This window comes from Neoarius graeffei, chromosome 6, assembly GCF_027579695.1.
Source record: "Neoarius graeffei isolate fNeoGra1 chromosome 6, fNeoGra1.pri, whole genome shotgun sequence".
Classification (NCBI taxonomy): Eukaryota; Metazoa; Chordata; class Actinopteri; order Siluriformes; family Ariidae; genus Neoarius; species Neoarius graeffei.
The window spans coordinates 32,415,219-32,668,615 of record NC_083574.1 but is presented as its reverse complement, the minus strand read 5'-3'; the positions used below and the strand labels follow the sequence as shown (position 1 = coordinate 32,668,615).

The window sequence follows — 253,397 nt, the reverse complement described above, 5'->3', positions numbered from 1 at the left end:
TGACATCATCATAACTGCGGATTTGTTTATCTAGCCAAGCTTTGTGTTTGACAACGACCGGCACAAGTGTACAAGAGCAATTGTAAGCCCAGTTCCGTACATCTAGATAAACTTGTAGAAGTTACATCTAAAAGAACATGATGGTTTGGTCTGACTGAAATGTCCTCTTTCCTGCTCTTATCTATTGTGCTTAGCTTAGATTAGATTAGATAAAACTTTATTGATCCCTTTGGGAGGGTTCCTTCAGGGAAATTAAGATTCCAGCAGCATCATTACAGATAAACAGAAAAAAGAAACAGAAAAAAACTTCTAGATAATTTTAAAATAAATTAAGTATTTACATATACAAATATAAAAATAAGATATGGGGGAGAGAGAGGAGGGGGAAAAAAGGGAAGGGGGCAGCAGGAGAGATATTACACTTTATATTGCACATTGTCCGGTATTGCTTATTGTTAGGCTAGGCTCCTTCCCATCCTCTGTCCTCCTGTTACCCCTCCCCCCCCACACCCAGAGAGGAGTTGTACAGTCTGATGGCATGAGGGACAAAGGAGTTTTTGACTCTGTTCGTCCTACACTTGGGAAGGAGCATTCTGTCACTGAACAGGCTCCTCTGGTTGCTGATGACGGTGTGCAGAGGGTGACTGCCATCGTCCATGATGTTCAATAGTTTGTCCATAGACCTCTTCTCTGCCACCGTCACCAGAGAGTCCAGCTTCATGCCGACCACAGAGCCGGCCCACCTGATCAGTTTGTCCAGCCTGGATGTGTCCTCCTTGGATGTGCTGCCCCCCCCCAGCACACCACGGTGTAAAACAGGACACTGGTGACCACAGACTGATAGAACATCCACAGGAGTTTCCTGCAGATGTTAAAGGACCGCAGCCTCCAAAGGAAGTATAGCCTGCTCTGTCCCTTCCTGTGCTTCACATACTATATCTTCACATCCAGTATATCTAACTCTTAATTGTCAAACTCCTTTACCTCTTGGACGGTTTTGCTGGTTTGATATAATGTCTGCACATTCCAACATGCTACTCTCGTCTTCTTTGGGTTTAGGGAATTCACTGTTGGGATGGCAGCTCCATATTGGGTTTGGCTGTCATTCATCATAGTACTGATCTCTTGACATGTCTCCCCATCACCACTTACAAATAGATTCTCTCTAGTGTTGGTTTCCATGATAATGTAGCAGTGCCTTTAACCCCCCCCCCCAACAAGCTGGTCATCAAATTGAACAACTTTGGCCTTCACACATACTTATGCAACTGGATTCTGGACATTCTCACCAACAGACCACAGTGTGCATGGGTAAGCACTCCTCCACCTCCATAACACTGGAGCATCATAGGGCTGTGTGCTGATTCCCCTCCTATACTCGCTCTTCAAACATGACTGCAAACCCATCTATGATTCCATCTATGATTCCAACATCATAATCAAGTTTGCAGATGACACCATTGTGATAGGTGTGATTTCTAATGACAAGAAGACAGATTACAGGAAGGAGATCGAGAACCTGGAAAACTAGAGCCGGGATAACAACCTTGGTCTCAGCTCAAGGAAAACAAAATAAATGAGCTTAGACTTCAGAAGACTGAAATACAACAGTTACCAACCCATCAGTATCAGTGGTGAGAGGATGGAGAGAGTTCAGAACTTCAGATTCCTTGGAGTCCATTTCAGCCAAGACCTGTCATGGTCCATCAACACAACAGTGATGGCCAAAAAAGGGCTTCAGAGGCTTCACTTCCAGTGGAGCCTGAAGAAAGCACAACTTCCACAACAGCTGTTAGTCAACTTTTATACTGTAGGTGCGCCACAGAGTCCATCATCACATGCTGCACCATTGTATGGTACTCCAGCTGCACCTTTGAGAACAGGAAGACCCTCTAGTGCATCATCAAAACAGCCCAGAAGATCACAGGGTCACAGATTCCAGCACTGGAAAAAATCTACAAAACCTGCTGCAGCTGCAAAGCCATGAACCTGTTTGAGTCAGCTAGAGGTTTGAGACTGGGACAAAGGTTCAAGTTCCAGCAGGACAATGACCCAAAATATACTGCTAATGCTACACTGGAGTAGTTTAAAGGGAAGCATTGAAATGTCTTGGAATGGCCTAGTCAAAGCCCAGACCTCAATCCAATTGAGAATCTGTGGCATCACTTGAAGATTGCTGTACACCAACACAACCCATTTAACTTGAAGGAGTTGGAGCAGTTTTGCCTTGAGGAATGGGCAAAAATCCCAGTGGCTAGATGTGCTAAGCTAATAGAGACATACCCCAAGAGACTTGCAGCTGTAATTGCAGCAAAACGTGGCTCTACAAAGTATTGACTGGGGGGGAGGGGTATGCACACTCCAGATTTCTGCTTTTTCATCTTAATTATTGTTTGGCTCACAATAAAACAACAATTTTCACCTTTAAACTGGTACGCATGTTGTGTAAATCATATGGTGCTAACTCCTCCAGAGTCCATTTTAATTCCAGCTTACAAAACAGAACAAACACCAAGGGGAATGAATACTTTTGAGACACACACACACACACACACACACACACACACATACATATATATATATATATATATATATATATATATATATATATATATATATATATATATATAATAATGTATGTATATGTGTGTGTGTGTGTGTGTACACAGGGTTTCCCCTAGAAAAACTGGAACGTGTAGGCACCCCCCAAACATAGTGAGGTGCAAAGAGGGTGGTCTGGGGGCATGCTCCCTCAGAAAATTTTGAAATATAAGGGTTCAGTTCATGGCTTCTGGTGACATCTAGAGATGATTTTTACCAGTTCAACAAGTAGGGGAAAAGGCTACATTTAACTTCTAATTTTACTGAATTCCCACGCTAAAAACAGAAAAAAAACCAGTCAATACAATACCCACTTGCATTTCACAAGCAGTGTACTATTCCAAAGGAGACTGCAGTTTATTTCACATCAGACAAAGTGAACGGTGATGCAACATGGCATGAGTTGTTCAAAATACTGATCATTAAATTTTGGCAATAGTGCGGATGGCATATAATTGTAAAACGACCTTGGGTTTTGAGAAAGGTGCTACATAAATTGAAAATATTATTATTATTATTATTATTATTATTATTATTATTAATGCAGAAATCAAGATGACTGCACTAGTTTTTTTCTTTGTTGTTTGTTTTTTGTTTTGTTTTAAACGGGGTAAAGTCTTTACAAAAAACAAACAACAAAGAAAAAAACTCTCATATATACTAACCCTGATTAACCTGTATACCCTGTATGCCCCCACATTTTGTATGCTGCTGAATCTGTCCTTTTTTCAGTAGCTTTGTATAAACAATAACCGCTAAATGTAATGCAATGTTATGTAAGATGATCGCCTAGGCATTCTCATTGTGAAAAGTAAGTCACATGTACATGGACTGGCATTTAATGTTGTATTTGTTCCTTTCTATTTGTTTTTTGTCTGTTCATATTCTTTTTGGGGGAGTAAAGTCAGTTTAAAAATGCCGTTAAATGCATAGGCCTATAGGCCAAGTTTAATGACCTTGAGGTTATCAGAGGTCATATGTCGTTTTACAAATGAAAAATGAATTCAGCACCCAAACATTTAACAAACAAGGCCATTTGCTAACTTCATTAATCATTTTAGTACATTTCATTCCTTAGAAAGCTGAGAAACTGGGTTCAGCTGAGACGTTTACAGGCCCAAAGTTCAATGACCTCTAGAGGTCAACAGAGGTCAGATAGAGCTCGGCATATTGCAGATTTGAATTCGGCACACCCAAATTGACAAAATAAGACTGTTTGCCGACTTTGTCTCAAAAATGCCTTTGGGTGTCACAATTCTGGATTTTGGTACCAGTCTACTAGAGATGCTAAAAGCAAACAAAAGTACAGATGCCTACCAATAGGCAGGTGTTGTGCCAGAATGTTATGGGAAATTCCTGATAAAGAAAAATACCTTATTATGACAAAGGTAAACTCAAATGTGGACTTAACAGTAATAAACAAGCCAGAGCCAAGAGCTTGCATATTTATGATGTTTAGCAGAGTCTACATTATCAGTACATAAACATGCTGCTAGTTGAGCCAAGCATTAGGTCAATAAACTATATAGTGTCCAAAGCAATTGCGATGACATCACGTAAAAGCAACCACGATGCTGTGACCCTTTCATTCTGTTCACTTTTGCTTTGTTTGTTCAACATCATCATCTAACAGATTTGCCAAGGCAATCAGGAAAAATTCAAATAGGAGCCCTGCATCTCAGGACACATTAAAATTCTGAACATGCATTATTTGGCATTTTTGTGCATATACTGTAAAATGCACAATTTCTGTGTTAACATGATCCCTGATGGGTCTAAATTGTAAGTGTCATGAGACTCTGCGGCATGCGTTTGACCAAGTGAGAGTAATCAATGGTCAAATGCTCCAGCCAAACGCCACCCTGTCCTTCCCCTATTTTTCCATTTTGAAGGATAGGTTATACCAAGTGACGCAGGACACTCAGACTAAGGAGCCGATCACACAACCTTTGATCCCAAAGAACCGCCGGGAACTGGTATTCCAGGTGGCTCACTTTAATCCCATGGCTAGACACTTGGGGCAGGATAAGACACTAGCACGAATAATGGCCCGGTGCTATTGGCCAGGGATTCGCGGTGATGTCCGTAGGTGGTGTACGGCGTGCCGCGAATGCCAGTTAGTAAATCCAGAGGCCATTTCAAAAGCGCCTTTGCGCCCTCTACCATTAATCAAGACCCCGTTCAAAAGAATTGGGATGGATCTCGTCGGGCCATTAGATCGGTCAACATGAAGGTATCGCTTTATTTTAGTTCTGGTGGACTATGCAATGCGATACCTGGACGCAGTGCCTCTTCGCAATATCTCAGCACATAGTATTGCGGAAGCACTCTTCCACGTCATTTCCCAAGTCGGAATCCCCAAAGAGATTCTGACTGATCAAGACACTTCGTTTATGTCACGCACACTGCGCGAACCGTATGGGTTACTGGGAATTAAGCTGATCCACACCAGCATTTATCACCCACAAACGGACGGTTTAGTCAAACAGTTCAATTGCACCCTCAAGAATATAATTAAAAAGTTTGTACGTGAGGACGCACACAATTGGGATAAATGGCTCGAACCCCTGTTATTCGCAGTACGAGAGGTCCCACAAGCCTCCATGGGGTTCTCCCCGTTTGAATTATTATATGGGCGTAAGCCATGCAGCATCCTAGAGGTACTGCGGGAAAATTGGGAGGGGGGACCTTCACCAAGCAAAAATGAAATTCAATACGTTATCGACCTGCGTGCAAAACTCCACACACATACACACACCTAACCCAGGAGTATTTGCAGCAGGCCCAAGAATGGCAAATCCGCCTGTACGACAGGGGTACGCACCTTAGGGAGTTCGCACCAGGAGATAAAGTACTCGTACTGTTGCCCACGTCAAGCTCCAAATTGATCGCTAAGTGGCAAGGACCCTTTGAGGTCATACGGCGAGTTGGGGACGTTGACTATGAGGTGAGGCGAATGGACAGGGGTGGGGCACTACAGATTTACCACCTCAATCTGCTCAAACTCTGGAACGAGGAGGTCTCCGTGGCGTTGGTGTCATTGGTTCTGGAGAAGGCCAAGCTGGGGCTGGAGGTACAAAAGGGAACATTGACATTGCGTACCTCTCCGGTCCCCTGTGGAGACCACCTCTCCCCGACCCAACTCACAGAGGTTGCCCAGTTGCAGACCGAATTTACGGATGTGTTCTCGCCCCTATCCGGCCGCACCCACCTCATAGAACACCACATTGAGACGCCCCCGGGGGTGGTAGTGCGCAGCTGCCCTTACAGGCTGCCCAAACACAAGAAAAAGGTGGCTCGGGAAGAACTCGAGGCCATGCTCGAAATGGGCATCGTCGGGGAGTCCCACAGTGACTGGAGCAGCCCGGTGGTCTTGGTTCCCAAGGCCGACGGGTCGGTCCGGTTCTGTGTGGACTATAGAAAAGTCAACGCGATGTCTAAATTAGATGCGTACCCAATGCCTCGTATTGACGAGTTGCTGGATCGACTAGGCATGGCTCGCTTTTATTCGACACTGGATTTGACAAAGGGTTATTGGCAGATCCCCTTGACTCCACTATCCCGAGAAAAAACGGCCTTTTCCACACCGTTTGGCTTACACCAGTTTGTCACACTTCCTTTTGGGCTGTTTGGGGCACCTGCTACGTTCCAGCGGCTTATGGATAGGGTCCTCCGCCCCCATGCCACCTATGCGGCTGCATACTTAGACGATATCATAATCTATAGTAATGACTGGCCGTGGCATCTGCAACACCTGAGGGTCGTCCTTAGGTCGCTGAGGCGAGCGGATCTCACCGCCAACCCAAAGAAGTGTGCGATTGGGTGGGTGGAAGTATGGTATCTGGGCTTCCACTTGGGCAATGGGCAGGTATCTGGGCCCAAATTAATAAGACAGCAGCGATTGCGGCCTGCCCAAGGCCCAAGACCAAAAAGGGGGTGAGACAGTTCCTGGGGCTGGCTGGCTACTATCGTAGGTTTATACCTAATTATTCGGACGTCACCAGCCCGCTGACTGATCTCACTAAAAAGGGGGCACCAGATCCGGTCCAGTGGACGGAGCAATGCCAGCGGGCTTTCTCTGAGGTGAAGGCTGCACTGTGTGGGGGGGGCCACTGTTACACTCCCCTGACTTTTCTCTCCCCTTTATGTTGCAGACAGATGCGTCGGACAGAGGGCTGGGGGCTGTTCTGTCCCAGAAGGTAGAGGGAGAGGATCGCCCCATGCTGTATATCAGCAGAAAGCTGTCGGTGCGTGAGAGGCGCTACAGCACCATAGAGAAAGAGTGCCTTGCCATCAAATGGGTGGTCCTCGCCCTCCGCTACTACCTGCTGGGACACCCTTTCACCCTCTGTTTGGACCACGTGCCCCTCCAGTGGCTCCACCGCATGAAGGATGCCAACTAGTGGTGTGTCGTTCACGAACGAACCGTTCTTTTTGAACGAGTCTTCGAAGTGAACGACTAGAACTAGTTCGCGCTGCCTCTCGTTCTCGGTCGTTTGCGAATCAGCAGTCTCTGCTCGCTGGCAGCAGGGCGGTCGCTGAATCTCGGTCGTTGGCGAATCAGCAGGATCTGTTCAGTAGCAGAAGGGCGTCCAACTTGCATTTTGATCTGTGCAGAGCAGCGCCACTTTACTTCTTTAAGGGCTATCTGAGCCCTATTATCAGAGCGTTGACACATGCCAGGTCTTTAGTTTACAATTTAGAGCTCTCACTCAGCAATACATTTCAGTTCACAGCGAACGAGCTCAGCAGTTCGCGAACGAACGAACAGCCAGCAGCCAACCTGCCTGCTGCCATACTGGGCTGGGCGCATCTTGCTCGAACAGCTGGAAAAGGTCTCGCTAGACGTAACGTCAATCGAATGTTCGTGCATAACAACCGTTTCCATGTCCATGACCAGGCCAAACAATGAATGATCATGAATGCAGCAGAGAGACATCGCAGGCTACTGTTCGCTGAATACGATGACTTGTAAAGTTGTTTATTCTCTGAAATGAGTGTTGCTGTTAAATAAGCAATTTTTTTTTTGCTTAATAGGTTTGAGAGAACAACTGCATAGCCGGCAGACCATGGCTCTACTAAAATAAATATAATAAATATAAAAACAGCTTTATTCTCATCTACATTTAATTAACTTTCAGAGCTTTGTTTATGTAGTCTTTTTCAGATAATGCTAGGATAATGTTTTTCTTCCATCTTTTTCTCAAGCACATTGTAATGTATGAAAATCTATTGTGGATGGCACCTCTGCCGCCTCTCGTTCACTCAAGATGAACTAAACTTCGGACGACAGCCATTGTTGTGCCGCTTTGGTGTGACATCATCAAAATGAACGAATGAACGAACTGAACGAACGAATTTCTTTGCTGAACTGACCGACATGAACGAACTGGCGGAAATGAATCGCCATGTCCCACCAATAATGCCAACGCGCCGATCATCCATTGGTATCTGGCACTCCAGCCCTTTAACTTTCAAGGTGATCCACAGGCCAGGGGCGCAGATGGTCGTGGCGGACTACCTCTCCCATCGGGGGGGGTCGGCTGCCCGGCCTGAATCGGGCGGTGGGGGTATGGTCAAGCGTCGTTCTGTGACCGGAGGGCGGAGTCAGGGAAGGTACTGTAAGTGGCAGAATCACTGCACCTGATGTCAATTAACCTGTGTTTATGTGTCTTCCCCAGTGACCGCGCCCTATATAAGGAGAGAGAGAGAGCAGAGGAAGGGAGCTCTCTCCCCAACCAGGCGACTGATGTGTGTGTGCATGTCTGTGTGACTGGGAGAGTGTAAAGCTGAAAATAAAGAGTTTTTTGAAACTCAGTTCTGGTCTGCCATACTTCTGTGCTCCACCCACCCTCTCAAAGTCATATATATATATTAGTGTGTGTGTATATATACACACACACAAACACACGTATAAACATACACACATACCACTTCAATTTTTTCTTAAATCAGCATCTCTATGTATGGCAGCCATTTCATTCCAGTGTCTATGCTGAAATTCAAACACAAGCTCACTTCATTTTACTTAATGAGGTACTGATTAGGTGATCACCTGAACCAAATCTTATTTAATGAGGAAAAGTATAAAAACCACTGCTGTGGTCATGACTATCCTCTTGCAATAGGACAAATTTGGATGGCAAAAACAGTGCTACTATTACCTTAAAGTTAATTGGAATCCAAAAATAACAGTTCAACATGCCAAAATAATTAAAAAGAAAAAAGTTTTGAGTGAGAAAAAGAAGGGTTCAATCCTGGCTTTACTGGCAGAGTGGTACAGTGAGTGTCAGGTGGCTTCTATCCTCCAAATTTCAAAGACAGCAGTTCATAAGAGCAAGCTCAAGCAGCAGACACTGGGGACAACAAAGTTACAGACTGGCAGAGGACAAAAATGATTCTCACTGACCGAGATGATTGTCAGCTCCTTCGAATGTTACTCAAAAAACATTGGATGACGTCAAGTGACCTCCAAAAAAAAAAAAAAGGCAGCTGGGGTTGAGTGCACGGCAAGGACGGTTCAAAACAGGCTCCTCTGGGCAGGGTTGAAGTAATGCAAAGCAAAAAAAAAAAAAGCCCTTCATCAATGAGAAGCAAAGAAGAGCCAGGCTGAGGTTTGCTAAAGACCGTAAGAATTGGACCATAGAGGACTGGAGTAAGGTCATCTTCTCTGATGAGTCTAGTTTTCAGCTTTGCCCATTACCTGATCATCTAATGGTTAGATGGAGACCTGGAGAGGCCTATAATCCACAGTGTCTTGCACTCATTGTGAAATTTGGTGGAGGATTGGTGATCATCTCTGGATGCTTCAGCAATGCTGAAATGGGGCAGATTTTTGTTTGTAAAGGACACATTAATTAAGCCATGTACGAGGTTATCCTGGAAAAAAAAAACTTGTTTCCTTTTGCTCTGACCATGTTCCATAACTCTGAGGATTGGGTTTTCCAGCAGGACAATGCTCCATGCCACACAGACAGGTCAATCAAAGTGTGGATGGAGGACCACAAGATCAAGACCCTGTCATGGTCAGTCCAATCTCCAGACCTGAACCTCACTGAAAACCTCTTGAATGTGATCAAGAGGAAGATGGATGGTAACGAGCCATCAAACAAAGCTTATTTCCTTTATTTGTCTCAGTGTGCATAAATTTGTAGCTCTCAGTAGCAGACTCTAAAGCTGTTGTATCTCTCATTCAGTCAGGTTTAAACACATAAAATCAAGTTTATGATCTTTAATAAGATCTTGAATAATCTTGAATAATGTTTTTAAGTGACCTTACAGCATGTTCCAACTTCCTATTTATAGACCATCGAGTTTGATGTGGGCTTCTAGGTTTAATGAAACATGAATTCTGTTCATTTTTTTCCCCTGTGAATTTTGGATGGTTGGCACATTTATCTATCCATTATAGCACTTATCCATCAGGATTGTGGGGAAGTTGGAGCCAATCCCAGCTTTAGGTGAGATGCAGGGTACACCCTGGGCAGGTCACCAATCTATCACAGGGCTAACACAGAGATGAACAACCATTTACACTCATCTTCACACCTATGGGCAATTTAGGCTACGTTTACATTAGACCGTATCTGTCTCGTTTTCTTCGCAGATGCACTGTCCGTTTACATTAAACCGCCTGGAAACGCCGGGAAACGGGAATCCGCCAGCGTCCACGTATTCAATCCAGATCGTGTCAGCTCCGGTGCTGTGTAAACATTCAGAATACGCGGATACGCTGTGCTGAACTCTAGCTGGCGTCTCATTGGACAACGTCACTGTGACATCCACCTTCCTGATTCGCTGGCGTTGGTCATGTGACGCGACTGCTGAAAAACGGCGCGGACTTCCGCCTTGTATCACCTTTCATTAAAGAGTATAAAAGTATGAAAATACTGCAAATACTGATGCAAATACTGCCCATTGTGTAGTTATGATTGTCTTTAGGCTTGCCATCCTTCCACTTGCAAGTGGTAAGTGATATGCGCTGGGATCACACACACAGCAGCTCAGTCCCGAATCACAGCTTGTTCACTTCACTCGCGTGCTCTGTGAGCTGCGCAAGGCCGGAGTGCGCACCCTCCAGAAGGCACTCGCTGTTCAGGGTGGAGTGATTTGGAGCGCAGGATGCCTGCGGAGCCGAGCGTATCCGTGTATTGGTATTGCTGTGTGCACACAAATCGTGTATTGGTGTTGCTGTGTGCACACTAATTGTTTTAAAAACGTTAATCTGATGATCCGCTGATACGGTCTAATGTAAACATGGGCTTAGAGTAGCCAGTTGATCTAATCTGCATGTCTTTGGACTATGGGAGGAAACCCACACAGGCTCCGAGAGGACATACAAACTCCACAGAGAAAAGCCAGGTTGGCACATATTTAATTTGAATAATGATTAATAGCGTCTACTATTTTTAACGCATACAACTCCCTTAGATTTGGTCAAAGCAAACTTAATAAATTGCCTAAATTAAACTATTAACTGTCGTGGATTGGGGGGAGGGGGGGTGCACACCAGGCTCCCCCCATCCAAAAAAAAAAGTTTTAGTACATGGCGACTTGGAATTGTGATTTGATTGTATTGCAGATACCAAGATATGCCCAACATTTTTTAATTAATAAGGTTAAAAAACAAAATAAACTTATGTGGGATTGAGCTGAAGAGTTTACGGTATAAATTTATATTTAATAGTAGGTCTTAGCTTTGGTTTTTTCGCATCTTTGTGCATCGACATATTAACATACTGTATTCCCGGACTGCACTGACTACTACATGTAAAGGGTGTGCGCCATCCTTTTATGTTTATGGTATCGTTAACACGCATGTTCACAAGCCAAAATGATAAGTCGTTGCAGCAGGCTTACTGCGTACGCACACGTGTTGGCTGTCCAGCTACTGCTCGCATTCATTAATAGGGTATCCCTGTACTTACTATACCCTATGTACTGTATGTACATGGTACACATACTGTTTCGGAGGTGAGCCTCATTTTGATTTTTATGACAGTGGCTAGGTCTGTGAGAGATGTTGATTTTTGCAACGGCTCTGAAGAAAATCTGCTTGAAATCCCCTGAGTCTTGGGAACAAAGACTTATTATAGGACTTCACATGCAATTCACACAGTCATTGTATAGTTCGCTCAGTCTATTAGACTCAGGAGCTCAGATTGCAGTTACTGCCTTTGTATTACAGACATGCAACTCTTGCAGTCTCAGTTTACCTGGGTACAGTATATTCACTATCTTATACATTGAATATCCTGAGCAGGAGCTCAGATTGCAGTTGCTAAAATAGTAATAATTTATTAATATAAGGTGTTTTGTGGTCAGTGTACTACACTATAGTGTCTCATGTGGTAATGCATTATAGGACAATGCAACTTTCATCAATATTACCATACATCAGTTGTAATTATGGTTTATGCATATACCTGCAACTCTGACAATATCACTTTCAGTGACTAATAAAATGGTTTTGAAGGTTTCTACTTTTAAAGCATATTTTTGATATGGTAATTTTCTTTAAGATATTTAATTTACAACATGTCTCTAACAGCTCAAAATGCATTTCCGGGCATTTATAAACTGCAGAGCTTCCAGGGGCCTCTGGTGGCCCCCGGACCCCTGGCCTTACTAGGTTCACCCCACCCCCCCTTTCCCATTTTCCTGGATCCACCCCTGATTATGTTGAGATACAGCTTCTGCGTTTTTTTTATGCCCCGTCAACAGCAACCTGCAGTTTGCAAAACACTGGTTTAAAGAAACATATTAGCCAAATACAACTTTTTGCAATATTAGCGTTTACTCTGATTGTAGTCAAGACAGTTGCATTTATTTGCCATTTGGTGTTTAGACTGAAGCTAGTTATGGCCATCTTAAATCCAGAAATACTAACTTCCTGAGCACATTATTTGGTATCACCTTTCTTATTAGCTACATTAACCTTGTAGCTCAAATACAAACCTAGGTGTACTGGATCATTAATATGTTGCCAGACCCCAGCTTGCAATAAGGAAAAAAAAATTATATTTACAGTACATTTACACATTAAACCATGTTGGAGGAAAAAAGTTAAATAATATAGGGAGATAAAGATTTTTCTTTCCAATTCTGAAGGCATAAACAACAAAAATACACAATCACATGTATAAAAGACTTAGTTTTAAAACATTCCAGATGTTTCTCATCATTCACTGTTTCTCATCTTTTGAAACACATATTGAAACATTTTACATTATAAATAAATGTAGACAGGTTTAAAAAATCTAATGTGACAAGATTATGAAAGAGAGGAGTATAATATACTCATCATTACACAAAACATACTGATGTTTTATCCTCGTGAAAGTGTATTAATGAGCTGATGAGCTGAATCAGGTCTTGAATCTGAATATAAATACTGGGAAACATTTATCTAATACATACCGGTACCATGTACATCAATACACCCAAAACACCTTAACACACACTAACACACTCAACAAAACCTGACTCAATTCATAAACACACTCATACTAGGGATAAAGTGAGTATATTACTGTCTGGTTGAGTGAGTTAGAGTGTTTTATCGAGTGTCGAGGTTCTGCTCTCAGGTTCTACACATTTTATTTGGCTTTTTATGTCCTGATGAAATGAGTGGGGCTGATTCACTGAAGAAACATACTAACAAGCGATACAAGAGAACTACAGGACCAGGACTAGCACACAGTAACATACCTGTGGCAGCAGGGGCGTGGTCGAGCGTCGGCTGTGAACAGCGAGGAGGCAGGTTGAACCAGCAAGTAACGTGATGAGGTGCACCTGTGTCAAATTACTGGCTGTCTATTAATCTGTCTCTGTGTGTCTTTCAGACAGTCAGGAATGAGAGTGTTGTGACACCCCGTCGTTTGTGTGTTTATCACTGAAAAGTGTACTAAAATAAAAGAACTCACCTGTTCTGAAGGCTGGGAAACAGAGGAACGGGAAGCAAAGTTAGAAAGTTGTTACAATACCCTAACAAAATCTCACCCTAACACACTGATCCAACTCATCAGCTCTTTAGAAGACATGTGCTGACATTACCTCTTCATATCACAATATTTGCCCCAACATCCTAAGATGCTATATTGGTATTGTACTACAAAAATGATTTCAAACAATATTATTGTGAACATTTTTTTTTTGTTTGAGTCTTTTTACTTCAATAAAAGTTGTGCATGCTGAATTTTGAAGTATATTTCATAATCTATTATTGGAAGTATAATTGTTGGCACATGCCTACTTATTAACACACTTCATATGGATAAAATGGGTGTGTTTATGTGTGTTGCAGCAGGAAGACACTAGAATGGGACAGGGATTGCTTACCTACCGTAACAACGTCCAACAATGACTTTAGGCCCCAGCATTACAAATTTGTCTTTTTCATACTCTCACACACCTGGTCCAACCCATATGCTTAAGACACCCTTCATACTACTTTAACCCCCAAGGAAGTGTATGGAAATTGAACTTCTGTTGAAACAGGTGTGTTAGAGAAGACAACACGGAAGGACACTGTAGTACATCTCACTATTCTTACAACTTCCTAGTTAAGTGACACACAATCACAACATACCTATTGTAGACCAAGAGACTATTCATATTAACATAAAAAAAAATCCACACAGAATGAGAAGCAAAGGAGATACATGTACTAAGAAACAATTTATTCTCATGCAGTGCCTGAATACTGCAACAGTTTAAGAAAAATACTGATGTGCACATTTAACACACACAAAACACACACACGCATGCGCGCGTGAGCGTGACACAAGGAAGACTACAGGGTTTAAAATCAAATGCCTGAGTTCTCATTACCTGGATGATGTAAGCACACACACGGCTTATTGTTCCAGTTTGAACATACATTACAGTGGACTTTAGAGAGACACAGACACGACATTTTTTCCCCTGCAAACACTGAAACAGGAAGGAATGACCTTTGTAAGGAATTCAGTCACTTCCTCATTCCACTGAAACAGGAAAAGGGCATTTTATCAATGCTGTGGCTTATTCTCAGAAAGAAGGAGGCAAAAATACACACCTCTGTTCCAATCCTGTTTTTAATGCACCCATAACATCTTTCTCTTCCCTGGCTGCTGAGTGATGTCTGCTAGATGACCTTTAAATGAGGGATTAAATTGAAAACACTGCAGCCTTCAGAGCCACAATGTATGCAGAGGGCATTACTGCACTCTTTGACACAATCTTTTTTTTTTTAATGGTGGATGAATTGTTGGTAAATGTAAACTATAAAAATGTAAACTCTAACATTTGATTGTCTGTATTTAGACTGTTTTTTATCCCTCCAATTCTTCCATTTGTACACGACAGCAAAAGGAATAGTATTACTTCTGTTCAGTTCTGCTAGCCAGTTAGCTTTTAGCATCGTAGCTGGTTAATTGATAACCTATTAACAAAAATGTATAATTTAATAAAGTATGTTGTAGACCAAAGGAAATTAAATCATAGAAACTACCAAGAAAATTATTAAAATTTCTGTAGTAACTGTTTAGCAAACCAGATAGTTAACAAACTAGTCTTACTGGGTAGTTAGCTAGCCAATAAAACCTGACAGTGTGTGTGACTGAGACGGAGTGTGTAAATTTCCAAGAAAACCACACTAGTGTTCTTATTTTTACTATCTCTCATTAATTAGCAAATCAGCTAGTTAGCAAACTAATGACTTCGCAAGCTGTTATGACTCTGCATATATACTGCTTTTTGACCAACAGGGAATGGGTTCTTGAACCGGTTCCATTCAGGATTCTTTGAACCTTGGTGCCAGCTAATGAACCAGCCCGTGTCTTCACCAGTTTTGAACAGAACCATTGTAATCAAGGATGTGTCATGAACGAAAGGCGCTGCACAATGGAAGTAAACAGTAGCAGCAAGATCGTGGTGCACATTGATTACCTGTGAGCTTTTGTTGTGTTATTGTAGATGTTTCTTTTCATTCAATTTTTTTTTTCTGAAAATGTATCATATTCTGTTGAGTTCTGCATTGCTCTGCTTTGCTTCCTTTCCAAACTAATGACATGGCCCTGATGTCATGGTTTGTACTGAAAAAAAACAAACAAACAAAAAACCAGTTATCTTTTGGTTTCAACCGAGAACCAACTTTTCAGGTTTTGAACCAATTTATTTTTGGTTAAAATGCTTTGAACAGTTCAAAATTTGGTATGTGAATCAGAACCGAAACTGTTCCCTGTTGGTGGAAAAGGGGTACAAAAGGTACTAAGGTGTAACACTTGATGTCTAAATCTCCAAGAAAGTCACTTCAGCTACACTGTTCTCACTGCTGAGGGAAAACACTTCCTACACACTTCTGTGACCCCCACAGTGCAAATGTACACTCATTAGGTGATGTTTACGAGGGCGTTAAAAGCAGTATTGGAAGGCAGATTTCAGGCTTTACAGTCCCCTGCATGGTTATTGTCTTTACTTTATTTCATACTTACCTTTAATTTCTCAGTCTGTAAATTGAAGCTGATATATAATTCATGCTTGATAATCACACAATCAGTGTGTTATGGTGTACAAAGTGTCAAGAAGATTAAAAAAACATAAAATAAGATATTTATATAAAAGAGCAAATTAACTTTTGGCATATTTCCATTCTCATCAGTAAGTAAGGTGTGAATAGACAGGATAGAGTTGAACAAATTTAAAAATGTTGAGCAGTAGTATGTAAAAGTGATAAGATTATAACTCAAGTCCAGGTGCTTTAACTTACTGCTACTCGACATTTCAGAATAGACCTGTATAACTGAAAACATTCATAAACAGATGTATAAATTTGAAATAACTATAATGAGCTCAGTGTAACATCTCTTGGATTAATCTTTGTTTGGCCTCTTGAAGAACTGCTCTTCATGTATTGGGACTGAGAATCTCCAGTGGCCACCAGGAGTTGCTTCAATCCTTCAGAGAGAGAAATCCACTTGGAGAGAAAGAGTGCAACATTTTCTCCCTTCCTCTTCAAGTTTAGTGTCATATCAGACTTCTAGTTGCTGCAGTGTAACCCAATGCAAACTGTCAGAAAGTTGCCTCTTCATTTCTTTTTTCCGCTCTTTTTCTCCATTTTCTCACCCTTGTCCGAGCGTTCAGAGCCCCGATCAGCCCTGTCTGATTTCTCAGCTCTGCTGCCTTCCCTCCGTGTGCCCTCGTCTGTAGATGAGGTAGTTGGATGAGACTGCCCCCATTTAGCGATTTCCTCGTGTTCGCTAATACTCATGGTGAGACTCGAGATCCAGCCTTTCAGGTCATCCTGCACAAAAATCATTTAAAAAAAATTTGAATCATTATTCACCAATTAATGTACAGCAATGTAGAGCATCATTCTTTTGAAAGGACACCTAACAAGCTCACTCAAGTTAGTGGCAAGCAAGCCAGGTTATAGAAGAAATGGTTAGCTTCAGTTAGCTAATGTTACTACATTAACTACCATACTAACTAGCTATTAACGCTGGGCGATGTATCATGATAAAATGTTTCATTTCAGTTGATGATAATTATTGATCATTTTTAATTACCTATTTTTAATAATTACCAGGAGAAAAAGGTTGAATTTAATCCCTATATTTTGAATTTCAAACCTTCCTTTGTGCAATTTCCTGAGCAGTTTGCACAGAAATGATTTCAATACGTGCAAGTGGAACAAATTCCAAACTATGCCAAGGCTCGACATTAATGGTAGTCCAACTGTCTGGGACAACCAAATGTTTGGTCCAGACAAGTCAAATCCACATCTGCCTGTCCAATGGAACAAGTTGAATATTTGTTAAAAATCACCATTTTCTAGTAATTATTCAAGAGTTACATTAGTAAAGTTGTAGCAAAACTAGTTCAATCACCTCGATCTGGCCATGTTATTGTTTACTAAATTCTGGGGAAGCTGAGTACAGCAGGTATGTGTGTAAAATAACCATGTCATCATATCTAATTATAGATTATCAAACCTTGAATTCATCGAAATCGGAGAACTGGCGATCTAATACCTCAATAAATGAAATGTCTGTGGTGAATCTTCAGTTCATTCAGACATTCATTGTATTCTTCTCTTGTATGGTACACATCCTTCATTCAAATATGCGGAGCTGTTCCGCATATTTGATTTGACATAGGTTTTACACCGGATGTCCTTCCTGACACAGCCCTCCCCAATCTATCCGAGCTTGGGACCAGCACTAAGTATGCACTGTCTTGTACAACCCCAGTGGCTGAGTATTTTACTCAATCTGCATATCTTTGAACTGTGGTGGAAACCGGAACAACCCCACACAGACATGGGGACAACCTGCAAACTCATGTTTACTTATGGTACAAATTAAGCATCACAAATGTCATAAGATATTTCGCAGGAATTTTATGACAGTGCTGAACTCACTTACACTATGGTTTGTTTTCATTCACAACATGCGTCTGTCACCCTTATCATGTTCAACTTGTTTTCTTTCGGTTTCATTTCTTTAAATAAAATTTTACTTCAAGTTCTGCTGGATTAATCAAGATTTAACTTTATTTCCTCCAGAAGCTTTGAAGTTTGGTGAGTCTAACTGCAGATCAGGTAATGAATTAGAACACCACATGCACCATAATGGGGCATTGGAGAGTTTTTGTTTATTGTTACAGTTAAAGTTTGAGTTTTATTGAAAAATTAAAAATCATTAAAGCATAATGATTATCATAACTATACTTGCTTTTTGATAAACTTTGTTAATCATTTGCCTTTTATTGAACTAGTAAATATATAGTAATAATAAGGTTATGGTCAGGACAAGTGAAAAATCTTGCTGCTTGTCCGACTGGACAAGTGGATTAAAATGTTAATGTCAAACTCTGTGTGAAAACAGAGCAGATTTTAACGCAATCCAAAAATCACATATAGTAGACCATTTTGTGGCGGTAGGTAATGTTGGCACTTTCCACCAGTTACCACCACATGAATATTTACGACCTGTGGAAAATACTGCACATTTTCTCACTCCATGCTTTTTCTGGTGGTTTGCATTTGATGCATTCAAGTTAAACCACTGAACATTCTCTTGAAAAATTCTTATTGCTATTAATAAAGTGTCTATCAATGGTACATACTGCTGTTATTTTATTGCCAAAGACTACTAACTATTTAGATTTTTATGTTTAGATTTTGCAATGACAACCCAACTTAATGGTAGCCATAGTTATACAGTATGTATTAGCATACTGTATAACCTTTTCTGAGGCATCTTCACATACAGAGAACACAAAAAGTCTACATACTCCTGTTAGAATTGGAAGATCAAATTGGAACTTTTACCACTATTAATGTAATATAGCAACCAACAAACTGCAAATGAAAAACACAGAAAAAGCACCTTTTGCTTGTCTTTTTTTTCTTTCTTGTTGTCTTGTTGAGGAAAAGTCTACCAACCTAGTACATCTTGATTTGGCAATTTTATTCCACTCTTCGATGCAAAAAAAAAAATGTTCCCAATCTATTAAGTTGTGAGAGGATCTCCGGTACACAACCCTCTTCAAGTTGTTCAGCAAGTTTTCAATAGGATTTAGATCTGGGCTCTGACTGGGCCATTCCAAAACGTTGATCATCTTCTGAAACTATTCCATTATTGACTTGGATTTATGGTTCGGGCTGCTATTGTGCTTCAAAATAGATTGCTATTTGGAGCTAGCCATGAAATAATAATAATAATTTAAAAAAAAATTGCCATAACACATGGTCTGGCAAAATTTAGGTGAGCTTGGAATTTTTATTTATTTATTTTTATATAAAAGCCATCTGTCTAGTCTCCAGACCTCACAGCCCATGTGAGGAATACAATTGTTGTCACATGCAGGGAGTGAGCAGCACTTGCCAGATATTCCTTCAGCTCCTTTAATGTTGCTGTAGGGCTCTTGGCAGCCTCCTTGATAGTTTTTCATTTTGTCTTTTTGCCTTTTTTGAGGAACATCCTGTCCTTGGTTCTACTGTAATTCCTCATTTTTTCCACTTGTTAATAATGACCTTTACAGTGTTCCATGGTAGATCAAATTATGCAAATTCCTTTGTACCTCTCTCCAGCTCAAAACCTTTCAACAATGAGATCCTGTACTTGCTTTGTAATCTCTTTATGACTAGGGCTTCAGCAGTCAGTGGAAACCAAAATGATGTCAAGAAAATCCTACAGAAACATCTGATCTTTTGGGGGGAGTTAATCAGAATCATCTGGTTGACAATAGGAATATGATAATTACTTCTGAACATGAGAATGTGTGGAAGCTGCCCTGATGTGGGTGGAGTACAGAAGTACAGCAGGCGGGTGTTAGTGCTTAAACACATGTTTATTTTGTTTTTCAGCAAGACACTTTCATGACCAGGACAGCCACACGCACACAAACACACACACAGTCATGTTCTGGTCCAAACCAACCCCTCCTCTGCTTTCCTACTTCTTTTATACAGCACCATCACTGCAAGAGACACACACAGACACACACCTTAATTGGTGACAGGTGTAGCGATTTGACCACTCACCTTCCCTGACTCCGCCCTCCATTCACAAGCCAACGCTTGGCCACGCCCCTGCTGCCACATACCCCCAACCACCCGACTCAGGCCGGGGAGCAGTCCAGCCTGCAGCGGACTCCCCCCCCCATTTGCACCCCCAGCCTGTGGACCACCTCGAATTTGAATGGCTGGAGGGCAAGATGCCAACGGATGATCCGCACGTTGGCATCTTTCATATGGTGGAGGCACTGGAGGGGCGCGTGGTCCAAATAGAGGGTGAAAGGGCATCCCAGTAGGTAGTACTGGAGGGCGAGGACCGCCCACTTGATAGCCAGGCACTCCTTCCCTATCGTGCTGTACTTGCTTTCATGCATCAACAACTTATGGCTAATGTACAGCACAGAACGTTCCTCACCCTCCACCCTCTGGGACAGAATGGCCCCCAGCCCCTGTCTGATGAGTCTGTCTATAAAATAAAGGGGAGAGAGAAGTCAGGGGGGTGTAAAAGTGGCCCCCCACACAGTGCAGCCTTTACCCTAGAGAAAGCCTGTTGGCATTGCTCCATCTATTGGATTGGATCTGGCGCTCCCTTTTTAGTGAGACCAGTCAGCAGGCTGATGACGTCCAAATAATTAGGTATGAACCTACGATTGTAGCCAGCCAGCCCCAGGAACTGTTTCACCCCCCCCCCCTTTGGTCTTGAGCCTCGGGCAGGCCGCAATCACTGCAGTCTTGTTAATTTGGGGATGCACCTGCCCATGATCCAAGTGGAAACCCAGATACCATACTTTCACCCACCCAAGTGCACACTTTTTCAGGTTAGCTGTGAGACCCGCACGCCTCAGCAACTTTAGGATGGCTCTAAGGTGTTCTAGGTGCCGTGGCCAATCATTGCTATAGATGATGATATTGTTGAGGTACGTGGCCGCGTAGGCGGTGTGAGGGCGGAGAACCCTGTCCATGAGCCACTGGAATGTCGCGGGAGCCCCAAATAACCCAAAAGGACGTGTGACAAATTGGTGTAACCCAAACGGTGTGGAAAAGGCCATTTTCTCTTGGGATAGAGGAGTCAAGGGGATCTGCCAATATCCCTTTGTTAAAGTCAGTGTCGAGTAAAAACAAGCAGTGCCTAATCGATCAAGCAGCTCATCAATGCGAGGCATTGGGTATGCGTTGAATTTAGACACCGCATTGACCTTTCTATAGTCCACAGAGAACCAGACCGAGCCATCAGTCTTGAGAACCAGGACCACCGGGCTTCTCCAGTCACTGTGGGACTCCTCGATTATGCCCATTTCGAGCATGGGCTTGAGTTCATCCTGAACCACCTGTTTTTTGTGTTCGGGCAGGTGGTAAGGGCAGCTGCCCACCACCCCTGGGGGACATCTCAATGTGGTGTTCTATGAGGTGGGTGCGGCTGGGCAGGGGCGAGAACACGTTGGAAAATTCCCTCTGCAACTGGGCCACCTCCATGAGTTGGGCTGGTGAGAGGTGGTCTCCACAAGGGACCGGAGTGGCTGGAGATGTCAATTATTTTTTTTTTGTACCTCCGGCCCCAGCTCCTCCTTCTCCGGGACTACCGACACCAATGCCACGGGAACCTCCTCAATTCCAGCATTTTAACAGATTGAGGTGGTAAGTTTGCAATGCCCCGCCCCTGTCCGTTCACCTCACCTCATAGTTGACATCCCCGACTAGCCGTGTGACCTCAAAGGGCCCTTGCCACTTGGCGATTAATTTGGAGCTCGACGTGGGCAATAATACGAGCACTTTGTCTCCCAGTATGAACTCTCTAAGGCACATGCCCGTCATACAGTCAAACTTGATGTTCTTGTGCCTGCCGCAAATTCTCCTGGGTTAAGTGAGTGAGGGTGTGGAGTTTTGCATGCAGATCGAGAACGTATTGAAATTCGTTCTTACTAGGCATAGGTCCCTCCTCCCAATTTTCACACAGCACATCCAAAATGCCACACAGCTTACACCCATATAATAACTCGAATGGTGAGAAACCCGTGGAGGCTTGCGGGACCTCTCAAACTGCAAATAACAGGGGCTCGAGCCATTTATCCCAATTACGCACATCCTCACTTACAAATTTCCGAATTAAGTTTTTGAGTGTTTGATTAAATCGTTCCACTAAGCCATCCATTTGTGGGTGATAGACATTGGTGCGGATAGGCTGAATTCCCAATAACCCATGCAGTTCACACAGCGTGTGTGACAAATGTAGTGCCTTGGTCTGTCAGGAGTTCTTTCAGAATCCTGACCCAGGAGATAATATGGAAGAGCATTTCCACAATACTGCATGCTGAGATATTACAGAGAGGCACCACTTCCGGATATTGCGTTGCGTAGTCCACCAGAACTAAAATAAAGCAATATCCCCGTGCTGACCGATCTAATGGCCTGACGAGAGCCATCCCAATTCTTTCAAAAGGGGTCTCGATTAGAGGGAGAGGCCGCAAAGGCACTTTTGAAGTGGCCATGGGATTTACTAATTGGCATTCGTGACATGCTGCACACCACCGACGGACATTCCTGCAAATCCCTGGCCAATAGAATCGGGCCATTATTCGGGCTAGTGTTTTAGCCTGCCCCAAGTGTCCGGCCATGGGATTAAAGTGAGCCGCATGGAATATGAGTTCCCTACGGCTCTTTGGGATTAATAACTGTGTTATCTGTTCGTCAGTCTGAGTATCCTGCGTCACTTGATATAACCTATCCTGAATAATACCAAAGTAGGGGAAGGCCGGTGTCACATTTGGCTGGAGAACTTGACTATTGATTACTCTCACTTGGTCAAATGCATGCCGCAGATTCTCGTCTCGCGACTGCTCTAATGGGAAATCCTCAAAGGAATCCACATGAGAGGGAGGAGGGGCGAGCTGACCCTCGCTCCGCCCTGACGTGGTGCTGATGTAGATGGCTCTGTGACAGCTTCTCCAGCCAATACTAGACTGGGATCTTCCCGAGACGTATTACTACAGGACACAATTCTTACATGTTCCATTAATTCTTTAAATCCTGACCAGTCAGTCACCAAAATCAGCACGTGGGTGAGACGAGGATTAACCGCCACCTTTACACTATGCTTTTCTCCCTGAAATAGAATGTGGATGGACACTAAAGGATAGTTGTGAACATCCCTGTGCGCACACAATACCTTCACCACTTGTGTTCTCCCCAGTGCCTCACCTTGCACCAGGCGTTGGTGGATTGAGGTCTGGTAACAGCCAGAATCCACCAAGGCCAGATACGTATCCCCTTGTACACTTACCGGTATATGATATGCTCCGGCCCAATCGAGGGCGGTTTCTGGCACGTCGGGGACCTGGACCACCGCACCCACCTCCATCATGGAGCACTGACTTTGGAGATGTCCTGGCTCCCCGCAGCACCAGCACACCAGCCCAGGCTCTCCCTCTGCACTGGTGTTACAGACTTCACTCACCTGGGGGAGAAGACAGATAAGGAAGGGGGAAAAGGGAGGGCACCACGGGTGCGTCGGGCCGGCTGGGGGGGAGCCGGCCCCCACCTCCGTGGTGGGGGAACAGGGCGAGGACGGGAAGCAGACTAAGAGGGAGAGAGAGAGAGAAAAGAGGAGAAGGGGAGGCATGTCTTCCTGCCATCTGAACCGTTGCCATGTTGTCCTCTGCCAGCTCGATGGCTTGATCCAGCAACACCGGGCGATGACACTGAACCCACTGCACCATTCCTTCTGAAAGTCACGAGATGAACTGCTCCAATGTTACCAGGTCGATAATTCCCTCGGCGTTGTGGTCGTCTGCCCTCAGCCACCGCCGGCAGGCATCCCAGAGTTGTTGGCCGAACGCGAATGGCCGGCCAACCTCCTCCAAGTGCAGCACGTGAAAGTGCTGATGCTGTTGTTCCGGGGAGTGGCCGACTTGCTGGAGAATGGCTCTCTTTAAGTCCGCATAATGAGCTGGCTGTCAGAAGGGAGCTGCAGTGCGACGAGCTGCGCCTCGCCGGTGAGCAGAGGAAGTAGGCGCACTGTGCGCTGCTTGACCGGCCAACCCCACCCTTTGGCTGCTTGCTCAAAGAGCATGAGGAAGGCTTCCGGATCGTCATGTGGACCCATCTTTGTTAGGGTGAGGTGGGGAGGGTCTGCTGCAGCGGCGGTCAAGGACCCCGCCGATGCGAGCAGATGCCGGAACACCTGGCAGTCCTTCTTGTTGGGCCAGTATCAAGGCCTCGAAGTGTTGTTCCTGCTCCTTTCATAGGGTGATCAGTGCTTGATGCTGGTTCTGCTGTGCCATGGTGAGGGCATGAATGAGGTCTTTGAAGGGCGAGGACTCCATGGATGGGCTCCCCTCTGTACTCCCGGGTTTCAACACCATTGTGGAAGCTGCCCTGATGTGAGTGGAGTACAGAAGTACGACAGGCGGTTGTTAGTGCTTAAACACACATTTATTTTGTTTTTCAGCAAGACACTTTCACTACCAGGACAGTCACACGCACACAAACACACACACACAGTCATGTTGTGGTCCCAACCAACCCCTTCTCTGCTCTCCTACTCCTTTTATACAGCACCGTCACTGCAAGAAACACACACAGACACACACCTTAACTGACGACAGGTGTAGTGATTTGGCCACTCATCTTCCCCGACTCCGCCTTCCATTACCCTTCCGGTGGATGCGCCTTGCCATGGTGGAAGGGCTTGAGCGTTCCAATGATTCCAAGAGCAATGCCGTCGGGAGTTTCAAACTCCTGGTAGGGTCACCCAAAGCGGTAAGGTCGAGGATGAGGTTCCAGACTAAAGGCATCCAACAGCAAGACCCCAACGGTGGACCAAGCAGAACACTTGTCTCTGGCAGAGGAGGGCAATGCCCAGCAGACAGGCGCGACAAAGGCGGGTCTTGATGAATGAAGAACCCGGCAGCCTGACGCAACCAGCCTTGCTGAAACTGCATGTTTCAACCCTTTGAGCCACAGTGGAAGTGTTGCTGGCCAAGTGTGTGCGTGTGGCCGCCACGCAGTCACGATCACCTAAAACAAGCTCTTCAGCGAATGGCATTCGCCATCTGTTTCTTCCGACATCTATATCTCAAAGCCCAATGGCGATGGCACCATGGGCATCAGGGGCAGGCCTGGATAGCTGGAAGCCTCTAGTCTGTGACCACACATTGGTGGTGAGTCTTTGATGGTCACTCTCCATTGACCTTGCCATGACAATGGAGCTCGGCAGCTGGACTCGCGACTGGGTTGGCCTTTTTAGGATTCCCACAGCCCACCCAGCATGGGGATGCCCATAGAAAAGGTGAACATCGGACACAGCAGACTCATCTGGCCAGGATACCGTGGCTGGCAGACTTCCCATTCAGCAGTCAGAACACGACAAATATTACTGCTACCCAACCACTGACTACCCGCTCTTCTATCTCAAAACCCTTCATTCTTGGGGCTTGGAACATCTGCACCCGCCAGGACAAGAGTGACATCGACCGTCCTGAACGACGTACAGCCCTCATCTGCAAAGAGCTTGCCCGCTTTAACATCGATCTGGCAGCCCTGAGTGAGAACAGGCTTCCAGGTGAAGGCAACATCAGGGAAGCTGGTTCCAGATATACCATCTTCTGGAAGGGAAAGGACCCCGACGAATCATGCATCCATGGCGTCGGCTTTGCCATCCGATCTCAGCTCGTGCACCAGCATAACCTTGTCCCAACTGCCATCAGTGAGCGTATGATATCCATCCGGATACCGCTTTCTCAGGACAGATTCCTTACCGTGATTTCTGTGTACGCCCCTACTCTCACCTCTAAAGATGAAGTCAAAGCCTCCTTCTACAACCTGCTCGACAGTACCATTCAGGCAGTCCCTGCACATAACGAACTCGTCATGCTGCGAGACTTTAACACCAGAGTCGGCAGTGTCTATCGCTTGTGGGAAGGCATCTATAGCTGACTCCCAACTTTTTTCTTCAGGTTAAATAAAAGTGTCACGCTCCGACTGATGATTCAAGTGTTTTATTACAACGAGCAAACGCTGAAACCACCGTGAAAACTGAAAGAAATACACGGTGGCAAATACGCATCAGTAAAACCATCATGAAATGTTTCACTTAATACCCATAATATTAATGCCTTCAGGAAATATGACACAAATATGTCAATAAACATACCGTGTACGCCTTCAACCCAAAGGTTAGGAGTGGCTAGCAGTCTTTGTCTCCATATTGCACAGTCTCTCATACATCTTCATCATACCGCTCGAGCACACTGAACATGTGAAGAAATGAAACTCACGCTCCTCCCCATAGCATCACATGACCAAATGACGTGCTCACATGTCGTGATTAATTGAACAATTTTCAGATTAAGTATGCAAACAAGTATGAGCAAAAACAAATATTGAATATTAAATATGAAACAAATAATACACAAAAATACTAATATTACAGAGCTAGCTACACTGCCACCAAAATTACAAAGGTTTATGTTCACCATATTTAGACAAAATGTGAATAAAACTTGTAATTTTCTATCAACTTCAAACCCAACTTTTACACTGAATTTTTATCAATAGTTCGTTAAAGCAGTTAATTGAATTGTTCCATTTTATTTCAACGTTATTCTATTTTGAATTATGTTCAACTAACACCACTAATTTGTGAACTGAGCGCTCAAGATATGAAGGTTGTGGTAAGCATTTACCTTGTGGTCCTAAATTTCTCTGACCTACTTGAATTTTGACCTTTCGGACAAGACCATCATCATCTTCGTTTGCTTCAACAACCTTAGCTAGTGACCACTCATTTCTAGGAGTATTCTCATCCTTAACAATCACTACATCTCCAACCTGTACATTCCTTCTTGTCACATGCCACTGCTGTCTAAGGCTGATGTTGGTCAAGTATTCTCGTCGCCACCTGCTCCAGAATTGTTCAGAGAGATACTGTACTCTGTGCCACCATTTTCTGGCATATAAATCTTCTTGAACAAATTTTCCAGGAGGTGGAAGGGGCATAGTAGGCTTCAAAGTTAGTAAATGATTGGGTGTCAAGCGTTCAACACTTTTGGGATCACAGATTGTGTTTGTTGTGAGCGGGCGACTGTTCACTATGGACATGGCTTCGTAGAAGAATGTTCTTAATGAGGAGTCATCCAGTCTTCCTTTAGCTTGAGCAAGGACAGAACTCATCACGCTCCTGATTGTCTGTATCTGACGTTCCCAAATGCCTCCCATATGACTGGCCTCAGGAATATTCATAAGAAAATCACATTCCTTTCTGGCTAGATAGGTTGACATCCTTTCCTCATCCAGTTCCATTAAGCACTTTCCCAACTCATTCTTTGCTCCTATGAAATTCGTACCTTGGTCAGATCGAATTTGTCTGACTGTTCCTCTTATTGCTATGAAGCATCTCAATGCATTCAGAAATGCATCAGTTGTGAGATCTTCCAGCATCTCAATATGGATGGCCCTGGAGCTTAGGCAAATTAACAACAGCCCATACCTTTTGTATTCTTTTCTACCTTGTTTTGTGTAGAAGGGGCCAAAACAGTCAATGCCTGTGCATGAGAATGGAGGAGATGGCTCAATTCGATCAACAGGCAAGTCAGCCATGCGCTGTTCTTGAGTTCGGCCACGTACCCTTCGACATGTAACGCAATTCTTGATGTACTTGGCCACAATTTTACTGGCACCCATTACCCAATATCCATTGGCTCTGAGTTCATTCAGTGTTTGTCCTCGACCTTGGTGCTGTGTTCTTTTATGGCAGTGGTCAAGTATCAGTTGTGTAACAATGCCTTCTTTTGGGAGTATCACGGGATGTTTGAATGCCAGAGAAGCTGACGACCTTCTCAACCTGCCACCAACCCTAAGCACTCCATCCTCAAGGAATGGGTCCAGTTCATACATCTTATGAGTTTTCCTGAGTTTTTGTGGTGATGTTTGGCCATTTAAGCTCTTCCCCAAATGCTTCTCTTTGGGCTGCCTTGATCAGCATGAGAGCAGCTTTCTTTCGCTCCTCTACAGTAATGGGCCCAGAGCTGTCCCTGCGAGCCAGCCTCTGAATGCGTGCAATGACATTGAGACATGTAACCCAGTCAGAAAATCTTGACAACTGATTCAGGAGGTCATATTCTTTCACAACATCAGTTTTCAGGACTTTGACCTCTGGGTCGCTTATAAGTAGCTCTGAGGATGTTTGGTTGGTTACAATTTCCTGTTCCCATAAGAACTTGGGTCCTTTGAACCAATTTGATGCCATCAGATCTGCCACCTTAAGCCCTCTAGAGGCATGATCTGCCGGATTCTGACTTGTTTCAATGTAAAACCATTGATTAGGGTCAGTAGCATCTCTGATTTTCTGGATTCAATTCGCTACGAAAACATCGGGCTTCGTTCTTGATGTATCCCAGTACCACCTTCGAATCAGTCCAGAAGTACTCCTGATCTATATTTAGCTCAAGCTCCTCCCTGAGAATCTTGCTTACAGCTGCAGAGACTGTGGCTGCAGTGAGCTCAAGACGTGGAGTACTGACAATCCTCGTGGGTGTTACCCTAGCTTTCGCCATTATTAATGTGCAATGTACTTGTTCATCAGCTACGATCCTGATATAAGAGCACTGCCCATAGCCATAATTACTGGCATCTGAGAAATGATGCAGCTCAATTTTCTGGATCATGCCAAGATAATTGGGAACAAAGCACTGTGGTATTTGAATGGATTGAAGATTGTCCAGGTCTTGAAGCCATGTCTCCCACTTTGGCCTTAGTTCTGGCGGGACGGGCTCATCCCATTCTACACCTCGTTTGCACATTTCTTGCAACACTCCTTTCCCAGTCAAGATATAAGGGGCAATAAATCCTAGTGGATCATATATGCTAGCGACTGTGGATAAGATGCCTCGTCGAGTGGCTGCTCTTTCCTGTTGGACCACATTAAATGAGAAGACATCCATCTCTATGTTCCACTTCACACCTAGCACACTCTAAACTGGCAGCTCTCTATAGTTTAGGTCCACATCTGTCACTGCACCAGCACGCTCACTCTCTGGAATTGTCTCCAAGACAGCTCTGTTATTAGACACAAACTTGTGCAGATGCAGTTGTCCCTTACTACAGACTTCTCTTGCTTCATGGACTAGTCGTTTGGCTTTTTCAACAGAATCCAGACTGACAAGTCCGTCATCCACATAAAAATTTCTCCGGATGAAACTTGCTGCTAGGCGGTACTCATTCTCATACTTAGTGGCGAGGTATTTCATGCCGTAATTGGCGCATCCTGGTGATGACGCTGCTCCAAATATGTGCACCCTCATGCGGTATTCTTTGGGCTCACTCTTGGTATTCCCATTCTCCCACCAGAGAAACCTCATGAAATCCCGATCGTCTGGAGTAACATGGAAACGGTGGAACATTTTCTCAACGTCATAGTTGATTGCAATGGGATACTGGCGAAATCTGCACAGCACTCCAGTCAATGTATTTGCTAAATCAGGCCCTGTGAGTAGGTGGTCATTCAACGAGGTGCCTTCGTATTTGGCGGAACAATCGAAAACAACCCTTATCTTTTCAGGCTTTCTTGGGTGATACACCCCATGGTGTGGGATGCATCATGTGTTTCCGTCCCTTGGTTTTGCACACACTTCTTCTGCATCACCATCATTGAAAACATTGACCATGAATTTAACATAGTCCTCCTTATATTTGGGATTTTTCTCCATCTTCCCCTTTAGATGTTTCACCCTGACTGTGGCTAGATGTTTGTTGTTAGGCAGCTGGGGGCGCTCTCTAAATGGAAGTGGCATCTCCATTTTCATTATGATGAATTTTCTCATTTAGAATTTGCAAGAAATGGATATCTTCTTGAGAAACTGTCCCGTCTGTAGGGTCTGTATCCTGAAAGTCTGCCTCTAATGCCTTAATTGCACATGCAGGTGTAATAGGTGGAATTTCTTTCACAGAGATGCGATAACAGAATCCTGCCATTGGCCCTCTACCAGTGGTAGGCATTTTGGCACCAACTATGCTCCATCCCAAGTCCGTTTTTACTGCGTATGGCTCATGCTCATTTCCTGACATTACCTCTTTTGGTTTTAGAGCTCTTGTGCATTCGTAACCTATCAGGAGTCCAGCCGGACAGTCAAGCAAGTCTGGCATCTCTTCAGCTATGCTAAGCAAGTGTGCCCATCCTTTGGCCGTTTCCCGAGTTGGAATATTGGTCTTCTCCAACGGGATGTATTCTCTAGTGTATGCTGGTGGTAGCTCAATGCATTCTTCTGAACTGTATCCTCTCACCTTTAACCCAGTGGCTCTGTGACAATTCACTATTGACCTGTCAGTCCTTGTTGACAACTTGAGCTTGACTGGTTCGGTGTGGGCTTGAAGTTTTTTACACACATCTTGATTAATGAATGTATTGCTACTTTGTGTATCCAACAGCGCATACACCAAGATCTCAGGGCTGTTCTTGACAGCACTAGAGAGCCACACAGGGACAATCATTGAGGTGCTGTCTGCATTATCCACGTTCACACTGCACAAGGTAGTAGAGGGATTGTCTTTCTGGTGACTTGCTTCAGGCTTTTCTTCTTGAGCACGTTCGTCATGAAGCGGAGTTGGATGGCTCTTTCTACAAATATTACAAGTAGCCCTTTTCCAACAATCCTTTGCAACATGACCAACTCTCAGGCAAGCGAAGCACATATTGTTGTTCTTGACGAATGTTTTCTTTTCATCAAGGGGAAAAGCAGCAAATTGTTCACATTTGTAAATGAAGTGATTTTGCTGACAGCATATGCATTTTATTGGTTTCTTTGGTTGAACAGCAGATGGATTAACTGCAGAGCATGCTGATTCACCTGAATCCTTAGAAGCTTGACTTTTCCCTTGAGCAACCTTTGTTGATGTCACTAGAGTTCTGGCTTTGAGGCGTTTTGTGTCTGTACTTGTTTTCTCCTCTGTATGTTTCAGAGCGTAAAGAGAGGAAACAGGATTGCATGCAATGCGGGCCTCCTCTGCTATAAAGTCTGAGAATTCTTCAAAACTTGGATATGGCTTGTTGTCATCCAATGTCTTGGTGACATGCCGATTCCATCGAGCTGTTGCCCAGTCAGGAAGTTTTTGAAGCAATTTTTGATTCTCCTCACAATCATCCAACACTTTCAGACCTTGTACGTGAGGCATAGCATTTTTACATGAGACCAGGAAGTCACTGAACTCTCTTAATTTTAGTGGGTCTTTTGGTCCTATCTTGGGCCAGCTACTAAGTTTACCTCGAAAGGCTCTTTGCACTATGAAAGGATGGCCATAGCGCTTGTTCAGGGCATCCCAAGCCTGTGTATATGCTTCTTCATCGCTTCTGTAAAACGTTCCATCCAACACAGATAGTGCATCCCCACTTATATATTTTCTCAGATAAAACAGTCTATGTGCTGGGTCTCTGCAGCTTGTTTCGATAAGTGCTTTAAAGCTGGTGCGCCATTCAGTGAATTTTAGCGGATCACCAGTAAACAAGGATGGCTCGGGTGCAGGAAGTCTGGTCACCATCAGAGATTCTTTAAAGGCTTGCACTAGTGATGCTTCATTCAATTTTTCCTCCGATTGTCTTTCTGAACGAGGAGGGACTGATACGCCATGGGGAATCTGAGCATGTGGAGCTTTGGTATGCTGAGTTTGGGGCTGACTTGGAGGCAGAGTTATTTCTTTATTTTCTCCTATTTCAGCATTAAGTTTTATTTCCTCCTCTGCATACACATCATATTCAGCCTGCATAGCTTCCAGATCCCTTTGGTTTTCCAGCATTCTTAATTTGTCTTGCTGGGCAAGCAACTCTTTTCTTTATGCAGCTATTTCACTTTCTCTGTTAATTTCAGCCTGTTTTGATGCCAAGTGTGCTGCTGCTTCAGCTTTCTTTATTGACACCTGACTACCTGGTAGACTAACCAGTGGACCCATAAATTGATCTAGCATCTTCCCTCTGAAGTAACTGTAAGAGCGATTCCTTAACTGCAGCAGCATCAAACTCTTTGCCCACTTCTGAGCGACGCATATTTAGCAGTGTAATTACTTCTTTAGTTACAAAGGTACAGCTATCCATTCTCCTTCTTATGTCTTGAGAAGGCGTAGTCATTGCACGTAAGCTCTCATATTCTTGCTTTAAGCGCGACTCATATTCTTCCAAAGATGTCACCATACTGTCTAGTTGTATCTCGTCACATTCTTCTTTAAGTTTGCTCCTAATATACTGAATCTCAGCCTTGAAGTTTACATACATGAACATAAACTTTCCTTTTTTGCACTCTCTTGCTTTACATAGTCAAGCCACTTTTCTGTTGGTATACGTTCTCTTTCTGAGCGCCTCAATTGTTCAGGTTGAAAATCTGGTTCCTGGCTCTCTACACTATGTGCTTGCAGAATTTTATCAATTTCAGCTATGCGTTCTTTCATTTGTTCCGTTAATGTTGCATCTGTTACAGTCTCTAACTTAGTTTGTAATTCTCTTTGTTCTTCTTCAAGAGCCTGAATTACTCCCTCAAGTACAAGAGTATCTCCCTTGCTTTGATCCATTTTCTTAACTACTTTATAGTGTTTTAAAAAGTAGTCAAAATTTTGAACACAGAACTTAAGCTACAAGAAAGTTACAATATTAATTTCAAATAGAAATTACACACATATTAAACCTAAGCGTACAGTGAATCCACACCACAATATGATTGATACAACAATCTCCAATGCTTACTAAACACAGGCCACAAATATTCTGTACATAATGGCCATTTCACACGAATTTACAATCTATTTGCAATATAAGAAGTATTCATTTCTTATAAAAGAAATGCAACGTTAAACCTGATGGCTTGCATCTACTCACGACACTGTCGGAAGACGACGTGCTGTTGCCCTCTTGCGGTGACCTGCTGCAGCGGCAGCGCTGTCCTCACTCGCTGTTATGGCGCGAGTCCGGCCTTGCTGTTCTTCAAGCGGAGCCGATGAAAGTCACCTTGAACGACGACCAGAGCAGCAAAGTAGTTGTGGGTGGTGTTGTGCGAGGTCTTCAAGCTGCGACACTGACGATCTCTTCCATCTTGCCATGGCCTGTGGTTGCGACAAGTCAGAGCTTGCATTTACGTGTCCTGCTCAGCGCGGGGTTCCCTCTCTGGCCTCGCTGCGCTGCACATGTGTACCGTTTCACTGGCCTCGCTGCATGTCTTCACCAGCCTCGCTGTAAGCTCCCATGTTTTCACTATAGCTGACTCCCAACTTTTTTCTTCAGGTTAAATAAAAGTGCCACGCTCCGACTGATGATTCAAGTGTTTTATTACAACGAGCAAACGCTGAAACCACCATGAAAACTGAAAGAAATACACGGTGGCAAATACGCATCAGTAAAACCATCATGAAATGTTTCACTTAATACCCATAATATTAATGCCTTCAGGAAATATGACACAAATATGTCAATAAACATACCATGTACGCCTTCAACCCGAAGGTTAGGAGTGACTAGCAGTCTTTGTCTCCATATTGCACAGTCTCTCATACATCTTCATCATACCACTCGAGCACACTGAACATGTGAAGAAACGAAACTCACGCTCCTCCCCATAGCATCACATGACCAAATGATGTGCTCACATGAGGTGATTACCTCGTCATTAACAACACCCTATTCAGACTCCCAAACCAACAGAAGACGACCTGGAAACATCCTCGGTCCAAGCATTGGCACATACTTGACTATGTCCTGATCAGAGCTAGGGACAAAAAAGATGTCTGTATTACTCCCTCTATGCCCAGAGCAGATTACTGCTGGACGGATCACCATCTCCTGATCTCTCGCCTTAACATCAAGATCCACTGACTACCAAAGTGGGTCCCAGCAAATACACCCCGTCGCCGCTTTGACTGCACCAAGCTCCGTGACCCTCAGACATCTCAAGACTTCAGGGAAGCCGTTAAAAGAAACCTCACAGACATCCCAGAGCCAATCTCAATAGAGGACCATTGGCCCACCCTCCGCAATACTATGACCAATGCCACAGAGGAAACAATTGGTTACGTCCAGAAGAAGACCCAGGATCGGTTCGACGAAAACGATGAAGACATCACTCGTCTCATCGAAGCCAAACGCCTCGCCCTCGAGAATCATCCTACTGTGGATGATAAGCAGAAACATCAACAAGCATTAGCAGAATGCCAAAGAGGGATCCGCGAAGCTCAGAACATCTGGTGGCAGAGGAAATCAGAGGAGATCCAAAACTACGCTGACCAACGTGATATCCACCGCTTTTAGGTGACAACCAAGAAGATCTTCAGCCCTACAAGATCATCAGTGGGTGGCCTAAAAGTTATAGATGGCTCCGCTACCATCACCAATAGCAAGGGAATCCTTGATCGCTGGAAGTCTCATTTCGTGATCCTCCTCAATGATCATTCGCGCACCCCGGACGATCTTCTCCGTATGACCCCGAAGTACCCCATCCGCCACTGGATGTCCCTGCCACCCTCGATGCAAGATTTTAACAAGGCTATCAAGCACATGAAACCGGGCAAAGCTCCAGGGCCAGTTAACATCGCACTTGAGTTTTTCACTCACGGTGGCCCTGAGCTGAATAATCACCTGATGCTCCTCATCCTCAAGATCTGGGAAACCAAAACTCTCCCAAGTAACTTCCACGACACAAATATCATTACTATCTTTAAGAAGGGGGACCGAGAGAATTGCAGCAATTACCATGGTATCTCGCTATTAAGTATTGTGAGCAAGATCACCCGCATTCTTCTCGATTGCCTCCTTGTCCTCACAGAAGACATGCTTCCTGAGTCCCAATGTGGCTTCAGACCTTCTTGAAGGACAATAGACATGATCTTTTGTGCCCGTCAACTCCAGGAGAAGAGTCAAGAACAACAACAGCCAGCTATGTTTATCTTCTGGGATCTCAAAAAGGCCTTCAATAAAGTCCCTCGCCCTGCAACGTGGGTGGTCCTTGCCAGGTTCGGATGTCCACCTGACTTCATCACCCTAGTCTGTTCCATTCACGAAGGCATGGCTGGCAGAGTATGCCATCAAAACGTCCTCTCAGACCCGTTTCCCATCACTGGAGGTCTTAAATAAGGGTGTGTTTTAGCTCCGACTTGCTTTTTGCTGTACATTGCAGCTATGTTCAACGAAATTCCACCGGGGACCCCCTCTGTTGACGTGTGGTACCGCATGGATGGCGGACTCTTCAATCTAGCCCATCTTCGCGCAAAGACTAAGACATCTACCATCTCAGTCCGCAAAATGCAGTATGCTGACGACAACACCCCCCCGAGTCGGACTGCTAATGGCCTTCAGAGGATTGCCAATCTTTACAATGCTGCCTACAAGTATTTTGGGATGCAGGTAAACACTGACAAGACCAAGGCCCTCATCCAACCACCACCAGGTCAAATGCTTCCAAATACTAATATCATTATTAATGGCCAGCCCCTGGAAGAAGTGGATTACTTCTCATATCTGGGGAGCATTCTTTCGAAGATCCCCACATGTGAAAAAGACATGGAAAACCGGATCAAGGCAGCCCATTCCGCCTTTGGTGGCTTTAGCTGCCATGTATTTAACAACCATGCGCTGACCATCCGAGCCAAGATTATGGTCTTCCAGGCTGTAGTCCTTTCTACCCTTCTATATGCCTGCGAGACTTGGACACTGTACCACTGTGACATCAAATGCCTTGAGCAATTCCAACAGTACAAGCTGAGGCAGATTCTCAAAATTCCGTGGAAAGACCTCATTACCAACACTGAGGTCCTGAACTGAGCCTCACTGCCCAGTGTCGAAGCCACAGTCATCCACCATCATCTCCGCTGGGCAGGCCATGTCCTACGAATGAACCCCTCCCGACTCCCAAGGATCATGCTCTATGGCAGGGGTCATCAAACTACGGCCCGCGAGCTGACTCCGGCCCGCCACCCCCCTTTGACCGGCCCCCCCAGCCCCTCTGCCCCCCCACCACTTGAACCGGCCCTATGAGGCAATCCCCAAAAGTGGTCATGGCCTATTTTTTTAAATTGCTTTTTGGCAAATAATAACATGTCTGCATCTTGTATTTTGTTGATTTTATCAATTAAAATTGATATTTAGTTATAAAATGAACTATTCATATTTTCCGAATTTTCATCATATGCTCGCGATCAAGCAGTGACAGGCAGCGCACGTGCAGAGAACTGTCAGTGTTCAGGACAGCAAAATGGCAAGCGGTAAGTGAAAAGCTGACAGAGAGTGCAGAGTTTTTAAAGAACAGTGGACCACCGATTATTTTTTCATTCAGTGTAAGGACCGTGCAGTTTGTCTTGTATGTGAAGAAGGTGTGTCGGTTTTCAAAGAATATAATCTGCGTCGTCACTACGAAACCCGCCACAAAGAGTATGCTAGTTTGCGAGGGCAAACAAGTGAAGACAGGATTCAGAGGATGAAATGCAGACTGGCTGCACAACAGAATGTATTCCTTCGCCAAACCCAGATCAACCAGGCTGCTGTCCGAGCTAGCTATAAGGTAGCTCACCTACTAGCTACCCATGGAAAGCCGTTTACTGATGGGGACTTTGTTAAAGTATGCATGCTTGCTGTGGCCGAGGAGGTGTGTCCCGACAAGAAGGATGCGCTCAACGCGGTGAGTCTCTCCGCACCTGCTATGACCAGGCGAACCGAAGATTTGGGGGACAATGTGTATGACCAGCTGAACGAGAAAGCATCAGAATTCGAGTTTTTTGCTTTGGCCATGGATGAGAGCAATGACGTGCAGGACACAGCACAACTGCTGTGATCTATTGATCTATTGCTCATATTATAATTTCACTGTTTTTTTAAATGTATTTATTTTATATGCCTATTTATTTGACCTTTATTAAGTGCTGCACACAATTATTATTAATATTATTAATAATATCAACAGGCCTACCTACAATTTATAATTTTCCACTCACCTTTGCCAGTGTCAATCACCTCAACTAGGCAGATGTTTCTTACCTTGACAGCTTTGATGTTATTTTTATTAGAAAATAAATAAATGGAATATCTGTGGTATTTCAAATTAAAACAAATATGTGCCAGGAATCAAGTGTTGATATAGTAGTGTGGACATAGTAGTGTGGATATAGTAGTGGGGATGGCTGTGCCAGGCTAGTAATCTCTACTACACAATGAGGCCTGGTGGTGGTCATATTTGTCTGGGTCATACAATTCTATGTTATATAGCTGACCCGACCCCGGCCCCCCATCACAGTCAGGAATGACAACATGGCCCCCAGAGAAAAAAGTCTGGTGACCCCTGCTCTATGGGGAACTCACCACTGGAACACGACCCCGAGGAAGACCAAAGCACCGCTACAAAGATTAGCTCAAGCACACCCTGCCCCAAACCAACATTGAACCTTCCTCATGGGAGCAAATTGCCAGGGACAGAAGTGCCTGAAGGTTAGCTGTCCATGACGGCACCTCGGCTTTTGAGGAGAACAGAAGACAGCATGAGGAGGATAAACGAAGAAGAAAGGAGTGATTGGAACAACCTTGTCCTCCTCCTGCCCTCCCATGCAACTTCTGCCTGCGGCTCTTCCACCACCAATTGGGTCTCCTAAGTCATATCTGGCACAAACACCAGCCAAGGAGACCAGATAATTAAATAATATATTATGCGATAAAGGGAAGCCGGAAGGAGATGATAAAACCGATGCTCGGACACGAGCTGGAGCCGACGACGACGATTCACAAGCCGACGCTCGGCCACGCCCCCGCTGCCACAGTATGAATGTGATTAATTCTGAATACAGTCACATGCTTCATTATAAAAGGTTGTGCATAGTTGTGTAGCCAGGTTATCCCCACCCACCCCCACACATTTTTATTTTATTTGTTTATTTATTTTTAACTTAGATTTTGTTGATTGCTATTTCATAGGTGGGAAAAGTATAACACTTTGGGAAGACCCTCATGTGAGTGTGATGGTCAGGTGTCTACATACATTTGGCCATATAGTGCACATGTAGGCCATTTTTAATCCATGTGATCTGGAAATAAATGCCACTGTGCTGAAATATTAAACTTTATATTCTCTTACTGGTTGAGATGGTTTGTGCTCAATTAGGCATGTTTTAAAACATGATTAATCAGGCATTTCAATTCAGAAATCCTAATTTCTAAGAGACCATCAGGATACAAGCAAATGTGCATGCTTTATTCTGGTCCTAACTAGTCTGACATGAAAAAATTCCAGTATGTTCATATATACATGATGCATAAATCTTGAATTGGATTACAATTAATATTTTATTTTTAATAGGGACATGATATTGGACGGCATCCCCCCTCAAGCTGAGCCCCCTTCAGACTACACATACATATTAACCTGAGCTTACCTCTCAACATTTTCTGTTCTCTGTGAATGTACGAAAATGAAAGAACAGCTTCACTGATGAACAAGTTGGTGGAAATGGCCACCCCTTAACTGCACTCCTACCATTTAGTCTTTTGCTCTGTAACACCACATTTTGTATGGATTACGTGTAATACCATGTTTTCTTACATAAAAGTATTTCATACTAGTGGGCAAAATCCAAACCTTAACATGAATTACAACTGGTACAGTAAGTCTACCATCATACCACCCACTAATACCACCATTAACATCCTTTAAGCAGATATGACATTCCAAACCAGGATGCTGGCATGATTTTCTAACTAGCTCAATTCACGAACAAGGTAATAAATCAGACAATACTTTTAATTCAGAAAAAAAAAAAGCGTGGTGAGTTGCACTGGTGCCTTACAAACAATTAATTCACAGTTGCTCTTTGGCAAAAGAGGTGCATTGTCAAAAACAGAAAAGAGAAGCCAAGGCACTCACATAGTTAATTTTTATTATTATTTTTTAAGCGCCTTTATTTTAGTGGGCTCAAAACATTAAAACTGCACCTACGCATTGCAGCTACTCTGAGCCTTCATCAGGATTCTCTCTCTCTCTCCTCTTAAGAAAGTTGATTGCTTGAAAAACACCCAACATACACAGCCAGAAATAGGGATATAGTAGGAGTCCATTTATGTCTCCCAAGGTACAATCCACACTAATGTACCTCCTAGGGCTCATTATTGGACTTCAAGGTAACCATGTGTACCTTTTTAAGGCCAAAAAGGTACATACAGTATATGTTCCCAAGCAGTACATAAAGGATACAAATAAGTACCTTAGAGGGTACTGCCCCAGTGACAAGCTGTTGTACCCCTAAAGGTACAATGATGTACTTTGTTTTCTGAGAGTGTATACACAGCTGAATTGAAATGAACCAACTCGATTGTATTTGAAATCAGTATTCAAAAGGTAAACAAGACATTTTTATCAGATCTAAAGAGTTATATGATCCATTTAATAATCCATTAAATAAAATTATAATTGCCATGAGAATAACTGGACCTGATAACCTTCACAGTCATCATCTGGGATGAAATATTTCAAAAATTCATTTTGGGAAAATAAGACAGAACACCATCACAAATGGCGGCACGGTGGTGTAGTGGTTAGCACTGTCGCCTCACAGCAAGAAGGTCCTGGGTTCGAGTCCCGTGGCCGGCGAGGGCCTTTCTGTGCGGAGTTTGCATGTTCTCCCTGTGTCCGCGTGGGTTTCCTCCGGGTGCTCCGGTTTCCCCCACAGTCCAAAGACATGCAGGTTAGGTTAACTGGTGACTCTAAATTGACCGTAGGTGTGAATGTGAGTGTGAATGGTTGTCTGTGTCTATGTGTCAGCCCTGTGATGACCTGGCGACTTGTCCAGGGTGTACCCCGCCTCTCACCCGTAGTCAGCTGGGATAGGCTCCAGCTTGCCTGAGACCCTGTAGAACAGGATAAAGCGGCTAGAGATAATGAGATGAGATGAGACCATCACAAATTTTGAATATAATATTAACAGAAACTTGCTCTTCCCAAAAAAAGTCAGTTTGGATTTGGTACATGGTGTCATACCTGGCGAATATCTCATCGAGTGGATGAAAGTGTGTGTGTGTTTTTTTCATTTTGAGCTTTAATTTCTCTGAAACAATTCATCTGATTTGAAGTATTTCAGACAATTTATTGCAGCTTGTATGTGGAGGTGTGTATAAAAAATGTGGTATCTACAGGTTCTTCAAATCTGTTACCGGCGGTCACACAGTCAATTTTGGTTTTGGTTTTTTCCCCTCTCAAATTTAAGCACCCAGCATTCTATATTAAACCAGAGCTGCACTCCTGAAAGTCCACATTCATAAAGTAACAAAACCAGATATTTATTCTAAAATTTATAGGATATAGTTCAAGTAGTTTTCTAGATGGCAGTTTTAAAATGGCCCCTCAATAAACAATGTTTATTGCCCTCAATAAGGGCCTCCACCCCATCCATTAATTTATTTTTTATTTTTTGAGAAAACTAATCACAGAGACCTGAAATTTTGTACTTTCCCCATTAGAAAGTGTATCTTCCCCCTGGATTTTTTAGGCAAATCTGAGGTGGTTTTCCTACTTTCCATGTTTAATCATAGCTTCTTGTTCCTGCTAACCTCCACCCTGTTTCACTGCATCCATCTGATATAGTCTAAAGATATGTTTAGTTGATGAAGTGTGAAAAGGGGACAATTCCTTATTTCTTACAAAGAGAAAAATGCATTCAGGGAATTATCTGTAATAAACTGTAATAATAACAAATTACTACATTTGCAGAAGTACTATTTTACTACTACAAATTACACTGCAGGATTTCAGTATATTAGATGTTTTCATACCTAACCAAAATACTGCACCTTGTAATAGATAGGGTGAGATTTTGAATATACACATAATCTTACCTCATCTTTAGCATGGAACAGGAACTCGCTCCCGTCTTTAGTTCTGGGATTAGAAAAAAAGAAAAATGTCCTTCATTAATGCCAAATAGAAAAGTATATTTTTAAAACTTTACCATTATAGATTTGTGCATTTTCATTTTGAATCCTGTATAAAATTACATTTTATTTTACATATACGTTTTATATATATTTTTTCCTTTTATAGGACCTATTTTTAAGATATTGTGTAATTTTTCTGATTAAACATTTCAATTTATTGTAGATACTTTTATTTTATAGAAAGGTACAATATAAAAATATATTATTATTTTTTTTACAATGTTTAGAATTTTATGTATAATAAATGCAATTTATTTTACTTTTTTTTAAAACTTCCTATTACTTACTTCCACTATGTATGTATCCACACTTGCATCCACCTCCTCTACAAATCCCTGACAGAATGCATGACCTAACATTTATGCAGCAGATTTTTTCAGTGTCGAAGGGGCACTTCTGGAGAAGAACCACCTGATGTGGGAGCAACAGGGGAGAGGATATCGGGTCAGAGCAACATGGGATTGGCTTGATGCCATGTGCCACCTCAGGATTTTTGTTGAAGAGGGGGCTCCTGAGCTAGCTAGAACAATTTCCCACATTTCCTGTCCCACAGAATACACCATTACAGCTCATGGCCTTGCCATGGGCATCACTCCACCTCCCTGCTTCGCCTTGGATGTCACTATGCTACCTGGGTCCACTTTGTCACGCTGCTGTCCTACTCTCTTGAGAATGTTGCTCTCTCTCCTTGCTCTGCTGAGGATATCGCTCCCCCCTCTGGCTCTGCAAAGGACTTCGCTCCCCCCCTCCGGCTTTGTGAAGGACATCGGTGCTCCCTCTGGTTATGCCTTGGACTTCACTCCCGCAGTGGCTGCAGGGTGGTCATCACTCCATTCTCATGCTCCGCCTTGGACAACGCATCACCCCTTAGCTATGTGTAAGAGGTCATGCTGCCTCATTACCTGGTGGAGCGATATCTCAACCGGCTATCCAGGACTCACTCGACTACATTTTGCATTTCCAGAGCTGTACTTTAAGGGAGGGGGGCGTTCTGTCATGGTAGTGCCAGTGAAAGCTGTACTGCACTAACCATCAGCCTCAGCATGTCACATGGCACTCTAATCACTCTCACCTGTGTCTAATTATACCTTGCTAGTAAACTGATATACTTTGTATGAATTACATATTATTCAGATTATATTTTTAACATTTCTTTATTTTCTAGATCTATTTTTCCTTTTTATTTCTATTTTTATTTTATGTTAATATTATAAAGGTATTTTCATTTTATTATCATCATTTTTTAAAATTTGCAATTATTTAGCTGCACTGTGAATTGTTTACTTAAGAGTGAAGACGTTTTTCCTCTTCTTATAGCCAAGGATGATGTCGCAGGAGCAGCTGCTCAGATTGAGATGTGGCTCATTGTTGTATGTAGATGTTGTGTTCTTTGAATCCTTGAAGAAACCAAGTTCGCCTTTATTCAGTATGCAGTACAGATTCACCCAAGATCTGCTGCAAAATGTAAAAAAGGAAGCGCCGAGCAGGTGTTAGTGTCAAAACAGCTATCTAACTATTACTCACCTGCTGAAAGAGTGAAGAATAAATCCTTAAAAGAGCGATCAGACTGCTGTGAAGAAAATCACCACTTCACAGTGCTGCACTTCTGTGACTTACCTTTGTGGAGAGGCAGGAGATCAGCCAGCAGCATAGAAAAAACATGGAAGAGAAGAGAATTTTGATTAATACAAACAAGCAGTGGTGGCTCATCAATAATGCCCATGCTAGTATGAAAGTAACTGCACTGAGAAAGCACTTTTCTATGCACTTTTCCATCCATCTGTTTTGATGTTGACTGCACATTGACTGGAAATCTCACAAATAAAGTGTTTCTATATGTAAACGTTGTAGTGCGTACAGTGATTGGAAATATCACCCTCCAAACTACCAACCTGGAATATCCAACGATAGTGTTTTTGATCGTTCACTACTTTTAAATTTTTTGGTGATCTTGGGTGTTCATTTTAGATTGTGGGGTTTATTTCAAGGTGCTGACTGCAAAGTTGAATTCTGGGCAAAATGTTCTATTTCTATTGCTGTTGGAGTTTCGAGATGTTTCACTGTTGCACACACCGTGTATCCTATGTGTCACTGTTTTGCCAAGATAAAATGCTTCCTGCATTTTACGATTCTGAAAATTGCAGAAGCAAGTGAGCAACAATATCACGTGACCACCGGGGGACGTGTTTGACCTACTTTTAACTAAAACAAGTTGGCATGGGCAAACATGGCAGACTCCACTCTCCCTCCAGCTAAAAGCCAACAGAAAAGAAAGGAAAGCCTGCCTAGTGAGTGCAACTCCAAGATAGAGCAAGGTTAGATGATGTAATTTTTTCTGGATAGACAATCATTCTAGCTAGTACTTAGCTGTCTTAGCCTTAGAATGCATGGACTCTACTGCACAGTAGCGAGTATGGAGTTATACACCTAATGTTTTGATCTTACAGAAAAAGAAATGATAACACAAAAGCAGTAACAGAAAATATTCATCTTTTGTTTCATGGATCTATTCACAAATGTGAACCTCAAATTACATAGCTGTGACTCAAAAGTCTTCGAGGTCGATGCAGAGTCAATGTTTTCATAAAGCCCTTTACAGTAGTACTTGGCCACAGTCGCTACAGTTAGAACATGTCCAACGCTTAAGAACTCTGCGCTCTAGCAGCACAGTTAATTTAGTAATCCAATTAGTATCTAATACATTTCAGGACTGTGCTGCAACATTATTTATTCACTTCCAGCCAAGACTAAATAGTGTGTAGATGCCAGGACTTTCTTGAAAGAAACCTATAAAATCCTTAGAAACCGCTGCGCAAACAACAGTAATAATTAGTAATCTAGTTTAACTTTATTAATATAATTCACATTAGTATCTTAGCGCTTTCATTATTATTATCTCATCTCATCATCTCTAGCCGCTTTATCCTGTTCTACAGGGTCGCAGGCAAGCTGGAGCCTATCCCAGCTGACTACGGGCAAAAGGCGGGGTACACCCTGGACAAGTCGCCATGTCATCACAGGGCTGACACATAGACACAGACAACCATTCACACTCACATTCACACCTACGGTCAATTTAGAGTCACCAGTTAATCTAACCTGCATGTCTTTGGACTGTGGGGGAAACCGGAGCACCCAGAGGAAACCCACGCGGACACGGGGAGAACATGCAAACTCTGCACAGAAAGGCCCTCGTCGGCCATGGGGCTCGAACCCGGACCTTCTTGCTGTGAGGCGACAGTGCTGACCACTACACCACCGTGCCACCCCATTATTATTATTAATTTGTTTATTGCTACACAGCCTTCCCCTCCATTATACTATTGCGGATACATTTGCACTTTTTGTTTATCAATTAGGTAATCATATCGTTTAATTCCTTCACTTTTTCTTCGATAATTTTTCCTCTACTAGCATCATAGTATTGCTCAAATTTGGCTTATTTTTCATATATCTCCAATATTTAGTATTACAAGTAAAGGGCTTTTTTTTTTTTGTAAATCTCAGGCTAGGACATTTTCTTATATTTTTAGTATTATAAGTTTAACAATTAATATTGAGGCTTTTTAACATTAGTAGAGTATGTATATTTAGCTTTTATATCGGTGAAGAGCCATATTTGTGAAAACTCTGATATTAAACCATAATAATAATAATAATAATAATAATAATACTTTCCATGCATCACCATCTTGGTGTGGCGCAGTTCCATAGTTTTACTAATTAGTTAAAGCTCCTCATGTTCAGCTATTTTTGTAGGTCAATACTGCTTACCTCCAGAGATAGGAAAATGGTCCCAAAAGGGTGAAAAGCATCCCTCAGCACATCAAAATGATCACATCTCCTCTGCATGATATTGTTCTTGTGAGACATAGGAAAATGCCATCCACAATAAAAAATGGAAAATTTCAGATGACTTTGCAGGCAGCACCTTTAATTGATGTTTGCAGGTTCCCAGTTTCTCCTTATATTTGTCATTGTGTGTGCAAACTTAAAACAAAAAAATTTCTTATACATAAGAATGAGTTCTTATATGCACAATAAAATGGGACTGATCAAATGCACAAACAAGTATGTGCAAATCTAAAGAATTAAATATTATTAATACTGTGGTAGCAGGGGCTTGGTCAAGTGCTGGTTTATGAATGGAGAGCGACGGCAGGGAAGGTGAATGGCAAAGTGAAAGCACCTGTTGTTAATTAATGTGCTGTGTCTGTGTGTTTATGTGTAGTGACAGGGAGCAGATAAAAGGGGGAGAGGAGCAGACAGGTGGGGTTTTCCCCCTGACTGAAGTTGCACCTGTTCATTGTGTGTTGGTGGTGTCAATTCTTCAGTTTAGACCACTGAAAAGCATGTTTTGTTTTCTGGTTTAAATAAAACTGAAGGGGAATCTGAACCCGCCTCCGCGTCTGTTCAGTGTCCACCCCCGTCAGGAGTATTACACCAGTGCTGAAAGCCAGGACGCTGACAGGGAACCATCTCCATGGAGTCCCCTCAGTTCAAGGAACTTGTCCATGCCCTTACTACCACCCAACAAAACCAGCACCATGCGCTGGTCGTAATGTGGACTGAGCAGGAATGGCACTTTGAAGCTCTGCTACAGGCCCAGCAAGAGGACCGCCAGGCGCTCCTGCGGCCCATCACTCCAGCAGGTGCCTCAGCCCCAGAGTCCACGGGGTTCCCTCACATCAACCTTACAAAGATGGGGCCACACTATGACCCAGAGGCCTTTTTGGAGCTCTTTGAAAGAGACACAAAGGTGTGGGGGTGGCCAGACAAGCAGCAAGCAGCCCGCCTGCTACCACTCTTGACTGACGGAGTGCAGCTCACAGCTCAGCAAGTGCCTGCAGACAACCTCTGGAATATGCAGATCTAAAGTGTGTGATCCTGCAGTGAATCGGCTGCTCTCCAGAGCAACACCGACAGTGCTTCCGTGCACTGATGCTGGAGGAGGTGGGTTGGCCCTTTGCCTATGGCCAGCAGTTGCAGGACGCCTGCCAGCAGTGGTTGAGGGCAGAAGACCATGACACCGAGGGACATGGTGGCACTGGAACAGTTCATTGCTCAGCTACTGAGGAGAACAGCAAAATGGGTCCAGTGCTACCACCCGATGTTGCTGGATCGAGCCTTTGAGCTGGTGGAGGACTATCTGGCAGCAGTTCCAGTGGCAGGCAGACATCTCTCCCATTCTGATCCCCCTTGTTCCTCCCCTCCCTCCCATCCCCACCCCGTACCATGGAAGCAGGGGCCAATCCCCTTGCAGCCTGCTCCCTGAGCCCATGGTTCCCCTTCCCCTCTTCCCCATATGTTTGTGTCTTTCCCACAGGCGAGTGTTCCTCACCCCAGCAGTGCAGAAGTGAGGCCTGGGTGGGTGTGCTGGTGCTGAGGGGAGCCTGGGCACTTCCAGGACCAGGGCCAGGCAATGGAGGTGGGGGCATTGGTCTGGATCCCCAATGTGCCAGAAACTGCCCCCGATCAAGCTGGAACATACCGCATATTGGTGAGTATTCAAGGGGGTACACATCAGGCTGTGGTGGATTATGGTTGGAATCAGACCTCCATGCATCAAAGCCTGATTAAATGTGGGGCATTGGGAAATGCACAATTGGTGAAGGTCAAATGTGTGCATGGGGACATTCACAGATATTGGCTAATGCCCATCAGTATTCACGTCCAAGGAGAAAAACATAGTGTGGAGGCGGTGGTTAGTCCAAGCCTCACCCACTCACTGATCCTGGGAACAGATTGGCCGGGGTTTAAAACCTTAAGGAAACCGATAGTAGTGGGTGGGTCCTGCAGTAGCATGCCATGGGAGAATCCCACCGCAACATTAGCTGGGGAGGCGATCCCAAGGCTGTCCGCATCAGCTCTGCATCATGATGACATGAACAGTGGGGCGAGCTCTCCTCTCTCTTTGGGGAATCCCTTAAGGGATTTCCCATTGGAGCAGGCACGTGATGAGTCTCTGAGACACACTTCTGACCAAGTTAAAGTAATTGATGGCCAAATCCTCCAAACTAACATTGCACTCTCCTTCCTGTACTTTTGTATTATTAAAGATAGGCTATATCAAGTGATGCAAGGCACTCAAACTAAGGAAGAGATAACACAGTTGTTGGTCCCAAAGAGCCATAGGGAACTTTTATTCCATGCGACCCATCAGAATCCTATGGCTGGGCACTTGGGGCAGGATAAAACACTAAAAATTGTCTCATGGCCCATTTATATTGGCCAGGGATTCACACCAATGTCTGCAAGTGGTGTGCAGCTTGTTGCAAATGCCAGTTCATAAATCCAGTGGCCACACTACAAGTGCAATTGCCCCCATTACCATTAATTGAGATTCCCTTTGAAAGAACTGGCATGGCTCCCATCAGGTCATCAGATAGATCGGCATGCAGATATCACTTTGTGTTACTCATAATGGATGATGCAACACGATATCTGGAAGCAGTGCCTCTCTGCAATATTTTGGCACGCAGTGTTGCGGAGGCACTTTTCCACGTTATCTCCTGAGTCAGGATTCCAAAAGAAATCCTGACTGATCAAAGCATTACTTTTATGTCACACACACTGCACGAACTGTACAATTTATTGGGGATTAAAGTGATTCATACAAGTGTTTATCACTAAAAACTGGGACAGGTGGCTAGGCCCTCTGTTGTTTGCAGTGCATGAGGTCCTGGCAAGCCTCCACTGGGTTTTCCCTGTTTGAATTGCTGTATGGGCACAAGCCCTGTGGTGTCTTAGACATCATTAGAGAAAATTGGGAGGCGAGTCCTTCTCAAAGCAAAAAAGGAATTCAATATGTTCTTGACCTGACAGCAAAACTCCATGCACTGAGTCACATAACCCAGGAGAATTTGCTACAGGCCCAAGAACATCAATCCCGCCTGTACAACAGAGGGACATGGCTAAGGGAATTTGCACCGGGAAATAAAGTCCTCTTTTTACTGCCTACCTGAAGCTCAGAATTACTCACCAATTGGCAAGGGCCCTTTGAGGTCACATGGCGAATTGGGGAGGTTGACTATGAGGCCAAATGTCCAGATAGAGGCAACACATCAAGTTTACCATCTCAATCTCCTGAAACTGTGGAGAAAGGAGGTTCCTGTGGCTCTGGTGAATGTACTTCCAGAGACGGTAGAGCTGGGACCATAGGTAAGCCTAAAAATTGCAGCCCAATTCACCCAGGTCCCCTGTGGAGACTACCTCTCACCATCCCAGACAGCACAGGTTATTAGGTTACAGGAAGAATTCTGCAATGTGTTCTCGCCCCTCCCTGGTCACACAGACCTCATAGAACACCACATTGAGACTAACCCAGGAGTGGTGGTGTGCAGCCGCCTGTATCGGCTCCCTGAGCACAAGAAAAATGTGGTTTGGGATGAACTCCAGGCAATGCTTAAGAATGGGGTAATTGAGGAGTCGCACAGCGACTGGAGCAGCCCAGTGGTCTTGGTTCCCAAGACTGACGGGTCAATCCAGTTCTGTGTGGACAATAGAAAAAAAGTCAATGCGGTGTCTAAATTTGATGCATATCCGATGCCTCGCATTGATGAACTGCTCAACACATGGCTCACTTTTACTCAACACTGAATTTAACAAAGGGATATTGGCAGATCCCCTTGAATCCATTATCCCATGAGAAAATGGCCTTTTCCACTCTGTTTGGTTTGCACCAATTTGCCACCCTTCCTTTCGAGTAGTTTGTGGCCTCAGCAATGTTTCTGCATCTCATGGACTGAATTATCCTTCCCCACAGACCGTATGCGGCAGCCTACTTAGATGAAAATCATCTATTGTAATGATTGGGAGCAGTATCTACATCATCTCAGGGTGGTCCTGAGGTCATTGAGGCACGCTGGCCTCACAACAAACCTGAAAAAGTGTGCAGTTGGATGGGTGGAAGTACAGTATCTGGGCTTCCACTTGGGTCATGAGCAGGTGCGTCCCCAAATTGATAAGACTGCAGCAATTGTGGCCTGACCAAGACCTAAGACCAAAAAGGGGGTGAGGCAGTTCCTGTGGCTGGCTGGCTATTATAGGTGGTTCATGCCTAACTTTTCGGATGTCACCAGTGCTGATGGAGCTCACTAAAAAGGGAGCACCAGATCCAGTTCAGTGGACAGAGCTGTGCCAACAGGCCTTTACCCAGGTAAAAGCTGCATTGTGTGGGGGGCCACTTTTATACTCCCCTGACTTCTCTCTCCCTTTTGTTTTGCAGACTGATGCATCAGACAGAGGGCTGGGGACCATTTTGTCTCAAATGGTGGAGGGAGAGGAGCGCCCTGTGCTGTACATCAGCCACAAGCTCTCCATGTGAGAGATGAAGTACAGCACCATCAAGAAAGAATGTTTGGCCATTAAATGGGCAGTCCTCACCCTCTGTTACTGTCTGCTGGGACACCCCTTCACACTCTACTTGGATCATGTCCCACTCAAGTGGCCCCACCGCATTAAGGATACCAATGCGTGGATCAACCATTGGTATCTGGCCCTGCAGCCTTTTAAGTTCTAGGTGGTCCAGAGGCCAGGGGTGCAGATGGTGGTAGCAGACTACCTCTCCCAGCAGAGGGGGGAGTCAGCTGCAGGCTGGATGACTCCCTGGCCTGAGTCAGGCAGTGGGGGCATGTGGCAGTGGGGGCATGGTTGAATGCCGGTTTGTGAATGGAGAGCGAAGCCGGGGAATGTGAGTGGCAAAGTGGGAGCACCTGTTGTTAATTAATGTGCTGTGCCTGTGTGCAGTGATGGGGAGCAGATAAGCGGGGGAGAGGAGCAGAGAGGGGTGTTTTTCCCCCTGGCTGGAGTAACACCTGTTGGTTTTGTGTTGGTTGTGTCAATTCTTTCGTTTAAACCGCTAAAAAGCGAGTTTTGTTTTCTGGTTTAAATAAAACTGAGGTGACTCTGAACCTGCCTGCCTGTCTGTCTGTTTAGCGTCCACCCCTGTCAGGGAACTATTACAAATACCAATTGTTCAATGCCACAATACGTGTTCCTCCCATTGCTTAGTCAAATACAAACATTCTGATAAATAACCATGGCGGCATCATTTTAAACGGTACTGATTAATCTGTTTTTGATCAAGATTATGAGGCACTTTTGTAAGTTGCTCAGAATAAGAGAGTCAAGGGAAAAATATGGTGGACATTGAAACTCACTGCCTCTTTTAATTTGATGTAGGTGTGTGCATTCCTGGTGTTAGGAAACATACTGTGTGTTTGACTAGTACTGCTCAGAATTTTCAACAGAAGAACATTTAAATGGGAGTACAGTGACATTTTTGAAAATTCATAAAACATCTGGATGGAAAACACCTATGAGCAGCACTCACTGCACATGTATATCATTTTATGTGTGCAGGCATAAAAGTAAAAGGCAGCCGTCTTGAATTTGTATTTCAGGCTAGTCAATGAAATGAACCCACATGCTGCTTGGCCTTGGGGGGGGAGGATGCTGTTGAAAGGGTAAGAACCACTAATATTGACTCTGTACCATACCTTATAAGCCGTGGAATCAAAAAAACAGCAGCTGTTGGTCTTCTGCCAAAAGAGGCTAACAGCTAGCATCAAGATGTCATGCAAGATGCAAGCTGTGCTAACGGTACAGTATTTAATACCGTTAATGAGGAAAAAATAGTCACAGCACCTCTAATTTGTGCAAGCAAAAATAAATAATACTTTGCTCATGTTAAAGTAAGATATTTTTTCTTTCCAAAAGCTATATCATCAAGCTAGACAGAAATTTAACACAGCACAGAGAAAATTAAAAACTGAAGCAATTTTTTTTTTTTACTATTTTAGTTTGGGTTGATTGCAAACGTTTAAGAAAAAAAAAGACAAACTATCAAGCACTGGTGCAATAGTGGATGCTAGTTTAGTGTTAGCATACAGTATAATCATGCTAAGCCCTGACTGGCATAACTGGAGCAAGGCTAATAGCATGCTATGCTATGTTTATGCCCACAGGCTTTATGTTAAATGAGCCCCACCTGTTAGAGCTTTTTTTCTGGCTCTCTATGTCTAGCTTGCGGAAGAGGAAGCCCTCACGCTGAGCATTATGGGAAGGTGGCTGGGGGACAGATGAGCTGCTTTGTGCAGGAGCAGATCGTGAACGTCTCGTTTCACCCTGTGCCCCATCTTTGGGCCGCGGCCGTCTCCGTGGTTTTGGTCGGTCTCGAGCTCGGGGTCGGTCTGGCCGTGACGACTTCTCTGGAAATCCATTTGGAAGGCGAGGAATTTCTCCTCGAGCCTAAGATTTTAATTATATTTTAATTAACATTGATTATGTGTGTTATAATACTATAATGTATTCTAACCCATATTTGCAAGTTATATAAACACCATATCTATATAATACACCTTAGAATTATGTAGGTTATTATATTAACCATGCTATAATCAAGATTTCATTTTATAATAAAAACATGACAATGAGACTGACAAAAACAAATAAACACAATTATTAAAAAATAATTAAATTACACAAGGTTACTAGATCATTCAAATACTTGCTTCTATATTATTATTATTGCATATGATACAGTGGTGCTTGAAATTTTGTGAGCCCTTTAGAATATTCTATATTTCTGCATAAATATGGCCTAAATCATCAGATTTTCACAAAAGTCCTGAAAGTAGATAAAGAGAACCCAGTTAAACAAATGAGACAAAAAATATTATACTTGGTCATTTATTTATTGAGGAAAATGATCCAATATTACATATCTGTAAGTGGCAAAAGTATGTGAACCTCTAGGATTAGCAGTTAATTTGAAGGTGAAAATAGGGTTAGGTGTTTTCAATCAATGGGATGACAATCAGGTGTGAGTGGGCACCCTGTTTTATTTAAAGAACAGGGCTCTATCAAAGTCTGATCTTCACAACACATGTTTGTGGAAGTGTATCATGGCACGAACAAAGGAGATTTCTGAGGACCTCAGAAAAAGCGTTGTTGATGCTCATCAGGCTGGAAAAGGTGCAAAACCATCTCTAAAGAGTTTGCACTCTGCCAATCCACAGTCAGACAGATTGTGTACAAATGGAGGAAATTCAAGACCATTGTTACCCTCCCCAGGAGTGGTCGAACAACAAAGATCACTCCAAGAGCAAGGCGTGTAATAGTCGGCGAGGTCACAAAGGACCCCAGGGTAACTTCTAAGCAACTGAAGGCCTCTCTCACATTGGCTAATGTTAATGTTCATGAGTCCACCATCAGGAGGAACACTGAACAATGGTGTACATGGCAGGGTTGCAAGGAGAAAGCCACTGCTCTCCAAAAAGAATACTGCTGCTCGTCTGCAGTTTAGTAAAAGATCATGTGGACAAGCCAGAAGGCTATTGGAAAAATGTTTTGTGGATGGATGAGACCAAAATAGAACTTTTTGGTTTAAATGAGAAGCGTTATTTTTGGAGAAAGGAAAAACACTGCATTGCAGCATAAGAACCTTATCCCATCTGTGAAACATGGTGGTAGTAGTATCATGGTTTGGGCCCATTTTGCTGCATCTTGGCTAGGACGGCTTGCCATCATTGATGGAACAATGAATTCTGAATTATACCAGCGAATTCTAAAGGAAAATGTCAGGACATCTGTCCATGAACTGAATCTCAAGAGAAGGTGGGTCATGCAGCAAGACAACGACCCTAAGCACACAAGTCGTTCTACCAAAGAATGGTTAAAGAAGAATAAAGTTAATGTTTTGGAATGGCCAAGTCAAAGTCCTGACCTTAATCCAATCGAAATGTTGTGGAAGGACCTGAGGCGAGCAGTTCATGTGAGGAAACCCACCAACACCCCAGAGTTGAAGCTGTTCTGTACAGAGTAATGGGCTAAAATTCCTCCGAGCCAGTGTGCAGGACTGATCAACAGTTACTGGAAACGTTTAGTTGCAGTTATTGCTGCACAAGGGGGTCACACCAGATACTGAAAAGCAAAGGTTCACATACTTTTGCCACTCACAGATATGTAATATTGGATCATTTTCCTCAATAAATAAATTACCAAGTATAATTTTTTTTGTCTCATTTGTTTAACTGGGTTCTCTTTATCTACTTTTAGGACTTGTATGAAAATCTGATGTTGTTTTAGGTCATATTTATGCAGAAATATAGAAAATTCTAAAGGGTTCACAAACTTTCAAGCACCACCGTACTCATATCACTGTATGTGCAAAGACAGACCAGTAGCATAAAACTATATACCAATTTCATCAATGTTTAAATTTTCTTAAATAAGGAGATATTATCTTGAGTGCATGTACACTCACCATTCATGTTAATACGAATACCGGTAAACCTGCTTATTTATGCAGTTATCCAATCACCCAATCATGTGGCAGCAACATAATGCATAAAATCATTCAGGTACAGATCAAGCGCCTCAGTTGATGTTCACATCAAACATCAGAATGAGGAAAATGTGTGATTTCCAGACTGGTCTGAGCTCACAGAAAGTCTATAGTAACTCAAATAAGCACTCTTTACAACCATGGTGAGCAGCAAAGCTTCTCAGAAAACACAACACATTAAACCTTGAGGTGAATGAGTTACAACAGCAGAAGATCACATCAGGTTCCACTCCTGTCAACCATGAACAAGAATCTATCATGGGCACAGACTCATTGAACCTGTACAGTTCAACACTTAAAAAAGACCAAGTGATTTGTTTTCTAATCTTCAACTGTCCAGCTTCATCGAGTCTGTGCTCATGATAGCCTCAGGTTCCTGTTCTTGGCTGGCAGGAGTGGAACCCAATGTGGTCTTCTGCTGTTGCACGCTGAGATACTTTTCTGCTCATTACGGTTGTAAGGAGTTATTATATCCTTCCTGGCAGCTCAAACCAATCCAGCCATTTTCATCTGACGTCTCTTATGAACAAGGCATTTCCACCCATAAAACTGTCACTCACTTAATGTTTTTTGTTTTTCACACCATTCTGTGTAAACTCTCGAGACTGTTGTGTGTGAAAGTCCCTGGAGATCAGCAGTTTGTGAAATACTCAAACCAGCCCCTTTGGCACCAACAACCATGCCATGGTAAGTCACTGGCACCACTGGTACACTTTTTCCCCCATTCTGATGTTGGATGTGAACATTAACTGAAGCTCTTGATCTGTATCTGCATGATTTTATGCATTGTGTTGCTGAAGCAATCCCACAGAAGAGCTACTGTAGTACAAATTGCAGAAAAATTTAATGCTGACACCTTTCTGTTTGAGCCAGCCCTAACTTTTTCAGCAGTTTGTGCTACAATGGCTCTTCTGTGGGACTGGACCATATGGGCTAGCCTTCATGTCCCGTGTGAATCAATGAGCCTTAGCTGCCCTTGACCCTGTCACCGGTTCACCGTTTGTCCTTCCTTGGACCACTTTTGGTAGGTACTAACAACTGCATACTAGGAATACAAGATGTGCCATTTTGGAGATGCTCAGACCCAGTGAGCTAGCCGTCACAATTTGGCCCTTTTCAAAGTCGCTCAGATCCTTATGCTTGCCTATTTTATCTGCTTCCAACACATCAACTTCAAGAACTGACTGTTCTCTTGCTGCCTAATATATCCCACCCCTTGACTGGTGCCATTGGGGTGAGATAATCAAATGTTATTCACTTCACCTGTCAGTAGTCATAATGACTGTCTGTAATGAATGGCTGATCGGTATAAACAGAATGACAATTTGCAAATCTTGCAAACCCTATACTTCACTGAAAATAATACAAAGACAATTGACAATATAGCAAATGTTGAAACTGAGAAATTTTATTGTTTTTTGAAAAATATATGCTCATTTTCAATTTGATATCAGCAACACATTTCAAAAAAGTTAGGGCAGGGGCATGTTTACCACTGTGTTGCATCACCTCTACTTTTAACAACACTCTGTAAACATTTGGGAACCAAAGAGACCAAATGCTGTAGTTTTCCTGGTATACAATTTCAGTTGCTCAACAGTTCATGATCTCCTTTCTCATATTTTGCATTTCATAATGCACCAAATGTTTTAAATGGGAGACAGGTCTGGACTGCAGGCAGGCCAGTTTAGTACCTGGACTCTTACTACGAAGCCATGCAGTTTTAATATGTGGAGAAAGCAGTTTGGCTTTGTCTTGCTAAAAGAAGGAGGGCCTTCCCTGAAAAAGATTTTGTCTGGATGGCAGCATATTGCTCTGAAATGTGTATATATCATTCAGCATTGATGACGCCTTCCCAGATGCCCAAGCTACATATGTCATGTGCACTAATGCACCCTCATACCATCACAGACACTGGCTTTTGAATTGTGCACTGATAAAAAGCTGGATGGTCCCTTTCCTCTTTAGCCTGGAGGACATGGTGTCCATGATTTCTAAAAAGTTTCTACTTTTGATTCATCAGACCTTGTGACAATTTTCCACTTCGGCTCAGTCCATCGTAAAAGAGCTCAGGCCCAGAGAAGGTGGCAGTGTTTCTGGATATTGTTTATATATGGTTTTAATTTACATTTGTGGATGCAGTAATGAACTGTTTTCACAGATGATGATTTTCTGAAGTGTTCCTGAACCCATACAATGATTTCCACTACAAACACATGCCTGCATTTAATGCAGTGTCGCCTGAGGGCCTGAAGTAGAGCCCTGCACTCCCGCGGGACCCGCCGCAAAGCAGTGCGGCGCGGGACAAATTTTGAAAGCTCATTGCGGGCGCAGGCGGGACCGGAAGTGCACATATGCGCGCGCGGGCGGGAGCGGGAGTGCACATATGCGGCGCGGGCAGGAGCGGTGATAAGCTGCAGTCCTGCTAACTAAAAACGTGTTTGAAATAAAATTTATAAATTATTAATTTATGTCTATCATATATAATTTGTGCTGGATATTTTATTTGGCATTAATAAAAACATTTTAAGATGCCTAAATTTGCAGAGAGAGTCAGATTGCCAGATTGAGTGAGGAATGGCATCTTAAATTTGCCATTGATCACCCTAATGGGAAATCCTTTGATCACTCTAATGACTCGCAGTTCACACCCAGCTAGCAAGAGAACCATGAGTGAAGTGATTTACTGCTTGCGTTAGTCTACAACTCTAATCAGAGAGACAGGTTACACAGTGACGGTAGGCTTGACTCAATGCTATCCCAGAAATCCTTCCTGTAATATGCAAATTTGGCTGTCCAATCAGAGGCGGCCAAATTTGCATATTACAGGAAGGATTTCTGGGATAGCATTGAGTCAAGCCTACCGTCACTGTGTAACCTGTCTCTCTGATTAGAGTTGTAGACTAACTCAAGCAGTAAATCAATTCACTTCTCTTACTAGCTCTGCTTTGCAATAAAAATAAAAAAAACCCACCATTGGTACAAAGCAAGCCCATTCACTTTTTTTATGCTGATCAGAGAATTACAATGGTTTCTCATGTGATAAAAATGTGCGATTCGCGATTAAATATTTTAATCGTTTGACAGCACTAATTATTATTATTATTATTATTAGAGACACTACATGCTGAATTCAGAAACAAGGTAAATAATAACAAACGTGAACGTGAGCTGTAGATATTTATGCTCAAATCCACTCAAAGTAGGGGGCGGGGCACCATCACGCTGTGTCAAGACAAGAGCTTTCCTGAGAAATAACGCGAACGTCTGCATCATGCGGGATTTGCGGGCGGGAGCGGGACAAAATATGGCAGGCGTGGGCGGGAGCGGGACTGAAAATCATAATTTTTTTGTGGGCGCGGGCGGGAGCGGGACTGAAAATCATAATTCTTTGCGGGCGCGGGCGGGAGCGGGACTGAAAATCATAATTCTTTGCGGGCGCGGGCGGGAGCGGGACTGCACAATGTGGGCGCGGACGGGAGCGGGACTGAAAAATCCGACCTGCACAGACCTCTAGCCTGAAGATCACAGCCATCCAATATCAGTTTTCAGCCTTGTCTCTTACGTGCAGATATTTCTCCAGATTCTCTGAATCTTTTAATGATATTATGTATCATACATGATGTGATCCGCAAATTCTTCGTAATTTTACATCGAGCATTGTTATTCTTAAAAATTGTTGCACTGCTTGCACACACAGTCTTTCACAGAGCGGTGAAGGCCTCCCCATCTTTACTTCTGAGAGACTCAACCTCTCTGGGCTGAGATGCTCTTTTTTTATAACCAATCACGTTACTGACCTGTTGCCAATTAACCAAATTAGTTTTTTTTTTAGCAATACACAACTTTTTCAGTATTTTGTTGCCCCTGTGCCAACTTTTTTTGTAATGTGTTGCTGACATCAAATTCAAAATGAGCATATATTTTTTCAAAAAAACAATAAAATTTTTCAGTTTCAACATTTGGTATGTTGTCTTTGTATTATTTTCAATGAAACATAGGGTTTCCAAGATTTGCAAATCATCATATTGTGTTTTTATTTATATTTTACACACAGTCTCTCAAATGTATGGAATTGGGGTTGTAAATGAAACAAAGTCAATATTTGGCGTGAGACAACCCTTTGCTTAAATAAAATAGTCTCGGGTACTATTAGTGCAGTTTTATTAGGAAATGATCATTTCAATTTTCAAATGAGCAATCAATTTTCCCAATGGCCAAGTCAAGTTAATCAAAATACCTTTGGGAATTATTTTTCCACTGTATCCCAACTTCTTGTAAGGTTAAATGATTCTTTTCTAAGTATTCTGTTATAACGTTCTAATAACGTTCTGGGAACGCTGTATGTAGGTTATTCATGTGACCTAATGCACAACGTGCCAAGGATGATTTTATAATGTTTTCAGCATTTTAGTGTGAATTTAGTTATTGTCCACATTAAATCAAATGTTTTTCAAAACAACATGGCTCGTTTTTGCTCAATCAGTTAATAGTTTACATAAAAACCCAAAAGAAAGACATCTATGTTTTCATTTCAATGAAGATTGACTAAAGTTTTTATTTAAATACTTTATATTTGTAAATGTGTACTTTCACAGTTATCATTATGTATTTTAAAGTTGAAAGTATTTTTAAAGTTGATAAATTTGAACTGGCCCAGTTGTTTTGCAACGTTTTAAGAACGTTCTAGTAACGTTATGTGGAGGTTATAGGTTTACGTTCTACTAACGTCCTGGGGACGTTGTGTATAGGTTATTCATGAACTGATCCAAGTATCTTTGTAGGATTTTTATAACATTCTCAGCATTGGAGTATGAATAAGTCATAAAGTTCTGCATGAATTGAATCCAATGTTCTTCAAGATATAGCACTAGGAGCCTTTATTTATTCCCAATATAAAGTTTATGGAGTACATATAAATTTACCTTAAAGTGACACATTTGTTTAGCCTCAAAATTGTAAAAAGAAATGATAAAATTTGATTTATATGTTAATATAAACACCATTACTACTTGTGAAGCAGTTGTAGTTTCAATATCGTAAAATTGATTCCTTTTATATACTCTGTGAATCTTACGAATTTGGATAGATCATTGAGACTTGACATTCTGAAGCATAATTTTGTTAGCTGGGGAGCTGTGGGTTTTACTGAACATCTTGCAGAACCAGCCACAGTTCTTCTGGACACTTTGTCACATTTGCTTCTTAATTTTGCAGCAAAGTTTAGTAGCCTTCATTATGTTTTCTCTTTTAATCTGAAAAGTGGTGTCTTATGTAATATGCTGCTCAGATATAATTTTTTTTCTGTAACATTTAATTTTGTGCTGGAAATCAAACATTTGGAACTCTAAAATGTTTTTGTACTGACTCGATAATGTAGAAGTCATAAAATAGAAACCTATAACAAAGTTTGGATGAAAAAATAGGGTGCCTACATTGTTTAGCAAACAATGTTAAACATAAATAGAGGTTGTGAATTCACCTGTGCAGCTTCTCTCTCCTGAAGCTGTTCCACAATGTCAGCTAAGGTAGAACGTTTCTCTCTGCAATGAATTAGCAAAATGAATACACTGAACTACTTGACAAAAGTTTAACAACACAGAGGGTTTTTGTTCAATTAAGAAATATGCTCCATAAAACAGCTCAAAATTGTAACAGGAAACATTTTAATATATACTGCCATATAAGGGTTGGTATAAGCAACTCAGAAACACCAACTGGCACTTTAATTAGTGAGCAAGCTGGCAGCTTGTGTTCATCCATACAAGAATAAAAACGCTAACTCAGTTTAAAAAGTGCAGGTGTGTTCCTTAGCAGAGAAGCTACAAAGCTAGTGTGAGTGAACAACTGTTGTGTGCACAGTGAGCTAAAAGTAATGTATGATGACACTGCTGAAATCAGATACTCTCAAGGTTCATTTACAATTAAAATGCTGACCAATACATGATATGGAAATGTAATACTCTGCTGTCTCACCCTCCTCCTGATCGTCTGTCTGATGGTTCTCTGCCCGTCTCATGTTCGCTGCTTTCTTGTCTCTCAAGCCGATGTCGGTCTCTTCTCCGGGTTTCATATACTTCCTGTTCGCTGGAGGTCTGTCTCTCTAGCCTCCTCTCTCTCTCTGCCCTTTCCCGCCATACTTCCTGTGGAAGTTCATCTCTCCTCGCTTGAATCAGCTGTTCGTTAGAAAGCTGACGTTCCATACGAAAGTCCTTCACATGAGGACGTTGCTGTTCCACCTGCAATTCAGGGCGACTGCCTCCACTGCATCCCGGCTCCTGAAGCACTACCTCTGCCATTATATTCACATCTATTAGAGGGCGCACAGTGTCACGCAGTGGTCTTATCTGAGTGCTTTTAAGTTCTGTGGACATTCCAAGACCTGCAGCGACCCCCAGGACACCAGTATTTCTTGCCTCTTGGATTCTGGACATGGCTGATCCACTCACAACTGGTGTGTAGTTTGTGACTGTTGAGCCAAGTCTCCGAGATCCGGGTGGCGTAGATGGCTGAGCCATGTTTCGCTCACCCCAATAGTCTCCCTGTTCGTAAATGGTCTGCTTGTGAAGTGATGAAGGGCTGCTACGTGCTGGAGATGAATCCTGTGGGTCCAGAAAAACCTTACGACCCAGCAAAGGAGTTGGAGGCAGCTTACTCTGCTCTGCCTTCATCTTCTCTACCTGCATGAAAGAGATGAGATCTTAATGTTATTTGCTTATTAGAAACTGCAGTGCTCCATGCTCATGTAGTAAGCAAGGAGGGACACTTACAGAAAGAGCCCATTCAAGTTACAGTATTGAGGAAGCAACTTAGTTTATGTAGTTATCTATGATTTTTTGTATGAATTCATTTTGCATCTGATTTTGTACAAATTCAGTGATTCATAGGCAATTTAGAGTAGCCAATTCACCCATGATTTTGGGAGATGAGAGGAAACCGGACACTGGGAGAACATGTGTAACAAGAGACCATAGAGCTGTGACACTGACAATACTACCCATGCCACTCATATAGCTGAGTAATACCCAATATCAATTACCTTATAAAAGGTTATAGTAATCAACTAAATAGTAAAACACCAATTCCAAAAAAGTTGGGATACTGTGTAAAACAAATAAAAACAGAACATGATTATTTACAAATAATGGAAACCCTATATTTGATTGAAAATAATAAAAGACAATGTATCAAATGCTGAAAATAAATCTTATTGACTTTTTGAAAAATATATGCTCATTTTGAATTTAGTGCCAGCAACATGTTTTAAAAAAGTTGGTACAGTGGCAACAAAAGATTGGAAAAATTGTGTAATGTTTAAAAAAAAAAAAAAAAAGATGCTCAGCATGATAAAAAGAGCATCCGAGAGAGGCTGAGTTTCTCAGAAGTAAAGATAGGGAGGGGTACACTGCTGTGTGAAAGACTGCATGGGCAAACAGTGCAACAATTTAAGAATAACGTTCTTTCTAAAATTGTAAAGAATTTGGGGATCACATTATCTATGGTACATAGATCATGTGATCCCCAAATTCAGCACGGTGGTGTAGTGTTTAGCACTGTCGCCTCACAGCAAGAAGGTTATGGGTTCAAGCCCAGCAGCCGGTAGGGGCCTTTCTGTGTGGAGTTTGCATGTTCTCCCCGTGTCAGCGTGGGTTTCCTCTGGGTGCTCCGGTTTCCCCCCACAGATCAAAGACATGCAGTTAGGTTAACGTGGGGTGGCCTTGGGCTGAAGTGCCCTTGAGCAAGGTACGTAACTCCTGACTGCTCCCCAGGCATTGTAGTGTGGCTGCGTGCATGTGTTCACTGCTTCAGATGGGTTAAATGCAGAGGATGAATCTCGCTGTGCTTGAAGTGTGCATGTGACAAATAAAGGTTTCTTCGTTCTTCTTCTTTATATCATTAAAAGATTGAGAGAATCTGGAAAAATCTCTGCATACAAGGGAAAAGTCTGAAAACCCAAAGTGGATGCCTATGGATCCTTGGGCCCTCAGGTGACACTGCATTAAAAACAGACAATTCTGTAGTGGAAATCACTGCATTGGCTCAGGAACACTTCCAAAAACTATCGTCTGTGAACATAGTTCGTCACTGCATCCATAAATGCAAGTAAAAATCATATATAAATAATATCCAGAAAATTCCACTGACTTCTCTGAGCTCGAGTACAATGGACTGAGATGAAGTGGAAAACTGTCCTGTGGTCTAAAAAAAAAAAAAAAAATTAAATTCCTTTTAGAAGTCATGGGCACCAGGTCCTCCAGGCTAAAGAGGAGATGCTTATGAGTGCACAGTTCAAAAGCAAGCATCTGTGATGGTATGAGGGTGCATTAGTGCACATGCCACGGCGAGCTTGAATACCTGGGAAGGCACCATTAATGCTGAATGATATACACAGCTTTTGGAGCAACATGCTGCCATCCAGACATTTTTATCAGGGAAGGCATGGCTTGTTTCAGCAATCTCAAATCGCATTCTACACATATTACAATTGCATGGCTCTGTAGTAAAAGAGTCTGGGTGCTAAACTGGCCTGCCTGCAGTCCAGACCTATCTCCCATTGAAAACATTTGGTGCATTATGAAGCACAAAATATGACAAAGGAGACCCCAAACTGTTGAGCAACTGAAACTGTATATCAGGCAAGAATGGGACAAGATTTTACTATAGCAATTGGTCTCCTCAGTTCCCAAACATTTACAGAGTGTTGTTAAACATAGAAGTGATGCAACACAGTGGTAAACATTCCCCTCTCCCACCTTTTTTTTTAAATGTGTTGCTGATATCAAAGTCAAAATGAGCATATATTTTTCAGAAAACAATAAAATTTCTCAGTTTCAACATTTGCCATGTTGTCTTTGTACTATTTTCAGTGAAATATAGGGTTTCCATTTTTTTTTGCAAAATCACTGCATTCTGTTTTTATTTATGTTTAACACTTTTCTGGAATTGGGTTGTAAGTAAGTAGATAGTAAGTAATTTAAAAAGTACATTTAAAACAATAAAACCTGACCAAAGACCTACACATAGTTAAAATCATATAAAAATGATTAAGAGCCTAAAACATTGGTACAAAATAGAAAAGCAATGTAAAAGCAGAAATACATGAAAACCAATACAGATAAAAATGCTAATTTTTGGAAAAAAAAAGTATTATAGATCTAAATCCAATTGTCACTTTACTTACTGTTCTTTACAAGGAGTTCAGTGGTGCAAAAAAAACAAACAAACCTAAAAATGAAAAGAAATGGGGTGGAAAAAGGTGATTGTGGCAGCAGGGGAGTGGTTGAGCATCAGCTGTGAACAGTGAAGAGTCAGGTGGAACCAGTAAGTAACATGTGATGAGGTGCACCTGTGTCTAATTACTGGCTGTCTATTAACCTGTGTCTCTGTGTGCCTTTCAGACAGCCAAGAACAAGAGAGAGAGAGAGAGCTGTGACACCCAGTCGTATGTGTGTTGTGCGTTTGTGTAACATGAATAGTCACTGAAAAGTGTGCACACTAAAAAGAACACATCTGTTCTGAAGCCTGCTCACAGTTCCTCTGTTTCCCAAACATCTGAGAGTTGTCACACTGGTGCTGAAACCCGGGACTGAGAAACGAACAGTGTCATAGAGTCCAAACCAGTCAGAGAGCTCCTCCAAACGATTGCCAACGACCTCCAGTGCTGGCAGCACGCTCTTGTCATGCTGTCAGTCAATCAGGGCAGTGCTTCCAGGCTTTGCTCAAAGCCCAGACAGAAGACCGGCAGGTGATCCAGAGCTGGATCCAGTCAACAGGTGCTCCAGCGGTTGTCCCTGCAGCCAGCATGCCTGTCCAGCTGGTCAAGATGGGGTCGCAGGATGACCCTGAAGCCTTCCTCGAGCTGTTCGAGCATGTTGCGGAGGCGACCTCGTGGCCAACCTTACAGTGGGCGGCTCACCTATTGCTGCTCCTGTCGGAAAAAGCTCAGCTCACCACTCAGAAGCTCCTGGCCACCAGTATGCTGGAGTATCCCAACCTGAAGTGAGCCATCCTCCAGCGGGTCGGCTGCAGCCCAGAAGCACAGGGCCAGCACTTCTACTCACTGGCATACAGCGAAGTGGGCCAGCCGTTTGCATTCCCGCAACAGCTCCGGGACACCTGCTGACCATGGCTGCTGATAGGCGAGCGCAACATTGAGTCCATCATCGGGTGAGCGACACTTGAGCAGTTTGTTGCTGAACGGCTGAGCGAGGTGTCCACATGGATATGGTGTCACTGAGCGGCATTGCTGGAGGAGGTGGTCTGGCTGGCCGAGAACCACCTGACGGCATTTCCAAGAGCAGGTGCCCCTGCAGCTTCTTGTCCTCTCTCTCTCTTTCACCCCCTCTCTCTCTCCTCACCCCTCCCCTACCCCAGCCCCGCAGAAATGGAGGCCAATTCCCCCAAAACCCGCTCCCTGCACCCGTGTCTGTCCTTGTGTTTCTTTTCTCCCTTCTCCTTCTGTGTTTGTGCCACCACTAACCCCCTCTCTCTTTCCACAGGTGAACTCATCCATGCCCACCAGAACCCGGAGCGAGCCTGGGCAGGTCTGTCAACACGGAGGGAAGGCAGGGAATCTGCGCTTCTGCAAGGAGGCGGGGCTACTGATTTGCATCCCTGATGCACCACAGGCTTCTCCTGATTGAGTGGGTGTGTGCAGGATAGTTGCAAGTATTCAAGTGGGTAGACATCCAGTTTTGGTGGATTCTGGTTGGAATCAGACCTCTATGCATCAAAGCCTGATTAAATATGGGACACTGGGAAATGTATGATTGGTGAAGGTCAAATGTATGCACAGGGCTATTCATAAATATCTGCTAATGCCTATCACTATTCATTTCCGAGGAGAAAAGCATAGTGTGGAGGCAACGGTTAGTTGGAGCCTCACCCAGCCACGGATCCTGGGAAGAGATTGGTCGGGGTTTAAAACATTAACGAAACAGTTAGTAGTGGGTGGATCCTGCAGTAGCATGTCACGGGGGAATCCTGCTGGAATGGGGAGGCGGTCCCAGGGCCATCCGCGTCAGCTCTGCATCATGATGAGATGGAGAGGGAAGAGAGCTCTCTTCTCTCTCTCTGGGGAATCCTTTAGGGGATTTCCCATTGGAGCAGACGCATTACAAGTCTCTCAGACATGCTTTTGACCAAGTGAAAGTACCATAAGTGATGGTCAAATCATCCAACCTAACTTTGCACTCTCCTTTCCCTAAAATAGGGAACTTTTATTCCATGCGGCTCATCATAATCCTTTGGCTCGGCATTTGGGGCAGGATAAAACAGTAAATCAACTCATGGCCCATTTCTATTGGCCAGGGATTTGCACCAATGTCTGCGGGTGATATGTGGTTTGTGCTGAATGTCAGCTGGTGAATCCAGCGGCCACACCAAAAGCGCCATTGAGCCCATTACCATTAATTGAGATCCCCTTTGAAAGAATTGGCATGGATCTCATCAGGCCATTAGATCGCTTTGCATGCAGGTATCACTTTGTATTAGTCATAGTGGATTATGCAACACGATATCTGGAAGCAGTGCCTCTTCACAATATCTCTGCACATAGTGTTATGGAGGCACTCTTCCATGTTATATCCCAAGTCAACTGATCAAGGCACTACTTTTATGTCATGCACACTGCGCAAATTGTAATAATAATAATAATAATAATAATAATGCATTTTATTTAGAAGCACCTTTCAAAACACTCAAGGACACTATACAAACAGTAAAAACAAGAGTAAAAACAACAGTAAAAACAGTAAAACAGGACACAATAAAAGCACAGAGAAAGTAAACACAGAATTTAGAGATGGTAAGAGTCACAGTGAATATGCTAACTGAAACAAGTGAGTTTTCAGTCTGGATTTGAATAGAGGTAGAGAGTCAATATTACGTATGTCGGGGGGGAGTGAATTCCAAAGTTGGGGAGCAGAGCAACAAAGCTCTACTCCCCATAGTACTGAGGCCGGCAGAGGGGACAGTGAGGAGGATGGAGGAGGAGGATCGGAGGGAGCGAGAGGGGGTAGCAATGTGGAGAAGATTGGACAAATATGGAGGGGCAAGATTATGGATGGCCTTGAATGTGTGGAGGAGAATTTTGAAATTGATCCTGTATTTGATAGGGAGCCAGTGGAGAGTCTGTAGTGTTGGGGTGATGTGATGAAAAGAGGGCATATTGGTGATGATACGGGCAGCTGAATTCTGGACCAATTGGAGCTTATGAAGGGATTTTTGAGGGAGACCAAAGAGGAGAGAATTACAGTAGTCAATGCGGGAGGTGACAAGACTGTGTACAAGGATGGAGGTGGTGTGGGAGGTGAGGGAGGGGCGAAGATGATTTATGTTGCGCAAGTGAAAATAAGCAGACCGTATAATGTTATTGATATGAGAGAGGAAGGATAGAGAGCTGTCTAGGATGACACCCAGGCTCTTGACCTGAGGGGAAGGGGAGACTATGGAACCGTCAATTGAAAAGGAGATACTGTCAACTTTGGAGAGGGTGGATTTGGTGCCTACAAGGAGGACTTCAGTTTTGTCACTGTTCAGTTTCAGGAAGTTAGAGGTGAACCAGGATTTGATTTCAGCTAAGCAGGTGGTAAGGAAGGGGGAAGGGAGGGTGGAAGAGGGTTTTCCAGACAGGTAGAGCTGGGTGTCATCCGCATAGCAATGAAAATTTATATTAAATTTACGAAATATATTGCCGAGGGGAAGGAGGTAGGTGATGAAGAGGAGGGGCCCCAGGACAGAGCCCTGGGACACACCATAGGTGACGGGAGAGGGTTGAGATCTAAAGGACTTGAGTTGAATGAACTGAGTGCGGCCAGAGAGATAGGAGTGAAACCAGTCGAGGGGGGTGTGAGTGATACCGATGGAGGAGAGTCTATGGAGGAAGATGGAGTGAGAGATGGTGTCAAAGGCTGCACTTAGATTGAGGAGGATGAGAATGGAGAGTAGACCAGAATCAGCTGCCATGAGGAGGTCATTGGTGATCTTTAAGAGAGCAGTTTCTGTACTATGGTGGGGGCGGAATCCAGACTGGAAGTGCTCCTATAGGGAGTTGTGAGATAGGTGGGAGTGGAGTTGAGAGGTTACAATTTTTTCGAGGATTTTGGAGATGAAGGGCAGATTGGAGATAGGGCGGAGGTTGTTGTAGTCTGTGGGATCAGAGCCAGGTTTCTTGAGTATTGGGGTGACAGCAGCAACTTTGAATGGTGTGGGAACAGTTCCAGTGATGAGTGAAGAGTGGATGATAGCAGATATGATGGGGAGGAGAGAGGGAAGGCAGGATTTAACAAGGGAAGTGGGGAGGGGATCAAGCTGACAGGTAGAGGGCTTGGACTTGCAGATGAGGCCAGAGATTTCAGAGGGATCAGGGAGCTGAAAGCTAGAAAACGGCTGGTGGAAGGGAAAGAGTTCAGTGGAGGGGTGAAATGGAGGGTTGGAGCTGAGATGTTGGTGAATTTTGTGAATTTTTTCATTGAAAAAGTGCAGTAGTTTGTTGCAGGTGTCAGTTGAGTACAGGTGGGTGGGGAGAGAGTCAGGTGGTTTGATGATTTTGTTGAGCAGGGTGAACAGTGCTTTGGAGTTGCCATTGTTGGAATGAATTAGAGTAGAGTAGTAGTCAGATTTAGCTTGAATGATGGAGTCCTTGTATTGAAGTATGTGGGCTTTGTACATTTCTTTGTGGACAGTTAGACCAGTTTTCTTGTGGAGACGTTCAAGTTGGCGACCTTTGGCTTTCATGGACTGAAGTTTGGGGGTATACCAGGGGGCAGTTTGTGAGAAGGTGACAGTCCAAGTTTTAACAGGAGTGATACAGTTCAAGATGTTGTGAAGACCATTGTTGTATAAAGTGACTAGTTCATCAAGGGAGGGGAGATGGTCGGGAATAAGAATATTCTCAATAGAGGCAGACAGTGAATCAATATTAATGTCCTTAATATTCCTGAAAGTGATAAGGCGAGGAGTCTTGATGATGGATAGAGAGAGTGTGATACTGAAGGAGACAAGGAAATGGTCAGATATGTGGAGGTCATCAGCTGAGCAGTTGGAGGGGGAGAGACCAGAGCAGCAGATTAAGTCCAGTGTATGACCTTTAACATGGGTGGGGAAATCAATAAATTGCTGGAATCCAAAACTATCAAGACATGATGAAAAGTCACGGGTGAGAGGAAGATTGCAATTGTCCATATGGATATTGAAATCCCCTAACAGAATAATATTAGGAGAGAGAGTGGAAAGGTGAGTGAGCAGGGTAGCAACGTCATTTAAAAAGTCTTTGTGTGGCTTAGTAGGGCGGTAGACAGAAGCAATGATGGTGGGAGTGGGGCCTGGAAATTGACACACTGTACATTCCACTGAACTGAAGACGGGCATGGACACAGGCTGGATTTTCCATGTCTCGCAATGGATTAATGCGAGACCACCACCGCGACCCGAGCCGCGGGGTTGAGAGATGTAAACAAATCCAGGAGGTGTACAATCATTGAGTTGTGAGAAATCGCCGGGTTGTTGCCATGTTTCAGTCAAACAGAGGAAGTCAAGCTTACGGTCATTGAGGAGATCTTGGATGAGATGACCTTTGCCCGTGAGTGAGCAGATATTGAGGAGACCAAAGTTGACGGTGGAGTTGTCTTGTCTGACGGAGGTGTTGATTGTTGATCTAGCCGGAATGGCTAACGCACTGTGATCAGCAGCCCGACAGAGGTGGAAAAACCCGGGTGCAGAAAGTAAAAACTGTGCCACATTTTTGCTCCAGCCAATTCAATGAACCAGCTGATCCTAATTACCACATCCCCTAAGCCAGGTTGATGAGCTAATTGGTGAAATCACTTGTGTTGAGAGCACAGGCAGAAGGAAAACCTAAGCAGGACTTTTACTTTGTCAATCCAGTTTTTCCACCTCTGCAGCCTGACCAGCAAGTCTGCGGGGTCCGCGAGAGGTGGACCAGAGTGGGTCTGGAGTCATCATAGTGGAAGTTCCAACGGGAGCCACGGTGAATGTATCTCCGCCGAGGCTGGAGAGCAATGTCTGGGTGTAGTGATGCCGGCGGGGGCACAGACAGGTGACCGCAGAGGCGGAGGAGCTCAGCAGCGGTGTATTGGATCAGACCAGGTATCGGATGGAAAAGAAGAGACGCTACAGTCCAGGTGAGTAAAAACCAGGCATAAGATTTCTCAAACCATATAATAAACAGCAGGGAACATAAAATCACTTTTTAAAAAACTTAAAACAAAGGCGGGTTTAAAGGTTAGAAAATTACTGATGAGCAGCGGCAGCCATCAACACGCCAGCGTTCACTCGATCAGACATCAAATGTATGAATTATTGGGGATTAAATCGATTTGTACTCATGTTTATCATCCACAAATGGATGGGCTGGTCGAATGATTTAACCTAACACTTAAAAACATGGTTCGTAAATTTATTCATGGGGATGCTAAATATTGGGACAGGTGGCTATACCCTCTGTTATTTGTAGTGCACGAGGTCCCACAAGCCTCCACCAGGCTTTCCCCGTTTGAATTGCTGTATGGGCGCAAGCCTTGTGGTGGCTTAGACATCATTAGAGAAAACTGGGAGGAGGGACCTTCTCAAAGCAAAAATTAAATTCAATACGTTCTTGACCTGAGAGCAAAAGTCCACACACTGAGTCACATAACCCAAGAGAATTTGCTACAGGCCCAAGAAAGTCACTCTCACCTATACAATAGAGGGGCACGGCTAAGGGAATTTGCACCAGGAGATAAAAGTCCTCATTTTACCTTCAAGCTCAAAATTACTCACCAAGTGAAAAGGGCCCTTTGAGGTCACATGTCCAGATAGAGGCAACACGTCAAATTTACCACCTCAATGTCCTGAAACCGTGGAGAGACAAGGTTCCTGCGGCTCTGGTGACAGTAGTTTCAGAGAGGGTGGAGATGGGACTGGAGGTAAGTGGAAAAAAGTGTGGCCCAATTCACCCCGGTCCCCTGTGGAGATCACCTCTCACTGTCCCAGAGAGTACAGGTTATTAGATTGCAGGAGGAATTCTGAAATGTGTTCTCACCCCTCCCTGGTTGCACTGACCTCACAGAACACCACATTGAGACTCCCCCAGGGGTGGTCATGAATGGCCATCTGTATTGGTTCCCTGAACACAAGAAAAATGTGGTTTGGGATGAACTCCAGGCTATGCTTCAAATGGGGGTAATTGAGGAGTCGCACAGGAACTGGAGTAGTGCGGTGGTCTTGGTTCCCAAGACCGATGGGTTGGTCCAGTTCTGTGTGGACAATAGAAAAGTCAACGTGGTGTCTAAATCTGATGCATATCCAATGCCTCACATTGATGAACTGCTCGATCGGTTTGGCACAGCTCGCTTTCACTCGACACTGGATTTAACCCTCCGGGTCACGAGTTTTTAATCATACAAGCATGATAAACATACTGACAGAAACTTTATACTTTACACTTTTCTATGTGCCCACTGCCAAATAATATATTTTTAAATTACCTAAATTAGATGAACCATAAAATTTGTCACCTTACTCAGTCGCACCGGAGTCGGTGCGCTGAACACCCACTTACGCATTCATAAAAGACTATTCATATGGTAATGGCATGATAATCACTCTCACTCTTTCGGTTTTGATTGATTTCTCTTTTGCGGTGGGAATGCCTACCGTAAACAGGATAAAATCGGTCAGCCATACTTTAGGCTATCTGGAGGTAAAACTTGTTGCAGGCGGATTTTATGTGCTTCAGATGATTCAGGACAGTGATTCAATTTCAGGACAGCAAATCAATTCATGATTCAGGACAGCGATTCAATTAAATCTTGAGAACTGTGAGACTGATGATGAGCGGTGCTTTTTTCCCCCCTTTGAGTTGATCCAGACGAAGATCAAATCGAGTAAGTGCAAATATTTCTCCTATTTCTTATGAGCAGATCTGTTGACATGCATGCTCTGTAGTGCACACACAGGAAAAATGACTAAGCAGTTTTTCCAGAGTTAAAAGTATTTTCCTCAAAAATAGTTAATTTTGCTCTATTTTGAGTTTAGAGAGTAAAATTTAGAGTTGCAGTGGGAGCAAAATTACAGAGTCATTGTGTCACAGAGTAATAGAGTTGGTTGTGGCTCTGAACTGAGTAAAATAGTACAAGACTTAATTTCAAGACACACTGAATAGTCAGATACCAAAATAAAATCAAATACCAGATAAATTTAGATGTTTTAAAAAAGCAGTTTTACAACTGTTGGAATGTGTGTGTTAGGTTTATATAAGTATTAATTCTTGGCCAAGAATTCAGCAAAATTATTCTGTGTCAAAATTATATTAGTTGAAACGACCTTAGGTCCAGCTGGACATTGTTTGGGAACATTTTGTTTATGAAATGTGTATTTTGAACAGAGAAGTGTCTGAAGGTCTGTTTTGGTGTCAGATCGACTCACACACACCCTGAAATGGTAGAATTAAAGTTCATGTTTATGTTAATCCATTCAGTTGAAACTTAGGTCATAGCTTCATAAAAGCTATGAAATATACTGAAATATATTGAAATATACTATGGTAGGGATTTGGATCCCGTAATTAATGAATGCATTCCGTGATTAATGTTAGTTTTATAGTTTTAGATTAGTTTCATAATGACGTTATAATTATAGTTAAGATCTTATGATTCTAAGGGTTTTTAGTTTAAAAGCATTAACCTAATTTAGTTATGAGTTTAATCCTGTTAGTTGTTTAATTGTTCTCTCTCTTTCAAACATATTCTCATTGTTCTTGTGGTTAAGTTGTTCTTATTTTTAATGTTTATTTTCTTATAACATTCTTTGTTTTAGCATTATTAAAGACATAGTTATTTGTTATTTTGCTTATGTTGATGAAATCAAGATGTAATTTACTGACTTAACACACATTTATGTGTTAAGGAGTTATGTTAAATTATTAGATCCTTTCTGTGCAAACGTGTCTTTGACCTTCTCTGAATAGACTCCGTAGACTAGACATTCTGTGTTTAGACATTCCATGCTGATATCTATCTGTACCTTACTGTCATCAGAAATATGTTTTTATATTATGATTGATTCAAGATCATTACACACTTCCACATAGACACACACCCATTACACACACACACACACACGAAGACAAAACATAAACACAGAAACACTATAAGACGTTTCCAAAGATGTTTTCATTTTGACGAAGTGACTGTGCGAATAAACTGACATGTGAATCTCTGATTCTGATTGTCTGTTTCTCTCGACCTGATCATTCTCGTCCTCGGCCGAGGGTGGCCCACGAAGGAATCGGGGTCTCTTTCTGGGTGAACCCAACAATTTGGTGTCAGAAGTGGGATACTGCCAACCAGGTGAGTAAATTATTTGAATTTTATAATTGGTTATTGATTGGTCACCGCCTGGTTGGTAGTAATTTCAAAAAAAAAAAAATAGAGACCCAGTAAATTCAGGTAAACCTCGTGTGGAGGCACGGGACGTAAGGAACCTCGTAGACTGAAGATTAGATTAGACACCTTTATTTATTTTAGACTCTTGTTTACGGGACGAGACGGGGCTGGTAGAGCCACGGGATTGGGCTGGTAAACCTCGTAATTTGTTTACGGGACGGTGAGCCTCGTGAAGACACTTCAAGGAGGAGAACTGTCACGAGAAGAGCGCGCTTTTAATCTTTGATTCCTTCGTGCAGCCACCATGGGGGGAAAAATTGTATTATAAAAATTGTATTATATTAATTGTATTATATTAATTGTATTATTGTATTAAGGTACCCGGACCCCGAGAAAAAAAACCACGGGATTGGATGTGGTTTAGCATTCTACACAGATTCTAGACAATTTGGCCGGCTCAGTTTTGATTTATCCTCATCCAGGTATTTGCAATCTCTAGGAGCTGTGTAATGTATCTTTAATTGTTTTAGCATTTATATAAGGCATTACTGGATATGCACAAAATAATGAAACAACAAATCAGTACTCTGGACATGAACAGTTAGAACTGTGTTCCTGGTGTGCATAAATGTGAAACCTTTGGTCAATCAAACCTGTATAACCAACTTCCAAAGTCCTTATTCCCTTTATAAAGTCCTTATAAGATGCAAATTAAAATGATTTACCTAAAATTTGAATGATAATTAACAATGATATATCCCAGGTACTTTTTAATAATAAACTTTAAGAATGAATACAAAGCTTCAATGTTTGACAAAAAACTACAAAGTGTAAATGTTATGTGCTCTTTTATCATTGTGGGAATTGATTATAGCTCTAAATAAATATTGAAGTGTTTTTTTTTGTTAAAAAGAATCCGTATAACTTTATTTGTACGCCTGTATACTATGTTTATTGAATCAAATCCGTATAAAATACGGACATTCTGTGTATTGTGCATTATGATCTCAACGAAAGCTTTACTGAATCGATTCTTTAGAACAAACTCGCATGCGTGTGAATCAATTTACTTGATTCACTCTTGATTCTTCAGAAACTACGGAAACCTTATTTGTATTCCTGTTTTCAAACTGTAAACAATAATCACACTTTCATGCTGCATGAAATTAAAGTATGAACTTTCCTCAACCCATTACGTGTGCATGAACTCAACAAATGCAGTCCATGGGTCTGTATCGATTCGCTCGATCGAGTCATTTATGTTTCCCGAAGAAGATCCGAATCGTTTATGAATCTCATCACTGTTAGAAACCCAAGAGAAGAGATCCTCTTCCCTTAACATCATCAGAGGAAAAAATCTGCTTCTTAATCAATTAGTTTCAGCGTTTGGTGAGTAGATCATCTGTATTTTATTTTATATTCATTGTGTGTTGATAGTCCGAAACTTGTAACTGGAAAGTTATCAGGAAAGTCGCGAGTGGTCTGCGAGGTGATCTCTGAACAGGTCCGCGAGCACTCTACAAGACTATTAATGTTTTAATAATTAATAGTGCAGCTATTAATGCAGTTTCATGTCTAAATCTTATAAATGATGAATACGAAGTTTTCAAAATTATGAGAACTCCAGTTCCCATGATGCTTGTGAACTGGGCATGCGCACTGGATGAAAGAAAAAGCAGCTCTTTTGGGCAATTATGCATTCAGACCTTAAATAATGAAATAACTGTACAAGCAAATACAACACAAAAACCATTTTTAAAACATTCACTTAAATTAAACAGACATGGTAAAAACAGAAGAAATATATTTAAGGCCAAATCAAATATCACTTTCAGATTTGAAGATATTTATCAGGAATCATTTTTAAAATATCGAGTATTATACCACTTCCTGTTTAAAGGTATAATAAAAAGCACCAAATATATTTACCCTACGTGTGAAGGGAAATGCCGAAAAGTTTAATGTTTAACCTAATGTTTAATGTTGATCTAAAACATTTTAAAACTGATGGTGTGGTGGTCTAGTGGTTAGGATTCGGCGCTCTCACCGCCGCTGGTGTAGTGGGATTTTTATTAATCATATGTAATTCTAACCTTTAAATATCCTATATACTCCTGTTTCTGACGCGTTTTAGCGAACTTGTCTTGTCCGGGAAGCATGAAATTAGTTCAACAGCGAGCTAACCCGCTTTTTACTTCATTTTTGACATTTTTTTGGAATAATTGTCGTCATAATATTTAATATAAATAATATTTGAATAATTGTTCCGTAGCAATATGCTCTGTCTCTTTCTCAGTGAACATTGAGATAAGGGCTCCCAGACTGTTACAGATAGCTATAATATAAAGAACAGCAGGCAAGGACACACAGAAATCTGCAATGGGCAGAGAAAATCATTATTTTTGGCACTTTCTCACAATAATAAATTTTAATAAGTAATCTCTTTATATTATTAGGTAAATTCCATATACATAAAGTCAAAATGTCCAATACAACCAATTCTCATTCTCATTAATACTGTTAATTGAATTAAAAATGTATTTTCAGTCTCTGTCACATATCGAATCCAACAAAGAGTGCTTATCAGCTATTCAATTTTATTCAAATTACATTCAGTGAAATTGTTTGTCATTTCAATTTGCCCCGTTTTTTTTTTTTTTTATTTATCTCCTTATCTTTCTTTAAACTACTTGCTACTTATGAGGCTAAGCTTAACTATGTTCCTCCTAATTTCGAACTATTGATATGAAATGCTCTGATTAACTGTTTGCTCCATACTTTTGCCTTTAAAAACCACAGAGGATATGGAATGGATAGGTTAATGTATTTAGTTAACCATAATTTCTTTCAGCAAGAAACAGTTAACAAACGTTTACTTGAATAACTTTTTGTTTATAAATCGGAGACTTGGGTTTATACATTAAGTATTCATTGTCCTTGAACCTTTCCGCACTTAAATTGACATGAAACTACACAAAATATGATTTAATAAGCAATACCTCTCTCTCTGGATGTCATCCTACAGTCTCTTCTCGAGCAAGGCGTGGCGAGACACTTTACACAAGATTAATGAATTGATTGCTTCTTCTGTAATATCACAGGTTCCTGCCATTAATGATCTCTGTTCTGTCTTTTTTTTTCCACGCACATGAGGAGATAGCGTTTGGACTCAAGGTTTCATTTGACTCTCCTGCTGTTTTTTTTTTTTTTCCAGCTGTAATTCATAACGTGCTCTGTGACCTTCTCCCTCCCTCAGGACTCTGTGGTCTGTGTGTTCTGGTGTCTGCTGAGTCACCAGAAATCTGCCAAGACACTGACACTTGCGCCTGCTTCAACATCTGGTGCATAAGGGCTTTAAGGTTTCCAGAACTAAGCTGCAATATTGCATGGACACTTAAGTATTTGAACTTTCTCAAGGCTGTCATTCTAGACACAAAACCTCCTCCACTGCAACATCCTTTGACCTGGACTGATGCTATGGTGGTCGCTTATCACTCCCTCAGAAGCACCCTTTGTTCCGCCCCTGGGTCACCTGCTCACTTCAAGCCCTTCCACCTCTGTGCCTGTGGACACCGGGGCACGGCCTCTGGGGAACGTGAGGGGGGGGAAATGCATCATTGTGCGTTTTTATCCAAAACATTAGACATTGTTGCTCAAGGCTTACCTGTGCATCTGGGGGCTGTCTCCGCATGTGCTTTGATGGTTTGATGGTAAAATTTACAGACCCATTAAATTAATTAATCAGTAATTTAATAGATAATTAAATTAACATATGACTATTTATTCTCTGTTCTACTAACAATCTCGAAATTCGTGTCACATCCTCTTTTGATAATGTAGGTCGCGCTCTCGCACGCCTCCTTAATTCTCGGGATGATACTTGGGATAACTGATATTGTCTGTCTAAAAATCGTACATACTACTAGTATCAGGTCTGATCTCTTCCCTCCAGCCCTCTAGGGATCTTTGTTAATGGTTCTTGTTCTAAACCCTCAGACGGTTCTTGTTTTATAATTTATAATATCACACCTCTGTGGTTATTCTGTGTTCAATCAATATATCAGCCTGATATTCTGCATGAGACATACGCTCTTTCTTTCTCATTTGATTTTTGTCATCTTGATTGTGGACAAATTCTCTAAATGGGTAGAAGTTTTTCCCTGTTTTCGAGAGAACACGAAGGTAGTTACTCGTTTTAATTTTATTTATAAGTGCCTTTCAAAGTACCTAAGAACACTGGACAGTAAAAAAGAAAGACAAACAATAAAAGCAGAACAACAAAACAACTACAATAAAATAATAAGAAATCAATAATAATAATTATTGTTATAGTTATGGGGTTTCAAATGCCATAGACTCAGATAAGGGTACCCGTTTTACCTCAAAAGTCACACAAAACCTTTGTAAGTATCTCTAAACTAAACTGGTGTTTTCACACTCCTAAATCCTCTGGTATCGTAGAACGTACTAATCGAACATTGAAAGACAAATTAAGGTCATGCAGGACACAGGTTTGGCTCTGTAATCCATAATTCATTCTGGCTGAAATTCGTGTGACACCAAGAAATTATTCTCCCCTGGAAGAAGGGAACTCCGGCTCCGGGTACCTCTGATTTGAAAATGCATATGGATGAGTATTCTGCAGCCCTTATAGATAAGTTGCATAAAATTTGTACCAAGGTCAATAATACAATATTATCTCCACCACACACCCCTTTCACGTGGGAGACAGGTGCTGGTGTGATCTTTTTTTTTAAAGTAATGATTTGGACAATTGGGAAAACAATATAATGGGCCTGCAGACATAGTCGCCATTACTTTTGCTGCTGTTTTAACTGATCTTTTTCCACAGTGGATCCATGCCACGCGATTGAAGAAGGCTCCATAACAAAGTTGTGTTACAATAACAAGTTTGCTGCTATTAACGCTTTTTGTGTCCCTATCTAGTCTCCCTCTGGCCAGTTTTCTCTCTCTCTCTCTCTCTATTTCTGAGCTCTACACAGATTTGACTGAGAATCCTCAAGATGTTGTGAACAAAGAGGGGAAGAGATCTTGCGCCCCATTTGGAACCAATCATCCTCACTACAACCATGACAGTCCTCATCACGGGTTTCGTGACTTCATTGCTCGGGGCAGGGCTACCCGCCCGAGCCTTCATGACTTCATCATTGCTCGGGGCAGGGTTACCCGCCCGAGCCTTCAGGACCACTTCATTGCTCGGAGCAGGGTTACCCGCTCGAGCTGGACTTCGAGACAACATCTTCTGGACTAACTTCGCTAACTGGACCACACGAATGTGTTATGTCTTTCATCTGATGCCGTTTTCTACTATTATTACACATCTCTATGCTCTAAAACTCTGTATTCTTACAGGACTCTGTTCTCACTATAGGTCGATATGCCTTCTAATTTCATTTTTCCCCCCCACTGTTTTAGAACAAATTACTCTGAAGGAAGTAGCGTGTATCTGGGAATTAAGAGGTTTTGAGTTTCTCTAAGCTCCGGTGAGGTGGGACGAGGGCTGATCGGGCATGCCCGCCCTCTGAGCACCAATATACGTCAAGAAGGGCAAAGATTAACTCAGAATTAATTCTCGATGTAATCACATACATGATCATGAGGTGATAATGATCAAATAGGATGCTAGGATTTGATAATAGTGATACTATTATCAAAGGGGGGGATTGTTAGGTTTATATAAGTATTAATTCTTGGCCAAGAATTCAGCAAAATTATTCTGTGTCAAAATTATATTAGTTGAAACGACCTTAGGTCCAGCTGGACATTGTTTGGGAACATTTTGTTTATGAAATGTGTATTTTGAACAGAGAAGTGTCTGAAGGTCTGTTTTGGTGTCAGATCGACTCACACACACCCTGAAATGGTAGAATTAAAGTTCATGTTTATGTTAATCCATTCAGTTGAAACTTAGGTCATAGCTTCATAAAAGCTATGAAATATACTGAAATATATTGAAATATACTATGGTAGGGATTTGGATCCCGTAATTAATGAATGCATTCCGTGATTAATGTTAGTTTTATAGTTTTAGATTAGTTTCATAATGACGTTATAATTATAGTTAAGATCTTATGATTCTAAGGGTTTTTAGTTTAAAAGCATTAACCTAATTTAGTTATGAGTTTAATCCTGTTAGTTGTTTAATTGTTCTCTCTCTTTCAAACATATTCTCATTGTTCTTGTGGTTAAGTTGTTCTTATTTTTAATGTTTATTTTCTTATAACATTCTTTGTTTTAGCATTATTAAAGACATAGTTATTTGTTATTTTGCTTATGTTGATGAAATCAAGATGTAATTTACTGACTTAACACACATTTATGTGTTAAGGAGTTATGTTAAATTATTAGATCCTTTCTGTGCAAACGTGTCTTTGACCTTCTCTGAATAGACTCCGTAGACTAGACATTCTGTGTTTAGACATTCCATGCTGATATCTATCTGTACCTTACTGTCATCAGAAATATGTTTTTATATTATGATTGATTCAAGATCATTACACACTTCCACATAGACACACACCCATTACACACACACACACACACGAAGACAAAACATAAACACAGAAACACTATAAGACGTTTCCAAAGATGTTTTCATTTTGACGAAGTGACTGTGCGAATAAACTGACATGTGAATCTCTGATTCTGATTGTCTGTTTCTCTCGACCTGATCATTCTCGTCCTCGGCCGAGGGTGGCCCACGAAGGAATCGGGGTCTCTTTCTGGGTGAACCCAACAGTGTGAAAAAAAACCATTACGTTACCTGTTGGGATTAAGATTTGGGGACATTGACTTGACCTGATGGGATTAAGAGTTGGCAGTGGGAGGGGTAATCACTCTTTTCATTGAATGGAATGGAATTATTTACTCTTCTCACTGAATACCCCTCTCACTGCCAACCCTTTATCCCAAAATAATATGACATTTTTTGATGGCCAGTTAATTGTCCAAATCAATGGAGCAGATTTGAGTTTTTGTGCTTGATACATTCCTAAGACTGAACAGAATCACCTCAAGTGACCAAAATGGTTCATTACAATGGGTAAGGTAATGTTTTTTCACACATTCCAACATAGTTCTAAAACTGCTTTTTACAACATTTTCATTCATCTGTTATTTTTTGTAAAGTACAATCATGACATACATACTACATCGATATTATTGTAGCTGAACTTGTGCTGAATACAAAAAAATTCATATGATTTTGAAAATACTGCCTAGATTTGTTGAAATTGACAACAAAATCAGAGCATACCAAAATCATTAAAGTGCCAGAAAATACCCTCAGACCCCAGAGGGTGACCAAAGGGATACCGGCAGATCCCCTTGACTCCATTATCCCATGAGAAAATGGCCTTTTCCACTCTGTTTAGTTTACACCAATTTGTCACCCTTCCTTTCTGATTGTTTGGGGCTCCAACAATGTTTCAGTGTCTCATGGACCGAATTCTCTGTCCACACAATGCGTTTGCGGCAGCCGACTTAGATGACAATCATTTATAGTAATGATTGGGAGCGGCATTTACAGCATCTCTGGGCAGTCCTTAGGCCGCTGAGGTGCACTGGGGTCACAGAAAACCTGAAAAAGTGTGCAATTGTACAGGTGGAAATATGGTATCTGGGCTTGCACTTGGGTCATGGGCAGATGCGTCCCCAAACTGATAAAACTGCAGCGACTGCGGCCTGCCCAAGACCTAAAACCAAAAAGAGGGTGAGGCAGTTCCTGGGGCTGGCTGGCAATTATAGGTGGTTCGCGCCTAACTTTTCAGATGTCACCAGCTCACTGACTGACCTCACTAAAAAGGGAGTGCCAGATTCAGTCCACTGGATGGAGCTGTGCGAACAGGCTTTTGCTCAGGTAAAGGTGGTTTTGTGTGGTGGCCCGCTGTTGCATTCTCCTAACTTTTCTCTCCCTTTTGTTTTACAGACCAACACATCAGACGGAGGGCTGGGGGCTGTTTTGTCCCAGGTGGTTGAGGTGGAGGAGCATCCGATGCTGTACATCAGCCACAAGCTCTCCATGCGAGAACCAGTAGGTAACATGTGATGAGGTGCACCTGTGTCTTATTAGTGGCTGTCTATTAACCTGTGTCTCCGTGTGTCTTTCAGACAATCAGGAATGAGAGAGAGAGAGAGAGAGAGAGAGACAGAGAGAGAGCTGTGACATCCCATTGCATGTGTGTGTAGTGTGTAGCCATGTCTTAAATACATTTCAAATGATATACAAACAAATGTATACACTGTCATTTTGCTGGCTTTGTTTGAGCTCACCGTAGTGAGGCGGCGTAATGAGCTGAATCTCTCTTCCCAGGCTGCAGCTGCTTTCCTGAAGGCCTCATGCCGGCGAATAAGCTGTTCTACTTCATCTACACTGCCACCAAGTTCCTGACTGACCAGGAATGCCTCCTGAGATGAGAGCCAGGACTCAGCAACCACTGCCTCTTGAGCAAACTGATGAACTTCTAACACTGAGACCAGGGGAGAAACAAACACAAAGAAAGGGAAGTGGTTGTGACAGACAGATCGGGAGAGTTGAGGGGAAAGAAAGAAGTCAATAAAGTAAAATCATAATGAGTGACAGAGCAGTTAAGAGAAATCATTTACTGTTCTTATACGTTTTATTTATGCATATCATAATATGAATTATTGTCATGATTCTATGGTCTAATGACTCACTGTGCTGTAGGTCCTCCCAGTGTTTATCCCATTTCTCTGTCAGCTCTCTTTGTTTCGCCATGACTTTCTCCAGTTTCTCTTTAATCTGAAACACATGACAATACACCTCAAACTAGGGCCAGGCTGCCATGTCATTAGGCTGATGAAAGTATCTAAAATTAAGGATTGGTAGACTCACAGTAATAAAAATTTGTGCAGTGCAGAATTAAAACTATGACTGTAGGATCGTTTGGATTCAAACTTACTGATAAAGCGAAAATTCATACCAATTTATTAAATCTGCTGCAGTCAGAAAGCTCATGATATGAACATATTATTGACCTGCTTTACATTGTAAGCAATTTTTTTCTATATGTACATATAGTATATTGCTGTAACTGTTTCACTTTGAGATACTGCTCATCATCTCAGTGTATTATTATATCATACCAGAGGTGGACAGTAACAAAGTACATTTACTTGAGTACTGTACTTAAGTACCCTTTTTGAGTATCTGTACTTTACTGGAGTATTAATTTTTTTGGCAACTTATGACTTTAACTTCACTACATTTGAAAGACAAATATCGTACTTTTTACTCTACTACGTTTCTACATTACTATGAAATAGCTTTGAAAGTGGATGTTTTTTTCTTTTCTTTTCTAAAATGTGATTGTTTTTTTCACAGGTGACACTGAGACAGCCCATGAGTAATCACTAGGGTCAGGTCATATCCATACACTGGATAAAATCAAGATCAATGATTTCTCCACAGCATTATTTAACACAATCAGTTGATGGCAGAATGGAAGGAGGCGGTTCTTTTGGGGAATGCACACACTCATGGCTATAGCTAGAACCCATGTTTCAGTTTTCTGAAAGGAATAAAGAGTTGTTTTGTTTTAAATGTTTGCTTTGTTTGCCTAAAACGGAGCACATCACAGCCTACAAAAACTTGCCATCCAACCTGCGGAAGCATATTGAGGTATGTAAATATTTTATTCCAAGAGAAAGCTTGCAATGACGTTGTCTGTACTTTTAAAGCTAGCGATAATGTTGCAATAGCTATGCAGTCTGGTTAGTCAAATGACTTTGTGGATTTGCCCGCTAAGTTGCCATAGCCTTGTCCACGACTAACATTAACATACAGCTAGTTAGCTTGGACACTGTTAGTTAGCATGTAAAAACAGAGTTAAGTTAACATGAATAACGTTACCTTATCTGAAGTGCTTTCAGAAATGTTTTAGCATAATCTTGCCAAATAAACAAAATGTAGAAATCTTTCTTTTCTAGTAACGTTAGCTACCCAATATGATTCAGAGTTTGAAAAGATTTTGCTAGCATGGCAGGTGGAGCTTCACTGACTAGATAGCTTAACATTAAACCACCATGATTCCACAGCCAGATTCATATGTGCATGAATACATGCCTGCGTGCGCGCACACACACACGCACACACACGTGAGACCTGTGAGATGGACAGTATTGTGTTAGTCAGTCACAACAAATTGCTGGAATTTTTTGTTTTGATGTCAGATGATGGTGTTGCACTTTTTTGTTTTGCTTAAAGCAGTGTTGCTGTTGGGCAGTTATTAAGCTAGAGGTGTGGACCTGGATTTTAAGCAGGTGGGCTTGTCATCTTTATTTACTGAGCAAGCTGCATTTACAGCTATTCCACTGTCTTCCTGATTAACATACACATACATGTGTGCGCACACTGCCAGAGTCAGAACACTACCATGCTGCTTTGTGGGGGTGGGGAGGAGTGTTAAAACAACAACAAAAAAAGAAAATGACAATGACTCGTTTTTAGTTCAGCTGTGTTTCATTTTGTAACAGTCTACCAGGTGTTTATTCTACAGGTTCTATAAGCTAGTTAGTAAATCCAGTCAGTTGTGTCAGTCCTGTGCACTGTGGCACATGCAGCTGAAGGCGTGCCTCAGGCTGCATGCACGCCGAGTGAGCTCCAGCACGTGCGCCGTGAACAAGGTGCACCTGAACTCAATTAGAGAACTGTGTGTTTGGCTATTTAAGGACTGCACTGATGCAGTTGCATCGCAAAGTATTACGCTACATTAAATACGCATTACTGAGCCTTTCTTCCCGTGTTCTTGTTTTCCTGATTCTTGTGCTGTGTTCTCGTTCTTGTTTTGCCTTTGATGTACTGTTTGTGCCTTGACCGTCCCTTTGCCTGTTTTCTCGTTTCTGATCTTGCCTGCCATTTTGGACTGTTCACCTTTGTGTGCGCGTTTATGCACTTTGTGTGTATATTGCACTGTATTAAACTGAACACTTCTGTACATACATCCGCCTCCCTCATGTACCTGACAGAATACTTCGCCATACAATGGATGTAGCAGAAGCGTTCCAGTACGCGATCCCACGCTGCTTCCGAGTTTCTCTGTCTCTGCCTCTCACCTCGTATTTTCGTCGAAAGTCTGATGGGAGTCCCCCAGCAATTTACTAGGGAATACATCACCCTATGGGATTCAGTCTGCAGTGTGATCTCTTCTATGAGAATCTCCAAGAGCCCAAGCCACCTGAACCCATCTGGGTAAGCTTCGTACTAACATTCATTGCTGGACGAGCACACAGATGCATGGACTACCTGATTCAGGTTCAACACCCGTGCCTTTGAAACTCACAGACTTTCTTTGCCATGCTCAAGTTTATTTTCGAGTCATTAGAAAAGGAGGAATCCCATGAAAATTTTTGGGGAGGAGCAATCATGCTAGTGGTCGATGCAGCCAAGGAGGCAATTGCTCTAGAGCGCCTCCTAAAGGCAACCACACCAGTGGCCTACTCAGCCGAGGAGATCGTTGCTCCAGAGCTCCCCCCAGTGGCTGATATAAAGACAACAGAGGAGGTTGTTGTTCCTGAGCCCCTCTTGGACGCTGTTTGTTTTGAGCTGGTTTCTCAGCCAGAACCAGCACCTGAATTAATGCCTGAACCCATGTCTGTATCAGAATCCATGCCTGAACCTGTACCAGCATCTGTTCCTGTTCCTGTGCCAGCATCTGTTCCTGTGCCAGAGGCAGAGCCAGAGTCAGCGTCAGGGCCTGCTCCAGTGCCAGCGGCAGGGCCTATTCCAGAGCCTGTGTCAGAGTCTACCCCAGAGCCTGCATCAGAGTCTACCCCAGAACCTGCATCAGAGTCTACCCCAGAGTCTGCATCAGAACCTGTGTCAGAGTCAGTGCCAGAGTTGTCACCTGCCCCAGCTTCAGTGCCGGTGTCAGAGTTAAGGCCAGAACCTGAGCCTGTTCCTGAAACTGTGTCAGAGGACGTCGAAACGACCTCTGCCTCACCCGGCCAGGAAGACGTCTGCATCGTCCCATTGCCAGGTCCTAACCTGGACCAAAGCAGTGCGCTGACAGAACTCGAGCCTGTACCTGAGCCAAGTCCAGAGTCCAAAAGAGAGCCAACTCCACAGTCCGAGCCAAGTCCTGAGCCCAAATACAGCCTGGGGCCCAAGTCAAACCTTGCTTCCTGCTGTGAGCCCAAGGCAGCTCCGAAACTCCTACCGGAGTCCTTTCCAGAGCTCAAGCCCAGCCCTGCATCCAAGCCAGATCCAGAACTCCAGCTTCAAGTCATCTCCTGAGCTGGAGCCAGAGTCATAGTCAAAGCTCAAATTGTCTCTAAAGCTCAAGCCCAAGCCAGATCCTGAGCCCAAGCCTGAGTCATCTCTTGAGCTGGAGCTAGAGCCCAGCCCAAAACTCAACTCATCCCCAGAGCCAGAATCCAGCCTGGAGCTTGAGGCCACCTTCAGTCCTGGATCCGCACCTAGTCCAAGAGTCAAGTTAGGTCTGGATTCCGGCACAGAATCCAAGTCAAGTCCCCAGCTCAAGCCCACTCCCAGCCAAGAACCCAAGTCGTGTCCTGAGCCTGAACCCCCACCAGGCCCAAATATGATGGATTTTCGCTCCCAGAGGGAGCTCTTTGGGAGGGGGTTCTGTCAGTCCTGCACTCTGTGGCACATGCACCTTAAGGTGCGCCTCGGGCTGCGCGCGTGCCAAGTGAGCTCCAGCACGTGCGCCGTGAACAAGGGGCACCTGAACTCAATTAGAGAACTATGTGTTTGGCTATTTAAGGACTGCCCTGATGCAGTTGCATTGCAAAGTATTACGCTACGTTAAATACGCATTACCGAACCTTTCTTCATGTGTTCTTGTTTTCCTGGTTTCTTGATTCTTGTGCCTTGTTCTTGTTCTTGTTTTGCCTTTGATGTACTGTTTGCACCTCGACCGACCCTTTGCCCATTTTCTCGTTTCTGATCTTGCCTGCCATTTTGGACTGTTTGCTTTTGCGTGTGTTTATGCACTTTGTGTAAATATTGTACTGTATTAAACTAAATACTTCTGCACATATATCCGGCTCCCTCACGTACCTGACAGGTTGCTTCAGAGGCATTAGATTTTGTAAGCACTGTGGCAATAATACAACACTGCATTGACAGAAAATGTACTTTTAATAGTATTTTTAAAAGCAAATACTTCAGTACTTTAACTTAAGTAAAAATTTGACTGTACAACTTTCACTTGTATTGGAGTAACATTTGACCAGTGGGATCTGTACTTTGACTTAAGTAATGAAGTTGGGTACTTTGTCCATCTCTGTATTATACTACAGTAGTGCTTGAAAGTTTGTGAACCCTTTAGAATTTTCTATATTTCTGCATAAATATGACCTAAAACATCATCAGATTTTCACACAAGTCCGAAAAGTAGATAAAGAGAACCCAGTTAAACAAATGAGACAAAAATATTATACTTGATCATTTATTTATTGAGGAAAATGATCCAATATTACATATCTGTGAGTAGCAAAAGTATGTGAACCTCAAGAATTACCAGTTAATTTGAAGGTGAAATTAGAGTCAGGTGTTTTCAATCAATGGGATGACAATCAGGTGTGAGTGGGCACCATATTATTTAAAGAACAGGGATCTATCAAAGTCTGATCTTCATAACACATGTTTGTGGAAGTGTATCATGGCACGAACAAAGGAGATTTCTGAGGACCTCAGAAAAAGCGTTGTTGATGCTCATCAGGCTGGAAAAGGTTACAAAACCATCTCTAAAGAGTTTGGACTCCGCCAATCCACAGTCAGACAGATTGTGTACAAATGGAGGAAATTCAAGACCATTGTTACCCTCCCCAGGAGTGGTCGACCAACAAAGGTCACTCCAAGAGCAAGGCGTGTAATAGTCAGCGAGGTCACAAAGGACCCCAGGGTAACTTCTAAGCAACTGAAGGCCTCTCTCACATTGGCTAATGTTAATGTTCATGAGTCCACCATCAGGAGAACACTGAACAACAATGGTGTGCATGGCAGGATTGCAAGGAGAAAGCCACTGCTCTCCAAAAAGAACATTGCTGCTCATCTTCAGTTTGATAAAGATCACGTGGACAAGCCAGAAGGCTATTGGAAAAATGTTTTGTGGATGGATGGAGCCCAAAATAGAACTTTTTGGTTTAAATAAGAAGCATTATGTTTGGAGAAAGGAAAACACTGCATTGCAGCATAAGAACCTTATCCCATCTGTGAAACATGGTGGTGGTAGTATCATGGTTTGAGCCTGTTTTGCTGTATCTGGGCCAGGATGGCTTGCCATCATTGATGGAACAATGAATTCTGAATTATACCAGCGAATTCTAAAGGAAAATGTCAGGACATCTGTCCATGAACTGAATCTCAAGAGAAGGTGGGTCATGCAGCAAGACAATGACCCTAAGCACACAAGTCATTCTACCAAAGAATGGTTAAAGAAGAATAAAGTTAAATGTTTTGGAATGGCCAAGTCAAAGTCCTGACCTTAATCCAATCGAAATGCTGTGGAAGGACCTGAAGCGAGCAGTTCATGTGAGGAAACCCACCAACATCCCAGAGATGAAGCTGTTCTGTACAGAGGAATGGGCTAAAATTCCTTCAAGCCAGTGTGCAGGACTGATCAACAGTTACCAGAAACGTTTAGTTGCAGTTATTGCTGCACAAGGGGGTCACACCAGATACTGAAAACAAAGGTTCACATACTTTTGCCACTCACATATACACTACCATTCAAAAGTTTGGGGTCACCCAGACAATTTTGTGTTTTCCATGAAAAGTCACACTTTTATTTACCACCATAAGTTGTAAAATGAATAGAAAATATAGTCAAGACATTTTTCTGGCCATTTTGAGCATTTAATCGACCCCACAAATGTGATGCTCCAGAAACTCAATCTGCTCAAAGGAAGGTCAGTTTTATAGCTTCTCTAAAGAGCTAAACTGTTTTCAGCTGTGCTAACATGATTGTACAAGGGTTTTCTAATCATCCATTAGCCTTCTGAGGCAATGAGCAAACACACTGTACCATTAGAACACTGGAGTGATAGTTGCTGGAAATGGGCCTCTATATACCTATGTAGATATTGCACCAAAACCCAGACATTTGCAGCTAGAATAGTCATTTACCACATTAGCAATGTATAGAGTGTATTTCTGATTAGTTTAAAGTGGTCTTCATTGAAAAGAACAGTGCTTTTCTTTCAAAAACAAGGACATTTCAAAGTGACCCCAAACTTTTGAATGGTAGTGTATGTAATATTGGATCATTTTCCTCAATAAATAAATGCCCAAGTATAATATTTTTGTCTCATTTGTTTAACTGGGTTCTCTTTACCTACTTTTAGGACTTGTGTGAAAATCTGATGACGTTTTAGGTCATATTTATGCAGAAATACAGAAAATTCTAAAGGGTTCACAAACTTTCAAGCACCACTGTATATTAGTATAAATACACAGGTGATTACAGGAAATCACACGCACTGATTGGGCAAGAAGTTTTGGACTATTTCTCGATAATCACCTCGAGTGACCAGGCAAAATGGCTGCCAATTGCTTCGTCACCATACGTAAGAATTACAAATTATGAAAGAAAATGCTCTTCCTAAAAGCACTAAAGTTGTTACGAAGTTTGGTCTAAAACTATTTAAAGCTAAGGTGGAATTGTGATTTATTTTATCTATTTCAAAACAAAGTATTTTATGTGAGTTGGCATAGATTAGTGACAAAAGTCTGCACACATTACATTTACATGCCACTTCTGAAGTTTGAAATAAATGATTTTTGAAATATGATTGTTTTAATTTTTCAATAATCACCTGCCTATTTACAGTGCTCAGCGTAAATGAGAACACCCCCTTTGAAAAGTAACATTTTAAACAATATCTCAATGAACACAATTTCCAAAATGTTGAAAAGACTTAAGTTTAATATAACATCTGTTTAACTTATAATGTGAAAGTAAGGTTAATAATATAAACTTAAATTGCACATTTTTCAGTTTTACTCAAATTAGGGTGGTGCAAAAATGAGTACACCCCACAACAAAAACTACTACATCTAGTACTTTGTATGGCCTCCATGATTTTTAATGACAGCACCAAGTCTTCTAGGCATGGAATGAACAAGTTGGCGACATTTTGCAACATCAATCTTTTTCCATTCTTCAACAATGACCTCTTTTAGTGACTGGATGCTGGATGGAGAGTGATGCTCAACTTGTCTCTTCAGAATTCCCCATAGGTGTTCGATTGGGTTCAGATCAGGAGACATACTTGGCTACTGAATCACTTTCACCCTGTTCTTCTTCAGAAATCCAACAGTGGCCTTAGATGTGTGTTTAGGATCATTGCCATGTTGGAAAAGTGCACGACGACCAAGGGCATGGCGTGATGGTAGCATCTTCTCTTTCAGTATACAGCAATACGTCTGAATTCATGATGCCAGCAATGAAACGTAGCTCCCCGACACCAGCAGCACTCATGCAGCCCCACATAAGGACACTGCCACCACCATGTTTCACTGTAGGCACCATGCATTTTTCTTTGTATTCCTCACCTTTGCGACACCATACAGTTTTGAAGCCATCAGTTCTAAAAACATTTATCTTGGTCTCATCACTCCAGAGTATAGAGTCCCAGTAGTCTTCATCTTTGTCAGCATGGGTCCTGGCAAACTCTAGGTGGGCTTTTTTGTGCTTGGGCTTTAGGAGAGGCTTCTTTTGTGGACGGCATCCATGCATGCCATTCCTCTGCAGTGTACGCCGTATTGTGTCACGGGAAATAGTCACCCCAATTTGGCTTTCTACTTATTTAGATAACTGCAGTGAACTTGCATGCCGATTTTCTTCAATCGCTCTCATCAGAAGACGCTCCTGTCGAGGTGTTAACTTCCATGGACTACCTGGACGTCTCTGTGAGATGGTTGCAGTTCCATCGTTCTTAAATTTTTGTACCACTTTTGCTACAGTATTCTGACTGATAAGTAAATCTTTGCTGATCTTCTTGTCGCCTTCACCTTTGTGGTGTAAAGAAATCATTTTCTTTGGGGAATTCTGAAGAGACAAGTTGAGCATCACTCTCCATCCAGCATCCAGTCACTAAAAGAGGTCATTGTTGAAGAATGGAAAAAGATTGATGTTGCAAAATGTCACCAAATTGTTCATTCCATGCCTAGAAGACTTGGTGTTGTCATTAAAAATCATGGAGGCCATACAAAGTACTAGATGTAGTAGTTTTTGTTGTGGGGTGTACTCATTTTTGCACCACCCTAGTTTGAGTAAAACTGAAAAATGTGTAATCTAAGTTTATATTATTAACCTTACTTTCACGTTAAGTTAAACAGATGTTATATTAAACTGTCTTTTCAACATTTTGGAAATTGTTTGTGTTCATTGAGATATTGTTTAAAATGTTACTTTTCAAAAGGGGTGTACTCATTTACGCTGGGCACTGTATACTAAAACAATTCTTCGCCTCAGGCTCAGTGAATATCGGTGAATAATAACCTCAACTTTGTCTCGGTTATAATTCACTGATATTCACTTTGTCTTTGGTGAATAATTTTTAAATAATATTTTATTATGCAACATTGCCTATTATCAGAATGTTTAGATTCATCATTTTCATCATGGTCGAGCCCTACCCATAATTCAAGCAGGGACTGGGTGCACTTTTTTTTTGAGAAAGTTTTTGAGAAGTATTTCAAACAAATATCTGCATGTCTATGATGTGCATGCAGTGTTGATAAGATGATTAAATGGGTGGAAACAGAGCCTTTGGAATGAATGGTACCACAGAGATACTTCTTAAGCCTTAATTCACCTGTTAAGATTTGTTACTCAAATCCAGAATTGTCATTAATTGCCTCATTATAAAATGGCTCATTTTAATGTTTTAAATGTTATCCTTTACCTCTTCTGCTGCTGGGTTTCTTTCAGCCAGCAGCATCTTTCCCATCTCGATACACTGCACAATACTGTTATTTCGTGCTTCCACTTCACTCTTCAGACTCTGATGGTAGTTCATGAGCACCTCGACAGAGGAGACATCCCTAAAAACATCAGCAGATAAGTAAAGCTCCAAGAACAGAGAGAGAGGAAGAAGTATACAGAAAGGAGCCATTTTGGGACTCGAGTATACTGAAATCATAAAATTCGGACTTGGACAAAAATACAGCTCTTTTCTGATTCTCATACTTTTTGTAAAGGGAGTTCTGTGTGTTTTTCTGTAAATATAGGAAATTGTTAGGTGTCATATTGCATTTTAAACACTACATGGTGTCCAACCAGGAAATCTGGTTGTTCAACATGAGTGTTTTGTTGCACAGTATAGATATGATATATTTAACGATTATTCCACAAAATTGAGTCTTACATGAGCTGTAAGCCATGTACGACGAGATTGAGTGGAATAACAGTTTTATTATATCCACATTCACTGGATTTTCAGAATCAGAGCGTTCTTATTTTTATTTTTTCTAAATTCGATAAATAAAACCTTAATACAAAATGTCTATCAAATTAATTTCTGCTAAGGCGGACTTCTTACAAACCTATCGATGGCTGCATGAATTTACTTTAGTAGTGTTGTTTTTTGTAGAAAACGCTGTCTTGCTGAGGTATAGAATACCTTTAGATATTTATTTAATTCTTATTGGACATTTCAGTGATGTAATTTTCAAACTTCTTCAGCTTTTGAACCAGTCTAAAAAAAATTCAACAAATTTTAATGCTTAAAGATGAAGAATGTAAACAAACTGGCGAAATGACAGTAGCAATTTGCTATAGCTATAATAATGCTATAATAATAATTCTGCTAACTAGCCATGTTTGTATATAGTAGTATATAATTGCTATAATAATGCTATAATAATAATTCTTGAAAAATAAAAAATAAAAGATACATCCTTACCATCAAATACTTATATTTCCTATTTTGTTGCTTTTTTGCATTTTTTGGGGTTTTGTTCTCAAGTAGAGTTTTTATTTCATCCTCGGTTGGTTCAGCAAAATGCTCCGCCGTTTTGTTTTTCTCTACTCACGGTATATGAGCTGATAGCCTAGTAGTAGAGTAGCCAATCAGAGCGTGCAATTGCTTATATAGTGAATGTGGATTTAATAATAACGTTTACAGAATACAGCAAGTCTGCATCCTAAACCACATCAGCAAGTTTGATATAAACAGGTCATTGTGTACATTAATTTTTTTGACCAAACCGTTCCTTTAAATTACATTTATCTTAAGATTGTGTTACAGTAAGAAGGTGAAACAAAATGAACAAAATGCAATTTATGGTTAAGGTTATTTACCTTTAGGCAGAGAAAAGCACATTCTTGCTGATTAGACCTATCTTTTATTAATAATTGTATTTTTATTGTATGTATGCATGTATGTATTCGCGTACTGCACCTTGGTTTCTCTCCCGTTCCTATCTGACAGATGATGCTGTCCATCCATATCAACTGATCACGTACTATGCTTAAAAATTGCAGTTTATCTGATGTCATGGTAATCTGTACACGACATTCCTCACAGGACATGATCAGCTCCTTCCATGCTCGCATCACTTCATATTCCTGCATGGCAATGGCCTCTGCCTTCTCTCCTGCATAAACAGTACGGAGCTGAGCAGCATTTTCCTGTAACTGTCTCATCTAAGGAAAACAAGCAAACACACACACACACACACACACACACACACACACACACACACACACACACACACACACACACTTATCAGAGAGTACAGACAATGCATATGCAGTGAAGCAGCATTTTACATTTTATCTTCTGCATTCTATAAAACTGATGAAATAAAAACAGTTCTTGGACTCACCTGCCCAACCAATAGCTGGATGTCCTGTTCAAATGTGTTCATGAGTCTCTGAAGTGAGCTAGTGTTTGTTGTGCCATCCTGGCACTCTTGCACTTCTGGTAATCTCCGGTGTTTATCAGCTATCTGTATTATCACCTGTAACACACACAAAGTATATACACAAATTTTGTTTCCATGGTTTATCCATAACTAACATTAACACTTTTAATGATACACAAACCTATGCATTTTCTTTTAATATACAGTAAGCTTACTAAAAATAGCTAGCTAACCCAACAACTAACTTATATATTCTGAATACCAACTGTGTTACGTTAGCCATGTTTATGTTAAATACAACAGCTTTCAAATAAAACACATCACTGTTAACACTGCTAACTAGCTATATAACTAAATTATTTATTTAACATTGTGACATGGGGGTCTCACCTCTCTGCAGTCGGAAAAGAATTTGTGAAGTTGGTGTGACGCAGCAAGCATTTGTGCTCTGGTTTCCATCAGCTCCATCAGTTCAGCCCATGATTCATTCACTCCATCCTTCCACTCAGCAATGATGGCAGCATCCACATGGCCATAATCAATCAACTCATCCACCATTTGATTAATAGCAATCACTCGCTCCTGACCCACACTTCCGGTCTCTAAGGCAAAGTCAGTAAACTTTTCCTGCAGGATCTGAACAAAAGCATCAAAGGGGTGTCATTCAAAAGAATATTACAATAAAGGCAATTCATCACTGTTAGAGGTCTCAATTTATCATTTCTAAAGGTGTATTATGACAGTATCAGCCTTTGCTCTATACACAAGAGTTCCATTTTCACATCATCAGTCCAAATCACTTGTTTCCAAAAATGCCTCTGGCTTATTTAGATGTTGTTTTGCATATTTCATACATTAATTTTTGTGATGAGATTGCAGGTAAAGGTTCCTTATGATGACTCTTCTATGCAGATCTTGTTTGTGCAATGCTGCAGAGTAGAATGATGCACCACCACCACCATTCCATAGTCAGTTCCTGCAGGTCTTTAGGGTCATACGGAGGTTTTGCTTTGCCTTTCTGGCCAGTATCTGGGCAGTTCTTGGTCTTCCAGATCTTGCCTTGACTTCCAAAGGTCCCCTTAACTGCCATTTCTTATTGACATCTCAGACACTGTGGAATTTGTGAGCCAAAAGCTCTTTGATATATTTTAATAGCCAATATCTGCTTTGTAGGCCTCTATTGACTTTATTTTCAGTTCCTCAGTCTTCTGCTTAGAAGAGACCATGGCTTCGAATGTTAGGTTTGAAGAGTCAGAGAAGTTGACACTTTCTGGAACTGTTATTCATGATGACAATTCTTGACCTACCTAACAAGTCCTAAGGAGTGAATTAAGGACTACCAAGTTAAGTACTAAGACTTTACAACTGGAAGGGAGTCTAAACTATTACACATGCCACAATTATTATTTAATTTTTTTCTATCATTTAAAATTATCAAATATAAAGTAACTATTCATTGTAATTATTCATTAAAATGTAAAAAGGTGTTTTTTTTCTTCTTTAAAGCTTTATGCCTTACCTTCTCTACTGCTTTCAGCCAATAAGCTGACACTTTTCTGGATTAGTGACCAATTACGGAATCATTTTGAGAATTGACTTGGATGAACATTATTTTTGTTGTTGCTCTCTCACCGTGACATGTTCGTAGTCCTGTCCAAGTTCGGTGGAGCTGGCTGAGATCTCTCGCTCAGCAATCCACTGTTCCAGTTCTTCCACCTCTCTGTGGAGCTGAAAGAGCCAGTACTGCTGTTCCAACCGGCACTTATGCTCTTCCACCAAGTCCTTCAAAGACACGTAGAGTCGGTCGATTTGAGACTGGCGTTTACTGATCTGTTCACTGTGGATCAAACACATACGCATCTTTCCATCAACTCCTGTTCCATTAAATATTCTGGAGATCAGCCTTCAGTCACTACTGTACTCAATGCACTGTTACTGTAGCATGAAAGACACCACCAACCCCCCCCAACCACAAGAAATGCAGATGCACCTAAAACAGGGCCAGGCTGGAGAACAATGTTTTTCTCATCCCTCAAGACTGGCACTGGGGGACCAGCAGGAATAAATTAGGGTTGTGCATTTTTGTCATTTCAACACTTAATTTTCTCTGCTAATATTGCAAGTCAACTTTGCATGACCAGTAGTTAGAAAAGATGCAGTGGCAGAGCTGTACATGCCTTAGAGCAGGAGGGTCAAACTAATTTTAGGTGCACGGCTACATTATACAATATCGCCTGGTCCACACAGTCTGTGCCACATTTTCTGTTCCATTACATCACTAAACTGCCTTTAATGGGGTTTAAATAGCCATTTTTGTCTAAATGTTGTTTGTGGTAAACATCTGATCAGTATGGTCACACTTCTTCTGAAGAAAAGCAGTCACTTTATTTATCTTACCCTATATCACATCATCTCTTTATGAGCATCTGTTTAAGTTTCTGGTTCCTTTAGGTTTTATTTTGTTCAAATTCAATATTCACATAAAAACAGGTGGGTTAAAATCAAGGAGTGACGCATACAAACATGCACCTGTCAGGATGTCTGAGCTCAAGTAGCTGTCTGCACTGTTGTGATAAAAGGCCGATGGTTTCAGCGTAATCCTCAATTGTCTGCTCCAAAGATAACTGTTTTTTCAGCAGCTGAAGAGTGCTGGATTCATCCTGACAGGAGAGAAGGATGTTACACATGGAGCGTTCCCAGCATAGCAGTGGTACTGACATGGTGGTGTGCATAGCACTGGCACTAGCGTATCAGATCAGTGAGCTGTAGCACTGGGTTTTTAGACACCTTGGTGGATACGTTTGCTTAATAATGAGAAAGTTCCTCAAAAAGTTCACTTAACATTACAACAATAAACTTAGTTAAATATTTGATCACCACAAGGTGAATGTGTATGTTCAAACAGCCATTACCAAAAGCATGGTTTAAAAAAAAACCTCTGAATGGTTTATATTTACCTTACCATAATGCACACTCATGCATGCATTCTTTTATTAGTTTATATTGTAGGTTGAAAAAGTTTCTCAACCCATTTCACTGCATTTAATAGTACTTGAGTTTTAAGTTCAGGTTACTCTTCTGTTAGTGTGCTTGATATCTGAACTCATTGCAGTTACCAGAGACATTTAGTACATGCAAAAATGTCATCTATATATCATCTCCTACCCTGATTTTGCTGCTGACATAACTCACAGAATTATTTTTTGTAAATGACTCAGGACATGCACACAATTTGTATGAGTAATTTATCCCACTGCACGTGCAAATTAGAAAACAATATTATTATTATTAGAATATAAAGGTCATTATTTTGTAATACATACAAATATATTTGTGCACTGTGTGTGAAACATATGTAGTATGTCTCAGTCCATTGTTCCTATGCTACCTTTCCTTTCTCCTCATTCATCATATGCAGCTCCTGTTCGTTGAGCCACGCCTCCACTTCCATAATGTCGCTGTAGTACTGTTGAGCCTGATACATGGAGTCTAAGTGTACTTGTTTACATTCTGTCTCAGCCCACAGTGCACCCCATAGGCTGTGTAGATCCTCCATTAATGCGCTCACACACTCTGCCTCAGTCGTGCGCACCGATGAGAACATACGCGCTCGCTCCATCACCTCTTCCACATGCCCCTGATGGCTCTCCAACTCCCTTTGCAAGCTCTGAAGAGAAAAAACATGCTGTGCTAGGAATATGCTGATATCTGCTAATGTGATACACCACTGCACAATATTCAACACTAGCACTGTGTTCCACTAAGGTGGAAGCTGCATCGTCAGTGTTTGTGGTCCCAAGGGAAGGTCTGTCTGACTGACAAAGATACCTGAGTTCAAATTTGTCCTTGTAAGGACAATGGAAATGATGCTAACTGCCTTACCTGTGCCTTTAGCACTGCATTCTTCATAAGTACTGTATAACCTAAAATGGATCAGAGATGTGGAGTGTTACCTGATTTTTCTTCATGAGCTGCTGTACACCCAGTAAACTACTCCCAGTTTCCTGTGATGTCGCTAGAGGAAGGCGCTCTTGCACCCACAGCTGAAGATGCACAAATATGAACATGTTCACATATTTCACATACAAAAATAATTAATGTAATAATTAATTGACAGACAGACATTCACACCACAGTGCTGATGAATTCTTGAATCTGATCTGGTCATACAGTGGTATGCAAAAGTTTGGGCACCCCTGGTCAAAATTGCTGTTACTGTGAACAGTTAAGCAAATTGAAGATGAAATGATCTCCAAAAGGCATACAGTTAAAGATGACTCATTCCCTTTATATTTTAAGCAAAAACATTTTTTTTTATTTTCATCTTTTACATTTTCAAAATTACAAAAAAGGAAAAGGGCCCAAAGCAAAAGTTTGGGCACCCTGCATGGTTCGTACCTAGTAACACCCCCCTTTGGCAAGTATCACAGCTTGTAAACACTTTTTGTAGCCAGCTAATAATCTTTCAGTTCTTACCTGGGGGATTTTCACACATTCATCCTTGCAAAAGCCTTCCAGCTCTACAAGTTTCTTGGGCTGTCTTGCATGCACTGCTCTTTTGAGATCTATCCACAGATTTTCAATGATGTTTAGGTCAGAGGACTGTGAGGGCCAGGGCAAAACCTTCAGCTTGTGCCTCTTGAGGTATTGCATTGTAGATTTTGAGGTGTGTTTTGGATCATCGTCTTATTGTAGGACCCATCCTCTTTTTAACTTCAACTTTTTTACAGATGGTGTGATGTTTGCTTCCAGAATTTGCTGGTATTTATTTGAATCCATGCTTCCCTCAACCATTGAAATGTGCCCTGTGCCACTGGCTGCAACACAACCCCAAAGCATGATTGATCCACACCCATGCTTCAGAGTTGGAGAGGTGTTCTTTTCCTAGAATTTGGCACCCTTTTTTCTCCAAACATACCTTTGCACATTGTGGCCAAAAAGTTCTATTTTGATTTAATCAGTCCACAGGACTTGTTTCCAAAATGCATCAGGCTTGCTTAGATGTTCATTTGCAAACTTCAGACGCTGAATTTTGTGGCTAGGATGCAGGAAAGGTTTTCTTCTAATGACTCTCCCATGAAGGTCATATTTGTTCAGGTGTCACTGCATAGTAGAACAGTGCACCACCACTCCAGGGTCTGCTAAATCTTTCTGAAGGTCTTTTGCAGTCAAACAGGTTTTCATTTGCCTTTCTAGCAATCCAACAAGCAGTTCTTTCAGAAAGTTTTCGTCATCTTCCAGACCTCACCTTGATCGCCACTGTTTCTGTTAACTGCTATTTCTTAATAATATTACAATCTGAGGAAACAGCTACCTGAAAACACTTTGCTACGTTCTTGTAGCCTTCTCCTGTTTTGTGAGCATCAATTATTTTATTATTCAGAATGCGAGGGAGTTGCTTAGAGGAGCCCATGGCTGTTGATTTTAGGGACAAGTTTGAGGAGTCAGAGAATTTATACAGCTTTGAAATCTGCATCATCTGACCTTTCCTAATGAAGAATTTGAACAAGCCACAGCTCAATAAACTAATTAAGGTCTGGAATCTTGATAAAAGTTACCTGAGAACTCAAATGTATTAGGGTGCCTAAACTTTCGCATAGTGTTCTTTTTCTTTTTTCACTCTCCAATTCTACAAAACAAAAATAATACACAAATCTTGCAGAAAACGCTGAAAAGAAATGTATTGTCTTTACCTTTATGCCTTTTGGTGATCAGTTCATCTTCTCTTCACTTAACTATTCACAGTAACAGACATTTTCAGTCAGGGTGCCCAAACTTTTGCATGCCACTGTATGGTGTTTTTTATTATTATTATTATTTTTTTTTTATAACTTCTGACAGAAGTTCCAGGAGTAATGCAAATGATTGTTTTATTAATTCACTCGTTATTGATGTGGGACTTGTATGGTAGACCTTCAATATAATCTAAATCTAATATTAAACCATTTTTTAAAAAGAAAAACCTATACTTGTTGATATAGTGATGTTTTCTATTAGGAGATGTTTCTTTAGCAATTACGGAAGGAGTGTCCAGTGTTAGCACTTTGTAACCTTCAGAAAGTTTGCAGGTGAAGAATCTTCAAGATTGCAGTTTTATGAGATCGCATTGTTTTGTCTTATTAATTTTAATAGAGAGAAATAAGAGAGGTGAGTGAGGGAGTGTATGTTTATAGCTACTATAATGCACGTCATAAGTGGAACTAACTTATATCGCAGATATTTCACAACAAATGTAACCATAAGTTAAACAGCATGAAATGCCCATCATGAATAAATTAAAATTTGTAATCTTTGGCATATCACTCCAGTATAAGAGGAAATAAACACTTCTGGCTGTAGTGTTATAGGAAAATAATCCACTTGGATGCTCTGTTGTGTTTTATTCCTTACTTATTGAATGGTTATCATCATCATTGCCTGTGGATGTAAAGCTGATCCTGTGTAGTCAGTCATACACTAATCTAAACACACAGCAGTGGCAAACTGGCTAAATAATACAGCCAGGAGTTTATGCAGAGCTTGTTTTTAATTAAATGGGAGTTCCATCCATCCATCGCCGCTTATCCTGTTCTAAGGGTCGCAGGCAAGCTGGAGTCTATCCCAGCTGACTATGGGCGAGAGGCGGGGTACACCCTGGACAAGTCACCAGATTATCGCAGGGCTAACACATAGACACAAACAACCATTCACACCTACAGTCAATTTAGAGCCACCAATTAGCCTAACCTGCATGCCTTTGGACTGTGGGGGAAACCAGAGTACCTGGAGGAAACCCACGTGGACATGGGGAGAGCATGCAAACTCCACACAGAAAGGCTCTCGTCGTCCACTGGGCTCGAACCCAGGACCTTCTTGCTGTGAGGTGACAGTGCTAACCACTACACCACTGTGCCGCCCCTGCATGGGAGGTCTCATTGGCATATAGCCCATTGTGACTTTATCCTGTTTGGTATCCTAGAGCAGAGGTTTCCAACAGGTTGGCATGGGGCTGTGGGTCATTTGTTACCAGCCCTGAGCAGTTTTCCTCCCTTTTCCTTCACACTAAGCCAAATGTGACAGTGAAGGAGAGAGGAGAATTTAATTTATGCTAATGCTAACAAACCCGTTAAAGGGAAAAATATCTGAGTGCATACACTATGCAAATAAGGCATGTTAATAATATTAATAAGATGCCAAAAGAGCAGGAAAGGGAAAAGACTACCATTAAATAGAAATAAAATAAAACTGCATCAAGAAACAGGCTTTTTGGGAAAACAAAAAATGCACACACACATACCATAGTTTGCTATCTGTAAATGCCCACTCATTCTCCATATACTATGCACGCACATTAGCTATCTGTATACTAACTGTTCATTAAAGCAAAATACAGACTGTCATTTTAAGAAGTGTCGAAAAGCATTTTGCAAACTCACAATTTCATCCTGCAGGTCACGGCGCACTTGGTGCAACTCTTTGGAAGCAAGCAGGATTCTTCGTCTCTCTTTCAGAGGCTCGATGAGACGTACAATCCGTGCCTCTACTTCAGCCTGACGCTCAGACACTGCGTCTGTCATCACATACTCCTCGGGAAGAGAGGATGACTGCTGTTGCAAGTCACACACTTCATTACACCACTCTTCCATTTGTCGCTCCATCATCTGAGAGGGAAAGAGAGAGAGAGATAGTGTAAATAATAAGAATTTTTAACTTGGCTAATATCATGCTAATGGTAACACACCATTAAAGTGAAAAACAAGCTAGTGCAAACAAGACGCTAATGCTAAGACAGCAAAGAAAGAAAGAAAGAAAGAAAGAAAATGACAAATTATATGAAAGTTATATATGAAAGAGAGAACTAAAAAAAATCTTAAAATAAATAAATAAAAGCAATGGAAAAGTTAGGGATTGCGAGTTGTGCAGCTGAAAGGCTTACGTCCCACTGATTCCAAGAGAGCAGAACTGTCCTGCTCTCTGGATTTCAAGGACTGCTTTCTTCTTTCTCCTGTCAATCAGAGTAAGACCAGCCAATTCTGTTAGCTCATGCATATAGAATAAGCCTATTAATGCTCTCCACTCTCCACCAATTACAATCAATGCAAAAACAAAATAATAATAATAATAATAATAATAATAAATTAAAAAAATACTGTAGTCTCTCACAGACCCAGGTTTGGTAGCTTACAGTGATGAACAGAAACAAGTATTTGGACACTTTTTGTTATCTAATATACATGTTTAGTGCATAAATCCACTTCAAATATACACACAATGTCTTTTGACTTTGTACAAAAATATGTACAGCTGCGGCCAAAGGTTTACATACACCTATGGTAAAAGTATTCAATCTCAGTGTTTTCCACAACTCTACACACTGCATGCTAGCACACATATCTTTTGACAAATCAATTACGGCATCTAATTTCTTCACATCAGAGGAAATTTTAAAACATTCAAATAGAGACAGATTTATTTCAGCTCTAATTCACAATATCAGAAAAAGTTTACATACACCAAGATGACTGTCTCTTTGAACAGTCTGGAAGATTAGAGACAATTAAAGCATCTGATTGACCAATTGTCATAATTAGGAATTAGTGTGATTGCACATGTGGCTGTAAAAGGGTCTAACTTTAGCGCTAGTGCCTTTTTGATTTACAAATGGATGTGGATGGAGGAATGAAACTCAAACTGAACTTAGACTCAGAGATGAAAGTGGAGCAAAGGAAAAAAAACCTGAAATGGGGGGGGGCAATGTCCCCGAAAATATTTTAATAACATGCAAAACCCTGCATTCTAATGCATTTTAGTACTTATTTTCACTAAAACAAGTAATAACTTTTTGTGACAGTTCGTATGAGTGGGAGGAGCACAGAAGGACGGCAGGCCAGAACTGAGTTCACAAAAAAAATTTATTCAGCTTTTCAGCTTATCTAATTGTCTCCCAGTCACACACGGGCACACACACACACACAGGTTGTCTGGCTGTGGAGAGAGCTCTCCTCCTCTGCTCTCTCTCTCTAAATAGGGCGCGGTCACTGGGGAAGACACACAAACACACATTACTAGACATCAGGTGCAGTGATTCTGCCACTTACCTTCCCTGACTCCGCCCTCCGGTCACAGACCGATGCTTGACCACGCCCCCGCTGCCACATACCCCCACCGCCCGACTCAGACTGGGCGGCTGTCCGGCCTGCAGCCGACTACCCCTCCCCCCACCTGACGGGAGAGGAAGTCCGCCACGACCATCTGCGCCCTTGCCCTGTGGATCACCTTGAAGTTAAAGGGTTGGAGTGCCAGATACCAACAGGTGATCCGCGCATTGGCATCCTTCATGCGGTGGAGCCACTGGAAGGGCGCGTGGTCCGAACAGAGGGTGAAAGGGCATCCCAGCAGGTAGTAGCGGAGGGCGAGGACCGCCCACTTGATGGCTAGACACTCCTTCTCTATCGTGCTGTAGCGCCCCTCACGCACCGACAGTTTCCGGCTGATATACAGCACTGGACGGTCCTCCCCCTCCACCTCCTGGGACAAAACAGCCCCCAGCCCTCTGTCCGACGCATCTGTCTGCAATATAAATGGGATAGAAAAGTCAGGGGAGTGTAACAGTGCCCCCCCCACAGTGCAGCCTTCACCTCAGAGAAAGCCCGCTGGCATTGCTCCATCCACTGGACCGGATCTGGTGCCCCCTTTTTAGTGAGATCAGTCAGTGGGCTGGTGACGTCCGAATAATTAGGTATAAACCTACGATAGTAGCCAGCCAGCCCCAGGAACTGTCTCACCCCCTTTTTGGTCTTGGGCAGGCCACAATTGCTGCTGTCTTGTTAATTTGGGGACGCACCTGCCCGTTGCCCAAGTGAAGCCCAGATACCATACTTCCACCCACCCAATCGCACACTTCTTCGGGTTGGCTGTGAGACCCGCTCACCTCAATGACCTAAGGACGGCCCTCAGATGTTGCAGGTGCCACGGCCAGTCATTACAAAAGATAATGATGTCATCGAGGTATGCGGCCGCATAGGTGGTGTGGGGGCGGAGGACCCTATCCATCAGCCGCTGGAACGTAGCGGGTGCCCCAAACAGCCCAAAAGGAAGTGTGACAAACTGGTGTAAGCCAAACAGTGTGGAAAAGGCCGCTTTTTCTCGGGATAATGGAGTCAAGGGGATCTGCCAATAACCCTTTGTCAAATCCAGTGTCGAGTAAAAGCGAGCTGTGCCTAGTCGATCGAGCAACTCATTAATACGAGGCATTGAGTACGCATCGAATTTAGACACTGCATTGACTTTTCTATAGTCTACACAGAACCGGACCGACCCATCAGCCTTGGGAACCAAGGCCACTGGGCTGCTCCAGTCACTGTGGGACTCCTCGACGATGCCCATTTCGAACATGGCCTCGAGTTCTTCCCGAACCACTTTTTTCTTGTGTTTAGGTAGCCTGTAAGGGAGGCTGCGCACTACCACCCCCGGGGGCGTCTCAATGTGGTGCTCTATGAGGTTGGTGCGGCCGGGCAGGGGCAAGAACATGTCCGAAAATTCAATCTGCAACTGGGCAACCTCCGCGAGCTGGGTCGGGGAGAGGTCGTCTCTACAGGGGACCGGGGAGGTACGCGATGCCAATGTTCCCTTTTGAACCTCCGGCCCCAGCTCCGCCTTCTCCGGAACCACTGACACCAACGCCACGGGGACCTCTTCATTCCAGAGTTTGAGCAGATTGAGGTGGTAAATCTGTAGCGCCCCACCCTTGTCCGTTCGCCTCACCTTGTAGTCGACATCCCCGACTCGCCGTGTGACCTCAAAGTGTCCTTACCACTTAGCGATCAATTTGGAGCTCGATGTGGGCAACAGTACGAGTACTTTATCTCCCGGTGCGAACTCCCTAAGGCGCGTACCCGTCATACAGGCGGGTTTGCCGTTCTTGGGCCTGCTGCAAATTCTCCTGGGTTAGGTGTGTGTGTGTGTGTGTGTGTGTGTGTGTGTGTGTGGAGTTTTGCACACAGGTCAATAACGTATTGAATTTCATTTTTACTTGGTGAAGGTCCCTCCTCCCAATTTTCTCGCAGCACATCTAGAATGCCGTGCAGCTTACGCCCACATAATTCGAACGGGGAGAACCCCATGGAGGCTTGTGGGACCTCTCGCACTGCAAATAACAAGGGTTTGAGCCATTTATCCCAATTATGTGCGTCCTCACTTACAAATTTTTTAATTATATTTTTGAGGGTGCGATTGAACCGTTCAACTAAACCGTCCATTTGTGGGTGATAAACGATGGTGCGGATCGGCTTAATTCCTAATAACCCATACAGTTCGTTCAGTGTGCATGACATAAACAAGGCGCCTTGATCAGTCAGAATATCTTTGGGATTCCAACTCGGGAGATGATGCGGAAGAGCGCTTCTGCAATACTGCATGCTGAGATATTGCGAAGAGGCACTGCTTCCGGGTATCGCGTTGCATAGTCCACCAGAACTAAAATAAAGCGATACCCTCGTGTTGACCGATCTAATGGCCCGACGAGATCCATCCCAATTCTTTCAAACAGGGTCTCAATTAAGGGGAGAGGGCGCAAAGGCGCTTTTGGAATGGCCGCTGGATTTACTCACTGGCATTCGCGGCACGCCGTACACCACCTACAGACATCGCCATGAATCCCTGGCCAATAGAACCGGGCCATTATTCGGGCTAGTGTCTTATCCTGCCCTAAGTGTCCAGCCATGGGATTAAAGTGAGCCGCCTGGAATACCAATTCCCGGTGGCTCTTTGGAATCAAAAGCTGCATGACTTGCTCTTTAGTATGAGTGTCCTGCATCATTCGGTATCCTTCATAATATCTATCCTTCATAATAGAGAAATAGGGGAAGGACGGGGTGGCGTTTGGCTGTAGTGTTTGACCATCGATTACTCTCACTTGGTCAAACGCATGCCGCAGAGTCTCGTCTTGCGACTGCTCTAATGGAAAACCCGCGAGGGATTCCCCAATAGAAGGAGGGGCCTGCTGCTCCTCACTCTGATGCGGAGATGATGTAGACGGCTCTGTGACAGCTGCTCCCGCCAATGCGACACCGGGACCTCCCCCTGCTGAACTATGGCAGGACCCACTCTTCACTAAATGACTCATTAACTCCCCAAATCCCGGCCAATCAGTCCCCAAAATTATCGAGTGGGTAAGGCGAGGATTAACCGCCGCCTTTACTCTAAATTCTTCCCCTCAGAAAAGAATGTGGACTGACACTAAAGGGTAGTTGTGAACATCCCCGTGCACACACAACACCTTCACCAACTGTGCTCCCCCAATGCCTCGTCTTGCACCAGGCTTTGGTGGATTGAGGTCTGATTACAGCCAGAGTCCACCAACGCCTGATATGTATCCCCTTGGACACTCACCAGTATGCGATACGCTCCGGCCTGATCGAGGGCAGCTCCTGGCGCGTCGGGGACCCGAACCACCGCACCCATCTCCATTGCCGAGCACTGCTGTTGGAGGTGGCCCGGCTCCCCGCAGCGCCAGCAAACCGGCCCGGGCTTCCTCTCTGCACCAGCGATCTGGGGCTCACTCACCTTGGGGGGGGGGGAGAAGAGACAGACACAGAAGCGGAAAATGGGAGGGCACCGTGGGTGCGGCGGGCCGGCTGGGGTGGAGCCGGCCCCCGTCTCCGCGGTGGGGGAACGGGGCAAGCGAGGACGGGACACAGCGGGGGGGGGGGGAGCAGAGGGGAGAAGCGGATGTCCGCTGTCCTGCTGTCGGAACAGCCGCCAAATGGTCCTCCGCCAGCTCGATGGCCTGATCCAGCGACGCCGGGCGGTGGCACTGGACCTACTCCGCGGTCCCTTCAGGTAGACGGGCGATAAACTGCTCCAGTACCACCTGATTGATGATTCCCTTGGTGTCGCGGTTGTCGGCCCTCAACCACCACCAGCATGCATCCCGGAGTTGCTGGCCAAACGCGAACGGCCGGCCGACTTCCACCAGGCACAGAGCGCGGAAGCGCTGTCACTGCTGTTCGGGGGTGCACCCCACACGCTAGAGGACGGCCCGGCGGAAGTCCATGTAGACCAGCCAGCGGTCGGCAGGGAGCTGTAGCGTGGCCAGCTGCGCCTCGCCCGTTAGCAGGCGGAGGAGGCGCGCCGCACGCTGTTTCACCAGCCAGCCCGAGGCCTCTGCTGCCTGCTCGAAGAGCGTGAGGAAGGCCTTGGGGTCGTCATGCGGGCCCATCTTAGTTAGGGTGAGGGGGGAAGGGCCCACAGCGGTGGAGGTGGTGGACCCCTCCGATGCGAGGAGGTGCCGGAACGCCTGTCGATCTTCCTGCTGCGCCAACACCAGGGCCTCGAACCGTTGTTCTTGCTCCTTCCGGAGGGCGACTAGCGCCTGGTGCTGGCTCTGCTGGGCCATGGTGAGGGCATGGACCAGGTCCACGAAGGGGGAGGACTCCATGGGGCTGTTCTTTTCTGTGTTCTGGTCCCGGGTTTCGGCACCACTGTGACAGTTCGTATGAGTGGGAGGAGCACAGAAGGACGGCAGGCCAGAACTGAGTTCACAAAAAAATGTTATTCAGCTTTTCAGCTTATCTAATTGTCTCCCAGTCACACACGGGCACACACACACAGGTCGTCTGGCTGGGGAGAGAGCTCTCCTCCTCTCCTCTGCTCTCTCTCTCTTTAAATAGGGCACGGTCACTGGGGAAGACACACAAACACATGTTACTAGACATCAGGTGCAGTGATTCTACCACTTACCTTCCCTGACTCCGCCTTCCGGTCACAGACCGATGCTTGACCACGCCCCTGCTGCCACACTTTTAAGCCTTTCTCTTTCATGTACATTAATGATTAACATGTCAAAAATATCAAATTTAATTCCCCTAGTTCATGAGTAATTTTCAGGAGTGCATTTAGAAAACGCGGTGATTTTCCTGGCTACACAGTTCATTACTTTGAAAAAAAAATCAGACAGTTGAAGGTAAACTCAGCAAAATCCCAAAACAGTACTGTGAAAAAGTGAAGGTCTGTTAGAGTTTCTAAAGCTTTCAGGTTTCAATGTTGGGGACATTGAGCCTCGTTTATCAATCTTTTAGTAGAGTTGTGCGTTTGCATAAGCTAAAATGAACTAAAAATTTCCAATTCATATTTATGCGAGTTGAAGCCATTTGTTTACATTAGTTCGTATTGTCTGTAAATTTAAAACACACCAATGAATACCAAATTTCTCTCATAAATCAGGGGCGTAGGGTGTGTGTGTGTGTGTGTGTGTGTGTGTGTGTGTGTGTGTCACACACTGACTGGCAGCCTGATTACATTATGTAACAAAAAATAATTACCATTGCTAGTTTTTGGCAGCTTAGAAACCGGCTTTTCCATTATTGCTGTTTCTTCCATGTTTTCTTGATGTGTTCTAGAAACGGCACTAAAACTTAGCTTCGAAACCACAAAATGCAACTTTGATGGGAAAAAATATATATGTATAATAAATTGCTTACCTCTCTTCACGTTGAAAGAAGGAGGAAAGTTTTGCTTGTTTTGACATGGCGAATTATTAACACAAAAGAAAATACTCATAATTCGCAACTAAAAAGACTGCAGCTACACTGGCAGCTTGAACATGCTTTCTAGTGCGATTGTGTTGCACTTGCGCAGAACAGTGTCAGTCCTGCGCGCCTTAGCACGTCCACCTGAAGGCACGCCTTGTGCGCGCGCCTAACGAGCTCTGGCACATGCGCCATTAACAAAGAACACCTGCCTTTAATCAATGAACTATGTTTGGGCTATTGAAGGACTGCGCCCATGCAAGGACGATGTGAAGTATTACGCCGTGTCTAGGAACGCGAAAAATCTGAAAAATAAATTTCTCCATTCGGAAAACCGGAGATTTTCAAGAATTTTGTCAAATATCCGGATTTCCGGGTCATTAGCGGAAAAAATCCGGCAGAAAATCTAAAAATCTGGAATTCTGGGAAATTCCGGAACACTTTCAAGACTATTAGACCAGCTGTAAAGCAGTGCCATGCTGTCAGGAAAACAACAACAAATAAACACCACATTAAGTGTGAGGCTTTTAATCCAAAGGACACCATCCCAACTGTGAAGCATGGGATAGTCAGCATCATCTTGAGGGGGAAAAGGGACTGAAGCACCATGAGGTGGTATCATAAAGAAGGAAGATTACCTTGAAGTACTGAAGCAAAACTTCAAGTCATCACCCAGAAAGTTAAAACTTGGTCTCAAATAAGTCTTCCAGCAGAACAATGATCCTAAGCATACCTTCAAAGTTAAAGACAACAAAGTAAAAGTACTGGCTTGGCCATCACAAAGCCCTGACCTGAATCCCATAAAAATGTTTGTACTGAACTGAAGTATTTTTGGGCAAGGCGGCCCACAAACCTCACTGAGTTACAACAGTTCTAAAAAAAAATCCAGCAAAATTATTGTGAGATGCTTGTGGAAAGCTACCTTAAAATTTTAATTCAAGTTCAAAAAATTAAAAGGCAATACCTCCAAATACTATCAAAGTGTATGTAAACTTTTCACCCATTGCAAATCTGATATAGTAATTAAAAGCTGAACTAAATGTCACTTTACTATTATTTTGAAATAAAGTAGATAGCTCTTACAGAAAAAGTCATTGTGAACATTTCATGCAACAAGTAACAATCATAGAAAAGGTGAAAGCACTTCCTAAAGTTCCGAGAGACTATTATTAAACAACAGAAACATTAGAAACATTTTTCAACAATACTCAAGTGGAAAAAGCTAGGGAGCCATAACAAAAACCTTAGACATTCCTGTCAGTACAATTGTTTAAATAATGTGCAGCTGTCAAGTTCACTGAACCACAACTAACCATCCCTCTCACTATGCAAGATTTCACAGCTCATTCGCAAACTAATGATATGGAAGGTAAAAGTCACTTAAAAAGAGTTGCAGGACAACCTGAAAGCAGCAGGAACAGCACTTACCCAGAGATGAATAAGAAAAACTACACTGCAACCATCTATGTTCCTATACCACATGGAAAACTTAAACTTCTCTGCTAAAAAATTGTGTTATGGAATGGTGAGCAGATGCAAATGGAGATTAAAGAGTTCATTAACAAATACAGGCAAACAACTTCAATATGTGATGTAAAAACATGGTCAAAAACAGGAGAGGGTCAGGCCATCAGCAAACAACAATATGTGGGAAAAATCCAAAACTCAAGAAACCAGTTTAAAAAAAAAACAGAATAGCATGAACATTTAGACATGGTGTCCAAACTTTTTTGGAATCGGGGCTATAATTGCTTAGTGTACGTGTGCAGAAACAATGCCAAGGCTTGGCAATGTTTCTGCACATGTACACTAAGCAATTATAGCCCCAGTTCCAAAAAAGTTTGGACACTGTGTAAAACATAAATAAAAACAGAATGCAATTATTTGCAATTTCTTTTCGACCTATATTCAATTGAATATAATACAAAGAACAAGCTATTTAATATTCAAACTGATAAATTTAATTTTTTTTGTAAATATACACCTCATTCTGAATTTGATGCCTGCAACACGTTCCAAAAAAAGTTGGGACAGGAGCAACAAAAAACTTGGAAAATTGTGGAATGCTCAGAAACACCCTTTTGAAACATTATACAGGTAAACAGGTTAACTGACAACTGGAAAGGCTCAGATGTTCACAAACAAGGATGGAGTGAGGTTCACCACTTTGTAAAAAACTGCATGGGTAAATCATCCAACAGTTTAACAACAATATTTCTCAACATACAATTGCAAGGAATTTAGGGATTTCACCATCAACATTCCTTAATGTCATCAAAAGCTTCAATGAATCCAAAGAAATCTCTGCATGTAGGGGCAAAGCTGAAAAACCAACACTGAATGCTCGTGACCTTTGATCCGCCAAGTGACACTGCCTTAACAGTTGACATGATTGTATAAAGGATATTACTACAAGGGCTCAGGAACACTTCAGAAAACCGTTGTCGGTAAACATAGTTCATCACTGCATCTACCATGCAAAGCAAAAGCCATAAACAACAACATACAGAAACATAGCCAAATTCTCTGGGCCTGAGCTCATTTGAGATGGACTGACACAAAGTGAAAAATTATGCTGTGGTTTGATGAGTCCACATTTCAAATTGTTTGTGGAAATCATGGATGTTGTGTTCTCCAGACTAAATAGGAACATCCAGATTGTTACCAGCACAAAGTTCAAAAGCCAGCATATGTGATGGTATTGGGGTGTGTCAGTGCCCATGGCATTTACAACATGCTGCCATTCAGACAATGTCTTTTTCAGGGACGTCCCTGCTTATTCCAGCAAGACAATGCCAAGCCACATTCTGCACGTTACAATAGCATGGCTTCATAGTAAAAGAGTGCGGATGCTAAACTGGTCTGCCTGCCTCCCACTGAAAATGTGTGGCACGTTATGAAGCACAAAACACAAAAATGGAGACCCTGGACTGTTGAGCAACTGAAGTCATATATCAAGCAGGAATGGGAAAGAATTTCATGATCAAAACTTCAACAATTAGTGTCCTCAGTTCCCAAACATTTACTGAGTGTTGTGAAAAGAAAAGGTGATGGAACACAGTGGTAAACTTTTTTGGAACTTGTTGCAGGCATTAAAATTAAAAATGAGTGTATATTTACAAAAAAAAAAAAAGTTTATCAGTTTGAACATTAATTATCACCCCTCCTAGAACTGCCACCTTATTGTGGTGGAGGGGTTTGTGTGCTTGAATGATCCTAGGAGCTATGTTGTCGGGGGCATTATGCCCCTGTTAGGGTTTCCCAAGGCAGACAAGTCCTAGGTGACAGGCCAGACCAAGAGCAGTTCACCAAAAAAAAACCCCTATGGAGAAAAAATCCAGGACCGTGACGTCGCCCGGTAGGACGCAGCCGGGGCCCCACCCTGGAGCCAGGCCCGGGGTTGGGGCTCGTATGCGAGCGCTTGGTGGCCAGGCCTTTGCCCATGGGGCCCGGCCGGGCTTAGCCCGAAGAGGTGACGTGGGCCCGACCTCCTGTGGGTTCACCACCCACAGAGGTAGCAGTAGGGGTTTGGTGCAGTGTGGATTGGGTGGCAGTCGAAGGCAGGGGCCTCGACGACCTGATCCCCGGACACAGCGGCTGGCTGTTGGAACATGGAATGTCACTTCGCTGGGGGGGAAGGAGCCTGAGCTTGTGCGGGAGGTTGAGAGGTACCGGCTAGAGATAGTCGGGCTCACCTCCACGCACAGCTTGGGCTCTGGAACCCAGCTCCTCGAGAGGGGCTGGACTTTCCACTTCTCTGGAGTCGCCCGTGGTGAGCAGCGGCGGGCTGGTGTGGGCTTCCTTATAGCTCCCCAGCTCAGCCGCCATGTGTTGGAGTTTACCCCAGTGAACGAGAGGGTCGCCTCTCTGCGCCTTCGGATTGGGGAGAGGGCTCTTGCTGTTGTTTGTGCCTACGGGCCAAATAGCAGTATAGAGTATCCGGCCTTCTTGGAGTCCCTGGGAGAGGTACTGAGGGGTGCTCAGACTGGGGACTCCATTGTGCTACTGGGGGACTTCAATGCTCACGTGGGCGATGACAATGACACCTGGAGGGGCGTGGTTGGGAGGAACGGCCTCCCCGATCTGAACCCGAGTGGTGTTTTGTTATTGGACTTCTGTGCTAGTCACAGTTTGTCCATAACGAACACCATGTTCGAGCATAGGGGTGTCCATAAGTGCACGTGGCACCAGGACACCTTAGGTCGGAGGTCGATGATCGACTTTGTAGTCGTGTCATCTGATCTCCGACCCTATGTCTTGGACACTCGGGTGAAGAGAGGGGCTGAGTTGTCAACTGATCACCACCTGGTGGTGAGTTGGATCTGCTGGCGGAGGAGGAAGCTGGACAGACCTGGCAGGCCCAAACGTATGGTGAGGGTCTGCTGGGAACGTCTGGCCGAGCACTCTGTTGGGGAGGTCTTTAACTCCCACCTCCGGGAGAGCTTTTCCCAGCTTCCGAGGGAGGCGGGGGACATTGAGTCTGAGTGGACCATGTTCTCTACCTCCATTGTGGACGCAGCTGTTCGGAGCTGTGGCCGCAAGGTCTCCGGTGCCTGTCGTGGTGGCAATCCCCGAACCCGGTGGTGGACACCGGAAGTAAGGGATGCCGTCAAGCTGAAGAAGGAGTCCTATCGGGCCATGTTGACCTCCGGGACTCCTGAGGCAGCCGACGGGTATCGGCAGGCCAGGCGTGCTGCAGCTCAGGCAGTTGCAGAGGCAAAAACTCGGAACTGGGAGGAGTTTGGGGAGGCCATGGAGAAGGACTATCGGTCGGCCTCGAAGAAATTCTGGCAAACCGTCCGGCGCCTCAGGAGGGGGAAGCAGTACTCTGCCAACACTGTTTACAGTGCGGGTGGGGAGCTGTTGACCTCGACTGGGGACATTGTCAGGCGGTGGAAGGAATACTTTGAGGATCTCCTCAATCCCACCGTCATGTCTTCCACTGAGGAGACTGAGGCTGATGACTCAGAGGTGGACTTGTCCATTACCCAAGCCAAAGTCACTGAGGTGGTTTGCAAGCTCCTCGGTGGCAAGGCACCGGGGGTGGATGAGATCCGCCCTGAGTATCTCAAGTCTCTGGATGTTGTGGGGCTGTCTTGGTTGACATGCCTCTGCAACATCGCGTGGCGGTCGGGGACAGTGCCTCTGGAGTGGCAGACTGGGGTGGTGGTCCCTCTTTTTAAGAAAGGGGACCGGAGAGTGTGCTCCAATTATAGGGGAATCACACTTCTCAGCCTCCCAGGGAAAGTTTACTCCAGGGTACTGGAGAGGAGAATTCGACCAATAGTCGAACCTCGGATCCAGGAGGAACAATGCGGTTTTCGTCCTGGTCGCGGAACACTGGACCAGCTCTATACCCTTCATAGGGTGCTCGAGGGTTCATGGGAGTTTGCCCAACCAGTCCACATGTGCTTTGTGGATCTGGAGAAGGCATTCGACCGTGTCCCCCGTGGTATTCTGTGGGGGGTGCTTCGGGAGTATGGGGTTCGGGGCTCTTTGCTAAGGGCTGTCCGGTCCCTGTACGAACGGAGCAGGAGTCTGGTTCGCATTGCCGGCAGTAAGTCAGACCTGTTCCCAGTGCATGTTGGACTCCGTCAGGGCTGCCCTTTGTCACCGGTTCTGTTCATAATTTTTATGGACAGAATTTCTAGGCGCAGCCAGGGGCCGGAAGGAATCCTGTTTGGGAACCACAGGATTTCATCTCTGCTTTTTGCGGATGATGTTGTCCTGTTGGCTTCTTCAAACCAGGACCTTCAGCATGCACTGGGGCGGTTTGCAGTCGAGTGTGAAGTGGCTGGGATGAGAATCAGCACCTCCAAGTCCGAGGCCATGGTTCTCGACCGGAAAAGGGTGGCTTGCCCTCTCCAGGTTGGTGGAGAAGTCCTGCCTCAAGTGGAGGAGTTTAAGTATCTCGGGATCTTGTTCACGAGTGAGGGAAGGATGGAGCGTGAGATCAACAGGCAGATCGGTGCAGCCTCCGCAGTGATGCGGTCGCTTTACCGGTCCGTCGTGGTGAAGAAGGAGCTGAGCCAAAAGGCGAAGCTCTCAATTTACCGGTCGATCTACGTTCCGACTCTCACCTATGGTCATGAGCTTTGGGTAATGACAGAAAGAACAAGATCGCGGATACAAGCGGCCGAAATGAGTTTCCTTCGCAGGGTGGCTGGGCGCTCCCTTAGAGATAGGGTGAGAAGCACAGTCACTCGGGAGGAGCTCGGAGTAGAGCCGCTGCTCCTCCACATCGAGAGGAACCAGCTGAGGTGGCTCGGGCATCTTTTTCGGATGCCTCCTGGACGCCTCCCTGGGGAGGTGTTCCAGGCATGTCCCCCCGGGAGGAGGCCCTGGGGAAGACCCAGGACACGCTGGAGGCACTATGTCTCTCGGCTGGCCTGGGAACGCCTCGGTGTTCTTCCCGAGGAGCTGGCCGAGGTGTCTGGGGAAAGGGAAGTTTGGGCTTCCATGCTTAGACTGCTGCCTCCGCGACCCGGTCCTGGATAAGCGGAAGAAGACGAGACGAGACGAGACATTAATTATCAATTGAATATAGGTTGAAAAGTATTTGCAAATCACTGCAATGTTTTTATTTACGTTTTGGTGGCCATATTTATAGGCCGCAGTGTATTCTGGGAAGCGTAGTCCGGAAGCATAGTCCAGTGCCAGTTCCAGCACTGACAAACAGAAGTGCAGAGATGAATGTCTAAAAGCATTTAAACAGATCAGAACCCTTTTGGAACAATATACTCTGGTCAGACAAAACAAAAATAGAACTCCTCAGCAATCATTCATTTTTTTAATATTTGGAGAAAGAAGGATTGTGCATATCATCCCAAGCACACCACACCCACAGTGAAGTACGGCGGTGGGAGCATTATGATATGAGGCTGCTTCTCTGCAAATTGCATTGGGGCGTTAGATATTATTGAAGAAATCATGAATGGAAAAATGTACAGGAACATATTAGTTGAGAATTTAATCTCATCACTCAAGAAACTAAATTTGGAGAGAAAATGGATGTGTCAACAAGGCAATGACTCCAAACATACAGCCAAAACACCTCAAGAAGGCCTTATACTTATGAATAGACACGTTTAAAACAAAATGACACACATTTACAACTACAAGGCCAAGACATTGTGTGTGCAAATTTTCAGTGGATATATGCACTGGAGGTATAGGGTCGCTCTAACTAGAACTGTCAAAAATTAAAAAGAAAATTAAAAGAAAAAATTCAATTAATAAAATAAAGTAGTGAAAGGAAGAGAGGTGAGAAAAAGAACAGAACAGAAAATCCGAGATGCTACAGTACCGCCAATGGACTGACTGATGGATGGATGTGGATGGAGGAATGAAACTCAAACTGAACTCAGATCAGCTGTAAAGCAACGCCATGCTGTCAGAGAAAAACCAACAACCAGCCACATCAATTTAATTTTCATAATAAACTCATATGAAACTATATATCTGATTAAAACTAGTGAGAAATTAAAATTCATTACAAAAAAATTTTTGAAAAAAAGAAAAATAAGGATTGTTGTTGAAACTAGGCCTGCAACTAATGATTATCTTTGATCAATTTTCCTTTTTTGATTAAATTCATTGTTTAAATCATTTAAATATCAAAATACTTATTTAAAAAAAATATTTCCATGCAGCATTTCAATCACCTAATACTACTACAGAACTCTTAACTAAATAACAGTCCATTTTCCATAATTTTTAACCCATTGAGATGTCTAAAAAAAAACTACCAACTTGTTACCCAAAGTAGCAGGGGGTCATGCTTTCTGATAGGACAGGAAAGACCAATAAATATGACAATAAGTGTACAATACAGCTAGAAAACCAGATAAGGTAGGGCAACTTAATACACAGCAGTTGACTACAATTTGAATACAAATAAGAAGTTATGTTCTGCCATGAGGCCAACCGCATATTTTATGTTGAAATATGCTCTGCCATTTCCATTAAATGTGTTATTCGTCGATACTAATAACTGCAGTATATTAGTATATAATAAACTGTATTTACATATCAATTGACCATTGATTTTTATTGACTTTGTTTATTAGCTGTTGCAGCCCTAGTTAAAACAAAATCCTAATGTTAATTAAGTGCTAATAAAGTATATTACAGTGAAACCCATGCTAATATTAATTAAAAGGGAATAATAACAGCATGTAAGCGGTCAGTGCTGAAATGAGACCTGGAGCTTTTTGAGCTGCTTATTGACGGAGGTGAGGTCGTGGCCTTGGTCGCAGTGATTTAGCTGCAGCTCCAGCTGCTGCACACGCTCATTCAGCCGAGTGTAATTTTGAGCGATCTGCTGTGCACGGTCGTTCTCAAACAGCTGCAGTGCTTTGACCTGCGTCAAGTTTTCTAGCTCCAGCCAACACTCACGAATCTCACTGAGCTTCTGCTGAACCATGGAGCTAAGCTCTGGCTTCTCCGCGATCAGCCGCTCACCTTCCTGAGAAAAAAAAGAGAGAGAATGAGAGGACAGAGAGGTGTGGAGAAAGATGGGAGGGTAAGAGAATAAAATTGCAGCTGTGTTTAAAATTGTGTTGTTTACTTTTAGGGTTTTCATATATTCACACTTGTTAGATCAGCAAAATGTCATGCATTATTAATACCTGGATGATGTCCTAGAACTGCTGAGAAGAGGCAATGTAACATAATAAAACAGACTACAAAACCCAGCTTCAGCAGATTCCCAGACTTTTTTTTTAAGACCAACCCATGGGATAAAAGTGGCTTATGGCAGAGTTTTTCAGATTTGGCATTTTGTAATTAAACTAATTAGCCTGAATGTTGATTTGAAAAATCAAGTGCATAAAATACAAGTGTGATTACATGCAGGACAGTAGTTAGTGTAACATTATCTTTAACTACATAGCACTGGTTATCATACCTGTGTTTTTCTTTTAAAAAGAATGTTCATGGAACTTGGTGTATATACATATGATTGCTAAAAATCATTGATTGTAGAAAACATGGACTGTGTAGCTCCATTGCCTCCCATTCTATAGAAATGAAGCCAAAATTCCTCTGGCAAATTTAGAGCCAGAGTCTGCGCAATAGAGACAAGAGTCAAAATCAGGTACACCCACTCACTTGGTATGTTCACCCATTGGGCCTGCCCCCTTCTCCCCATACCAAGGTCCAGAGCATCACAGAATGTCTTCATTGTGGAAATGAATCTTATATCTATCCAGAGAGCTTAAACAGTTTCAGCTGGAAATATTTCATTAAAACAGATGCATCTAAGAAGGGCATTTATCACATGAACATGAACTGAAAATTTGTCGACATTGATGTGACTAATGTTACCCATGTGGAATGCTCTGGCAGTGCAGTGAGAGTTGATAACGCATTATTTGGGACACATGGTTATTCCAAGTGGCGGCACAGTGGTGTAGTGGTTAGCACTGTCGCCTCACAGCAAGAAGGTCCTGGGTTCGAGCCTAGCGGCTGACGAGGGCCTTTCTGTGTGGAGTTTGCATGCTCTCCCTGTGTCTGCCCAGGTTTCCTCCGGGTGCTCCAGTTTCCCCCACAGTCCAAAGGCGTGCAGGTTAGGCTAATTGGTGGCTCTAAATTGACCGTAGGTGTGAGTGTGAATGGTTGTCTGTGTCTATGTGTCAGCCCTATGATGACCTGGCGACTTGTCCAGGGTGTACCCCGCCTCTCGCCCATAGTCAGTTGGGATAGGCTCCAGCTTGCCTGCGACCCTGTAGGACAGGATAAGTGGCTGCAGATAATGGATGGATGGATGGATGGATGGATGGATTATTCCAAGTGCACTGTAAACTATAAAATCCATCCTAGTATTTATTGGCAGTGTATGTTTGTTCACTGACAAATAAATGGCTTTGGCACAAATTTTGATAGCTGGCTGAATGGATGTCATTAATGCTGAAATATAATAATATCATGGTGGCTATATGGCTAGGTAACGGTAGCCTGCATGATTAAACTAGCCTTTTCTTATGAAACCTCTCAGTGTTTCCAACATTTTTAAGAGAAATGGCAAACAGTTTGTATTAGTGCATGTGTCCAAAAAAAGTTCAAATAATTAGGCATATGACTAAATTCTGTGGTGAAATTAGCTGGCTGGCTGCAGCCAGTCTCTTCAGGCCAAGGCTGTCAATCACTTCATTTCCAAGTGTGTCCATGCCTTCTGCAGATGTCAGCATAAGGGAAAACTAACTGTTTGAATTAGGCAATGTAGATGGAAAGACAGTTCAGACAAGAAAAGGGACATGAAATTTAGGCTATTTTGTTACTGAAACACATGGGAATGGGCAGGGCGAAAAACTGTACTGCACACAACAATCAGGGGCACTAGACCTGTAGTGGCTTCACTTTTTAGAGATATTACACTGTCCATGATTTCTACAGTTGATGGTATCACTCAAGGTGTGTTTTTTCTTACTGGTGCCCTAACATTTGATGCTGCCCATAAGTAAGCGAGTTCTAAGGTCAGTGTCATCCAGATGGGTAAAATTTTATTTCAGGAGCATGCAAAGAATATTGCCTATTAGCATATTTCATATTGGAACGTAGTGTGTCATTTGGACAACCTTTACATAACATTCCCCCTCTCTATTTTTTCTCCCTTTATTGCATGCATAGACACACACTTGTGTGTCAGTTGAAGTATAACTTGTTGGGAGGGACTGAGATTGTATAAAAAGGAGTGGGTGGAGAGAGGGTGTGAGAGATAGAGAAACTGAAAGGGAGGCACAGTAAATGGAAAGATCCAGAGAACAAAAAAAGAGAACTCAAGAAATTAGAAAGAGAGGTTGAGAGAGAGAAGGAATAGAGGAAAAGTGAGATGTGGATGGAAGAGAAATTAGTATTTTCTTATTTTTGTAGCAAACATGATGTGATTTGGAGCATACTGCTGGAAGAAAAAAAAAACATCAACCCATTCCTCTGCTTCCTTTTAAACAGATACAACACTCACATAATTTCCTGTTGACCTCCTAAACAGAGCAGAGCATAGAAAAATACCTTTCACACAGGGAAGAGTGTGTTGCTTGGCAACTGATAAGCCCCACCCACCCCACCCCCACCACAGCTCTAGTGGAAATCGGAACCACCGGAATAACATGCGACTGGTCTTGATGTTGCTGGCAGTGATGTAAATAATGATGTAGTGATACTGCGATGAAACTGCCTCGATGTAAAGCTACCGGCAGCAAACTCAAAACACACACACACACACACATATCCATCCATTATCTGTAGCTGCTTATCCTGTTCTACAGGGTCGCAGGCAAGCTCGAGCCTATCCCAGCTGACTATGGGCAAGAGGCAGGGTACACCCTGGACAAGTCACCAGGTCATCGCTGGGCTGACACAGAGACAAACAACCATTCACACCTACGGTCAATTTAGAGCCACCAATTAGCCTAACCTGCATGTCTTTGGACTGTGGGGGAAACCGGAGCACCCGGAGGAAACCCGGGCAGACACAGGGAGAACATGTAAACTCCACACAGAAAGGCCCTCGTCAGCCGCTGGGCTCGAACCCAGGACCTTCTTGCTGTGAGGTGACAGTGCTAACCACTACACCACCATGCCACATACATATAATTGGCCAATATAAGCAAAAATATTATAAATAACCTTTAGTTGAACAAAACAAATTCCATTAAATTGCCTTAAGAATGCTCACACCTATGAATAATCAAATTCACTATAATAATCAAATATACCATGCACCGAGAGGCACCGGTAATTATGGATTCTCTTCGGTGACTGGCATAGCACTATTTTCTATGGGGTAGCACCCCTCAAAAAATATTTCTATGCCAGTCACCTCAGAGAATCCATAATTTCAACCAGAGTCTCTCAGTGCATGGTATATTTGATTATTATCGTTTCTGTTAAGGACAAAATCCTCTGCCAATCATATCCCCAATTTCATGTTGCAAACTCACTCACTTACTTATGCTAAGGTCTCACATAACCGGAATCACTTCAGGGTAGACGCTGGTAGATGATTTTGAGCCTGTGAAGGAAATTTAGTGAATGAACATTCCTATTCTCTGTGTTTCTGTGTCCTTGGCTCAAATGGCTGGTGATAAGCAAGCTGTCTTGTTTATGTTTCATATCATGTTATGCCTGACCACGTGTCCGCAGCGCTTAATTACAGCACACCGGTTTGTCTGCTTTAACAAAGAGCTGATGTCTAATTTCAAGGCCAAGCCTCAAGCCAATCATGTACAGACACAAACAGTAGGCGAATGCCTTCAGAGTATAATAGATAACAGCCACTAAGACAAAACTCAGAGTGCGTACTCTCTGCATCACCTGACGTGGTGTCGTCGTCTTCTTTCCTTTTCCTGTTTTATATCTCTGTTTTATATGATCTACTACAACCCCGATTCCAAAAAAGTTGGGACAAAGTACAAATTGTAAATAAAAATGGAATGCAATAATTTACAAATCTCAAAAACTGATATTGTATTCACAGTAGAACACAGACAACATATTAAATGTCGAAAGTGAGACATTTTGAAATTTCATGCCAAATATTGGCTCATTTGAAATTTCATGACAGCAACACATCTCAAAAAAGTTGGGACAGGGGCAATAAGAGGCTGGAAAAGTTAAAGGTACAAAAAAGGAACAGCTGGAGGACCAAATTGCAACGCATTAGGTCAATTGGCAAGAGGTCATTAGCATGACTGGGTATAAAAAGAGCATCTTGGAGTGGCAGCGGCTCTCAGAAGTAAAGATGGGAAGAGGATCACCAATCCCCCTAATTCTGCATCGACAAATAGCGGAGCAATATCAGAAAGGAGTTCGACAGTGTAAAATTGCAAAGAGTTTGAACATATCATCTACAGTGCATAATATCATCAAAAGATTCAGAGAATCTGGAAGAATGTGCTTAAGGGTCGAGGCCGGAAAACCATACTGGATGCCCGTGATCTTCGGGCCCTTAGACGGCACTGCATCACATACAGGCATGCTTCTGTATTGGAAATCACAAAATGGGCTCATGAATATTTCCAGAGAACATTATCTGTGAACACAATTCACCGTGCCATCCGCCGTTGCCAGCTAAAAGTCTATAGTTCAAAGAAGAAGCCGTATCTAAACATGATCCAGAAGCGCAGACGTCTTCTCTGGGCCAAGGCTCATTTAAAATGGACTGTGGCAAAGTGGAAAACTGTTCTGTGGTCAGACAAATCAAAATTTGAAGATCTTTATGGAAATCAGGGACGCCGTGTCATTCGGACTAAAGAGAAGGACGACCCAAGTTGTTATCAGCGCTCAGTTCAGAAGCCTGCATCTCTGATGGTATGGGGTTGCATTAGTGCATGTGGCATGGGCAGCTTACACATCTGGAAAGACACCATCAATGCTGAAAGGTATATCCAGGTTCTAGAGCAACATATGCTCCCATCCAGACGACGTCTCTTTCAGGGAAGACCTTGCATTTTCCAACATGACAATGCCAAACCACATACTGCATCGATTACAGCATCATGGCTGCATAGAAGAAGGGTCCAGGTACTGAACTGGCCAGCCTGCAGTCCAGATCTTTCACCCATAGAAAACATTTGGCGCATCATAAAACAGAAGATACGACAAAAAAGACCTAAGACAGTTGAGCAACTAGAATCCTACATTAGACAAGAATGGGTTAACATTCCTATCCCTAAACTTGAGCAACTTGTCTCCTCAGTCCCCAGACGTTTACAGACTGTTGTAAAGAGAAAAGGGGATGTCTCACAGTGGTAAACATGGCCTTGTCCCAACTTTTTTGAGATGTGTTGTTGTCATGAAATTTTAAATCACCTAATTTTTCTCTTTAAATGATACATTTTCTCAGTTTAAACATGTGATATGTCATCTATGTTCTATTCTGAATAAAATATGGAATTTCGAAACTTCCACATCATTGCATTCCGTTTTTATTTACAATTTGTACTTTGTCCCAACTTTTTTGGAATCGGGGTTGTATAACTGAAAAGACAACTGCTAGGTGTTCTGAAGTGTTTATTAGAAGTTTCCATTACAATCCTTCTGGGGGTCAACCGGCATGCGTTCTGGGCCCTTCTGTCGGAACGTGTGAGAGCCGAGGAATGACCCTGACAACCGAGAGGGCATGGCTTCCATCCCTGGAAAGTTTGGTCATGTTGAAAGTTGCCATGGGTCAAGCGCTGGATGAATTCATCCGTCACAACCATGAAAGCATATGTGAGCATCCTTGAGGCATACGTGAGGCTTACGTGGGCTACTGGGGGTTACCATAGCATTCCATCACAACATCGAGCTCAAAATGCTCATGGAACAACATTCTGCCAAAAGTGAAAAGTTTGCCTCTGGGGCTTGGCTTATTTCATCTTGCTGTAGCTATGCTGTACTGCATTCATGAAAATCATACATACTGCCATCATTGCCATAAGGCCATACATCACTATATGTTGCTGCTGCCATGGGTTTTACTTGCATCTTCTCTTGTGGCTACCGTGGTTTCATTTACAGATTTACTCCACCCAAATTTATGTGACGGATCACCTCCAGAATCTGCCAGAATGGCTATGGTAGGCCCCAGCCACGGTTCTCATGGATCAACTGGCTGTGTGTGACCTTAGCATTAGTAACCACTTTATCTCAGTCAGGATTGCCTTGGATCTGGAGCCTATAAAAGAAACACTTGGCGTGAAGCAGGAATATATCTTGGACAGGACATCAGACCATCACACACATTCACGCATTCACACCCAGGGGCAAGTTACACTACATGGCCCTAGGTTTGTGGACATCTGACCATCAAACCCATATGTGCTTGTTGAACATCCCTTTCCAGATTTAGTCTCCCTTTTGCTGTTATAATAACCTCTACTCTTTTGGGAAGACTTTCCGCTAGAGTTTGGACCATGGCTGTGGGAATTTGGCCATTCAGCCACAAGAGCATTAGACAATGGACCTTGCTTTGTGCACAGAGGCATTGTGATGCCTGAACATGTTTGGGCCTCTTAGCTCCAGTGAAGGGAAACTGTAATGCTACAGCATATTAAAACATCCTATACAACTGTGTGTTTCCAACTTTGCAGTAAAATTTGGAGAAGCAAAGAAAAAAAAGAAAAAAGAAAGCACAACTTTATTCATCACACACTTGTGAAATTTCCTCTCTGTATTTAACCCAACTGAAGCAGTGGACACACACATACACACACACGTGAGTAATGAGCACACACACATACCCAGAGCAGTGGGCAGTCATGCTAACAGCACCCGGGGAGCAGTTAGGAGTTAGGTGCCTTGCTCAAGGGCACCTCAGTCCAAGGCCGTCCCATATTAACCTGGCCGCATGTCTTTGGACTGTGGGGGAAACCGGAGCACCTGGAGAAAACCCACGCAGACACAGGGAGAACATACAAACTCCACACAGAAAGGCCCTTGCTGGCCACTGGCCTTGGTGGCCACTGGCCACCCAGAACCTTCTTGCTGTGAGGCGACTGTGCTAACCACTACACCATTGTGCCACCCATGAGAAGAGCCACATATGGGTGTGATGGTCAGGTGTCCATAAACCTTTGGCCATATTATTTATCTTTAGCCAATGCACCCACTGGCATGTTGAGGGAGCTGAGAGGAAATCAGAGAACCCAGAGGAAACTCGTATGGCAGGGTCCAAATGTCATAACTAGGAGTTAAATGGGGAGTGCACCTGTGGCTGTATTTTAGAGGGAGTGTCTTTTTTGCCTCTGATACCTTGAGAAATCCAAGCAACTCAGGCAAGACCTGAGAAAAAAAAAAAAATTGCAAACCTCCACTATTCCAGTTCCTAATTAGGACATTGGTCCAAATGGTTCAACTGAACCCCAAGCCAACACCAAGTTTGCAGGTGAGCAACATTTTAGAGGACTGTTGTCTGGTCACATGAAACAAACATTGAACTGTTTTGCCGTAATGATCAACGCTATATGTGGAAAAATAACCATTTGTTTCAAGTCAAGCAATTAAAAGGCAATGTCACCAAATAAATTGTTTTAGTCGCACAAGCTGAAAATTTTCAAGGCATCGAAAGCATTAAATAGATCTGACAATTCTGTACCTGCAGAGTGTTGGTGGTCTTCACAGATTCCTTGTAACACTTCCCTGTATATAAATTATTGTGGGCCTATCATTTGTTGAAAGCAGTGAAAAAAGTGTACAGAATTCATTCAAGATCTATGGGATATATTTAGCCTCTTTGTTATGTGAAGTAGAACTGTACCCAAATTTAACAGATTCTATCACTATTTTTTAGCATACATGTTTTCACAGAATCACACACACACACTCCTCACCTTCTGAATTTTGTCAAGCCACTCTTTGTTCTGTGTGAGTTCAGCCATAAACGTTTGGTGCTTCAGCCATTTCTTATGGAGTTGCTGAGTGTCATCACAGGTTGAGTCACGTGCCATTAGCATCTTCTCCATCACCCAGTCACCCAACTGTAACATACATACATATACTGTTATAGAATTTTCCCCATCACCTGCAAGACTTTTTCAGCAACACCTCATATGTATCTTAACACCTAACTGGTATGGTATTATACCAAATCTAAAGTACTTCTTGAAAATAACTCAAGCACACCCCTGAAGTCTGCATTGATATAGAGTTAATGGCAGACACTAGAGGCACTGTTGGTTGACAGTCTACATCTACAGCCTACACAGTTGGTTTACATCTGTACCCTGGGTGTTATCTCACACCAGGTAGCTAATGTTAGCCTGTTTATCACATGACATTGATTAGTTTAAAAAAAAAAGTGTAGCTTCAATTACATTAAAAAAGAATATTAAAAAACTTAAAATATTATCCCATGTACAATTGAATTTATGACAATATAGTTTGATCATTATTAAGGCTTTTTGTAAAATATTTTCAATAAATGTATGAATTTAAAGACTTGCATACTCTCTGCACTCATTCAACCATATGTAACACACACACACACACACACAAAAAAAAAAAAAGACCATCCATCATTCCATCATCTAGCTGTGACCATGGCTATCATTAACAAAAATGAAAACTATAACTAATGCATCAAACTAAAATTTAAAAGGCAGACAAGTTATTTCTACATTACTAAATGTGTAAAATTAAGGTGAATTTCACTTCCTTCTCAGTATGAATCTGATGGACCGTCACTCAAATAAAATGTCTACAGATGGAGAAGGATTTTTTGTTTTTGTTTTTAAACAAACATTGGGTCCATCCATTTTTCTTGGTGGGGGTCATGGTGTCAGTCCAGGCTTCTCTATCCCCAAGCCACAGATTCCAGCTCCACCTGGGAGCTCTCTAGATGCTCCCAAGCTAAGATATAATCACTCCAGTGGGTTCCAGGATGACCAAACCACAATAACTGTCATCCTTTCAATTCAGAGTAGCAATTCAGAGTGCCAAGTTTCCCTAGCTGAATTTAATACATCAATGTGAATTGTAGCAGACACAAAAGTATTATTAGCATAGCTAAAATCGATTATTTGCACACCAGAAGAGGCTTAGCATTAGCAGCACCAGTGAGGCAACAACAGCACACACCTCAACAAACAGAAAATAAGCCTAAAAACTCAGAGACTCAGTTAACCAAGTCAGATTAATTTAGAAAATGAGAGCAAACATTAGTGGATATGTTTACAAAGAAAAGCAGGACTACTACAGTGTACATATTTTCAGATTTCCAAAAGTCTTGATTCCAAACTCAAGCCTTTTTTTGTACTTCTACTGTATATCCATAACCAAGCTGTATGCAATTAAAGTGTTCAGTGGGATTGATCTGAGGGCTTTGTGTAAGCCACTTAAGTTCTTCAACTCCAACCTTAGCAAACCATGTCTTTATTGGTCTCGCTTTGTGCACAGGGGGATAGTCATGCTGGAACATGTTTGCGCTTAACCTCCTATTTCCAGTGAAGGGGAATTGTAATACTACAATGCATAAAAACTATACAATTGTGCACTTCCAATTTTGTGACAATAGTTTGGGGAATGTCCACATATGGGTGTGATGGTCAGGTATCCACATACTTTTGGCCATATCATGTATATACATGGTTTCAATGATGTTAAACAAAGCACATTATTTATGGTATTTATTTATTTATTTATTTATTAAGTCTGTCCCTAAAATAACATTACTATCCATTATCTGTAGCCGCCTATCTTGTACAGGGTCGCAGGCAAGCTGGAGCCTATCCCAGCTGACTATGGGCAAGAGGTGGGGTACACCCTGGACAAGTCACCAGGTCATCGCAGGGCTGACACTCAGAGACAAACAACCATTCACATCTATGGTCAATTTAAAGCCACCAATTAGTCTAACCTGCATGTCTTTGGACTGTGGGGGGAAACTGGAGCACCCAGAGGAAACCCACGCAGAGAGCATGTAAACTCCACACAGAAAGGCCCTCGTCAGCCGCTAGGCTCGAACCCAGGACCTTCTTGCTGTGAGGCGACAGTGCTAACCACTACACCACCGTGCCACCCTAAACATTACTACTATTACTAAAACTGAAACATACAAAATAAACAGACATATTACAATAAAATACACATATACATCCCACAAACAGACACACACACCTCTCACAAACAGACTTACCGGCAGTGATCTGCACAGACATCAATTACACACAGTGCACACACTCTCAAACATTTAAGTAGCACGCACACACATGCACAAATTTATAACATCCCAGAAGCTTATATAAAACACACACACACACACACACACACCAAATAAAAACACTAACATACACATACGGTATACTATCCCAGACCTAGAAGATCTAAAAGAGACCTAGAAGCACATACAGTACCATCACAGTAGCATGGATAAACAAACACATAGACACACCAGAAAGTCCATGGGTTAGACATGAAATCAGAACCCTCAGCAGATGTAGCATGGAGTTAAAGTCGCTTGTTTGCAGGAGCAGTGGAAAACGAACAGGTGACAATCCAAAGCACAGTGAGGAGAAACGGAAATGGAAGCTACTATAGAAGCTGATCCCAGTCGTCTCACTGAAGGATTATGGAGATGACAGTGAGGAAAAGGCGAGAGAGGCCTGAAGGGTGCGTTATGGAGAGCGGAGGATGTTGGAAGATTACTTATCCTCCTGTTCTCTTTCAGACATGCTCCTGTGATCCATTTATGCTCCAAATTGTTTTCTCTTCTTGCTCTTTCCTCTCACTCATTTCCCCTCCCAATCTCTTTGTTCAGTCCATTTTCTAAGATCGTGAGCACAACCCAGAGACCTAGTTTCTCTCTGCTGCAGCATCCGAGAACAGTGTGAGGTAAAAACAGATGGAGAGAGACAGAGAAGCAAGGAGAAGGAGGGGGAGCGAGTAAGCCACATGGGGTGAGTGTGTGTGAGTGAGTGAGTGAGTGAGTGAGAGAGAGAGAGAGAGAGAATCTATGTATCCAGTGACGCTAAGCTCTCCTCTCAATGGGAGTGACTGATAAAGAGAGAGAATGCTGGAAATTGGAGTGAATTTAGCACACTGGGACCAAAAATCTAAATCAAACTGTGTTTAATTTTTATTCATTTTATTACATGTTCTTGTAATCACTGGTTGGAAGGAATTTCAAAAAGTGGTGACCACACTACAGTCATTCGTAGCTGAGCAGTTTGGAAAGATGCAGTGGCTTCACGTCATGGAGGAAGTGCACATAGTCTTCAAAAAGTCCACATTTTTTTCATAAACATCAAAGAAGATAGCATTTTTATCAGAGACATATCTTTTTCTTTTTTTTAAATGAATATAATTATGAACAACACTAACCTAACATGAACTGTGAGTAGATACAGTAAGTGCTCAATCAGCTTATCCTTTAAACAATGGATCAGTTTTCTTTTTAGAAGAGCACACTAATTGAACTCACACTTTGCCATGATTTTAATTAATTTGACAAATAAAAATACAAAATTAAAGACATGATAATATAGCCTACATCCCACTGAGACATGATTTCAATACCTTGATTTGGTATCTTATGACTACATTAAATTGTGTGGACAATTTGTGTTTAAATTAAATGCAAAATAAGGAATGTACTGGATCAATTGCTATTTTACAATCTGTGGAATAAATAAATAAATAAATAAATAAATAAATAAAAGGATGCACACCATATTGTTAAATTACATTGAATTTGCAGTGATTGTGATAATGTGATACACTAGACCTATGTGTACAACACACTGGTAATATATTAGACTCACATTAGATGTTTACTTGAATGCTTGCCATTCACATTCATATATCATTGTATCAGTTTATTTATCTTCAGTAAATGCTTTATCCTTGTCAGCACTGTGTAGGATCTGGAACTTATCCCACAAACACATTCACTACCTCATTAACACCAAGAGGAAATTTAGCTTAGCAAATCCACCTACCTGCATGTTTTGGACAGTGGGAGGAAACTGGGGAATGCAAAGAAACCTATGCAAACATGGGGAGGACATGTGAAACTCCACACAGAAAGTAAATGCCCTCAAAATACAAGGTTTTTTTCCAACTTTTTATTTTAAATTGTCTCTGTTTTTAATCTAATCATTGTATGTCATTTATGAGTACCATAGTGAGTAGCTTTGCAACAAGCTAGCTGGCTAAGATTGGTGATTAACATTGATGAATACCTTTTCAAAACAGAGATTAGTATGGCCAATGTTGTAGATTTAACCAAGTACTGTGTCTGTATATGAACTTATGCAAAGCCAATACTGCTATAAACCAATTTAAAAGTAGAGAAGGATTTCTTTACACTGTTCAGTGTGTGTGGCATGGAGTTATGGCCCGATGGCTGTCATTGCCTTTCATGACAGTAACCCTAAGATGGGCTTAAGGACATTAGCAGTGAGAAAAGCTATCAAAGCTCTCCTATTCAACTGAGAGGTACAGGACAGCCAGAAAATATGCAGCCAAAGCTTGCACAAGGTAGAAGTTTGGAGAGACTTTTAGGTGGTCTCAAAGATGTTCTCCCAAACTGTTTGGTACCTTGGGAGACCATGCACAAGCTCTGGTGAGCTTAACTGTGGAAACTGTTGAGTGGTGGATGGAGCACTGTTTTTTTTAAGGAACTTTACTCCTTAACCCAGTAGATATCCTTTTCAGGAGGCAGTGCCAGAAATCTCTGGATCTCGAGTTCATCTCTGTGGCGGAGGTTAAACCTTAACAGCAGTATATATGCAGGGATGTATACAATTTGGCCAGAGATGTTGAAGACACGGGTGGCACGGTGGTGTAGTGGTTAGCGCTGTCGCCTCACAGCAAGAAGGTCCTGGGTTCGAGCCCCAGGGCCGGCGAGGGCCTTTCTGTGTGGAGTTTGCATGTTCTCCCCGTGTCCGCGTGGGTTTCCTCCGGGTGCTCCGGTTTCCCCCACAGTCCAAAGACATGCAGGTTAGGTTAACTGGTGACTCTAAATTGACCGTAGGTGTGAATGTGAGTGTGAATGGTTGTCTGTGTCTGTGTCAGCCCTGTGATGACCTGGCGACTTGTCCAGGGTGTACCCCGCCTTTCGCCCGTAGTCAGCTGGGATAGGCTCCAGCTTGCCTGCGACCCTGTAGAAGGATAAAGCAGCTAGAGATAATGAGATGAGATGAGATGAGATGAGATGTTGAAGACACTAGAAAAGGTTGTGTGATTATTATGCCTCTTCAATACTGCATGGAGTTGTGGGGCAGCACCTTTGGACTGGCAAGGTTTTTTTTGTTTGTTTTTGTTTTTTACCTTTAAAACCAGACGACATGTTCCAATTATCAGAGAATTTCTTCCACCACAGTTGGTCAAGCTGAATACCTCCTGGACTTGTCCTTGGTGACCGGCGGAAACGACTTACTGGCAACAGTCAGATTCGGCTAAATTCAACAAATCGACTCAGTCAGAGCAATCAACGGCTCGTTGCTCCATCCCATCTGTTCTACCTGTATTCCTGCACACGTTCAAAAGATCTATGCAGACTCAGAAACACTCATTCACTGAGAATGACTCATTATGACCAGTACCAAAACCCGTATACTCAAGCTAAATGCTGGAGGGCTCACCAGAGCAAAATGCGACCTTATATGCTATCTGGCTGAAGAAAATGATGCTAACATCACCCTTCTGCATGAAACCCACTGCATGAAGGAAAATAAGCTTACATTTGAGGGCTTCCACAGTATCAATTATGTCCTAAACCATTATCATGGCATCGCCTCGTACGTCCGAGAAGGTATCGAGGGAAACTCTGCTGGCAAGTCCACCCAAGGCAGCCCTATTGAATGGATTATCATCTCTGTGGGTGGCTGTTTTATATCTAACATCTATAAACCCCCACCTGCCACAGCCACCCAGCACAACCTGTCCCCTGTGTCTGCACCTTTGATATTCTGCGGGAACTTCAACAGCCACAGCACCACTTGGGGATACCCAGATACCAACCAAAACAGAGAAATCATCATGCAGTGGGCCGAAACTACTGAGCTCCAGCTTCTGTATGACTCCAAAGATCACTCATCCTTCTACTCTGGCCACCAAAGGAAGTGGTCTAACCGGGACCTTACCTTTGTCTCCTCCAATGTCACCCCAATTGCGAATGCATTGTCTTGGACAAATTCCCACAATTTGGCCACTGTCTGATCATCAGCAGCAGCATGAAGATGAACCTAAAGATCAGGAGTCTGAATAAAAAGAGATGGAACTTTTGGAAAGCCAATTGGCCAAAATTTGAAATCGCTCTCTGACACGCTCTCCAATTATCTCCCTGACCCAACACTGAAGCCATCTGATTGCTACTCTGCTTTAATCACCGTGCTCTCCACTGCCACACAATTATCTATACCTCATGGCAGACATGACCAGTACATACCATGCTGGGACCACGAGTGTGAGGCAGCCCTTTTTGAACATAATGCAGCCAGTGATAGGTGAGAAAGCTGAAAAGGGCACACTCTTGCACATCTTGGTGAGATCGACTATGAGGTCAAATGTCCAGATATAGGCAACACATGTCAAATTTACCACCTCAATCTCCTGAAACAGTGGAGAGAGGAGGTTCCTGTGGCTCTGGCAATGGTCATTCTGGAGAGGGTGGAGCTGGGACCAGATGTAAGTCTAAAAAGTGTGGCCAAATTCACCCCAGTCCCTTGTAGAGACCACCTCTCACCATCCTAGAGAGCACAGGTTATTCGGTTGCAGGAGGAGTTCTGGGATGCATTCTTGCCCTTTCCTGGTCACACTGACCTCATAGAACACCACACTGAGACTCCTCCAAGGATGGTGGTGTGAACCTGGCTGTATCAGCTCCCCGAGCACAAGAAAAATGTGATTTGGGATGAACTCCAGGGTATGCTTAAGATCGGGGTCATTGAGGAGTCACACAGCAACTGGAGCAGCCTGGTGGTCTTGGTTCCCAAGACCAACGGGTTGGTCCAGTTCTGTGTAGACTATAGAAAAGTCAACGCAGTGTCTAAATTTGACAGATATCTGATGCCTCATGTTGATGAACTGCTTGATCGATTAGGCGCGGCTCACTTTTACTCAACACTGGATTTAACAAAGGGATATTGGCAGATCCCCTTGACTTTTCCACTCCATTTGGGTGACACCAATTTGAATTCACCAATTTGAATTCTCTGTCCCCACAAAGTGTATGCAGCAGCCTATCAAGATGACAATCATTTATAGTAATGATTGGGAGCAGCATCTACAACATCTCAGGGTGGTCCTGAGGTCACTGAAGCAGGCTGGGCTCACAGCAAACCTGAAAAAGTGTGCAATTGGACGCATGAAAGCATGGTATCTGGGCTTCCACTTGGGTCATGGGCAGGTGCATCTCCAAGTTAATAAGACCAGTGATTGTGGCCTGCCCAAGACCTAAGACCAAAAAGGGGTGAGGCAGTTCCTGGGGCTGACTGGCTATTATAGGTGGTTTGTGCCTAACTTTTCGGACATCACCAGCCCACTGACTGACCTCACTAAAAAGGGGATGCCAGATCCGGCCCAGTGGACAGAGCCGTGTGAGTGGGCTTTTGCTCAGGTAAAGGTGGCTTTGTGTGGGGGCCCATTGTTGGATTCTCCTGACTTTTCTCTTCCTTTTGTTTTGCAGACAGACATGTCGGACAGAGGACTGGTGGCTGTTTTGTCACAGGTGGTGGAGGGGGAGGAGCGCCCGGTGCTGTACATCAGCCGCAAGCTCTCCATGCGAGAGTCAAAGTACAGCACCATAGAAAAGGAGTGCCTAGCAATCAAGTGGGCCTTCCTCACTCTCCGGTACTACCTGCTTGAACGCCCATTCACCCTCTGTTCTGACCATGCCCCACTCCAGTAGCTCCACCACATGAAGGATGCCAACGCGCAGATCACTCATTGGCATCTGGCCCTTCAACCCTTTAAATTCAAGGTGGTCCACAAGCCAATGGCGCAGATGGTGGTGGCAGATTACCTCTCCTGCTGAGGGGAGTCAGCTGCAGGCTGGATGGCTCGCAGGCCTGAGTCAGGTGGTGGGGGTATGTGGCAGCAAGGGTGTGGTCGAGCATCAGCTTTGAACGGCAAGGAGAAATGTTGAACCAGTAGGTAATGTGTGTGCATGTCATGCATGTAGTGTGTCTATGTATAGTTTCATAGTCACTGAAAACTGTGTTTTAAAAATAAAAAGAGCAAACCTTGAATTGCAGCATCTGGCTCCGGTTCCTAATCACCCACCCTCAAGAACCAACATTTTACTTTTGCACAGCTTTGTAAGGGGTCATGAGAGTATGCTAATTCAGTGTACATGTATTTTCTGAATTGAAAGAAAAACTTTGATTGTGTGCTTCTACATTTGTTGTTGGAGGTAGTCTGAGGTATGTGGTAACTACATCACTACTTCATGTACTCCAGTGTCTATATGAGTGCAGCAACATTTGTGTCCTCATACTTGGTATTAGGCTGAAACCATTTACAAAATCTGTCAGATTCCATCAAGGGTGTGTCTTGTCTATACTCTAGTTTATGTTTTTCATGGAAATGATATAATGTTGTAGCCAACATTGGAGAGGGGTGCAGTATGGAGAACTAAATGATGATGTTCTCATGGCACCATGAGAAGTGGCCTTGTGACACACATTTGATCATTTTGCCACTGAATCTGAAGCAGCTGGGATGAAATTCAGCACCTCAAAGTACAAGGCTCTCTCCCAGAAAATAGTGGGATCCTCCCTTCGGGTGAGGGAAAAGACCTTGCCACTGATGGAGGAGTTAAAGATTGTTTGAGATTAACAAGCTTCTCATAATTGTCATCTACTGCCTTCTGGCACCCTTGGAAATGATCTTGATGAAATGTTCTTTACCTAATGACAGCACTGTTCTCACTCTCTTTCGAGAATTCAACCTCCCCTTTGACAGTCTCCAGTCCCATTGCCTTCTCTCTCTCCTCCATGCCTTCTTCCTGACATTCAACAGCTGCTCCCAACATACAAAGGAGGAAATGTCCTGGACCTGGACTTCAGTCGCCCCTACTCTGACTCCAACATTACATGCTCAGGATTACCCTTCCCTTTCTCTTTCAAAGTTTTATCCTTTATCAACAGAAGACACCTTGCATGTTATTTTGCTCTGTAATCCCAGCACCTGCACCCTGGATCCCATCCTTTCCACAGTGCTTCAGTCTATCTCACAAGACCTCCCATTTATCTCTACTATTATTCGTGACTCCACAACATCTCATCATATGCAAACTGTATTCAAGACAACAAGGTTTATATCCATCCAGAAGAAACCCACATTAGGTATCTCAGAGATCAGCAACTACCAATTCATATCGCATTTTGTTTGAGATAGAGACACAAGTGATTGTAGACATTGCTTTCAGTGATTTTAGAAAGAAAAGAGAAGTAAGAAAAAAGGTTTAGAAAGAAAAAAATTATTTCTTTCTAAAATCATTGAAAGCACTGTCTACAATCAGCTGTCTCTCAATCTCACCCAAGTCTGGCTTTAAAATGCCTCAGAATCACCACAGAATCTGCCCTTGTGGTCACTAAGAAGCTTCATGCTGACAGATCAGCCAACCTATTATCAATCCTCATACTCATCAGCAGTGTCTGACAGAGTCAACCACAAGACTCTCTTTCCCATCTTGGAAGTCTTAAGAAGTCTTGTAACTCAGGACACATAGTAATGGTTTGATTCCTATCTGGTCATATAAGGTGACAAAAGAGGAGCCACATCTGCTTCATGCAGACCCTCTATCAGTGTCTCACAAAACTCAGCGCTTGGTCCTCTTCTGTTCTCCCAATATACTGAGGTCCCATGCTCACATGAGTTTTCATACCTTAAAGCACACACTGCACAATGCTCCCTCCAATCCTCTGGTACTGCTCTGTTGTATGCACCTTCTCTCAGATTACAAGAAAGGCATGCATCAAGGTTCTTCTCTGCTCAGGCACCTGGGTAGTGGTATGACTAAAAAATGGTGACCCCATATTCTTACCCACCTTAAGACCTGTTTGCAGGAAGAATGGAACAAAATAATACCTGAAATACTTCATCAGTTGCTGTCTTCTCTCCATCAATGTCTTAAGTATTGTCAGAAGTAATGGCAACATTACAAAGTGGTAAATAATTTACCGTCCCACTTTTTTTGAAACATGTTGCAAGAATCAAAATTGAAATGCGTTTAATTAAAAAAACAAAACAAAACCCCCACAAAATTCATAAGGTACAGCATCAAATTATGTGTTGCATTGTTTTGAGTGCAATACAGGTCAAAGATTATTTACAAAGCATTGCTTTCAGTTTTAATTTCAATTTCCACATATCATTACAACTTTTTTTCTGATTTGGGGTTGTACAAGAGCCCTTGTCTTGTGGGTTTCTTTTTTTTCATACTATACTAACCTCCCAACAGCATTTTTATACTGATAGTACTCTTAGTCCCTAACATCATGAATCGGAATGAGGATGTATTAATTTACAGAGACTTCAAAGCTCCCCAGGTTGTTTTGGATCAGGGCATCTGCCAAATGCCATAAATCTAAATAGGAAGGAAGGAAGGAATAATTGATTTCCACCTCAAAAGGCAGCACAATATTACTCATTTACATGAACATATTTCTGCAACCCTGTAGAACAGGATAAGCGGCTACAGATAATGGATGGATGGATGAACATATTTACCTCAGATGCTTAAATTTCATCTTTTAAAGCCATTAACAATAAGTCATACTGCTGTAAGGGAAATGTGTCTGCTTATACAGGAAGGAGTAAAAATATATGGTACTGTACATACCAGCTTCATCTCATCTCATCTCATCTCATCTCATTATCTCTAGCCGCTTTATCCTTCTACAGGGTCGCAGGCAAGCTGGAGCCTATCCCAGCTGACTACGGGCGAAAGGCGGGGTACACCCTGGACAAGTCGCCAGGTCATCACAGGGCTGACACATAGACACAGACAACCATTCACACTCACATTCACACCTACGGTCAATTTAGAGTCACCAGTTAACCTAACCTGCATGTCTTTGGACTGTGGGGGAAACCGGAGCACCCGGAGGAAACCCACGCAGACACGGGGAGAACATGCAAACTCCACACAGAAAGGCCCTCGCCGGCCACGGGGCTCGAACCCAGACCTTCTTGCTGTGAGGCGACAGCGCTAACCACTACACCACCGTGCCGCCCTACCAGCTTCATTTGTTGGTGAATAGCATTGTAAGATGGTCAGCTTGGAATGCTTAGAGTTGAAGCATGCTCTGATCAATCTATCACTGATGGGCTCCCACTCCAGTAAGGTTTTAGATTTCATCTTAGACACTATGATCGCGACTCCATGCTCATGCTTGGTAGGGTGTCCTGAGAAAAGCATAACTGCTCCATTGCTTGTTACTTGCTTGCCTGCGCCTGTCCATCTGCATTCGCTTATTCCAAGGATGTCTAGCTGGTATTTCTCCATCTCGTTGAGGACTTGAGCTGTCTTAGATGTTGCATACATGGTCCGAATGTTCCATGTACCCAGGCGTATCTTGTTCTTAGGCCCTAGTAGATTGTGCATCGCACTTCTGACTTCCGGTAGGATTTCATCAGCAGTGGTCATTCTGCCAGGAGGATGGCATAAATCCACAGGTGGGCCGTCAGCATTAGTTTCTACAGTTGCATTGGTTTCCGTAACATAAGAGTTTTACAGGGTTGGGCTGTTAACCCAACGCCAAACCCCCAACCTGGAGGACCAGGGAGTCACTCTTCGTCTGGCTCCTACCCTTCGACCTGTTCGGCATGGGTGACCCTAACAGGAGCCTAAGCGCTCCAGCCGACATAGCTCTAGGGATCACTGGGGCACACAAGCCACACCACCACGTACAAGGTGGCAACTCCATCGGTGTGGTTTCACATATATAAAACATATATATGTGGAGACCGCTACTAACATTTTAGGATATAAGAAAAAGGGAAATAAGGAATGGTTGACACCTAGAACATGGCAAAGGATAAAGGAGAGAAAGGACCTGAAAGCCAAGATGCTTAACACCAAATCACCTAGACTGCGGGCACAGGTTCAAACCGAGTACAAGATTAAAGACTGTGAGGTAAAGAAAAGCACATGAAAAGACAAAAGGGACTTTGTGGACCAACTTGCAAAAGAAGCTGAGGATGCTGCAGCTAGAGGGGAATTAAGCACTGTCTACAAGATCACCAAAAAGCTCTGTGGCAAAAAGGTCAACCAGTCTACGCCCCTAAAGAACAAAGATGGCAGTAATATCAGCACCGAGGGAGAAAGAATAGCACGCTGGGAAGAACATTTTCGAGAAGTCCTCAATAGACCGGAACCAGAAGTAACTGCTAACATCGAACCATCGGAAGCTCTCCTAGACATCGACGTCAGTCCTCCAAGTGAACAAGAAGCAAGATCTGCTATCAGCGCTCTGAAGAATGGAAAAGCCTGTGGAATAGACAAAATACATGCGGAAATGCTAAAAGCGGACCTGGATACATCCACTGAAATTCTTACGACCTTTTTCCGCTCTGTCTGGGACTCAAACGTCATCCCTGAGGACTGGATGAAAGGCCTTATTGTAAAACTTCCAAAGAAAGGCAACCTTCAGTTCTGTGACAACTGGCGAGGAATTACGTTGCTGTCTGTTCCATCCAAAGTCTTCTGTCATATCCTTCTGGGAAGAATAGATCTTGCTATTGACAGAGGCTAAGGGAAGAGCAAGCGGGGTTTAGAAAGGGAAGAGGATGCATTGATCAAATCTTTACCATCAGAAATATCATAGAGCAGTGCCTCGAATGGAACTCCCCCCTTTACATCAATTTCATCGACTTCCAGAAGGCATTCGATAGTCTCCATCGTAACACCTTATGGAAAATACTACAATCATACGGAGTTCCTGACAAGTTGATTGCTGTGATCAAGCTGTTCTACCATCACTTTGAATGCAGTGTAATTGTTGACAGTAAATTGTCGAAGTGGTTCCCGGTAGAATCTGGTGTTAGACAGGGCTGTATAATCTCGCCCATGCTTTTCCTCCTTGCGACTGGATCATGCGCAAAACCATCTCAGACAAGCCAAGAGGAATACAGTGGACCCTTCTTTACCATCTCGAATCACTGGATTTTGCAGATGACCTAGCTGTCCTCTCAGCCACCCATCGGCATTTGCAAGAGAAGACCAACAGACTGAGCTGTTTTGCCAAGCAGACCGGCCTGAATATCAGCACCACCAAGACCAAGACCTTATATATCAATGCAACCACAACCGAGCCAATCTTAGTAGATGGAAAGCCATTGGAGAAGGTAGACCAATTTACTTATCTTGGAAGCATTGTCAGCACAAATGAGGCTACCCATAAAGACATCAACTCGTGGTTGGGGAAAGCACAGTGTGCTTTTGCAGCCCTCCGCCCCATCTGGAGGTCAAAACAGCCCAAATTGAAAACCAAGATCCGCATTTATAATAGCAACGTGAAGTCTGTCCTCCTCTATGGCTCAGAGTGTTGGCGAGTCGTCCAAAGTGATATGAAGTGCCTAGATGCCTTTAACAACAGATGCCTTAGAAGAATATGCGGTATCTACTGGCCGAACGTAATAAGCAACAAAGACCTCTTCAAGGCGACAAAGACCAGATGCCTTACGGATGATATCAAGTGCAGGCGTATGAGGTGGCTGGGGCATGTCCTCCGTATGGAGCCTGACCGTACCGCCAAAATAGCCCTAAGGTGGACTTCTCCTGTTAAGAGAAAACCTGGGAGGCCAAGAACAACATGGCGTCGCACAATAACATCAGAACTCGCGGAGAACCATCTTACCTTAGGAGAGGCACAACATAGGGCTAGGGATAGGCTATGGTGGAAGCAGTTTGTGGCGGCCTTATGTCCCACCGGGGACGAAGAGGCGCAAGTAAGTAAGTAAGTACATACCAGCAATATAGGTGCTTCACTATGAATTTAATTAAGCAGTCTAATAATCAGTCTCATTAAATCAGTCTCATTAGGTAATTAGTCTAATAGAATATAACTTATGAATTTATATCCTTAAAATTGCACACATCCATCCATCCATCCATCCATCCATCCATCCATCATCTATCCCAGGGGTTCCCAAAATTTTCCATGCCAAGGCCCCCCAAACAGCATTAGCTTCTGGCCAGGGACCCCCTTTGCAAACCCACAGACAATGCTACAAAATATATAAAGCAACATCAACTTTTAGAATGTTTTCTCTTACTTTTATTCAATATTCAATAATTGTTACATTTGGCTAGCATAAGAATATTATTAACTAATATGTTTTCAACACAAATATTTTCGCACTGAACAATAAACTGTATAACCTCCTGTAGTACCTGATTCAACTTGTTATCCATCCTTTTTGCGACCAGTGCCTCGCGATGGAGCATGCAGTGTGTGGCCACTACATGCGGGGCCTTCTGCTTAATGAGAGCGGTCACTCCACTGATCTTCCCGGTCATTGCCGTGGCTCCGTCCGAACACACCCCCACACAACGGGTCGAGTCCAATCCGTTAGACTCGATATAATCGTCCAAAATTTGAAAAATGTCTTTCCCAGTAGTTCTTCTTTCAAGTGCTTTACAAAATAGTATTTCCTCCACAAATCTTTCCTGTGAAATAAATCTGATGTACACAAGCAGTTGGGCGTCATTGGATAAATCTGTGCTCTCATCCAGCTGAAGTGTGAAGTATTCGCTGGCTCTCACCTGCTCCAACAGCTGAGCAGATATGTCTTGAGCCATGTCACCAATCCGTCGGCTCACGGTGTTATCAGAGAGTGGGACAGCATCATTTTTTTTTTTTTTGGCAGCATCCTCACCAAGCAATTCTCGGACAATGTCTTTGGTGGCTGGTAAAATCAAATCTTCTCCAATTGAGTGAGGTTTTTTAGCACGAGCAATGTGGTACGAGGCTAAAAATGATGCCTTCAGGGCCCGCTCGGGGACAGCAGCTTGCTGGGTGAATGCAGCAGATTGCCTGACCAAATGCTCTTCTTTGCGTCTGAAGAAATCTACTGTTTTTTCGGCATCTATCGGATGTTTTTGTACCAAGTGACGCTGAAGTTTCGAAGGTTTTAAGCACTCGTTTGACAGGGTCTCCAGACAGAGGACACATTTCGGGCAATCATGGCCATTTTTCTGTATGGCTGTAAAGCCATACTTAATGTATGCTGCCTCATATTTTCGGATTTTAGTTGGCCAGGACTTCTTAGCTTTTTTTGCAGCAGTGTCCTCCACAGCAGGGCTGTTGGTTTGTTCCTTCGGTCTCTTCTTCAAAAACCTGTCCATTTTGCGCTAGCAATACACTAGCTTGAGGAGCAAAGCAGCTTGATAAATGGCGCAAACCACAACGTCACAGGCAATCGGAGAGATGAGCATGGCAAACAACATTTTGATATGATGTATTATTATTATTATATTTTATAATAGTGATTAAAAAACTAATTACAATATATTTAATAATAATTATTTTTAAAAAGTACATCTTTTTTCGCAATTTTTTTGTTATTGTCCCTCCAACTTTCTGAGGCCCCCCTAGCGCTCCCTGGCGGCCCCCCAGGGGGCCGCGGCCCCCACTTTGAAAACCACTGATCTATCCAGCTTATCTGTCAGGGTCATGGGGTAAGCTGGAGCCAATCCCAGCGGACTTCAGGTGAGAGGCAGTGTACACCTTGGACAGGTCACCAACCCATCATAGGGCTAATGCAAAGCCAAACAAACAACCATTCACACTCACACCCATGGAGCACTTGCATGTGATGTCACATCCGATCCAGATTGTAAACAGATGCCACCTTGTCGGTCAAACGCCATATTTCTGCCTTCTACTTCTGCTTCTACTTCTACCTTTTCTTCTGGAAAACGCTACTATATACAATTCTACTACAACGTCAACTCCACTGAAAATCAATAAAACATAAGACGAGTGGAATCCTGTGTCCGAGTCCTTCCCTTTCAAGTGTGGGAAACCCATGATGCTCACATACACTTGACAGTAGGCTGCCACGGGACCCTGACAGGCGTGCAAAATGGATTGCTGCTATCAGGTATACCATATATACACTAATAGTGATAGACTACAAGCTCTCCCTACCTGTGCAAGTTTTTTATGTTTTTTGTGTGTATTTTTGCATGTTGTTCGTCTGTACCGGACTTCAATATCCACTACAACCGTATGGACTTACTGGAAATTGGTTTCCAGCAGAAAATGATGGTTTGTAGTGATTTCCATCGCATGCACAACATTCCAGATGAGATAGCGAGACCAGCGGGGTCTCAATACTCAAGTGACTTACCCATCCAATGAGGATTATTATTTTCTTGTTTACAAGATGCCACATCTGAGGGGGGCTGACAAATCCTGGATTTCTGTAAAGATAACTGTCCAGAGATTTATAAGCCCCTCCTAGAACTGCCACCTTATTGTGGTGGAGGGGTTTGTGTGCTTGAATGATCCTAGGAGCTATGTTGTCGGGGGCATTATGCCCCTGTCAGGGTTTCCCAAGGCAGACAGGTCCTAGGTGACAGGCCAGACTAAGAGCAGTTCACCAAAACCCCTATGGAGAAAAATCCGAGGACCGTGACGTCGCCCAGGATGACGCAGCCGGGGCCCCACCCTGGAGCCAGGCCCGGGGTTGGGGCTCGTATGCAAGCGCTTGGTGGCCGGGCCTTTGCCCATGGGGTCCGGCTGGGCTCAGCCCGAAGGGGTGACGTGGGCCCGACCTCCTGTGGGTTCACCACCCACAGAGGTAGCAGTAGGGGACTGGTGCAATGTGGATTGGGTGGCAGTCGAAGGCAGGGGCCTCGACGACCTGATCCCCAGACACAGCGGCTGGCTGTTGGGACATGGAATGTCACTTCGCTGGGGGGGGAAAGAGCCTGAGCTTGTGCGGGAGGTTGAGAGGTACCGGCTAAAGATAGTCGGGCTCACCTCCACGCACAGCTTGGGCTCTGGAACCCAGCTCCTTGAGAGGGGCTGGACTCTCCACTTCTCTGGAGTCGCCCGTGGAGCTCAGCCGCCATGTGTTGGAGTTTACCCCAGTGAACAAGAAGGTCGCCTCTCTGCGCCTTCGGATTGGGGAGAGGGCTCTTGCTGTTGTATGTGCCTACGGCCCAAATAGCAGTATAGAGTATCCGGCCTTCTTGGAGTCCCTGGGAGAGGTACTGAGGAGTGCTCAGAATGGGGACTCCATTGTGTTACTGGGGGACTTCAATGCTCACGTGGGAGATGACAGTGACACCTGGAGGGGCGTGGTTGGGAGGAACGGCCTCCCCGATCTGAACCCGAGTGGTGTTTTGTTATTGGACTTCTGTGCTAGTCACGGTTTGTCCATAATGAACACCATGTTCGAGCATAGGGGTGTCCATAAGTGCACGTGGCACCAGGACACCTTAGGTCGGAGGTCAATGATAGACTTTGTAGTCGTTTCATCTGATCTCCGGCCCTATGTCTTGGACACTCGGGTGAAGAGAGGAGCTGAGCTGTCAACTGATCACCACCTGGTGGTGAGTTGGATCCGCTGGCGGAGGAGGAAGCTGGACAGACCTGGCAGGCCCAAACGTATGGTGAGGGTCTGCTGGGAACGTCTGGCCGAGCACTCTGTTGGGGAGCTCTTTAACTCCCACCTCCGGGAGAGCTTTTCCCAGCTTCCGAGGGAGGCGGGGGACATGGAGTCTGAGTGGACCATGTTCTCTACCTCCATTGTGGACGCAGCTGTTCGGAGCTGTGGCCGCAAGGTCTCCGGTGCCTGTCGTGGCGGCAATCCCCGAACCCGGTGGTGGACACCAGAAGTAAGGGATGCCGTCAAGCTGAAGGAGTCCTATCGGGCCATGTTAACCTCCAGGACTCCCGAGGCAGCTGACGGGTATCGGCAGGCCAGGCGTGCTGCAGCTTGGGCAGTTGCGGAGGCAAAAACTTGGAACTGGGAGGAGTTCGGGGAGGCCATGGAGAAGGACTATCGGTCGGCCTCGAAGAAATTCTGGCAAACCGTCCGGCGCCTCAGGAGGGGGAAGCAGTACTCTGCCAACACTGTTTACAGTGCGGGTGGGGAGCTGTTGACCTCGACTGGGGACACTGTCGGGCGGTGGAAGGAATACTTTGAGGATCTCCTCAATCCCACCGTCATGTCTTCCACTGAGGAGACTGAGGCTGATGACTCAGAGGTGGACTCGTCCATTACCCAAGCCGAAGTCACTGAGGTGGTTTGCAAGCTCCTCGGTGGCAAGGCACCGGGGGTGGATGAGATCCGCCCTGAGTATCTCAAGTCTCTGGATGTTGTGGGGCTGTCTTGGTTGACACGCCTCTGCAACATCGCGTGGCGGTCAGGGACAGTGCCTCTGGAGTGGCAGACTGGGGTGGTGGTCCCTCTTTTTAAGAAAGGGGACCGGAGAGTGTGCTCCAATTATAGGGGAATCACGCTTCTCAGCCTCCCAGGGAAGGTTTACTCCAGGGTATTGGAGAGGAGAATTCGACCAATAGTCGAACCTCGGATCCAGGAGGAACAATGCGGTTTTCGTCCTGGTCGCGGAACACTGGACCAGCTCTATACCCTTCATAGGGTGCTCGAGGGTTCATGGGAGTTTGCCCAACCAGTCCACATGTGCTTTGTGGATCTGGAGAAGGCATTCGACCGTGTCCCCGTAGTATTCTGTGGGGGGTGCTTCGGGAGTATGGGGTTCGGGGCTCTTTGCTAAGGGCTGTCCAGTCCCTGTACCAGGGCTCGAAATTAACTTTTTTTCTTTGTGTCCCCCAGTGGTCCCGAATTCTGTGTTGTATTGTCCCGAATGGAAGCAATAGTGTCCCCATTTTTTTCCTCTCTGAAATAACCAGTGGTTAATATTATCATATGTAGTTACTGTTATATTTGTAACTATGCGATTTTGAACCCTTTATATCATTTTTACAATAAGTCACAAGACACAAGCGACACATCCTATACATCATCTACTTCAAAATTACAGTTATTGCATTTTCAGTTTATTAAACTTTGGCGATCTCACTGTATGAATAGATACCCGTTTATTTAAAGGGGCCAACTAGCTCATTCAGAAAATGTTTCAACTCCCTACATCTGCAGTACATTTTAGTTGAAAATAAGACCCCTTTTATGTTAATTTCATCTACTTATACCTTGAATATCTGTTGGCACTTATAAGGCCAACTTATAATTTTCACCATTACTGTTATCCATTTTTATGAACTTTCCGTTATCCATTACCGTTATCCATTTTTATAAACTTTCCGTTATCCATTTTATGAACTTTCGCTGCCGAACCGTGGGGGCAAATGTTAGCAACATCAACATAGTGCCAGGTCCGAGCCTAGCTGTGCTGCTGACTGACTAAACTTTCTGAACTAGAAAGACACCAATGCCGCTTTTCCACTACAAACGCGGCTGAGCTGTGCCGTGCTGAGTCGAGCTGAGTCGAGCTGAGCGGGGCTGTTGGAGTTGCATTTCGACTACAACCGCGCTGAACCGTGCTGGCTGGAAGTGGGTGGACACATTGGGTGGAGTTAGCGAAAGTGGGTGGACGTCACGTGATGTCGTTAAGCAGTGCAAACAGTGACATCAGTGACAGTGGCGGAACAAGTCAGAGCCGGGCCGGGGGCGGGGCAAATGACCGGGCCCTTTATTAAAGCTTATCATAACATCATTTTAGGCTACAAAATGTCCGCAACTGCGGTGTTTACCAATTTCAACACTACCGGGTGCAACTATGTTATTTAGTACATCAAGTCCTTCAAACGAACATGTAACTCAGAAACAAAAAACATTAGGATACTGTACATGGCTCATAATAAAACATCAATAGCCTATACTGCGCATATTATTTGAAGGGCATACGAATGAGCGCTCAGAGGTTGCAACGGTGACAGGAAGAGTCAGAAATAAAAAGAGGGCGGTGCAAACCTCACTGAATGCACTGTGTTTACCAATTTCAACACTACCGGGTGCAACTATGTTATTTTGTACATTAAGTCCTTCAAACGAACATGTAACTCAGAAACAAAAAAAACATTAGGCGACATACTGTACATGGCTCATAATAAAACATCAATAGCCTACTGCGCGCATTATTTGAAGGGCATACGACGAGCCTTGCGCTCCGCGAACTCGTCCACGATGCTCTGTATGTCACTGATTCAGTGATCTTTTAAGCAGTAGTCTCACGACCCGAATAGTAAACAATAAACATGGAGGACATGGTGTCGTTAGTGTTGCTGGTCTTGGTGCTGTGGCTTGTTGTCACCGACAACGCCAACAGATACTGGCAAGAGCATATAGATGAGGCGAGGCGCATAAGGCTTCAGAAATTCTCGCAATTCGTAATTCTTCTTCTTCCGGGTTTGCGGTGTTTACAGATCCCAGCGCGCTCGCGGGGCGTGTGTGGGCATGTGAGGACACGCCTCCTCACCAATCAGTGCACAGGGGAGTGTCTGCTCACGCCCCCAGCCCCACTCGGCACGGCTTGGCTCGCTTCAGCCCCACTCCAAAACGGTGCGAGTTTTAGGGGCTAAGCAGGGCTGAAACGAGCTGAGTCGTGCTGGTTTTTGGTAGTCGAAAAGCGAGCCGTGTCGGGCTGAAGTGAGCTGAAGCGAGCTGAAGTGAGCTGAAAAAGGGTAGTGGAAAAGGGCCACAAGAAAACTCACTTATTCTGTTGAACGGTATCTTCCGTCAATATCATCCACATCATTCCTGTTGTATTTTATAATGTGTCTAACAGTGTTCATTAAGTTCATTCAGTTGCTAGCGTTGCCTGCAGACCAGGCGATGACACTTTGGATCCTGAAGGTCCCGGAGACGTTATGTCTGGGCTTTCAGTTTCTTCCCCGCGGTCGGTCCGCTTCAACCACTTAAGCATTTTTGTTCTGGCAAGAGTCGGCGCAGCGTGTGCGGTAGCAATTCCATTCCAAGTCCATATAATGCGGACTCCGGCCGAAGATTCTAGAACAGAATGCGCTGCTCTGTAGCCTACAGATGCAGGTGCATCGAAAGTGTAGCTACTATGTATTTTTTGCTGTTAACGTTTTAAAATTAAAATTGACAAATTAGGTGAATGTCTACGTATGTGTTACGGCTTTGTAAATAATATTAATGTAGAACTTTTTTTCTAGATCTATTTTTTTCCATTGTCCCGGGATTGTCCCAGATATGATAATTTTGTGTCCCGATGACATTTTTTATGGTCCCCGGGACGTCGGGACACCGTTAGTTTCGAGCGCTGCCCTGTACGAACAGAGCAGGAGTCTGGTTCGCATTGCCGGCAGTAAGTCAGACCTGTTCCCAGTGCATGTTGGACTCCGGCAGGGCTGCCCTTTGTCACTGGTTCTATTCATAATTTTTATGGACAGAATTTCTAGGCTCAGCCAGGGGCCAGAAGGAATCCTGTTTGGGAACCACAGGATTTCATCTCTGCTTTTTGCGGATGATGTTGTCCTGGTGGCTTCTTCAAACCAGGACCTTCAGCATGCACTGGGGCGGTTTGCAGTCGAGTGTGAAGCGGCTGGGATGAGAATCAGCACCTCCAAGTCCGAGGCCATGGTTCTTGACCGGAAAAGGGTGGCTTGCCCTCTCCAGGTTGGTGGAGAAGTCCTGCCTCAAGTGGAGGAGTTTAAGTATCTCGGGATCTTGTTCACGAGTGAGGGAAGGATGGAGCGTGAGATCGACAGGCGGATCGGTGCAGCCTCCGCAGTGATGCGGTCGCTTTACCGGTCCGTCGTGGTGAAGAAGGAGCTGAGCCAAAAGGCGAAGCTCTCAATTTACCGGTCGATCTACGTTCCGACTCTCACCTATGGTCATGAGCTTTGGGTAATGACCAAAAGGACAAGATCGCGGATACAATGAGGCCAAAATGAGTTTCCTTCGCAGGGTGGCTGGGCGCTCCCTTAGAGATAGGGTGAGAAGCACAGTCACTCGGGAGGAGCTCGGAGTAGAGCCGCTGCTGCTCCACATCGAGAGGAATCAGCTGAGGTGGCTCAGGCATCTTTTTCGGATGCCTCCTGGACGCCTCCCTGGGGAGGTGTTCCAGGCATGTCCCCCCGGGAGGAGGCCCCGGGGAAGACCCAGGACACGCTGGAGGGACTATGTCTCTCGGCTGGCCTGGGAACGCCTCGGTGTTCTTCCCGAGGAGCTGGCCGAGGTGTCTGGGGAAAGGGAAGTTTGGGCTTCCCTGCTTAGACTGTTGCCTCCGCGACCCGGTCCCGGATAAAGCGGAAGAAGACGAGACGAGATTTATAAGCACGCAGTGCTTCACCACTGAACAGCGAGGGAAAGTTAATGAGGTAATTATACACATCTGGGTATTCCGCTGGCAGTTCAATATCCACTGACACGGTCGTGAAAACTACGTCCGGTAATCAATAAGGATCACTAATCTGTAGGTCGTTTATTTTAGACATATATCTAGTTATCTGTTCATTAGAAAAATGAGCCGTGTAGTCCGTTGGTTGAAATTGATCCATTTTGTACACGAGTGCAGCAATATTCAGCTGTGTTTTTTACCGACAAGATGGTGGCTGTTTACATTCCGGTCACGTGACTGCAAGAGGTCTATTGAGGCTTTGCACCATCATGTGACCCCATAGCAATGGTAATTACATCGCCATGACAGGGGACATGCTAGTAGTGCTTCATTCAGTTGAGTTAGTTATTGATCAGTAAGGGAAGGTTTTGCTGCATTTTTGGATGTGCAAATCATTTTGAACAAAAAGTCATCCGATTTTTTATTTACTTTACCAAAAGTAATTCATCATTAGGGGAAAAAAGAGAAATTTCTAAATGTAGAAGGGAAAAGGGGGGGGGCGCATTCAGCGGGAGTCGTTGTCAAATGGAGAGGTTAAAATCCCTATGGTATGCTCATTTAATTTCCATGAAGGTAAGAATTCAAAAAAATTATTTCACAACTGCAGCACAGTGCTCATTCTTATACCGTGAAGCGAACATGAGCAACATCACAGCAGCTCGGCAGAGCTGCTTTCACCGAGACTTAAAGTGCATTTACATTCAGGGATCCTTTGGAGCACATTGTGTGCATGCTTGGGACCCAGTCATTATGGGAAATACCTGATACTGATTTGAGCACAATCAGCATGTTGTTTTCACAGAGTCTTTGCAAGTATTCTGTCAAGGTATGCGGCGGTAGATGGGTCTAAGTGCAGGAAGAGTGTTTATTCGCAGGCGTGATATTTACAAAAACAAAGCGCAAATGAAACCAAAAGCAGAGTCATAAACATGGCAAGAAACAAATGTGACAGTGATAATGATAATACTTCCTAAAGCCTCTGTGTCCTTATATGTGCCTGCTGGTTGCGCTCAAATCAGCATCAGGTGTTTCCCATAATGACTGGCTCCCAATCGTGCACACAATGCGCTCTGAAGGATCCCCGAATGTAAATGCACTTTAAGTCTCAGTGAAAGGGGCTCTGCCGAGCCACTGTGTTGTTGCTCATGTTCACTTCACGGTATAAGAATGAGCACCACGCTGCAGTTGTGAAGTGATTTTTTTTTTTTAATTCTTACCTTCATGGAAATGAAGTGAGCATACCATAGGGCTTTTGATCTTTCCGTTCGACACCAAATCCTGCTGAATGTTTTTTCCCCCCACTTTCTCTTCTACATTTAGAAATCTCTATTTCCCCCCCAATGATGAATTACTTTTGTTAAATTAAAAAAATCTGATGTCTTTGTTTTGTTCAAAACGATTTACTCACCCCAAAATGCAGCAAAACCTTCCTATACTGATCAATAACAACTAACTCGGCTGAATGACACACTACAAGCATGCCCCCTGTCATGGCGGCATAGTTACTGTTGCTATGGGGTCACAGGATGGTGCAAAGCCTCTATAGGCAATTTAGAGTAGCCTGTTGACCTAAAAAGGATGGACTATATATTTCTGTAAAGCTGCTTTGTGACACTATACATAGTTAAAAGCCTTGTACAAATAACCTTCACAATTCAATTCAGTTTTATTATTTTAATATAGCAAGAGGCCAAAATATTCAGAAAACAAGCCACTGATCATTTCCAGAATTGAGGTTCTAAAAATTTATACTGATGTGAAAGTGTGTAAAGGGCAGCACAGTGGTGCAGTAGTTAACACTGCTGCCTCAGAGCAAGAAGGTTCTGAGTTCAAACCTTGTGGCCAGGTGAGACCTTTCTGTGTGGAGTTTGCATGTTCTCTGCATGGGTTTCCTCCCATAGTCCAAAGACATGTATATTAGGTCAAATGGGTGCTCCAAGTTGCCCCTAGGTGTGAATGGTTATTTGTCTCTGTGTTTACCCTGCAATAAAATGGTGACCTGCCCAGGGTGTATCCTCAAAGTCAGCTGGGATTGGCTCCAGCTTCCTGGATGACTTGGAGCTTATTTTTCCTTGACATAAAAATGGAGAGTGACCATGTCAGTAAGGGTGAGCTCACATGCAAAGGCAAGAGAGAAATGAAAGAGGGAGGGGAGATTTGCAAGAGTGTGGGGATCTCTTTATGTAAAAGAATGTTGATTTTAAAGGCAGTTTACAGATTCCCAATCAGAACAGTTGAAACTATGCACAAACAGTAAGTAATCCTAGTATTTCCTTCCCAGATGTATGCCTTACTTGTGATGCTTGATTTTGTCACAAGGACAAGAGGAATACAGCTCAAGCTTCTGAAGTGATGAATGGCAGTGAGATAGCTTGCTAACAGCACCCCCTGGTGGGTTAGTTTATACAACAGTCTAGTTTAAAGGTACTGACTGCAAAGTCATCTGAATTTTTACTTTTTTTTTTTATCGTGCATGGCATTTTCCTATGTCTTGCAAGAACAATATCATGCGGATGAGATGTGATCATTTTGATATGCTGAGGGTCACTTTCCTCCATTTTGGGACTGAATATCCTACCTCTTGGAGCTAAACAGTATGGCCCTACCAAAATAGCCATGGAATTTGGTCACACCAAGATGGCGACGCACAGAAAACCTCAGGACTCTGCATCGACCACAGAGTGTTTTGATTTGCAGGTATGTAATTTGTGGTTGGCATTCATAGATCTGTGAAACAAAAGACGAATATGTCGTTTCTCTGTTATTGCTTTTATCTTATTGTTTCTTTCTCTGCAAGATCGAAACATTCGGTATACAGTGTTCTCCCCAGGATTAAAATAAAGCCCTAACTTTTGGGTAGGCGTAAGCCACCCTGTTCTGCCTGTAGGGTGGAGAGTATGTAGGTGCACAGGGGGAGAGTAAGAGAAGGGGGTTTCTCCCCTCTTGTTGCAGAGGTTCAGGGGTATTTTATGGTGGTATTGACACGGTCACTTTTTACTGTTAACATGGTTGAAAAGGTTGCTACAACAAGGAGGTCTGTGATGCTGTGGGCTGCAGCATGGGGCTCACATGAACAATAAATAAAGTCATCATCTGACAACAATGTAGTGTATAATAATGCTGTTTTATTTCCTGAATCACTGCCAGAACACCACTAACCAAAAGTTTAAATGAGTTCTGTTGCAGTTAGGAAAAAAATAGTAAGTTAAAAAAAAATAATAATATATATATATATATATATAATATTATATAATAATAATAATAATAATAATAATAATACCCCCTGCAGACTGCATTTACTGCACAAATGCCCTTTATACTTAGGCCTACTTAATACTTCAAACACTAAAAGCACCTTAGAATAAACATATTTGAGCAATAATACTGCTACTAGTACATGCAATTATTGTATTAATGTAATTATTGTACCATCCACCATTAGATAAAATTAAAATAAAATCTTACAATATTGTTTGAAAATCTAGAGCAAGATATTTTATTTTACAAAAAATAACACTTCAGATGTTGTTTTAACAATAATAAGCATCACTGTATAAATGATAGAATAGCTCTGTAAGTAGATGTCCTTGGGGTTGTTGAGACATGGAGGGCCGGGAATACCATCTAGCCCACAGTTCAGGTTGGAGTCCTTTGAGAGTAAATGCTTTGGCTTCTGCAACACTCTGTTCCCAAAAGCTGATGTTGGGAAAAAGTCTTTACACGAAGGTTTTCTTGCTTTTCTATTTTTTTTTTACCGTTCTTCCGTGTCAGGACTCTTTGGGAAAAAGAAGGTATATTACAACATGTAGCTAATGCTAGGCCACAAATCTGCACCATCACTCCAGTCATTTCGAGGAATTTTGCATGGATCATAACTGCTAATAAACTCTAATTTTCATGTATATCCATCCTTCACTTCTTTCTGACTAAGATTATCCAAGTAATCCAGTAGTAGAGCTTTTTTAGCTGTAGTTTTCTTTGGGCAACAGATACCGGACATCTTCGCTTGGCTTCAGTATGTGAACAGTATGTAAACAAAGATCGCTTGTCCCCCAGGCATAGGGTAGCGACGGTTGCTAAGGTAAATGTGACGTCAGTGCAAGGGTGCTCGCCTGCACACTGAAGCGTCATGGCACCAGTGCAGCAGCAAAGTGGTTGAGGGCGTTTGCTGTGATTGGGAATTTCCCAGGGGATTTCCGGTCTGTCCGAGTGCATCCTGGCAGCAAACCGGCCCAAAACACTGATTTTCCTTCAAAATATGCCCAAAACATCGCAAGGTAGAAATCTGATGTGATTTTTCAGCAAGTGTTAGAGCAAAAAAAAAGGCGTGCCGGCAAATTTAAAGCGTCAAGGCATGAAAAAAAAAAAAAAACACTCTGGGGAGAATACTGGTGTATAACTCCATACTCAGACTAACCAATCCAAGACAAGCGCTGCAGATTTTTCATCGGATTTTGCACCTGTTTCATCCTTCAGTCAATTCCAGCAGTTGATTGGTCCCTTCACAGAAATTCTTGCAGACAACCTTATGGTTTCCATCGCTTTTTTGGTGCACTTTCTAGCTGATTCGCCATCATATTTTCTATTTCTTTTCCGCTGGCTCTTAGCTGGTGGGAGAGCAGAGTTCACCATGTTTGTCCGTGCCAACTTCCATCCATCCATTATCTGTAGCCATTTATCCTGTACAGGGTCGCAGGCAAGCTGGAGCATATCCCAGCTGACTATGGGCGAGAGGCAGGGTACACCCTAGACAAGTTGCCAGACCATTGCAGGGCTAACACAGAGACAAACAACCATTCACACCTACGGTCAATTTAGAGCCACCAATTAGCCTAACCTGCATGTCGTTGGACTGTGGGGGAGACCGGAGCAAACCCACGCAGACACTGGGAAAACATGCAAACTCCACACAGAAAGGTCCCCACTGGCCGCTGGGCTTGAACCCAGGACCTTCTTGCTGTGAGGCGACAGTGCTAATCACTACACCACCGTGCCACCCCCATGCCGACTTGTTTTGGTTAAAAGTAGGTCAAACACACCCCATGGTGGTCATGTGATAATGTTGCTTACTTGCTTGAGCAATCTCTGGAATCGTAAAATGTGGAACGCATTTTATTTTGGCAAAACATTCATACATAGGATACACAATGTGCGCAGCAGCAAAACATCTCGAAACTCCAACAGCAACTGAAATGGAACATTTTTAACCAGAATTCAACTTTGCAGTCAGAACCTTCAAGGAAGTTATACCTCGTGTCCATTTCATAAGTTAGAGTGCTGGACTGAAGTAAAATACTGGAGATCAGACATCTTTGGTTCCAATTTTCCTTTAGCATTCAGACCTCTTTAGCTATTTGTTGAGCTGTAAAACAAATGCAGTGCGGGCAGAATAGACAGTGTAGTGTCTAGATGCTTTGTCTTCACACAGTTTTCAGATTGCTCTCTCATGAAGCAATGCAGTGCCATATTTAAAATGACTTGTCTGTCAATGAAGCACAGTTTGCTTCATTGTGTATGCACTTCTGGTGCAGTTCACTTGGCTTTATAACTCAATTTGAACATGTAAAAGCATACATGGAGTTGAGGTAAGCATGTCCAAATGACACACACACACACACACACACACACACACACACACACACACTCTACCTCATGGCAGTCCTGCATGAATCTCTGCAGCTCCCACTGATCTGTGAGTTTTCTGAGCCACTGCTGTGCCACATCACGGTTCTGATTCCCTCTGTCAATCAAACACAATTAAAGCACATTTTATTCCCCATTAGCAGTGTTCTGTTCTATTTTGCTACCCATAGCTGTTTAAAAAAAATTCATAATAATAATTAAAAAAAATTGCAGCTGTACAATTCTAACTTTTTTTTCCCATTTTATTTTCAATCATCGCAAACAATTCTTATGGAACACAAAGCCCCAAACTCCTTTTCTGTGTTCAGGGCTGCTACTGAAAACAGTTGTAAGTAGAAATGATAGGTGGGGGCAATAAGACGCCACAAAAATCACCAGTGTTGCATTTACAAATACCAGGCAATTTTTAATCAACATTTTTTTCACACTGTTCATCTCAGCTCTAAATGAGCTGAACATCATCTCTGTTATAGAAACAGACACAAAACACAGTGCGAGTCTCATCTATTCTACAATATTTCAGTAATTACAGAATTCTGCAAGAATTGTAAATTCTAAACTCTATTAATGTCTGGATTTAACTAGACATGAATATCACACTATCATTTTCCAGTACTGACTACAGCATATATAGTAAGTTAAACTACACTATCAGTAAACTAATGAAAAATAAGGTGTGCGTTTACACACCGTCTTATCCGAACATCTTCAAATGGAATTCTCCAGTGCAGGGGTCAGTGAGCAGACACATTTGGGACATAGTCGGCTCAAAATGACCCTGAAAATTAAACTCTACCATGGTAATATGATTTTTATAAAAAATTTGAGAAACTAAACCAAACATATAATATTTTTGCTAGAAAGCGGTTCTGGAAAGAAAAAGGAAAGCTATAGTTTGTATTATTCTATAGAGCTAATTTCTCACTCTTTATCACTTCTTCATTCAGTCAGGCAGACTGGAGTGTGCATGCGTCTTTGTTGTGTGTCTAAATGGGGCATTGTTTACAACGTACAGCATCTGATGGAGCAGCTGCCCTCTGTCAAGTACAGCAGTACAACAGAACAATATGTTTAAAAAAAAGGCTGTCAGAATTAATTCCATGGTTTAAATACTATTCAGAGTTACACAATATCTGAATATTGAGGCTATTTAATGTGTATCCCAAGTTGGCTAAGAAATGCAAAACCTACTCAAGGCTGGAGTGAGAAGTACTTTAGTACAAGCAATTGAAAAATAAATAAATAAATAAACCAAGTACCTAGCAGTCTCCAAACCAATAAACAAGTTTCTGGGAGGAAAAAACTAACTCATGAAGAAACATTACAAAAGAAAAGTAGCCATACAAGATCCTTGACGGAGTCTGACACCCAACAGTTTCAACCATAAATTCTAAGAATGAAGACAATTCATACTGTACTCATACAAAGACTAGATAATATGAGACCGTCAATGACAGCGTAGCTCACTCCAGCCCCGTGAGAAATCAAATCTGGGTAGAATTTATATGCACTCTAGGTACCCCTACCTTAATGGTAGAAAGAATCAAAATCGGTGAAGAATTAAGGGAGAAGAAGCAATTTGTGTGGAAACTGCTCATTAGTGCTTAATTACTCCACATCTTCATTATTAATTGCAATTATGCAAATTTGGGTAGAAGCTATATGCACCCCAGGCAGACTTACTTTCCTGCCAAATAATAATAATAAATAAATAAATAAATCGGTGAAGAATTGACAGAAGAAGCGATTTTTGTGAAATGTAGACGACGCTGGACAGACGACGGACAACACATGATGGCATAAGCTCACTGCCTGTCGGCCGGATGAGCTACCAACCCAGGTACTCCAAACTTCTGCAGTACCACCTACAACAAATGTCAAAGCACACAATCACAGGCCTTCTCCAAATCCACAAAACATACAGACTAGATGAGCATTCTTACATTACCCCGACAAAAGTAAAGAACTGGCCTGATGTTCCATAGCCTGGGTTGTTCCTCCAAAATTTTAGATTCAGCTATCAAATAAGGAGACTCCCCTATAATTGCAACACAACCACTGCATTGCCAAAAACAAACTAAAAAAAAAACCCACCATCCCAGTAGTTTGTCAGTCCAAAGGAACTGCCCCAGATCTCCATGCAACGCTGCTGAAGCAGTTAACCACACAGCCTGATCTTATTAAGTGCCTTCAACAATGTGACCTCAGCCACAGAGATGGACTCAAACATCAGGGATTTCATACTTTCTTCATTCTGATGTTTGATGTGAACATCAACTGAAGCTCTTGATTTGTATCTGCATGTTTTTTGGCATTGCACTGCTTGCTGCCACATGATTGGTTGATCAGATAACTGAATGAATGTGAAGGTGTTCCTAATAATGTGGACGAGTGTGTATATACAGCAGATGGCTGGTTTGAGAATTTCAGATACTGCTGATCTCCTGAGATTTTCACACAACAGTCTCTATTGTTTACACAGAATGGTACGCAGTGTTGTAGTCAAGTCACTGAACCTCGAGTCTGAGTCCAGTCTCAAGTCCCCAGTGTTCAAGTCGAAGTCATTAAAAAAATTGAGCTGAGTCCGAGTCGAGTCCAAGAACAAGACTCCCACCACACCATTTGACAATGGCTGTTTTAGTGCTATTAACATTAGTTTGTTCCTGAACACAATGTATGAACAGGTGAATGTGCATTCTCTTTGTCAGGGAGTGCGAAGTATTCTGTCAGAGATGGTTGGGAGACGGATGTAAGTGCAGAAGGATGTAAGTGCAGAAGGTGTGTTTATTAATACAAGTGAAGATAGGTAAACAATCCAGAACGGCAAGCAAAATCATAAAACAGTGAAACAAACAATAGGTCAAGTGAGGCACAAACAGGCTATCCTAGACTCGGCCGAATCAAAGATGAGAAACACAAAATCAGGGATCAAGAAACCAAACAAGGAAATAAGGCTTGGTAATGTGTCAGCAGCGCAACTCAATACTCCACAAAGTAAGTACATTTTCACAGTTTTAATATAGGCGTGCCAATTGTGCCTTAATCCTATGCAGATGAGAGTCATTTATGGCACACGCGAAAGAGTCTGCTTGGCGCGCACGCTGTCCAGAGTGTGCCTGAGAGTCTCTGATGCACGCGCCAAGGCACGCAGGTGTGACTCTTGCACGAAATTAGTACAAAAATTAACGTAGATATAAAGATCTTATGCCAAATTATTATGGCATGTTACAAACAAAAAAATCTGAGTTCTCGTCTCCAATTTACGAGTCCTAATGCAGTTAATGCATGAATCTGAGTCCAAGTCCGAGTCATCAGTGCTCAAGTCCAAGTTGAGTCACAAGTCCTTAAAATTAGGACATGAGTCAGACTCGAGTCCAAGTCCTGGACTAGAGTACTACAAGCCTGATTGTACAATAAACAAACAAACAAACAAACAAACAAACAAAAAAAAACCATCCTGTTTGCAGAGGGTCTGTAAACTGAAACACCTTGTTGAGAGAGATCAGAGTAGAATGTCCATACTGGTCTGAGCTGACAGGAAGTCTACAGTAGCTCAAATAAGCTATAACATGGGCTATAACATCAAGAACCACATCAGGTTTCATTCCTGTCTACCAAGAACAAGAATCTGACATCCTTGAGAACTGTCTAATTTGGGTAACCTGTGACCCTGCTAGCCTCAGATTACTGTTCTTGGCTAAATAAACATATGAATGAGCCCTGCTCATAGTAAAAAAAAAAAAAGGTTTATTCAAAATATTTACAGTCTGTAAAGCACAGCTTTGAACAAAAGCTTCAAGTAGCTTTCTTCAACTTCTCTAAAGTTACATTTAAGCATTTTTCAGAAAAATTTAACTTGTGTTAAAACTTTTAGATTAAGCACAGTACCTGTACTAAATGTCATAGTCCATCCATCAGTCCATCTATTCATCCATTATCTGTAACCACTTAACCTGTACAAGGTCGCAGGCAAGCTGGAGCCTATCCCAGCTAGCTATGGGCAAGAGGCGGGGACAAGTCACCAGGTCATCGCAGGGCCGACACTCAGAGACAAACAACCATTCACACCCACATTCACATCTACGGTCAATTTAGAGCCACCAATTAGCCTAACCTGCATGTCCTTTGGACTGTGGGGGAAACTGGAGCACCCAGAGGAAACCCACGCAGACATGGGAAGAACATGCAAACTCCACACAGAAAGGTCCCCATCGGCCACTGAGCTCAAACCCAGAACCTTCTTGCTGTGAGGTGACAGTGCTAATCACTACACCACTGTGTAAATGTGGCAGTGTACAATGGAAGTCTACTATTTGAACAATAGCTCATAACCTGAGTGGTTAAAATACTTAATGAGGTCTCTGATCATTTTTAGGTGTTTTGCATGAGGTATTTACAGGCATGTCTGACCTGGTAATGAGTAAATCCACCCGATCTCGGATGCGCTCAGAGTAGATGTTGTTCTGGCTGATAAGACTCTCTCCTGCCTCAATCACAGCTTTGATCCGGTGCAGATTGAGCTCCATCGCCATGCTGAACTCTTTGTGTTTCTTAATGGCTGCTTCTACTGTCTCCACTGTTGTAGGGAGCTCCACATGTGCCAATGAGGACTCCTAATGAGAAAATATAGAAAATAAATCTATTATACCTTCATCTAATTAATAAACCATATAAATAATCCTGATATGAATGGAGCCCTAAAGCCCTTCACCTGTTCAGGGAGTGCATTTAGACATGTGCAAATAATCAATTATACACTGTTAGACACATTTGAATATTCAACAAACATGATTTCTATTATTAAAAAGAAATTTAAAATTCAAAAGAATACTGCATACCTATACATCCTGAATAACCATACTTGCCATACTGCATCTTCAGCATTTGCAAGTATTTTGAATATGAGATTAATGGTAGGAAATAAAAACAAGAAAAAACATTGACAGTGTGGTTGTTAAAAGTTACATGTAAAACCACCCATTATCCATAACCGCTTATCCTGTGCAGGGTCATAGGCAAGCTGGAGTCCATCCCAGCTGACTATGGGCGAGAGGCAGGGTATGCCCTGGACAAGTCACCAGGTCATCGCAGGGCTGACACTCAGACAAACAACCATTCACAATCATATTCAAACCTATGGTCAATTTAGAGCCACCAATTAGCCTAACCTGCATGTCTTTGGACTGTGGGGGAAACCGGAGGAAACCCACAAAGACATGGGGAGAACATGCAAACTCCATATAGAAAGGCTCCTGTCGGCCACTGTGCTCAAACCCAGAACTTTCTTGCTGTGAGGCAACAGTGCTAACCACTACACGACCGTGCCACACAGTTACAAAAAGTATTCATCCTCCTTAGTGTTTGCCCTGTTTTGTCGCATTACAAGCTGGTATTAAAATGAACCATTTGATTTACACAACAGACCTACCACTTTAAAGGTGCACATTGTTTTTTTATTGTTGGGGGACAAGTAGCAAACCTTCACGTGGTGTCCCTCGTTAATCTGGCATCGCCAGAGACCAATTGCTACAACACACGAAGAGTGTAAAACTTCAGGGGTGGTAAAAGGATAGACCCTCAGCCCCGATCATGGCTTCTTTTAAAGTCTGCACCTTCAACGCAGAAGGAATGTCCCAAGACAAATCAGTCCTCCTGTTGCAAATGGACGTGGATTTTTTTGTGCCTCCAAGAGACCCACAAAAATGCCACACCCCCTAACATCCCAGGAATGGCTTTGATAATCCACCACCCGAGCCAGACTTATGGAAGTGCTATCTACGCTCGGGATTCATCCATCATTTCCCAGAGCAAGGATTGCACATTGAATGGGATCGAAATACTTCGCGTGGAAACTGAGAAAGTTACCTTAATCTTGGTGTATAAGCCACCACCGATCCCGTTTGAATGGCCCGCTAATTTTGACTTTGGTAATAAGGTTTTATTGGTTATTGGGGATTTCAATAGCCAAAATACCTTATGGGGCTACGACCATAATAACAATGATGGTGAAGCAGTCGAGGAATGGGCCCTAAACAACAACTTGACGCTACTCTACAGCGCAAAGGATAAACCATCTTTCTCTAGCACTAGATGGAAATGAGGGTACAACCCAGACCTCATCTTTGTATCCTAGCAACATCGTCACAACTTCGAAAAATCAGTTATGAGCCCCATACCAAGATCACAACACAGATCAATCTTGGACGAAGCTAAGCCCGTTTTACGACCAAGGGTTACCACCAAGCCCAGGATACGATAGAACTGGACGAAGTCCACGTCGCACTTGTTAGTGATGAGAGAAAGGTGCGATGGAAAGAAACCATAACCAGCACGGACTTAACTCACAATAGCAAGAAAGCGTGGAATATGATTAGGAAACTTGATTGCAACAAGGAGCCGCCAAGACGATCTGCTGCAGTGACACCAAACCAAGTCGCGAACCAGCTCTTGATGAATGGAAAACCCATCAACAAAGAAAGAGGATGTCTACAGAAGATGAAAAATGAAATGGCACGCGTCATGAACACCTGTGACGACCAATTCGAACCATTCACGATTGAAGAAGTAAATGCAGCTATAAAACAACTAAAGCCAGGAAAAGCTGCAGGACTTGATGGAATCCCTCCGGAGACTGTTCAGCACTTCGGGGGACAAACCAGGAACTGGCTTGTAAGCTTCTTCAACTCGTGTGCGACATCCTACACCATTCCCAAGATATGGCAAAAATCAAGGGTTGTTGCTCTTCTGAAACCAAAGAGCCCGAAGATCCTAAGAGTTATCACCCAATCTCACTATTGTGTGTACTCTATAAAGTATATGAGAGATTGTTATTGGAGCGAATAGCACCCTCGATTGAAGATCAATTAATCCCAGAACAAGCAGGGTTTCGACAAGGTAAGTCGTGCTGCAGGCAGGTTCTAAATCTCACGCAGTACATCGAAGATGGCTTCGAGGCTAAGAAGATCACTGGCGCTGTGTTTGTGGACCTGTCCGCAGCTTACGACACGGTGAAACATAGGTCATTGCTCATGAAGTTAGCCAAGACAGTAAGCAACATCCCAACTGTCCGAATCATAGAGTCTTTGTTGACAAACAGAAGATTCTTTGTCGAAATGGATGGAAGGAAGAGCCACTGGAGGAGCCAAAAGAACGGCCTACCACAGGGCTCTGTCCTATCCCCGATATTATTTAATATTTACACGAACGATCAGCCAGTCTTCAACAATGTCAGAAGATTTCTGTATGCTGATGATTTGTGTCTAGCGACTCAATCTGATAGTTTCAAGACTATCCAACAAAGGCTAACTGAAGCACTTGAGGCACTGACCAAATACTATACAAAATGGTCCCTGAATGCAAACCCAGGAAAGACTCAAGTTTGCACTTTCCACCTGAATAACAAGGAATCCAAGACCACCCTGGATATCAGATGGAACGGCAAGCTGCTTAAGAACACCAAGCACCCCGTTTACTTAGGAGTGACCTTGGACAGGACACTGTCATTCAAGGAACACATACTTAAGTTAAAGAAGAAGTTGTTTCTCCAGCAGAAACAACTTGCTGGCCAAAATGGGAAACTCTAACCGGGGAGCCGACGCCAACACCATCCAAACAACAGCTTTAGCACTGTGCTATTCAGTTGCTGAATACTGCGCTCCCATTTGGGCTAGGTCTGCACACGCCAACAAAGTAGACCCCTCACTGAATAGTGCATGCCGCACTATAACAGGAACCATGCGTGCAACCCCATTGCCAAGCTTGTATAGGCTGTCGGGCATTGCACCGCCCAACATACGACGAGAAGCTCTGTCTCGTGCAGAGCGGTTCAAGCAGGCCAACGATGAGCGCCATCCACTTCACCAGCACCAGGAAGTACCTCACCGTCTTGCCTCGCGCAAGAGCTTTGTCACCGTTGAACCTCTTGACCCTGCTCAGACATCAAATTTCCGTCTTGAAAGATGGAAAGACCTAGACGACGCCAATCTCAACGCAGCGCTTCCCGAACATCAACAGCAGTTTCCAACAGGAAGCTCTCTCAGTCGCAAGGACTGGGTGACATTGAACCAGGCAAGGAGTAAAGTGGGTAAAATGAAGAAGAACCTGGCACGTTGGGGTATTGCGACAGATGCAAGATGTCCCTGCGGCGAAGAACAGATGATGGACCACATCTTACGGGACTGTCCACTAGGTCCTCACTGCTCTGATGTGGACCTAAGAGATCGTCACCAACATCGCCATCTCCTGGATAAAGCACTATCGTGTCAAGATATGATGATGATGTTTTTTTTTATTGTGACACAAACAATAATTAAATTGAAAAAACAGAAATCTGGAGTGTGTATACTGTAGGTATTCAGCCCCCTCAAAGTCAATACTTTGTAGAGCCACCTTTTGCTGCAATTACACCTGCAAATCTCTTGGGGTATGTATCTATTAGCTTACCACATCTAGTCACTGGGATTTTTGCCCATTCCTCAAGGCAAAACTGCTCCAACTCCTTCAAGATAGATGGGTTGCGTTGGTGTACAGCAATCTTCAGGTTATGCCACAGATTCTCAGTTGGATTGAGGTCTGGGCTTTGATTAGGCCATTCCAAGACATTTAAATGTTTCCCTTTAAACCACTCCAGTGTAGCTTTAGCAGTATGTTTAGGGTCATTGTCCTGCTGGACTGTGAACCTTCATCCCACCCTCAAACCTCTCACTGACTCAAACAGGTTTTCCTCCAGAATTGTCCTGCATTTAGTTTAATCCATCTTTCCTTCAGTCCTGACCAGCTTTCCTGTCCCTGCAGATGAAAAACAACCCAACAGCATGATGCTGCCACCACTATGCTTCATTGTAGGGGTGGTGTTCTCAGGGTGTTGGGTTTGCACCACACATGGCATTTCCCATGATGGCCAAAAAGTTCAAATTTTGTCTCATTTGACCAGAGAATTTTTTTCCATGTGTTTGGGGAGTCTGCCACATGCTGTTGGGCAAACTCCAAATGTGTTTTCTTCAGCAATGGCTTTTTTCTGGCCACTCTTCCATAAAGCCCCACTCTGTGGAGTGTATGACTTAGTGTTCCTATGGATGGATATTCCCATCTCCATTGTGGATCTTTGCAGCTCCTTCAGTGTTACCTTTGGTGTCTTTGTTGCATCTCTGATTAATGCCCTCCTTGCCCGGTTTGTGAGTTTTGGTGGGTGGCCTTCTCTTATCAGGTTTGTAGTGGTGCCATGTTCTTTCCATCTTGCTATAATGGATTTAATTGTGCTCCCTGGGTTATTCAAAGTTTGGGATATTTTTTTCTAACCCAACCCTGATCTATACTTCTCCACAATTCTGTCTCTGACCTGTTTGGAGTGCTCCTTGGTTCTCATGTTGCTTGCTTAGTAGTGTTACAGAGTCAGGGTCTTTCAAGAACAGGTTGATTTATACAGACATCATGTGCCAGATCATGTGACACTTTGATTGCACATAGGTGGATCTTAATCAACTAATTATGTGACTTATGAAGTGAACTGGTTGGACCAGCTCTTATTTAGGGGCTTTATACTAAAGGGGGTGAATACCTATACACACTCCAGATTTCTGTTTTTTCATCTTAATTATTGTTTGTGTCACAATAAAAAAAAAATGTGCACCTTTAAAGTGGTAGGCATGCTGTGTAAATCAAATGGTGCTAACCCCCCCAAAAAATCCATTTTAATTCCAGCTTGTAATGCAACAAAACAGAACAAACACCAAGGGGGATGAATACTTTTGCAAGGCACTGTACATGTAAATACAACTATTAAAAGGTAGCTCATATTTATGTGTATAAGATTTTTTTTTCATGCAGACTAAATTTGACATTATATATGACTAATCTAATGACCCTGTCTAGCAAATGGCATTAATTTGCACAGGAAATCTCACTCTTTGCATGCAGGCAACTTCACAGCTAGTAAAATGAATTTGACTTGTTCATTTCAAATGTACTATTTATTAATTTACATATTTGTTTTGTTTATGGGCCTCATTTATCAATCTTTTCATGAAGGTGTATGTGTAAATGTTTGCACAAACATAAATTAACTAAAGGTTTCTACCTAATTGACAAAAGTTATTATTATTAAAATGACTGTCAGCCAGAATGCGCCAGTAGCAATGGGACGAGCCGGGATACGACACCCCATCCCAGCCGAGCTGAAAAGGAAACCAAGGGGCTGCAAAGCTGGAGCTAAGCTAAAGGCTAGGCTAGTGGACAACCGGCGGCACTACAAACCCTCCATTCCCTCCATTATCATGGGGAATGTGAACTCGCTGCCGAATAAAGTCGATGAGCTTTCCGCTCTGAACAACCAGCGGATTTACCGGGAGGGCAGCTTATTTATCTTTACGGAGACATGGCTGTACCTTGTACCGGATGCTAACGTGGACCTGCGGGGATTCACTGCTGTGAGAGCCGACAGACACTAACACGTGCGGGAAAAGCAAAGGTGGGGGACTCATCATTTATGTTAACAATCACTGGTGTAACCCGGGACATATCTCCGTAAAGACAGTTTTATGTTGCCCGAACTTGGAGCTGCTAGCCGTTAGCCTGTGGCCATATTATCTGCCGAGGGCGTTCAGTCACGTGATCACCATCTGTGTTTACATCCCTCCGAGGGCAGACGCAGCCGCTGCATGTGAGAGGATTCACTGTGTCACAGCAAGGCTGCAGACACAGCACCCTGAGGCATTTATCATCATTTCTGGGGACTTTAATCACGCTACTTTGGACCCTACTTTGGCTGCTTTTTACCAGGCTGTGGACTGTCCAACAAGGAACAACAGGACAATTAACTTGCTGTATGCTAATGTGAGGGATGCATACAGAGTCACACCCCTCCCCCCACTAGGGAAGTCTGACCACAACCTGGTTCTTCTACAGCCAAAGTACACCCCCCCTGGTTCAAAGGCAGCCTGCAACAACTAGCTCCATCAGGAGGTGGTCCCCTGAAATGGAAGATGCCCTCAGGGACTGTTATGACATCACGGACTGGGATGTGCTGCTTAGCCCACACTGTGAGGACATAGAGGGGTTGACACACTGTCTGAAGGATTACCTTAACTTCTGTGCAGACGTGGTCTCCCCCACTAAGACTGTACGGTGTTACCCTAATAACAAGCCATGGGTAACACAGGAAGTCAAAGCTGTCCTCAACAGGAAGAAGGCCGCCTTCAGGAGCAGGGATAGGGAGGTGATGAAAGCAGCACAGCAGGAGGTAAAACGCTGCGTGAGGGAAGCTAAGGACAGCTACAGGAGGAAGGTGGAGCAGAAGCTGAAGGAGAACAGCATGAGGGAGGTCTGGGAAGGTGTGAAAACCATCACAGGCCACAATACAAAGACCAGAGTCTTTGAGGGGACAGGGGAGAGGGCGAATGAGTTGAATGACTTTTTCAATCGGTTCAACTGAGAAAGCTTCACCCCAGGAAAGCAGCAGGCCTGGACAAGGTGTGTCCCCGACTACTGAAGACCTGTGCTGCTGAACTGGGTGAACCACTCCAACACATCTTCAACCTTAGTCTGCAGCTGGGGAGAGTGCCCACCCTCTGGAAGACATCTTGTATCGTTCCAGGTCCCAAAAAGAATCAGCCCAGCGAGCTGAACGACTTCCGACCGGTGGCACTCACTTCACATCTGATGAAGACATTGGAGCGGCTCTTCCTCAGCCTCCTCAGACCCCAGGTACAACATGCCCAGGACTGTCTGCAGTTTGCGTACTGGGCAGGTGTCGCTGTGGAAGACGCCATCCTCTACCTGCTACACCGAGCCCACTCACATCTGGATAAGGGAAATGGCACAGTGAGGATCCTCTTCTTGGACTTCTCGAGTGCCTTCAACACCATCCAGCCCCTATTGCTTCAGGACAAACTGAACAGGATGCGATAGGACCCCTGCCTGGTCACCTGGATCTCCAGCTACCTCACTGACAGGCCGCAGTATGTCAGGCTGAAGGACATCACATCTGACACTGTGATTAGCAGCACTGGAGCACCCCAGGGCACGGTGCTGGCCCCTCTTCTCTTCACCCTGTACAGCACGGACTTCTGCTACAACCCGGAGCTGTGTCACATTCAGAAGTTTGCCGATGACACAGCCATCGTTGGGTGTATCAGTGATGACAGAGAGGAGGAGTATAGGAGCCTGATGATGGACTTTGCTGTGTGGTGCAACAGGAACCATCTGCAGCTCAACATCTCAAAGACCAAGGAGCTGGTCATCGACTTTGGGAGGTCCAGACCAAGGTCACGACCAGTTCTGATTGAGGGAGTCAAGATGGAGGCTGTGGATTCCTACAAGTACCTTGGGCTGTGGCTGGACAGCAAGCTGGACTGGACTTGCAACACCAAACACTTATACAGGAAGGGACAAAGCAGGCTATACTTCCTTAGGAGGCTGCGGTCCTTTAACATCTGCAGGAAACTCCTGTGGATGTTCTATCAGTCTGTGGTCGCCAGTGTCCTGTTTTACACCGTGGTGTGCCGGGGGGGCAGCACATCCAAGAAGGACACATCCAGGCTGGACAAACTGATCAGGTGGGCTGGCTCTGTGGTCGGCATGAAGCTGGACTCTCTGGTGACGGTGGCAGAGAAGAGGTCTATGGACAAACTATTGAACAACATGGATGATGCCAGTCACCCTCTGCATACCATCATCAGCAACCAGAGGAGCCTGTTCAGTGACAGAATGCTCCTTCCCAAGTGCAGGACGAACAGACTCAAAAACTCCTTTGTCTCTCACGCCATCAGACTGTACAACTCCTCTCTGGGGGGGAGGAGGGGTAACAGGAGGACAGAGGATGGGAAGGAGCAGTAGCCTAGCCTAACAATAAGCAATACTGGACAATGTGCAATATAAAGTGCAATATCTCTCCTACCGCTGCCCCCCTTCTCCCCCCTTCCCCCTCCCCCTTCCTCTCTTCCCCATATCTTATTCTTTTTATATATTTGTATATGTAAATACTTAATTTATTTTAATTTATCTAAAAGTTTTCTCTATTTCTTTTCTCTGTTTATCTGTAATTATGCTGCTGGAATCTTAATTTCCCTGAAGGAACCCGCCCAAAGGGATCAATAAAGTTTTATCTAATCTAATCTAATCTAATCTAATCTAATCTAATCTAAGTAGACCGTCCTGATGCCATGTTGGAAAAGCATGGAATCACAGGAGGCCTGAAGATGACACACAAGGGAGTGTAAGGCAGATTGCAGCTTGATATATACTATAGTCACATTTATTTTGTAAATGTTCTTATGAACAATTTACTTTTAAATCGATTCATATCCACCTTGGTAAATGAGGCCCCGTGTTCCTAAAACAACACTGATAAAATATTAACGAGTTGTATACAGTATCAACAAAAATATGTGTTATGGAAATAAAAGCTTTATAGTTTGTATCAATCAGTTAACTTGCCCAATATAACCAAGTGCAAAATGCAAAAAAATACAGAGAAACTCAAAAAATATACTGATCGCCACTAATTGGATAATGTTAGAATACCAGAATAAAACCAAGGAGCAAATGAGAAGACACAGGTCCACAGAAAATTACACAAAATCACTTCCATGTAAGCCAATATAAATTAACTTTAAATTAATATATTACAGAAAAAAAAATCAACACCCAATAGCCACTAGCCAACCTATGTTAGTATGCAAGTTAAAACAGTTTAGAGAACAAATAGACACAGATATCTTACAAATTACAGAATGACTTGCTCTTCTTAAAGATGTCTGACATAGAAAAAATACACATACCTCCACACACACAGTCACCTTCTAACCAATTACATAAAAATCCTAACAACTGATTAATAATACAAATGCCCCAACAAAAATGGCAACCACCAAATAACTTGCCTGTTCAGCAAGAAAAAAAACGCTAAAGATGCATTACTCCGGAATCCTTATAATATAATCTCAGACCCCTTCATTTTCTCACTTATGTATGGTTTGTTTTCACTCTCTCTCTCATAGTTACTTTGTTGGTATATATATATATATATATATATATATATATATATATATATATATATATATACACACACACATTATATGGCCATGAGTGTTTTACTGGGAAATACAGCACTCGTATTTTTCATACAAACTACATCTGGGACATGGTGAACTAAAACTGTGGCATATATCTCTATATGTCATTCGTGAGGAAATCAGTGAATTGTTTTGATACACGGGTACTTTTTGTTTGTGAATGTGTTGATATAATGAAAAGAAAATCACACTGACGGCAGGGGCAGGGTCAAGCACCAGTTTGTGAATGGAGGGCAAGGCTAGGGAAGATGAGTGGCAAAGTGATCACACCTGTGTCTCATGAATGACGTGTGTGTGTGTGTGTGTGTGTCTTGCAGTGACAGGTGAGGGTGTATACGGAGGGAGGAAGCAGAGAGAAGGGAAGCTTCCCTGCATGCCATGTTTGTGTGAGAAAGTATAAGCTGAAAAGCTGAAATAAAAGGTTACCAGAGTAACTAACCTGCATGTGCCAGTGCTTCACTTTCCACCATTCTCAACAGAGGTGTTACAAACACGTTGGCTTGACGATATTAAGTGTATCTTCTTGTGTTGAAAAGCTTGTATTTTTCATACGAAATACATTCCAGATCTGAGTGAAATACTTCAATAATATTGACTGGCTTTTTTTCATGGTATATCAAATATATTCCATTCAGCTAGCATGATATTGAACGAGTCAAAGACGAGTTCAGTAGCATGCTAACTAAATGGAATATATCAGATATCTCTCTCTCTATCTGGCATATCACTGCAGTGGCGTAGCCGCTCTGACGGCTTCAGCCATCAATGTCTCGAGGGAAGAATTACAGTAGTGGTTAACCGTTGCCTTCTGCTGGATTATTATAGAGGTTTTCTCTTCTCAATCATTCACACACACACTCACACTTATGGACAATTTAGAGCAGCCAGTTAACCGAATCATATGTCTTTGGGGGAAGCCGGAGCACCCTGAGGAAACCCACGAAGTCACAGGGAGAATATACAAACTCCACACAGAAAGGCCCCCGTTGGCCACAGAGCTCAAACCCAGAACCTTCTTGCTGTAAGGCAACAGTGCTAACCAACTGCACCACCATATGATATATCATGAAAAAAAATACCCAATATTATTATTATTATTATTTACATTCCTTTCGGGTGTTCAATGTATCTTTCTCTTTCAAAATTCTCTCAAAAGCTTCCGTATTTAACAAAGCAAACCTGGCAGCCATGTTTGGTTACAAATTGCTACAGTTGCTCACTAGCGTGGAAGTTTTATGTCTCCGACGTGTCTCTTTTCCAGTTTTTTGATGTCCGTTGGTATGTTTTTCTCTTGCAAATATGCGTGAAGAATATATAATGAAGTTTTGGGAGTCTTTCAGGTGTTCAGCATGTCTTTCTCATTCCCGGCGAACAAAGAAATGCTTCTGTGCATGCACAGCAGAAAACTTTCTCATTAGATATTCGCATCAGCTCCAATGTGTGACGTCATGTTGTTTTGACAGCCAGGCAATATCATAAATCATATTCAACACTCATTCTCCATTGGGTAGAGTGACATAATACACGTAGGATAAGTGATATGCGAACAATATTGCATGCTATCAAACCAAATGAATGAAACCCGCTAAAAGGGAATAGAATACACATTTTTATTCCATCGAAAAAGTGTCCTGAATGTATAATAATTCCTGATATTTCACTCCGATGACGCCACTCCCAATGTTTTCTGGCTGACTTGACTTGCGTTGTCAAAATGGTGAACCGGTTCAAAATTAAAATTCTTTTGATTAACTTGCGTATTTTTTTGTGGATGTGTCCATATAATATAAAGAACATTACATGGTAGCATGAAGATATGAAGTTTAGCTTCTCATGTTGAAAATATTTTCACTTGTTCACTTTGCTCACTCGTGAATATATTAAAAGTTAAATTTCATATCTTTGCACCAGGGCAGCACGGTGGTGTAGTGGTTAGCGCTGTCGCCTCACAGCAAGAAGGTCCGGGTTTGAGCCCCGTGGCCGGCGAGGGCCTTTCTGTGTGGAGTTTGCATGTTCTCCCCGTGTCTGCGTGGGTTTCCTCCGGGTGCTCCGGTTTCCCCCACAGTCCAAAGACATGCAGGTCAGGTTAACTGGTAACTCTAAATTGACCGTAGGTGTGAATATGAGTGTGAATGGTTGTCTGTGTCTATGTGTCAGCCCTGTGATGACCTGGCGACTTGTCCAGGGTGTACCCCGCCTTTCGCCCGTAGTCAGCTGGGATAGGCTCCAGCTTGCCTGCGACCCTGTAGAACAGGATAAAGCGGCTAGAGATAATGAGATGAGATCTTTGCACCACCGTGTAATATCCTCTAGACCAGGGGTGTCCAAACTGATCCATAAAGGGCCGTGTGGCTGCAGGTTTTCATTCCAGCCATGCAGCAGCACACCTGATTTGGCTTATTCAATCAACTGACACACCCACCCTTTAATAAAGGGTGGGTGTGGCTGCAAGTATTTGACTGTGTGAAGACAGTTCAGTTGATTGAATGAGCCAAGTCAGGTGTGCTGCTGCATGGCTGGAATGAAAACCTGCAGCCACACGGCCCTTTATGGATCAGTTTGGACAACCCTGCTCTAGACGTACATCGATCAGCCATAACATTATGACCACTGACAGGTGACGTGAATAACATTGATCATCTCATCATCGTGGCACCTGTCAAGGGGTGGGATATATTAGGCAGCAAGAGAACGGTCAGTTTTTGAAGTTTATGTGTTACAAGCAGGAAAAAAATGGGCAAGCATAAGGATCTGAGCGACTTTGACAAGGGCCAAATTGTGATAACTAGATGACTGGGTCTGAGCATCTCCAAAATGGCACATCTTGTGAGGTGTTCCTGGTATGTAGTGGTTAGTACTTACCAAAAGTGGTCAAAGTTAGGACAACCAGTGAACCGGCGACAGGGTTATGGGTGTCGAAGGCTCACTGATTCGCATAGGGCATGAAGGCTGCCCCATATGGTTTACGGTACTCCCACAGAAGAGCTACTGGAGCACAAACTGCTGAAAAGGTTAATGCTGACACTTTTCTGTTTTAGCCAGCATTAACTTTTTCATCAGTTTGTGCTACAGTAGCTCTTCTGTGGGATTGGACCATAATGGGCCAGTCTTCGTGCCCCATGCGAATCAATGAACCTTTGACACCCATGACCCTGTCGCCGGTTCATCAGTTGTCCTTCCTTGGACCACTTTTGGTCATCCAGCCATCACAATTTGGCCCTTATCAAAGTCACTCAGATCCTTACGCTTGTCCATTTTTCCTATTTCCAACAGATCTTCTTAATTTCCCTGAGGGAACCCTCCCAAAGGGATCAATAAAGTTTTATCTAATCTAATCTAATCTAATCTAATCTAATCTAAGATCGATTTCAAGAACTGATTGTTCTCTTGCTGTCTAATATAGCCCATCCCTTGACAGGTGCCATTGTAATGAGATAATCAGTGTTATTCACTTCACATGTCAGTGGTCATAATGTTATCACTGATCAGGGATCAGGGTGTGTGTGTATATGTATATATATATATATATATATATATATATATATCTTCTGGACACAACACAAGGCTTCCTTTTTTGCACAGTAAAGTTTTAGCTGTCATTTTTTAAATGTAACTCTGTATTGTAGTACTTGACAAAGGTTTGCCAAATTACTCCCAAGCCCATGTGGTTATATCAGCTATAGATGATGCAGTGCTGTCTGAGGGATCAGAGATCATGGGTTTTCAGGTTAGGCTTTTCCCTTTGCTCTTTAACCACTGTAATTCCTCCAGATCCCTTGAATCATTTAATGATGATATCCACCATAGAGGATGAACTATCCAAATCCCTTCCTATCCTTCTTTGAGGAACACTGTATTTAAACATTTCACTAATTTTCTCATGTGTTTGTTGACCAACTGGACAGCCCTGTCCCGTCTTTGCTCCTCAAAGACTAGGCCTTTCCTAAATAATGCTTTTGTACCAAATCATGATTACAGTCACCTGTTGACATCACCTGTTTCAAATCACATCGTTATTTAATTGTTTTACCTCATTATTCACGCTAAATTGCCCTGTCCCAATTTTTTTGGAATGTCTTGCAGGCCTGAAATGCAGGAATGGATGTATATGAACAAATGACATGAAGCTGACCAGACAAAACCTGAAGTATCTTGGGTTTATACTGTCTGCATTGAAATACAAATCAAATTAAATTTAGAAACCACTGCATTCTTTTTTTATTTCGATTTTCCATACCATTTCAATTTTTTCTGATTTGGGATTGTAGTCTATGAGTGGACAGGTCTCACCTGGTTGTTGAGGAAGGCCTCAGCCTGCTTGACATCTTTCATGAAAAGATGGTAGATGTGTGCCTGCACTAGCTCATCCCTCCTGCTCTCCCACATCTGTAGCAGCTTGTTCCAGCCTGCACTAAGTTTCTGGAGCCACTGGTGTAGTGCAGCATTCGCTAGTAGAGTGTCATCTGAATCCAACAGTTCCCTCACAGCCTGCAGCCGCTCAAAATCCTCCTCATAGCTGTGAATTTCTTCATTGAGAGCTGCGTGGAGGTTGATGAGCCTCTCAGCCTCATCCAAAGACTCAGGTAACTCATTAGATGCTGCCTCCGTCTGCTTCTGCACCATCCATGTCAAGAAAGAATCCAAATCCTGAATGAACTGCTGTAGCCGGCCAGCTACAGTCAATGAATCCTCACAACCCTGAAGAGTACGTTTCAATTCGTCCCACTCCAGACTCACACCTTCAAAGGGAATGAGAATCTCCTCTGCTTTGTGTGGCTCGGAGGTTGCAAGGTCTTCTGCTTCCTGCTGCAAATGGATGAGTTTGGGCTCTAGAACGGCAAGAGCTCCCTCCATGGTGGACAAACGCCTTTGTAGTGCTAAGACACTGCCCAGATCGCTGCCCGAATATTGTGTCGCATCAATGGCTTTGCGTTTTTCCTGAATTTGTGATTTAATCTCACTGCACTCAAGTAAATAATTCTGGATGCGAAGGATTGAGTTCAAATGATCCTTCTTCTGCTCAACCAGTTCAACCATATGGTTCCACCTGTAACAGATAAGAATAATAACTTTCATTTGTATAGCACCTTTCTCAGTAGCAAACTTTGTTATATTCTGTAAACTGGAAATCTGTAGTACATTGTTTGTCTTCTGATTCATTAGGTTTTTTCTGCACTGTTCTGCATAGGGGATGTTTTAATAAAAACAATTTCAGTTATATTTATTGATAGACTTTTTTAAAGTAAATAAAGTAAATTACTGCAGTAAGTTTGCTCTTATCATTAGACTGACCTTCTGATTCCCTAAGTCTTCTCAGTCTGTATTGTAAATTATTCACTTAATTTCATCTTTCAATAGTCAAAATATTTCTCCATTTGTTATGGAGAAACAGACAGGCACAATAGCCAGATCAACCTCAAAAATTGTTAAATTTTTTTTTTGATTCAAAATAAATGCCATTCTTGTCCGATTTTTAACAGCTATCCATGTTTGAAAGGTCATCTTGTTTTTTGTGACATTCATGTAGATAGAAGCCTGTTTTTTTATGACAGGAAAGAAATGCCTCAGAGCATTGCCAAGATGGCTGTTGAGTAGACAGGCTTTATTAGATGGGCTTTGCTTGAATCCTACCAAAATATCAAGGATGCATCCTTTGGTGACCCAGAAATGAGAACAAAAAGTCTATGATTATTTGTGACAACACCATGACACCATGAAGTAACTTACAGATCAAACTATTCAATTTTTCTTTTTAATTAAATTCAGGAATTTTATATGAGGAACTAGGTGCACATATGCTAGGTTTACCTGGTAATCCAGCAAACTTATTATTATTATTATTATTATTATTATTATTATTATTGATTCAGGAGAAAGGTGTGTGTGGGTGTGGACTGTGTACTGAATGGGTTCATCTTAGCTCAGAATGCATCAGCCACAGCAGATGGCAACACCCTTATAGAAGCTATTTCTGCCAAGGTCTCTCTCTCTCTCTCTCTCTCTCTCTCTCTCTCTCACACACACACACACACACACAATTTTAAAGGTTTGCAAGTAAACATGCTTTTCATTTACCTTTTTGTGTAAGCAGCAAAACAGATAAAAGATGGTAATAACACTTTCAATTTAAAAAAAACAAAACAAAAACACACTACTTGGTTTGCTAGCTAGTTCATTTAAGTCAGTCACCTGCCGCAGTTGCTATTGAATAGAACATACAATTGTCTAGAAACTCTTTGCATGTTGTAACATTAAGATTTTCCTTTACTGGAACCAAGAGGCCCAAACTTGTTTGAGCATGACAGTGCCCCTGCTCATACAGTGAGGTCCATAAAGACATGGTTTCTCAAGAAACCATGGAAGAATTTAATTGGTCTGTACTGAACCTTGACCTCAAACCCACTGAACAACTTTGGGATGAATCTGAATGCCAACTTCTCACCAGGCCTTCTCATCCAACATCAGAGCCCAACCTCTTCTGATCTTGAGGCTGAAGGGGCACAAATTTGGAAAACCTTCCCAAAAGAGCGGAGGCTGTTTTAGCAGCAAAGGTGAAACAACTCAATATTATTGCCAATGGTTTTGGAATAGGATGTTCAATACTCAGGCGTCCATGTACTTTTGCCATATAGTATATTGTAGGGATGCGTATTTCCATCACTGACACAATACACATCTCAATGCATTGCCAATGAGCCGATACATTAAAGACTTGTCGGAAGCAACTACTAATGCAATATGATACGATTCACCCCATTGCAATGCACTGAGATTCGACACGATGAGATTCGACGCGATTTGATTCAACACAATGCGATTCAATGTGATGCTAATTATATATATATATATATATATATATATATATATATATATATATATATAGGTGTAACCCTGTGTAACATTTAAAAGTCAGTTCATAAAAATTAGTACATGTATATTAGTTTTGTTAAAAAGAGTGTTAAAGAGTTCATAATATTTAGGTTGAAAAAAAGTTTTGGATAAAACATAATAAATATATGTACGATTTAATAAGTTACGCTACTTACAGAAAAAAATAAATAATAAGAAATAAATAAATAGATATATGGTTAAAAGGGTCTGTTATATAAAAGATGAGAAACTGATTTGAGCACGAGTGCGATTACTGTGAAATTTAACTTTTCCTTTAAGTTGTATGTCAGTCATTTGATTTCTGCGTTGTCATTGGTCAGAAGCAAGTAATCAGCCAATCCAATTCATGCAGTTATGTTGGAACGGGGCGGGAAGTTCACGCTGTGGTTTTAAGCATAGTTGAACCGGAGAGTGACGGAGCGTTTTTTCAGTCAGAGTCCTGAAGGAAGCGAAGGAATTGTGGGAAACATTTGAGAATTATCATCGAGGACGACTACCCGTGGTCCTGTGTGTATATGCTTTTCTGTGAACTACAGAAGGTAAATATAATGTACATTTTTAGTTTGAGCTGTAACTTCATGTTGTAGTTGAAAAGATGCGTTTGGATACATGCTATGCTAACGTAACATTCCATGTCTGCTGTTTTCCCGATGCTAAAATAAGCTAGCGCTAAGTATGACCTGGCGTTCGGGTATAACTGAATTTTATAGCTTGAGGATATTGTGGCTCAATTCGCTTTTGTGCCATTAAAGGAGACGGACGCTGTGAAAACAAGATTGAGACGAGTTTTGCTGGTGGATGGACCCTGCTGTTTTTTCTTTCCCGGACTTCGTTGCTGCATGCGGACTGCATTGTGGACTGTGACTGCCATCGGCCTCTGTGGTCGCCATTAACTATCCTCTGCTATACCTTTTTGTCCCTCATTTGGATTTGTGAGTACATTACTGACTTTGACATTGCACGTGCTTCTTAGTTTATGCTCTTATTTGAGTGAAGTGACCAAAAAGTTTTAGGTCTCACCGCACCCGAGCTTCGGCACAGGCCTGCAACCTGAGTTTGGGGTTATTTGGAGTGTGTGTGTGTGTGTGTGTGTGTGTGTGTGTGTGTGTGTGTGTGGGCTCACGGGTGAATTTTGAGTTTATTGAAGTTAAAGGAAATTGAGACCAGGGACATTTTATTTTAGTTTTGGTTTATAGGGTATAAAATCAGAGTTCCTAGAACCTGACGTACACCGTTTAAAGAGACCCTGTACTTTATTTTATTTTTATTTTTGCGTTTGAAAAAATTCTTATTTACTTTTTTATAACAGCTTTCATTTTGTCTTTTTGTAAATAAATACCTGTAAAGGTTTTGGTTTTTCTTAAACAGTGTGGTGGTCCTTACTGTAAATTAGTGAGTTAGCAAAATTAGAATAACTTTCAGATATAAAGGGTAAACCTTTTACTTTATGAACTCAGGCCCAGTCTCCCTCAGCATTTAGTTATATCCTTAAATAGGAGACCTGGGTTACATATATATATATATATATATATATATATATATATATATATATATGTATATGTATATGTGTGTGTGTAAAAATGCTATGCAATTCAATATGGTAGCTTTTCCTCCTCATTTATCCTCCATGTGACTTGAGGAGGGTCTGGTTCGAGAAGGGACTTATTTTGAAATCCCTTGGAACCACAGCAAGCAAGCCACAGTGACAGAGCCACCACTACAGCTCCCGTTCTTGCGCCGTATACGCTTGTGTGATGTCTTCAACTCATGCAAGACTTGCTTGAGAGACTTGATGAGAATTGGCCACGGAGATTGCCCACTGAGATGAGCACTTGCAAAACTTCGGAGAAGTGGTAATCAATCTAAATATAAAATTATCGGTCATATTTCTAAATAATATAGGCACAGGGCATCTACTAATAATTATATATTCATAAATCAGATTTTACCAATGTAAAATCAGGGCAATTGCATCATTAACTTTTAAATTGTGCACTGACGCGAATCTTTAAAGCTTACTATCCCTAGTATACAGACAGTAGGTTACACTACTTTTTTTCCCCAGTATTCCATATTGCATTTAAAACATATTAACATTCTCATGCATCATGAAGAATGGTGGCCCTCTGTGTTATGTAACCCTCTCATCAAGAGATCACAAGTCCCAATCCCAATGATACCAATCAATCTGAAGCCAGCAGTCCAAGAGAATAAAATTGGCTGTGCTCTCAGGGTAGGAGGTAAGGCATACTCCCTCTCTGCTTTCAATCACATTGACATGAGCCAATCATGATTGACTGTGAGTTCATGCATCCAGAAGTGGGTGGACAGCACTTTCCTCCAAAGGTTTTACACCACCCCATGGTGTAGCATGAGCAGCAGTCCAACTCTCTGAAGATGTGCTTGGCTGGTTTCACATGTCTTGGAGGAAGCATGTGATACCCTTCACCCTCCCAGATTGGTAACTTTCATATGACAAGGGAGACATAACTGGTGTGTGGGACGTGGTGATGACAAAATTAGTGAGAAAATCGGTATGGGTGGACATTAGCCAAGACTAAATGAAGGAGAAAATCAGGGGGAACAAAAGTCTGATAATCCTAGCATTTTTCTATGTAAAATTTAGACATGAGTCTCTGTAGACAGCCCTGTTGTCTCCAGAGCTGAAACCTTTGCTACAGTCCTTTTGTTAATCTCTCTTGTAGGAAATACTGCCATCTATAATCCATCCATCATCATACAGCAATGTTTACTGCTGACATCTCATCATTCACTTTGCTTGTCTCATTACTAATTTCACATAAGCCCACACCCTTACCATAACTATTGCATAAACACATATACTGTAGGTTTTTTTAAGTAATTATTACACTTATACATGCAATGTTCTGTGATATAGCACAAAACTGATGTGAAGCAATCATAAAATTAACTTTTTTTATTTTATCAAATTTGTTTTATTTTGGATAACTCATGAAATGCTAGAATCACTAACATGCACAGGCAGAGAGTGCATTACATTTTGTTATACTGTATTTTTGTTTATAATTTATGTTAGTGTATTTTTGTTTACAACCCCGATTCCAAAAAAGTTGGGACAAAGTACAAATTGTAAATAAAAAGGGAATGCAATAATTTACAAATCTCAAACTGATATTGTATTCATAATAGAACATAGACAACATATCAAATGTCGAAAGTGAGACATTTTGAAATTTCATGCCAAATATTGGCTCATTTGAAATTTCATGACAGCAACACATCTCAAAGTTGGGACAGGGGCAATAAGAGGCTGGAAAAGTTAAAGGTACAAAAAAGGAACAGCTGGAGGACCAAACTGCAACTCATTAGGTCAATTGGCAATAGGTCATTAACATGACTGGGTATAAAAAGAGCATCTTGGAGTGGCAGCGGCTCTGAGAAGTAAAGATGGGAAGAGGATCACCAATCCCCCTAATTCTGCGCCAACAAATAGTGGAGCAATATCAGAAAGGAGTTCGACAGTGTAAAACTGCAAAGAGTTTGAACATATCATCATCTACAGTGCATAATATCATCAAAAGATTCAGAGAATCTAGAAGAATCTCTGTGCGTAAGGGTCAAGGCCGGAAAACCATACTGGGTGCCTGTGATCTTTGGGCCCTTAGACGGCACTGCATCACATACAGGCATGCTTCTGTATTGGAAATCACAAAATGGGCTCAGGAATATTTCCAGAGAACATTATCTGTGAACACAATTCACCGTGCCATCCGCCGTTGCCAGCTAAAACTCTATAGTTCAAAGAAGCAGCCGTATCTAAACATGATCCAGAAGCGCAGACATCTTCTCTGGGCCAAGGCTCATTTAAAATGGACTGTGGCAAAGTGGAAAACTGTTCTGTGGTCAGACGAATCAAAATTTGAAGTTCTTTATGGAAATCAGGTACGCCGTGTCATTCGGACTAAAGAGAAGAAGGACGACCCAAGTTGTTATCAGCGCTCAGTTCAGAAGCCTGCATCTCTGATGGTATGGGGTTGCATTAGTGTGTGTGGCATGGGCAGCTTACACATCTGGAAAGACACCATCAATGCTGAAAGGTATATCCAGGTTCTAGAGCAACATATGCTCCCATCCAGACAATGTCTCTTTCAGGGAAGACCTTGCATTTTCCAGCATGACAATGCCAAACCACATACTGCATCAATTACAGCATCATGGCTGTGTAGAAGAAGGGTCTGGGTACTGAACTGGCCAGCCTGCAGTCCAGATCTTTCACCCATAGAAAACATTTGGCGCATCATAAAACAGAAGATATGACAAAAAAGACCTAAGACAGTTGAGCAACTAGAATCCTCCATTAGACAAGAATGGGTTAACATTCCTATCCCTAAACTTGAGCAACTTGTCTCCTCAGTCCCCAGACGTTTACAGACTGTTGTAAAGAGAAAAGGGGATGTCTCACAGTGGTAAACATGGCCTTGTCCCAACTTTTTTGAGATGTGTTGTTGTCATGAAATTTAAAATAACCTAATTTTTCTCTTTAAATGATACATTTTCTCAGTTTAAACATTTGATATGTCATCTATGCTCTATTCTGAATAAAATATGTAATTTTGAAACTTCCACATCATTGCATTCCGTTTTTATTTACAATTTGTACTTTGTCCCAACTTTTTTTGGAATCGGGGTTGTATAATTTAAATTAACCAAGTGTGAATAAAGACCCACAAGTGTATGTTACCTGCTGTTCAAGTGATCCTGACACCCTCTGACTTCAGTGGAACTAGGATGGTCACCATCCAAGAGTTGCTGAACAATGAGATTCACATCCAGGATCCTTCCCATCAAACTGTTCATCTCCTGGTCCAGGCTCTCAAACCTAAAACACAAACGCATGTATTTCACCATTCACTCAACACTAATACAACATTGCTGTTATTCAGATGGTATTAATGGCTCAGAGTAACACTTCAAATAATATATCTGTGACTCTCCTCTGTAATAAAACTTTGGCATGTAAACCTCCATGAATTAATGCAGGCAGAGTGATTACATATCATACTGGTAACCCAGAACAATCCTCAGGTCCAGTACTGGCACATTATGTTTTATATGGGGGCACCTGAAATTTTGTGTTGTGTCTGTGCACATGCCATGCCCCAGATAAGTAGCACTGCTGCCTACCACACAGCCTTCTGCCCCCTCTTCCCAACAACACATGTTCTGACAGTGTACTCAGAGTGCAAGTATTCAATGTTGTCCAACACAGGCACAGTACTTGCTACAGACAGTCAAATGTCACCCCACCACCCCATCACAGCTCATGTGAAAACTGTAAATGGATTTAGTCAAAACCATGATTTGCAAATGTTATAGACCTACAGTGTCTTGCAAAAGTATTCATCCCCCTTGGTGTTTGTCCTGTTTTGTTGCATTACAAGTAGAATTTAAAATGGATGTTTGGGGAGTTAGCACCATTTGATTTACACAACATGCCTACAGCTTTAAAGGTGACAATTGTTGTTTTATTGTGACACAAACAATAATTAAGATGAAAAAACAGAAATGTGGAATGTGCATAGGTATTCACTTCCTTTCATGTGAAGCCCCTAAATAAGAGCTGGTCCAACCAATTCACTTCATGAGTCACATAATTAGTTGATTAAGATCCACCTGTGTGCAATCAAAGTGTCACATGATCCGTCACATGATATCTGTATAAATCAACCTGTTCTGGAAGGACCTTGACTCTGCAACACTACCAAGCAAGCAACATGAGAACCAAGGAGCACTCCAAACAAGTCAGAGACAAAGTTGTGAAGTATGAATGAGGGGTGGGTTATAAAAAATATTCCAAACTTTGAATATCCCACGGAACACCATGAAATCCATTATAGCAAAATGGAAAGAATATGGCACCACTACAAACCTGACAAGAGAAGGCCACCCACCAAAACTCATGGACCAGGCAAGGAGGGCATTAATCAGAGATGCAACAAAGACACCAAAGATAACACTGAAGGAGCTGCAAAGATCCACAGTGGGGATTGGAGTAACTGTCCATAGGACCACTTTAAGCCATACACTCGACAGAGCGGGGCTTTATGGAAGAGTAGCCAGAAAATAGCCATTGCTTAAGAAAGCATGTTTGGAGTTTGCCCAACAGCATGTGGCAGACTCCCCAAATGCAAGAAGATTCACTGGTCAAATGAGACTAAAACTGATTTTTTTGGCCATCATGGGAAACGCCATGTGTGGCACAAACCCAACACCCTGAGAACACCATTCCTACAGTGAAGCATGGTGGTGGCAGCATCATGCTGTGGGGATATTTTTCATCTGCAGGGACAGGAAAGCTGGTCGGGATTGAAGGAAAGATGCATGGCACTAAATACAGGGCAATTCTGGAGGAAAACCTGTTTGAGTCAGCCAGAGGTTTGAGACTGGGACGAAGGTTCATATTCCAGCAGGACAATGACCCTAAACATACTGCTAAAGCTACAGAGGAGTGGTTTAGAGGGAAACATTTAAATGTCTTGGAATGGCTCAATCAAAGCCCAGACCTCAATCCAACTGAGAATCTGTGGCATAACTTGAATATTGCTGTACACCAACGCAACCCATCTAACTTGAAGGAGTTGGAGCAGTTTTGCCTTGTGGAATGGGCAAAAATCCCAGTGGCTAGATGTGGTAAGCTAACAGAGACATACCCCCAAGAGACTTGCAGCTGTAATTGCAGCAAAAGGTGGCTCTACAAAGTATTGACTTGGGGGTGTGAATAGCTATGTACACTCCAGATTTGTTTCTCATCTCATTATCTCTAGTTGCTTTATCCTGTTCTACAGGGTCGCAGGCAAGCTGGAGCCTATCCCAGCTGACTACGGGCAAAAGGCAGGGTACACCCTGGACAAGTCGCCAGGTGATTACAGGGCTAACACATAGACACAGACAACCAATCACACTCACACCTATGGTCAATTTAGAGTCACAAGTTAACCTAACCTGCATGTCTTTGGACTGTGGGGGAAACCGGAGCACCCGGAGGAAACCCACGCGGATAGGGGGAGAACATGCAAATTCCGCACAGAAAGGCCCTCGTCAGCCACGGGGCTCGAACCCGGACCTTCTTGCTGTGAGGCGACAATGCTAACCACTACACCACCGTGCCACCCCCCAGATTTGTTTTTTCAACTTAATTATTGTTTGTGTCACAATAAAAGAACAATTTTCACCTTTAAATTGGTAGGCATGTTATGTAAATCAAATGGTTCTAATCTCCCAAAAATCCATTTTAATTCCAGTTTGTCATGCAACAAAACAGGACAAACACCAAGAGGGATAAATACTTTTGCAAGACACTGGTTATAAAGATTACCTTATAAACAAGTAGGCTATGTGCACTATGTCCACTGTCTGTATTCATGATGCATGAACTGAAAACCCAAAACAAATGTAAACATATTAATTGCAAAATTTAATTCATAAAAAAATAATATATCCCACTAAACTGGTCAGGGGCATCACTGTGTAAGATGCCACTTCATAACTGAACAAGCGATATGTGCAAGTGGAGCAAACTGTTGAAGGTTGTACAATGAAGAGATACAAATGCTCTGGAGCAGAGTTTTTAAAAAAGAGGAAGAAGCAAAGCACTCAAAAGACAACGAGGTGTCATCATCAGCATTTATAACTGCTTTATGTGATTATTGAATTTCGGGTTGGTAGTGCCATAGGAGATTTACATATTGTGGCAGTAAATTGATTCTGAACTGGTCAGATTAAGATCAGAATGTGGGTGAGAGAGCATGTGGAATAAATCCGTTTACTTACACTGTGTTTGACCAAAATATTTCTCAGGGCATGTTTGGTATCAGTTTAATCCATATTTCATGGTGAACAATGTGGGGACATCAAAAGTATCATACAAGTTTATGAATTAAATTTACAGTATACAGTTTTATATTTTACAGCGCGCTTGTCCTTCCCTCTCTCTCTCTCTCTCTCTCTCCCTCTCTCTCACACACACACACACACACACACACACACACACACACACACAGTTGAGCCCATAAGTATTTGGACAATGACACACTTTTCGTCATTTTGCCTTTGTAAACCACAACAATGGATTTGAAATTAAGCAATCAGGATGAGACTGAAGTGTACACGTTCAGCTTTAATTCAAGGGGTTTGCCGAAAATACCGTATGAACCTTTTAGGAATTACCACCATTTTAAAATAGTCAATTTTAACAGGCTCAAAAGTAATTCAACAAAAACTGACAATTATTAATATTAGGATTATTTTTAATACTTGGATGTAAACCTTTTGCAGTTCAAGACTGCCTGAAGTCTGGAATCCATGAAAATCAACAAATGCTAAGTTTCCTCCTTTGAGATGCTCTGACAGGCCTTTTTCTGCAGCCTCCTTCAGCTACTGCTTGTTTATGGGTCTTTCTGACAGTTTTGTTTTCAGTAAGTGAAAAGCATGCTCAGTTGGTCTGAGGTCAGGTGACTGACCTGACCATTTAACAACATTCTGTTTCTTTGCCTTAGGTTCTTTTACTGTATGTTTTGGGTCTTTATCCATCTGTACTGTGAGCAGAAAGTAATGCTCTATATACAGTGGTGCTTGAAAGTTTGTGAACCCTTTAGAATTTTCTATATTTCTGCATAAATATGACCCAAAATATCATCAGATTTTCACACAAGTCCTAAAAGTAGATAAAGAGAACCCAGTTAAACAAATGAGACAAAAATATTATACTTGCTCGTTTATTTATTGAGGAAAATTATCCAATATTACATATCTCTGAGTGGCAAAAGTATGTGAACATCTAGGATTAGCAGTTAATTTGAAGGTGAAATTAGAGTCCGGTGTTTTCAATCAATGGGATGACAATCAGGTGTGAGTGGGCACCCTGTTTTATTTAAATAACAGGGATCTATCAAAGTCTGATCTTCACAACACATGTTTGTGGAAGTGTATCATGGCACGAACAAAGGAGATTTCTGAGGACCTCAGAAAAAGCGTTGTTGATACTCATCAGGCTGGCAAAGGTTACAAAACCATCTCTAAAGGGTTTGGACTCCACCAATCCACAGTCAGACAGATTGTGTACAAATGGAGGAAATTCAAGACTGTTGTTACCCTCCCCAGGAGTGGTCGACCAACAAAGATCACTCCAAGAGCAAGGCGTGTAATAGTTGGCGAGATCACAAACAACCCCAGGGTAACTTCTAAGCAACTGAAGGCCTCTCTCACATTGGCTAATGTTAATGTTCATGAGTCCACCATCAGGAAAACACTGAACAATAATGGTGTGCATGGCAGGGTTGCAAGGAGAAAGCCACTGCTCTCCAAAAAGAACATTGCTGCTCATCTGCAGTTTGCTAAAGATCACGTGGACAAGCCAGAAGGCTATTGGAAAAATGTTTTGTGGACGGATGAGACCAAAATAGATCTTTTGGTTTAAATGTGTAGCATTATGTTTGGAGAAAGGAAAACACTGCATTCCAGTGGAAGAACCTTATCCCATCTGTGAAACATGGTGGTGGTAGTATCATGGTTTGGGCCTGTTTTGCTGCATCTGGGCCAGGACGGCTTGCCATCATTGATGGAACAATGAATTCTGAATTATACCAGCGAATTCTGAAGGAAAATGTCAGGACATCTGTCCATGAACTGAATCTCAAGAGAAGGTGTGTCATGCAACAAGACAATGACCCTAAGCACACAAGTCGTTCTACCAAAGAATGGTTAAAGAAGAATAAAGTTAATGTTTTGGAATGGCCAAGTCAAAGTCCTGACCTTAATCCAATCAAAATGTTGTGGAAGGACCTGAAGTGAGCAGTTCATGTGAGGAAAACCACCAACATCCCAGAGTTGAAGCTGTTCTGTATGGAGTAATGGGCTAAAATTCCTCCAAGCCAGTGTGCAGGACAGATCAACAGTTACCGGAAACGTTTAGTTGCAGTTATTGCTGCACAAGGGGGTCACACCAGATACTGAAAGAAAAGGTTCACATACTTTTGCCACTCACAGATATGTAATATTGGATCATTTTCCTCAATAAATAAATGACCAAGTATAATATTTTTGTCTCATTTGTTTAACTGGGTTCTCTTTATCTACTTTTAGGACTTGTGTGAAAATCTGATGATGTTTTAGGTCATATTTATGCAGAAATATAGAAAATTCTAAAGGGTTCACAAACTTTCAAGCACCACTGTACGTCAGAATTCATTGTGCTACTTCTATCACCAGTCACACGTTATCAATAAATACCAGTGACCCAGTTGAATTGGCAGCAATACATGCCCATGCCATAACACTGCCTCCACCATGTTTAACAGATGATGTGGTATGCTTTGGATCATGAACCCTTCCTTTCTTTCTCCATACTCTTCTCTCTTCTAGAAAGTTTAAATTAAAAAAACTCTGCCAAGTAATTCAGAATGGCTTAGGCTTGCACATTTATAGAAACCTCTGAGCTAACCAAATAATTGTTTCATAAATAGGTTATATAAAAGTCTCTGACATGTCACTTTATAGTAAAAGCTTATTATGGAGCAGTTTTAAATTAAGTATAACTTGAACACTGAGATTTTATCCTTTTAATACTGTCAGTAAAAGATTGTTAAGCTTTGGAGTCAAATATTTAAATGAATCAAATATTGGATTTTGATCTTGAATTGAATATTGGAGTCAGACATTTAAGTCATAAAGTTAAAGGCATGTTTTAACCTTCAATTGCATCTATTTATGTCCTTGGTCATAAGAGAGCAGGGGATTAAGATAATATTGTTTTATATTATATGGAAACAAGTGTTTTACTGGGTGATGCACCACTCATATTTTTCATACAAGATACATCTGGGACATGGAGAACCAAAACCATGACATAAATCTCTCTATGTCACTCGTGAGGAAATTGATGAATTGTTTTGATAAATTTGGATACTTTTTATTTGCAGAGGTGGACAAAGTACCCAAATTTATTACTTAAGTCAAAGTACAGATCCCACTGGTTAAATATTACTCTGATACAAGTGAAAGTTGTCTAGTCAAATTTTTACTTAAGTTAAAGTACTGAAGTACTTGCTTTTAAAAATACTTAAGTATTAAAAGTACATTTTCTGTCAACACACTGTTGTATTATTGCCATAACGCTTATAAAACCTAATGCCTCTGAAGCAACCGACTGGATTTTCTGACTATTTTGTAGAACCTGTAGAGCTGAAACTCCACCTGACATGCTAGCAAACTCTTTACAAACTCGAAATCATATTGGGTAGCGAATGTTACTAGAAAAGAAAGATTTCTCCATTCTGTTTATTTGGCAAGATTATGCTAAAGTTAACATTATTCATGTTAGCGTAACTCCATTTTTACATGCTAACTAAGTGTCCAAGTTAACTAGCTATGTGTTAACATTAGCCGTGGATAAGGATATAGCAACTTGGCGGGCAAATCCATAGGAAGTCATTTGACTAACCAGACTGCATAGCTATTGCAACGTTATTGCTAGCTGTAAAAGCACAGACAACTTCGTTGCAAGCTTTCTCTTGGAATAAAATGTTTATATACCTCAATATGTTTCCGCAGTTTGGACAGCGAGTTTCTGAAGGCCGTGATGTGGTTCGTTTTCAGCAAACAAAGCAAACATTTAAAATGAAACGAATCTTTAATCCTTTCTAAAAACTGAAGCATGGGTTCTAGGTATGGTTATGAGAGCGTGCATTCCCCAGAAGAACCACCTCCTTCCATTCAATCATGTTCCATGTAATCAACTTATCATGTTCAAATAATACTGCTGAGAAGTTGAACTTGATTTTATCCAGTCTATGGATGTGACCCTAGTGATTACTGATAGGCTGTTTCAGTGTCACCTGTGAAAAAAAAAAATCATGTTTTATAAAAGAAAAGAAAAAATATCCACTTTCAAAGCTGGTTCATAGTAATGAGTAACAAGGACCTTGATAGAAATGTAGTGGGGTGAAAAGTACAATATTTGTCTTTCAAATGCAGTGAAGTTAAAGTCATAAGTTTCCAAAAAATAAATACTCAAGTAAAGTACAGATACTCAAAAAGTGTACTTTAGTACAGTATTCAAGTAAATGGACTTCGTTACTGTCCACCTCTGTTTTTGTTACTGTGCCTATATAATAAAAAAGAAATCACACGTTGACTTGAAGATATGAAGTTTACCTTCTTGTGTTGAAACACACATTTTTCATATGAAACGCATTGAGGAACAGAGTGGCATATTTCCCAATATTTCACTCCGATGACGTCACTCCCAGTGTTTTCCTGCTGACTTGACGGGAGTTGTCAAAATGGCAAACCGGTTCAAAATTTAATTTGATTAACTTGCATATATATATATATATATATCTCATCTCATCTCATTATCTCTAGTCACTTTATCCTGTTCTACAGGGTCGCAGGCAAGCTGGAGCCTATCCCAACTGACTACGGGCGAAAGGCAGGGTACACCCTAGACAAGTCGCCAGGTCATTCACAGGGCTGACACATAGACAACCATTCACACTCACACCTACGGTCAATTTAGAGTCACCAGTTAACCTAACAAGCATGTCTTTGGGGGAAACCGAAGCACCCGGAGGAAACCCACACGGACACGGGGAGAACATGCAAACTCCACACAGAAAGGCCCTTGCTGGCCACGGGGCTCGAACCCGGACCTTCTTGCTGTGAGGCGACAGCGCTAACCACTACACCACCGTGCCACTCTTTTTATGGATGTGTCTACATAATATAAAGCAGTGTTTCTCAACCACTGGGTCGCAGCCCATTAGTGGGCCGTGAAGTGCCATCTTTTTTTTTCAAGATGAAGTTAATTTTTAGTCGGGGACAGAGGACTTTCACGTGACAACATCGTAACTGCGGAATTATTTACGCGGCTGTGTTGCCTGGTGAGCTTTGTGTTTGCTAGCAACTGGCACAAGTGTACTGATAGTGTAGACTCAGCTAACACCATAAAATATGCTAGATCTTGGCCCTGGCTTGTTTATTCCTATTAGAAATTCATGTTTGAGCTTACCTTTGTCATAATAAGGTATTTTTCTTTATCAGGAATTTCCCGTAACATTCAGGCATGAAACCTGCCTCAAAGTATCAGTAGGCATCTGTACTTTTCTCCACCTTTAGCATCTCCAGTGTATTTAGAAGGCCAAATACTAAATAGTTCAGGATGTTGCAGTGTCCCAAATCTGGTAGCTGGTTTGCCGAATACTTTTCAAATGAAATAAATACATTTGTGGAGAAATTATGAACAAGGCTTTATTTTTTTGTCACATTCCTCTTGCATTTACAGTGGTGCTTGAAAGTTTGTGAACCCTTTAGAATTTTCTATATTTCTGCATAAATATGACCAAAAACATCATCAGATTTTCACACAAGTCCTAAAAGTAGATAAAGAGAACCCAGTTAAACAAATGAGACAAAAATATTATACTTGGTCATTTATTTATTGAGGAAAACGATCCAATATTACATATCTGTGAGTGGCAAAAGTATGTGAACCTTTTCTTTCAGTATCTGGTGTGACCCCTTTGTACAGCAATAACTGCAACTAAATGTTTCAGGTAACTGTTGATCAGTCCTGCACACCGGCTCAGAGGAATTTTAGCCCATTCCTCCGTACAGAACAGCTTCAACTCTGGGATGTTGGTGGGTTTCTTCACATGAACTGCTCGCTTCAGGTCATTCCACAACATTTTGATTGGATTAAGTTTCAGGACTTTGACTTGGCCATTCCAAAACATTAACTTTATTCTTCTTTAACCATTCTTTGGTAGAACGACTTGTGTGCTTAGGGTCGTTGTCTTGCTGCATGACCCAACTTCACCTGTTCATGGACAGATGTCATGACATTTTCCTTTAGAATTTGCTGGTATAATTCAGAATTCATTGTTCCATCAATGATGGCAAGCTGTCCTGGCCCAGATGCAGCAAAACAGGCCCAAACCATGATACTACCACCATGTTTCACAGATGGGATAAGGTTCTTATGCTGGAATGCAGTGTTTTTCTTTCTCCAAATATAATATTTCTCATTTCAACCAAAAAGTTCTATTTTGGTTTCGTCCGGCCCCAAAACATTTTTCCAATAGCCTTCTGGCTTGTCTACGTGATCTTTAGCAAACTGCAGACGAGCAGCAATGTTCTTTTTGGAGAGCAGTGGCTTCCTCCTTGCAACCCTGCCATGCACACCATTGTTGGTCAGTGTTCTCCTGATGGTGGACTCATGAACATTAACATTAGCCAATGTAAGAGAGGTCTTCAGTTGCTTAGAAGTTACCCTGGGGTCCTTTGTGACCTCGCCGACTATTGCATGCCTTACTCTTGGAGTGATCTTTGTTGGTCAACCACTCCTGGGGAGGATAACAATAGTCTTGAATTTCCTCCATTTGTACACAATCTGTCTGACTGTGGATTGGTGGAGTCCAAACTCTTTAGAGATGGTTTTGTAACCTTTTCCAACCTAATGAGCATCAACAATGCTTTTTCTGAGGTCCTCAGAAATCTCCTTTGTTCGTGCCATGACACATTTCCACAAACGTGTTGTGAAGATCAGACTTTGATAGAGCCCTGTCCTTTAAATAAAACAGGGTGCCCACTCACACCTGATTGTCATCCCATTGATTGAAAACACCTGACTCTAATTTCACCTTCAAATTAACTACTAATCCTAGAGGTTCACATACTTTTGCCACTCACACACATGTAATATTGGATCATTTTCCTCAATAAATAAATGACCAAGTATAATATTTTTGTCTCATTTGTTTAATTGGGATCTCTTTATCTACTTTTAGAACTTGTGTGAAAATATGTTGTTTTAGGTCATATTTATGCAGAAATATAGAAAATTCTAAAAAGTTCACAAACTTTCAAGCACCACTGTACCCTGTGCCATGCGCATGCGCGCACACAGGGAAAGAGAGAGAGAGTAAATAAATACATTTGTGGGTAAATTATATGGATCCTGATGCCTGCATGATTCCTGCTGGAAGAGAAGAGCAGGGGGGATTGAGAATTGAGCAGCTGTGGTTTGTTTAAACCTGATACTAAAACTTATAGCCTCTTAGCAACCATCGCAAAGACGAGAACAAAGCCCAAAAATGCCTCCTTACCTGGGCATAAACGAAACAGGATTTATCTTATAGTGTCCTGATCCCCAGATCTTTAAACCAGCCACATATAAAAAGTTGTACGCCTCCATGCTCTTCCAGGTTTTCATTTGTTTGTCCATATAGAATGATGTCTCCAGCACCAGGTAGTTTGAGATGTCAGGGAACTCAATGGATGGATAATTTTGCAACTCATCGGAAAAATCCTTCTTTGTTAGCATGTAAGGCTCCATCCCATTGAGTGATTTCTATATCCACTTATTCTGAGTGTATTTCTTGGTTTTAATAACTTGCTTGTTTGTTGAACACAAACATGGCAATAGGTTCTTTGTTAATCGACCAGACTCCACTTTTGGATCATTAATCCCTTTTGATAGAGAATGCCCTGCATGCATGGTTTTATGTTGGCTTCTGGCATGTCCATATAGTTTTAAATACAATACCTACAATTAAAAACAGTTTGTTTTTATTGCATGTATTTAATTCCTGGGCACCCATATGTAACAGGGAGAGATGGTGTAATCCATTAATACACTTTACAATAGATTATTAGATTCTAATAGAATAGATGAGCCAAAATAATTGTGGATCTTTTGTAATGGGCCCCGACTCGTTACAAGTATGAACAGATGGGCCTCAAAGTAGAAAAGTTTGAGAACCCCTCATATAAAGACATTACAGGGTGGCGTGAATCTATGAAGTTGATCTTCTCGTGTTGAAAAATATTTTCACTCGTTAGCTTCACTCACTTGTGAATATGTTCACCACTCAAAGATGAACTTCATATCTTCATCCAACTGTGTAATATCCTCTGTATACTTAGTCCTACAGTGCAGATAATAAAGACATACAGTGCCTTGCAAAAGTATTCATCCCTCTTGGTGTTTGTCCTGTTTTGTCGCATTACAAGCTGGTATTAAAATGGATTTTGGGGTGTTAGCACCATTTGATTTACACAACATGCCTACCACTTTAAAGGTGCACATTGTTTTTGTATTGTGACACAAACAATAATTAAGATGAAAAAAAAACAACAGGAATCTGGATTGTGCATAGGTATTCAGCCCCCTCAAAGTCAATACTTTGTAGAGCTACCTTTTGCTACAATTACAGCTGCAAGTCTCTTGGGGTATGTCTCTATTAGCTTACCACATCTAGTCACTGGGATTTTTGCCCATTCCTCAAGGTAATACTGCTCCAACTCCTTCAAGTTAGATGGGTTGCGTTGGTGTACAGCAATCTTCAAGTTATGCCACAGATTCTCAATTGGATTGAGGTCCGGGCTTTGATTAGGCCATTCCAAGACATTTAAATGTTTCCCTTTAAACCACTCCAGTGTAACTTTAGCAGTATGTTTAGGGTCATTGTCCTGCTGGACCGTGAACCTTCATCCCAGTCTCAAACCTCTGGCTGACTCAAACAGGTTTTCTTCCAGAATTGCCCTGCATTTAGTGCCATCCATCTTTCCTTCAGTCCTGACCAGCTTTCCTGTCCCTGTAGATGAAAAACATCCCCACAGCATGATGCTGCCACTACCATGCTTCATTGTAGGGATGGTGTTCTCAGGGTGTTGGATTTGCGCCACACATGGCATTTCCCATGATGGCCAACAAGTTCAGTTTTTGTCTCATTTGATCAGAGAATCTTCTTCCATGTGTTGGGCAAACTCCAGACATGTTTTATTCAGCAATGGCTTTTTTCTTGCCACTCTTCCATAAAGCCCTGCTCTGTGGGGTGTACAGCTTAAAGTGGTCCTATGGACAGATACTCCCATCTCTGCTGTGGATCTTTGCAGCTCCTTCAGTGTTATCTTTGGTGCCTTTGTTGCATCTCTGATTAATGCCCTCCTTGCCTAGTCTGTGAGTTTTGGTGGGCGGCCTTCTCTTGTCAGGTTTGTAGTGATGCCATGTTATTTCCATTTTACCATAATGGATTTAATTGTGCTCCTTGGGTTATTCAAAGTTTGGGATATTTTTTATGACCCAACCCTGATCTATACTTCTCCACAATTTTGTCTCAGACCTGTATGGAATGCTCTGTGGTTTTCATGTTGCTTGCTTAGTAGTGTTGCAGAGTCAGGGTCCTTCCAGAACAGGTTGATTTATACAGACATCATGTGACAGATCATGTGACACTTTGATTACACACAGGTGGATCTTAATCAACTAATTATGTGACTTATGAAGTGAATTGGTTGGACCAGCTCTTAATTAGGGGTTTCATACGAAAGGGGGTGAATACCTATGCACACTCCAGATTTCTGTTTTTTCATCTTAATTATTGTCTGTGTCACAATAAAAAAAGTGCGCCTTTAAAGTGGTAGGCATGTTGTTTAAATCAAATAGTGTCAACCCCCCAAAAATCCATTTTAATTCCAGCTTGTAATGCGACAAAACAGGACAAACACCAAGGGGGATGAATACTTTTGCAAGGCCCTATATTTTGAAGTGCAATTAGGCTGGCTAGTTTGTTAGCCATAAATTAACTATTAGTTGTGCACAATGTCGTTTAAATTAGGCAAAATTCAAGTGGAAAATTTTTTCAGAGTTTTCAAATATCAGACCTCAGAATTAACTCAATGCTGCTTGGAGAGTCATCTGCCGATTGTGCATATTGGCCCGTTGCTGTCTCAGATACACTCAATTCTGATCTGACCTTATATCCATTTTTTTACATGATAACAACTCAGGAAAGATGACAAAAAAAACATCTCTGTTGCAGATATCTGCATGAGAGTCGTCATTCTTTCCCTGAGATCGTCATGTTGTAGGTGTATAGCACCATTTAGTCTACAGACATATGGCCTAAAGTTTGTGGACACCTGACCATCGGACCCATATGTGGGACTTCCCCAAACTGTTGCCACAGAGGTGGAAGCTCACAATCATATAGTATGTCTTTGTATGCTGTAACATTACAATTTTACAAAGACAACTTGGAGGCCTAGTCCAAACATGTTTCAGCATGACAATGCCCCTGTGTGTGTGGTCCATGAAGACATGGTTTGCCAAAGTTGGAATGAAAGACCTCAAGTGACCCTGATTTCAATACCACTGAACACTTTGGGGATGAAACTGAAATGCTGACTGTGCGCCATACTTCCTCACCCTACATCAGTGCCTGAACTCACTAACGATCTTGTGTCTGAATGGGCATATCCCCACAAGCACACTCCAAAATCTAGTGGGAAGCTTTCCCAGAAGAGTGGAGGTTATCATCACTGCAAAGGGTGAACTAAACCTAAAATGGGATGTCCAAAAAGAGCATATAGGTGTGATGATCAGGTGTCTATTATATCTGCAACAACACATTAGATGCATGCAGAAGCCATGGCCTAAAGGTTAGAGAAGCAGATTCCCTGGACCAGCAGGAATGGCTGAAGTGCCCTTAAGCTCTGGATAAGAGCATCTGCTAAATGCCTGTAATGTAATGTGTCCACAAACCTCTGGCCATATAGTGTATGTGCAGTACATTGGTTGTTCCCTCAAGCAATGCCTGAGCATGTGCGTTTCAAAATAATAGGATCAGCAAGTCACTTAATCAATCAGTCAGCAAAAATGACTGATCTCGGTAATAAGAGATTCCATCCATCCATCATCTGTAGCCACTTATCCTGTTCTACAGGGTCGCAGGCAAGCTGGAGCCTATCCCAGCTGACTATGGGCGAGAGGCGGGGTACACCCTGGAAAAGTCGCCAGGTCATTACAGGGCTGACACAGAGACAAACAACCATTCACACTCACGTTCACACCTATGGTCAATTTAGAGCCACCAATTAACCTAACCTGCATGTCTTTGGACCGTGGGGGAAACCGGAGCACCTGGAGGAAACCCACGTAGACACAGGGAGAACATGCAAACTCCACACAGAAAGGCCCTCGCCAGCCACTGGGCTTGAACCCAGGACCTTCTTGCTGTGAGGCAGCAGTGCTAACCACTACACCACCGTGCCACCCTAATAAGAGATTCAAGGCTAATTTTTAAAACAACATTAAGTCAACAAATTAAATTACTGGCATATGTATAATGAGTGTACTGAATATAACAGTATAACATAACTGATTATACTGGAACATGCCTACCTGTGAGCGACCACCTCAACATCCTCAAGTCTCTCAGGAACATCCATTTTGTTCAGCCATTTTTCCTTTTCATCAATCCATAACTCACATGCGTTCACTTCACTGAACATGCGGTAGACAGCAAGAGCATCATTCAGCCACTGCTGGCGCATCACCGCAACCTCTGCCACCTCACTATACACACGCTCCACTTCCTGTATCCGCTCCTTCACTTCCTCTAGCTCTCCATAATGAAGTGGCAGTATTACTGCATGTTGACGGAGTGCTACAACATTTTGCCGGTGCTTGTCCACCTCCTCACGAACACGAACATGCTTCTTGAGCAACGACTGTGTAGAAAACTCATCATGACCAAAATCATCACTGGAGACAAGTCTGTAGGCATCTTGAAGCCATGCTAGCTGATCATCCATTTCAGCACTAAACTGAAAGAAATCCAGCGCCTCCTGCAGATGGCCAAGTCTCATTGCAGCTTGATCCTCCAGTCTTTTCCAATCTTCCTTCACTTCCATCAACTTATCATTTATCCCAGCTGTGTGCAACCGTTTTTGCGTGATAATTTGTTTTCCCTTTTTCATAGTCTGCTGGAGAAGTGCACGTCGAGCTAACAGCTCACCAGCTATGCTCTTGTGCTTCTGCAGGAGCTTCAGGACACTGCTGAGATCCTTACCGCAGCTCTGTGTGTTCAGGATTGAGATCTTCTCGCGCATCCAGCAATCACACTCTTCTACTTCCTGGAAGAAAACCCAGAGCTCACGAGAATCCTCTAGCTCAGAGCGACGATTAGCTGCTAGCTGTTTCAGTTCCTCCAGACAAGTGCTTACATGATTTACACGATTACAGATGACCTGAGGATCGCATGGCTGGTATCCTACAAAAGACCAAGATGATTATATATTCAGTGATATGCTATTTAGTTATGACATGATAAAACAATATATACAAATGACTGGCTACAGCAAATTTCTGAGACTAATCCAGTTATTTCCCAGTTTTCTTTAACCTTCAACTGTCATGGCCATTTCATTCATATTCACGAGTCTTTGGCTTGAAAATGTATTGAAACAATTATATTAAAATCATCTAAGTTCTAAGTTCATCTACTGATATCTTGTTCTTAATGTTATCTTAAATAACCTAATGCTACTGGTACAAAAGAGAACATATGGTTTTAATCTGATTTACATATTGTGGCAGCGGGGGCGTGGCCAAGTGTCAGTCTGGGAATGGAGGGTGGAGTCAGGGAAGGTAAGTGGTGGAATCATTGCACCTGATGGGAATTAACCTGTGTTTGTGTGTCTTCCCCAGTGACCGCGCACTTTAAAAGGAGAGAGAGAGCAGAGAGAGGGGGCTCTCTTTCCAACCAGAACACGTGTGTGTGTGTGTGTGTGTGTGTGTGTGTGTGTGTGTGTGTGTGTGTGTGTGCATGGCTGGGAATTGGAGAAAAGCTGAAAAGCTAAAAAATAAAAAGTTTGTTGAGAACTCAGTTCTGGCCTGCCATGCTTCTGTGCTCCAGCCACCTAGTCGAATACTACAGTGGTGCTGAAACCCAGGAAAGTGCAGAAGGGAATGGCCACATGGAGTCCTCCCCCTTCAAGGACCTGGTCCATGCCCTCGCCACGGCCCAACAGAGCCAGCACCAGGCGCTGATCGCCCTCCGGAAAGAGCAGGAACAATGCTTTGAAGCCCTGGTGCTGGAGCAACAGGAAGATCGCCAGGCGTTCCGGCACATGCTCGCGTCGGCAGGGGCCCCAATCACCACTGCCGCGGACCCTCCCCACCTCACCCTAACGAAGATGGGTCCGCAGGACGACCCCGAAGCCTTCCTTGCTATTTTCGAGCAGACAGCCGAGGCGTGGGGTTGGCCGGTGGAACTTCGAGCAGGCAGCCGAGGCGTGGGGTTGGCCGGTGGAACTTCGAGCAGGCAGCCGAGGAGTGGGGTTGGCCAGTGGAACAGCACGTGGCACGCCTCCTCCCCCTGCTAATGGGCGAGGCACAGCTGGCCACGCTACAGCTCCCCCCGACCTCCGCAGGGCCGTCCTCCAGCACGTGGGTCGCACCCTGGAGCAGCAGCAGCAGCGCTTCCGTGTGCTGTGCCTGGAGGAGGTCGGCCGGCTGTTCGCGTTTGGCCAGCAACTCCGGGATGCCTGCCGGCGGTGGCTGAGGGCCGACAACCGCGACGCCGAGGGAACCATCGATCTGGTGGCACTGGAGCAATTTGTCACCCGACTTCCAGAAGGAACCGCGGAGTGGGTCCAGTGCCATCGCCCGGTGTCGCTGGATCAGGCCATTGAGCTGGCGGAGGACCATATTGCGGCCGTTTTGACGGCAGGACATCGTGTCTCCCCTTCTCCCCTCTCTCTCTCCCCCCTTCTGTTCCTCGTCCTCGCCCCATTCCCCCACTGCGGAGGCGGGGGCCGGCTCCACCCCAGCCGGCCCACCGCACCCTCGGTGTCCGACCATTTCCTACTTCCGTGTCTGTGTCTTCCCCCCCTCAGGTGAGTGATCTCCAGAACACCAGTGCAGAGAGAGAGAGCCTGGGCCGCTATGCTGGCGCTGTGGGGAGCCACGGCACCTCCAGCATCAGTGCTCAGCGATGGAGGTGGGCACAGTGGTCTGGATCCCCGACGCGCTGGAGACCACCCTCGATCGGGCTGGAGCGTATTGCGTACCAGTGAGTATCCAAGGGGATACGTATCAGGCTTTGGTGGACTCTGGCTTTAATCAGACCTCAATCCACCAAAGCCTGGTGCAAGACGAGGCATTGGGAAGAGCACAGTTGGTGAAGGTGTTGTGTATACATGGGGATTTTCACAACTACCCTTAAGTGTCGGTCCACATTCTATTTTGAGGGGAGAAATTTAGAGTAAAGGTGGCGATTAATCCTCGACTTACGCACTCGATAATTTTGGGGACTAATTGGCCAGGATTTCGGGAATTAATGATGCACTTAGTGAAGAGTGGGGCCTGCCATAGTTCAGCAGGGGGAGGACCCGGAGTGGCATTGGCAGGAGCAGCTGTCACAGAGCTGTCTACATCATCACCGCATCAGAGTGAGGAGCAGCAGGCTCCTCCTCCCTCTCTCAGGGATTCCCTCGCGGATTTCCTGTTAGAGCAGTCGCGAGACGAGACTCTGCGGCACGCGTTTGACCAAGTAAGAGTAATCGATGGTCAAACGCTCCGGCCAAACGCCACTCCGTCGCAGGATGCAGGACACTCAGACTAAGGAACAAATAACCCAGCTTTTAATCCCAAAGAGGCTCACTTTAATCCCATAGCCGGACACTTGGAGCAGGACAAGATGCTAGCCCAAATAATGGCCCGGTTCTATTGGCCTGGGATTCGCGGTGATGTCCGTAGGAGGTGTATGGCGTGCCACGAATGCCAGTTAGTAAACCCCACGGCCATCCCAAAAGCACCTTTGCACCCTCTGCCATTAATCGAGACCCCGTTCGAAAGAATTGGGATGGATCTCATCGGGCCATTAGATCGGTCAACACGAGGATATCGCTTTATTTTAGTTCTGGTGGACTATGCAACGCGATATCCGGAAGCAGTGCCTCTTCGCAATATCTCAGCATGTAGTATTGCTGAAGCACTCTTCCACGTCATCTCCCGGGTCGGAATCCCCAAAGAGAGTCTGACTGATCAAAGCACTATGTTTATGTCACATACACTGCGTGAACTGTATGGGTTACTGGGAATTAAGCCTATCCGCACCAGCGTTTATCACCCACAAATGGATGGCTTAGTTGAACGGTTTAATCGCACCCTCAAAAACATAATTAGAAAATTCGTAAGCGAGGACGCACGCAACTAGGATAAATGGCTCGAGCCCCTGCTATTTGCAGTGCGAGAGGTCCCGCAAGCCTCCACGGGGTTCTCCCCGTTCGACTTACTATACGGGCATAAGCCGCGTGGCATTCTGGATGTGCTACGGAAAAATTGGGAGGAGGGACCTTCAACCAGTAAAAACTAAATCCAATACGTTATTGACCTGCGCACAAAACTCCACACACTCACACACCTAACCCTGGAGAATTTGCGGCAGGCCCAAGAACGTCAAGTCCGCCTGTACGACAGGGGCACGCACCTTAGGGAATTCACACTGGGAGATAAAGTACTCGTGTTGTTGCCCACGTCGAGCTCTAAATTGATTGCCAGGTGGCATGGACCCTTTGAGGTCACATGGCGAGTCGGGGACATCGACTATGAGGTGAGGTGAATGGACAGGGGTGAGGCGTTACAGATATACCACCTCAACCTACTAAAATTTTGGAACGAGGAGGTCCCCGTGTCATTGGTGTCGGTGGTTCCAGAGAAGGTGGAGCTGGGGCCAGAGGTTCAAAAAGGGAAATTGACATCGCCCACGGCTCCAGTCCCCTGTGGAGACCACCTCTCCCCGACCCAGCTCAGGGAGGTCGCCCAGTTGCAAACAGAATTTTCTGACGTGTTCTCACCACTGCCTGGCCGCACCCACCTCATAGAACACCACATTGAGACGCCCCCGGGGTTAGTAGTGCACAGCCACCCTTACAGACTACCCGAACACAAAAAAAAGGTGGTTTGGGAAGAGCTCGAGGCCATGCTCGAAATGGGCATCGTCGAGGAGTCCCACAGCGACTGGAGCAGCCCGGTAGTCTTGGTTCCCAATGCCGACGGGTCGGTCCGGTTCTGTGTGGACTATAGGAAAGTCAACGTGGTGTCTAAGTTTGACGCGTACCCAATGCCTCGTATTGATGAGTTGCTCGATCGACTAGGCACGGCTCATTTTTATTCGACACTGGATTTGACAAAGGGATATTGGCAGATCCCCTTGACTCCATTATCCCAAGAGAAAACGGCCTTTTCCACACCGTTTGGCTTACACCAGTTTGTCACACTTTCTTTTGGGCTGTTTGGGGCGCTCACTACATTCCAGCGGCTTATGGATAGGGTCCTCCGCCACCACGCCACCTACGCGGCCGCATATTTGGACAGCATCATTATTTTTAGTAATGACTGGCCGTGACACCTAAAACACCTAAGGGCCATCCTTAGGTCACTGAGGCGAGCGGGTCTCACAGCCAACCCGAAGAAGTGTGCGATTGGGCGAGTGGAAGTACGGTATCTGGGCTTTCACTTGGGCAATGGGCAGGTGCATCCCCAAATTAATAAGACAGCAGCGATTGCGGCCTGCCCGAGGCCCAAGACCAAAAAAGGGGGTGAGACAGTTCCTGGAGCTGGCTGGCTACTATCATAGGTTTATACCAAATTATTTGGAAGTCACCAGCCCGCTGACTGATCTCACTAAAAAGGGAGCACCACATCCGGTCCAGTGGACAGAGCAATGCCAGCAGGCTTTCTCGGAGGTAAAAGCTGCACTGTGTGGGGGCCACTGTTACACTCCCCTGACTTTTCTCTCCCCTTTATTTTGCAGACGGAAGCGTTGGACAGAGGGCTGGGGGCTGTTCTGTCCCAGGAGGTGGGGGGGAGGACCAACCAGTGCTGTACATCAGCCAGAAGCTGTCGGTCCACGAGGGCAGGTACAGCACGATCGAAAAGGAGTGCCTCGCCATCAAATGGGCGGTCCTTGCCCTCCCCTACTACCTGCTGGGGGTGCCCTTTCAACCTCTGTTCAGACCACATGCCCCTGCAATGGCTCCACCGCATGAAGGATGCCAACGTGTGGATCACCCGTTGGTATCTGGCACTCCAGCCGTTTAAGTTCAAGGTGGTCCACAGGCCGGGGGCGCAGATGGTCGTGGTGGATTTCCTCTCACGTCGGGGGGGGAAGTTGGCTACAGGCCAGACAGCTCCACGGCCTGAGTTGGGCGGTGGGGGTATGTGGCAGCGGGGCATGGTCTGTGAATGGAGGGCAGAGTCAGGGAAGGTAAGTGGTGGAATCATTGCACCTGATGGGAATTAACCTGTGTTTGTGTGTCTTCCCCAGTGACCGCACCCTTTAAAAGGAGAGGAGAGCAGAGAAAGGGAGCTCTCTCCCCAACCAGAACACTTGTGTGCGTGCGTGCGTGCGTGCGTGGCTGGGAATTGGAGAAAGACTGAAAAGCTAAAAAATAAAAAGTTTGTTGAGAACTCAGTTCTGGCCTGCCGTGCTTCTGTGCTCCACCCACCTGGTCGAATACTACACATATCTTGTTGTGGACATTGATATGTTTTAAGGGAGATTATATTATTTTATTATAAGTTAAATAAGAGTTATGGTCTTCTGTGGTACTCTCAACATACAGTAAGGTTCTTCAATTCTGGATTAGTTTCCAAATACAGAGTATCACAGATTGAAAAAAAAAATGCACTTAAATCACAGCTATAAATACAGGAAAAAATCCAGTACAAATATATAGCGCTACATAATTTGTGTTGATGGCATACTGACGTGCACAATACTGTATGAAGTATTTTGCTCTGAAATAAGTGTTTTTATGACACTGCAAAAAGTGTTTACAATATTGTGTGAAGTGTTTTCGTTTGTGTACACATTGTTTATGATATCGTACTTATAATCACAGTAAGTATTTCATAAAATTCAATTATGGACACATGCATACTGTGTGTGATGTGTGAAAAAAAATGCACAACCTATAACTTGTATTACAACTATTCATGACACTGTATGAATACTCTATACTGCAAAAAGTATGTGGACACCTGACCAGTTACACTCATGTGTGCTTGTTGAACACCCCGTTCCAGATTTAGCCCCTTTGCCATTATAATAATCTCCACTTTTCTGGGAAAGCTTTCAACTAGATTTTGGAACATGGCTGTGGGGGTTTGCTCATTCAGCAACAAGGGCATTAGTGGGCTCAAGCACTGATATCAGGTGAGAAGGTCTGGGACACAGTCACCATTCCTATTCATCCCAAAGGCTTTCACTGGGGTTGAGGTCAGTGCTCTGTGCAGGCCACTTTAGTTCTTCCACTCCAGCCTTATCAAACCATGTCTTTATGGCCCTCACTTTGTGCACAGGGCACTGTCATGTTGTAACATCTCTAAGCCAGGTAAAATTGTGTGCTTCAAACTTTGTGGCAACAGTTTGGGGAGGCCCACATACGAGTGTGATGGTCAGATGTCCACATGCTTTTGGTCATACAGTGGATTCACAATACTGCACTAAGTGTTCGTTGTGCAAAGACCTTATAGTACTGTACAATGGCTCACAATACTACATGAAGTGTTTGTAGTGCATGTTGAATATTAGAGTATATAATTATGGGTGAATACCTATGGTGTGTTTTGTTCACGATAAGTGTCTTTTGTTAAAAGCGCTATTGAAATTATTATTGTTGTTGTTGTTGTTGTTGTTGTTTACTAAATGTTACTACATTGTCTCAAGGCAAATGTACCATCAATGTTGGTGAATTTAAGTGCAGCAGCGTTGAGTGTTTGCACACGCTCTGCCTGTACAGTGATGTCTGCCTCCTGCAGAGTGTGTTTCTGCAGCAGGTCTTCCACCTCCAGCAGGTGTTTCCCAAAGTCTTTTGAGAGCAGTTTCATCTGCAGGAGATGCAAAATAATCTGAGGCCAAAATAACTACAGCATTTTACTTCCACAGATATAAGAGACAGCACAAGCAAAACTATAAGTTATATCAAAAATGTACTAATTAATAAGCACAATCAGCTATTTCATGCAAGCAATTAAATATACAGTGCCCTGCAAAAGTATTCATCCCCCTTGGTGTTTGTCCTGTTTTGTTGCATTACAAGCTGGAATTAAAATGGATTTTGGGGGGAGGGAGGGTTAGTACCATTTGATTTACACAACATGCCTACCACTTTAAAGGTGCACTTTTTTAGATTGTTACACAGACAATAATTAAGATGAAAAAACAGAAATCTGGAGTGTGCACAAGTATTCACCCCCTTTCATATGAAACCCCTAAATAAGAGCTGGTCCAACCAATTCACTTCATAAGTCACATAATTAGTTGATTAAGATCCACCTGTGTGCAGTCAAAGTGTCACATGATCTGTCACATGATGTCTGTATAAATCAACGTGTTCTGGAAGGACCCTGACTCTGCAACACTACCAAGCAAGCAACATGAAAACCACGGAGCATTCCAAACAGGTCAGATACAAAGTTGTGGAGAAGTATAGATCAGGGTTGGGTCATAAAAATATCCCAAACTTTGAATAACCCAGGGAGCACAATTAAATCCATTATAGCAAAATGGAAAGAATATGTCACCACTACAAACCTGACAAGAGAAGGCCACCCACCAAAACTCACAGACTGGGAAAGGAGGGCATTAATCAGAGATGCAAATAAAACACTGAGGGAGCTGCAAAGATCCACAGCGGAGATAGGAGTATCTGTCCATAGGACCACTTTAAGCCATACACTCCACAGAGTGGGGCTTGATGGAAGAGTGGCCAGAAAAATGTCATTGCTCTAAAAATCACATTTGGAGTTTGCCCAACAGCATGTGGCAGACTCCCCAAACACATGGAAGAACATTCTCTGGTCAAATGAGACTAAAATTGAACTTTCTGGCCATCATGGGAAATGCGATGTGTGGCGTGAACCCAATACCCTGAGAACACCATCCCTACAATGAAGCATGGTGGTGGCAGCATCATGCTGTGGGGATGTTTTTCATCTGCAGGGACAGGAAAGCTGGTCAGGACTGAAGGAAAGATGGATGACACAAAATACAGGGCAATTCTGGAGGAAAACCTGTTTGAGTCGGCCAGAGTTTTGCGACTGGGACGAAGGTTCACGTTCTAGCAGGACAATGATCCTAAACGTACTGCTAAAGCTACACTGGAGTGGTGTAAAGGGAAACATGTAAATGTCTTGAAATGGCCTAGTCAAAGCCCAGACCTCAATCCAATTGAGAATCTGTGGCATAACTTGAAGATTTCTGTACACCAATGCAACCCATCTAACTTGAAGGAGTTGGAGCAGTTTTGTCTTGAGGAATGGGCAAAAATCCAAGTGGATAGATGTGCTAAGCTAATAGAGACATACCCCAAGAGACTTGCAGCTGTAATTGCAGCAAAAGGTGGCTCTACAAAGTATTTACTTTTGTTTTTGTTTTTTTGGTTTTTTTTGGGGGGGGATACTTATGCACACTCCAGGTTTATTGTGTCACAATAAAAAAAAAGTACACCTTTAAAGTGGTAGACATGTTGTGTAAATCAAATGGTGCTAACCCCCCCTCCCCCCAAAATCCATTTTAATTCCAGTTGTAATGCAACAAAACAGGACAAACATCAAGGGGGATGAATACTTTTGGAAGGCACTGTATTAATTAACACTAATTGCTTAGCTTATATATATATATATATATATATATATATATATATATATATATATATATATATATGTGTATGTGTGTGTGTGTGTGTGTATGTATACACAGAGTATTGTGCAAAAGTCTTAGGCACCCTATTTTTTTTCATAAAAACTTAGTTATATATTTGTGTTTTATTACTTTTACATTATCGAGCCAGTACAAAAACATTTTAGAGTCCAAATGTTCATTTTCCACTACAAAATTAAATGTTACAGAAAAAAACTTTTTTTTTTCTTTCGATTACGTTCATTATGTCTTATATTAAATATAGTTTCACGCCACGCCTTCAGAAACAGCAGCTGAAAAAAGATGCGTCACCAATTAACATCCGGTGACACTCTGAGGAAGACGGAAGTTGTACGTCGAAACATGTCAGGTAAACAAACCCAAAAATTAGATGTCTGATAAAAAAGAAAAATAACTATATTTAACTATACAGAAAAAAACGTTTGTATCTGAGCAGCATATTACATGAGAGACCACTATTCAGATTAAAAAAGAAAACATAATGAAGGCTACTGGGTTTTGCTGCAAAATTAAGAAGCAAGTGTGACAAAGTGTCCAGAAGAACTGTGGCTGGTTCTGCAAGATGTTTCGTAAAACCTACAGCTCATTTGCTTATAAAACTGCACTAAGTGTACCTGAGACTACTAATTTTTCCCCCGCTGGCTGAAAGGCCCGAAGGGGGGTCATGTCGTGGCAATGTCCATCCGTCCATCCGTCTGTCCATCTGTCCCGGGAAGGGTACTCACTTTCTGAAATCAACTCCTCTCACAATTTTGGGATGAATTTCACGAAACTTCACAGGATTCTTTGTTATATGTCGGTAATATGCAGACTGAAATTGCATTCAGTTCAGTCGCATTTTACCAGAGTTATGGCCCTTGATTACCAAACTTGTATTTTGACAATGTCATGAGGGTGTATTAAGCACTTATTGCATTGATATAGTTGACAGTGGGGGATATTGTGCTCTCAGAGCACTTGTTTTTAAAGCAAAGGGTCATCTCACACCAAATATCGACTTTGTTTCATTTATTATGGTTTACTGCTGTTTATAGTATTTTTTATTGTTGAAACATTTCATTTCATTATTTTTAAGCCATTTTTGATCTATAGCATTTCTTTATTTGTGCCTAAGACTTTTGCACAGTTCTGTATATACATTATATCCAGTATATACAGTACTGTATAAACATTATACATGTTTTCAGAATTGAAATTTGCATAATTTATAAAGAATATGATATTTCTCTCATACCTGCATTTCCTCCATCCAGTCAATCATGTAGACCATTTCCTGGAAGGTTTTTTGCAGTGCTAGGTTTTTCTCTAGTCGTGTTTTTCGAGCAGTCACAAGATCTTTCAGCAGATCCCATTGTTTTAGAATATTGTCTTTCCTAGCCATAATGCGTCTGATGTCATAATATCCTTCACTTTCCATCTCCACGGCCAGCTCCATCACGGCACCCATGCGCTCCTCATAGGACGAGATGTCAGCCTCGATCGCCTCATGCTTCTTCATTGCCGCCTCCACCGCTGGCAAATCATAGCCAAAATTGTCCTGAATGAAAAATGCATGAAGAAATGAAGAAACATCAATACTTTGGGGCTCTCCTGAGAGATAAATGTACAGTGGAAGCTGAAGCCTACTCTGCAGTCTGCAATGCACCTCAACATCAGGTGCACTGCTCAAAATGAACAATGTATAATACTTAACAGCAAAATCTTTAGAGAAAAAACACACATAAGTATTAAAGCAGTTATTAAGTCAATCCCATAGCACAAATTCTCTATGGTCATTCTGAGTGAATGATTGTTATATGATTGCTATGTTTATTTAAAAATTCCTTTCATCAGTATCAACATTATCCTGATGGTACAGTAAGTGACTCCCCAAAGCCACTTCCATGCTCAATGCTTCTCCTGATGTGTATATGCACAGGTGGCAATGTAAAAATGAGATAGAGCGAATGGGATAACTATTAAAATCGCTAACCAGGACTAACCAGTAAAATAAATGACCATACCAAAAAGCTAGCTTATTGTTCTAGATAGAGTGCGGATTTACCTGGGAAACAAGCCGCTGGTTCTCATTAAGCCACGCCTGCCTCATGGTGGTTTTGTGATCAAACCGCTGAGCAAGTAGTTCCAGTTTCTCCTGACGAATCAGCTCCTTCCTTAAAGACACACCTCTTTCATGCTCTGCCTTTTCTAACTTTTCCCATGCCTGAAACAGAAAACAGATATCCATTATAAATGAACATTAAGAACAAGCGTATATTTAAAAACCAATATATTCCAGTTCTTTATTGAAAGCTCCCTCATCAATTAAGGATATATTTTAAAGGAACAGTCCACCGTACTTCCATAATGAAATATGCTCTTATCTGAATTGAGACGAGCTGCTCCGTACCTCTCCGAGCTTTGCGCGACCTCCCAGTCAGTCAGACACAGTCAGACGCACTGTCACTCCTGTTAGCAATGTAGCTAGGCTCAGTATGGCCAATGGTATTTTTTGGGGCTGTAGTTAGATGCGACCAAACTCTTCCGCGTTTTTCCTGTTTACATAGGTTTATATGACCAGTGACATGAAACAAGTTCAGTTACACAAATTGAAACGTAGCGATTTTCTATGCTATGGAAAGTCCGCACTATATGACAGGTGTACTAACACCTTCTGCGTGCTTCGGCAGCGCATTGATATCTGAGCTCCGTATCAATGCGCTGCCGAAGCGCGCAGAAGGTGTTAGTATGCCTGTCATTATAGTGCGGACTTTCCATAGCATAGAAAATCGCTACGTTTCAATTTGTGTAACTGAACTTGTTTCATGTCACTGGTCATATAAACCTATGTAAACAGGAAAAACGCGGAAGAGTTTGGTCGCATCTAACTACAGCCCCAAAAAATACCATTGGCCATACTGAGCCTAGCTACATTGCTAACAGGAGTGACAGCGCGTCTGACTGCGTCTGACTGACTGGGAGGTTGCGCAAAGCTCGGAGAGGTACGGAGCAGCTCGTCTCAGTTCAGATAAGAGCATATTTCATTATGGAAGTACGGTGGACTGTTCCTTTAAGATTTCTAAATTTACTTTGACTTGTATTTCATTGCAGACAGTATGAACTCAAGATGTTTCATATTTTTGTCTGCTCAACTTCATTTAATTTTTTTTTTATATACATCCATTCCTGCATTTCAGGCCTGTAAAACATTCAATATGGGATGGGGCAGTTTAGGGCTCGTAATGAGGAAAAACAATTAAATAATGATGTGATGTCAACAGGTGATTACAATCATGATTTGCTACAAAATCAGTATCTTGGAAAGGTCTAGTCTTTGAGGATCTCCAGTTTGTCAACAAATGTTTAAAAACAATGTTCCTCAAAGAAATATACAAAGGGTTTTGGATAGTTTACCATCTGTGGTGCATAATATCATTAAACAACTCAAGGAATCTGAAAGAATTTTGGTGTGTAAAGGGCAAGGGCACAAGCCTAAGCTGAACACCAGTGATCTCCAATGGAGCACTTGCATGTGACGTCACAGCCGATCCAGATTGTGACAGACGCCATCTTGTCGGTCAAACGCCATATTTCTGCCTTCTACTTCTACTTCTACCTTTTCTTCTGGAAAACCCTACTATATACAATTCTACTACAACGGCTGCGGCTACAAGCTCTCCCTACCTGTGCACGTTTTTTATGTTTTTTGTGTGTATTTTTGTGTGTTGTTCGTCTGTACTGGATTTCAATATCCACTACAACCGTATGGACTTACTGGACATTGGCTTCCAGCAGAAAATGACGGTTTGTAGCGATTTCCATCGCATGCACAACATTCCGGACGAGATAGCAAGACCAGCGGGGTCTCCGTGGATTGTTATCGGAAGCAAAGTGAAGGAGGCGGCGCCGGGAGCGGAAGCAAAAGCGAGGCTGCAGAGCCGGCCTGTTGACTAAGCTCAGAAAACAGCTACTCAAATCTCCACTGCTAAGCCTCTACCTCTCCAATGCCAGATCCATGGTAAACAAGACGGACGATTTGGAATTACAGCTGGAATTACCTTATTCTATTCTATAATCGTCTGGTCAGTGCTATACTCAATACTTAAGTGACTTACCCGTCCAATGAGGATTATTTTCTTGTTTACAAGATGCCACATCTGAGTCGCTGATAAATCCTGAATTTCTGTAAAGATAACTGTGCAGAGATTTATAAGCACGCAGTGCTTCACCACTGAACAGCGAGGGAAAGTTAATGAGGTAATTATACACGTCTGGGTATTCCGCTGGCAGTTCCATATCCACTGACACGGTCGTGAAAACTACGTCCGGTAAGCCATAAGGGTCACTAATCTGTAGATCGTTTATTTTAGACATATATCTAGTTATCTGTTCATGAGAAAAATGAGCTGTGTAGTCCATCGGTTGAAATTGATCCATTCTGTACATGAGTGCAGCAGTATTCAGCGGTGTTTTTTACCGACAAGATGGCGGCTGTGTACTTTCCAGTCACGTGACTGCAAGATCTCTATACCTCAGATGACACTGCATCAAGAACCATCATTCATCTATAGCTGATATAACCACATAGGTTCAGGATTACTTTGGCAAATCTTTGGCAAGTACTACAATATACAGTTACAGTGGTACTTGAAAGTTTGTGAACCCTTTAGAATTTTCTATATTTCTGCATAAATATAACCCAAAACATCATCAGATTTTCACACAAGTCCTAAAAGTAGATAAAGAGAACTCAGTTAAACAAATGAGACAAAAATATTATACTTGGTCATTTATTTATTCATACATGTCAACCTATACGGAATGTCCATATTTTATACGGATTTGATTCAATAAACGTAGTATACAGGCGTACAAATAAAGTTATACAGATTCTTTAAAAAAACCTTCAATATTTATTTAGAGCTATAATCAATTCCCACGATGATAAAAGAGTGCATAACATTTACAAACATACTGTACATCACAGAAAGCACAAACAGTCAGTAAAGAGTCTTATGAAATCGCACGTTATCTTGTGGTAGCGAGACTTCGTTCCACTTCTGATCATGCGCACACCGCATTGCGAGAATCCCGCCAACCGGGAAGTAAAATTTTGTTTGAAATGCGTATTTCCACCTGAGCGACTTTCACTAGCGACTGAAAAGATTCTGAATGGGCACTCCGGCAAGATCAACACAGACACTTGCTGTGACATGCAGCCTAGTGAGGTATTGGTGCAGACTGCTAAAAAAGCTGTCATGGAGTACAATTCAGAACATTAGAGTGACACTTTGTGTTTTTGTCAAACATTGGAGCTTTGTATTCATTCTGAAGGTTTATTGTTATTAATATTGAATAAAAAGTAACTTGGATATATCATTATTAATTATCATTCAAATTTTAGGTAAATTATTTTAATTTGCATCTTATAAGGATTTTATAAGGGAAATACGGATTTTGGAGGTTGGTTATACAGGTTTGATTGACCAAAGGTTGACATGTATGTTTATTGAGGAAAATGATCCAATATTACATATCTGTGAGTGGCAAAAGTATGTGAACCTTTGCTTTCAGTATCCAGTGTGACCCCGTTGTGCAGCAATAACTGCAACTAAACATTTCAGGTAACTGTTAATCAGTCCTGCACACCGGCTTGGAGGAATTTTAGCCCATTCCTCCGTACAGAACAGCTTCAACTCTGGGATGTTGGTGGGTTTCCTCACATGAACTGCTCACTTCAGGTCCTTCAACAACATTTTGATTGGATTAAGGTCAGGACTTTGACTTGGCCATTCCAAAAACATTAACTTTATTTTTCTTTAACCATTCTTTGGTAGAACGACTTGTGTGCTTAGGGTCGTTGTCTTGCTGCATGACCCACCTTCTCTTGAGATTCAGTTCATGGACAGATGTCCTGACATTTTCCTTTAGAATTCGCTGGTATAATTCAGAATTCATTGGTATAATTCAGAATTCATTGTTCCATCAATGATGGCAAGCCATCCTGGCCCAGATGCAACAAAACAGGCCCAAACCATGATACTACTACCACCACCATGTTTCACAGATGGGATAAGGTTCTTATGCTGGAATGAAGTGTTTTCCTTTCTCCAAACATAATGCTTCTCATTTAAACCAAAATGTTCTATCCACAAAACATTTTTACAATAAAAACATAGACCATCCACAAAACATTTTTACAATAGCCTTCTGATTTGTCCACATGATCTTTAGCAAACTGCAGATAAGCAGCAATGTTCTTTTTGGAGAGCAGTGGCTTTCTCCTTGCAACCCTGCCATGCACACCATTGTTGTTCAGTGTTCTCCTGATGGTGGACTCATGAACATTAACCAATGTAAGAGAGACCTTCAGTTGCTTAGAAGTTACCCTGGGGTCCTTTGTGACCTTGCCGACTATTACACACCTTGCTCTTGGAGTGATTTTTGTTGGTCGACCACTCCTGGGGAGGGTAACAATGGTCTTGAATTTCCTCCATTTGTACATAATCTGTCTGACTGTGGCTTGGTGGAGTCCAAACTCTTTAGAGATGGTTTTGTAACCTTTTCCAGCCTGATGAACATCAACAACGCTTTTTCCAAGGTCCTCAGAAATCTCCTTTGTTCATGCCATGATACACTTCCACAAACATGTTGTGAAGATCAGACTTTGATAGAGCCCTGTTCTTTAAATAAAACAGGGTGCACCTGACTCTAATTTCACCTTCAAATTAACTGCTAATCCTAGAGGTTCACATACTTTTGCCACTCACAGATATGTAATATTGGCTCATTTTCCTCAATAAATAAATGACCAAGTATAATATTTTTGTCTCATTTGTTTAACTGGGTTCTCTTTATCTACTTTTAGGACTTGTGTGAAAATCTGATGATGTTTTACGTCATATTTATGCAGAAATATAGAAAATTCTAAAGGGTTTGCAAACTTTCAAACACCACTGTACAGCCACAAATGCCAATTAAATCTTCACTGTGCAAAAAGGAACTGTGTCCCGAAGCACTGTTGACTTCTCTGGTCTATCAATGCATGGGGTTGTGTCAGTGCCTTTGGCAAAGGTAATTTACACTTCTGTGATGGCAGCATTAGTGCAGAAAAGTACAATGAGATTTTGGAGCAAAATATGCTGCCTTCAAGATATCTTTTCCAGGGATATTTCAGCCTATCAGTGACAGTCGTGTCACGTGATTGCACAGAGTGAGACGCCCCCTCTATTTGATCTCCATTGAGATATTTTCGAGCCCTTTTCAACAATGCGTCTGTTACACACTATCAGCAGTTGTGTTATAGAGTCAGTCAGGGGTGTAATTAACATGAATAAGGTTGATTATTTACTCTGTCCTCCTTTTTTTCCCCCAAAATGCCTTTGGAGGAGAAACTAAAAATAGATAAGTAGGTAAAACACATGCTGTCTCAAAGTACAAATTATATAAAAGGACAGTGTGGCAGTGGGGGTGTGGTCAAGCGTCAGTCTGTGACCGGAGGGCAGAGTCAGGGAAATTAAGTGGCAGAATCACTGCACCTGATGTTAATGTGTTTGTGTGTCTTCCCCAGTGACTGCGCCCTATTTAAGGAGAGAGAGAGAGCGAGAGCAGAGGGAGCTCTCTCCCCAACCAGATGACTTGTGTGTGTGCGTGCGTGTGTGGCTGGGAGAATCAAAAGTTTGCACTGAAAAGTGAAAAATAAAAGAGTTTTGTGAACTCAGTTCTGGCCTGCCGTCCTTCTGTGCTCCACCCACCCATACGAACTGTCACAGTGGTGCCGAAACCCGGGACCGAGCACAGAAGAGAACAGCCCCATGGAGTCCTCCCCCTTCGCAGACCTGATCCACGCCCTCACCACGGCCCAACAGAGCCAGCACCAGGCGCTGCTCGCCCTCCAAAAGGAGCAAGAACAACGGTTCGAGGCCCTGGAGCTGGCGCAACAGGAAGATCGTCGGGCGTTCCCGCACCTCCTCGCGTCAGCGGGGTCCACCAACTCCACCGCCGCGGGCCCTTCCCCCCCACCCTAATGAAGATGGGCCCGCAGGACAACCCCGAGGCCTTCCTCACGCTCTTTGAGCAGGTAGCAGAGACCTTGGGGTGACCGGTGGAACAGCGCGCGGCGCGCCTCCTCCCCCTGCTAACGGGAGAGGCACAGCTGGCCGCGCTACAGCTCCCTGCCGACCGTCAGCTGGCCTACGCGGACCTTCACCGGGCCGTCCTCCAGCGTGTGGGACGCACCCCCGAGCAACAACGTCAGCGCTTCCGCGCTTTGCGCTTGGAGGAAGTCGGCTGGCCGTTCGCGTTTGGCCAGCAACTCCGGGATGCCTGCTGGCAGTGGTTGAGGGCCAACAACCGCGCCGCCGAGGGAATCATCGACCAGGTGGTACTGGAGCAGTTAATCGCGTGTTTACCAGCAGGAGCCGCAGAGTGGGTCCAGTGCCACCACCCGGCGTCGCTGGATCAGGCAATCAAGCTGGCGGAGGACCATTTGGTGGCTGTCCCGACGGCAGGACAGCAGACAACCTCTTCTCTCTCTCTCTCACCCTCCTCCTGTGTCTCCTCCTCGCCCCATTCCCCCACCGCGGAGGCGGGGGCTGGCACGACCCCAGCCCGCCCACCGCACCCGCAGTGCCCTCCCGTTTCTCCCTTCTGTGTCTGTCTCTCCCTCCCCTCAGGTGAGTGAGCCCCAGAGCACTAGTGCAGAGAGGAAGCCCGGGCCGGTTTGCTGGCGCTGCAGGGAGCCGGGCCACCTCCAACAGCAGTGCTCGGTAATGGAGGTGGGCGTGGTGGTTCGGATCCCCGACACGCCAGGAGCCGCCCTCGATCGGGCCGGAGCGTATCGCATACTGGTGAGTATCCAAGGGGATACACATCAGGCGTTGGTGGATTCTGGTTGTAATCAGACCTCAATCCACCAAAGCCTGGTGAAGATGAGGCATTGGGGGGAGCACAATTGGTGAAGGTGTTGTGTGTGTGCACGGGGATGTTCACAACTACCCTTTAGTGTCGGTCCACATTTTTTTTCGAGGGGAAAAATTTATAGTGAAGGTGGCGGTTAATCCTCACCTTACCCACTCGATAATTTTGGGGATGGATTGGCCGGGATTTGGGGAATTAATGAATCATCTAGTGAAGAGTGGGTCCTGCCGTAGTTTAGTAGGGGGAGGTTCCGGTGTCGCGTTGGCGGGAGCAGCTGTCACAGAGCCATCTACATCATCTCCGCATCAGAGTGAGGAGCCGCCGGCTCCTCCTCTCTCTCTTGGGGAATCCCTCGCGGATTTTCCATTGGCGCAGTCACGAGACGAGACTCTGCGGCATGCGTTTGACCAAGTGAGAATAATCGAGGGTCAAACGCTCCAGCCAAACGCCACCCCGTCCTTCCCCTACTTCGCAATTATGAAGGATAGATTATACCGAGTGACGCAGGACACTCAGACTAAAGAGCGAGTCACACAGCTTTTGATTCCGAAGAGCCGCCGGGAATTGGTATTCCAGGCAGCTCACTTTAATCCCATGGCTGGACACTTAGGGCAGGATAAAACACTAGCCCGAATAATGGCTCGGTTCTATTGGCCAGGGATTCGCGGCGATGTCCGTAAGTGGTGTATGGCGTGCCGCGAATGCCAGTTAGTAAATCCAACGGCCATTCCAAAAGCGCCTTTGCGCCCTCTCCCATTAATCGAGACCCCGTTCGTAAGAATTGGGATGGATCTCGTCGGGCCATTAGATCAGTCAACACAAGGGTACCGCTTTATATTAGTTCTGGTGGACTATGCAACGCGATACCCGGAAGCGGTGCCTCTTTGAAATATCTCAGCAAGCAGTATTGCAGAGGCGCTCTTCCGCGTCATCTCCCGAGTTGGAATCCTGAAAGAGATTCTGACTGACCAAGGCACCTCGTTTATGTCACGTACACTGAACGAACTGTATGGGTTGTTGGGTATTAAGCCGATCCGCACCAGCGTGTATCACCCACAAACGGACAGTTTAGTTGAACGGTTCAATTGCACCCTCAAGAATATAATTAAAAAATTCTAAAGTGAGGACGCACGTAATTGGGATAAATGGCTCGAACCCTTGCTTTTTGCAGTGCAAGAGGTCCCCCAAGCCTCCATGGGGTTCTCCCCGTTTGAATTATTATATGGGCGTAAGCCGCGCGGCATTCTAGATGTGCTGCAGGAAAATTGGGAGGAGGGACCTTCACCAAGTAAAAATGAAATCCAATACGTTATTGACCTGTGCGCAAAACTCCACACATTCACCCACCTAACCCAGGAGAATTTGCGGCAGGCCCAAGAACGACAAACCCGCCTGTACCACAAGGGTACGCGCCTTAGAGAGTTCGCACCGGGAGATAAAGTACTCATACTGTTGCCCGCATCGAGCTCCAAATTAGTCGCCAAGTGGCAAGGACCCTTTGAGTTCACACGGTGAGTCGGGGACGTCAACTATGAGGTGAGGCGAACGGACAGGGGTGGGGCGCTACAGATTTACCACCTCAATCTGCTCAAACTCTGGAACGAGGAGGTCCCCGTGGCATTGGTGTCGGTGGTTCCAGAGAAGGCGGAGCTGGGGACGGAGGTTCAAAAAGGAACACTGGCATCACGTACCTCACCAGTCCCCTGTGGAGACCACCTCTCCCCGACCCAACTCGTGGAGGTTGCCCAGTTGCAGACCGAGTTTTCGGACATGTTCTCACCCCTGCCCGGCCGCACCAACCTCATAGAGCACCACATTGAGACACCCCGGGGGTGGTAGTGCGTAGCCGCCCTTACAGGCTACCTGAACACAAGAAAAAAGTGGTTTGGGAAGAACTCGAGGCCATGCTCGAAATGGGCATTGTCGAGGAGTCTCACAGTGACTGGAGCAGCCCAGTGGTCTTGGTACCCAAGGCCGACGGGTCGGTCCGGTTCTGTGTAGACTACAGAAAAGTCAACGCGGTGTCTAAATTTGATGCGTACCCAATGCCTCGTATTGATGAGTTGCTCGATCAACTAGGCATGGCTCACTTTTACTCAACACTGGATTTGACAAAGGGTTATTGGCAGATCCCCTTGACTCCATTATCCCAAGAAAAAACAGACTTTTCCACACCGTTCGGGTTACACCAATTTGTCACACTTCCTTTTGGGCTGTTTGGGGCTTCCGCTACGTTTCAGCGGCTGATGGATAGGGTCCTCCGCCCCCATGCCACCTATGCGGCCGCATACCTCAACGACATTATTATCTATAGTAATGACTGGCCGAGGCACCTCCAACATCTGAGGGCCGTCCTTAGGTCGCTGAGGCGAGCGGGTCTCACAGCCAACCTGAAGAAGTGTGCGATTGGGAGGGTGGAAGTATGGTATCTGGGCTTCCACTTGGGCAACGGGCAGGTGCATCCCCAAATTAACAAGACAGCAGCAATTGCGGCCTGCCCGTTGCCCAAGACCAAAAAGGGGGTGAGACAGTTCCTGGGGCTGGCTGGCTATTATCGTAGGTTTATACCTAATTATTCGGACATCACCAGCCCGCTGACTGATCTCACTAAAAAAGGGGCACCAGATCCGGTCCAGTGGACGGAGCAATGCCAGCAGGCTTTTTCTGAGGTAAAGGCTGCACTGTGTGGGGGGCCACTTTTACACTCCCCTGACTTTTCTCTCCCCTATATGTTACAGATAGATGCGTCAGACAGAGGGCTGGGGGCTGTTTTGTCCCAGGAGGTGGAGGACCGCCCAGTGTTGTACATCAGTAGAAAGCTGTCGGTGCGAGAGGGGTGCTACCGCACTATTGAAAAAGAGTGCTTAGCAATCAAGTGGGCAGTACTTGCCCTCCGTTACTACCTACTGGGATGCCCATTCACCATCTGTTCAGACCACGCACCCCTCCAGTGGCTCCATCGCATGAAGGATGCCAACATGCGGATCACCCATTGGTATCTGGCACTCCAACCCTTTAACTTCAAGGTGATCCACAGGCCAGGGGCGCAGATGGTCGTGGCCAACTTCCTCTCCCGTCAAAGGGGGGGGGTCGGCTGCAGGCCGGACGGCCGCCCAGCCTGAGTCGGGCGGTGGGGGTATGGTATGTGGCAGCATGGGCGTGGTCAAGCGTCGGTCTGTGACCGGAGGGCAGAGTCAGGGAAGGTAAGTGGCAGAATCACTGCACCTGATGTTAATTAATGTGTTTGTGTGTCTTCCCCAGTGACCGTGCACTATTTAAGGAGAGAGAGCGAGAGCAGAGGGAGCTCTCTCCCCAACCAGATGACTTGTGTGTTTGCGTGCATGTGTGGCTGGGAGAATCAAAAGTTTGCACTGAAAAGTGAAAAATAAAAGAGTTTTGTGAACTCAGTTCTGGCCTGCCGTCTTTCTGTGCTCCACCCACCCATACGAACGGTCACAGACAGTTAACAGAACTATAAGTTTAGCTTTTTTGTTTGTTTGAACAAAAGGGTTACACCTTTTATGTTTACCGTATTCAGAGGAAACAGGACATGAAGCTATTTGAGCATTAAGGAGTGGAATACAAAAAAATTATAACTCACTAATGCAGCTCCCTATCTGCCTTTAAGTAAGTGTGTGTGTGTGTGTGTGTGTGTGTGTGTAAGTAATTCTTTGCTCCAATATTATTTACATTTACAGGATTTAACAGATGTCCATATCCAGAGAGATTTACAGATTATTATTATTATTATTATTTGTAGTAATAGTAGTAGTCGTAAGTAGTGATGCTGTTGTTTAGATATGTTTAAATAGTTTCCAAATGCAGCCAATGATAATAATAATAATAATAATAATGATATCTTAGAATATAATTGTGGCAGCGGGGGCGTGGCCAAGCGTCAGTCTGTGAATGGAGGGCGGAGTCAGGGAAGGTAAGTGGCGGAATCACTGCGCCTGACGGGAATTAACCTGTGTTTGTGTGTCTTCTCCAGTGACCACGCCCTATAAGAGGAGAGGGAGAGCAGAGGAAGGGAGCTACTCCCCAACCTGGAGACTTGTGTGTGTGCGTGTGTGTATGTGTGTAGTTAAGGCTGAAAAGCTATAATAAACGGGTTTTTGAGAACTCAGTGCTGGCCTGCCGTGCTTCTGTGCTCCACCCACCTAGAACACTTGCTACAGTGGTGTTGAAACCCAGGACGGAGCGCAGGAGAGAACAGCCCCATGGAGTTCTCCCCCTTCAAGGACCTGATCCATGCCCTCGCCACAGCCCAGCAGAGCCAGCACCAGGCGCTGGTCGCCCTCCAGAAGGAACAGGAGCAAAGGTTCGAGGCCCTGGTGCTGGCACAGCAGGAAGATCGCCAAGCGTTCCGGCACCTACTTGCATCGGCGGGGTCCACCACCTCCACCGCCGCGGGCCCTCCCCACCTCACCCTAATGAAGATGGGCCCGCACGATGACCCCGAGGCCTTCCTCGCTCTCTTTGAGCAGGCAGCAGAGGCGTGGGGTTGGCCGGTGGAACAGCGAGCGGCACACCTCCTCCCCCTGCTCACAGGCGAGGCGCAGCTGGATGCACTTCAGCTCCCCGCTGACAGCCGGCTGGCCTACGCGGATCTCCACAGGGCCGTCCTCCAGCGCATGGGTTGCACACCGGAGCAGCAGCGGCAGCGCTTTCGCGCGATGCGCCTGGAGGAGGTCGGCCGGCCGTTCGCATTTGGCCAGCAACTCAGGGATGCCTGCCGCCGGTGGCTGAGGGCTGACAACCATGACGCCAAGGAAATCATCAATCTGGTGGCGCTGGAGCAGTTCATCGCTCGACTTCCGGAAGAAACCGTGGAGTGGGTCCAGTGCCATCGCCCAGCGTCGCTGGATCAGGCCATTGAGCTGGCGGAGGACCAGATGGCGGCCATTCCAATGGCAGGACAGCATGTTTCCCCTTCTCCCCTCCCCTCTCTCTCCCCTTCTGTTCCTCGCCCTCACCCCATTCTCCCAATGCGGAGGCGGGGGCCGGCTCCACCCCAGCCGGCCCGCCGCACCCGCAGTGTCCTACCGTTTCCTACTTCCGTGTCTGTGTCTTCCCCCCTCAGGTGAGTGATATCCGGAACACCGGTGCAGAGAGAGAGCCTGGACTGGTGTGCTGGCGCTGCGGGGAGCCGGGGCACCTCCAGCATCAGTGCTCGGCAATGGAGGTGGGCGTGGTGGTCCTGATCCCCGACGCGCCAGGAACCGCCCTCGATCGGGCCGGAGCACATCGCATACCAGTGAGTATCCAAGGGGATATGTATCAGGCTTTGGTGGATTCCGGCTGTAATCAGACCTCAATCCACCAAAGCCTGGTGCAAGACGAGGCATTGGGAAGAGCACAGTTGGTGAAGGTGTTGTGTGTGCACGGGGATGTTCACAACTACCCTTTAGTGTTGGTCCACATTCTGTTTCGAGGGGAGAAATTTAGTGTAAAGGCGGCGGTTAATCCTCGCCTTACCCACTCTATAATTTTGGGGACTGATTGGCCGGGATTTCGGGATTTAACGACATACTTAGTGAAGAGTGGGTCCTGCCGTAGTTCAGCGGGGGGAGGTCCCGGTGTGGCATTGGTGGGAGCAGCTGTCACAGAGCCATCTATGTCATCACCGCGTCAGAGTGAGGAGTAGCAGGCTCCTCCTCCCTCTCTAGGGGAATCCCTCGCGGATTTTCCGTTAGAGCAATCACGAGACGAGACTCTGCGGCATGCGTTTGACCAAGTGAGAGTAATCAATGGTCAAACGGTCCAGCCAAACGCCACCCTATCCTTCCCCTATTTTTCCATTACTAAGGATAGGTTATAGCGAGTGACACAGGACACTCAGACTAAGGAACAAATAACCCAACTTTTGATCCCAAAGAGCCACCGGGAATCGGTATTCCAGGCGGCTCACTTTAATCCCATGGCTGGACACTTAGGGCACGATAAGACACTAGCCCGAATAATGGCCCGGTTCTATTGGCCAGGGATTCACGGCGATGTCCGTAGGTGGTGTACGGCATGCCGCAAATGCCAGTTAGTAAATCCAGCGGCCATCCCAAAAGCACCTTTGCGCCCTGTACCATTAATCGAGACCCCGTTTGAAAGAATTGGGATGGATCTCGTCAGGCCATTAGATCGGTCAACACGAGGGTATCGCTTTATTTTAGTTCTGGTGGACTATGCAACACGATATCCGGAAGCAGTGCCGATTCGCAATATCTCCGCACGTAGTATTGCGGAAGCACTCTTCCATGTCATCTCCCGAGTCGGAATCCCCAAAGAGATTCTGACTGATCAGGGCACTGCGTTTATGTCACGCACACTGCGCGAACTGTATGGGTTACTGGGAATCAAGCCAATCTGCACCAGCATTTATCACCCACAAACGGACGGCTTAGTCGAACGGTTTAATCGCACCCTCAAAAACATAATTAAAAAATTTGTAAGCGAGGACGCACGTAACTGGGATAAATGGCTTGAGCCCCTGCTATTCGCAGTGCGAGAGGTCCCACAAGCCTCCACGGGGTTCTCCCCGTTCGAATTATAATATGCGAGTAAGCCGCGTGGCATCCTAGATGTGCTACGGGAAAATTGGGAGGAAGGACCTTCCCCGAGCAAAAATGAAATTCAATACGTTATTGACCTGCATGCAAAACTCCACACACTCACACACCTAACCCAGGAGAATTTGCGGCAGGCTCAAGAACGTCAAGTCCGCCTGTACAACAGGGGCACGCGCCTTAGGGAATTCACACCGGGAGATAAAGTACTCGTGTTGTTGCCCATATCGAGCTCTAAATTAATCGCCAGGTGGCAAGGACCCTTTGAGGTCACACGGCGAGTCGGGGACGTCGACTATGAGGTGAGGCGAATGGACAGGGGTGGGGCGTTACAGATATACCACCTCAATCTGTTAAAACATTGGAGCGAGGAGGTCCCCGTGGTGCTGGTGGTTCCAGAGAAGGCGGAGCTGAGGCCGGAGGTTCAAAAGGGAAAATCGCCATCACCCACCGCTCTGGTCCCCTGTGGAGCCTACCTCTCCCCGACCCAGCAAGCGGAGGTTGCCCGGTTGCAAACAGAATTTTCTGACATGTTCTCGCCCCTGCCCGGCCGCACCCACCTCATAGAACACCACATTGAGACACCCCCAGGGGTAGTAGTGCGCAGCCGCCCTTACAGACTACCCAAACACAAGAAAAAGGTGGTTCGGGAAGAACTTGAGGCCATGCTCGAAATGGGCATTGTCAAGCAGTCCCACAGTGACTGGAGCAGTCTGGTGGTCTTGGTTCCCAAGGCCGACGGGTCGGTCCGGTTCTGTGTGGACTATAGAAAAGTCAACGCGGTGTCTAAATTTGACGCGTACCTAATGCCTCGTATTGACGAGTTGCTCGATCGACTAGGCACGGCTCATTTTTATTCGACACTGGATATGACAAAGGGATATTGGCAGATCCCCTTGACTCCACTATCCCGAGAGAAAACGGCCTTTTCCACACCATTTGGCTTACACCAGTTCGTCACACTTCCGTTTGGGCTGTTTGGGGCACCCGCTACGTTCCAGCGGCTTATGGATAGGGTCCTCTGCCCCCATGCCACCTATGGGGCCGCATACCTAGATGACATTATTATTTATAGTAATGACTGGCCACAGTACCTAAAACACCTGAGGGCCGTCCTGGGGTCGCTGAGGCGAGCGGGTCTCACAGCCAACCCGAAGAAGTGCGCGATTGGGCGGGTGGAAGTACGGTATCTGGGCTTCCACTTGGGCGATGGGCAGGTGTGTCCCCAAATTAATAAGACAGCAGCGATTGCGGCCTGCCCGAGGCCCAAGACCAAAAAGGGGGTGAGACAGTTCCTGGGGCTGGCTGGCTACTATCGTAGGTTTATACCTAATTATTCAGATGTCACCAGCCCGCTGACTGATCTCACTAAAAAGGGGGCACCAGATCCGGTCCAGTGGATGGAGCAATGCCAGCAGGCTTTCTCTAAGGTAAAGGCTGCACCATGTGGGGGGTCACTGTTACACTCCCCTGACTTTTCTTTCCCCTTTGTTTTACAGATGCATCGGACAGAGGGCTGGGGGCTGTTCTGTCCCAGGAGGTGGAGGGGGAGGACCGTCCAGTGCTGTACATCAGCCGCAAGCTGTCGGTGCGTGAGGGCAGGTACAGCACCATAGAGAAGGAATGCCTCGCCATCAAGTTGGCGGTCCTCGCCCTCCGCTACTATCTGCTGGGGCGCCTTTTCACCCTCTGGTCGGATCACGCGCCCCTGCTGCGGCTCCACCGCATGAAGGATGCCAATGCACGGATCACCCATTGGTATCTGGCACTCCAGCCGTTTAAGTTCAAGGTGGTCCACAGGCCAGGGGCGCAGATGGTTATGGCGGACTTCTTCTCCCGTCAAGGGTGGGTGGGGGGAGTCGGCTGCAGGCCGGACGGCTCCCTGGCCTGAGTCGGGAGGTGGGGGTATGTGGCAGCGGGGGCGTGGTCAAGCGTCGGTCTGTGAATGGAGGGCGGAGTCAGGGAAGGTAAGTGGCGGAATCACTGCACCTGATGGGAATTAACCTGTGTTTGTGTGTCTTCTCCAGTGACTGCGCCCTATAAGAGGAGAGGGAGAGCGGAGGAAGGGAGCTACTCCCCAACCTGGAGACTTGTGTGCATGTGTGTGTGTGTATGTGTGTAGTTAAGGCTGAAAAGCTATAATAAACGGGTTTTTGAGAACTCAGTTCTGGCCTGCCGTGCTTCTGTGCTCCACCCACCTAGAACACTTGCTACAATAATGTATTACTCAACTCTAATAGATTAATTGTCAAGCTATTGACAGGTATTAGATTTTAGACCTCCTATCTCATATCACCTTCAGCCAAGACTGGTTGCTATTTCTACCTTGTTGATGTCAGAAATGAGCTTTCCATCATGAGGCACATATGGTTTCTGGTTGTTGGCTCTGAGTTTGCTTTGGATGGTAAAGAGTAGCACCTCAAGGTTCCCTTTCTCCTGGAACCTGCCAGAAACAAAAAAAAAAAAAACCAGCAAACTTTTATAAAGCCATGGTTTACCAATAGAAATAAACATTTTCCAAACAAAAGTTTCATGCTACACCTATCACCAATATGAGACTGACATAGGAGTTTCTTTTCCTTTCTTTTTTTTATACAATAGGGCCCATGCATTTTCTTAATAAGAAAATGACTCCAAACAAATTGGAGTACAACAATTAATATTGATAAGTAATATTATTATCTAGTATTAGAAATAGTACTACATACTAGTAACATTATTTATTATTATTATTATTATTATTATTATTATTATTATTATTATTATTATTATTAATATTGTTTGGTATCCATGAGGCCAATTCTAATACATGTTAATGGTTAACGCAGACATACTGTATACTGTGGAAAGACAACTCAAATAATACTGTTTTATAAAATTACTATTACTGGCTGTAAAGACAGGTACTATTGATACTTTTAATACCACTTTTTTAAATACACCTTACATACATGATATAGTTACAATAAGAACAAATGCACTGATGCTACACAGTAAACCCAGTAAAATGCTGATGTGGATTTGCCTTTCAGCAAATGCTAGATAAAATGGGTATTGTTTGTACAAGCTGATAAATGAGAATGTGCTAATGGTAGATGTTAACATAAGCTGTGAGATGAACATGAACATACCGCCTCCGTTTTTGCCTCTGTTTGTTTGTCTGTTCCCAATGTAACTCAAAAACTAGTGAACAGATTTTGATGAAATTTTGAGGAAAGGTGGCCATGGGCCAAGGAACAGTTGCTTACAGTGCTGCTTGAAAGTTTGTGAACCCTTTAGAATTTTCTGTATTTCTACATAAATATGACCTAAAACATCATCAGATTTTCACACAAGTCCGAAAAGTAGATAAAGAGAACCCAGTTAAACAAATGAGACAAAAATATTATACTTGGTCATTTATTTATTGAGGAAAATGATCCAATATTACATGTCTGTGAGTGGCAAAAGTATGTGAACCTCTAGGATTACCAGTTAATTTGAAGGTGAAATTAGAGTCAGGTGTTTTTCAATCAGTGGGATGACAATCAGGTGTGAGTGGGCACCCTGTTTTATTTAAAGAACAGGGCTCTATCAAAGTCTGATCTTCACAACACATGTTTGTGGAAGTGTATCATGGCACGAACAAAGGAGATTTCTGAGGACCTCAGAAAAAGCGTTTTTGATGCTCATCAGGCTGGAAAAAGTTACAAAACCATCTCTAAAGAGTTTGGACTCCACCAATCCACAGTCAGACAGATTGTGTACAAATGGAGGAAATTCAAGACCATTGTTACCCTCCCCAGGAGTGGTCGACCAACAAAGATCACTCCAAGAGTAAGGCGTGTAATAGTCGGTGAGGTCACAAAGGACCCCAGGGTAACTCCTAAGCACCTGAAGGCCTCTCTCACATTGGCTGTTGGATGTTCATGAGTCCACCGTCGAGAGAACACTGAACGATGGTGTACATGGCAGGGTTGCAAGGAAAAAGCCACTGCTCTCCAAAAAGAACATTGCTGCTCGTCTGCAGTTTGATAAAGATCACATGGACAAGCCGGAAGGCTATTGGAAAAATGTTTTGTCAATGGATGAGACCAAAATAGAACTTTTTGGTTTAAATGAGAAGCATTATGTTTGGAGAAAGGAAAACACTGCATTCCAGCATAAGAACCTTATCCCATCTGTGAAACATGGTGGTGGTAGTATCATGGTTTGGGCCTGCTTTGCTGCATCTGGGCCAGGATGGCTTGCCATCATTGATGGAACAATGAATTCTGAATTATACCAGCGAATTTTAAAGGAAAATGTCAGGACATCTGTCCATGAACTGAATCTCAAGAGAAGGTGGGTCATGCAGCAAGAAAACGACCCTAAGCACACAAGTCGTTCTACCAAGGAATGGTTAAAGAAGAATAAAGTTAATGTTTTGGAATGGCCAAATCAAAGTCCTGACCTTAATCTAATCGAAATGTTGTGGCTGGACCTGAAGTGAGCAGTTCATGTGAGGAAACCCACCAACATCCCAGAGTTGAAGCTGTTCTGTACGGAGGAATGGGCTAAAATTCCTCCAAGCCAGTGTGCAGGACTGATCAACAGTTACTGGAAACGTTTAGTTGCAGTTATTGCTGCACAACGGGGTCACACCGGATATTGAAAGCAAAGGTTCACATACTTTTGCCACTCACAGATATGTAATATTGGATCATTTTCCTCAATAAATAAATGACCAAGTATAATATTTTTGTCTCATTTGTTTAACTGGGTTCTCTTTATTTACTTTTAAACTTTCAAGCACACTGTAGATTTTGATTGAAATCTGGATACATATGTGGATCCAGGAATTTTTTTTTTGGTCTGTTCCCAATGTAACTCAAAAAGTAATGAACTGATTCTGGTAGAATTTGGAGTACAGCTTTAGTATTATCTTAGGTTCAACTGATTTGATTTTGATGTTGATATGTGGCTCCACGGAGGTAAGCACTCTAGCGTGTGCCCTTCTAGTTGCTAATGCTGTTCAATGAAAACAATGTTAACATTGGCTGTGCTAAAGCTAATGCTTTGAAGTTTTACATACTTTATAGGTTTCTCAATGGTGCAGTAGGTTGTAAAGGCCTGCAGCTGTTGTTGTACTCCTGTTAGAGAGTTAGCAAACTTCTGGTTGCTAATGATGCTAATGGTTTTTTCAATCCACTCCAGCAGATCTGAGGCCAGAACTTCATAACGCTGAATAATCTTCTCAGCTTCTATGGCATTATCCAGCACCTGCAGGAAAAAATAAATAAAATAAAACCCACATCATGCCATTGTGGAATCATCATTTATTAGTAAGAATTTTGTGGTTAATGTCATATGAGTGTCATCAACCTAACAGCTACTATGGTGCAACATATTTGTTTCTAAATTTGAGTAATAGGCTCAGTTCATATAACAAACTAGTCAAAATTAAATAAATGTAGTGTCGTAAAAAAAAGCCACAGAGATTAATTTAAACAATTTTTTAGCTGTGCTATTTATAACATATCTGCATGTTTTAAACATATTTTGTCCAGTTTTGACAGTTAATTTATGGAATACATACTTTTTAAATTCTGTCTGATGTCAAATCAATAGAAATACCCTGATTAATTCGAAAGAATACTCTCACCTTTCCAATCCTTTTGCCCTCTACTATAAGAGCTTTCATTTTGGAGAAGTAGTGGTAGTAGGACACAACGTATGTTATAATAGACTTCTCATCCGGATTTTCAGTGTTCACATCTGAGAGATAAAATGTGTTAATTGTTAAGAAATAAAATGAGAAAGCAAAACATCACTCAATATATTTAATGCCAATATATAGTGGGGTATAATATACAGATGAATAAACTCTACCCTCTGGATCAAGAAGTTTAGTGAGCCCGAGACTCTGCTCAGCAATATTGAAGGCTTGCTGCAGATTGTGTGTAGCATTCGATCTGGTCAGCTTGTGAAATTCAATCAAATCAGGCCTGAAGCATATTCATCTTAAATCAGTGATTGTGAATATAAATATTATACATTTTACAAAATTAAATATCCTAAAAAATCTTCATATAAAATATTTACAACATGATAATTTAGCACAGTTCCAGTATTATGGCGACAATATAGTTTTACTGTATGCAATAATATATTTTCATTAAGTCTGTACTCTATTTCCTTTTATGGAAAACAAAATTATGTAATTGCCTTCTCCCAGAAGAGCACATGCAGTGCTCCTTCATAGTGGTATTGGTACAAAAATACAGATTGTTATCCTTTATCTCAGTGTATAAAAAGGCATCCTACATAGGTGGGCTCCTCCTGAATGGAATGTTAGGATAATTATTGCTATATTTTGATTTGTCTATTAAGAACAATGTCTTACATGGTATGAGCATGTGTTTTCCTGACCTGTGTCGATGTATAAGGGCATTGAAAGCCAATCCATCTCTCCAACATGTCGTGAAATTGTGAATGTTTACTTCAGGATACCTGAAGACACATACAATAATGTATTTGGTTACTGACGATACTAGTTGATTATATCATAAATTATTAAATACTGCCCTTTATACTTTTCCCTCTGTTTTCTAGGAAACTGGCTATAAGCCCAGAACAAAACATTATTATTATTATTATTATTATCGCAGTGGTTTCTAGCTTTGCTGATCAGTATAACTGCCATGCCTTCCTCCAATAGCATCAGTGTTGTTTTCAGAATGGCACACTTGAATACTTTATGCTGCATATTGCATTAGAGGTTATTGTATACTACATACTATTTTTTGTCATATTATACAGCATAGTATGCTGTATGTGACAACAATTAGAAAAACAACTTATACTGTCCTTATACATACAGGTACATATATATAGCACAATTAAATTATTTTCTTTGCATAGTCATCAGTCGTGGTACCACGTATGCCCCAAGTATCTGCCCCAAAGTTACTGACTCAAGCATCAGTCTTACTGATAACATTCAATAAAAGAATAATTCTCTGTTGAAACAATGCAATGTGGCTGAATGAAACACTCTGCTCTGTGTGCAAATGACACTTGCCTTGTGTCCAAAATCACTCACTACTCACTATATAGTAAGTTTGCCATTTTGTAGTGCTGTCCGAATGTATAGTGAGAATTATTGCACCCTATATTATGGACTCATAGTATCCCACAATGCACCATGAAAAGTAGTGTACAACCAATGGTCATTAACCAAGCAATATATACCATCATGCACTGCGGTTGCGCTGAAAGAAAAAAAGTGTGTTGGGGTGAATGAACAGAAGAAGAAACACATTATAAATGGACATTCAAGTACAATTAAAAATAGTATGAGAATAGAAAATAAGCTAAAATAGAATAAGACAGATAAAATACAAGAATAAAAGTTACAGTGCAGAGTGGGGAATTAATCAAAAGTCTCAAATTTGATTTAATAAAAGGCAGCGGCAAAGAATATTCAGCCTTGATTTAAAAGAACTGAAAGATGCAGCAGACACAAAGTACTTTGAATTTATTAATGTGGGAAATAAGCTCAGTACAATATATGTATTTATTATTTTGAAAATCCTCCAGCCGACTGATCTGGCATGTTTTAATTGTGCGACAGTAATGGCATAAATAATGGTGCAGCAGACTAGTGTCTGAAAGTGTTTTTTTTTTTCATTTTACCAATGAGCTCACTATATAGTCCTCTATATATAGTGAGTAGGGAGTAAATGAGTGAGTGATTTCAGACACAGTTTTAGCGATCTTGTTCTTTAGTACATTCATTTGAAGCATCACAGCAGTCCAACAGAGACCTACAACTGGACCTACAACTTTATTATTCTATGATAACTTGTACATCGACTTGACCAGGAGGAAAATGTGCCTCACCCTGCCGTTTTCATCTGGCACCACAGTAATAGAGCATCTTTAGCTGAGCGTGTCTCCCTGTTGTCCTCTGTCTCAATTTTAATTACTTGGATCTGTCAAAAAAAATCAGGATCACAATGCACAGCACATTCAGACTTTGTATAGGCTCGTGACAATAATTACATCTCACAAAACGCCTAAGAAGTCCCTTTGAGCATTGCATGTTGTCTGCTCAAAAATATTGTTCCACTAAAAAGTCTGTGAAATGGAATAGAGTTCTGCCTCTTATCACAGCCATGGCAGCCTCATCTCATACTATATTCATGGTAATTCTAAAGTTGCAAAAGTTGTAATCACTATACCTGTAAGGTTAGTATGGAAGCTACTGATATTCCTCATGTTTTTATTATTATTATTATTATTATGCCACTCCTTTTGCCATGACCTCAGATTGAGGTGCTTTTTTAGGTGCAAGAGGACAACATAATAACAATGCCCTCTATAACATGTACCAAACAACCAGATTCAGATGGGAGTCAAAACGATACAAAATGTATTACCAGATTATACTTTATAAACAGTATTATGTCCATGAAAACTACCCTCTAGATCCAACAGCATCTAAGACTGCTCATCATGTTTAATCAATACAATTATGAAAACATGAGCATTCACAATATTAACCATCACATAAAAAACTACTGTTTTAATCACATGGTTAAAAGTGTAAATGTGACTAAAGCACCTGCATAGCAATCACCAAAAACTGAACATAAATACAGAGCCTTGAATCTTGACACCTACAGTCTAATTTAAAATGCCAAAATGTTGGTACCTCCAAAGTGCTTATTTTCTGCCTTTTTTCTCTTTCTCTTCCCTCTGTGTCCCTTCATCTCTTTCTCCATCCTTTCTTTTCTCACTTTGTCTCTCTGTCTTTCTCAGTCTTTCCCTCTCTATGCTGCAGTGTTTAAGCTTGACCTGCTGACTGAGCAGAGAAACTAAACCAGCACTCAGAAGGGGAGGGGACGGTGAAGGGAAGGGAGAGAAAGAAGCTACTTTAAATGAAATAAAGGGACAGAATGAACAAGGAAGAGGCAATGAAAAAAGGAAAATAAAAAATTGGAGAGAAAGTCAGTGAGATATATAATAGCATGAAAGAAATGGATAAACAGAAGTGGAGGGAAATGGATAAGAGAAAACTGTTTAAGAAAAAATGGAAAAAGTAAAAAGACCAAAAATGAGAGACCAGGAAAGAAGAAAAAACAAGAATGGAAGTGAGAGATTGAAGTGAAACCAAAATACAGGAAAGAAAATAAAGATGGATATGAAAAACATAATGATGTAGGAAAAAGCAAAGGGGTTGATGAAAGAAGCAGCTATAATAGATTCAATGAATGAAAAGGAGAGGAACAAGGAAAAAGAAAATGACTCTGAGGACACTTTCAGTCACAGGAGTTTCAGAATGAAAAGCCATTCAGTAATGTTGTTCACTTTTGGGAAACTGTTGCTCTCTTTTCTGCAACTCAGTGTTTACGTTGCAGACTACAACTAAAATAATCAGTCCATAACCTCATCTCATGTCCTTTGTTCAAACTCTTATCGCTGTTTACAGCCACTTGACTACTAATGAAGCTCAACAGTTTGCAGTCACATTACTCCTTTTAAATAACCTGGACTCTCCTGCTGCATTCCAATAGTCCTTCCTGTGTCCTTTCCGAACCACTTTTCCTTGACCTCAATGGAAAACGTCATGAGGTCAAGGAAAAACATGAAGGAAAATTCATATGGACATAGAAAAAGACAATTGTGTTGCAAAAACAAACAAACAATCTGACTGCACTGACACTAGGCTACATGATTATGCAATGGTGCATGTTATTGATGTGGGTCTGCTGTGTGAAACTACAATGTTCAGAAGATGCACTACAAAAAGCTCATCTTCACCCTGTGCGTCCTTACTGTGCTGTTTCATGCAGACTACAAATGTGGACAAAACGATGAAAAACTTTACTTCATTACCAAGACTGGAATTGAAATAAAAAAGGAATACAGGCTACCAGTCACAAAACTAAAACGAAATGATTGTCACGTTGAAAATGGTTGCTCACAATCATCTTCCTTTCCATTCATATTTTTTGATATGAATCTCAATTATTGTATGATTAATTACTTACTTAATTATTTATATTGTTATTTGTTTGTGTGAATGGTGCGCTGATGGTGTTTTGCTTGAAATGGTGCTGCTGCAAAGAATTGTGGGACACCCTTTCCCTTTCCCTTCATAAAGGATGGTCCAGTGTACCATATGCTAAAGGAGTTAGGAAAGGAAGTACTGAAGCACCTTTCCTTAGCATTTAGAGAATTTGTGCGACTTAAATAATTCTGGGTTATTTCACTCATTAGGAAACTTCCTAAGCAAAAAAAGACTAGAACACAGCCTCAGTGTTACTTTACAAAGTATTGTTCCAGCAGTATGCCTGTGATAATCCTTAAACTTTATCATCTGCCTACCTTGACCAGTGTTTTATCCATCTGCTTTTTGTTTACTGTTTTAATTTTGTCTAGTATTTGCTGATCACCTGACCATTTGTCTGCTCCACATTTCTGAGTATTGCCCAGCCCTTTTGTTTGTTTGTGACAGAAAACCTCTACAATGTCTTCCAAAAGTATTCATCCCCCTTGGTGTTTGTCCTGTTTTGTCGCATTACAAGCTGGAATTAAAATGGATTTTTGGGGGGATAGTACCATTTGATTTATACAACATGCTGATCACTTTAAAGGTGAAAATTGTTGTTTTATTGTGACACAAACAATAATTAAGATGAAAAAAAAACAGAAATCTGAAGTGTGCATAGGTATTCACCCCCCAAGTCAATACTTTGTAGAGCCACCTTTTGCTGCAATTACAGCTGCAAGTCTCTTGGGGTATGTCTCTATTAGCTTAGCACATCTAACCACTGGGATTTTTGCCCATTCCTCAAGGCAAAACTGCTCCAACTCCTTCAAGTTAGATGGGCTGCATTGGTGTACATCAATCTTCAAGTTATGCCACATATTCTCAATTGGATTGAGGTCTGGGCTTTGACTAGGCCATTGCAAGACATTTAAATGTTTCCCTTTAAACCACTCCAGTGTAGATTTAGCAGTATGTTTAGGGTTATTGTCCTGCTGGAATGTGAACCTTCGCCCCAGTCTCAAAACTCTGGCTGACTGAAACAGGTTTTCTTGCAGAATTGCCCTGTATTTAGTGCCATCCATCTTTCCTTCAGTCCTGACCAGCTTTCCTGTCCCTGCAGATGAAAAATATTCCCACAGCATGATGTTGCCACCACTATGCTTCACTATAGGAATGATGTTCTCAGGGTGTTGGGTTTACACCACAAATGGCGTTTCCCATGATGGCCAAAAAGTTCAATTTTAGTCTCATTTGACCAGAGAATCTTCTTCCATGTGTTTGGGGAGTCTGCCATGTGCTGTTGGGCAAACTCCAAATGTGTTTTCTTATTTTTTTTTTCTTTAAGCATTGGGTTTTTTTCGTTGTTTTTTTTTCTGGCCACTCTTCCATAAAGCCCTGCTCTGTGGAGTGTACGGCTTAAAGTGGTCCTATGGACAGATACTCCCATCTCTGCTCTGGATCTTTGCAGCTCCTTCAGTGTTATCTTTGGTGTCTTTGTTGCATCTCTGATTAATGCCCTCCTTGCCTGGTCTGTGAGTTTTGGTGGGCAGCCTTCTCTTGTCAGGTTTGGAGTGGTGCCATATTCTTTCCATTTTGCTATAATGGATTTCATGGTACTCCCTGGGATATTCAAAGTTTGGGATATTTTTTTTATAACCCAACCCTGATCCATACTTCTCCACAACTTTGCCTCTGACATGTTTGGAGTGCTCCTTGGTTCTCATGTTGCTTGCTTAGTAGTGTTGCAGAGTCAGGGTCCTTCCAGAACAGGTTGATTTATACAGACATCATGTAACAGATCATGTGACACTTTGCACACAGGTGGCTCTTAATCAAATAATTATGTGACTTATGAAGTGAATTGGTTGGACCAGCTCTTATTTCAGTGTTTCATACAAAAGGGGGTGAATACCTATGCACACTCCAGATTTCTGGGGGGGGGGGGGGGGGGGGGGTGTTATCTTAATTATTGTGTTTTTTTTATTTTTTTTTATTGTGATAAAATTTTCACCTTTAAATTGGTCGGCATGTTGTGTGAATCAAATCGTGCTAAACCTCCAAAATTCCATCTTACGGTAATTCCAGCTTGTAATGTGACAAAACAGGACAAACACCAAGAGGGATGAATACTTTTGCAAGACACTGTATTTTAAATATTACAGCTTTATTGCTCTGACTTAAAACTATTGTTCTAATTGTTTTTATCAATTTTAAACCTATTTCTTATCAAAGACAGATGCATGCTTCATTCCATACACATGAAACCCACAGAGCAATGGATCACACAGACTCTGCAGGAAACAGAATGGCAGCCAGAGATCAAATGACTCCAGCAGTGTTTAAAAAAAAAGAAAAGAAAAGACACATCTACTATACACCCATGGAACTAGATCGAACACAAACACCAACAAATCAGACTACAACATACTGCACTGAGAACAAACTAAGCCATTTTGAAAATGGGCAGAAACCCAACACACCTTACAAACTCTGTTCAGCTCTTATTAGAAATTGCATTTATACACAGAAACCTCTGTGGGCTTAAATACCATATGACCCCAAAATAGAATTTAATATTTATTAATCTTCATAGATTAGTATAGACTGGTACTACTATGTAGTCAGTTTGTACAAGATGTTTTTTTTTTTCAAATGAAACACTAAAACACTGCTTTGAACTGAAGGGAAACTATCCTAAAATGTACAGTACTAAAATGTACAAACATTATGAAGAACATTAGCCATAAAGAAATTATGTAAATATGCCTTCAGAATAATGGAACATATAACACTGGATATGAAGAGCAGTAAACAGTTAAAAAATAAACATCAAGTACACATGTAGTTTTATAAGAAAATTGGTTAAGTTTTTTTAAGTATCATGAAGAACCTGGAGAACCACAGTGGCTGTCAAACCTTCTGTTTCTGTAGGTAAACCTAAACAGCTTCCTTTATTACGTCCGCCAACTTTGTTGGAGGAGGTTATGTTTTCGCCTCTGTTTGTCTGCCTTTTCCAAATGTAACTCAAAAAGTAGTGAATGGATTTTGATGAAATTTTGAGGAAGGGTAAGCCATGGGCCAAGGAACAATTTATTAGCTTTTGATGCAAACCCAAATTATGTGGCTTACCGAGTGCCCTTCTAGTTTTCTTTTGTGTGTGTTTGTTTGAAAAGGTCTATTACTTAATAGTATTTTCTTTACTGACACCTAACATTTCATGTTTATGGAAAATAAGCGTTTGGAAATCTAAAATGACATGGTCATTCAGAAAACATAAAATAAATGTTTAAGACAAGTTTATATTGAAAGATGAATAAGGGTTAATAAGACTTGCACAGTACTGTATGCAATGTACACAGTAACTGATTGTGTTCAGTGCTGTCTGATGTTAGTTTGCAGTGTTCTCTGTGTATTTTCCATCTTATCCCTTAGCAAAAAGAAGTTTATTCAAGTGTACTATGAGTATACTTATTTTTTACTAAAACTGAGGAAGTATACTTGAAGTTGACTTTTTATAAACTATATTTTATATACTTAAGAATAGTATAGTGAAGTATACTTGGCTTATACTGAAAAGTTAAAACAAAAGTCTAAGACTAAGTACATTAATACTAAGACTTATACTTTAATACTAAAACTTATACTTAAGTATACTTTTTACGTTTTTCTACCACAAAGTACTAATACTTAGTATATCTTGTGCCAAGTGCATAATAAGGTCAAGTCATTGACTCATGCTTAACATTTAATTTATATATTAATATTATATAATGCTGGAGTTTAAAACTTTACAATATATAGTATGTGTGCTCAATTGCATTATCTTTATGTACCTTAAAATCATACACAAAAACAGAAAAACTTTTGACTTGACTTTATTGATCAATTTCTCCAGTAAGGAAGGACTTGACTTCATAGGTCTTTGTTTTTGAAATGTTTGAAAATATATCAAACTTGTTTTCAACATTCTGTCTTGTGATTTTGTAAATGCATCACACTCTTGTGTACATACAGTATGAGTAAACTTTAAGAATACTTTAAGGAGTATATTTCCAGTATATAAATAGTAAGCTACAAGTAATATGCCAAGCACACTTAAAGTATAACAAGTAAACTAGTGAAATAACCAACGTTTATAACAGTATACTTAAAGTATACAATAATAAACTAAAAATAGGGACTCGAAGTATATAACTAAAGGGTGTCGTGGCTCAGTTGACTAAGGCGCCATGCCATAAATCCGGGGACCCAGGTTCGAGTCCGACCGTAGGTCATTTCCCGATTCCTCCCCGTCTAACTCATTTCCTGTCTCTACATTGTCCTATCCAATAAAGGTAAAAAAATCTTTAAAAAAAGAAGTATATGACTAGTACAATGTCAGTATATTGATAAGTGTACTTGTGGCATACTTTAAGCATACGAGAGGGATATACCAAGTACATTGATAGTATATAGATGAGTGTACTTCTTGTATACTTTAAAGTGTACTTTTGCAAACTTTAAAGTATACTTTTATAAACTTGAAATGTTCCAATTTAGTCCAAAAAGTATTAAATTTGTATACTTTCTAGTACACTAGAAAAGCATGGTCTGTAGTATACTTGCTATACTTATACTGAAGCATACTTAATAAAATGAACTTTAAGTATACTACTTTTTGCTAAGGGATTGTATGCTTTATGTGGGCAGCATGGTGGTGCAGTGGTTAGCACTGTCATCTTACAGCAAGAAGGTTCTGGGTTTGAGCCCAGTGGCCGACAGAGGTCTTCCTGTGTGGAGTTTGCATGTTCTCCCTGTGTCTGTGTGGGTTTCCTCCAGGTGCTCTGGTTTCCCCCACAGTCCAAAGACATGCAGGTAGGTTAACTGGCTACTCTAAATTGCCCATACGGTAGGTGTGAATGGTTGTTTCCCAAGCCTGGAAATGGGAGGGTTGCAGTAGGAAAGGTATCCAGTGTAAAACTATGCTCCAATTAATATGACATGTGGATCAATAGGGTCCACATGGCAGCGACCCCATACACATAAGTGGGACAAGCTGGAAGAAGTGAGTGATTGTACGCTTTATGTAGTTTTGTCTATTATCTACTAGAAGCCCCTTCTATTTTATTCCATTCTGTGGTGTCTCATGGAACAGGCTTACTTTGTTGGAAAAGACAATGCATCATAAACCACCTTTTGCTGTACTACATCTGTTTGTATTTCTCAGTGTGAGCACACTAAACAGTTATGTATACATACATATTGTCTAGAATAGTACAGTTGAAGCCAAAAGTGTCCATATAGAATGAAAGACATTCAAACTCAAATTATACACTGGGGCAAAAAAGTATTTAGTCAGCCACCAATTGTGCAAGTTCTCCCACTTAAAAAGATGAGAGAGGCCTGTAATTTTCATCATAGGTACACTTCAACTATGAGAGACAGAATGGGGGGAAAGAATCCAGGAAATCACATTGTAGGATTTTTAATGAATTAATTGGTAAATTCCTCGGTAAAATAAGTATTTGGTCATCTACAAACAAGCAAGATTTCTGGCTCTCACAGACCTGTAACAACTTCTTTAAGAGGCTCCTCTGTCCTCCACTCGTTACCTGTATTAATGGCACCTGTTTGAACTCGTTATCAGTATAAATGTCATATGGTCAGATGAAACCAAAATAGAACTTTTTGGTAAAAACTCAACTTGTCATGTTTGGAGGAGAAAGAATGCTGAGTTGCATCCAAAGTACACCATACCTACTGTGAAGCATGGGGGTGGAAACATCATGCTTTGGGGCTGTTTTTCTGCAAAGGGACCAGGACAACTGATCCGTGTAAAGCAGGGGTCACCAAACTACGGCCCGCGGGCCAGATCCGGCCCGCCACCCCCCTTTGACCGGCCCCCCAGCCCCTCTGCCCCCCACCACTTGAACCGGCCCTATGAGGCAATCCCCAAAAGTGGTCATGGCCTATTTTTTTAAATTGCTTTTTGGCAAATAACATGTCTGCATCTTGTATTTTGTTGATTTTATCAATTAAAATTGATATTTAGTTATAAAATGAACTATTCATATTTTCCGAATTTTCATCATATGCTCGCGATCAAGCAGTGACAGGCAGCGCATGCGCAAAGAACTGTCAGTGTTCAGGACAGCAAAATGGCTAGCGGTAAGTGAAAAGCTGACAGAGAGTGCAGAGTTTTTAAAGAACAGTGGACCACCGATTATTTTTTCGTTCAGCGTAAGGACCGTGCAGTTTGTCTTGTATGTAAAGAAAGTGTGCCGGTTTTCAAAGAATATAATCTGCGTCGTCACTATGAAACCCGCCACAAAGCAGGGTTCGAATTATAAATTTGACCCTATGGGGGTCTCTATTTAAAAAAAAAAAAGCAATGCATACTCGCTCTCCTGGACCAGCGCACTTTTGCGCACTGCAGTGCACAGCTTTCACACACAGGCGCGCGCATGCACGCACGCACGCACGCACACACACACACGGTGTTGCATATATATATATATATATATATATATATATATATATATATATATAGTTATAGTTATAGTTAAACAAATTATATATATATATATATTGTGTATATATATAATTATATATATTGTTAAACAAAGGAAGATCGTTGTGAGATAGAGGACAAGTCTTCTTCGGACTTAACTTCACATTCGATTTCGCAGGCTGCAAATTTCAGTTTGCGCGCATAGTGGTGTGGTGGTGAAGTACAGCCGTACATGTTGCGGTTTAATAACACGTTCAATACAAAGTTATGGCTGCATGGTGATCGGAAATGAAATGAGTTTTATTTATATTTATATGGTGATATAGGCTATTCAAGCTTATTATGGTGATATATGACGTATTTGAGAGAGTTGCACAGAAAATTAAGTTTGCTTCTTTCATGGGAGCCTGAGGGAATGGGAGCTCAGCTCCCATTGGCTCCCACATAATTCGAACTATGCCACAAAGAGTATGCTAGTTTGCGAGGGCAAACAAGAGAAGACAGGATTCGGAGGATGAAATGCGGACTGGCTGCACAACAGAATGTATTCCTTCACCAAACCCAGATCAACCAGGCTGCTGTCCGAGCTAGCTATAAGGTAGCTCACCTACTAGCTACCCATGGAAAGCCGTTTACTGATGGGGACTTTGTTAAAGTATGCATGCTTGCTGTGGCCGAGGAGGTGTGTCCCGACAAGAAGGATGCACTCAACGCGGTGAGTCTCTCCGCACCTGCTATGACCAGGCGAACCGAAGATTTGGGGGACAACGTGTATGACCAGCTGAATGAGAGAGAGTCAGAATTCGAGTTTTTTGCTTTGGCCATGGATGAGAGCAATGACGTGCAGGACACAGCACAACTGCTGTGATCTATTGATCTATTGCTCATATTATTATAATTTCACTGTTTTTTAAAATGTATTTATTTTATAGGCCTATTTATTTGACCTTTATTAAGTGCTGCATACAATTATTATTAATATTATTAATAATATCAACAGGCCTACCTACAATTTATAATTTTCCACTCACCTTTGCAAAGTGTCAATCACCTCAACTAGGCAGATGTTTCTTACCTTGACAGCTTTGATATTATTTTTATTAGAAAATAAATAAATGGAATATCAGTGGTATTTCAAATTAAAACAAAGTGTGAAGACTTGATTACTACTTTTGCAAACCACTAGTAAAGATAAACAAATATGTGCCAGGAATCAAGTGTTGATATAGTAGTGTGGATATAGTAGTGGGGATGGCCGTGCCAGGCTAGTAATCTCTACTACACAATGAGGCCTGCTGGTGGTCATATTTGTCTGGGTTATACAATTCTATGTGATATAGCTGACCCGACCCCGGCCCCCATCACAGTCAGGAACGACAATGTGGCCCCCAGAGAAAAAAGTTTGGTGACCCCTGGTGTAAAGGAAAGAATGAATGGGGCCAGGTATCGTGAGATTTTGAGTGAAAACCTCCTTCCATCAGCAAGGACATTGAAGATGAAACGTGGCTGGGTCTTTCAGCATGATGATGATCCCAAACACACCGCCCGGGCAACGAAGGAGTGGCTTCGTAAGAAGCATTTCAAGGTCCTGGAGTGGCCTAGCCAGTCTCCAGATCTCAACCCCATAGAAAATCTTTGGAGGGAGTTGAAAGTCCGTGTTGCCCAGCGACAGCCCCAAAACATCACTGCTCTAGAGGAGATCTGCATGGAGGAATGGGCCAAAATACCAGCAACAGTGTGTGAAAACCTTATGAAGACTTACAGAAAACGTTTGACGTCTGTCATTGCCAACAAACGGTATATAACAAAGTATTGAGATGAACTTTTTTTATTGACCAAATACTTATTTTCCACCATAATTTGCAAATAAAGTCTTTAAAAATCAGACAATGTGATTTTCTGGATTTTTTTTTCTCATTTTGTCTCTCATAGTTGAGGTATACCTATGATGAAAATTACAGGCCTCTCTCATCTTTTTAAGTGGGAGAACTTGCACAATTGGTGACTGACTAAATACTTTTTTGCCCCACTGTACAAATTTCATTTTACCATACATTTCCTGTGTTAAATCAATTAAGGTAGCTATTTTATTTCCATAAGGGGTAATTTCAAAATAATAGCAGATACTTTTTTCTAGCTTTTACCTCAGATATTTAGTGGTCTGCCATGCTCAAACACTCTTTCAGTTCAGTCCATAAATATTCATTGGGATTCAGATCAGGGCTTTGTGATAGCCACTCCAATACTTTTACATTGTTGTTTATAAGCCTTTTTTTTTTTTTAGAAGTCTGAAGGTATGCTTTGATCATTGTCCTTCTGGACAACCCTGTCAGAAAACAAGTTTTAACTTTTTGGCTGATGTCTCGAGGTTTTGCTCTTGTATTTCTAGATAATCTTCCTAGGACTAGGTCTTTGTCATGGGGATCACCTACCTATTTCTATCTGGCTTTTTTATGCCAGTCTTGAAGTAGGGGCTTCTTCCATGCATGACAGCCTTTCAGGCCATGGTAATGTAGGACTCTCTTAATGGTGAGTGTACATACTTTGGCACCTGATGCTTCCAACTCTTTCACCGGTTGTTGTCTTGGCTTGCAACATTTTGGTACAAAGTTTGTTCATCCCTGGAAGTTAAATTGTGCCTCTTTCCTGAATGATACAGTGTCTGTGTGGTCCAAAGGTTTTTAGATTTGCATACAATTGTTTGTACATATGCTCATGGTACCTTCAGGAAATTGTACCTCAGGAAGAACCTGACTTAATTTTTCCTGAGGTCTTGCCTGAGTTGCTTGTGTTTTCCAGTGGTATCAAGGGCATTAGCTCTAAAGGTAGGCCCTTAAATACAAGCACAGGTGCACTTCCAATTAACTCCTAATTATGCCATTGACCAATCAGAAGTTTCTAAAGCCAATGCATTAATTTCTGTAATCTTCCAGACTTTTTTAAACAGACAGTCAACTTGACCCACTGTAATTCTGATATAGTGAATTAAAGCTGACTGTTTTAAAATTACCTTTGATGTGAACAACATAGATGCCCTAGTTGACTTCCTATACAGTATATTTCCTTTGCTAACTTAAAAAGTGTGAAGTTGTGAAAAAAACTGAGGCTTAAAATCAATATCTTTGATGTATGTAAACTTCTGGCTTCACCTATATGTGATTTTCGATACAGCTACAGTACAGGAATCACTTTCATATCTGAACATCTGAATTTGGTCAGGTTAAGAACAAATCTTTCGGCTCATAATGCGAGGCCTTTACTGATGTTCTCCTACCTGGAAGCGAAGGATAATGGTCCAGATGAGACCGAGTGTAAGACGATGGTTGCCATCAACAATATCGTGAGATCCAACGTTCTCCAGATGAACTCTCTGCTCTTTGAGGAACTGCAGGGCTTTGTCCACATTCTCCAGACAGTGGATTCGCATTCTTCCTCTAGTAGGTCGAGGCTTAGGATAGAAAAGCGTGTGGGTAGGTTAAAAAATAGTTAGATAGATAAAGACAGATATACAGTACCATGCAGAATAATGCTAATAAGCTTAAACACATGCAAAATAATGCTAATAAGCTAAGATGGCTTCTAAAATAATAACATTTATCATTTTGACATTAAAAATATGATAAAAAAGCAGTAAACAGTAATAAACTAAGACTAAACAAAGATATATTTGGTGTGATGATGCTTTTCTTTAAAGAAATGCATCAGTACTCTCAGGTACATTTTGTGTAGTTTTACTGTATAAGGAAATTAGCTGGTAAGTTTTGCTGAGCATCTTGATGAATCTGGCACAGTACTTCTGGAAACTCTGACTGTTGCATTTACTTCTTTTTTTATGTAACTTTTTGGAAAAGTAATGTTTGGAAATATAAGATGTTTTCATACTGACTCAATAATGCAGAAATCATAAAATAAATATCTATCCCAAAACTTTGTACTAAAACATAAGTTGCCTAAGATGTTTGCACAGTACCATTAAATTGGCCTAATTAACCATCATGCTTATAGTCACTCAGTTTAATTAGTAAGTCTAAGTCAATTGCATAAGCATGTTTTGATTCATTTGGTCCACCAAAGAAACTAGAAATATTGTATTGGTAACAATGATAACACACACACACACACACACGGAAGGCCAACCATCATAACATTAGGATGTATTAATGAGAAAATAACTCAAACACTCAAAGAAGCAGGATTTTCCTAACATAATTGTGCCTGCAGTTTGTGTTTAATTGTGTTACAGTAATTCTCTTAAATGACAACAAAATATTTGCAAATAAGCCACAGTTAGTGGCTTATCTGTTAGATCCAAAATACCATTTAAATTTTAAAATGACCTGGACATGTTTTCTGCAGTATTAATCATTTTTTAAAACACAATGTTAAATGGGTCACAATGACCCTGAATAAAAGATGAGTGGTAAAATGTAAAAGAGTAAAAATGTACTGCATTTAGGAGAATTTAGTGCTTTAATAAACTGACCAGTAGTTCTCCAGAAAGCACTTCCAGTAGCCTGGTGAGCATGTAACCATCTCTCAGATCATTATACAGATCAGCGATGCGGCAGGATACACGAGCCAGGTGAGAGTTCACCCACTTAGTGAAGGTTTTCTTCTGCACTGCATCCCTTTCGTCTAGAAAAGAAACCGATTTGCAACTTGACAGGATAACATAATTGTCATTACATCAATAAAAAACATTTTAGTACCAAGTGCACATACTGTATGTAAAATCTGGATCTAAGACCTCTTGACATGTTATTCCAAGAAGACATGTAATTAGAATAATAAAACCCCAATTATTATCCGATATACTCTATCCTTTTCCTGGAAAAAAAAAATCATGAGGCAATAGTGTGCTCATTACACAATTAAGACACACTGACTTAAATGTAAATACTTTTTAGACTTTCAGATAGTACTTGATGTTGTACTGGTTTATCTAGCTAATTAACACTTACTAAAAGATCCACCATGACTCTCACCAGGTTATAGAGGATGAATAAAGAGAAAGTTAGGCTTTTTGTCTGGTCAGGTTATGTTAGCTAAGTAAATGTTAGCTAGATAAAGTGAACCAAACTACTTCTAATAAACTATGAGCACTGTTAATAAAGAAAAGAAAATGGAAGCATAAAGCATAAGAACTATCTTCTAAAAGTCTTTGTTTTGGACATATTGAAGGAAGCAATCCCATGATTCTGTTCACCAGATCAGAGCTTCATAAAACATGTCAGGATGTCTTCAACTGAAGAATACTATTACATGAGTTTTGTGCATGTCTCATAGCTAATATTTACTTTGCCACTCTGATTAACAGTCGTATTTGTATCTGTAAATCATTAGAAGTTGTTGCATTAGCTAAGTAGTTAGCTATTTATGTTAGCTGCTACAAAAGCTAACAAAAACAGCCTAGCTGTGTAAGAATGGATCCAAGCTGAGAAGCTCTCTACAATTTAAGGATGATAGAGCTGATAAAGCTGAATTTAATTAATCCATTAATTATCCATAACCACTTTTCCTGTGCAGGGTCACGGGCAAGCTGGAGCCTATCCCAGCTGACTATGGGTGAGAGGCGGGGTACACCCTGGACAAGTCACCAGATCATCACAGGGCTGACACATAGCGACAAACAACAGTGGCATGGTGGTGTAGTGGTTAGCACTGTTGCCTCATAGCAAGAAGGTTCTGAGTTCGAGCCCAGTGGCCAATGGGGACCTTTCTGTGTGGAGTTTGCATGTTCTCCCATGTCTGTGTGGATTTCCTCTGGGTGCTCTGGTTTCCCCCCAAAGACATGCAGGTTAGGCTAATTGGTGGCTCTAAATTGACTGTAGGTGTGAATGGTTGTTTTTCTCTATGTGTCTGTTTGTCTCTATGAATTTAATTAAAATGTAACATTTTTCCCCACCTGCTAGTGCTTTAATGCGTGAGCATTCAAACAGTTTAGCACTAGTGGTTTCGCTTTCCCAAAATCCTGTGCTGCTGGGCCGGTTGTTGTTGTTTAATTGTCTCTGGGCTTCAGCATTGTCCAAATCCGTAGCGGCACTGGCCATTGTGCCCGTTTCTCCAAAAACCCTGTACAGAATACACAAAATGACTCACACACAGAACAGACCCGAACAAAATATTTTAGAAAATATTCTAACTGATATTATTTCCAGTGAAGGGAAATCTTAATGCTACAGCATACAAAGACATTTTAGACAACTGTGTGCTTCCAACTTTGTGGCATCGGTTTAGGGAAGACCCACGTATGGCTGTGAGGGTCAGGTGTCCACATACAACCCCGATTCCAAAAAAGTTGGGACAAAGTGCAAATTGTAAATAAAAATGGAATGCAATAATTTACAAATCTCAAAAACTGATATTGTATTCACAATAGAACATAGACAACATATCAAACGTCGAAAGTGAGACATTTTGAAATTTCATGCCAAATATTGGCTCATTTGAAATTTCATGACAGCAACACATCTCAAAAAAGTTGGGACAGGGGCAATAAGAGGCTGGAAAAGTTAAAGGTACAAAAAAGGAACAGCTGGAGGACCAAATTGCAACTCATTAGGTCAATTGGCAATAGGTCATTAACATGACTGGGTATAAAAAGAGCATCTTTGTGTGGCAGCGGCTCTCAGAAGTAAAGATGGGAAGAGGATCACCAATCCCCCTAATTCTGCGCTGACAAATAGTGGAGCAATATCAGAAAGGAGTTCGACAGTGTAAAATTGCAAAGAGTTTGAACATATCATCATCTACAGTGCATAATATCATCAAAAGATTCAGAGAATCTGGAAGAATCTCTGTGCGTAAGAGTCAAGGCCGGAAAACCATACTGGGTGCCCGTGATCTTCGGGCCCTTAGACGGCACTGCATCACATACAGGCATGCTTCTGTATTGGAAATCACAAAATGGGCTCAGGAATATTTACAGAGAACATTATCTGTGAACACAATTCACCGTGCCATCCGCCGTTGCCAGCTAAAACTCTATAGTTCAAAGAAGAAGCCGTTTCTAAACATGATCCAGAAGCGCAGATGTCTTCTCTGGGCCAAGGCTCATTTAAAATGGACTGTGCCAAAGTGGAAAACTGTTCTGTGGTCAGACAAATCAAAATTTGAAGTTCTTTATGGAAATCAGGGACACCGTGTCATTCGGACTAAAGAGGGGAAGGACGACCCAAGTTGTTATTAGCGCTCAGTTCAGAAGCCTGCATCTCTGATGGTATGGGGTTGCATTAGTGCGTGTGGCATGGGCAGCTTACACATCTGGAAAGACACCATCAATGCTGAAAGGTATATCCAGGTTCTAGAGCAACATATGCTCCCATCCAGACGATGTCTCTTTCAGGGAAGACCTTGCATTTTCCAACATGACAATGCCAAACCACATACTGCATCAATTACAGCATCATGGCTGCGTAGAAGAAGGGTCCGGGTACTGAACTGGCCAGCCTGCAGTCCAGATCTTTCACCCATAGAAAACATTTGGCGCATCATAAAACGGAAGATACGACAAAAAAGACCTAAGACAGTTGAGCAACTAGAATCCTGCATTAGACAAGAATGAGTTAACATTCCTATCCCTAAACTTGAGCAACTTGTCTCCTCAGTCCCCAGACGTTTACAGACTGTTGTAAAGAGAAAAGGGGATGTCTCACAGTGGTAAACATGGCCTTGTCCCAACTTTTTTGAGATGTGTTGTTGTCATGAAATTTAAAATCACCTAATGTTTCTCTTTAAATGATACATTTTCTCAGTTTAAACATTTGATATATCATCTATGTTCTATTCTGAATAAAATATGGAATTTTGAAACTTCCACATCATTGCATTCCGTTTTTATTTACAATTTGTACTTTGTCCCAACTTTTTTGGAATCGGGGTTGTACTTTTGGCCATATAGTGTACAGTATTTCTCAAATGTTTTGTTCTGCTTATTTTACTTTTACTTTCATTTTGTCCAAAATGTAACACAGAGCAGCATGAGGTGAGGTCTAAATTTGATAACTTGCTAACTAGCATTAGGGGAAACATATTTATGTTCCCTCAGTATGGCAAGTTGGAGAACTGATTATGGGGTCACCAAAGGTCATTTCTCAAAACCCCCTTGGGTAGCAATTTACATGTTTTCTAATGTCATTTAAAAGGCACAATTTTAAATATCTGAAAACACAAGTAGAATGAATATTAGGTTCATGTGGAAAGAAATTTGGGCAATGCATATAGAGCTAAACATAGGAATAACACGATACACGATAGGGATTTGTGAACACATGAACCTTGAAACATACCATCGAGCCCTGAAAGATAAGGCTATGGATAGGGACTAGGGATAGGGACTTCTAGAGAAGCTTTAATATTACAGTGAAACAAACTAGTAGAGATACGTATTCCACTTTAACTACTCTAACAGATCTAAAATAAAATTTTTATACTCGTGCTACAACTGGGTAACATTTACTCTTTTCTCCTCTGCAAAATGTGAGTGAGAAAGATGCGTAAGTGGATTTATTTCATAGTATTCACTACAATTTACATTGTTTTCTCTTAAAATTAGGTCAGAATGATCTTTTATCTAATGTGCTGTCTCATGACGATTCATTTAAAATTGTATCTTGATAAGTATTTTTATATTAAATATTGATAACAAATTGTGTCTAATCTAGTCTAATAAAATTTGTTTCTAACAGTAATCAAAACAAGTGTGTGTGTGTGTATTCACTGTTATGAGATATTAGAGCACATTCCCCCCCCCCCCCCCCCCCCCAAGTCTGAAATACCACAACTCCCATCCCCCAGTAATCATGACGCACGCGCGCGCGCACAGACACATACACACATCACACATTTTGCTTTGAGCCTCTTTGGACCCTTTCAGAGACTGACCTACAACACCATATGATAAGTTACACTTGGAAAATATTTCACTACTACTATGACTACTACTACTACTGATGATAATAATAATAATAAGAAGAAGAGAAGAAGAAGAAGAAGAAGAAGAAGAAGAAGAAGAAGAAGAAGAAGAATATGCCTCAAATCCCACAAAACGGGTACTACACAGTTCCTCATCTGCATTTCTCCCCTCTTCTCGTTATATTTCTCACATATAACACTTGTTAATCTTCTCCACTCCTGCCTGTTTTCTACAGTGGAACACCAAAGGTCTAGAACACCACTAGCCTTTAGAGTGTTCTTTACAGTGTCTTTAAATCTGCTAACAAAACTTATAAATAAATGAGAGATGAGACGAGGAATGAAGCTATGAAAAGCAGCTGCTTTTGTCTCTGCTGTTACAGCATTGTGTTTATCTATTAACTAAACAGTAGAAAGCTGTACAGTTTAGCTTGATTTCCAAACGGTCCCACAATGGTTACACCTTTCTGGCTAGGACAATGATGATGCAATCGAATAGTTGGCCCCTAAACTGCTGTCCAGGGCACAGTGAGAAGGTTTCACACTCATTCTACAAATGTGATGTGGCCACATGCGTCCCAGACCATCTCCAAATGTGGTTTGAATAATCGGATCACAATAGACCAAGGCACATTTGACTCTCGCACCTGTACTTAGTACTGCTCACATGATCTGATCCCCCATGTTCATGGGGCCTAAGGAATAAGTGGCTTTCAAACAGTCTAAATAAGAACACAGGACAACATTCTGCTGACTTACTCTCCAAGGCAACAAGGTCAGTAGACTGAGTCACAAGGATAGGTAATATTATCTTGGGCAGAAACCTTGATTCAGACAAAAGGTCACTCCAGGCAATATAAGCATGCAAGGTAAGCTTATGCCCACAGCATACCTCTCCCCAATCCTCTTAGCTGAAGTGACTTAGCTGGAAGGCAATTTTCAATGATACCCAATTTACTTTAAGCAGAACTTTAAATGGTTCTATAACCAAGGGCATATGGATCACTTATAATAAGCCTATAATAAGCAGTAATAAGCCTGTGGGACCCTAGACAGAAGCCATCCACTGTGCAGTTGTGCAAGGACTGTTGCATACACCTTTAGGTTTCATGGGGACTTGTCACCAATCCCTTGGGAAAGGTCACAATCCTATGAATCAGACAATGCACACAGTTAGCCAATAAAGTGAACACCATTTGCAGAACAATTTCCATTTAAGGGCATATATGACCCTTGTATGTAAGCATACAAAAGGTTCTTGCATTCATAACTGTTTCCTAAATTGACAGATTGTGGTCCACAGTTGAAAATTCATTCCTAAAAGTCAGACCCTCAGACACAGGCAACCTAACTGAGGGTGCCAAGTCTTCTTGTCCATAAGCAGTAAAAGCAGCATTGGGAAGCTCTTTTAGGCCATCTTCAGGCCACAAGTACCCCCTTTCCACCACCAACAACAAGGTGCTATTTCTGGGTTGCTGCTAGTGCTGATTCAACTTGCAAACCTTCAAAAAACTGGTTTGCTTTTCCACAGGCTAGAGAGCCATGTCATTACATCACAAAGTACCACACTAGCTTCAGTAGCCATCCCTGCTAGTCTGCCAAGCACAACAACAACAATGGGGGACTACATTACTCTTTTTTTTCTTCTTTGATTTAGTCAGACGAAACACTACAATAGCTTTAGGTTTTTAAAGACAGCAGTCACAAAGTTTAGCTGGTTCTTTAAGATGGCCAATACCAAGGCAGTGAGTGCATAGCGAGTACCCTCCCTTGCCTTCCACTAGACACCAAAATTGATGAATGTAAGTCCTGTAGCATGGTTAGCAGTGACTACCCAATTAGTACTACATGGACTTGAGGATAATTCAACAGATGTCTAGAAAAAGAGATGTTTGGGAGAGAGGAATGTCCACTTGAAAACAAACTGTTAATTAGTGGGATTCCAGGTTAAAAAAAAAGCAGCCGCAACAATTAACAGTGTGTGGCATGTCGAGGGGGACCCAAGCTGCAGAGACAAATGTCTAAATACAAAGAATATCAAGTGACTCCCGAAATGTAGGGCAGTATTGCTTATGTGTAAACCCACTCCAGGCTAAAGGGCACTACACTAGGGTTCTAACTAGGTTTTTTCAGTGTATTGGGCCATTACGCAGTGTTTTCTTACCGTTACACCCACAATATTGCCAACACGCCTGTAAAACTTGCTGTTATACTAATAAAAAGACTTGTCAATCTTGAAAAAGTGGTCTTTTGTTTAATTTTCTCTTGCTATCCCCACGCAGCAGCGACAGCATGCTGCCATGCAAATGTTCTACATTCTTCATGTGGAAGTGACGTCACGCTTGACATCCCAGCCCAGAAGTCCGCCATGTTGGATGATAAACAACAACCAGCACTTTACATGTGAGCTGTTGCAATGCTTCGTGGTTTTCTTTTGATTTCATTGCCTTTGAAGAAAGACAATGCCTACTTTTTTTGCAGGATATAATTGCCGTAATAATGCTACTCATGACAGAGAGAAATAGTTCTTTAGAATTCCCAAAATAATTAAAAATGGCAATAAAGAGAGAACAGTGGGGGCAACGGACCAAGATGGCGGCTTAATGTGGATGCTCTGTACAACTACGCATTAAATAACTTTAAAACCGTAAGTCAACAATACCAATTGAACTGGGACTATGTCTAAAACTGCTACAGTCAAAGACAGTGACTTTTCACTTGAAAACGCGGTTCCCAGAGGCCGAAAATCAGCACTCCACCGGCTAAACGAAACGAAGAAAGTACAAGTAGCATGGCGGACCTGTTGGCGGTGCTTAATGAACTTAAGTCACTTCGCTCTGAGTTCGGGTCTAAACTAGACAGTATAGATGACCGCTTGGGTAAGATGGCTAACTCTGTCACTGCTTTGGAAAACAGTATGTCAGAAGTGAAGCGAAATGTAGCTACTAACACCACCCATATGGAAGAAGCTGAAAACTGAATAGTGTCAGCAGAGGAGCAGCTGGAAAAAAATGCCGCTGACTTGACCAACGCTATGAAGCGGATCGCCATTCTGGAAACTAAGACCTTGAAAATCGAAGTCGAAGGAATAACCTGCAGTTGTTCGGTCTACGGGAGGGCACTGAAAGCAACCAAACGCTACTCGATTTCATACAGAGCATGCTGCCTCGCTGGCTGGAGCTGGACACCGACAGAACCTTCATCCTAGAGAGAGCCCACCAAACCCTAGCGCCACCGAAACCAAACCAGGATAGAGCGGTTCTCATTCGGTTCCTGAAATTTCAAGACCGAGAGTTTGTTTTTCGCTCCGTTAAACAGCGTGACATCATGCATGAGGGAAACAAACTTTTTTTCGTCCAGGACCTCTCAGCCGAGACCATGCAACAGCGCTTTGGATTCAACGCAATAAAGAAAATGTCCATTGAAAAGGGAACTTTTCGTGGATTTCAGCTTAACCTGTGCAAAATGAGAGTCCTCCATAACGGGAGGATACACTCGTTTTCATCACCAAAAGAGGCGGAGGACTTTCACAGTAAACATGTCTGAGGGATTGGATGAAGCCAGCAGTGAGGTGTGAGGCCCGTTTACTACTTTCACCATGGAAACCAGCTAACACTGCTTGTTTAAGAGGTATGGTGTAACCCTGCAATGAGTCCCAGGAGTTTTTCTTTATTATTATTATTTTTCTTTTTATTTATTTTGTATTTATTTATTTTCTTTCTATTTTTTCGCTTAATTTCATTTAATGATCATTATTACCTTATGGACCTGAAAGAGAATTTATAACAGGCAACACTGACATACATACTCTGTCTACTTTATTTATTATACACTACCGTTCAAAAGTTTGGGGTCACTTTGAAATTTCCTTATTTTTGAAAGAAAAGCACTGTTCTTTTCAATGAAGATCACTTTAAACTAATCAGAAATACACTCTATACATTGCTAATGTGGTAAATGACTATTCTAGCTGCAAATGTCTGGTTTTTGGTGCAATATCTACATAGGTGTATAGAGGCCCATTTCCAGCAACTATCACTCCAGTGTTCTAATGGTACAATGTGTTTGCTCATTGCCTCAGAAGGCTAATGGATAATTAGAAAACCCTTGTACAATCATGTTAGCACAGCTGAAAACAGTTTAGCTCTTTAGAGAAGCTATAAAACCGACCTTCCTTTGAGCAGATTGAGTTTCTGGAGCATCACATTTGTGGGGTCGATGAAATGCTCAAAATGGCCAGAAAAATGTCTTGACTATATTTTCTATTCATTTTACAACTTATGGTGGTAAATAAAAGTGTGACTTTTCATGGAAAACACAAAATTGTCTGGGTGACCTCAAACTTTTGAACGGTAGTGTATTTTTATTTATTTATTATTTATTATTTTTTAAATTTCTTTATTTTAAATTATTTTACAATGTAAGTTGACTATATATTGTTGGAATACAAGGTGCGTGGTTGGTGGACTCCTCTGGTCGCCTATGGAGCTAGTTCGTGTAGTTTAGTTACTCCTCTATACTGTAGAGTGGATCGGCATAAACCCTCCAGGTTCTGTTCTGAGTAAGGGAGGGGAAACAAGGTGTTTAAATGTCTATATGTGTAAGTGTATATATGGTGTTCTTTTTTCTTTCCGTATGTCGTGCACTCAATGCAGCAGAAACATTTCTTACTCCTTTTTCCCTGTATAACTGACTTGTACCACATTGTATATGGAGCACTCAGTCACTCAGAATATCTCTGATATAAAAATTACGAGCTGGAATGTTAGGGGGCTACGGAAACTGACTAAAGTGAAACAGGTTATAAACAGGATCAAACAGCTCAAGTCAAAAATAATTTTTCTTCAAGAAACTCATCTGACAGTCTCTGATTGTCAACCGATACAGAATAGATGGCCTGGTAGAGTGATACATGCATCATACAATAATTATGCTAGAGGTGTACTTATTTTAATTCACAGAAGCATACCATTCCAACCTATAAAAACAATCCAGGACCCAGCTGGGAGATTCATCATTATGCATGGTAACATCCTCTCCCTCACATTAAATTTAGTTAGTGTATATGGCCCAAATGAGGATAATCCTAAATTTTTTGAAAATCTTTTCCTTACTATGTCTACTTTACAGGGCTTCTATATTATTGAAGGAGACTTTAATTGTACTTTAAACCAGGAAATGGATCGCTCTACAGGTTGTGATACTTATAAGGCACAGACAAGAAAATTACTAAAGCAATATATACCGGTAGATGACATAAATTTGGTTGAAGTTTGGCGAGAGCAGAATCCTGGTAAAATAGAATATTCTTGTCACTCAAGTATGCATAAGTCTCGTTCCCGTATTGATTACTTTCTTGTCTCAAGGGAATTCTTGTCAAAAATTAAAAGATGTTGGTATGACAGCATAGTAATAAGCGATCACGCTGCTATTTCATTAAATATGCATATAGAGAAATTTGTTCATAACCCCCCTAATTGGCGATTGCAAGTAAGATGGTTCCAGGACCCAGACTTTGTTAAATATGTGGGAACTAAAATAGACAGTTATTTTGAGTTAAATACAGATCAAACCAGTGCCAGCATGAGATGGGAAGCATTTAAGGTATACATTAGAGGAGAAATCATCAGTTACACAAGCTCCAAGACCAAACAACAAAGGGTAATGATGGAAACATTGGAAAAACAAATTAAGTCCTTAGAGATAAGTCTAAATGTAAGGGATGATCCAAGGAAACAGAAAGGCTTGCTACTTCTGAGAGATGAATATAATAAGTTATCTGTTGATAAAGTTGTAAAAAGTTTAATGTGGCTAAAACAATCCTATTACAATCAAGGGGAAAAAGCTGGGAAACTTTTGGCATGGAGAGTTAAAAAAATACAGTCTGAGAGAGCAATTAATAGTATAATGACTCCTTTGGGGAACCTGTCAATAGATCCATTGGAAATTAATAATAGTTTTAGAGAATTTTATGAAAACTTATATAGGTCAGAATGCCCCTAAACCGCAGAAGAACGGGATACATTTCTTGATGGGTTTCAATTCCAGACACTGACGGAAGATGCTAAAAATGAATTAGATGGTGATTTGACAACTGAAGAAATTTCACAGGCTATCCAAAATATTAACAGTGGCAAGGTTCCAGGGCCTGATGGTTTGCCAATTGAATTCTATAAAACATTTAAAGAAAAACTATTAATCCCACTCATTAATATGTTTGAAGAATCCTATCAAACAGGAACTTTCCAACCCTCCTTAAGACTAGCAATGATAACATTGATTTTGAAACCAGGAAAAAAACCCATAGAATGCTCCTCATTTAGACCAATAAGCCTTATCGGATGTGACACAAAAATACTTTGTAAAGCCTTAGCAAAGAGACTGGACCCTTATATCCCATGTATAGTTCATAATGATCAGAATGGTTTTGTCCGAAAACGTCAAGGATTTCACAATATTAGACGAGTTCTTAATATAATTCAGGAGAAATTTGATGCGAAAGATACAGCATTACTCTCACTGGATGCTTGGCAAGCTTTTGATAGAATAGAATGGCCATACCGTACTTATTTAATGTTCTGCCGAGATATGGATTTGGACAGAAATTTCTTAAATGGATTCAGATTTTATATACAAGCCCAACAGCCAGTGTCTTGACAAATAGTATAGTCTCTAAACCAGTCACCTTGGAGCGATCTACTCGCCAGGGGTGCCCTCTGTCACCTATGTTATTTATATTGGCCATAGAGCCACTGGCTATGGCAATAAGGACACAGGCGGGCATATCGGGCATTTGTTTAGGAGAACAGGAGCATAAAATATCCTTGTGTGCTGACGACATGATTGTGTTTTTAACTAAACTGTCAATTAGTGTCCCACATCTTTTACAACAGATTGAACTGTTTGGGCGGTTCTCTGGGTATAACATTAATAAAGCAAAATCATCTATACTGTTTTTAAATAAAGAAGAGAGATTGAAACCGATCATAAAAACCCCCTTTTCTAATGCAAAGGAAGGATTCACCTATCTTGGTGTCAAAATTACACCCGAAATTAAAATGATCATCCCAGCAAACTATGATCCACTAACAGCCGAAGTAAATGAGACATTGGATCGGTGGTTGACGTTGCCCATATCAATGATTGGCCGTATAAATCTGATTTAAAATGAGTATATTATCAAAATTTTTATACCTGTTTCAATCACTTCCACTGCCAGGTTCATTTTTTGACAAGCTTAATAGTACTTTTGGTAAATTCATTTGGAACAACAAAAAGTCTAGACTGAGGCTCAGATTGCTGTACTTGCCATACGAGAAGGGAGGGCTACGGCTTCCAAATTTGAAATTGTATTATTGGTCTGCCCAGTTACTGTACGTTCTGCAATGTTTTATTTCTCACTGGAGGCCCCTCCAGCCTGGGTGAATATTGAGCAGGCATCAGTACCAAACCTCCCATTAAGGCTGTATATGTATTCTGCAGACCCAAAGAAGCTAAAAAGATTAACAGGGAACCCTTTCCTCAGAAACACTGTTGACGTCTGGTACAAAGCACATCAGCATATTGGAGACACTCCTTCCATCTCTCGTTTCTCCCCCATATGGGGCAATACATATTTCAAAGCAGGAAGAGCAGACAGTGGATTCAAAATCTGAGCAGATAATGGTGCGCAAAAAATAGAGGACCTTTATATGGATGGTAATCTTCTTACATTTGATCAGATGTGCCAAGCATACCCTATTCCTAGAAAACATTTTTTTAAGTATCTGTAATTGAAACATTTTATTCTATCTAAACATAAGAATGTAGTAAATGAACCACCACTATCACATCTTGAAGACCTTACACTTCAGCACCTAGAGGGGAGGAAACAGATTTCTTTATTCTATACAGCTTTGATGTCATATGATAAAGAGTCCACCATCGACAGGCTAGAGGCATGGAGACTGGATATTCAGGAGGACATGCAAAAGGCTGATTGGGAAAAGGCATGTTTTAAAGCACAAAAACAATCTATCAGTTCTAGAATTAAATTCTTACAATACAAATGGTTGATGAGAACATACATTACCCCGGTTAAGTTAAATCAATGGTCCCCTGATGTGCCGGACACATGCCTTAAGTGCTTGGAAGGAAAGGGTACTCTGTACCACTGTGTATGGGACTGCCCAAAAATAAAAAAAATATTGGAAAGAAATTGTTCTGAATTTATCTGAGATTGTTGGAGTGAAGGTACCTTATCAGGCAAAAATTTATATACTTGGTATATATCCAAAAAACTTTATGGTCAATCCTAAAGAGTCAACTTTAATTGATTTCGGACTCCTACAGGCCAGGAGGATGATCGCTCTATCTTGGAAAAAAATGGATGTGCCCTCAATACAAGTGTGGATAAGGGAGTTGGCATCTTGTATTGTGTTGGAAAGAATGACTTATATAACCAGGGGAAGGACTGCAGAGTTTGAGACTGTGTGGAAACCTTTAATAGAGTTTCTTAAATGTTAAAATGCACAATCAACTTGAAACTGCTGTATTGACGTGTGTAGTTGAGTGTTTGTGTGTGTTGTTTGTTTTAAATGTGTGAAGTATGTGAAATGTCTTGTGGAAATTGTGACTGTTTATTTTATGGATGTTATTGTTTTGATTGTTGTCTATCTGTATAAGTGATATATAAAAGTTCAATAAAAAAGGCAATAAAACAGATGAAGAACTGTCCAGAGAATGCCGTGCACTGTGGTTCAAAAATATACATCATAAGGACTTAACTGAGGAAAAAGCCAATTACACCCACGTGTGTGATGACCACTTTATATCTGGTAAGAGTTCATTGCGATTTAAAGCTATGTTTTCTGCTGATTAAATTGAACTTTTGAGCTTTAGCATGAATACTCTGTTTCTCACTTTGTAGGAGCACTGGCAAACCTAAGCGATAAAACAAATTCAGACTGGGCACCAACACTCAAATTAGGACATGAAAAGATCAAGATGAAAACTCATCTCACAGCATTGAGAAGCAACAGGATAAATGAAAGATCTGCCAAGAAAGCCAGATCAGAAGTAGCGCAAACCTTAGCAAGTTTGGGTACCCAAGGAGAACAATGTGGGTCAACTTTGCCAGGTGAGATATTAGCAATGCTGCTTCAGTAATCCAGCAACTTTGTTTTACTTATGCACTGTGGTAGCGGGGGCGTGGCCAAGCAGCAGTCTGTGAATGGAGGGCGGGGTCAGGGAAGGTAAGTGGCTAAGTCTTTCCGCCTGCTGTCAATTGTTTGTGTGTGTGTGTGTTTGTTACAGGGATGGAGCATAAAAGGAGAGAGAGAGCAGAGAAAGGGAGCTCTCTCCCCGACCACAACGTGTGAGTGGGGGAAAAAAGCTGAAAAAAGCTAAAAAGCTCATGTAAGACCAGAGCAGGTGGGTGGAGCACAGAAGCATAGCAGGCCAGAACTGATTTCTCAGAAACTTTTATTTTCTGTGGTATATGTGGCTTTTCAGCTCATTCACTCTCTCACACACGCACACACATCCATTCTGATCGGGAGAGACCTCCCTTTCTCCGCTCTCCCTCTCCTTTTATAGGGCGTGGTCACTGGGGAAGACACACAAACACAGGTTAATTCACATCAGATGCAGTGATTCTGCCACTTACCTTCCCTGACTCTGCCCTCCATTCACAGACCGACGCTTGACCACGCCCCCGCTGCCACATACCCCCACCGCCCGACTCAGGCCGGGGAGCCGTCCGGCCTGCAGCCGACTCCCCCTCGACGGGAGAGGAAATCCGCCACGACCATCTGCGCCCTCGGCCTGTGGACCACCTTGAACTTAAACGGCTGGAGTGCCAGATACCAACGAGTGATCCACGCGTTGGCATCCTTCATGCGGTGGAGCCACTGCAGGGGCGTGTGGTCCAAACAGAGGGTGAAAGGGCGTCCCAGTAGGTAGTAGTGGAGGGCGAGGACCACCCACTTGATGGCGAGGCACTCCTTTTCTATGGTGCTGTACCGGCCCTCACGCACTGACAGCTTCTGGCTGATGTACAGCACTGGACGGTCCTCCCCCTCCACCTCCTGGGACAGAACAGCCCCCAGCCCTCTGTCCGACGCGTCTGTCTGCAAAACAAAGGGGAGAGAAAAGTCAGGGGAGTGTAACAGTGGCCCCCCACACAGTGCAGCCTTTACCTCAGAGAAAGCCCGCTGGCATTGCTCCGTCCACTGGACCGGATCTGGTGCCCCCTTTTTAGTGAGATCAGTCAGCGGGCTGGTGACGTCCAAATAATTAGGTATGAACTTACGATAGTAGCCAGCCAGCCCCAGGAACTGTCTTACTCCCTTTTTGGTCTTGGGCCTCGGGCAGGCCGCAATTGCTCCTGTCTTATTAATTTGGGGATGCACCTGCCTATTGCCCAAGTGGAAGCCTAGATACCGTACTTCCACCCGCCCAATCGCACACTTCTTCGGGTTGGCTGTGAGACCCGCTCGCCTCAGCGACCTAAGGACGGCCCTTAGGTGTTTTAGGTGGCACGGCCAGTCATTACTAAAAATAATGATGTCGTCCAAGCATGCGGCCACGTGGGGGCGGAGGACCCTATCCATAAGCCGCTGGAATGTAGTGAGCGCCCTAAAGAGCCCAAAAGAGCCCAAAAGAAAGTGCAACAAACTGGTGTAAGCCAAACGGTGTGGAAAAGGCAGTTTTCTCTCGGGAAAATGGAGTCAAGGGGATCTGCCAATATCCCTTTGTCAAATCCAGTGTCGAATAAAAACGAGCCGTGCCTAGTCGATCAAGCAACTCATCAGTATGAGGCATTGGGTACGCATCGAATTTAGACACCGCATTGACTTTTCTATAGTCCACACAGAACCGGACCGACCAGTCGGCCTTGGGAACCGAGACCACCGGGCTGCTCCAGTCACTGTGGGACTCCTCGACGATGCCTATTTCGAGCATGGCCTCGAGTTCTTCCCGAACCACCTTTTTTTTGTGTTCGGGCAGTCTGTAAGGGTGGCTGTGCCCTACCACCCCCGGGGGCGTCTCAATGTGGTGTTCTATGAGGTGGGTGCGGCCGGGCAGGGGTGAGAATACATCAGAAAATTCTGTCTGCAACTGGGCGACCTCCGTGAGTTGGGTCGGGGAGAGGTGGGCAATGTCAATTTTCCTTTTTGAACCTCTGACCCCAGCTCTGCCTTCTCTGGAACCACCGACACCAACGCCACGGGGACCTCCTCGTTCCAAAGTTTTAACAGATTGAGGTGGTAAATCTGTAACGCCCCACCCCTGTCCATTCGCCGCACCTCATAGTCAACGTCCCTGACTCGCCGTGTGACCTCAAAGGGTCCTTGCCACCTGGCGATCAATTTGGAGCTCGACGTGGGCAACGACACGAGTACTTTATCTCCTGGTGTGAATTCCCTAAGGCGCATGCCTCTGTCGTACAGACGGACTTGACATTCTTGAGCCTGCCGCAAATTCTCCTGGGTTAGGTGCACGAGTGTGTGGAATTTGGCGCACAGGTCGATAACGTATTGAATTTCATTTTTACTTGTTGAAGGGCCCTCCTCCCAATTTTCACGCAGCACATCTAGAATGCCATGCGGCTTACACCTGTATAATAATTCGAACGGAGAGAACCCCGTGGGACCTCTTACACTGCGAATAACAGGGGCTCAAGCCATTTATCCCAATTGCGTGCATCCTCGCTTACAAATTTCTGAATTATGTTCTTGAGGGTTTGTGGATGATACACGCTGGTGAACAAATTTCTGAATTATGTTCTTGAGCCATCCGTTTGTGGGTGATACACGCTGGTGTGGATAGGCTTAATTCCCAGTAACCCATACAGTTCGTGCAGTGTGCATGACATAAACGCAGTGCCTTGATCAGTCAGAATCTCTTTGGGGATTCCGACCTGGGAGATGACACTGAAGAGTGCTTCTGCAATACTACGTGCTGAGATATTGCGAAGAGGCACTGCTTCCGGATATCGCGTTGCATAGTCCACCAGGACTAAAATAATCCTTAAAAAAAATCCTTGTGTTGACCTATCTAATGGCCCGACGAGATCCATCCCAATTCTTTCAAATGGGGTCTCGATTAATGGCAAAGGGCGCAAAGGCACTTTTGGAATGGCCGCGGGATTTACTAACTGGCATTCGCAGCATGCCGTACACCACCTACGGACATCGCTGTGAATCCCTGGCCAATAGAACCGGGCCATTATTCGGGCTAGTGTCTTATCCTGCCCCAAGTGTCTGGCCATGGGATTAAAGTGAGCCACCGGGAATATAAATTCCCGGCGGCTCTTTGGGATTAAAAGCTGCGTTATCAGTTCCTTAGTCTGAGTGTCCTGCGTCACTTGGTATAATCTATCCTTAATAATGGAAAAATAGGGGAAGGATGGAGTGGCGTTTGGCTGGATCGTTTGACCAT

General features: G+C 42.8%; 1 protein-coding gene and 1 long non-coding RNA gene across 2 annotated transcripts; both read right to left on the bottom strand.

The window, feature by feature from the left end:
- Positions 1–13,310: 13,310 nt before the first annotated feature.
- Positions 13,311–14,528, bottom strand: LOC132887412 (uncharacterized). Its single transcript, XR_009654824.1, has 3 exons — positions 14,434–14,528; positions 13,527–13,538; positions 13,311–13,395 (listed from the first exon to the last, which is right to left on the bottom strand). It is a non-coding gene; the product is annotated as an uncharacterized LOC132887412 (long non-coding RNA).
- Positions 14,529–16,248: 1,720 nt separating this feature from the next.
- Positions 16,249–238,111, bottom strand: LOC132887847 (spectrin beta chain, non-erythrocytic 4-like). The gene is made up of 37 exons (XM_060923573.1): positions 237,967–238,111; positions 236,545–236,696; positions 235,336–235,509; positions 223,417–223,508; positions 221,944–222,024; positions 221,404–221,519; positions 221,177–221,289; positions 220,607–220,794; positions 217,879–217,996; positions 202,140–202,298; positions 201,330–201,632; positions 198,111–198,261; positions 190,765–191,635; positions 176,266–176,403; positions 168,942–169,698; positions 154,993–155,195; positions 150,589–150,679; positions 122,462–122,608; positions 114,352–114,615; positions 99,057–99,281; positions 95,595–95,684; positions 95,030–95,308; positions 94,171–94,301; positions 93,274–93,478; positions 92,032–92,277; positions 91,603–91,737; positions 91,171–91,420; positions 90,983–90,987; positions 89,679–89,843; positions 80,463–80,547; positions 80,058–80,254; positions 59,356–60,059; positions 58,862–58,922; positions 51,022–51,281; positions 42,315–42,485; positions 40,932–40,974; positions 16,249–16,885 (listed from the first exon to the last, which is right to left on the bottom strand). The coding sequence occupies exons 1-37, from the start codon at positions 238,109–238,111 to the stop codon at positions 16,670–16,672; spliced, it is 7,731 nt and encodes a 2,576-aa protein (XP_060779556.1). The 3' UTR covers positions 16,249–16,669.
- Positions 238,112–253,397: the final 15,286 nt, after the last annotated feature.

Excerpts from the sequence above, each read along its gene's own strand:
- LOC132887847 (XM_060923573.1), bottom strand. The coding sequence starts at position 238,111 with ATGGCCAGTGCCGCTACGGATTTGGACAATGCTGAAGCCCAGAGACAA. Across the intron at positions 176,404-190,764 it reads GTTGAGGTGGTCGCTCACAG|GTTTGAGAGCCTGGACCAGG; the intron begins GTAGGCATGTTC and ends TTTGTGTTTTAG. Across the intron at positions 40,975-42,314 it reads AAAAACGTCTTCACTCTTAA|AACTAAAGACGGGAGCGAGT; the intron begins GTAAACAATTCA and ends TTCTAATCCCAG.